The sequence below is a fragment of the Neofelis nebulosa genome, chromosome X (assembly GCF_028018385.1).
Source record: "Neofelis nebulosa isolate mNeoNeb1 chromosome X, mNeoNeb1.pri, whole genome shotgun sequence".
Taxonomy (NCBI): Eukaryota; Metazoa; Chordata; class Mammalia; order Carnivora; family Felidae; genus Neofelis; species Neofelis nebulosa.
Genome location: NC_080800.1, coordinates 41,353,822 through 41,614,700, shown reverse-complemented (window position 1 = coordinate 41,614,700; position 260,879 = coordinate 41,353,822). Strand labels below are relative to the sequence as shown.

The following is a 260,879-nucleotide window of genomic DNA, read 5'->3' as shown; positions in this document are numbered from 1 at the left end:
GAGTGTGGCCGAGTTCTTCTCTGAAGAATTGACGGCCCTCAAACGGATCTGGATCAGTGAGAGTAATTGAGGCGGGATTTGCACTTTCCCAAGCAAGAGGGAAGAGCAATCATTCCAGTTGGAGGGAATAGCTTGAGCAGACAGGGAGACAGAGAATCCCAGGCAGGCTCCACACAGGCAGCGCACAGCCTGACACAGGGCTTGAACTCCCAAACTGTGAGATCATGCATAACCTAGGCTGAAACCAAAAGTCGGACGCTTAACCAACTGAGCCACCCAGGCGCCTCTAGCTTTTTTTTTTTTTTTCTCTTTTTAAGTGAGAGTGATTTGAACAGTTGTGATGTGCGTATTTACTCATGCTTCCCAGTTCTGGTACATGCCAAGCCCTGTTCTAGGCACTAGGGACACAGCGGTGAGCAAGGCAAAAATCTCTTCCTTCGTGGCGATTTCGTTCCAGTAAAGGAGACAAACAATATCAAAAAAGGAGGAAAATCTAGAGGATGTTAGAAGCTGAGAAGTGTTATGGAGAAAAGTAATGCAAGGAGGGAGGCACAGGGAGTTTGGCGGGGGAGGGTTTGGAATTTTAAACAGGGTAGCCAGGACAGGCCTCATTAAGGAGGTGACATTTGAACTTTCAAATAGCATGTCTCTTGCAGTCTGGAACAGTTCTTCAGTCTTCCCTTGACCTTCATGACCTTGATGCTTTTGAAGATGACAAGCCAGGAATTTTGTTGCATGCCTCTCAGTTTGGTTTTGTCTGATGTTTCCTCATGGTTGGATTCCGGTTCTGCACTCAGGGAGGAAATATCACAGAAGTGACCCGGACTCCTTACTTCATGCTATCATCTGGCTCGTAATTTTAATACTGATAATGGTTGCTTTGTTCCTTTTGCCTTTGGAATGAACTCACATGTATTTCGTGGAGAGATACTTTGAATCTATGTAAATATCCTGTTCCTCATCAAAGTGTAACCGACCTGACCCACCGACTGCTAGTGTCAATGCTAGTTTTAATTTAGCATGTATATATTTTCTAATTCCATCATTGCTGACAATTATTAGTATTATCAGTTGACATTCTCCTGTAAAAATATTTCCCTTCTCTATTTATTTACTCTTTCACCCATTCATTTATATAGGCATTCATTCATGGTTTCTTGAACCTTTATCAAGTGCTTTTTCTGTGGTTCAGATTACTATGTTTGTTTACTTTGGGTCCATTAATGTAGAGAACTACATTTATAGCTTTTCTGCACTTGATCTTAGCCAAAAGGCTGAGAAGCGATTCATTTATAGCTTTTCTGATACGGACTCAATTTTTGAATTCCTGGGATAAATTCTATTTGATCAAAACAGGTTTGCTAAATGTACTAATGGATTCATTAGCTAAGAATTTGTTAAGGATTTTGACATCTACAGATATAAGTGAAATGGGCTTGAAATGTTCATGTACTGTCTCATCTGTTTCTGAGGGATGCCTGGGTAGCTCAGTCGGTTAGGCGTCTGACTCTTGATTTCGGCTCAGGCCATGATCCCAACGGTTTGTGGGTTCGAGCCCCATGACGAGCTCAGAGCCTGAAGCCTGCTTGGGATTCTGTCTGTCTCTCTCTCTCTCTCTCTCTCTCTGCCCCTTCTCTGCTCATTTTTCTCTCAAAATAAATAAACTTAAAAAATTTGGGCCCTTTTTTGGGTGGGGAGAGGAAAGCTTTTGACTACTGTTTTAATCCACTAATTTTTGCTCTACTAAATTGATCTGTTCATGGAATGGTTTTGGCATTTTATATTTTTCTAGGAATGTATTCATTTCATCTAGGTTTTCGGGTATATGTTCATTATTTTTAAAAGTTCTGTTACAACTATATTAAGTTCCCATCTTTAATTTTGTATTTGGTTTGTTTGCATTTTCTATCTTAATTCATCAGTCTTGCCAGAGGGTGTGTCTTTCCTCTGAATTTTTGTTTCAAAGATTCTACCTTTAATTTTATGAATCTTGTTTTTCCCTATCTCCTCCATTTCTGCTCTTTATCATTTCCTTGCTTCTCATTCAGGTTTGTTCTGGTGGTCTTTTTCTTTTTTTTTTTTTTTTTTTTTTTTTTTTTTTTTAATTTTTTTTTCAACGATTTTTATTTATTTTTGGGACAGAGAGAGACAGAGCATGAACGGGGGAGGGGCAGAGAGAGGGAGACACAGAATCGGAAACAGGCTCCAGGCTCCGAGCCATCAGCCCAGAGCCCGACGCGGGGCTCGAACTCACGGACCGCGAGATCGTGACCTGGCTGAAGTCAGACGCTTAACCGACTGCGCCACCCAGGCGCCCCTCTGGTGGTCTTTTTCTAACTTTGGGTATAATTTACATATGAGGAAATGCTCAGATTTTAATTATACAGCTTGAATTTTTACCAAAGTATACACCTATGTGACCCATACCCCAGTCAAGATCTAGAACCTTTTTATTATTCCAGAAAGCTACCTTGCAACCCTTTCTAGTGGATACCCTCCCCACCTCCACCCTGCTCTATCACCAAAATGTGTTTAAGGATTTTTTTAATGTTTATTTTTTAATTTTTGTTAATGTTTATTTATTTTTGAGAGACAGAGACACAGACAGAGTGCGAGCAGGGGAGGGCAGAGAGAGAGAGAGGAAGACACAGAATCCAAAGCAGGCTCCAGGCTCTGAGTTGTCAGCAGAGCCCGATGTGGGGCTCGAACCCACAGACCATGAGATCATGACTTGAGCTGAGGTTGGGTGCTCAACTGACTGAGCCACCCAGGTGCCCCAAAATGTTTATTTTTTTATTTTTGAGAGAGAGGGAGAGAGAGCGCGTGCACGTAAGCAGGGGAGAGGGCAGGACGGAGGATCTGAAGTGGGCTCCTCACTGACAGCAGTGAGCCCGGTGCGGGGCTCGAACTCATGAACCGTGACATCGTGACCTGAGCCGAAGTCGGACACTTAACCGAGCCCCCCAGGCACCCCTTAAAGATTTAAAAAAAAATTTTTTTTTAATGTTTATTTATTTTTGGGAGAGACAGAGACAGAATGCGGGTGGGTTAGGAGCAGAGAGAGAGAGAGAGGGAGACACAGAATCTGAAGCAGGCTCCAGGCTCTGAGCTGTCAGCACAGAGCCCAATGCAGGGCTCAAACTCACGAGCTGTGAGATCATGACCTGAGCTGAAGTCAGATGCTCAACTAACCGAGCCACCCAGGCGCCCCTAAAGATTTTAAAGTAATCTCTACACCCAACATGGGGTTCGAACTTATAACCTTCAGATCAGAGTTGCATGCTCTACCGACTGAGCCGGCCAGGCACCCCAATATGTGTTTTGAATGAGAACTTCACATGAACAGAATAGTATATAGTGTCTTTTCTGTGTGTCTTTTTTCATTCGTTTGTGAGATTCATTCATGTTGATATTTGTAACAGTACTTTGTTCCTTTTACTCCTGAGTTGTAGTCCATTGAGCAGACCCTAATTTATCCATTCTCCTCTTGTTGGATGTTTGGGTTCCCGGTTTTTGGCTGCGGTGAACACAGCTGCTCTCCATGTACATATAACAAGTCTTTTTATTGACACGTTTGCATTATTTGGGGTAACTAAGAATGAAATTGCTGGGTCATAGGGTGTTATGTTTACCTTTATATGAAACAGCCCAACAGTTTTCCAGAGTGACTGTACCATTTACTACTGCCAACCATGTACAAGGCTTCCTTGTTGTGGGATTCCAGAGCCCTGGGGGGTGGGAAGAGGGAAGGGAACATGTGGGTGCCTCCAGACTAAAAGCCACCCATCCTGAGACAGGTGGCCTCTTTCTATTCCTATTTCCTGTCCCTCTCCCCTCCCCCACACCCTCTTCCCTCAGTCCCTGGGCAATACCCCCACCCCAAATCAGCAGCATTATCACCTCTAGGGGGCCCCTTCTTTCTCACCTCACCTCCTACAGCTGGTACAGGGAGATGTCACTACGCAGGCCAGTAAGTGGGGGGAGGGGCTTTGTGCCGACTACTCTCCCCTTACCACCTCCCCTTCCACCTTCTGGTTTCACAGACAAGTATTTGGGGGAGGGGCCGTTCCTGGCCCAGTTTCTGGCGCAGCCCTCCAAGGCCGGGAGAGGGCAGCCCCAGCCTCATTTTCCACCACACCCAGACCAGTGCTGAGTACGCACGCACGCGTACTTGGGAATCACAGAGTGCAGATCGGTCCCTGGTGACCAGAGGGGCAGGTGCTATGCTAACAGCCATGAAGAGCACAGGAATGAGCGTGAACCCAAGCAGTCCTGATGGGGCAGCTGTGGGACCAGGGACTGGCAGGCTGAGCTTCTCTATCTCCACCCCTCTGGGGCCATCCGTTCACTGAGGGCGCAGCGGCAACTGGTGCCAGAGTGCCCACTGTCGTCCAACTGGGAGATGCCCTTGGACAGTCAAATGCAGTTTAGGTTTAGCACTGAGATTGCACAGCAGGTGCAGGGTTCCCAGTGCTGGCAGGTTTCCTGGTATATTGAGACTTGCTAGACTTGACGACGGTGAGGGGGGCTGTGATCAGGATCCTGTGGGTTGGGGCACAGGCCAGAACTTCATGTTCAGTCCCCACGCACCAGACACTGCGAGTGCCAGCAATGCCACCCACCTCAGCCCAAGGAGGCCCCTCGTCCATCTGCGTTTATGTCCCTGTGTCTGTGTGGGTCACAAACCGTGCTGGCGCATAAGAAAGAGACGTGCAAGCTACGGACTTTTCAGCTTTTATTACAAAAAGAAGAGCATGATCCCAGCCCAGCTTTCCAACAAAAGTCACCAATTTAAAGTCTGACTTGGTCAGGGCCTCTCTGGCTGGGGAGTAGGCTAGCAGACAGGTGCAGGGCCCCACTCAGACCACCCACCACTTCACCCTCCCCTGCCCTGGGCCGGACACCCGACATATGTAGAAGCAGCTCTCACAGCTGCTCACTGGGCCTCGTTGAAGCGGGTCACCATTGTCTTGTGCAGCGTCTCCTTGTAGGACTCGGTTGAGGTGACCCCGTAGGAGCTGCCTCGGGCCCCCAAGCCGGAACCCCGCACCCGTGTCTGGGCCTATGTGAGGGAGGTAGGCCGTCAGGTGAGCGGTGGGATGGGGGTGCAGCAGAGAATGCTGGAAGACGGGGATGGGATCACAGAAGACTCACCTCAATGGGCGTCACAATGCCCTGCTTCTTCCGGCCCAGGCCACTACCTTCTTTCCAGCCCATGGCCTGGAGCATACGACTGCCAATGTTGTCGCTGCCCAGACCATCCCGTGTGGGCTGCTCAAAGTCCCTGCAGGGCCAGTGGGTACAGTGTGAGTGACCAGCCTGCCGGCCCCGGGTCCGCACTTCGGCTCTGGGCACTTACACAGAAGCTGCAGACATGCCGCCGTACTTCCTCCGCTTGGGCTCCGGTGGCTCAGGGATGCCGTACTTCTCTCTGCGTTCAGCTGCACGGTCCCGGTACTTCATTTGCTAAAAACGTGTGTGCGTGTGCGTGTGCATGTGTGTGAGGACGGGGGAACGGTGGCTACTCGCAGGAAACATTAGGGGCCCCATGGGAGCTGGATCTGGCTAACAGGTCTGAGGTCCCGTGGGCAGGACATCGTGGGTGCGAGCAGCCAGCACAGGGGGAGTCGGGAAGAAGCCTCGCAGGGACAGGAGGTGAGACGGCTGATGGCAGCCAGGCAATATCCAGCTCAGGGACTTGAGCGCCAGCTGCCTGAGGGGACAGGCACTTGGCAAGGGACAGAGGGGATGGAGCCCAGGAGTGGGTCACACCTTACCTCCATGTCGTTCTTCTCCAGTGCTTCCAGCTCATTTTCCGACAGGTGCGCTCGTCGGTGAATCTCAAGGTTTTGCTGCAAGGGGACAGGCAGGAGGAGGTGTGAAGTGGCCGGGCAGGGCTGGGCCGGGCCGGGCCGGGCCGGGCCGGGCCGGGCCAAGCAGAGCTGAGGTTCCCTGCCAATCCTCCCTCAGCCACCTTGTGTAGCCCAGAGAGCTGCTGGTGGCGGATGAGCGCCTCCTTGCTGGGGAACTGGCGCCGGCAAAGCAGACAGGCCAGCTTCTGCCAGTCAGTGAGCTTCTCCTCCCGTTCTGGACCCCCGCGCTCCTGCTCCTCCTCGCTGTCACTCTCCCCGCTGTAGGCTGCCACGAGGCCCCGAGGTGGGCTCTGGAGAACATGAGCGTAGGGGTGGGAGGTCAGGCCTGGCCAGATCGCCCCCCCCCACCCCTCTTCCTGCTCCGACCACTCACTGGGCGGTCATCGCTGGCCAGTTTCGGGAGGTCCATGCTGGTGTGCTGTCTTTCAGCTAGTGCTCCCTGGGGAAGATGGACACACAGATTCAGGGACTCCACAGAGGGACCGTTGAGATGACAAGACTTGGGGCGGGGAGTGGGTAGTGGAGGGGTGGCCACAACACACCTTCTTCTCGAGGATGGCATAGCCAGCATCTGCGGTAGCTGATTCCCGCCTTTCATCGTCTCGCAGGGAGCTGATGGGCTGGAAGCTGTTTTTGAAGTTTTCTTTTTGCTTGTTGAGGCTGCGGGCCCAGCGTTCCATGTCCTTGGCAATCTAGGGGGAAGGGTGGGGGTGAGGCTCTCGGGGCCCCTCTGACTGCTGTAACCGCCAACTCCGTCCACTGCCCCTTCCCACCCCGCAGCCTCAAGCAAGAGGTGAGGAGACGGCCGTGACGGTCCCTACTTGTCGTCATTCTACCACCGGTGGCCCCCATCAAGCCCTCTTGGGCTGTGTCCCCCATTCTCCTGACAGGCACTCACACGATTCCGCTCTCTGTGGGCTTTCATATCGTCTTACCATTCCACGCTGCACAAAATGGCTTTCTCTGGGTAGGATTTTAACACACACCCGTGATACTCTGCCACACTCCACCTTCTGCTTCCCCCACCCCAAGCACAACATGACTTTTAGCATTTACCAGGTAGTCAAGGGAACACTTAGTTCTTACTCAGCACTTGGTTCGGCACTGAGCGCTACACCCAGACTGTCACACTCTTCTTCCCCAGGCAGACGCTGACGTTCCCTCCAACTGCCCACGCCCACCAAACGCTGCTGTGGCCGCTTTCCCACCCGCACCCTGAGGGGCCCATGAGAAGTTCTCTGGGACGGACAATCGGACACATACTCACGAGTGGGGTTCTGGGCCCAAAGGAGGTCTGCCTGCCCGTTCGTTTCCACAGGCAGGGTTAGCCTGGCTTCAGGCATGCAGGCAACCTGAGGGTTCCCACTGGGGGACAGGAAGGCTGACTGGGCTCGCTTGGATGGATGGCACTGGCCTCGCAGGGAGGTGGGTGGCCCTACCACATACTGAGGAGACTGCCCTGGCTTGAGGTCAGTCACGCATCAAAGAGCAGAACTGGGCCAGGAGCCTGGTCTCTCTTAAGCACAATCACTGCCACCACGCACACATCTGCCCTCCGCCCTTGGCAGTGGAAGGTTAAAGAGGATAGAAGCACGTTCTTCATCGGAAGACACCACGCAGCCAGCCAGTGACTGCTGAACCCCCAGTGTTCACCTGTTGGGCTGTCTTGGTCTTGTGCTTCTCCTTCTTTTCTTTACCCTCTTTCGAGGGGGCCCCCGTCTCCTTATGCCCGTCGGCTGATTGTTCCAGGGCAGGGACATAGGTCCGTCTCTCCCCGTCCCAGTACAGGTACTGCTGGCTCTGAGCGTTGTAATAATACTGGGGGAGGGGCAATGCAAAGGCATGAGGGAAGACCTTAAGGAGAACTACAGACCCCACCCACTCCCTGGGCCACCCTATCACCTGAGAGTTGGGGTCATAGTAGAGGCCAGTCTGGGGGTCATAGTAGTAGCCAGAGGTCTCGTCGTACTGGTAAGTAGACACGTCCGGAACAGCTGGGGGAGGGGAGGGGAGAAGGGGCGTCACGCTCTTCTGTGCTTTGCTAAGGAACTCCCCCTGCCCTCCCACCCACGGGCGTGGCTACTCACGGTACTGGTTGTAGGACTCCTGGGCAGTGGGGCTGGTGGCTGGTGGCAGGGCAGAGCTGGGATGGGTAGGGCTCTGGAGCTCAGATTTGAGCACAGCGGGTGACATGATGGTGTATGACTGGTCACGGGGCCAGACAGGGGAACAGGGCTCAGTGTCTGCCAGTGCCCGCCCCCCCCCAGGAACCCTGCCTGTCCCCCAGCACACCCTGGGCTCTCTCACCTGGCTGTTGGCAGCGGCGCCCTGGCTGCCGCTCGCCTCGGCTGATTGCTGGTAGATGCCAGGTGTGGCACCAGGCTGGGCACGGGAGAAAGCCTGCAGTGACACAGAGTCTGTCCCAGGCTCCAGGGAGGCCTCAGGACCTGTAAAGAGGGCCAGGGACGGAGGGGGGGAGAATACCTGTTAGTGGTGGGGCCCAGGACCCCATGCCCGTTGACCCCCCACCACGGGCTCAGGGAGAGATGCTGGGGGCTCACCTGCTCCAGCTGGGTCCCCTTTGGTTCCAGCGATGCCGGGGCCCTTCGTGCCCTTGAGGTAGCCATGGGCATAGAGGGAGGACTCTGTGCCCTGGCTGCCGCCATAGCCCTCATCCTGTTGGTAGTAGCTGTAGTCGACCGGTGGCTCCTCGGGGGTGGCCCAGGCACCCTCCCCACCCTGGGAGGCCTGAGGGGCAGTGGGAGGGGCTCATTAGCAGAGGAAGGGGCGCAGGGGGAGGGGAACCTGCTAAGAAGCATCTGCCCACAGGTGAGGCTTGTGCCGGTCTGCCGACAGAAAGCATGCAGGCCTCAGACAAGTGAAGTGTGAGGGCCACCCGGCCACAGCAGGGCAGGACAGTGGCAAAAACAAGAAAGGAACGAAGACTTGTGCCAAAGTGCTCCCACGGCTGACACTGGTACGTGTGTGGTGTGGTTCGTGTGCTGGGTATCAGATCAAGGAAGACACCGTCCTCCCCTTCTTTACTCTCCTCTCCCAATTTTCTTTCAGCCACTTATAAACTCCGTTTCATTAAAGAAGTTGAAACAATTCAGGACGATAAAATAACCACCAAACAGAAGCGAAAAGCAGCTGAAAAGCAGCTGTGATGGTGTTGAAGTTGAAAGCCTGGGAGGAGGTGACTGGGAGGGAGCTGCAGCGAGGCGCCCAAAGCCCACGGCAGCCACTGTGACAGGGTCTGGGGTCCACAGAAAGCCAAAACAGCAAGCCAGCCCTCCAGGCTGTGCAGAGAGGGCACGGGAGGGTCGAGGTGGCCCCGGTATGGGGATGCTGGGGCAGAGGGGAGTCTCTGAGTACCTGTGAGATGGCCCACTGGGCCGCAGCAATGGCAGTGCTGGCCACAGAGGCAGCATTGATGCGGCTGCCTTCATTGGAGGCCATGTCCCTGGAGAGGATGTCAGAGACTGGGAGTGAGACGCGAGGCCCCAGCCCAGGGGGCCAGCTAGGAAAGGACACAAGTGGAACCCTGACCTCTTAGAACCCTTGGCGAACTCAACGTTGATGGTCTTGCCGTCGATGGTGAGCGGTGGGTGCAGGGCCTGTAGGATCTGCAGTAGCTGAGCTGCTTCCTGGGGGGAGGAGGGGGTAGGCGGAGGCAGAAGGGTCAGGCCCGGGGAGGTCCCCGGCTCCACTGCCCCATATCCAGGCTTGGAGCCGCGGCGGGGGGGGGGGGAGGGGGGGGGGGGCTGGCCTCGGGGTCCCTCCTCCCCGCCCCGGGGGCCGGGACCCTGGCCGCCCGGCCCCCCCCTGTGCCGCCCTCACCACGATGGTGGAGAGCTGGATGAAGGCGAAGCCGCGATTCAGTTGGGTCTGCTTGTCCTTGATGACGCGTACGTTGGAGGAGGACAGCACCGCATAGGGTGCCAGGGCCCCCAGGATGGAATCCATGGTGCTGTGTGGGTTCAGGTTGCGCAAAATGATGGCTGTGGGAAGGGGCCCAGCATTAGGGGGCACCTCTGACACCCTGCTCCAGCCCTACCCTCTGGTGGCTCCCCACTGTCCTTCTTCTCTGGCTTCCATGTCTTTGCACCTGCTGCTTCCTCTCACCTCTTCCTCCTGGATAAACTCTGCTTGTCAGTCCAAGTCCCAGCTCAGTCACTCACCTGCTGAGAACCTTCTCAACACACCCGCAAAGTCGAGTCGGGCAACGCTCCTCTCCTGCTCTCCCTACATCACATGTGTGTCCCCCCACCAAGCAGAGACCCTGGGAGGGCTAAGTCCTGGTCACCGCCATCTCTCTGCGCTTGGAGAGTCTAGCCCAGACAGACACCCTAGGGCAGGGAGAAAGGAAGGAACAACTGACTCACTGTCATTGGCGTTCTCTGAGCTTGGCTCCGAGCCCTGTGACAGGGCTTGGGAGGCCAGCACTCCCTGGGCCTGGTAGGGCTGAGGCAGGGGGAGCAGGCCCTGGCTTAGCTCCCGTCCACCCAGAGGCAGCGTCTGCTGATCCAGCCTTGCGCCCAGGGGCAGCTTCTGCTCCGCCTCTGTCAGGGATGGCACAAGACAGGCTGGTGACGAAGAAGGAGGCTCCAAGGCTGGCCACCCTTCTCCCAGGACACCGGCCCCTCCCCCTCCTCCCCTCTCCCACCAAAGTCCCAGGGAGGTGGGGAGGTAGGAGGGCCTCACCTGACTTGGGCACACCACATTTGAAGCACTTCTCACGGCGTTTGAAGTTCTGGACGCCACACTGTGAGGCACAGGCCAGGCCGTCAGAGCAGGTGGGGCTCTCCACTGTACCCTCCAAACTTGGATCCAGAGACCACCCCTCTCCCCACCTCAGGGAACCCCACGATGCTCCAGGAAGGAAGGTCCCAGGGTCAGGGGTGGAAGGGGGCTCCGGCTGTCATTCTCAGTCTGTGGATCTTCCCTTCACACAGTCTCAAGTCTGTCCTCAGGGCCATCCCCTCAGCTCAGGAATCAATTCCCCCACCCCTGTTACAAGTGCCACCCCCTCCTCGTCCCTTTAGCAGGTTCCTCTTCCTAAAACTTGCTTCCCTGTTAGAGACTTTCAGTGTCTTCACCCCTAAAAGCCAGTGGCCACTCTCGTCAGACTCCCATCCCTCGTTTAGCTCAAGAACTGGGTTGATTCTCTTGAGAAACCAGCCTTGGCCATCCCAGCCTCCAGAAACCCCCAACCTCTACCAAATCTCTCTGTTCCGTGGTCACGTAGTGCGCACTGGTCCCATGCCAGGCTCTGCCCTGTATGCCAGGGGGTGGCCTCTGTCATCCTTGAGGCCTCACAGCAGGGGGCAGATGTAGCACAGGGAGGCAGGTTAGTCTGTGGGGACCCACGGAGGGGAAGAGGCCAAGAGGGGTATGGCTCACTTAGCTGGGGACAGTTGGCAGGGATGTTTGATCTGGGAGGCCCAGAAGTTTGCTTTGGTTTTGCTGGGAAGCTATGGCTAGCGAAGGGAACAAGAGATTTTCTGTAGCTGGTGTAGGAAGGTGAGGCCAGACAAAAGCCGAAGCTGGAGAGGGCAGGTGAAGTTAGATTATACAGGGTGGTCACGCTTAAGTTCAGAGTTGGCGAGGTCCTAAGCAGAGAAGGAAGGATGTGGTTAGAGGTGGTTTCGAGGAATGTTACAGATGAGAGGGTGAGAGAAAGAGGCAAGGCCAGAACAGCAGAAGAGGGGTCCACAGCGGGACAGAGCGTGTGACAACTGGTCTGGGTGATGGGAATTGCAAGGGAGGGCATTTCTGTGATAGAAGTGACAGGACCCGGTGACCAAGAGGATGTGGGGAATAGAGGAGGGGAAAGGAGGGAGTTCCCTGCTTTTGAGGAGTCTCTGAAAATACAGGAGAGACACAGTGCCACTGTCACTTACTTCATCTCTACCTCTGCAGAGACATCAGACACCCTGCCTTCTGATAACACTTTCTTTTTAAACCAACAGTGCCACTCCCCTAGTAGGCAGAGTTCTTCTGGGGGAGCAAGTCGGGGCGTCTGCCAGCTCTCAGGACCACCGGCTGGCTGTGGGGTCTCGGGCCACCTCGGGGCTGCTTGTGAGGCTGGCCCCAGGGGAGACCTGAACCCAGGGTGGCGTCCGGGGCCCCTGTGATCAGGAGCAAGTCATGGCTCAAGGCTCACCCACGGTGGCACCCCTTTGAGCCTCAGCTTCCTCGTAGGGAATACGACTCCAAGACCCCACAGCTTCTACCCTGGGCCTCTGGTGGACATGGCCTTGTCGGAGGGGCCATCAAGGTCGGGTCACCTGACTCAGGCTCTCACCATGCCCTGTGCTTTCTTTTGGGGGGGTATAGGCAGACATTAAAGGGTGCTAACCATGGGCCAGGTGTCGTTCCAAGTGTCACCCTCTCATCGCCACACTGGAATCCTCCCAACCACCTCTGGGGAGAGGTGTCATCGCTATTCACATTTTAGAGAGGAGGAAAGCGAGGAAGAGATCAAGGAGGATCTGAGAGGGTCTAATTCCAGCCAGTCTGGCTCAGAGGTCCACATTCTGACACACCGCATTGTGCCTCCACTGTCACTAGTTGGTCCCTTACGTAAGTATTTGCTGAAAGCCCACTGGGACTTCAGCCAAGACCGTACTACGTGAGGGCAGAGCCTGGCGCCAATGAGAGCCCAGTACGCACAGGCGGGCGGGTGGGTGGGTGGGTAGACGGCAAGGAACGGTGGCTACTTGAGCTCAGCCAGTCCTCGACGCCTATGCCACCCCCAGAGGCCCCAGGGAGACAGACGCTGCCGCCGCCGCCGTCTCTATCCATGGCAACCGCTGCCCACCGCCCCTGTACCTTATTACACAGCCAGTCCTCATTGATCTTGGGCTTGGGGTCGCTGTAGTGCATGGACACCTTCTGGCCCAGGATGTTGAGGGAGTGCTGCGGGAAAAAGCAGAGCACAGTGAGGCCCGGGCAGCAGTGCCCCACGCACCGTTTCAGCACAGGAGAAGAGAGTGAGCGAGCCCTTCAGCTGGATGGATGAGGGACAGGGAACGGAGGGAGGTCGGAGAACGGACAAGGGAAGAAGGAAGGGAAGGAGGGAGGGAGAGCGCCACAGCCCTCGGGCGCAGCTGTTTGCTGCCTTTCCGGGCACGCGCACGCACACGTGAACACACGCCACCAGGCACACAGTGCTCGGCTGACCGACGCCTGCCGGACAGTGGGGGAAAATCCCCCACTCGGCCCTGATGCTGCCAGGCCACACCCAGGGCCAGCACTACACAGGCTACACTCGGGATGAGGGGGACAGGGAGGGGAGGGAGAGGAGGGGAGAGAAAGAGAGAGAGAGCGCACGCGCGCTAGTGCTGGAGAAGGGGGAAAAAGAAAGAGCCATATTTAAGAGATGGAAGTTCCTGCTGTGAGGCTGTCTTCCCGGGGCTGGCTGGGTCCTGGGCCCACAGCATTAGGGCAGAGATGGCCCCAGGGCCGCCCTGCTGAGCCCTGCTTCCACCTCTTCTGCCCCTTCCTCCCCTGAGGCTTTCCTTCGGTGCCCCACACCAGTGAGCCGGGCTCTGGGTGGGTGAGCAGAGCAGGTCCTTGGGTCTCTGAAGGTCCCAAAGCTGCTGGGTGGGGAGACCGTGCCAGGCAGGGGAGCAGGCTCCCTTCCCTTCCCTAGAGCAGGACTCTCTGCTGAGAGGGCAGGTCTGCCAGCAGCAGAATGGGGCAAGCGGTGACTTCCGTGGAGGGGTTAGGTGCAGGGGGCGGGCCGGGGCACCTGAAGTGAGTTCTATCACATCTGACTGCTACTTTAGATCAACAGAGCAGTGCTGGCCGCTCACACCAAAATCAAAAGGCCAAACTCACATGCAGGGAGAGAGCTGGCCAAACGGGACTTGCCAGTTAGTGTGCCAACAGCTAAGTCCCCCAGTGGCTAGGCTTCCAGTGGCGCCTGAGAGTGGAACGAAGTCCTGGCTCTGCCTAACCCCTGAGCAGGGTGGTCCCCGGGGACTGGGAGCCTCGGTGGAAGAACCTCCCCCCGCCCCCAGCAGCCCTTTCTCCAAAAGCTCGGCTGGGAAGTGGAGGGGCAGAGCTAATAGCGTCTGGTAGGAAGGGGCCAGTGGTGAGAATGGGCTCTTGATGGGAAGCCCGGTGGGTAGCAAGAGATGGGAAGAGGAGATAGTGAGGGTCAGGAAGGGGGAGAGAGAGAGAGGGGGCGGGGAGGGGGGATGGGACACAGGGCCACAGGGCAGGGAACTGTGTCCATAAGAATCAGGCGATGGGGAGCGCTCGATTACAAAGTAGTATTTGTTTGGGGGGGGGTTCAAGTGCGGCAAAGCAACCTGATTGGCTTCCATCCATCGTGTAGCGTCCTGCAAGTGACTAAACTCGACGAAGGCGAAGCCCCGGCTCTGACCTGGAGACAGCATTCAGATACAGACGCAGTGGGTTAGTCAACAGCTTTGGACACACGGCGTTCCCGGGGGTGGGACCCGAGGGGAGAGGACCAGGGGGGCAGAGAGGGAAGGGGGGAGAGAAAAAGAAGAAAGGGAGAGAGAGAAGTAATCAGAGAGAGAAAGACCAGGGAGTGGGAGGCAAGGCAGAAGGCCGGGAGGGGCAGGAAAGAGGAATGGGTGGGGGGAAGTGGGGAGGGAGGGGGAGAGGAGATAACACACACGCCAACTGGGAAGAAAGAGAGAGGAGCTCAGGCAGACCTGCCTGGAGTGACAGACACAGAGAGAAGGAGCTAGGAGGGAAAGGGTACACGTAGAGGTCTGTCTCCTGAGAAGGAAGGAGGGCAGATGGGCAGGCTGTTGGCTCCACATGGGCCAGAATAAACACCTGAAGGGCGGGGCCCAGCACAAGGCTGGGGCACCCAGGAGGGGTCCTGTAACAAGTGCTTCATCAAAGAAACAAAAGAGAACCTGGGCCAGGCTGCTCAGTGAGGCTAGGAAGGCTCCAGGCCCATAGGAACCAGGGGGAGTTGGGGATATGATGTCACCTCAGCCTCAGCACAGTAAGGGGATGTGGGCCTCACCAGGGAGCCTCACTCAGGGCCAAGCTAGGAAGATTATGGCCACCCACAGTGCAAGTCCTCCGAGACAGCAGGAGAATGGGGGCCAGGATTGGCCTGGCGGCCCTTAAAGAATCAGTGAGGGCCTGGGAGAAGCGCCCAGGGCTACAGAGGGGGCCACACCTAGGACACCGCCTATGGAGAGAGAGACCAGAACCCTGTCAGTGTGTGGCGTGGCTGAGGTGAAGCAGAGCAAGACCTACATGCTACCGAGAGACTCCAGGCCTGGCCAGGGCTAGGAAAGGGATCCAGGGCTTGAGGCCACAGGAAAACAGCTCCTCCTTTGGAGGTGTACACACAGGGAGGGCTTAGATGTGGTGGGTTTGGGGGGGGGGCATGCTTGATCTCCAAAAGAGTGACTATTAGGATGCACAGGAGGATGAAATGGTATGATTTGGGGTGAGGTAGGGAGGGACGGAGGGAGGAAGAGGGAGAGAGAGGGAGAGAGAGAGGGAGAGAGAGGGGGAGAGAGAGGGAGAGAGAGGGAGAGAGAGGGGGAGAGAGAGAGAGAAGAGAAATAAGGGGAGAGAGAGAGGGAAGGAGAGAGAGAGGAAAAGAGAAAGAGAGAAGGGGAGAGAGAGAGAGAGAGAAGGGGAGAGAGAGAGAGAGAGAGAGAAGGGGAAAGAGAGAGAGAAGGGGGGGAGAGAGGGAGAGAGAGAGAAAGATAGATAGATATGGAGGTGTGGGGAGGAGAGAGATTGAGAGATGGAGAGAGAAGCCCAGGCAGTGAAGCCCCACTGTGCCTGCCTTGGGAAGCCTGGGCCAGAGGTCCTGCAGAGACAACTCCCCCACCACCACCCTGCTAATCTCAGGCCAGCTCCAAGCAGCCTGCAAGAGGGAGGGAGGGAGGGAGGGAGGGAGGGAGGGAGGGAGGGAGGGAGGGAAGAAGCAAGGCCAGGAATCCTGGCTGCTCCTTGGGATGCACCCTGGGAGAAGAGCCATCCCCTGCCTCCCCTCTCTTGGGACACGAGGGTGGGGCCGTGTCAGACCTACTTTCTGGTCACAGGCTGTTACCAGAAAAACGTGAGGGGGATTGAAGGGAGGGGAAGGAGAAGAAGGGAGAGGGAAGGGAGTATATGGGGGTGTTACCACCTCAGACACTCAGAATCCCAAAGAGGAGGTTCCCCGGAGCCTGGCCCTGGCCCTGCCCCCGGGGAGCACTCAGCTCAGCGCTGCACCCCCTCCCCAACAGCCCCGGAGCTGTGAGGAGGGTGGGTCGAGGGGAAGAGAAGAAGAGAGGGCACCCCAAGCTGCCCATGCCCAGCCGTGGAGGGAAGGCAGGGCAGGGAGGGTGAGGGAGAAGACAGAAGCAGGAGGGAGACTGGAGGCTGAGGCTGGCCAGCAGAAGGGGAGGCACTGGGAACAAAAGCTCACCTGAGGATTTGTTCCGCATCAGCCGGACCTCCCGCGCTTGCACTCCGTGGGACTGCAGCTGGCCCCGGATCTGTACGGGGAGATACGGATTGGGGCAGGCTCAGCACACGGGGGGCCCCTGAGGGGCTGCCCGTGAGTGATGTGCATGCACTGCCTCCCCTCGCTCTCTCGGGGCTCTTCCCCGAGGGGCCGTGGCCCCAGCCCCATACCAGTACCCGGTCTCGGCGCTCGGCCCCAGACTTGCAAAGAGTGAGGGAAAAGAAGGGGGCATGGTACATGGTACGAGGTGGGGCACGGCAGCATGGAAGACCCTCAGAGGCGAGAGCAACGAGAGAGCAAGCCAAGCGGAGCCCGCAGCTCAAGAATGGCCCAAGGGGCTGGTCTGATGACAGGCTTGGTGCAGCTGTGGGGAGGAGAGCTGGGACGCAGCTCTGGGACCGCCCTCCGGCTCACACCGAGACACCCAGGAAGCAAATACCAAAATGGGAGGGACTGGGTCTGGGCAGAGCCCAGCCATGCACCCTAGGCCGTGGGCAGATCGGTACCCTGGGCAGAGACAAAAAGGTATGCTCACAGGGTGTGCAAAGCTTCCTGGATGAAGCCAGAGGGAAGCTGTAGAGGCAATTTGGGGTTTGGGCCAGGTGAGGCAGGGTCTCTAGGCCAGTGGTGCCTCTCGCAGAAGCCTGGGAGCACGTGCCAGGCATTCTCGGGTGGCGATCTTACTACCTCTGGGCCTCAGTTTCCTCATCAGGTGAAAAAGAAAGAAGCGCTCTCACTCTTGCGTGCGCGCGCGCGCTCTCTCTCTCTCTCTCTCACACACACACACACACACACACACACACACACACACACACACACACACACGATCCTGAGGACAGCGAACGTTCAGGGAGGGCTCCGGAAACAGCAAGAATGTGGCCTCTGGAATCCAGCTGCCCAGGTCCAGACCCCAAGTCCACTCTGCCACTCACGGGCTGAGGGACCTGGAACAAGCTGCTTCACTGCTGGGGGCCTGGCTTCCTCATCGGTAGGATGGAAACACACAGAGTGCCTTCCCCGCAGGGTGGCTGTGAGGATTACATGAGACCTGGTATGTGGCCCGCCCTGTGATAAATCCCCAACACATGTCAGCACAGAGCTACTGTCTGACCCTGAGCAGCGTGGCTGGGCCAGACTGGAGAAGCTCCCGAATACACACGTGGGATTTTCTCTTTGACAAAATGGGCAGCCGGTAGATTTCGAAGGGGAGCTGAGCAGAGAATTCGGCGGGGTCAGAGAGGAGAATCGGGGAGGCTAATGAGAAGGCTATTCTAGTGGCTCTCTGGGGTTTTACTGGGGCTCGTTAGGGAAAGTCTGTATGAGAAGGAAACAGAAGCAAAGGGAGGAACAGGGAAGGAAATGTGAGAGAACTGAGCAGGGAGGCTGCCGGTAGCAGCAAAGGACATCAGAGAACATAGGGGTCTGTGGCCAGGCCATGGAGATTTGACGCTGTCGACAAGGACGCGGGTGAGGGCATGGGGAGAGAACGTGAATAAAACCTCAGAAAACCCCATGGGGACCCTCCCCATCCCCAGGACTGCCGGGCCCTACATCATCTCTGCCACCAGGAATACCTGGCTCTGGGCCTGGGGAGCATCTGGCCCTCAGTCAACACATGCAGAACGGACGGATGAGCAGTGGAATGTTCAGGAGGAATGCTCTGTTCCCTCCCACACCCCACTGTGGCAGCCCCTTGGCCAAGCCAGCCTATCCGACACTCCTCCCTTCCAGACCAGGAGAGGACAAGGGCCTGCCCAGAGGACGGATCAGTGCTGGGGGAGAGAAGGGATAAAAGGTGCTGAGTTCGGGGTGAGGGAGAAGCTGAGGGCCCTGGAGGAGACCCAGCCTGGCCTCCTGCCCTGCCACCTGCCCAGGGCCACGAGGGGGGGGGGCACGTACGTCATCCTCAGTGGCTGCCTGTGGCAGCATCCTCAGCATGACGATGTTACTGGCCTTCTCCTCCTCCTCCTCCTCCTCATCCTCCTCCTCCTCCTCCCCTTGCTCGGTCCGATAGTCCTGGTCCCGATAGTCGCCGTCTCGGGGGAAGCCTGGCGGGCCGGTGGGGCTGTGCCTGTGCCGCCGCCGCCGCCTACGCTGAGTCTCGGAGCCCGGGGAGGCCTCGTAGGAATCCTGGCCAACAGAATAAGACGAGAGACACCAGACGGGCAGTCAGTCTGGGGTGGGCCTAGGGGCTGGCCGCTGGCTCTCTGAGGCAGGCAGGCTCTGAAAGCCAGGGGTGGGCGGGCTCCGGCTAAAGGCTCAGGGCAAGCAAAATGGGTAAGCCCTGGACTGCAACCCTTCTGGGGTGGGACACTGTCCCCAGGATGCCTGTTGGGGGCTGCCTTGGTGGGGAGTGGGGAGAGGCTGGTGGCAGTCCTGCTGTGGGGGAGGAACTCCCACAGACAGGTGACCAGATACCGCTTAAACCTCCTTGGGTCTAGGGTCAGCACACTAAATCCTGCCCTCTGTTTCCCCCTCTTCCTCCCTTGCAGCTCAGCCAGTATGTGCTCAACTGTTCCTTGATATCTCATCCAGAGCCGGTCAGCAGGGGCTGGCAAAGGTGTGAGGGCCACAGCCCTGCCCCCAGTCCCGATCCTCTGTCTGGCCAGTCTTCTATCACCACCAGGCTCCCTCCTAACATGGTGTGGTCACTAAATTCTTGGGTGTCGCCCAAGCCATCCTTCCAGGACTAAGCAGGCCAGGCAGGGTCCATACCCCTTCTGCCCTCAGGGAGACCAGATAACTCGGCGCTCCACTCCCACTCTTCCCACAGGGGCTACCCACGGCCCCCTGGTGCCCCAGAGACATCCAGGCACATATCACAGCTGCCACTGGGGAAACCTGGCTGCCCAGCAGAGTTCTTTGCACTGGACTCTCCCAGAAGGCAGCTGGTGGCTCACACTCTGTCCTCCAGGACTGACTTGCAATCGTACCCTTCCCACCCTGCTACATAGGAGACCTGCCTGCTTGCTTGGACCTGGGCCCGGACGGACTATCCTCTCAAAGTGGGGTTCCCCTAAGGCTAAGGCAAGTCTGTTGCTTCTCCTCAGATGGTGAACATCACGCCTCCCCTCCTCAGGCGAGGGCTAACTACCCAACGTGGAACTGGCTACCCCCTGAGCTCAAAGGAGAGGCCCCAGAGGGTCTTTTCCTTTTGTGCAGGGGCTCTGCTGCCCCTGGGACTGCCCACGGTTGGGCCTCCCAGGGCTGCTCTCTTTGGTGATATCCAGTTTCCCCATGGCCCTCCCAACCCCAGATGCTGGATCCCATGCAAGAGGCTGTTCAAGGGCCCCAAACTGGCTGGGAGCAGGCGGTAAAGGGCTTGCAGTGAACCGTGGACCCAACTGAACAACAGGGAAGAAGGGAGAGAGGTGATGGCCAGGGGCCCTCAGAAGTATAGAGCCAAGCATGTGGAAGTCAGGGAGACCCAACTTGGGAGAGAAGCCCTCAGAGAGGGGAGCAGGGACAGACCCTCCAGGTGAGACAAAGCCACTGAGCACAGTCTGAAGGTATGGGAGCCAAGAGCTAGCTGCACGTGGTGCTACAACCAGAGGCCCTGCAGGCGCCTGTCCGTCCCGGTGCTCACCTCTGCACTCTGCTCCTCGGACGAGTCGTCATAGTCGTGCTTGCCCTCCTGGCTACCGTACTCGCGGGGATATGAGCGGTAGTCCATGTCCCGGTAGTCATGGTCTCGGCTGCGGCTCTCCCCCCCATCGTCCTGCGAACGGTCAGTGGCTCCGTAGCGGCCAGTCCTGTCCCCACGACCACCTCTGAGGGAAGAAGGATAGGGAGGGATTAGAGGGCAGTCCTCTTGGGAAGGTGCAAGAGGTGAGGGGGGCTCCCACCCACTCACTCCCTCTAGACTCTTAGATCCCAATCCCGACAGGGGTCCCGAAATCCTGACTCCACAGCAAGGGGAGCTGGCTCCCACCTCTCAAACCCAATCCGCTTCCGCTTCCCTTGGCCACCTCCCCCAGCCCCTGCCGGGCTTCCTTCACAGGGCCCTCGGGTGTAGCCCTGGGGCCAGTCTCACCTCCACCAGGCCTCTCCCAGCTCATTCTCTACACCCCAAAGATAAGCAAGTGTTCCAAAAGCAAAGCCAATCAAGCCCAACCATCGCACTGCACTCCCTTCAGTGGCTCCCTCTTATTTGGAAGATAAAACAACAAAATGCTCACCCAGATCCCGCAAGGTCTGCAGGGTATGTGGGGCGAGGTCTCTACTGACCTCTCTTCCTCTGCCCCATGTTGCACCGTGCTACCCTGCCCCTCTGTTTCACGGTCACCCTGTTAGCACTGGCAGCTGTTTTGTTGAAATTTCTTCTACTGCGATTACTATAAAATAATTATCTCAAAGTTGATTTCATGTGCCTTTTTTTTTTTTAAAGATCTTATTTTTAAGTAATCTCTATATCCACCGTGGGGATTGAACTTACAACCCTGAGATCAAGCGTCGCGTGCTCCACCACCTGAGCCTGCCAGGCATCCCTCATGTGCATTTCTTTGATGATTTAAAGAAGTACTACACCGTATTCTGGGAAAGAGGGGACAACACCTAGAGGGTCCCCTGCCCTATTTCCCAAAGCTTAGCTTAGTACCTGGTACTTAGTGGGTGTCCAATAATTGTTTGATAAAATAACGATTTAAAAAATGTTCTAAAATCAACCAATACAGGTTTACCTAAAACAAGAAAAAACAGGGCGCCTGGGTGGCTCTGTCGGTTAAGCGACTGACTTCGGCTCAGGTCATGATCTCACAGTTCATGGGTTCGGGCTGACAGTTCAGAGCCTGAATCCTGCTTCGGATTCTGTGTCTCCCTCTCTCTCTGCTCCTCCCCCATTCGCATTCTATCTATCTCTCAAAAATAAATAAATGTTGAAATAAAAAAAGAAAAAACAGACATGACCATAGACTACTGCTAGCAGGTCCCAATCCTGGTCAGGAACAACACTTTTAGAATGTCCTTTATCAGGGGCGACTGGGTGGCTCGGTCGGTTGAGTGTCCGACTTTGGCTCAGGTCATGATCTCACAGCTCATGAGTTCGAGTCCCGCTATCAGGCTCTGTGCTAACAGCTCAGAGCCTGAAGCCTGCTTCAGATTCTCTCTCTCTCTCTCTCTCTCTCTCTCTGCCTCTCCCCAATCACACTCTTTCTTCTTCAAAAATAAACATAAAAAATTTTTTAAAAAAGAATGCCCGTTATCAACACCACTATGAACACCATTTTAAAATACTAACTGAACCAAATAAGAGAATAAAGAAAAATGGTTAAAAGCTGGAAAAAGAAAGGTAAGATTACCATTATTTATAAATGATATAGGGATATGCCTACAAAGCCTAAGAGAATCAACTGAAAAATGATTATAAACAATAAATCAGTAAGAATGCTGGGTACAAAAGTAATATGCAGAAATAAATACATTGCCTGTATTCGAGGAGCCACCATTTAGAAATGGGAAGATCCCAGGGCACCCAGGTGGCTCAGTTGTTAAGCGTATGACTTCAGCTCAGGTCATGATCTCACAGTTGTGAGTTCGAGCCCTGCATCAGGCTCTGTGCTGACAGCTCATATCCTGGAGCCTGCTTCGGATTCTGTGCCTCCCTCCCTCTCTGCCCCTCCCTGTCTCGTGCGCTGGGGCGCGCACACTCTCTCTCTCTCAAAAATAAAAAATAAAATCATTCAAAAAAATTAAAAAAAAAAAAGAATGTAAAGATTCCAAGTATAACTAAACCAAAAAGGTTAATTACACAAACACAAGATTTTATGACTATACTTCATACGTATAAACCTGAATATGTTTAAAATGGGTCAAAGATTTGCAATGACATGGATGGAGCTAGAGTATAATGCTAAGCAAAATAAGTCAGTCAGAGAAAGACAAATATCATATAATCTCACTCACATGTGGAATTTAAGAAACAAATCAAACAAGCAAAGGGAACAAAGAGAGACCAAGCAAGAAACAGACTCTTAACTATAGAGAACAAACTGATGGTTACGGGGGGGGGGGGGGGGGGGGATAAGGGGTGGGGATTAAAGAGTACGCTTCTCATGATGAAAAAAAATTTAAAGGGTCGCCTGGGTGGCTCAGTTAGTTAAGTATCCGACTTTAGCTCAGGTCATGATCTTGCGGTCCATGGGTTCGAGCCCATGTCAGGCTCTGTGCTGACAGCTCGGAGCCTGGAGCCTGCTTCGGATTCTGGTTTCCCTCTCTCTCTGCCCTTCCCCTGCTCTCTCTCTTTCTCTCTCAAAAACAAATAAACGTTAAAAAATGTCTTTTAAAAAATTTAAAAAATCAGGAAAATGTGAAAAGAAATGCAGTGTCCCATGGTAAAAACAATAATGATAAAAATAAAATGGGTAAAAAATTTAAATGGAAGAATTGAAACCATAAAAGTAGATGAAAACATGAGATGATTTCTAGATAATCCTGAAATGGGGAAAACTATGACCCAAATCTGGAAGCCATAGAAGATGATTAAAGTTGACTATATAAAAATAAAACACTTCTGCCTGGAAAAGAAAACCATCATGAGTCAAGTAAGGACAAACTAACTGGGAAAGAGTATGGGAAGAGAAAGAGGAACAGAATTCACAGAAAAGAAATACAGATGATTTATATTTGAAAAGGTGCTCTATCTCATAATGAAGGATGGAAATTAAAACCACATCAGATAGGGGGCACCTGGCTGGCTCAGTCGGAAAAACGTGTAACTCTTCATCTTGGGGTCGTGAGTTCGAGCCCCATGTTGGATGTAGTGATGACTTAAGTAAATAAATAAACTGAAAAAAAACCTACACTGGATAGGCCATTTAAAAATAAACGTTCAAAATTTACTTTTGTAGGGGGGCCTGGGTGGCTCAGTCAGTTAAGTGTCTGACTTTGGCTCAGGTCATGATCTCATGGTTTGTGGGTTCAAGCCCCCCGTCGGGCTCTGTGCTGACAGCTCGGAGCCCGGAGCCTGCTTCGGATTCTGTGTCTCCCTCTCTCTCTCTCTCTGCCCCTCCCCTGCTCACACTCTGTCTCTGTCTCTCTCTCTCAATAAATAAACATTTTTTAAAAATTTTTAAAAAACACGAAAACTTAAAAAAATAACATCTATTTTTGTATGTTTTTAAGTCATTTTTATTTTACCACAAAGTACATTCATGATGCTGTTGCGGTCATCACCACTATTTCCAGAACCTTTTCATCATCCCAAACAGAAACTCTGGACTTTGCTAAACAACAATCAATAACTTCCCACCTGCCCTACAACTGCCAGTCTACTTTCTGCCTCGTCTAGGTGTCTCATATAAGTAGAGTCATATGTGTCCTTTGTGTTTGGCCTATTTCACTTAGCATAATGCTTTAAAGGTTCATCTAAGTTGTAGAATGCATTGGGATTTCATTCCTTTTTATGGCTAGACACGTAAGTGCGTATGCATGTATGTACGTACGTACGTAAGGCATATACATTCATCTGTTGATGGCCACCTGGGCTGCTTCCACCTGCTGGTTGTTTTGGATGTTGTGAAGAATGCTGCTAAGAAAACTGGTATGCAAGTATCTGTTTGATTCCCTGCTTTCAATTCCTTTGGATAAACACCCAGGAGTGGGGTTGCTGGACCATATGGTAGTTTTAGATTTACTTTTCTGAGGAACCTCCGTACTGTGTTCCACAGCAGCTGCGCCGTTTACATTCCCATCAGCAGTGCACCCAGTTTCCAGTTTCTCTACATCCTCACCAACACTTGATATTTTCATCTGTTCAAGTCTTTTGTCCCTTTGTGAATGGAGTTTTTCTGTGCGGTTGTAGGAGCTCTTTATATATTCTGGGTGTTAATCTCTTATCAGATATAGGATTTGCAAATACATTCGCCCATTCTGTGGGTTGTGTTTTCATTCTCTTGAACAATGTCTGTGGTTGTGCTTAAGTTTCTAATCTTGATGAAGTCAAACTTTATGTTGAAATGATTTTAGATTTACAGAAAAGTTCAAAGATGATAGAATTCTCTTATACCATTCACCCACCTTCCCCTAATGTTAACAGGGGACAAATGTGATCATGCTGCATTTGTCAAAACTAAGAAGTTCACTAAATTACAAACTTAATTAGGATTTCACCTGTTTTTCCACTACTATCCACTTTCTGTTCCAAGATCGAATCCAGGATACCACACTGCTTTTAGTCATCATGCACCTTTAGTCTCCTCTGGCGCATGAAAGTTTCTTAGTCTTGCCTTGTTTTTTTTTTTATGACCTAGAGAGGTTTGAAGAGCACTGGTCAGGTATTTTGTAGAATGTACCTCCACTTGGGTTCGTCTGTCATGTTCTTGTGATTAGACTTGAGATTATGAAGGCTATATTTTTTTGGGAGAATACAAGAGAGGTGATCTGCCCTACTGATAGCACTGTATAAGGGGGCACATGGTATCAACATGGTTAATCACTGGTGATGCTGACCTTGATCATGTGGCTGTGGTGGGGTCTGCCAGGTTTCTTCACTGCAGTTTCTCTTTTTCCCTTTCTACACTCTGTTCTTTAGAACTGAGTCCCTAAGACTAGCCCACACTCAAGGGGTGGGGGGGGGGGAATTAAGCTTTGCCTCCCAGAATGGGGAGTATCTACATATATTATTTGGAATTCTTCTACATGGAAGATTTGTGATAGAACGTTTCTAATGCAATATATATGCAGAAGTCCAAATGTTTGACAACACACTGTTGGTAAGGCTGTATGGGAAACAGGCACTCTCCTATTGCTGGTAGGAGTGAAAATGGAACAGTCCCTACGGAGGAAAATTTGGCAATGGCTGGCAAAACGAAAAACCTACCCTCTAATCCCCAATTCTCCCGGAAATTTAATGTACCAATACACTTGCACACATACAAAAACATCATTCAACAGAGTTCTATTTATAACAGCAGATGACAAGAAACTTACAAGAGTCAGGAAAATTCTGTTAAAAAAAAAGACTAATGAGGGGGAGAGGAGCCATGCCAGATATTAAAATATATTATATACAAAGGTGGCAAAATTGAAGCACAAATGGACGGATCAGTGAAATGGAACAGAATCCATACTATACAAAAACACACATGGAAATTCAGAGTAAGCCAAAGGTTGCATTTCAAATGAACAAGGGGAAAATGGATTAGTCAATAAATACCAGTTGCAACAACTGTCTGGCCCAGAGATCAGCAAACTACAGCCAGTGGACCCAATCCAGTCACCTAAATAAAGTTTTCTTCAACACGGTTATACCCGTTCACACACATATTGTCTGTGACTGTTTTCAGCCGAGTAGCTGTGACAGAGACCGTGTGGTCTGCAATGCCAACGATATTTACTATCAGGTCCTTCACAGAAATTTAAGAAAATAAAATTTGTTCATCTACCTCACTTCTTATACCAAGTAAATTCTGGATGAATCAAAAATTTAAACCCCTGAATAGAACCCGTAAAAACATTAGAAAGAAAACAGAAGATAAAAGTTAATCACCCCAAGAATGGGGAAGGCCTTTCTAAGCAAGACAAAACCCTGAAGTCATAAAAAAAAAACAACAACTGATAAATCTGGCTTTGTAAAAAGTTAAAAATATGTTTAAAAATACCATAAACAAATACACATGTCACAAAGCAAGCATGGTAAAATATTAACGGTAGAATCCAGTGGATGGGTATAGAGGTATTCACTATGAAATTCTTTCAACGTTGTTGTGTTTGAAATTTTGTAATAAGATACTAGAACAACACCATAAAGCTCAAAGATAATTAACAAACGGGGAAAATAAAACGTTTTCAGCTATCTGGTTGGTTTCCAGTTTTTCCCAATTTTTCGTTCATTTATTCATTCAACAAATATTAAAGTAACATTTGCTACGCATTGAGCACTGTTCCAGGTGCCAGGGATACTGCTGTGAATAAAATGAAGTCCCTGTCCTCGTGAGCTTGCTCGGAACCCACAATTTTTTTTTATGATAAATGCCTGGACAAGAAGTAGCTGGTGTGAGTGGTGTATGTTTAAGGTTTTTGGTACGAGCAATATGTCTTCATGTTTGCTCACCACAGTTATCCCTCAATAGTTGAACTCTAGTCATCAGAATTTAAGAACTGAACAGAGCTGAATAAATGTTCAGGTGAAATCCTGAACTGTGACATTCAGCATCTAAGCCACATCAATTTGCGTATCGAACTCTTGCTATCTAAACTCGGGAACAGAACGGATTTGGACAGTAAAAGATACTTTTCATTGGCCACAGAGCACTTTGACTACACACCTTCCAAAGACAGAGCCTGTTCACAATGCATTTCTACGAAGGTGGACTGAACCACGTGAGGACCTCCACAAAATGAATATATTTCTGAAAAACATAAACTGCCAAAATTGGCAAAAGAAGTAGACAAAACCATCATCAAAAACTCAGGCCCTTTTAAAGCTGAGTTTTACTGAGCATTCAAGGGACAGATAATTCTTGTACATGTTCCTCCAATAAAGAGAGAAATGGCAAAAGCTGCCCAAATCATGCCATAAGGCTATGTTGGCTCAATGTCAGATGAATACTAGAGAAGGAAATCATAGGACCACTTTACTGAGGGACACAGATGCAAATATCCTAAATGATACAGCATCTAATCAAACATAACTTTTATTTAAAAAAAATTTTTTTAATGTTTATTTTTGGGAGAGAGACAAAGTGCAGGTGGGGGAGGGGCAGAGAGAGAGAGAGAGAGAGAGACACACACACACAGAATCTGAAGCAGGCTCCAGGCTCCGAGCTGTCAGCACAGAGCCGGATGTGGGGCTCAAACTCACAAACCGTGAGATCATGACCTGAGCCAAAGTCAGATGCTTGACCGACTGAGCTACCCAGGCACTCCAAGTAGAAATGTTTTAAAAACACAGATATGAGGGGGCACCTGGATGGCTCAGTTGGTTAAGTGTATGACTCTTGATTTTGGTTCAGGTCATAATCTCACAGCTTGTGCGTTCCAGCCCGCATCGGGCTCTGTGCTAACAGTGTAAAGCCTGCTTGGTATCCTCTCTCTTCCCTTCTCTCTCCCCCACTGCCCACTCTCTCTTTCTCTCTCTCAAAAATAAACTTTTAATAAAATGAAAAATAAAAACACAAATATTAAAAAATAATTTTCCTGCCAAAATTTCATGAATAAGCCTCAGAAAAACTCAAATTCAGAAACATCTACAAAGCAAATGATCTGTACTCTTAAAACATATCAAGGTCACAAAAGAAAAAGAAAAACCAAGTACCGAGGAACAGTTCCAGATTAAAGGGAACCACAAATACAAAGGAGCTCCATGCAGTGCACGATCTTGGATTAGATCCTAGTCTAGGGAACAAATGCAATAAAGGACAAGGGATGACATCTGAATATGGACTTTTGTCCTTGGTTCGTTCCAAGGTTTGGGCACCAAAATAAAAATACGAATGTGGACTTTTACAGGAAAGTATTATAACAATGTTCAATTTCCTGATATTCGTAAGTGTACTGTGGTTATGGAAGAGAGAGTCCTTGTTCTTTTTGGGTTTTTTTTAGATTTTTTAAAGTGTTCAGTTATTATTTTTGAGAGAGAGCGAGCATGAGTGGGGTAGGGGCAGAGAGAGGGGGGACAGAGGGGCTCGAACTCACGAACCGTGAGATCACGACTTGAGCCAAAGTCCGACGCTTAACTGACTGAGCCACCCAGGTACCACGAGAAAGTCCTTGTTCTTAGAACATACGTGTAGTACATAAAGGTCATGTCTACCACTAACTCGTATGATTCAAAAAGAAAATGTTGTCTATATATAGATAAATGGATATATATTTGTATTGAAGGGGGGGGAGAAAGGGATGGGAGGAAGAGAGAGATGGTGAGGCATGTAGGTAGGTAAAACGAGTGTGGCAAAATGTTTACAGTTAGTGGTTCTGGGTAGATGATATAAAGGAGTTTACTGTACTTGCAACTTTTCTGAAAATTGGAAATTTTTTCAAAATAAGAAGTTAGAAACATACACACCATGATTGAGGAGGGTATACCTCAACAATGGCAAGGATATAATTTATTTTTTTAATTTATTTTTATTTTTAAATGTTTATTTATTTTTTGAGAGTGAGCAAGCAAGACAGGGAGGGGTAGAGAGAGAGAGAGAGGGAGAGAGAAATCCCAAGCAGGCTCTGTGCTGTCAGCGAGGAGCCTGACACGGGGCTTGAACTCACTCACAAACCATGAGATCATGACCTGAGCTGAAACCAAGAGTAAGACGTTCAACCAACTGAGTCACCAAGGTACCCTGGCAAGGATGTAATTTAATGTGATTTATGAAACTGACGGGCAGATGGAAAAAAAAGGATGTAATTATGAAGTTGAATTCTCATTTCCAATCAATCTTGGCAAACGAAGATTAGAGAATTTTCTTGCTTTATTAAAGGCTATATTTTAAAAGCCTACAGCACACATCCGATTTGATGCCTAAGCAGAAAGGGCTGCTTATTGGGCCAGGAATGAATGCCTATCTGCAGGTGCCCTTTATGAGAAAAAAAATAAACTGTATTGTTTAAGCCATTATTCTTTGGATTTTCTGTTACAATCTGCTAAAATGAATCTTAATTTGTGCACCTAGCATCACTGACACTATTTAGTGTGGTACTTAACTAAAGTCCTAGACAACGTTGTAAGTGAAGAAAAAGAAGTTAAGTGACAGAGTTGATTTGTATACAGCACGACCAACTGCTTACTTAGAAAGACCATCAGAACCGACAATGAGTAATTAGAAATAACAAGAGAATACAGGGATAAGAGAACTTACAAAAAATCAACAGCTTTCCTCTACCCCAGCAAACACCAGCTTGGAAAATATAAAAGAAAGTAAGATGTCCATGAAGACTACTGAAGCACGTAGAAATTATGCAAGACTTGTGTTTTCATTTATTCAAATTTGTATGTTCTTTAAACAAATTTTAAAATATTCTCCATTCATGGGGCGCCTGTGTGGCTCAGTCAGTTAAACATCTGACTTCGGCTCAGGTCATGAGCTCACGGTTCATGGGTTTGAGCACCCATTGGGCCCTGTGCTGACAGTTCAGAGCCTGGAGCCTGCTTCGGATCCTGTGTCTCAGTCTCTCTCTGCCCCAACCCCACTTGCACTCTGTCTATCTCAAAAATAAACATTAAAAAAATTCAAAATAAATAAACATTAAAACAAAATTCTCCATACAGGGCTTGGATGAGATTACCACTTAACAAAGATGACAGTTCTCCCCAAATCAATATATAAATACAATGCAATCTCAATCCAAAAAAATTTTTTAAATTTTTTTATATCTATTTTTTGGGGAGAGAGAGCAAGCTGGGGAGGGGCAGAGAGAGAGGGAAAGAGAAATCCCAAGCAGGCTTTGCACTGTCCGCACTGAGCCCGATGCGGGGCTCGAACTCATGAACCATGAGATTATGACCTGAGCTGAAAACCAAGAGTCAAACGCTTAACCAACCGAGCCATCCAGGCACTCCTCAATCAAAATTCTTGAATGTTTTTGAGGGACTTTACTATCTTTTTTATATAGTTTCCACAAATGGCTAAAATCAACTTTGATAAATAAGGGAGCAAAGTGGGAGCTACGTAAGAGATTCTATAAAGCTGTAATGATAAAAACAGTAAGGTTCTGGCATGAGAATAAGCAAATAGACCAATGAAACAAATCAGATCACATAAGACAGATCCATGTATATGAGGGAACTTGAAATGAGACGAGGTACTCCAAATCAATAAAGAAAAAAATGGACTATTTAAAAGGCGGTACTGGCGGGGCGCCTGGGTGGCGCAGTCGGTTAAGCGTCCGACTTCAGCCAGGTCACGATCTCGCGGTCCGTGAGTTCGAGCCCCGCGTCAGGCTCTGGGCTGATGGCTCGGAGCCTGGAGCCTGTTTCCGATTCTGTGTCTCCCTCTCTCTCTGCCCCTCCCCCGTTCATGCTCTGTCTCTCTCTGTCCCAAAAATAAATAAAAAACGTTGAAAAAAAAAAAATTAAAAAATAAAAGGCGGTACTGGGAAAACTGCCCACTATATGGAGGAACACAAAACCAGAACATATCTTATATCATATTCAGAAATGTACTCTAGATGGTATTAAAGACTTGAATGCGAAAGGGGAAACTAGAGAGTGCAATCTTTGTGATCCAGAGGTAGGAACAGAGAAGATTCTGAAAGCACAGATTGTAAGACCAAAAAAAAAAAAAAAAAAGATGAATTTTACAGGTATCCATGCTTTTTTTTATTTAAAAAATTTTAATGTGTATTTTCCATGCTTTTTTTTTATTTAAAAAATTTTAATGTGTATTTTTGAGAGAAAGAGTGCGAGCAGGGGAAGGACAGAGAGAGAGGGAGAGACAGAATCTGAAGCAGGCTCCAGGCTCCGAGCTGTCAGCACAGTGGCCAACGCGGGGCTCGAATCCACGAACCTAACCGTGAGATCATGATCTGGGTGGAAGTTGGCCGTTTAACCGACTGAGCCACCCAGGCGCCCCCAGGTATCCATGCTTGAGGGAATCATTAAGTAAAAGGCAACAGGCACACCCGAAGGTGTCCTTGGGACCAATTAGAAGAAAAGCACTAACATACACATGGCAGTAGAGGCAGATCTTAAAAATGCAGTCAGTGCCGAGTAATACAAAGTTCAGAAAACAAAATGAAAACCTTAGCTCTCTGCCATTTGTGTAAACTGAAAACACAGACACTGTGCTACCTATTTTAGAAGGATACGTTTTGAAAAGGACAGAGCAGCTGCCTACAGCTATGGGAATTGGAAATAAAAAGGAAAAACCAAATATGGCAAGAGAAGGCTCCGTACTGACCTACGATAGGAACCTACCGAAAAGGTATGATTCACTCAAACCTCTGCAGTTGAGGTCCTTTGAAAGCCAGAAGACAGACGATGGCTTTAACTGGTTATAAAGTCTGAAGCAAGTATGTCACCTACTCAAACTCAGAAACTGCCAGAAGAGCATTTCAGTGAATACAATCCCAAACTGAATGCTTTCAAAAGACATTTTTTAAGCAGACTGAATAGCACTAGATGATGACCACATCACAAATTTGGGCTTACTTTTCAGAAAACATTTTTAAAGGGGGTAGTGGAAGAAGAAACCTTTTGTAAGGCATTTAAAAAAATTATTTCCTCCATGACTTTTTATAAATCTACTTTTTTTTTTTTAAATCTACTGACTCTTAATAGAGACTTTCTTGGGAGCATTAGGTCTACTTTCCTATGCAATCTTAAAATGTCAAGAATAAGTCATCTGCATTAGAATCAACTGGAGTGATCCACCAGGATGGTGAGGGCATTTTACAAAGTGCCTCCTTTCCTGTTCTACTAGAGTTTAAAAATAACCACACGAAGAAAATAAATAAAATAAAAACAACCGTACTAGAGTGTTCCATTCCAAGACAAGTATCACACAAGCTTTAGCCCACCCTGTCCCTGAAGTCTCCTGCTATCTGACCTGGCTTGCCCTATACTTGTCCGGCACAAAATTCCTGACTCTGAGGGCATCACTCCCGTTCATTCCTCCAACCCAAAGCTGCAGCCCAAGCCTCTCCCCTGATAATCCACAGGCCCTTACAAGCCACCACCACCCATCTGCCACCCACCTCTGCTTCCCCTCCTGCAGTGGCTGTCCACACCTTGGTGAATGGCACCATATACCTCAGTTACCCAAAATGGAAACCTGAGCTTCAGCCTCCATTCCTCCCTTTCTCTTGATCCCTTTCCAACTTCACAACCATGGCACCTATAGAGCTGTTTTTTAATCACTTGTAAAACTGTGTGGTCTCCCTTGTGAGACCCTGAGTAAGAAGGCTGCAATCTTATCTGTCTCATTCACCACTGCATTCCCAGAGCCTAGCACAGGTCCTGGCTCACGACAGGTGCCAAGTAAATGTTCGCTGAAAAGAAACCAATCATCTGCTGCACTGTTTCCTCTGCTCGAAAGCCCCCTCCTGGCACCTTCCTGGATCAATTCTTTATATGGGGATAAGCCTAGGATGCTTGGTAGGGGTGGGAGTGGGTAACTCACCGTCTTTCATACTCCATGTCCTGATAGGGCCTGCGGGGGCTGCTGGGGCCCCTCCTCAGCCGCTGGCTCCGTTTCACTTCCCAGCCACCCCCGCTGCTGCCACCATGATCTGCCAGCCTGGGTGATGCCTCCTGCAGGGACTCTGGAGAGAGTGGAAGGAAGAAAGGGGTCAAGGCAGTTGGGGCCTCCTTGAAAAACCCTTGCTCGCGTGGCTCTCTGCTGTCCCTTAGCCCAGGGACATTATTTCCCAACTTCCTAGTGTTCCTATGGACCAGGGTGGGAAGGCAGCCCCTACCTGGCCTGCTCCTTCCTCTCCCCACAAACGTGAGGCTAGAACCCACCACCCTAGAAATAGCAAGGCCAGGGGCACCCAGCTGGTTCAGTCAGTAGAACATGCAACTCTGGATCTCAGGGTTGTGAGTTCAAGCCCCATGTTGGGCATAGAGCTTACTTAAATAAAATAAAATAAAATAAAATAAAATAAAATAAAATAAAATAAAACAAAACAAAACAAAACAGAAAAAGCAAGGCCCTCAGCAGAGAGGAAGCATCCTGCAGAGAGACTTGGTGGTGCCACCTATTCTGTGATCAGGGCTTTGCCATCTGAGACTGGTAGATGAGACCGAGCCTGGAGCTACCTGCCCAGGGGGCTCTCAGTGCTGGATGACCTGTCTGAGGTCAGGCATGTTAGGCTGGGAGGCAAGACCTCACAATGGGAGTCCTAGGCACCCACCAGGCTCCTTCCATGCCCCCCCACTCCCCTCTCAGTGCCATTGCATCCTCCCAACAAGATGTTGGCTGTGCCCTACAAGACAGCAGGAGATCATGAAAGGCCCAGAGGGTAAAGGGGCTAACTTGGCAGTGAGACAAATGCCGCCTCCCCGGGCTCCTGGCCAACGCAGCTTTGGCCCTTACTCGGCAACTGGCTCAGCCTCCAGCCCTGTCTCTTATGTGCAGCCAGGTCCCAAGGTGGTTCTCTCCCTAGGGCTCTGCGCCCAACTTATTCAGAGGCGAAAGGAGTCCTTTTGAGGCTGTTTCCAACCACTGTGCTGTTCTGCTGGGATGGAAGGGCAGTCGCCTCACCCAACCCCCAAGCCTGCCATGAGAACTAAGTAAGTCCTGTGAGCCACGTGACCTGGCCAGGGGTCACCAAGAAGTATCCCAGAATCTTCAGGCCCCACCCTCTGAGCAGGAATCAGGCAAAGCCAGGCGGTAACAACACTTGCCCAACACTACGTTGCCACCACACCTTTCCTCCATGTATACACACAACCAATTTTCCCTTCCTCCTCAAGCCACAGGGAACCAGAGTTACCTGCTCCCAGATGGATAAGAGTTACGATCACAACCAGGGGTCCCAGTGGATGCGAGCCAGATAGAAAACCCTCAGTAGACTCTGGCAAGGAGGTCAGAGTCACACACCGGTATCCACGACAGATAGCGACCAAAGTCACAGACACCAGCCCCAACTAACTACGGGCCAAAAATCACAAGACAGGAACCCACAACGAATACCAGCCATAATCACACACTGAGGCCCTCTTTCAAAAGATGAGCGTCAGAGTCACAGACCCGAACCCCTTCTAAAAGAAGTGGCTATAAGTCATGCACACATTCCTTGCACTCCCTCCCCACCTAGCAAGTGGGTTAGGGCCAGTCGCAAGACGACTCCCTATGGATAAGGATCCCTCCCCATGGATAAAGACCTGAGTTACAGCACGTACTCCAAGGATAAAGACCAGAGTCACACGGACGTCTGCCCTCCTCTCCCCCCCCCCCCAAGAATAAGGACCAGAGCCGCAGAATACTCCCCCATAGACCGGTAAGTACCCAAGTCACACAGAGCAGACAGCACACCCTCTCCCGTATGCATAAAAACATGGGCCTCCCCACGGATAAAGTTCGGTGTTGCAAACAGCCACAGAAGCCCACTCAAATCAGTCCCTCCCTTCCCCCAACCCGCGTGCACCCATCCTGTGCCCCAATCGCGCACGCGCCTCCGTTCCCAAAACGGGGGGGGGGGAGAGACACCCCCTCCCGAGTTCAGGCCATGCACGCATCTCTCGGTCCCGCGCGTGGCCCAGGCCCACGTCCCGCAGTCCGCCCACACGCCTCCTCTCCGCACCCGCCCGCCCCCGGCCCCTTACCTCCGCCCCCACGACCAGCGGCGACGCTCACCTTCTCGGCCCGGGCTGTCAAGGGAGGGCTCCCGGACATCACCTCTGCGCGCCGCCACCTCCTCCAACTCTCCCAGCTCAGCCGGGGCCGGCCCGCACCAGCGTTAAGTCTGAGGCTGGAAGCAAGAGGGCGGAAGAGCGGGGAGGGGAGAAGCGCCAAGCGCGCTACCCTCCCCAGGAAACCCACTGCCGCCTACTCCCAGCCGGCCGCAGTCACCAGCACAAAATGGCGACGACGAGAAGGGAGCCGGCGCTTCGACCACCATCCACCTACTAAGGGAGCGCGCTCTGGTCCGTCTCGTCTATTGGTCGCCGGCTGCCGACGGCCAGCCCTGGTCGGCTCTGATTGGCAAGCATATGCCACCTCCCCACTCTCCGTGCGAACGCTCGCAAGTTGCAAAAAGGAGTAGCTATTGGCCAATCCAGCGAGGCCCGCTCTTTGGAAGCTTGGCTTCCTCCGAAGATGAAAGACAAGCGGAAGCTCCGCCCCTTTACCCAAAAGACCGAGGAAATCTCCGGGCCACTGACTGGGACCCGCATCCATCCAAATGTCAACGCTTCCTTATCAAGGAAATGGGCAGACCTCTCAGCCGTAAATTCCTTAGCCTGACCGAGAGGTTAAAAAAATGGTCGCTCCCCTGAGGCCAGGACAGATGGAGGGAAAGAGGGCTGGCTACTCAGCACCTGGCCACATTTGAAAACAAAATCCGGACTTGGGACTTATTTAGTGCGGTGGGGGCGGAGCGATAATTGTCGCGCTCGGGCCAACTGCAGCTGCGCAGAGTCGCATTTCCGTCCCCGCCCCTGAGAGTCTGTAGAACAATCTGCCATGGCGGCCGGGCTGTTAGGTTTGTGCGCTCGCCGCCTTTCGGCAGTAGCGGCGACGCGAGGGCTCCCGGCCGCCCGTGTTCGCTGGGAATCCAGCTCGTCCAGGGCTGTGATCGCCCCGTCGGCTGTGGCAGGAAAGCGGGCGCCGGCACCGACTGTACGCTGGCAGGAGGACCCAGAGCCGGAGGACGAAAACCTCTATGAGAAGGTGAGAGGGAGGGGGCAACGGGACGCCAGAAGGGTCAATCGGGGGCCGGCGGACGGGGCGCCTTAGAGGACGTTTTTAGGCGGCTGAGAAGTGCGCTGCTGGCGAAGGCCTCAAAGACTTGGGAACTTTGCCTAGATTGATTTTCTTCTTTAGCCCCTGGTAATCTTCGGTTCAGGGCCAGAGGCGAGATTGGCCTCGTTTTGCAGACAGGTAATCAAACCTGAAGTGGGCAGTGCTCAAAACACGTTAGAAGCAATATAGTACAACGGTAATAATACTGAACACTGATACGGGGTTTGCTCAGTACAAGTGCTTTAAACACTTTACGTACCTTATCTCATGTAATCCTCAAAACAGCCCTGTTTGGAAGTAGGGACTATTTAGCATACCCATTCTACAGATGAGGAAACTGAAGCCTAATGATATTAAGCGACTCGCCCAAACTCGCATGGCTGAATACGTGGCGGAACCGGGTCTGCTGTGCTGTGTGGATAGCGGAGACTCAGAAATCAGAATGCCACGGTTGGAATACAGGCGCTGACAGTTATTCATCTTTGTGACCTTGGACAAGGCAGCTTAACTCCTTGGTGCCTCTTTGTAAAGTGGGGAAAGTATTAAGACACCTTCTAGAAAATAAAATACTACATCTGCCTCATGTAATTAAATGAGTCACAATGCTCAGTACAGCACCTGGCCCTTAGTATTCAGCATTAGAAGATGTTAATTATTATTGTTACTTTCCACCTTGCTGGGATATTGTGAAGTTTGTGTATGGTACACTTCATCAGTACTAACCTCTGGCTTGGATATATAGGATATATAGATGCATATTCATTTATTCATGCATTTTGTAGATAAGTATGGAGGGCCTGCTGTATGCCAGGTGCAGTTCAGGGCCCTAGTGTGTTCAGCAGTGTGGAAATTGGATAAAGCCCATGCTCTCATAGAGCTTATATAATGGAGAGCACAAAATAAACATGTAAAATATTTGGAAACGGTCGTAGTGAGTATGTAATGATAAAAAATAATGTGATAGGATCTGGGGAGATTCTACCTTGGTAAATTAATAACTGCTAGAAAGTGAGTTAAGCAAGATAAGTAGATGGAGAGTGATTTGGGGGTAGGGCAAAATTTTAGCAGGTGAAGCCATAGGAAATTGGCACTATTCAAGCATTTTTAACCTATAAAAGTGGCAATTTCCCATAGTGTGAGACTGGTAATGGATAAGGCGACTAGGGAATGCCTCCTAAGGGAAGTAATTATGAAGCCAAAACTTTGAACAAGGAGACAGATCTAGCCGCGACAAGATATGGGGGGAAGGCTTTCCAGGCAGAGGGGATAGTAAGTGCAAAGGCCCTGCGGTAGCAAGGAGTTTGACAAGTCCTAAGACTAGAAAGAGGAATTAAAGAAAGGAGAGATTGGTCTGAGGTGAAACTGGAGACCAACTTATGCAGGGCCAGCATAAGGTTTTGTGGAGCCACAGGAAGCTCTCATTGACCTCTTCTTCTTCTTGCCACAGAACCCAGACTCCCACGGTTATGACAGAGACCCTGTTACGGACGTCTGGAACATGCGGGTCGTCTTTTTCTTTGGCTTCTCCGTTGTCTTGGTCCTCGGCAGCACCTTTATAGCTTATCTGCCTGATTACAGGTGCATGGGGGTGTCCAAGAGAGTGGGATGGGTGGGAGCAGATGCAGGGGTGGAGGTTGAAGGGGACTGTGCCAGGAATCCTGTTCCTTGTGCCAGTGGGGAATAGGCGAGGACTAAGATGGGGATTGGTGTCCAGTGTGGCTCCCTCATGTCTACCCCCTTGCTGCTGCCTCCAGAATGCAGGAGTGGGCCCGCCGGGAAGCTGAGAGGCTTGTTAAGTACCGAGAGGCCAATGGCCTCCCCATCATGGAATCCAACTGCTTTGACCCCAGCAAGATCCAGCTTCCGGAGGATGAGGACTGACCAGTTGCCAAGTGGGGCTTCAGAAGCATCATCTTCTCAACGCCTGCCTGTCATTCTGCCCTTTCTTCAGAGCACCTAATTAAAGGGACTGAAAGTCTGACTGGCTGGTGTTGGTTTTGTTGCAAGGAGGGGATGTGAGAATGGTGGTTTCAGGTCTTCACAGGCCACTGCAGCCTGTTTTGGAGTATTCTGGGGAACACCCACCCTAAAACTTAGTGGCTTAACACAATTTAGTATTGTCTTTCGTGGTCCTGTGGTTGACTGGGCTCAGGCAGGTGGCTCTTCTTGGGACCTCAGGAGGTTGCAGTCAGATGCTGGCTGGGGCTGGAGGCATCTGAGGGCTCAGCTGGGATAGACATCCAAGATGGCTTCTTCACTCACATGTCTGGCTCTTTGATCTTCCGCGGGGCTTCTCTCTCCAGCAGGATAGCCTGGGCTGCTTCTATGGTGCCTCAGGGCTCCTCTGGATGGGGGTGTAGCCTATAGGAAAAAATTGATGGCAACCATCTTTAGAGAAAAGCTACCACCCTGGGACCTCCTGTGTTAGAAGAAGGGTCAGGACCACCAGGGATCAAGGGTGGTGTGTCAGAGCAGGGCTTTTCTATTGCTGAGGATGAGTGTTTGTCTCCCTTGCTACCTTCTCTGTTTCCCTTTGAGCTTTGGGATTTCCACCCGTCTTCTGTCTAGGTGAGTCTGGAAGCCTCTCTCTTCCCTTCTGTCCCTGTCTGGGTGGTCTCTAACTCCAGATGCACATCTCATCTCTGTGTATGCATTTGTGTCTTTGTCTGCCTGCTCCCCTCCTCTCTCCTTTCTCTCTCTCTCTCTCTCTCTCGCAGAAAGTCTGCCCCTGCACATTCCTTCTCTGGAAATATGCTGTCTCCTTCTGCTAGGGTCTCATACTTTCAGGCTTTCCGCATCCTTAGGGGTCTAGAAGATGGAGTGGGAGACTTGCCCTGGCTGTCTGTTTCTTTCCAGGGAGTCTCTCCTAAATCCCTGTTAAGTGTGGACATCTGGGCTCCCCTTCATGCCCCTGGCATCTCTGCCCTCTCTTCGGTGGCCTCATTCCATGCCTCATACTTTAGAACTCCCAGATTACATGCTCATTGCTACCATCTCTGCGCATGTGCCTGCTTGGGACTTCAGAGAATGCAGAGCCCCCAGTCCCTGGCTACCAGAAGAAAATCTGGCTTTGATGGACCCACCGCTAGAGGTGATGTCTCTACCCCTAGCTACTGAGTCTCAGGAGGAGCCTTAGTCCACTGGCATGTGGCTAAGGTGGGAGCAATGTCCATATGAACCTTCCTGGAAGTGAGCAATTTCACTCTCTGAGTGCTTTGTTGTGGGACCAGTCTCCCAACCTGAGGATAGGTCCCCCAAAGTAGAGAATCCTAACGTGTCAAGGGAGTACCCTCCACCTTCCCAGCCTGCAGTTACTGGGACCGCAGAAGGGCAAGGGCTGTGTTATCCTAGCCACGAAGTACCTGAGTATATCGGAGTGATACTCCCTATAATAAATGCCAGCCTGTTGCTGCCATACCCTGCCCTTGGCCCAGAGAACATATCCCCCCGAACTGACCCCATCCAGGATGGAAGTCCCACGAGGGCAGGTGTTCAGCCATGTCAGTTCACTTAGAGCAGGGATGGGTACGGTATATGTTTCGGAGATGTGGTATTGTTACCTCTGGTGTAAGTGCCCTGCCCCACCATCAAGGCCCTTCAGGCTTACAGCCACGGTGGATGAGCAGATGAGCACTTCCAGTCTTCCCAGTCCTTCCTCCTCATCAAGCTCCCAGGCTCTCTAGAAACCTCTATTCTGGTCAAACAAGGGGCTGCACTTAGACTAAATCCTAAAACCCATGCCCTTGTTCCCCTTTCTGATGGCAACAATACCACCTTCCCCCTCCCTCGTTGGGGCCCAGCCACCCTGGCCACCTCAAAACTTTTTTTAAGTTTATTTATCTTGAGACAGAGAGCATGAGCAGGGAGGGGTGGAAAGAGAGAGAGAGAGAGAGAGAGAGAGAGAGAGAGAGAGAGAGAAAATCCCAAGCAGGCTCCATGCTGTCAGTGTGGAGCCTGATGCGGGGCTCGAACTCACGAACCATGAGACAATGACCTGAGCCAAAACCGAGTCAGCTGCTTACCCAACTGAGCCACCCAGGCGCCCCTCAAAACTTGTTTTTTTAATTTTTTATTTATTTTTGAGACAGAGAGAGACAGAGCATGAGCAGGGGAGGGGCAGAGAGAGAGGGAGACACAGAATCTGAAGCAGGCTCCAGACCCTGAGCGGTCAGCACAGAGCCCGACGCAGGGCTCAAACTCACAGACTGCGAGATCATGACCTGAGCTGAAGTTGGATGCTTAACTGACTAAGCCACCCAGGCACCCCTGTTTTTTAAGTTTATTTCTATTGTTTTTGAGAGAGAAAGAGAGAGCCAGCTGGAGAGGGGCAAAGAGAGAGAGGGAGAGAGAGAATCCCAAGTGGGTTCCGCACTGTCAGCGAAGAGCCCGCCATGGGGCTTGAACTCACGAACCGGGAGATCATGACCTGAGCCGAAATCAAGAGTCAGGTGCTTAACTGAGTGAGCCACCCCCAAAACTCGTGTTTTATCCACTCAATTAAAATGTACATACAACCTTCAAAGCTCATTTACTTTTTTATTTATTTTGAGAGGGGGGGAAAGGGTGAGTGGGGGAAGGGCAGAGAGAGAGGGAGAGAGAGAATCCCAAGCAGGCTCCACACTGTCCGCCAGGAGCCTGATGTGGGCTCGAACTCACGAACCGTGAGATCCTGACCGGAGCTGAAACCAAGAGTCGGAGGCTTAACTGACTGAGCCACCCAGGTGCCCCAAAGCTCATTTACTTTTTACAAACTGGACACTCCGATGTAACCAGCACCCAGGTCAAGAGAGAGAACATGAACACCAGACACTGCCTTCAGGTCCACCCCCCAACCCCACCCCTCTCCAAGGGTAACCACTCTCCTGACCTCTAACAACCTAAGTTAGTTTTATCTGGTTTGGGACATCCATATAAGTGCCATCATACACTTTTATGTCCAGCTTCTTTCATTCAGCATGATGTTTGTGAGATGCAGCCGCACCGGTATGTAATCAGAAGTTTCACCATTTTCGTTGCTATAATCATTTCTATTGTATGAACAGCCCGCACTTCATCCATTCCAGTGTTGATGGGTACATTTGGGTAGTTTTCTATGTGGGCCTATTAAGAATAATTCTGTGACCGTCCTTGCATACATCTTGTTATTGTCGTATACATCTTTTGATGGATAGATGCACTCATTTCTCTTGGGCATGTACCTAGGAACGGAGTTGCTAAGTCATGGGGTAAACATGTGACCGACCAGCTTTTGTAAATCACGGCAGTTTTCCAATCTCCACTTCGCCCAGCGGTGAAGGCCACGTCGTGGCCACTGCCCAGCGCTCTCCATCATTTTCCCTGGGCCCTCAGGTGGGACATCTCTAAACTGTGTGTTCTCCACCGGCCTCCAGAACTCCGCAGTGGGAATGCGCTCATTACCCACAAAGCCACATTGCTTACTAACAGTCTCCGTTGGCTGCCTTCTCTCCTTTGCCCTGCCAGGTTAGCGAAGCCCGTCTCAGACAATTCTGGACTGCAGAAGGGGCCTTGCTTACAGTTTTTGTCATGGATCACCTAGGAAATAAAAACAAAACATCTTACCAGATTCACAACCGTCACTGATAGCCATAAGCACCCCAGAGTAAACTGATGACAGTCAGAACTCTGAACTTTAAAATGTGTTGAGGGAAGGGGCACCTGGGTGGCTCAGTCAGTTGAGCATCTGACTTCAACTCAGGTCATGATCTCATGGTTTGTGAGTTTGAGCCCCGCATCAGGCTCGCTGCTGTCAGCGTGGAGCCCACTTGGGGTCCTCTCTCCCGCTCTCTCTCTGCCCCTCCCCAACTCATGCTCTCCATCAAAAATAAACGTTAGGGGCGCCTGGGTGGCGCAGTCGGTTAAGCGTCCGACTTCAGCCAGGTCACGATCTCGCGGTCCGTGAGTTCGAGCCCCGCGTCAGGCTCTGGGCTGATGGCTCGGAGCCTGGAGCCTGTTTCCGACTCTGTGTCTCCCTCTCTCTGCCCCTCCCCCGTTCATGCTCTGTCTCTCTCTGTCCCAAAAATAAATAGAAAACATTGAAGAAAAAAAAAAAAATTAAAAAAAAAAATAAACGTTAAAAAAAATAAAACATGTTGAGGGAAAACTAATCGGTGGAAGGATCCAATGTTCTCAACAAAATGTGAACCTGCGAATTTTGACCCTGAAATATTAGACTTGGTGAAAACTGGCCACAAACGAAGCACAGAATGACAGGAGCTACTCATTCAACAAATATTTACTGAGTGCCTCCTGGGTGCCAGGCACTGTTATAAGCAGTGGGGACACAGCAGGGAACATAAGATTCAAAATTCCCTGCCATCCTAGAGCTTCTGTTCCAGCAGAGGGAGACAGACAATAAACAAGGCAACCAGTTATGTTTATTTGTATGTTGTGAGATGGTAAGTATACGTTAAATTTAAGGGGGGGATCGGGGGGCACCAGACTGGCTCAGTTCGTGGGGCAACTGACTCGATCTCTGGGTCGTGAGTTCAAGCCCCACATTGGGTACAAAGATTACTTATAAATAAAGAAATAGATAAATTCAAGGGGGATCAGGAGTGTAAGGTGACAGAAGTTTGTATTTAAATAGAATAGTCAGCTTAGACCTTATTGAAAAATGATTTTTAAAAAAGATGATTTTTTTTTTTAAGAAAAAAAATGTCAAGGAAACAATAGATAAACTACACAGATGTGACAGCATTTCTGGTGGAGGGAACAATCAGCACGGTCCCTGAAGCAAGAATGTGCCTGAGCTGTTCAAAGAGCAGCCCGAGACCAAGGAAGATATCTGGGGCAAAGCTATTATTGCCAAAACATGACACAGATAAGAAAATGGATGCATAGATCGAATCATCATTGTAAAAGTTAACCCGAAAATGATTCATCCCACTGAAAACAATTTCAGAAAAATTAAAATAGCCCAAAATTGGCTTTGGGTGAAGTGCACCTCTGTATGACATTGAACAAGGAATTAAATTGGCTCGTAATTCACTCTAGGGCAAATTTTCTCAATAGAAATTCATCGGAGTGGTATAATTGCAAGTTTAAATGGCTCTGTAAGCAGAGCCAAGTCAGTTGTGTATGAGTCAGAGGAGTGAATCCAGGGCCAACCAGGATCCAGGCAACGCAGCTTGGAATTCACCGTCATTGGAAGGGTTCAATCACTCACTCCCTCACGTATTCATTCATTCATCTATCCCACCAATATTTACCAAGTGCCTACTGTGTGACAGGGGCTACAGCAGTGAATAAAACAGGCACACATCTCTGCCCTCTAGGGGCTGACTTCTATAGGAGACATAATAAATGTAAAGAACAGGGGTGCCTAGGTGGCTCAGTCAGTTAAGCATCCGACTTTGGCTCAGGTCATGATCTCCCAGCTCGTGGGTTCGAGCCCTGCGTCGGGTTCTGCGCTAATAGCTCAAAGCCTGGAGCCTGCTTCAGATTCTGTGTGTGTGTCTCTCTCTGCCCCTCCCCTGCTCATATTCTGTCTCTCTCTCTCAAAAATAAATGTTAAAGGGGCGCCTGGGTGGCGCAGTCGGTTAAGCGTCCGACTTCAGCCAGGTCACGATCTCGCGGTCCGTGAGTTCGAGCCCCGCGTCAGGCTCTGGGCTGATGGCTCGGAGCCTGGAGCCTGTTTCCGATTCTGTGTCTCCCTCTCTCTCTGCCCCTCCCCCGTTCATGCTCTGTCTCTCTCTGTCCCAAAAATAAATAAAAAACGTTGAAAAAAAAAATTTAAAAAAAAAAATAAATGTTAAAAATAATAAATAAATGTAAATAACAAATTTGAGTAGTGCTAATTGCTAGATCAATAAGTAAAATGTATAAAATATAGTGATAAATGTGAAGGAGAAAAATGAAGCAAGAAAGGGTAGAGGGTGTGTGTGTGTGTGTGTGTGTGTGTGTGTCAATTTTAGCTGGAGTGGCCAAGAAAAAGGCCTCACTGAGATAGCATTTGAGAAAGACCTAAAGGAAGTATCTAACTGAAGAGAGAACTTTGAAACAAGAGCCATGATTGCCAGTCATAGTGGTTAAGGGCACGGATTCTTGAGCCAGACTGCCTGGGTTCAAATCACAGCCCCCTCCATACCAAATGTGTGACCTTATGTTCCCATTTTACTCTTCTATCAACTGGGGCTAAAGGCATTAACTACCTAGGGATATTGAGAGGATTAATCTGAGAGTGCTTATAACATTGCCTGACATGGAATAGGTGTTTGTAAATATCAGTTGAATGAATGAATCCTCATTAACATTAATGTAGTGACCGTGGAAGTTTTAAATAAGTGCCCTAAGAAGTGAAATCGTGGCAATCATGGTTTTGGGAATGTTTAGATTGTGGACTCGAAATAGAAGGCGGTTTTGGATCCCTAGCAGTTACTTCTGGGAGGCTTGGGGTCTGGTATGGAAAGCGGAGGTTTCTGAAGACGAGGCTTGAAAAATGACTTAAGGCCAGTCTGGGTCGTTGGGAGTAGTGGTCAGAAAAAGTGGCAGGATTCTTGGAGTCAATCATCTCAAAGGCAGAGAGGGTTTGGGGAACTCTGCCAGGGTCAGAATGAGGACCCAGGGTCTCAGTTGAAGTTTGGGGGAAGAGCAGCCACGGATGAAGGCTGTGGGGTGCCAATTACACATACATCTCCAGGGGACTAGAAATGCTGTAGTCTTGTCCTTTTATTCTCTTTCCAACTCCTTTCCCTCCTTCAAGTCTTTGCTAAGTATCAGCCTCTCAGAGAGGACTCCCCTTTTTTAAAATCTCAATTCCCCCTTGCTGTTCATTCTCTACATTTGTTGTTGAGTATTTTTCCCCCTCCACAGCACACACAAACCGCGTTGGGTTTGGTATGCGCGGGCGTATGTGGATTCAAACAGATTCCATCTAAATGAAAAACACTCTCTGCACACACTTTTCAGCTTCTGCTTCTGGCAAGATTCTAAGTCATATCAGCCTCTGGGCCATCATTCTTCTTACCTGGAACTGCTTTCTCCCCTTTCCAGAAAAATTCCACTTGCCCTACAAACGTGGCCTCTTTGTGGGAAGCTTTAATTTTGACGAAAAAACAGCAAGCTCAGAGGTGTCACTTTGGGATCTGAAAAAGACATTTTGATTAATAAAATGTACCTTTGTTAGTTTCAAGTCTATTTTGTCTGATATATATATAGCTACACCTGCTTTTTTGGTGTTACCATTTGCTTGAAATTTTACCAAACCTTTGTCCTCAGTCTATGTATGTCCTTAAGGCTAAAGTGAATCTCTTGGGTTTTTTTTTTCAATCAGTTCAGCCATTTGTCTTTTGATTAGAGAATTTAATTTATTTACATTTAAGGTTAATTATTGATAGGTAAGGATTTGCTATTGCCATTTTGTTCATTGTTTTCTGTTTTGTAATTTTGTTGTTCTGGTGCTTGTAAATCAGTCTGTTGTGGTGCTTTGATGTCTTTTGGTATCAGTATGCTTTGACTTCTTTATCATGCTCTTTTGTGTAATTACTGTATGTTTTTCCCTTGTGGTTACCATGAGGATTACCTAAGTTATCTTAAAATTATGACAACCTATTATAAGCTGGTAAAAACCTAACCTCAGGGGCACCTGGGTGGCTCAGTTGGTTGAGCAGACAACTTTGGCTCAGGTCATGATCTCGCAGTTCCATCTCGCAGGGTCTCTTTTTAGAGCCTGGAGCCTGCTTTGGATTCTGTGTTTCCCTCTCTCTCTCAAAAGTAAAGAAACATTAAAAAAAACTAACTTCAGTAGCATTCCTAAACTTGACACTTTTACTATTCTTCCCCCCTCACAATTCAGATTATTGATGTTAACGTTTATATATTTTATATATTGTGTAATCAATAACAGATCATAATAGTTATGATTTTTGTCTTTTAACTTTTATTTTATTAAAAAAAATTTTGTTTAATGTTTATTCATTTTTGAGAGACAGAGTGTGAGCAGGGGAGGGGCAGAGAGAGAGGGAGACACTGAATCCAAAGCAGGCTCCAGGCTCTGAGCTGTCAGCACAGAGCCCAACGCAGGGCTTGAACTCCTGAACCTCGAGATCGTGACCTCAGCTGAAGTCAGATGCTTAACCGACTGAGCCACCCAGGCACCCCTGTTTAACTTTTAAACCAGGGTTGTAAATTACAGTACCACCATGGCCATATTACAGAATCTTACAGAAAACACAATTACAGAAAATGTAAACATATTTTTTAAAGAAGCACACACATGCACACACATGGGTAAAATTTCCTATGCTGGGATTAAACTCAGGCGGTCTGAATGAAGTCAATTCCTAAGAGCTAGATGAGACCAGCGGTGTTTTGGGCCGCCCCCCAGGTCTTTGCGTTCCTTAGAGTGGCTGTTGCGCAGACTCCTTGCCCCACTACGCACTTACAACGCTGTCTCACTGTCTCCCTTCCCGGGGACTGAACACTACACCTTAACGGGACCAGCGGACAGAAGCCGGGCTGGGCTCAGAGCCTCTTCGCAGGTTTGCCTGTCTCTGTGCCATTAGCTGCTCAGGAAGAGGCAGAGCCAGTTGTCACCGAACTGTGGGCCAGTGACAGTCCTGGGGTTAATCAGCTGTTCATCAGAGCAGCTATGACACCTTTAGAGGGTGGGAGGTGGGCTCTCCACATGAAGGGCCAGCGTGCAGCCAACTAAGAGCTCTACCTCCTGCTGAATCTGGATCCGCCGCTCTTCCGCGGCCAGGGGGCGGGAGCGGAGACTTGATTGACAGACATTTCAACCAAGTGAGAACGTCTGAGCCCGGCTGCCCTTAAGTAGCACGTGCCTTTTGGCTGCGAAGGGGCGCGTCTTGCTTTGACTGGCACTCTTTTTTTTTTTTTTTTTTAATTTTTCAACGTTTTTTATTTATTTTTGGGACAGAGAGAGACAGAGCATGAACGGGGGAGGGGCAGAGAGAGAGGGAGACACAGAATCGGAAACAGGCTCCAGGCTCCGAGCCATCAGCCCAGAGCCTGACGCGGGGCTCGAACTCACGGACCGCGAGATCGTGACCTGGCTGAAGTCGGACGCTTAACCGACTGCGCCACCCAGGCGCCCCTGACTGGCACTCTTTTCACCCAATAAATATGCCTGCTTGAGCTGGGGGCGGGGCGAGTGATGCAGAAAAGGCGGGGTCTTGTTCTTGACCTCCTTTAATTTGATGAGGAAACCCAGATTCCAGGAGGAGCCTCCTCCGCTTATCTGTCTTTGAAAAGACTTCCGGGGTGCCTGGGTGGCTCAGTGGGTTAAGCGCCCAACTGCAGCTCAGGTCATAATCTCACGGCTTGTGAGTTCAAGCCCTGAGTCTAGCTCTGTCCTGACAGCTCAGAGCCTGGAGTCTGCTTTGGATTCTGTGTCTCCCTCTCTCTCTGCCCCTTTCCCACTTTCTCACTCATGCTGTCTCTTTCTCTCAAAAATGAATAAATGTTGAGGGGAAAAAAGAAAAGACTTCTGATACTTTAAAAGAGTTAAAAAAAAATCACAGCTTTAGGGCAATTTGGCTTTCCCACGCTAATAGGAAATGGTGGTCTCACTGCACCTGTGACTCTCAGGGAAGGTGGTCTTAGGGATGGGGACAGGAAATAGAAGTAGTTCTCAGAAGCAGCTTAATAGCAATTGGCATAAGATTGGAACTCGATTTGAGGTTTCAGCGCCTGAGAGTCTCTTGGGGGGTGGGAGGGGTGGCACATGTTGTCTGATAAAGGGTCTCCGGTGTGCATGATGGGGGCTTGGGGGGCGATGATGCAGGCCTATGGGGATAAGTAAGGTTAGTGTGGTTAGTGTTTGAGGTCAGTTTGGATCAGTCTGGATCAGCCATGTGGCCGTCCACAGTAAGGGCCTGTTCTCTGATGAGACTGTACTGGAATCAAGCCGCTGATGGAGCCGGTGCTGCCCCAAAGGCTGCCATTGTCCCCTGGACATGGTAAGGCATCCATCATCAGAGACTGGGCACAAAGTAAAAGACTCTGTTTCAGATGCAGACCATCCGCAGTCTTGACAGTGGTGTACCTCTTGTTGCAAAGGCCACCCGACAATGGGCCAAGAGTCAAAGTATTTGATAGACATCCTGTGCTTCCCTACCATTGGCAGATAGCCGATGTTGAACATTGGCTCCTCAAAACTGGGCTCGAAAGGATCTCAGACTCTACCCCTCTCACCTCCTCCTGGTCCACACACCTTAGTAAGGCAGTTTGGTCACTTAATGTGGCTGTCACCAAAAAGGGACCATTTCCTATTAGATACCTCCTAGATAATGATCAGGACAAAAGTGGTGAAAATCAGGGATTCTGCCCTGCCATGCCTGGGCACCATGTATCTTTCTTTCTCTTCAAGGCCATCCCAGGCTAACCTGGTTCATAACCATCTGGGTGACAGCTCAGCCCCAAAGACACCTAGGAGATTCAAACTTCATCCTGATTCAGTCACCTAGATTCCCTCATTGGATGGATGTGGTGCTAGAATATAAGGATAACCGCTACTCGATTGAGTCCATGCTCATGGAGTTCCCCTACGGTGGGTGGCCCCCAGTGGCCAAGATAGAAGACATTTAAAAAACTAGGGGTCGGGGTGCCTGGGTGGCTCAGTCGGTTGGGCGTCCGACTTCGGCTCAGGTCATGATCTCACGGCTCGTGAGTTCGGGCCCCGCGTCGGGCTCTGGGCTGACAGCTCGGAGCCTGGAGCCTGCTTCTGCTTCTGTGTCTCCCTCTCTCTCTCTGACCCTTCCCTGTTCATGATCTGTCTCTCTCTGTCTCAAAAGTAAATAAACGTTAAAAAAAAAATTAAAAAACTAGGGGTCACTGGGTGGCTCAGTCGGTTAAGCGACTCTTGATTTCGACGCTTGACTTCGGCTCAGGTCATGATCTCACAGTTTGTGAGTTCGAGCCCCGCGTCAGGCCCTGTGCTGACAGGGCAGAGCCTGCCTGGGATTCTCTGTCTCCCACTCTCTCTGCCCCTCTCCTGCACGCTCTCTCTCTCTCTTTATAAAAACGCCTTTGGTCTTTTTGCACCTGCCCTTCTAGCTGAAAGGTCTGGGTGCAGGTAGGAGAAGATTGGATAAAAGTGAAGTTACAGGCCCTGGGATGGGACACACCGATTTCCTGGCTGTGGAAAGAGGGTACTTGGGGGAGCAGGTGGGCTAGCCTCTGAGAGGTGTGAGGTGAGGAGGCAATCCTCTCTTTGTCCCCTAGGTCAAGCGCTGAAGCCTGGAAAAACAATCACACGGTCTCCCGGAGTCAGCTGCCAGATGCTGCCAGATGCCAGCGTGGCCTTGTTTAGATCTGACTGATAAAAATTCATCTGCTTCTCTTGACACCCGAGTGGCCTCGGATTATGCCATGCCTAGCAACTTGGCTACAGGCACCTGATGTCACTACCCCATTAGACTTAACCCAACCAATGCAATGGTGTTTCCAATCAAGTTCAACAACAAATTCAGAGCTGGAATAAAGTGTGCCCCTTTGGGTTATCTATTTGTGCACGGTCGGGGGGGGGGCAGGCACGGGGAACAGTGACACCAAACCAGCAAAATCAGTCTAAACTCCTTTGTGTGGCTTGCGGCTTGCGGTGTAATAGCCTGGCCTTAGACGACTTCCAGGATGTCTAAGAATACAAGGCCTCCTGGAGCGCCTGGGAGGCTCAGTTGGTTAAGCGTCCGACTTCGGCTCAGGTCATGATCTCGCGGTTCGTGGGTCCAAGCCCCGCGTCGGGCTCTAGGCTGACAGCTTAGAGCCTGGAGCCTGCTTCGGATTCTGTGTCCCTCTCTCTCTCTGCCCCTCCCCTGATCATACTCTTTCTCTCTCTCTCTCTCTCTCAAAAATAAACAAACATTAAAAAAATTAAAAGAATACAACGCCCTGACCACTCATTACCTTGGCTAATTCTCAGGATTGTGTCAACAGCGAGCAACCTGGGGGGAGCGGGGAGGATGAGGTAACGTCTCCCGCTGGGACCAAACGGGCGCTGGATTCTCCGAGCTCAGCGTTTCTTGGCTGTCATGGAAACCCACTGCATGTGTGGCAGCCCCCGGGGCCCCTCCGTGCCACCCCTTTGAGACCTGGGGGATGCGGAGTGCCGACGTGATGTGCGTGCTGTCTGCTGTGCAAGGAGTAGAAAATCCTCTGTAAAGTCCCCAGCGGTCTCGTGCCTTCTGTCAGCAGCTGTAAAACTTGTTAGCTTCCAAGAGGGTAAAATCTCAGACCCTGACAGTCCGGAATTGAAGGGTTTTCCTGTGTGTTCTGATATCCCCTATGGTCTGGCCATGGGCAGTTTCTGAAGGTCAGTGATCAGCTGCCAGGGGTGTCTGGGATGCTGAGCCCCGAGGTGATTAGTGGCTGGAGGCCTGTGACGCTGCTGAGGGTCTGTGGCTGTTGGTCACTGCGAGAGGGGACGCGGTGCTGGTGTTCACATGGGCCGGTGACGGGTGAAGCTCTGAGTTGGAGTTTGTTTCCTTAATTGGATTCTTGGAGGATCAGTGATTGGCACTTTGTGTGATTAGTGCTTGGAGGCTTTGGAGGACCCTGTGGGAAGGAGAGCCGCCACATGCCCCAAGGAAGAATGGGTCTTCAGGGAGATACCGAGTTGGATTTTTCTTAGGTAATAGGCATCTTTTACATTCAGACCTGTCTGCATTTGGCACTTAGTTCTACCACTTACAGTCATGTTAAAAAAAGGAGAAACACCACCCAGTCCTTCTTCTTCTGTATAGGGAAAAACACAGTCTACTTCTTCCTATGCTTCTCTCTGTCTCTCTCTCTTTTTAAAGTTTATTTACTTTGAGAAAGAGAGACAACACGAGGGGGAAGAGCAGAGAGAGAGAGAGAGAGGAAGATAATCCCGACTCGGGGCTCGAACTCACGAACTGTGAGATCATGACCTGAGCCGAAATAGAGTCTGACACTTAACAGACTGAGCCACCCAGACTCCCCCTAATGCTTCTCTTTTACTTTTATACAGAACATTTCACTTCTGACACTTCTTAATTATTTAAAAAAATTTTTAATATTTATTTTTAAGAGAGAGAGACACACAGCATGATCGGGGGAAGGGCAGAGAGAGAGAGTCACACAGAATCTGAAGCAGCCTCTGGCTCTGAACTGTCAGCACCAGAGCCCGACGTGGGACTCGAACTCACAGACCCTGAGATCATGACCTGAGCCGAAGTTGGATGCTCAACCGACTGAGCCACCCAGGTGACCCTTTTTTATTTTTTTGAATGTTTATTTATTTTTGAGAGAGAGAGCACAAGCAGGGGAGGGGCAGAGAGAGAGGGAGGCACAAAATCTGAAGCAGGCTTGAGGTGTTGAGCTGTCAGTACAGAGCCCAATGCGGGGCTCAAACCCACGAACCATGAGATCATGACCTGAGACGAAGTCAGCCGCTTAACCGACTGAACCAGCCAGGTGCCCCCACTTCTGACATTTCTGGTCACCAGATGTGTGGGGGTTTCTTTCCACACCAAGCAATTCTCTGCGACACCAGCTGGATGTCTTATAATTTAACTAAATTCTGACATCATCTACCTGGAGATAGATCGCACAGGTTGAGGGCTCACTCCCACAAGACTGCCCCTCTCCCCAGTTTAATTTTTTTTTTTTTCAACGTTTTTAATTTATTTTTTTTGGGACAGAGAGAGACAGAGCATGAACGGGGGAGGGGCAGAGAGAGAGGGAGACACAGAATCGGAAACAGGCTCCAGGCTCCAGGCTCCAGGCTCCGAGCCATCAGCCCAGAGCCTGACGCGGGGCTCGAACTCACGGACCGCGAGATCGTGACCTGGCTGAAGTCGGACGCCCAACCGACTGCGCCACCCAGGCGCCCCCCCTCTCCCTAGTTTAGATGTCAATTACAAGTAGTAGGTTCCCAGGTTGCCCACGGGAGTTGTGGCGACAGATTGGTGGTTTCCATGAACCCCTTCCTCAGGTTTGATTAATCGCCTAGAGTGGCTCACAGAACTCAGGGAAGCCCTTACTTACATTTGCCAGTTTATTAAAGGACATGATAAAGGAAGGATACAGATGAACAGCCAGACGAAGAGATACATAGGGTGGAGTCTGAGAGGGTCCTGAGCACAGAAGCTTCTCTGTCCCTGTGGTGATGGGGTTCATCCTCCTCTGAGAATGCGAATGTGTTGACCCACCCAGAAGCTCCCTGAACCCCCTACTATTGGGATTTTTATGAGGCCTTCCTCATGTAGGCATGATTGATCATTAACTCTGTTTCCAGCCCTCTCCTGTCTCGGGAGGCTGAAAATCCCAAGCTTCTAATCGTGGCTTGATCCTTCGGGTGACCAGCCCCCATCCAGGACTCACCTACAGTCACCTCATTAGAACAAAAGATGGTCCTAGAGTTCTTTTTTTTTTAATTTATTTAAGTAATCTCTACACCCAACATGGGGCTCAAATTCACAACCCCAAGATCAAGAGTTGCATGCTTTTCCGACTGAGCCAGCCAGGCGACCCGCTCCTAATGTTCTTATCACTTAGAAATGTACAAGGGTTTTGGGAAGCCCTGTGTCAGGAACCAGGGTCAAAGACAAATATTTGAACAAGAGATCCTCCTAGAGCTCTTATCATTTACGAAATTCAAGGGTTTTAGGAGCTCTGTGCCAGGAACCAGGGGCAGAGACCATTTTATATTTTCTATCATCTCACGCCAACATAGTTTGACTTTGGTCAGATTTCTTCTGAGCCTCAGTTTCCTTATCTATAAAATGGAGATAATATATCATATGATACATATAGTATATAATATCTTCATATTATTTTTTAGTGTTTACTTTTATTTTTGAGAGAGTGAGAGAACTAGCGAGCGTGAGTGGGGGAGGGGCAGCGAGAGAGGGGGACAGAGGATCCGAAGCAGGCTCTGTGCAGACAGCAGGGAACCTGATGCGGGGTTCGAACTCACGAACCATGTCAGATGCCTAACAGACTGAGCCACACAGGCATCCCTATAATATCTTAATGGCATCGCGGGAAATCCTCAGCATGTCCATCAGTGTAAGACTATACGCAATTTTGGGGAATAAGGATGGTAATACACTGGGGTACACCCCTCTGAATTCAGTACTTGGAGGATGCGGGTGACAATGTGAGTAGGAAGTGGCTTTTGGCGAAGCAGGTTTGTAGCAAACTGCAGAGTGCATCGTGTTCACTCTCGATGGTAAATCTGATCTCCACCTGCCTTATCAGGTTCTGCGGTTTGGCTCAGAGAAAAGCCAGCATGGTCATAGTCCAGAAACAGATCTTTTGGTTGTGTTAGCCCAGGTAGGTATCTGGGAAGTCTTAAATGTTGTTAGCTTAGAAAGTAGGCTGTGGAGGTTCCTGAGGATGTACATCGAAATATCCAGGAGCTCTCTTTTAAATGTCCGTGACATTGTCACCCTGCAGCCTAGCTCTTGACCTGAGCCTCACAGACCCGCTTCTCTGCACTGACCCTAGAGACCACTGATTCTTATACCCTTTTTTCCCGCTCTTACTGAATTGGCTAGAGTTTTCAGTACAATGGTGCAGAGAATTATTGATAGTAGAACGCTTGTGGGCTTCTTTTTTCTGGTTTAAAGGGAAATCTTTCAACGTTTCCCACTAAGAATAATGTGTGTGTGTGTGTGTGTGTGTGTGTGTGTGTGTGTACGCGTGTTTTAAGAGATCCTTACCAGGTTATAGAAATTCCCATTTCTTCCTACTTTACTAAGTTTAAAAATTTTTTTTAAATGTTTATTTATTTTTGATAGCAAGAGATACAGAATGTGAGCGGGGGAGGGCAGAGAGAGAGGGAGACACAGGATCTGAAGCAGGCTCCAGGCTCCAAGCTGTCAGCACAGAGCCCAATGCGGGGTTCCTACTCACGAACCGCGAGATCATGACCTGAGCTGAAGTTGGCTGCTCAACCGACTGAGCCACCCAGCCTCCCCACTAAGTTTTTTTTTTTTTTTTAATTACCAATGGCTGCTAAAATTTGTCAGATACTTTTTCTGTGTCTTTCTTGGCAATCACGACTTTTCTCTTTTAATCTGTAAATATGGTTTAAGTTATATTATCCAGTTTTCCAATAATAAACCAACATTGTATTCCAGGGGTAAACTCAACTTGTCATGATACATTATCCTTTTGGGGCTCAGTTGATTAAGTGTGTGACTTCGGCTCAGTTCATGATCTCACGGTTCATGAGTTCGAGTCTTGCATTGGGCGCTGCACTGACAGCACAGAGCCCACTTCGGATCCTCTCTCTCGCTCTCTCTCTGCCCCTCTCCAGCTTGTGCGCGCTCTCTCCCTCTCAAAAATAAATAAGCATTAAAAACACATTATTCTTTTTACATATTGCTAATATTTCCTTTAGGATTTTTACATCTATGTTCATGAATGGGATAAACCTAAAATTTTTGTTGTTGTTCACTATGCAATCATGGGTTGAATTGTGCACCTGCAAAAAAGATGTTGAAATCCTAACCCCCAGTACCTCAGAATGTGACCTTATGTGGAAATAGTGTCATTGCACATGGGATTAGTTAGGGTGAGGTCATACTACTGTAAGGCAGGACCCTAATTCAATATGACTCATGTCCTTTATTTCGGAAAAAAATTTTTAATGTTTATTTGTTTTTTGAGAGAAAAACAGAGTGTGAGTGGGGGAGGGGCAGAGAGAGAGAGGGAGACACAGAATCCGAAGCAGGCTCCAGGCTCTGAACTGTCAGCACAGAGCCCGAGGCGGGGCTTGAACCCACAAACTGTGAGATCATGACCTGAGCCAAAGTTGGACGCTTAACTGACTGAGTCACCCAGGCACCTCATGACTCATGTCCTTATAAGAAGATGGCCAGGGGCTCCTGGCTGGCTCAGTCAGTGGAGCGTGCAACTCCTGATCTTGGGGGTGTGAGTTCGAATCCCACATTTGGGGTAGAGTTTTCTTAATAAAAAAAGAAGACGGCCATGTGAAGACAGGGAGACACAGGGAGGATGCCATGTGGTAACAGGGGCAAAGAGTGAGTTAGGTAGCTGCAAGCCAGGGGGCACCAGAGATTGCTGGAAAACCACCAGAAGCTAGAAAGAGGCAAGGAAGGGTTTACTATAGGTTCCACAGGGAGCGTGGCCCTACTGACATGGTTTCAGACTTCCAATCTCCAGAACTGGTCAGTGATAAGTATCTGTGTTTTAAGCCACCCAGTTTGTGGCATTCTGTTACGGCAGCCATGGGAAACAAATACACTATCTTCATAAAATGAATTGGGGGTTTTACCCTTTCCTCCCCATATTCTCTGTAAGAGTTTACATAACCTTAAATGAACTGCTTCTTGAATGTGTTGTACAACTTGACCGTCAAGCCACCTGGGCTTACTGGTTTCCTTGTGGGAAGATATTTCTTGAATATGAAATAAACTTCTAGTCACCTGCTATGTATCTTCAGCACTGAAGATAGGCAGAGCCCTTGCCTTGAGTTCCTAGAGACAGGAATAATATTCTAGAGGGGCGCCTGGGTGGCTCAGGTCATGATCTCAGGGTCCGTGAGTTCGAGCCCCGCATCAGGCTCTGCGCTGACAGCTCGGAGCCTGGAGCCTGCTTCGGATTCTGTGTCTGCCTCTCTCTCTGCCCCTCCCCCGCTTGTGCTCTGTCTCTGTCTCTGTCTCTCTCTCAAAAATAAATAAACATTAATGTTAGTCATGGGGGAGGCTTCCACCACCAGGGAAGGGTGCTAGAACCTGCATCCCACAAAATTGAATTCCCAGTTTCAGGGGTCCTGCAGAGAGCAGGAGAGCCATTCTGGGGAGCTTGGGATCTCCTGCACTTTAGGAGATTCCTTCCTCAAAGTCCTCAGAGAACTCCATCTTGGCCTCTGGAATCCCACAGCAATTCCACCACTCTCTGACTTACCTTGAATGAGAAATGGGCTGGAGGTGCCTGGGCCAGGAGGCTAGCCAGCTGTAGCATGGGGGTGGGGAGCAAGGTCCCCAGTTCCGTGTTTCAGATCATCTTTGGTCTCCTGATGGTCTCCAAAAAGTCCTGCTACACACTCTTTGGAGCCCTGGGAGTAGTCCCATGGCAGCCTTATTGCTCTCTGAACTCACGCGATGGAGAAATCAGGACGGGAAAGGACAAGCACAGATCAGACAACTCGTGGTTTGCAGTGAGGGTTGGAGAAGGGGCTGTCCTGGGGCGTCAGATCCACGATGTTCCCTGGAGCTCCCCAGTGAAAAGGCCTTTGCAGGTTGGGTTTGAGCTCAGGCATTCATAAACAACTTTATGGAGTCGCTTTCCCCAGCTCCGGACTTGCAAGTACAGGAATCGGATCCTGATTAACATATCAAAGACTTGTACAACTGAGCTCATGCTAGACCTCTTCCCAAGTCCCAACACTGCAAAGCCTGTAAAAACAACTGACATTGGAACCACACCCACAGAAGCTAAGTGAACTTCTGGACCAAATGTAACCGTGTAGATTGTCTGCTAAAACAAATATATTAACATTCTTCATATAATCTAAAATTACTCATGCGAAGAACAATGAAACGCTCAATTCAAATGGAAAAAGATAATCAACAGGTGCCAAGAGGGAGGTGTAATGATCTGAAAAGCACTTTAAAACAGCTATTACAGTGGGGCGCCTGGGTGGCTCAGTCAGTTCAGTGTCTGACTTCGGCTCAGGTCATGATCTCGTGGTCTGTGAGTTCGAGCCCCGCATCGCACTCTGTGCTGACAGCTCGGAGCCTGGAGCCCGCTTCGGATTCTGGGTCTCCCTCTCTCTATGCCCCTCCCCCACTCATGTTTTCTCTCTCTCTCTCTCCCTCTCTGAAAAATAAGTAAATATTAAAATAAATAAAACAGGGGCACCTGGGTGGCTCAGTCGGTTAAGCATCCGACTTCGGCTCAGGTTATGATCTCACAGTTTGTGGGTTCGAGCCCCGCATCGGGCTTTGTGCTGACAGCTTAGAGCCTGGAGCCTGCTTCGAATTCTGTGTCTCCCTCTCTCTGTTCCTCCCCTGCTCATGCTCTGTCTCTCTCTCTCTCTTTCAAAAATAAATAAAAACATTAAAAATAAAATAAATAAAACAGCAATTATAGAAATGATTGGATGAGCAATCATGAAAATCCTCCAGATATTGAAATGGAAAGTATTGGAATAGAAAAAACACAAAGATTCACCCCATGGAAATTTTTGAACTGAAAAATAAAATAACAACAACAAAAATAACTAGGTGGGCTCAATAGCAAAGAAAACAGAGAAAGGAGCCAGCGAACTTGAAGATAGATGAGTAGAACAACAGAGAGAAAAAAAAATATTGAAAAAAAACTTAACAGAAATTCAAGAATTCGTGGGATAACAACAAAAAGTCTGGTATTCAAGTTTTTGGAGTCCCAGGAAGAGAAATGTGAGGCAGAAAAAATATTTGAAGAAATAATTGCCCAAACTTCTCAAGTTAGGTAAAAAACACAAACCTACAGATTCAACAAAACCTCAAACAGGATAAACCCAAAGAAATACATAGAAACACATATCCAGACACATCCTAATCAAATGGCTGAAAACTAAAGACAAATAAAAAATCTTGAAATCAGCAAGAGAAAATTACCTGTAGAGAAACAATGATTTCAAAGACTGCATTTTTCTCATTGGAAACCATGAAGGCCAAAAGGAAATAGCACATTTTTAAAGTTCTTTTCTTTAAAAACTTCATTTTTTTTTTCATTTTGAGAGAGAGAGAGAGCATGCACAAGTGGAGGAGGGGCAGAGACAGAGGGAGAGAGAATCCCAAGCAGGCTCTTTGCTGCCAGAGCAAAGTCCAACACGGGGCTCAATCTCATGAACTGTGAGATCATGATCTGAGCTGAAATCAAGAGTCAGATGCTTCACCTGTTGAACCACCCAGGCACCCCAGGAATAGCATGTTTTTGAAATGCCAAGAGGTTGAAAGAAAAGAACTATCAACCATGATCTGCATCCAGTGAAAATAAACTTCAGGGATGAAGGTGAAATAAAGACATTCTCATATAAAGGAAAACTGAAAGAATTCATAGCCAGCAGACAGACCTACTCTAAAAGAACTGCTAAAGGAGACAGAAACTGAGTATATCAGGAATGAAGTAATAACAGCAATGGTAAATACCGTGATGGCTGAGAGCAAAAAAAATTAACCTTGATGGGATGCCTGGACAGCTCAATCGGTAGAGCCATGTGACTTTTGATCTCAGGGCTCTAAGTTTGAGGCCCACACTGGGTGTAGAGATTACTTAAAAAATAAAATCTTTAAAAAAGATTTAACCTTGGAACTAGAAGGTATTATGCTAAGTGAAATAAGTCAATCAAAGAAAGGCAAATATCGTATGACTTCACTCCTACGTGTAATTTAAGGTGCAGAACAGGGGCGCCTGGGTGGCTCAGTCGGTTAAGCACCCAACTTCAGCTCAGGTCATGATCTCACGGTCCGTGAGTTCGAGCCCCGCGTGGGGCTCTGTGCTGACAGCTCAGGGCCTAGAGCCTGTTTTGGATTCTGTGTCTCCTTCTCTCTCTGCCCCTCCTGCACTCAAGCTCTGTTCTCAAAAATAAATAAATACAAACATTAAGATGCAAAACAGATGAACATAAGGGAAGAGAAGCAAAAATAATATAAACAGGGAGGGGGACATAACATGAGACTCTTAAATACAGAGAACAAACTGAGGGTTGCTGGAGGGGCTGTGGGTGGGGGGATGGGCTAAATGGGTAAGGGGCATTAGGGAGGACACTTGTTGGGATGAGCACTGGGTGTTATACATAGGGGATGAATCACTGGAATCTACTCCTCTGAAATCATCATTGCACTATATGCTAACTTGGATGCAAATTAAAATAATTAAATAAATAAATAAATAAATAAATAAAAATTCTGGTAAACATTTTAGATCAAGTCTATATGCCAAATCAGTCAGTAAAAAACACATTCTACCTAAAAAAAAAAAGATTTAATCTTGACGAATTTTCAATAGATTTCAATGGATTTTCAAGGGATAGAAATTACATACTGAAAAAAAGTCAATTCACCAAAAAGACAATTTTATTTTTTTTTAATGTGTCTTTATTTTATTTTGAGACAGAGGGAGAGAAGGGAGAGAATCCCAAGCAGTCTTCGAGCTATCAGCATGGAACCCGACATGGGACTTGATCCCATGAACTGTGAGATCATGACCTGAGCAGAAATCAAGAGTTGGACACTTAACCAACTGAGCCACACAGGTGCCCCCAAAACATACAATTTATTTATTTATTTATTTAAAAAAAATTTTTAATGTTTATTTCTGAGACAGAGCATGAGCTTGGGAGGGGGACAGAGACAGGGAGACACAGAATCCGAAACAGGCTGCAGGCTCTGAGCTGTCAGCACAGCGCCTGATGCAGGGCTCAAAGTCATGAGCCTTCGAGCTATGAGGTCATGACCTGAGCAGAAATCAGCCACTTAACCGAGCCACCCAGGCGTTCCCCCCCACTTCAAAACATACAATTTTAAAGATGTATGTACCTAACAACAGAGTTCCAAAATACTCAAACCCAAAACTGTCAGAACTGAATAGACAAATAGACAAATCCAAAATTATAGCTGGAGATTTCAACACTCCTTCCCCATTGACAAAACTAGAAGACAGAAGCTCAGGAAGGATATAGAAGAACTCAACACCACCAACAACCAACTGAATCTAACTGGCATTTATAAAACACTCAAGTCATGGGGCGCCTGGGTGGCTCAGTCGGTTAAGCATCGGACTTCGGCTCAGGTCATGATCTCGCGGTTCATGGGTTCGAGCCCCGCGTCGGGCTCTGTGCTGAGAGCTCAGAGCCTGGAGCCTGCTTCAGATTCTCCCTCTCTCTTTGACCCTTTCCTACTTGCGCACGCACTCTCTCTCTCTCTCTAAAATATACACATTAAAAATTTTTTTATAGAACACTCGTAACAGCAGAATGCACATCGTTCTCAAATATAAATCTAACAAAACATGTACAAGATCTATATGCTGATAGCTACAAACTACTGATGAAAAAATTTGAAGACCTAAACAGTTGGAAAGACACACCACGTTCCTGGATGCCAATTCTCTCTAAATTGTTCTACAAGATTTAAAGCAGCTTCAATTAAAATTGCAGCATGATTTTTTTTGTAGGTATAGTTAGGCAGATTCTAAAATTTATATGGAAGGCCAAAGGAACTAGAATAGCTATGACAATTTTGAAAAAGAACAAAGTTGGAGAAATCATACTACCCAATTTTTTTAAACTTTTTTTTAAAATACTATTTATTTTTGAGACAGAGAGAGACAGAGCATGAACAGGGGAGGGCCAGAGAGAGAGGGAGACACAGAATCTGAAACAGGCTCCAGGCTCTGAGCTGTCAGCAGAGAGCCCGACGCGGGGCTCGAACTCACGGACCGTGAGATCATGACCTGAGCCGAAGTCGGACGCTCAACCGACTGAGCCACCCAGGTGCCCCTAAAACTTTTTTTTAATGTTTATTTATTTTTGAGAGAGAGAGCGAGAGAGCAGGGGAGGGGCAGAGAGAGAGAGAGACAGAATCCCAGGCAGGCTCCATGCTGTCAGCACAGAGCCTGACGTGGGGCTTGAACCCATGAACCATGAGATCATGACCTGAGCCGAAACCAAGAGTTGGACGCTTAACCAACTGAGCCACCCAGGTGCCCCTCACACTACCCAATTTTAAGGCTAGTTAATAGTGAGAAAAATCAGATCAGTGTTTTCCTGGGGCTGAGGGCAGACATACAGAGGGACCAAAGGAAAGGATTATAAAGAGACACAGAGAAAGTCTTGGAGTAGTGGATAAATTCATTATCTCACTTGTGGTGTTGGTTTCATTGACGTATATATGCGCCAAATTTATCAAATTGTACACTTTAAGTATGTATAGGTCAATTATACTCAATAAACCTATTTTTTAATAAATTTTTTTAATGTTTATTTATTTTTGAGAGAGAGAGAGAGAGAGAGAGAGAGAGACAGTGTACAAGCAGGGGAGGAACAGAGAGAAAGGAAGACACAGAATCCAAAGTAGGATCCAGGCTCTGAGCTGTCAGCACGGAGCCTGATGTGGGGCTTGAACTCACGAACCATGAGGTCATGACCTGAGTCAAAGTCAGATGTCCAACCGACTAAGCCACCCAGGCGCCCTCAATAAAGCTATTTTTTTTTAAAAACGTATTCTTTCTAGGGGCACCTGGGTGGCTCAGTCGGTTAAGTGTACAACTTCAGCTCAGGTCATGATCCAATGGTTTGCGAGTTCAAGGCCCGCATTGGGCTCTGTGCTGACAGCTCAGAGCCCGGAGCCTGTTTCAGATTCTGTGTCTCTCTCTCCCTCTGCTCCTACCCCACTCATATTCTGTCCCTCTCTCAAAAATAAACATTAAAAAAATTAAAATAAATAAATACACACTAAAAATTATAAAAGTATTCTTTCTATAAAGTCATATAGTACTTTTACATTTATTAGGTGGCTGTTGGAAGCATGCATTTTGCTAGAGTGTTTAATTCTTAACCTCCAGGAATATTTTAGCTTGTAAAAAATAGCATATAGGAAGAATAATATGAGGGTAGGTTAGCATTGCAGTATATTTTATAAAACTATGATAAAAATAAAAAGGAATATAATCATAATAAGTCATTACCAGGCCAGTATTTATTAATTTTTTGAAGCTTTAGGTATAATAAGTAAGGAATACAGAACAGATAGGGTCCCTCCCCACTCTCCTTCTAGCTATTTGCAAAGAATCAAGAGGTTAATTTACAGTTGAACAATTCTTTACATTTCTATCATACCTTTTCAGAAGGCCTTGTAGTGTTATCAAAACTACCTGTCACCCCTTACTAAAATGCTCTACCTTAAAAAAATTGTAAATAAAAATTTTTATCACATCATTTATTTTTTTGGTAACTACATTGAAATTTCAGCTCTAGAATTTTCTGTGTCTTCATCCTGCATAGGGATAGGGAGGAATTCCTTTGACTCCCAGGCCAGTTATCTGTTAAAAAAAGAAAGGAGAGAAACTTTGCTAAAAGATAACTCCCAAGTATTCTTTAAAAGCAGTTTTGTGATTCATAATACTATTACTTAGCCACCAATCATCCTTGTTTTATTTCCTATCATAAAAAGGAATTACTTGATTAGGTGGTCCATTGATAATAATCCAACTGGCAACCATCTACAATTAACTTGTATTTAAACCTGAATTTGGGGCACCTGGGTGCCTCAGTTGGTCGAGCGTCCAACTGTTGATTTTGGCTCAGGTCATGACCCCGGGGTTGTGGGATCGAGCTCAGAGTCGAGCTCTGTGCGGAGCATGGAACCTGCTTAAGATTCTCTCTTTCTCTCTCTCTCTCTCTCTCTCCCCCCCCCGTTTGCCCCTCTCACCCGCTTGTGCGTGGTCTTTCTCTCTCTCTAAAATAAAATTTAAAAATACCTGATTTTATTTCTACCATCTTCTTATTTCTTTTCAGCTTGAGAGGTCTATGACTTTTACCAGTGTTTGTTTTGTTGCAAAAAGGAAGTTAAGAAACCCAAAGATATTTTTGTGACATCAAAACAATCACCTGATCTTTTTAAAAAAATGTTTAATGTATATTTATTTTTGAAAGAGAGAGAGAGAGAGAGAGAGAGAGAGAAAATGAGTGGGGAAGGGGCAGAAAAAAGAGGGAGACAGAATACAAAGCAGGCTCCAGGCTCTTAACTGTCACAGCACAGAACCCAAAGTGGGGCTTGAACTCGCGAACCGTGGGATCATGACCTGAGCTGAAGTCAGACGCTTAACCGACTGAGCCACGCAGGCTCCCCTCAATTGATCTTATAAACATGTTTCAAACAATGGTTTTCCAAGCCCATTCTACCAATTTATAGAATTTCAACAAGCACTACTGAAGCCCCAAAATATTTTGAAGTACACCACAAAGTAGGCTGAACACATCGTCCTGGGCTTATAGTCTAGAAAATCTAAATAAAAAAATTTTTAGGCTATTTCTTAAATGTTGATTTATTTTTGAGAGAGAGAGAGTGCAACAGGGGAGGGGCAGAGAGAGAGAAAGAGAGAGAAACAGAGGATCCAAAGCCGGCTCCATGCTGATGCCAGAAAGCCCGACGCGGGGCTCAAACTCATGAACCTCGAGATCATGACCTGAGCCGAGGTCAGACGCTCAACCAACTGAGCCACCCAGGCGCCCCTGAATAAAATGTTTTTACAAGTCTAGCATGATGTTTACAAGTATGAAAAGGCACTAATGGCTCAGTTACTTAGCCAAGGATCTCCCCAATCTCACCCTCAAGATAAAAGAAAGAGCCAGATCACCTTGAAGATCCCACCCGCCTGAGACTGCTGCAGAAGCTTCTCCGCGTCCATTCCATCCCGGGCACATGTCACGTACATTTCAGAGTAGTCCTTCCCTCCGAAGCAGCATGATGTTGTTTTATCAACAGGCAACTTCACAGTTTGGAGTCTTTTCCCTAGAGGAGCAAATATTTTATTGAAAGTCTAGCTCCAGCAAATCTCCAACCTGCACAGCCTTTCTGGACTCCTTGCAGAAGATTAGGGATAGTCCAAAAAGAGGAGTCAAAAAGTGGAGGTCAGATACCAGCCATGTATTTGACTTAACCTTCCCTGATGATTTGTGTTGGCCCAAAAGACTTACCTCCGCAGGAAAGGAAGACTGACTGTAAATTCGGGGCTATATGTTTGGCCTTTATTTCCAAAATCACCCTACCGAGACCTTTGAATATATCTCTGTATAACTTTGTCAGTAATGTAGTTTCTCCCGTTGCTAGTGTCTGTTTTTTTCTAGATAGGGCAGGGATTTTTTTTATTTTTTATTTTTACCTGTCTCAGGATCTAAACGAATCACTCTTCCTCCATTGTAACAGGCCACCCAGAGCTTCCCCTCAGCATCAATACACATTCCATCCGGAATTTGTTCCTCTTTCTCCAGCTTATACACACTTCTGCGGTTGGCTGTAGTTAAAAACAAACAAATACACACATGCGTACAACGAAACAACAGGCCGCTCAATACTGAGCATCAGACAGTGATGCTCAAGCTGACTGTAAATCCTGATCACGTTTCCTTAGTCAGGGTCTGGCATGTGAGATGGTTCAGAAGAGGTCATAACTTTATTTTTTATTATTTTTTTTAATGTTTATTTCTTTCTGAAGGAGAGAGAGACAGCATGACTGGGGGAGGAGCAGAGAGAGAGGGAGACACAGAATCCGAACCAGGCTCCAGGCTCTGAGCCATCAGCACAGAGCCCGATGCAGGGCTCAAACCCACGAGCCACGAGATCATGACCTGAGCTGAAGTCGGAGGCTCAACCGACCAAGCCACCCAGGTGCCCAAGAGTTCATAACTTTAAAACAAAAACGTCCAGGGGTGCCTGGGTGGCTCAGTTGGTTAAGCATCTGACTCCTGGTTTCGGATCAGGTCATGATCTCGTGGTTTCGTGAGTTCAAGCCCCGTGTCTCGGTCTGTGCTGACTGCCCAGAGCTTGCTTGAGATTCTCCCTCTCCCTCTCTCCTTCCCCAACTCATGCTCTCTCTGTCTCTCTCAAAATAAATAAACTTTAAAAATTAAATAGATAATAAAAAACAAAAATGTCCAGAAACGTAAGTAGGCACTCCTCAATAAAGGATTTTTACCACATGATTTGGGGATGATCATACTCTCTTTGGTTTGGGTACAGACCTATCTGTCTAAGCTTTCAGAGGAGGAGAGAAAAAAGTAGAAATTTTTTAATGTTTATTTATTTTTGAGAGAGAGATTGCAAGTACGGGAGGGGCAGAGAAAGAAAGGGGGACAGAGGATCCGAAGGGGGCTCCACGCCGACAGCAGAAAGCCCAATGCGGGGCTCAAACTCACGAGCCATGCGATCATGACCTGAGCCGAAGTCGGACGCTCAACTGTCTGAGCCACCCAGGTGCTCCAAAAAGTAGAATTCTTTTTTTTTTATTTAAAAAAATTTTCTTAACGTTTATTCATTTTTTTTTTTTTTTTTTTTTAAATTTTTTTTTTTTTTCAACGTTTTTTTTTATTTATTTTTGGGACAGAGAGAGACAGAGCATGAACGGGGGAGGTGCAGAGAGAGGGAGACACAGAATCAGAAACAGGCTCCAGGCTCCGAGCCATCAGCCCAGAGCCTGACGCGGGGCTCAAACTCACGGACCGCGAGATCGTGACCTGGCTGAAGTCGGACGCTTAACCGACTGCGCCACCCAGGCGCCCCTTAACGTTTATTCATTTTTGACAGACAGAGACAGAGCATGAGTGGGGAAGGGGCAGAGAGAGGAGGAGACACAGGATCCGAAGCAGGCTCCAGGCTCCGAGCTGTCAGCACAGAGCTCGACGCGGGGCTTGAACTCACGAACTGCGAGATCATGACCCGAGCCAATGTCAGACGCTCAACCGACTGAGCCACCCAGGCGCCCCTGGAATTCTTAACAAAATACCAATAGTTCTCTTTGAGGCTGACCCGAACTGAAGCTCTTGCACATCTTAGATACATTTCAGTCTATGGTTAGACCTGATACATTTCAGTTTATGGTTATAAAAATAATGGTACCATGTGAACAGTTCACGTGCAAAAACTAGTAAGATGTACCAGTTCTGTTTCTGCCAAATGCTCCAAAATCATCTTATCAAAACTAAACATTGAAGAGCTTGTTCCTGGGGCGCCTGGGTGGCTCAGTCGGTTAAACATCCAACTTCAGCTCAGGTCATGATCTCACGGGGTTCTTGAGTTGAGGTCCACCTTGGGCTCTCTGCTGTCTGCACAGAGCCTGCTTCAGATTCTGTCTCCGTCTTCCCCTGCCCCTTCCCTACTCACGCTCAGACGTGCTCTCTCTCTCTGTCTCAAAAATAAACATTCAAAAATATAAAAAAAAGCTTGTTCCTGAAAGGAAAGGTATTCTGAAGCCAACTAACTGGCTGGCATTAAAGGGGGAATCACAGTATACAAAAAAACCATCAAACTCCAGAGGAACTTTACGAAATCCAGGTCATTCTAATAACTGCACTGGGTTATGGAAGAAAAAAGTTAAAAAAAAAACAACATGTGTAAGTAGGGGCGCCCGGGTGGCTCAGTCGGTTAAGCATCCGACTTCGGCTCAGGTCATGATCTCGCGGTTTGTGAGTTCGAGCCCCGCGTCGGGCTCTGTGCGGACAGCTCAGAGCCTGGAGCCTGCTTCGGATTCTGTGTCTCCCTCTCTCTCTGCCCCTCCCCTGCTCACACTCTGTTTCACTCTCTCTCTCTCTCTCAAAAAATAAGCATTAAAAAAATTTTTTTAATAAAAAAAATAAAAAAATGCGTAAGTAAAATGGGTAAAAACAGTCATAAAACAGAGCACTTTATATTTCAGAGCAAAAACATCAGTACTGAAATAGTTTGCCTCTGGTTAAATTATATGAGAGTCTTGTGATTTTTTTCATGTCATTTTCATTATGGGTTTGGCTCTTGTGGTTTGGCACCTTTCACAAAACAGTTTCAAGCACTCCCTTCTAGATTTTTCTCAAGAACTCCTTCCCTCCCAGCTTCCAAATACGGCTCATGTAGAACCCATTGACGGAATTGAACAATCTGCAACTACTTTGTAAACTTCTCTATTTTGGAAGATTATTCATCTGTCTCTGAGTAGCTTCCTATGGTTAACTAAAGCGCAAGTGAGAGATTTCAACCCCAAACCTTAACTTTCTCTTCCTTTAGCTCATTGTCCTGTGTATTGCTTCCCTATAGGCACATCCCGGTAGAATAGGATCCATTTCAAGGTGAGCCTCTTTCTAGAGATGGTGGCAAGAAAGGGAATTAAGGATCTATTCATATTATTGCAACGGCGGCCACCATTAGTTGTGTTGAGGGCCACGGCTTCACTGGAAAAAATAGTCGGGTCTGTGTAATTGTGACTATACTGGCATAGTAACCACCAGACAGTCCCTTATTTCACAAGTGAGGACCTTTTTTCTTAAGCTTACTTACTTATTTATTTAGAGAGAGCATGAGGAGGGGAGGGGCAGAAAGAGGAGAGAGAATTCCAAGGAGGCTCTGCGCTGTCAGGACAGAGCCTGACTCAGGGCTCGAACTCACAAACCGTGAGATCGTGACCCGAGCCGAGATCAAGAGTCGGATGCTCAACCGACTGAGCCACCCAGGCGCCCCCCCCCCCAAATAAGGACCTTTTCAGACGAGTTGAGGAAGAGGCAGCTTACTGGTTACATACAGAGGGGGGGGAAAAAAACTCACCAGCAGTATTAAAAGGAATAATGAAAAAGTACATACAGATCTTTCCTGTCTGCAGGTCGTAGTCAAAGGCATCCACGGAGTAGGACAGGCTGTCAATGTAATAGAAGATTTTGTGGTCCAGGGACCAATCCAAACCATTGGAGATGTCCACCTGGTCAAAGTACTTTTCCACGTGGTGGTCAGGAAAGAGCGAGTACAGGGAGCCCTGGTGCCGCTCCAGAACTGCTGGGGCCGTTTCCTCGGCCATGGTGCCTACAAAGCCCAAAAAGCACCGAGGTTAGCTCCACAGCATCTTGCCCCGTGCCCTGCACCACCTCTTATCCCAGGGTTCCCTGCCCATCATCAAGTCAAGGAGATGATCATACAATCCCAACCTGGGTCCCGTTTCCAAAAATGACAACTACTGGGGTGCCTGGGTGGCCCTGTCAGTTGAGCGTCCGACTTCGGCTCAGGTCAAGATCTCAATGGTTTGTGAGTTTGAGCCCCGTGTCGGGCTCTGTGCTGTCCGGGCAGAGCCTGCTTCGGATCCTCTGTCCTTCTGTCTCTGCCCCTCCCCCACTTGCGCCCTCTCTCTCTCTCTCTCTCTCTCTCTCAAAAATAAACATCAAAAAATTTTAAATAAACGACACCTACCTTGCTTATAATGCAAATTAAACTTATACCAACAGGTTACATATAGTTCTTCCAGATAAGAAGGAGTACATGTTCGCCAACCCCATTTTCTTGCCCTGAGCACAACTATAACGTCTGTAACCATGTGGCTATTTGGGAACTCTGAAAAGTACGTATCAGGAAGCTCCAGGGAAGAACACCAGAATGTGCAATGCCACCTAACTGGTGGGGAGTGCTCTGTTTTATTTTCCAGTATGTCCCAGCTTGAACTCAACACGGCCTGGAACCTGGAACTTGGACGTGAGCGCTGTGGCGAAGACCGGGATCCAAGAGGAACCCTCTGAATCTGGCCCAGGGAGCAGAAAAGGAAACTCCTGAGGCTCAGAGACTGGGTATTTTCCATGCCTTTCTCCGTTCCGTCAGTTCCGCGGCAACGGTAGCAATGGCAGACGGTGGCCAGCAACAGAAACTGCAGGAACCACGACTCAGGGAAGGGGACATTCCTCTCCATTTGGTGAAGGTGTAGCTCCAAAAAGGCAGAGCCAAACACTGCTGTGTTTACGTTCTCTCTCTCTCTCCCTCCCTCCTGCTGCTTGGTCCCCAGAGACAGCACCGTCCTAGAGACAGGGTGGTTTCTGGCTGGAGGAGTGACAAGGAGAGAGCCAGGAAAATGGAAGGCACCCGGAAATAGTGAAGAGGGATGTTGCTCAGAAATTGGCATTCCATAAAGCTGTTTATGATCTCCGGGCTCATCTTCAACTTGTATGTGCACGAATCTGGTTCTAATTAGCATACCAAAGACTGGGAATGAAGCTGTGGTTAGAACTCCTGAGTCTCAGACCAGCGCTGAGTGGCCCACATGGGGACCAGATCCTAGGAGTACCTCACAGACAGCAGGTCACAGCTTTTCTGGTAAATACTCTGAACCTAAACATACAGGTTGCTTACTAAGACGAATGTGTCAATATTTGCCATAGGATTTTTTTTTTAGTTTTTTTTTTTTACCGTTTATTTATTTTTGAGAGACACAGAGAGAGAGAGAGAGAGAGAGAGAGAGAGAGAGACATAGAGTGTGAGCAGGGGAGGGGCAGAGAGAGAGAGGGAGCCACAGAATTCGAAGCAGGCTCCAGGCTCTGAGCTGTCAGTGCCGAGTCTGATGCGGGGCTTGAAACCATGAACTTTGAGATCATTCCCTGAGCTGAAGTCAGATGCCCAACTGACTGAGCCGCCCCAGGCGCCCCAAAAATCACATGTTCCGATGGGGCTTACATGTACATATATAAAGACAACACAGGGGCACAGGGGCGCCTGGGTGGCTAAGTCAGTTAAGTGTCCGACTCTTGATTTTGGTTCATGTCCTGATCGCATGGTTCATGAGATCAAGCCCTGGCTGGGGCTCTGCACTGACAGCAAGGAGCCTGCTTGGAATTGCCTCTTTCCCCGTCTCTCTGCCCTTCTTGTGTGCGTGCTCTCTTCTCTCAAAATAAGTAAACATTAAAAAAAAGACAACTATAGCATAAATAAGTGAAGATCAATTGAAGTGGTAAAATATTGGTTCTAGACTGCAAAAAGTTAACTGTATATTTTGCAATCTCTTCAGAAGCCCTTAAAAACTATACAGAGAGATATAGTAAAAGATCACCACAAATAAATTAAAATTGAATTCTAAAACAATGTTCACACAACCCAAAAGCAGGCAGGAAAGGGGAAACAGAGGAACAAAAAATACAGAGGGAAGGAAGAGAAAGCAACTAACAAAATGGTAGATCTAACTCAAAACATATTAGTAATTACAGTAAATGTAAATAACATTTCAATAAACATATCAATTAAAATATTTTCAAGATGATTTAAAAAAAAATCCAACTATCTGCTAGGTATAAGAAACTCACTTCAGATATAATGATACAGATAGTGACTAAGTGAAAGGATAGGAAAATCTACACTATGCAAATATTGCTCAAAATATTAGGCGACCCTGACGACATCTTTATTTTGTCTCGCAAAGTGCCACAGAACTGGGGCACCCGGGTGGCTCAGTTGGTTAAGCGTCTGACTCTTGATTTTGGCTCAGGGCATGATCCCAGGGGCATGGGATTGAGCCTGTATCGGGCTCTGAGCTGAGTGTGGAGCCTGCTTAAGATTCTCTCTCTCTCTCTCTCTCTCTGCCCCTCCCCTGCTCATGCTCTCTCTCTCTCTTTCTTAAAAAAAAAACGAATAAAACATTAATAATAAGAATAACAAGAATAATAAATTTAAAAAACAAGGGGAGTTGGATGGGACTATATTCTTCAAACATGGCAGTGTCATAAAAAACAAGAAAGGCTATGTACTGTTCCCAACTAAAGAAGATTAAAGAGACATGTCAAGTAAATGCAATACATAATCATAGACTAGATCCTGTGCCAGAGGGGAAAAATGCTATAAAGGACATTATTTGGTTAATGGCCAAACTGGAATATAGATAGTACATCAGATGAAATTGTACCAATGTAATTTTTTAATGTTTTGTTTAATGTTTATTTATTTTTGAGACACAGAGAGAGCATGAGTGGGGGAGGGGAAGAGAGAGAGGGAGACACAGAAACCGAAGCAGGATCCAGGCTCTGAGCTGTCAGCACAGAGCCCAATGCAGAGCTCGAACCCATGAACCGTGAGATCACGACCTGAGCTGAAGTCGGACGCTTAACCGACTGAGCCACTCAGGGGCCCCAAAACTTTTTATTTATTTATTTATCTAAAAAAAGTTTTTAATGTTTTTAAACTTATTTTTGAGAGAGAGAGAGAGAGTATGAGCAGGGGTAGGGGCGGGGGTGGGGGGGCAGAGAGAGAGGGAGACAGAATCCACGAAGCAGGTTCCAGGCTCTGAGCTGTCAGCACAGAGCCTGATGCGGGGCTCGAACCCGCGAACCACGAGATCATGACCTGAGCCGAAGTCGGATGAAGTCGGTTAACTGACTGAGCCACCCAGGCACCCCACAAAACCCCTATTTTAAAACTCATTTAAACTACAAAAGTACCATGCACGCTTTAGTCTCTGCTGGAGACAGAAATTGAAAGGGATATTTATGAAGCCTTTCTTACGGGATTTTGTTTTCAGTCAAAGGCTACTCAAGTAATGATAAAAGACCCCAAGACCCATTACCAGTCCAACTCTAAGTCTTGCTTATCGCCAAGGCTCAGTCAACAGGTGCTAGAGATAAACCATACCAGCAAAGTATCTCCCAGCGGGATCCACCTTCCCATCATTGAATCGATTGTTTTTCTTATCTTTATCTACTGTGGCCAGGACAGCCACTGACTGATCTTCCCAGTTCAAAGCACAGAACTTTGTTCCAATGGTGGCGACGTAGCCTCCTGACTGGCGAAGGGCCACAGAGCTGACGGGGGCATCTGCAGAAGCAAAAGCAGCATTCAGGACTCGACACGTGGGCCAGCGGCCCAGTGGCCCACCGCAGGCATCGAGCCACCAGACATCCCCGAGGGGATTCCACCCCGAGGGGATTCCAGCTCTTTTGACAATGGGAGTGCCCTCTCCCGTCAGTTGAAGGGTGCAGACTACCTAACCAGAGTATATTCATTGAGCAGTGTTCTGGGCAGCAGGGCTAGAAAGGGGAATGAAACCCAACTCTTCTGGAAGCTTCCAGTCTAGTGGGAGAAGCAGGGAAGTCACACCGCGACAGCCACCATACACTGGGGCGGGTGTCACATCAAGTTCGAAGGAGGGGGTCCCTAACTGGGGTGGGGGGACAAGGGGACACCAGAGTAGCTGTCACAGAGCAAGTGATGCTCGATTCACCTGGTCTCCAGGATACCCAGAGCTACAAACTGCGTTTGGTTCTGGTAACTAGGCTTTGCGACATCTCACTCTCCCTCCGAAACAGGGCTTGTCTCTCTTTTTTCTTTTTTTTTATATTATTTTTGAGAGAGAGAGAGAGAGAGAGAGAATCCGAAGCAGGCTCCAGGCTCTGCTCTGTCAACACAGAGCCTGATGTGGGGCTTGAACTCACGAACCGCGAAATCATGACCTAAGCCAAAGTCTGACGCTTAACCGACTGAGCCACCCAGGCACCCCTCTCTTCTTTCTTTTAAGTAGGCTTCACAACCAGTGCCGAGCTTGAACTGATGACTCTGTGATCAAGACCTGAGCTGAGATCAAGTGTCGGATGCTTAACCGACTGACCCACCCAGGCGCCCCTACATTTTGTACTTTTTAAATGTTAGGTTTCCTGGGTTTAATATTTTTCCACGTATAAGGAGACTTCTGAAGTGGAGAGATTGATTACCATGGTGAGCAATCACAGGAAACCAATTGACCAGAATTTATTTTGAAAACATTTTCTGAGCACCTCTTCAACAAGCACAAGGCGCCAGGTGCTCCGGGAGCAGGTCTTAGCTAAAAGCCCTGTTCAGAAGTTGATTCCAGCCATCGAGGGGCCCGGAGAATGTGCGGGACACTATAGGGAAGGTCACATTCTCATCATGGATCCTGACCTGTGGCCTGAGACTTCCTAAGTGACTGCTGACATCATAAGCCTTTTCTATGGTTTGTGGGGGGTAGTTTGCAGATTGGAGGTGGGGATATATCCCTAATGTGTGCAGGCTGGCAAAGAGAGACTGGGGAAGGCAACAGGTCCCTGTCCCCACTCTGACTGCTGGTCACAGTCACTTTGCCTCCAGCCGAACTGATATCCCTGGGTGAATTAAAAAGCTGTTCCCTCTTGGGGCGCCCGGGGGGCTCAGTAGGTTGAGCGTCTGACTCTTGGTTTCGGCTCAGGTCATGCTCCCTTCTCTCTCTGCCTCTCTCCTGCTCTCTCTCTCTCTCAAAATAAATTTTAAAAATTTAAAAAAAGAAGCTGTTCCCACTCATTAAAAAAAAAGTTTGAGGTCACCAGTTCTGGGATGAGCCATCCCGAGGTCACAGGAATTCCTGGTATCTCTTCTCATTAGCACAAAATAAGCAACTTCCTTATCTCTAACCAAGCCCACACCCTTCCCCGCCAGAGAATGAGAAACCCCTCCACTGGGAATCACGTGGCCATAAACAATCTCATCCAAATGCCCTTGAATTTTGTCCTGAATCTTATTTTGTTATCATGACCGGATAGGCCTGGTTGATGCTTTGTAAGTCTGAAAGCCCTTCTTTTTATGTTCAAAGGGATATGCCTGTTATTTCTTTTCGCGGATTAAGGGCTTGGCCTGACCCAGGATAAGACAGCTTTTGCTGTGCCACAACCGGGGTCTGCAACTTTTAAAGCTGTTACCCGAGGATGTTACGGAAAGACCCTACTGTGCGCCGCCCCCTGAGCAAAACAAGATGGGGAAATGTTGCCGTCTCCCCCACAGAGGAAGAGGAAAGTATTGACCATCCAGAAGTTTCTCCTGGGTCAAAGTGGGAGGACACAGGGGATACAGAGAGCAGGAAAATCCAAAAGTGTTAAAGCATACCTAGTACCCTTTACCAGGAAGGTCCCTGGGGAATGACACATCAGGTGACAGCCACTCCCCAGGGAAAAGACAGCCATCCGGGCAGGTCCCAGGGAGAGCCCCGCCTTCATCCTTACCCACGGTCACTTGCTGCACTCCCTTGCTGAGCGAATCCCACCGGCAAACCTTTTTTGCCGGAATATCGACGAAGAGCAGAGAGTTGGACGCCTCCTCCCACACGGGAGATTCGCCGCACCGGCAGTTCTCCGGCAAAACACACTCAATCTTAACGGAAGACATGATCATGCGAGAGATCTCTGGAAGGTTAACAGAGATAAGGTAAAATGTAACCGCGTCGGGCAACTTCAGCAAAACACCTGGCCTGAGGCGCTGGTAAGTACAGACTGGGTTTTTACCAGAACAGGAAAGCCACTTTTCCCTTCATCAGAACAAAATAACGCCATGTGGCAGGAAGACACGCATAGGAAAATGAAGACAGAGCTGACAGTCCAGCATGAGACATCTTCAACTGACTTACTTCCCAGTGCCTATTTTCAAGCTATCTTTTGAAAAGAGAGGGGGCAAAAAGTCACAACACCCCAACATCCATACCTCGGTGCCAATGACCCTCGGAGAGCTGGCCGCTCGGACGGGGTACGGCTGCCCTTTATGCCTGCGCCCTAGCCCCCAAGGTGGGGCGGGGGCGGGCAGCTCCCTCATTGGTGGCCCCTCCCCCGCCTGCAGCACACCAGCTCCCGCCGCCCTCCCCCTGCGCGGATGATGCGGATTCCCTTCTCTGACCGCTCAAAGGCCAGAACCTTCCTGCTCTGCCTTTTTCTGAACTGCACTTTTCGAAATACGTTCCTCCGTGAACTGAATGAGAACGGACACCCCTTTTCAACTGCACGCGATGGAAGGGGTGCAGAAAAGGGCACGGTCTGGGCACCCCCGTGGGACAGCTGTTTCTGGCCGCCTAGCAAGGCACGGTGCCAGTTTGGCAAGGAGTCTAAACTCCGCAGGCAGGAACATTTCATGCTGGGACTTTAGGCCAGAGCGTGACCAGCGAACGGGGAGAAGACAAAGAAAAATCAGAAAAGAAACAAATAAACCAACATTACCTAAGTAACCCCATGGGCGAGGAAAAACAGGCAACTTTCTCCCTGGCATCTTTCTGCTTTGAAGTGAGGGGTCCCACCCACGGATGGGGCAAATGAGTGACACGGGGAAAAGGAAAAGAATCTTTGTTTTAATTAAATTTCCTTCGATACATTGTTTTTTTGTTTGTTTGTTTGTTTGTTTGTTTTGTTTTTTTGTTTTGTTTTTTTTTTTTTTTTATAAGACACGGCTCAAATAGGCTTTAAATGCTGACTGCCAGCGTCGTAGCATTCGGAATCCGCGCCGGCTGTTAAAATTTGGCACGGGCTCCAAAGGCCTTCCTGCTATCAGTCTGAGATAAGGCCCAAGATCAGACGCGGGACTTTTGCAACAGCGACTTCTAACCCGGCGCTCCCGGCGTGCAAGCCAGGCGCGCCGGCAGACGTCCTTTTCCCGCCCGGGGTTTTCGGGCACCCGCGGCCCGGCAGGGGGGAGCGGGCACGCGGCGGCGGGTGCCCCCGCTGCACCTGCGGTACCTGTGCGGGTGAGGGGCCTCCGCGCGACCCGGCGGCGCCGCTGCAGCCTCGGGCGACCGCGAGGCCCTGGGAAAGCTGCAGGTCGAGGCCGCCCGGTGCACGGGCCGGCCGAGCGGGGGCGCGCAGGGCGCGGGGTCCCCGGGGCGCGCAGGGGGCAGTCGGTCTCCGGCCGGCCGACCCCGGTCGGAAGAGCGGGCCGAGGGGCTTTCGCAAGGCGGTCGCCAGACCTTTCCTCCCCCGGAGAGTGGGGGGGGCGGGGAGGCCGGCCCGACCCGGGCACTCACCAGGCTGGCGACCTGCAGGCGGCTCAAAGGTCAGGCAGCCCAGCCGGGAGGGCCGGGCGGGGGACGCGGCGGCTCGGCAGGTGGGGGGTGGGGACTCGCAACCCCCAACGCTGGGCCCCTCCTCCGGGGCTCCTGGAAGAATCCTACGAAGCCACCCCGGACAGGGGGGAGGGGGCGGGGCACAGGCTTGGAGCCCGCGGGACCTAAGCCTCGGAGTTTGGACGGAGAGCTCGAGTTTATCTCTTACTTAAACAAGAAAAATGGTTAAAACGCCTAGCAGAGATTGCGGTCGAGGGTCCGGTTAAACACAAACAGGTGAAAAAAGGAAAGAACAAAGCGGTTAAACAAATCCACCCTTTTCCTAGCGGAGAAGAAAGCCTGGTGGCTGGAGGCCAGCTCTTGCGAAACGGTTTTGGTGGGGGAAGCGGAAAGGCTTTGTTTGATTGGATTTAAAGATCCTATCGATCCTAAGTACGGTTCAGCTCCACACTCTTCGCAGTTTCTCTAAAGAACCTCCAAGGTTAAAACAGTGCAAAAAAAAAAAAAAAAATTCAGGGAGGGAGGTGAACAGAACGGTGGTTGCCGCTGGGGGGATGGGAGCCGGGGATTAACTGTGAAGGGGTGAAAGGAATTTTCTGGGGTGATGGGCGCGTATCCGGATGAACGTTTGCGTTGCACAGAAATACGAACTGTCAAAGTCATCGGGGTGGTTACGCTTGAGATTTGTGTGTTTTATTGTATGTGTTGGGTGCGAGGTCAGTGCTGCCTCATTACTTGTTTTTAAATGTTTATTTTTATTTTTGCGCGCGAGAGAGAATGAGCTGAGCGGGGGAGCGGCAGAGAGACAGAGGAGGGTAGAGGATCCGAGGCGGGCTCTGCGCTAACAGCAGTGCGCCGGATGCGGGGCTCGAACTCATGAGCCAGGAGATCATGCGCTGAGCCGAGGTGAGCCACCCAGGCGGCCAGTGCTACCTCATTATTGATCTCTCTCAATCCGGTGTCACATTCCTTGCCATCTGCACTGCCCTAAAACCCCTTAGCACACTCAGGTCACAATCACTGTTGGAGTTCCAGTTGAAGGGCCAGAAACCAAGATGGAAAGGCACATGGCTCTAGACGGGCAGGAGATGGTTGGAGGAATCGCCGCTCAAAGTTTAAGGTTAGAAACTTAGAGTAACTGGCACTTCCGGCCTCAATTATTTCCCCTTCATCCCGGGGAGGTTACTTAAGTCAACCGCTCTCCCGTGCCCCCATTTAAAGATAGGAAAACACAAGTCTACAAAGTGAGGAGACTCCCAGTCACACATTAAGCTGGGAGAGTTCTGGCAAATAGGCCAAACCATCAGTAGAAAAATAAGAACCTGGGGCGCCTGGGTGGCTCAGTCGGTTAAGCGTCTGGCTTCCGTTCAGGTCATGATCTCATGGCTCGTGGGTTCGAGCCCCACATTGGGCTCTGTGCTGACAGCTCAGAACCCGGAGCCTGCTTCCCATTCTGTGTCTCCCTCTCTCTCTGCCCCTCCCCTGCTTGCACTCTGTGTGTGTGTGTGTCTCTCTCTCTCAAAAATAAAAACATTAAAAAAAAAAAACACTTGAAGGACACTTCCTTGGGTGGGGCCAAGAACGGGACCGCGGTCTCCAGATGCTTCTCTGGGGTTCTATTGTGTCCTCTCCCTATCACATGGCTTCTTCTACCTCCCTAATGCTGACGACACCCCAAACTGTATCTCAGCCCCGACCTCTCCCCCCAACCACAGGCTGGTAGTTCAGAGGCTCTCTACTCGACTGCCCCCACGGAGCTGTCCCAAACCAATCACATTATTCTCCACAAACCTGGGAATGGGACGATGGTCTATAAGCAATAGACTGTGTAAGAAGCCCTTCTCTTCTTGTTCCCTCCCTCAAGTCCGGTTAGTCACCAGATCATAGAAATTGTCCTTTTAATGCCTTTCTGGCTCTGCTGGCACTTCCGTAGTTAATTCAAGCTTCCCCATTTCTTGCCCACATTGCTGTCACTTCCCTGGGGGGCTAGCCTCACCCCTTTGGATCTGCAGCCAAAATGACCCACTAGATCCCGAGTCCTGTAGGGCAGGGATGCAATCTTATTCACCTTCACCCCGCCGCCCCCCCCCCCCCCCCCGGGCGCGCCAGAGTGATGATACAGCACTTTTTTTGGTAGGCAGGATGTCAACTTTATTTTGAAAAAATGTCACCCTTACGGAAGAGTTGCAAAAATGGTACAAAGGATTCATGATTACCCTTTACCTAGATTCCTCAAATGTTTTTCTTTAAGTGTATTTATTTATTTTGGAGAGAGAGAGAGAGCAGGGGAGGGCCAGAGAGAGAGAGAGAGAGAGAGAAAGAATCCTAAGCAGGCTCCACACTGTCATCGCAGAGCCCAACATGGGGCTCGAACTCACAAACGGTGAGATCATGACCTGAGGTGAAATCAAGAGTCAGACGCTTAACTGACTGAGCCATCAGGTGCCCCTCAAATGTTTTTTTTTTTTTTAGGTTTATTTGTATTTATATTGAGAAAGATACAGAGAGCAAGCGAGGGAGGGGCAGAGAGAGAAAGAGACAGAATCCCAGGCAGGCTCTACGCTGTCAGCGTGGAGACCCACGTGGGGCTCAAACCCACAAACCATGAGATCATGACTTGCGCCAAAATCAAGAGTTGGATGCTTAACCAACTGAGCCACTCAGGCGCCCCTAGATTCCTCAAATGTTAACAGTCCACCACATTTGCTTTATTTTCCTCTGTCTCATTTACATATAAATGCAAATATATATATATTTTCTCGGCCAGTTTGAGAGTGAGTCGCAGACATGATGTTCTGTTACCTCTAAATACTTTGGAATACATGTCCTAAAAATAAAAGGACATTCTCTTATATAACCACAGCACACCACAGTTAATCAAGATCAGGCATCGATACAATATTATCTACCTGAATTTCATGTCCCACTAATGTACTTTCTAATAAAAGGAAAAAAAAAAAAAACATTCCATTCCCAAATCGAATCCAGAGTAAAGCGTTGTATTTAGCTGTGTTTCTTCCCTTTTAATCTGGAAGGGCTCCTCGGCCTTTGTTTCATGACATTGACATTTTTGGAGTTCGAAACGTAGAATGTCCCTTAATTTGGGATTCTTTGAGTTTTCCTCATGGTTAATTCAGGTTATGCCCTGTTGGCAATACTACGAAAGTGTGCTGTATCCTTCGTAGCATCTGGAGGCAAATTATGTCGCCACATCGACTGAGAACTGTTGCTTTGTCTGGCTCTCCTGCTACCTCATGAACTCTCAGGTTAAGTCTTGGATCTTTTATTTTATTTTTAAAAATTTTAAATGTGTATTTATTTTTGAGAGAGAGACAGAGACAGGGCATGAGCAGGGGAGGGGCAGAGGGAGAGGGAGACACAGAATCCAAAGCAGGCTCCGGGCTCCGAGCTGTCAGCACAGAGCCTGATGAGGGGCTCGAACTCGTGAACCGTGAGATCATGACCTGACCCGGAGCCTGCTGCTTAACTGATGTAGCCACCCACGCGCCCCTAGAGGTACATTTAAAGGAAGGATGATTAGGGGCGCCTGAGTTTCGGCTCAGGTCACAATCTCATGGTTTGTGAGTTCGAGCCCCTCATTGGGCTCCGTGCTGGCCGTGCAGAGCCTGCCTGAGATTCTCTCTCTCTCCCTCTCTCTCTCTCTGCCCCTTACCTGCGTGTGCATTCTCTCTCTCTCAAAACAAATACATAAATTTAACAAAAATAAAGGAAGAATGATTAATTTTTTTTGTCAGCAGTTAAATTGAGAGCAGTAGCTGTGGACTGAGAGAACCCGTTTTTTTTTTTTTTTTTTCTTAAGTGGGAGAAGATCACAGAGGGTCAAAAGTCACAGGATGAAGGTAAGGAGGACCCTACTGAGAAGCCTTTCAGTTGATTACTGGGGAGTGTCAATTACAACAACAGGAAGAAAAAGGCTGCTAAAGAATCAGAAAATTAACCTTGGGCAGAAGCGGTCCCCTTCTGTGGTCCGTGGTTTCTGGAAGGTTCCTAAGAATCCTGTCTAGTGTCCCAGTGGGATGGTCATCCAGTTGTCAGGATAAAGTGATGTGTAGCTTTTGAGTTGAGAAACATGAACTTTATTGCCATGTCAGTTGCTAAGAGTGCTTGATAAGGTCTTTTCCACTGAGGCTCCCGGGCAGTTTTCAGAAAACCAGACTTTCAGGTTTGAGATCTTGCAGAGGTTGGGCAGGGGGGTGTTTTGAAAACGCAGCTTGGACCTGCCGGTGATAAAGCTGGAGGTATGTGAGTCCTTTGGGGTAATTAGTCATATCAGCTTGTAATCCGCTGGGGCAGAGGGTTGGAAGTTCTTTTGAAACGCAGGGGTCAACCCCTTATTAACTCTCTAGGAAATAACTTGTGGATCTTAGAGGGGACCCACCTCGTTGCCATCAAGGGAAATGGCAATACAGGCATACTTCGGAAATTTTGCGGGTTCGGTTCCAGACCACCGCAACAAAGTGAATTTCTCAATAAAGTGAGTCAAATGAAATTTTTTTCTTTTTGGTTTCCCAATGCATATAAAAGCTCATTTGTTATTGTAGTCTATTGGGGCGCGTGGGTGGCTCAGTCGGTTGAGCACCGACTTCGGCTCAGGTCATGATCTCACGGTTTGTGGGGTCAAGCCCTGCTTTGGGCTCTGTCCTGACAGCTCAGAGCCCGGAGCCTGCTTTGGACTCTGTTTCTCCCTCTCTCTCTGCCCTTCCCCTGCTCGTGCTCTCTCTCTTTCAAAAATAAACATTAAAAAAATAAACATTAGGGGCGCCTGGGTGGCTCAGTCGGTTAAGCGTCCGACTTCAGCTCAGGTCATGATCTCACGGTCTGTGAGTTCGAGCCCCACGTCGGGCTCTGCGCTGACAGCTCAGAGCCTGGATCCTGTTTCAGATTCTGTGTCTCCCTCTCTCTCTGCCCCTCCCCTGTTCATACTCTGTCTCTCTCTGTCTCAAAAATAAATAAACGTTAAAAAAAAATTTAAAAAACATTAAAAAAATTATACTGTAGTCTATTAAGTGTGCAATAGCATTGTGTCTAAAAAAATGTACATCATGGGGTCAAGCCCGCATCAGGCTCGGCGCCTGGAGCCTGCTTCAGATTCTGTGTCTCCCTCTCTCTCTGTTCCTCCCCCATTCGCACTCTGTCCCTCTCTCAAAAATGAAGAATAAAAAATTTTTTTAAATGTACATGCCTTAATTTAAAAGTGCTTTATTGCTGAGGTCCCAGTAGTTCATTTTTGCTTTTGTTTCTCTTGCCTCCGGAGACGTGTTGAGTAAGAAGTTGCTGCGGCCAAGATCAAAGAGGTTGTTGCCTGCTTTCTCCTTGAGGATTTTGATGGCTTCCTGTCTTACATTTAGGTCTTTCATCCATTTTGAGTTTATTTTTGTGTATGGTGTAAGAAAGTGGTCCAGGTTCATTCTTCTGTATGTCGCTGTCCAGTTTTCCCAGCACCACTTGCTGAAGAGACTGTCTTGATTCCATTGGATATTCTGTCCTGCTTTGTCAAAGATTAGTTGGCCACACGTGTGTGGGTCCATTTCTGGGTTCTCTATTTTTTTTTTTTTTTATTAAATTTTTTTTTTTTTCAACATTTTTTATTTATTTTTGGGACAGAGAGAGACAGAGCATGAACGGGGGAGGGGCAGAGAGAGAGGGAGACACAGAATCGGAAACAGGCTCCAGGCTCCGAGCCATCGGCCCAGAGCCTGACGCGGGGCTCGAACTCACGGACCGCGAGATCGTGACCTGGCTGAAGTCGGACGCTTAACCGACTGCGCCACCCAGGCGCCCCCTGGGTTCTCTATTATGTTCCATTGATCTGAGTGTCTGTTCTTGTGCCAGTTCCATACTGTCTTGATGATTACAGCTTTGTAGTATAGCTTGAAGTCTGGGATTGTGATGCCTCCTGCTTTGGTTCTCTTTTTCAAGATCGCTTTGGCTATTCGGGGTCTTTTCTGGTTCCATACAAATTTTAGGATTATTTGTTCTGGCTCTGTGAAGAATGCTGGTGTTACTTTGATAGGGATTGCGTTGAATATGTAGATTGCTTTGGGTAGTATTGACATTTTAACAATATTTGTTCTTCCTATCCAGGAGCAATGGAATCTTTTTCCATTTTTTTTTGTGTCTTCTTCAATTTCTTTCATAAGCTTTCTATAGTTTTCAGTGTATAGATTTTTCACCTCTTTGGTTAGATTTATTCCTAGGTATTTTATGGTTTTTGGTGCAATTGTAAATGGGATCGATTCCTTGATTTCTCTTTCTGTCGCTTCATTGTTGGTGTATAGGAATGCAACCGATTTCTGTGCATTGATTTTATATCCTGCAACTTTGCTGAATTCATGAATCAATTCTAGCAGTTTTTTGGTGGAATCTTTTGGGTTTTCCATATAGAGTATCATGTCATCTGTGAAGAGTGAAAGTTTGACCTCCTCCTGGCTGATGTGGATACCTTTTATTTCTTTGTGTTGTCTGATTGCTGAGGCTAAGACTTCCAATACTATATTGAATGACAGCGGTGAGAGTGGACATCCCTGTCTTGTTCCTGACCTTAGGGGGAAAGCTCTCAGTTTTTCCCCATTGAGGATGATATTAGCATTGCGTCATTCATATATGGCTTTTATGATCCCAAGGTATGCTCCTTCTATCCCTACTTTCTTGAGGGTTTTTATCAAGAAAGGATGCTGTGTTTTGTCAAATGCTTTCTCTGCATCTATTGAGAGGATCATATGGTTCTTGTCCTTTCTTTTATTGATGTGATGAATCACATTAATTGTTTTGCAGATATTGAACCAGCCCTGCGTCCCAGGTATAAATCCTGCTTGGTCATGGTGAATAATGTTTTTAATGTATTGTTGGAGCCAGTTGGCTAATATCTTGTTGAGGATTTTTGCATCCATGTTCATTAGGGAAATTGGTCTATAGTTCCCCTTTTTAGTGGGGTCTCTGTCTGGTTTTGGAATCAAGGTAATGCTGGCTTCATAGAAAGAGTTTGGAAGTTTTCCTTCCATTTTTATTTTTTGGAACAGCTTCAAAAGAATAGTTGTTAACTCTTTCTTAAATGTTTGGTAGAATTCCCCTGGAAAGCCATCTGGCCCTGGACTCTTGTTTTTTGGCAGATTTTTGATTACTAATTCGATTTCTTTACTGGTTATGGGTCTGTTCAAGTTTTCTCTTTCTTCCTGTTTCAGTTTTGGTAGTGTATATGTTTCTAGGGATTTGTCCATTTCTTCCAGATTGCCCATTTTATTGGCATATAATTGCTTATAATATTCTCTTAGTATTGTATTTATTTCTGCTGCGTTGGTTGTGATCTCTCCTCTTTCATTCTTGATTTTATTTATCTGGGTCCTTGCCTTTTTCTTTTTGATCAAACTGGATAGTGGTTTATCAATTTTGTTAATTCTTTCAAAGAACCAGCTTTTGGTTTCATTAATGTGTTCTACTGTTTTTTTTGTTGTTGTTGTTCCTCATCAAAATAAAAAGCTTCTGCACAGTGAAGGAAACAGTCAGCAAAACTAAAAGGCAACTGACGGAATGGGTGAAGATATTTGCAAAGGACATATCAGATAAAGGGTTAGTATCCAAAATCTATAAAGAACTTATCAAACTCAACATGCAAAAAACAAATAATCCAGTGAATAAATGGGCAAAAGACATGAATAGTCACTTCTCCAAAGAAGACATCCAGATGGCCGACACATGAAAAAATGCTCAACATCACTCATCATCAGGGAAAAAGAAATCAAAACCACATCGAGATATCACCTCCCACCTGTCAGAATGGCTCACATGAACAACTCAGGCAACAACGGATGTTGGCGAGGATGCAGAGAAAGAGGATCTCTTTTGCATTATTGGTGGGAATGCAAGCTGGTGCAGCCACTCTGGAAAACAGTATGGAGGTTCCTCAAAAAACTAAAAACAGAACTACCCTACGACCCAGCAATTGCACTACTAGGCATTTATCCAAGGGATACAGGGATGCTGTTTCAAAGGGACACATGCACCCCCATGTTTATAGTTATAGGATAAAGAAGATGTGGTATAAAACAGAAGAGACTCATAAATATGGAGAATAAACTGAGCGTTGCTGGAAGGGTTGTGGGAGGGGGGATGGGCTAAATGGGTAAGGGGCATTAAGGAATCTACTCCTGAAATCATTGTTGCACTATATGCTAACTAATTTGGATGTAAATTAAAACAAAAAAAGGAGATGTGGTATATCTATACAATAGAGTATTACTCGGCAATCAGAAAGAATGCAATCTTGCCATTTGCAACTACGTGGATGGAACTGGAGGGTATTATGCTGAGTGAAATTAGTCAGAGAAAGACAAAAATCATATGACTTCACTCCTATGAGGACTTTAAGAGACAAAACAGATGAACATAAGGGAAAGGAAGCAAAAATAATATAAAAACAAGGAGGGGGACAAAACAGAAGACACTCATAAATATGGAGAACAAACTGAGGGTTACGGGAGGGGTGTGGGAGGGGGGATGGGCTAAATGGGTAAGGGGCACTAAGGCATCTACTCCCGAAATCAGTGTTGCAGTATATGCTAACTAATTTGGATGTAAATTAAAAAAAATAAAAAAATAAAAAAGTGCTTTATTTCTAACAAATGCTAATTATCATCTGAGCTTTCAGTGAGTCATAATCACTGATTCCAGATGACTATAACAAATAGGAATGAACGAATTTGAAATACTATGAGAATTACCAAAATGGGACACAGAGACATGCAGTGAGCAAATGCTGTTGGAAAAATAGCGCTGATAGACTTGCACGATGGGGGGGGTTGCCACTGACCTTCAATTTGTAAAAACTCAGTGAAACAAGGTATGCTCTTTGTGAGGCCATAGACATTCAAGGGGTTTCTGAGAGCTTTGACAATTTGGGCTTTCCAATTCCATTACTTGTCCGCACTTTTCCTGAATTTATGGATAAGCACAGTGCCATTCTAGAAAATGAGAACAAAAGGGGCGCCTGGGTGGCGCAGTCGGTTAAGCGTCCGACTTCAGCCAGGTCACGATCTCGTGGTCCGTGAGTTCGAGCCCCGCGTCGGGCTCTGGGCTGATGGCTCGGAGCCTGGAGCCTGCTTCCGATTCTGTGTCTCCCTCGCTCTCTGCCCTCCCCCCTTCTCAAAAATAAACACTAAATTTTTTTTTTTAAATAAAAAAAGAGAAACTATCCAGGCATCTAAAGATTACTTATCAATTAACTTAATCATTTTTCAAACCGATGGTTACCAGAAGAGAGGGGGGTGGGGGGATGGGGGGAAATAGGTGATGGCGATTAAGGAGGGCACGTGTTGTGATGAGCACCGAGTATTACACTGAGACTAGTAATTACACTGTATGTTAACTACATAGAATTTAAATAAAACACTTGGGAACAAAAACCCTAATCATTTACCTAAAGTCTTAAAGTCAAGATCCAGAAATTTCAATTAGCTAACATGTTACATCTTACAAATCTGTGCTTTGTAGGAATTTAATTCGTTCATAAAATTAAACTCTTTAAAAAGACACTATCATTTCATTGTGTTCATATATACAGTTCACCCTTGAGTAACGTGGATTTGAATTGTGTGGGTCCACTCCTACGTGGATTTTTTTTTGATAAATACAGTACTGCAAATGTATTTTCTCTTCCTTATGATTTAAAAAAAAATTTTTTTTAACATTTATTTATTTTTGAGACAGAGAGAGAGCATGAACGGGGGAGGGGCAGAGAGAGAGGGAGACACAGAATCGGAAGCAGGCTCCAGGCTCCGAGCCATCAGCCCAGAGCCCGATGCAGGGCTCGAACTCACGGACCGCGAGATCGTGACCTGAGCTGAAGTCGGACGCTCAACCGACTGAGACACCCAGGCGCCCCTTCCTTATGATTTATTTTTTATTTTTTATTTTTTTTTTAAATTTTTTTTTTAAACGTTTATTTATTTTTGAGACAGAGAGAGACAGAGCATGAACAGGGGAGGAGCAGAGAGAGAGGGAGACACAGAATCTGAAACAGGTTCCAGGCTCTGAGCTGTCAGCACAGAGCCCGACGCGGGGCTCGAACTCACGGACCGTGAGATCATGACCTGAGCCGAAGTCAGACGCTAAACCGACCGAGCCACCCAGGCGCCCCTCCTTATGATTTTTTAATAACATTTTCTTTTCTCTAGCTTTAAGAATATAGTGTGTGATACATAGGACATACAAAAGATGTGTTAATTGTTCATTATCGGTAAAGGTTCTGGTCAACAGCAGGCTATTAGTAGTTAAGTTTTGGGGGAGTCAAAAGTTATATGGAGATTTTTGTGCTGGAGGGGGGGTCGGTGTCCTGGCCCCTGCATTGTTCAAGGTTCAACTGTACACACACACACACACACACACACACACATGAAGTTATGGAAGCAATGGTAACTCAACTCATAACACCGGTATAGGAATTTGTTTTGTTTCATTATTTTTAATTTTTTTAGAGAGATCGGGGCAAAAGGAAAGAAAGAAGGAATCTTTTTTTTTTTAATGTTTATTTTTGAGAGAAAGAGAGAGAGGGAGAGCCTGCATATGTGCTCGGGGGAGGGGCAGAGAAAGAGGGAGACAGAGGATCCGAGGTGGGCTCTGTGCTGACAGCAGAGAGCCTGATGTGGGACTCGAACTCATGAACCATGAGATCATGACCTGAGCTGAAGTCAAGAGTCATTTGCTCAACTGACTGAGCCACTCAGGCACCCCATGTATAAGAATTTTAGAAGGTTAAAATTTTTAACCCCTGGTTTTGTCCAACCAAAAATACTGTGCTGACATTAAAAAAATTTTTTTATTTTTATTTATTTTTGAGAAAGAGAGAGAGAGGGAGGGAGGGAGAGAGAGAACGTGAGCAGGGAAGGGGTAGAAAGAGAGGGAGACAGAGAATCCAAAGCAGGCTCTGTGTGGTCAACGCAAAGCCCAACATGGGATTCGAACCCATGAACCATGAGATCATGACCTGAGTCAAAGTCAGATGCTCAACTGACTGAGTCACCCAGGCGCCCCTATGCCGACGTTTTTAAATGGTAAACTAATTTGTAAGGACTCTTGGGGCGCCTGGGTGGCTCAGTCGGTTAAGCGTCCGACTTCAGCTCAGGTCACAATCTCGCAGTCTGTGGGTTCGGGCCCTGCGTCGGGCTCTGGGCTGATGGCTCAGAGCCTGGAGCATGTTTCCGATTCTGTGTCTCCCTCTCTCTCTGCCCCTCCCCCATTCATGCTCTGTCTCTCTCTGTCTCAAAAATAAATAAACGTTAAAAAAAAAAAAATACTCTTGATCCCATCAAAAGCTCTTTATCCTGGGGTTAAGTTCTTTTCTTCTTTCTTCACAACTAGAGTTATGGAGGCTATTAGGACACTTTTCAGTGTCCACAAAAAGAGACATCATTGAGTAACATTTTCTTTTCTTCTTTTAGACTTTGACAGTTTGTCTGGGCTGGATATTCCTAGAGTGTACACATAACGACGGGATGGTTTTTTGATCAGTTAATCTTTAAAGTTTCCCCAGTGTGTAAGAGAGAGGGAGAGAAACCAAAAAATTAACAGGGAGCCAGCTTCAGACAAATACGAAATTATCGTTGTAAAAGGCTAATTATGTTCCTCCCTTTTTAAAAAAAAATTTTAAGTCTATTTATCTTGTGAGAAAGAGAGAGAGAGCATACATGCCTGCAAGGGGAAGGGCAGAGAGAGGGGAGACAGAATCCCAAGCAGGCTCCGCACTGTCAGCCCAGAGCCCGATGCGGGGCTCGAACCCAGAGACTGTGAGATCATGACCCGAGCCGAAATCAGGAGTCGGAAGCTTAACCAACTGAGCCACTCAGACGCCCCTAATTATGTTCCTTCGTGAAGGAGAGGGAAGAAGGTATAGATACAAAAAACCCATTTTGACAAATAGGAGAGACAGAAAGAGATAGAGATAGATATTGGGATTGCAGCTGGTTCAGACAGTAACAGGCCACTGACAATTTTACCAATCTAAATAATTGTAAAGATTTGTATTTTTTATTTTTATGTAATCTCTACACCCAACGTGGGGCTTGAACCCACGACCCCGAGATCAAGAGTCACGTGCTCCTCCAACTGAGCCAGTCAGGGGCCCCACCCATCTAAGTAATTTTTTTTTCAACGTTTTTTAATTTATTTTTGGGACAGAGAGAGACAGAGCATGAACGGGGGAGGGGCAGAGAGAGAGGGAGACACAGAATCGGAAACAGGCTCCAGGCTCCGAGCCGTCAGCCCAGAGCCCGACGCGGGGCTCGAACTCACGGACCGCGAGATCGTGACCTGGCTGAAGTCGGACGCTCAACCGACTGCGCCACCCAGGCGCCCCCATCTAAGTAATTTTAAAGCTCTTTCAAGTTAATCCTTGAAATCTGGAAATGAAGCTAACATAGTCTCCTATGTTAAACATAAACAGAATTTCTTAGGAGCAATCTCCTTGTGAGGGTTTCTTCCCTCTGTGTTCTAAGGTGCCCCTTAAGTCAACAATCTTGTTCATGTCAAAAATTCCCCAATGTGGCCATGGTAATTTGAAATTGACCTTAGAGAAATCACGCCAGGTACAGAACATACTTGGAAAATATGAAGGAGGCAGGGGGTTGAGACGCAGTTCTGGATCCAGAAGACCCCATGAGAACTTGTCTCTAGAGCCCGACTGAAGGTCAACCATTATCCATCAGAGGCTGCAGAAAACCTCCTGATTCTGGGCCAGTGTAGCAAAGTTCTTAGGGACACAAAGATATAACCGAAGGAGTCCTTTCAAGGTTTTAACAGCTTTGTTGATGTAGAATAGACATGCAATAAACCGACATGCATAACAAGTATAATTTGGTTAGTTCTGACATATGTCCGCACACCCAAGACCATTACTGCCGTCAAGATAATGAACGCATCCGTCACTCCCAAAAGTTTCCTCCTGCCCCTTTATGAAAGCTCTCTCCCAGCCCTCCACGCTATCTCCCAGGCAACCACGCTGCTTTTCATTTTCTAGATTTGTACGTACATGGAATTATACAGTATGTGTTCTGTTTTGTCGGGCTCCTTTGACCCGGCATAATTATTTTGAGATTCATCTCTCTTGCTGTGGGTAGTTCATTCCTTTTTCTTTCTTTCTTTCTTAAAAAAAAATTTTTTTTACATTTATTATTTGTGAGAGACAGAGCACTAGTCGGGGAGGGATAGAGAGAGAGGGAGACACAGACTCCGAAGCAGGCTCCAGGCTCCGGGCTGTCAGCCCCGACGTGGGGCTCGAACTCACGAGCTGTGAGATCATGACCTGAGCCGAAGTCGGACGCTCAGCCGACTGAGCCACGCAGGCGCCCCTTTATTTTATTTTGAGTAGGTTTCAGGGCGCCTGCGTGGCTCAGTCGGTTAAGCATCCGACTCTTGGTTTCAGCTCAGGACATGATCTCATTGTTTCATGGATTCAAGCTCCACATCGGGCTCTGGGCTGACAATGTGGAGCCTGCTTGGGATTCTCTCTCTCTCCCTCTCTCTCTCTGCTCCTCCCCCACTCATGCTGTTGCTATCTCTCTCAAAATAAATACGTAAACTAAAAAAATGTTTGAAGTAGGCTTCATGCCCAGTGTGGAGCCCAATGAGGGGCTTGAACTCATGACCTGAAGTGTTATCGAGAGTCAGATACTTAACCGACGAAGCCACCCAGCCACCCCGAGATTGCTCATTAAAAAAAAAAAAAAAAAAAAGGTTATTTTCTTGTTATTATGTTGTGAGGGTTCTTTGGTTTTAATTTAAAAATATATTTTTAAAATGTTTTTGAAAGAGAGAGAGCAAACAGGAGAGGGGCAGAGGGAAAGGGAGGAAAGGAATCTCAAGCAGCTTCCACGCTCAGCAAGGATCCCGATATGGGGCTCAATCTCAGGACAGTGAGATCATGACCTGAGTGGAAATCAAGAGTTGGTTTCTTAACAGACTGAGCCACCCAGGAGCCCCAAGCTGTGAGGGTTCTTGACATATTTTGGATACCAGTCCTTTATCAGATAAATGATTTGCAAATCTTTTCTCCTAGTCTGTGACTTCTCTTTTTTTTTAATTTTTTTTTTTTCAACGTTTTTTATTTTTTTTATTTTTGGGACAGAGAGAGACAGAGCTGAACGGGGGAGGGGCAGAGAGAGAGGGAGACACAGAATCGGAAACAGGCTCCAGGCTCCGAGCCATCGGCCCAGAGCCCGACGCGGGGCTCGAACTCACGGACCGCGAGATCGTGACCTGGCTGAAGTCGGACGCTTAACCGACTGCGCCACCCAGGCGCCCCTGTGACTTCTCTTTAACACTGTCTTTCAAAAAGTAGCAGTTTTTAATTTTACTGAAGTCCAATTTACCAATATGTAAATAATTTCTTTTATGGAAAGTGCTCTTGATGGGCATATCAAAGAAATCTTTGCCTAACCAAGCTTCTAAAAGTTTCCTGTGTTTTGTCTAGTAGCTTTATACTTTTAGGGTTTTTTTTTAATAAACTTTTTTTTAATGTTTATTTTTGAAGGAGAGAGAGACAGAGCGTGAGCAGGGGAGGGGCAGAGAGAGAGGGAGACACAGAATCCGAAGCAGGCTCCAGGCTCCGAGCTGTCAGCATAGAGCCCGACGTGGGGCTCGAACTCATGGACCGCGAGATCACGACCTGAGCCGAAGTCGGATGCTTAACCGACTGAGCCACCCAGGCGCCCCAATGTTTATCTTTGAGAGACACAGAGCACGCAGGAGCAGGCGAGGGGCAGAGAGAGAGAGACAGAATGCAAAGCAGGCTCCAGGCTCCGAGCTGTCAGCACAGAGCCCGACGCGGGACTCGAACTCATGGACCTCGAGATCATGACCTGAGCTGGAGTTGGACACTCAACCGACTGAGCCACCGAGGTGCCCCAAATACAATAGTTTTTAATAAAGTGACCTTTTATCCTGCAGCCTTGCTAGACTTATGAGTTCTGGTAGCTTTTTTGGGTAGATTCCGTCTGATTTTCTACATAGATAATCATGTCATCTGAAAATAAAAAGAGTTATATTTCTTCCTTTCGAATCAGGATGCCTTTCATTTCTTTTTCTTGCTTTATTGGACTGGCTAGAAATGCTAGCATAATACTGAAGAGAAGTAGTGACATTCTTGTCTTATTCCTGATCTTAGGGAGGAAGCGTTAAATCTTTCACCATTAAATACGATGTTAGCCGTTGGTTTTTCATAGATGTCCTTTATCAGGTTCAGGAAGGTCCCTTCTATTTTTAGTTTGCCAAGCATTATTATCATGAATGGATATTGGATTCTGTCAAGTGCTTTTTATGTATCTTTGAGATACGATGAATTATACTGTTTTTTGAAGGTTAAATCAACCTTGCATTTCTGGGATAAATCTCACTTGGTGGTTGTTATGGACCAAATGTTTATGTGCGCCCTTCATGATGGGGTTCATGCCCTTGTAAGAGGAAGAGATCTCTCTCTCTCCGTGGGTATGCACCAAGGAAAGGCCACGTGAGCACACAGTGAGAAGGCAGCTGTCCACAAACCAGGAAGTGGGCCCTCACCAGACAGGAGTCTGATGGCACCTTGATCTTGGACTTCCCAGCTTCCAGACTGTGAGAAATAAATTTCTGTTGCTCTAGCCAGCGAGTCTAGAGTTTTTTGTTATAGCAGCCCCAAGCTAAGACAGTCTTGGTGTATTTATCTTTTTGATATATTACTGGGATTCAATTTGTTCAGGTTCTAAGAATTTTTGCAGCTACTTTTATGAAGGACATTGGCCTGTAGTTTTCTTATTACGTCTGTGTGGTTTTGGTATCAGGGTAATGCTGGCCTCAGAGAATGAGTTGAGAACTGTCCTCTGTTAAATTTTTGGGAAGAGTTTGTGTAGAATTGGCCTTATTTGTTCCTTATATGTCTATTAGAATTTGCCAGTGAAGTCATTTGGGCCTGGAGTTTTCTAGCTTTTTCTTTTTTTTTTTTTTTTGAGAGAGAGAGGGCGCAAGGGAGCGAGAGAATCCCACGAGGGACAGAGAGAGAGAGAGAGAGAGAGAGAGGCTGGGCTCACCCGAAGCGGGGCTCAAGGTCACTGGATGTGAGACTTGAACTCATGAACTGTGAGATCATGACCTGAGCTGAAGTCAGATGCTTAATAACTGAGCCACCCAGGCGGCCTTCATAAGAAAGTTTTTTTTTTTAATTTTTTTTTAACGTTTTATTTATTTTTGAGACAGAGAGAGACAGAACATGAACGGGGGAGGGTCAGAGAGAGAGGGAGACACAGAATCGGAAGCAGGCTCCAGGCTCTGAGCCATCAGCCCAGAGCCCGACGCGGGGCTCAAACTCACGGACCGCGAGATGGTGACCTGAGCCGAAGTCGGCCGCTTAACCGACTGAGCCACCCAGGCGCCCCATAAGAAAGCTTTTAATGCTAATGTATTTAATAATAAAAAGCTTTTCGGTTTATCTATTTTTTCTTCTTGAATGTACTCTGGTAGTTTGTGTCTTTGAGGGGTTGTGTCCATTTCTTCTTTGTTGTTGAATTTACTGGCAAAAGGTTGTTAATAATACTCCCTTATTGGGGCACCTGGGTGGCTCCGTCGGTTAAGCGTCCGACTTCGGCTCAGGTCATGATCTCACGGTTCGTGGGTTCGAGCCCCACGTTGAGCCCCGCGTCGGGCTCTGCGCTGACAGCTCGGAGCCTGGAGCCTGCTTCGGATTCTGTCTCTCTCTCTCTCTCTCTCTGCCCCTCCCCCACTCATGCCTTGTCTCTCTCTGTCTCTTGAAAATAAATAAATGTAAAAATAAATGATATTCCCTTATTATCCTTTTAATATCCATAGAACCTGCAGCAATGATATTTCTCGTTCCTAACATTGGTAATTGGCCTTTTCTCTTTTTTTCCTGATCAGTCTCACTAGAGATTTGTCAAATTTATTTTATCTTCTCAAAATCCAGCTTTTGGTTTCAATGATTTCCTTTCGTCTTTCACTGATTTCAGCTCTGCCCTTTATTATTTCCTTTCTTCCCCTTACTTTGGATCTCATTTCCTCTTCTTTTGAGTTTTGTTAAGATGAAAGCTACAGTCACTGACTTGAGACCCTTCTTTTCTGATCCAGGCACTCAGCGCTGTAGAATTTCCCCAAGGTACCGCTTTAGTGCCATCCCACAAATTATATGTTGCCTTTTCTTTCTCATTCAGTTCAAAATAGTTTTTAATTTTCTGAGTTCCCTGACTCGTGTGGTACTTAGAAGTTTGTTCAGTGCCCGTTGATTGGATTTTCCAGAGGTGTTTCCGTTACTGATTTCTAATTTCATTCCAGTGCGGTCAGAGAACATACTTTGACTTGAATCTTTTCAAGTTTCGTAAGACTTGTTTAATGGCCCATCTTGGTAAATGTTCCATTTGCATTTGACAAGGATGTGTATTCTGCTCTTGTGGTGTGGCGTGGTGAATGTCCATTCAATCTGGACGGTTGATAGTTTTGCTGAGATCTTCTACAGTCTTACTGATTTTCTCCGTACTTGTTCTATTTATTATAGACATAAACTATAATTGTTGGTTTGTGCATTTTTCCTTGCAGTTCTATCGTTTTCTCCTTAATGTATTTTCAAGCTATGTTATTAGATGCATAGACACCTAGGACTTTTATGCTCTCTTGATGAACTTGCCCTTGTATGGTATTAATATAGCCACAGATTTTTTTTTGTTAGTGTCAGCATGGAATCTTTTTCTTAGTTTTAACCTGTGTCTTTCTACTTAAACATGGGTTTCTTTTTTTTATTTATTTTTAAAAAATGTTTATTTATTCTTGAGAGAGACAGAGAGACAGAGCATGAGCGGGGGAGAAGCAGAGCGGGAGGGAGACACAGAATGTGAAGCAGGCTCCAGGGTCCGAGCTGTCCGCACAGAGCCCGATGTGGGGCTCGAACTCACTAACCGCAAGATCATGACCTGAGCCGAAATGATGAGTCAGACGCTTAACCGACTGAGCCACCCTGGCGCTCCAAAAGTGGTTTCTTATAGGCCGCATAGAGTTGCGTTCTTTAATCCCCAAGCTCTGCTCGGGTGCCTGGGATCTTCAAGAACTCTCTAACCCTCTAAGCTGCCCACTTTTGTAGAAGGTTCTGATGATTAGAGCACCAGTCCTTCTGATGAGCCCCACCTGCCTTCTATCATCTTCCCACCGGGGTGGCACTCAGAGAGTTATTTCCACGTCCCTAGAACAGTTCTGTGGACGACAGGGACATCCAAACCCATGGCAACTACTCGGGCAGGTGCCAGATCCAGCCACAGGGGATCAATCAGGCCCATGGAAGGTTACCCAAGGCTACCTGAGAAGGACCAGAGGCCACCTTGGAAAAAGTAGGGGGGTGGGCAGGACATACAAAATTAATTTCTACAGGGGAGGATCTGATTGATAGGAAAAAAAAAACCCACTTGTTTTCCATTTCCAGAAAGCTTTTCGACTAGGAGAGACAGCACAGGAGCAACCCAGAGTGGTCAGCCACAGCCCAGGTGGGCCCTTTGGGAAGGAGGAGTGCTCCTCCGAAAGAGTAAGGAGCACTCCTCTGTGCCCTAGCGTGTTAGTTTCCTATGTCTGCTGTCACAACTTACCACACATTTGGTGGCTTAAAGCAACACAGATTTATTCTCATAGTCCTGTTGGTCAGAAGTCTAAGGTCATGGCATAGGCAGGGCTAGGTTCCTTCTGGAGACCTTAGGAGAGACTTCATTTCCTTTCCTTTCTCAGTTTCTAGAGGCCACCTGTGTTCCTTGGCTCATGGCCTTTTTAAATTTTTTTTTAATGTTTATTTATTTTTGAGACAGAGAGAGACACAGCATGAGCAGAGGAGGGTAGAGAGAGAGAGGGAGACACAGAATCTGAAGCAGGCTCCAGGCTCCGAGCCGTCAGCACAGAGCCTGACGCGGGGCTTGAACTCACGAGCCGTGAGACCGTGACCAGAGTCACGGTGTCCAAGTCGGACACCCAACCGACTGAGCCACCCAGGCCCCCCTCTTTTTGTCTTTTAAAGTTAAAAAAATGTTTATTTATATGAGAGAGAGAGAGAGAGAGAGAGAGATTGCAAGTGGGAGAGCAGCAGAGAGAGTCCCGAGCAGGCTCCACGCAGCCAGCTCAGAGCCCAACACGGGGCTCGATCCCACGGACTGTGGCATCGTGACCCAAGCCGAGATCAAGAGTCGCACGCTTAACTGACTGAGCCACCCAGGCGCTCTGGCTCATGGCCTTTCTTAGCATCACTCCGGCCACCTGCAACTCAGGTCGCTTTCTTCAGGGCGAAGCTGAGAAGGAACACTTAGAGAAGGGGCTTGGGGCACGTAGAGTCAGGCAAAGTGACCAAGAGTAAGAGTTGTAGAGGCGACCTCACAGGTTCTAGTCCCAATCCTGCTGTATGCTCGCTGGGGAACCTCGAATAACTGCTGGAACCATCTGGCCTTTGACATGAATCAAATAGAGCTAAGAGTATCACCTTCATACGGTCGTCAGGAGCCGTAAACATAAGGTAGTGCATGCTTAATCAGCAAACGGCCAGACATAGGGGCTCAATGAATATTGCCATTCTTATTATTTGAAGGCTTGGCTGGTCCCACACAAATGTCCTGGACTGTCCTACCAACGGCTTTGGCCTTGGTTGGCTTCCCTAAGGGACCCACGTAGCTGTCTTGAGACTGACATTCAGCCTGGTCTCTGCCAATGTACTTCTCAGTCCATCTTTGAGGACACTGGGGGGGAGGGGGGGGGAGACTGCCCAACCGGAAGTGCCTTTCTTTCTTTCTTGAAGCTGAGGGGATTCATTCAAGGAGTGTATCATTTCCAAAAACGTCAGCAGTTCTGAGCTTGGAAGTTTTTCATCACGTGAGAAATGACTATGAAATAACGGGCCCATTTCCACGTGTGACTTCCGGGAGCAGCCTTCAGGACCGCGCGCCAATACTTTGGAAGGTAATGGTGAATGCTCGGCGGTTCTGCCCCTGGTTTCCGCGTTCAGAGAACTTGCTGCGGTGGGTAGAGCTTGAGCAGCCCGACTCCACCCTCCGGCTTGCTTACAACCTGACATTCACTGAGAAGGAAGGAAAATTAAGGTGGGGTAGAAGCGGGGAGGCGAAGGGAAGTTAAAAGCTTGGGGTGCCCAGGCCTGGAGGCTGGAATGCTCCCACCCAAACGCGTCTCAACGGGATGAGAGCTGCTCGATGCTTCGGCAGTTCCTTCAGACGATGACTATTTTTAGGGGGCTTCATGTTAAAGAACGCATCGGTGACCGGACAGGGCAGGGGACAGGGCAGGGCCTGGGTCTCGGGCCTCCCCCACCTCATTTCAAGGGCAACTATCCTCATGGCTTCAGGCCATACAGTGTGTTCCAATCCATGAAGTAACATTAACTGAATCCACAGAAGCCTCCTTTAAACAGTGCCGCGCGGGGCGGGCGGAGTGTCACAGGGACAGAGCTCCCTGCGTGGGAACGCCAGCCTCAGGGCAGGCCTTTGTTAACGGAGTTCTTTTTTTGAGAAAAAAAAAAAATCAACACACTGTTGCGTTGCTGCTTTCCATAAAACTTGGAAACAGCTGGATTAATCCTGCGGGACTCTAATAAAACATTTATTATAAATAAGGTGCGTTTTTGGAAAATGTCACACAGAAGTCACTCAGGGGCAAGTACGGATTTACTCCTGTCATAAGAGTTTTCCTCAATTCTTAAGGGTCAGCAAACATGCTGAGGATTGTGGGGTGGGGGGGAACCCAACCCAGGATGATGCAGCGTCTGGTTTATTCTCTCAAAAGTTTCTTCAACACAAAGACAAAGGCTTCATCTCCCATTGGAAGTACAGACCCAAAGCTTTTGTGGGCTACAACTGGGTATATTTGTAGTTTCAGTTCTCCGACATCTTACCTAACAATGTACTGAGTCAAAAGAGTTCGCCATTAATGAGAGGCGGGGGAGGGAAGGGAGAGAGAGAGAGAAGGCAGGGGTGTTGGAGGAGGAGGAGGAGGAGGAGAAAGGCAGAGGAAGGGAGAGAAGGAGGGTGGGTGAGGGGAGAGGGAGGAAGGGAGAGAGAAACAACCGTGGCTCTTAACTATCTTCACTACTGATTTACCCAATGACCTTTAGCAAGTACATTTCTCAAAACGTAATGAAAATGTTTTTTAATGCCCCCAACGTCCCCCCATGACACTACATAACCTGTATCACATTCATATGCTCACACGACTCCAAGCAGAATGAGTTATCGTAAAGAGTGTGTATTTGAGTGATGCCCGAACTAAGCCTTTTGGACTTTGTGACTTTAGATAGGATCCATTTCCTTGGGAATTTTAAATGATGGTTTTGTCTTATTAGCCTGATGAAATCATGATTTTGGGGTAGAGTCCAAGGTCCCAGAGTTCTCTTTGGTCCCCGGTATTGGACATGAATCATGGATCTGTGCTTCTAAACATTCAATTCCTCCTTCTCCCCCTCCGTCCCTTTCCCCCCACCATCTGTTTTGTTTAACGGATGAGATTTTTTAAATATAAGAGGAACATATGTGGGGCGCCTGGGTGGCGCAGTCGGTTAAGCGTCCGACTTCAGCCAGGTCACGATCTCGCGGTCCGTGAGTTCGAGCCCCGCGTCAGGCTCTGGGCTGATGGCTCGGAGCCTGGAGCCTGTTTCCGATTCTGTGTCTCCCTCTCTCTCTGCCCCTCCCCCGTTCATGCTCTGTCTCTCTCTGTCCCAAAAATAAATAAAAAATGTTGGAAAAAAAAAAAAAAAAAAAAGAGGAACATATGTAAGATTTTCTAAAACCCGCATGCCAAATTAAGAAATTACCACACTGACAGTCGTTAGCAGTTTTCATAATTTAATGAAAAAGTATTGGTAAAAAGGTGACATTTGAAAAAAGACTGAATTTGTCTTGGAAAACTGGACTATATAAGACAAAATGAAAAAAAATTAACAAAAGAAGGTTAAGAGGTAATACTTCAAACAACAGCAAAATGTAGCAAATACATTTTGGGGCAATTGAAATTTACACAACTGAAGGCTCCTTCATTTACTTAGGAAAATCTTGTAAAAATATTACAACTATATTTCCCTGACTGAAGTTATTTTAGTCAATACTCTCCCCATGGCATTACATATGGAATTTGGCTGAAGCACTTTTTCAATGTTTGCTTTTCCTTGCACTCACTCAGAACCAAAAGGCATGAAAGGACTCGGGCTACTGGCCTCGAGCGCAACAGAAGGCCCCTATAGCAGAGCTCGGTACCTCTTCCTTAGAGGGAAGGTGTCAAATTCACATCTACCCCAGCAGAGCTCAGAGGGAAAAGCACAGAAACCTAGTGCGTCCATAAGGAGGAACAGTCTTCCTCGTGTGGATGATTCTTAGCTGCTTCCACTCAAACAAAACACAGGACGCCTACCACACGTGCTCTGGCACATTCACACGTGTACACAGGCATAAAAGAAACATTTTCAAGGTGTGGCCAAAGAGGAGGCAAAATACAGAAGTTTTCCAAAAGGGAGGAGAAAACACGAGCCACAGGACCCATTAACAAGGCTTCGAGAACAGAAGTGGGGACAGAAACGCCGCCGAGGCTCCTGCACCGGGGGAGGGGACAGAGGGGCCCTGGCCTGCCCTTGGGCCACTGGCGCGCCCACTGCAGCTGGGCTGTTTGCTTTACCAGGAACCAACTTTAAAGATCGAAAAATGGCCTCTTTTTGTCTGAAAATTCCCACTATGCTTTCCCAAACCAGAAGAAAGAGAATATTAATTTAAGGCTAAGAAGAGAGAGCAGAGAATTATAGTCGGCTTCACATTTTAAAAACTGTAACATGTTCCCCTTCTTTTAAATGGGAAGCAGACATGTTTTATCCCCCCCCCCCCGAAATGTAATTATTCTCTTCCTCCCACAAATTATTCAAGGCTGATTGTTTGGGAACAGGGTATAAGCAACTTCTGAAAAACGGCTCCAGCCTTTTTGTGTGGGGAACTGCCTCGGATTCGAAGTTGGTACAAAGCTAAATTATATCCATGTGTTAAACACATGCTTTCAAATTCTGTTTGACAATAAAAATCTGTTTCAAAATTAAAGCAGGTAAGAATACTTAACCTCTGTGCATCTTACTATATTTTAATTATACCTCAATAGAAACTTTATAAACATTAAAGCAGGTATACAAAAAACGGTCAGCCAAACTTATTTAAGTCAAACTGATTTGAAAACAAGAACACAAAACCCCTGACCTGGTACAAATCCTCCGGAATTGGTCTCACTTTGGGAAAGGCTCTGGGATCCCTCCCAAACGCCTAAGTGGAGAGAATCTGAGCATTTTCCTTGTACCTCTGTAAACACTATCCACAAGTTAGCCTCTCACGCTCGTTAGATGGGCCAAGTAGTTACAAGTGCGCCCCTGACCAGCAAGTCTAGGAACAGGCACTGGACACTTAAGAAGCATCAGGAGTATTGACTTGGTAGGTAAGATACTGCGAAAGGAGCTCAACCTTGTGCTGAGCCAAGGAAGAGGGTAGTGAATCTGACAGTATCTGAGATGTTGGTCCCTGGGCTCTCCCTGAAGCGGGTTTCCAGGTACCAATGGAGTTAGCAACTTCCTACAGACAGGAGCTGTGGGAGGTCACGTGCCATAGCTTCAAAAGGGAAGTAGTTTTAGTGTCTGATAATCACGGTCTCTTGCAAATGCGTTAACGATGCAAGGACTCTTAATACATATGTGCATCAACGTGTTAACAGGACTGGAGAGCTGTCCCAAAGTATTTACTGAGCAAGTACTCTGGGCCCAGCTGTTCTCAACAGCCTCTGGCAGAAAAGACTTCTGGACAATCTGTAATTCCTAGAATGTGCTTGCGAAAAGTAGACTTGAAGCGGTTTCAAAAACTGCAAGTCAATTCGCTGTGAAACGTTTTATTCTTTCACTACAGTTCCTCCTAAAGTACACTAGAATCCTTTTGGTGTGGGGGTCTGCCCCAGTGTATGGGGCAAAGGCAAAGACTGAGCTATTCTTGGAGGTTTCCGATCACCTTTGCATTGAAGTGTGGGAAAGGGGATGTGTCTTGCTTTTACCGTGGCAATCCCGTCGAGAGTCGTGGGCAGGATTTTCCCTGTCCGAGCTAACTCTCCTTACCCTGACTTTCTCTTTATTCCCATCACTCTCTGCTTCTGAATCGCTCAGCTCCAAATCTGGGCAATACCCATCGTTTTCCTGATACGGAGCTCTCCCTGCAGACCGCCTCACAAGCTGCTTGCCCCAGAGCTGCTCCTTGGGGCTGACGTTCTTGGTTGGCTTCACACAACACTGGAGGTCCTCCGTGGTCCTCACCCACCTGTTGGTGGCTTCCTTAAAGGACCTACTGAAGTGTTCCACGGTCGATTTTCTAAAGGCGCCCTGACTGGCCAAGTGGGAGCTGAGCATGGACTCCTGGTCACAGAACACCTCACTTGAGCTGTCTTTTTGGGTGACATCTTCAGACCAGCTGCCCTCCAGGCCGTTGGATTTGGCAAGCTTGGAGGTAGACTGACTCTTCCCATTCCCGATGGAAGAATGGCCATGCAGGGCAGCCTGGAGGACCAGAGGCTTTCCCAGTGACTGCCCGTGGTAGAACTCCGGGGATGGAGTTCTCCAAGCAGGACTGGGGTCCTTTGCTTCACTTCTAGAGTGGGTGAGACTGGCCAGCAGACGGTTACTCTTGCTCTCTAGTGGATGTCTTGGGTACGATTTCATTCTCATTTCTAGTGACTCCTGAGGCACCTGCATGCTCCTTATACCGGGAACAGGGGAGCTGCTGGCAGGAGAGAGGGGTCCATGATCAGGCTCTGTGGAGCTGTTTCTGCAGTCTTCCGGGGCTGATCTCGGCATTTTTAACTTTAAGGTAATTCTTGGAGGCGGGTAGAACAATGAGTTTTCTAGTGTACTTGTCAAAGGAAGTCCTGAGATCAAAAAGACAGACTCATTTTAACAACTGATTTAAATAACGGCGTATATGCTTATTACGGCACGGTGAGTTCACATACCCACTCTTCCAAATGTCTAACGGGCCCCTGACTTTGATGTGTATGTGCATCACGGGATAGGAGCCGGAGGGGCTGAACAGAGGCTGGGTGGGGTGGGGGTGGCTACAGGTGGGAAACTCAGCGGAGCCACTGCTTGTCGTGTGGCTCTCGACCTCTTCACCCCTGCCCTCCCAGGCTGTACAATGATCACAAAGACTAGTGTGCCACCTCCTACATCCCCATCTCTGCCCCCTTCCACTTCTGAAAAGAATGTCACTGGCAGTGGTTTGGAACAGGGTCTCCCTATTGGGGTGTCTGCGTGTGTGCAGGTGCGGGTATTGCACAGGACTCAGGATGTGCCTGAAAAGACATGTCAGACCCTACCCTCCAATCTCTCCCACCCTTCCCCCAAAGTCAAATCCAAACCCTGAAGAACACAGCATAGGTTTTGGTGGACGAAGAGCATGTGAGTATGTGTTTTAACTTGGCAACAGAAGAAATGGTAGCGGGTGGTTCCTGTGTACTTTATGCCTGTAACCTCAAATAGTCTCCTCACTGTGAACGTCCATTATCGAGGGGTGGGCGGGGCAGGTTTTGCGGTGGCAAGGCCAGCAGAAAAGAATCATGACATTCCTGCCAGTGGCCTGCTTTGGGCTCGGCCTGTGGAGTACTGGCAATCAGTTACCTGGTTCTGTCATCCTACGATCACTTTTAGAACAGATCTTCCTTTCGCTATTAGTTTGGGTGCTCTGAAATTAAAAAAGTACTTCTAAATAATTCCTCTTTGCATAGGGACTTAACTTTTCCCCGTGAGAGGATAACTATTAGGTAGTACCTGGGCAACAGGTGTTCCCTAAGGGTGCATGTTGAATACTCACAGCCCCCGTGTTGCTGCCACCTGCTGATACCACAAGCAGTTACGGGGCTGGCACCCACCAATCAGAAGCCACGTGGCTTAGGGGACAATCTCCCTGGCACGCAGGGACCCTCCTTGCCGTCCTTTGGTTTTCTTGGTCTTGCCCATCACAGTGCCTTTGTGGCTGAGCAGCCCTGCCGCCTCCTGCTATAGCATTCTGCTGTGACCCAGGATACTTATAAACACCCCAGAGCCTTCGATGACTACCTGATACCTCATTTCTGGGTGTTTCTCTCACTCTACGGCTGGCCCTTGGCCGGAGCTGGGTTCTGCGCACCCCACACACTGACTCCCGGCTGCCCAGGCTCTGCCGCCAACCTCGGTATTACAGGAGGTACAGGAGGGTTATAGATGTCACTGAATAGGACTGTCATCGCAGCCGAGCTCCCCGTGCTTAGGGCACTGGAATTATGCTCTCCCGTCTCTCTCACTAAGCGGGCAGCATACCCTACAGGCAGGGATTCTGTCTTGCGGACTGCTCTACTTTCTTGCCCAGTTCTTAGTCCACAGCAGGTACTCGACAAATATTAGTAAATAAGAGACAGAACCCAGATCTCCTAACCACTGGCTAAGGTTTTAACAAAATATCGTTAAGATGAGTAACCTTGGAGTTAAATGTTTTTTGGAAACTAGGATTAGGCCCTATTGTATGGATTTCTAAGTCAATCTGACGATTACAGAATAGCTCATGGCTTTAACTAGTGGCCCCTAATATCTGTCTGACACCTAGATTATCCGCCCCAGACCTGCAAGTCCCCCAACCCCACCTTGGGATTTCTTGCCTCATGAGTTGACAGCAAGATGGCCCATGTTACATCAGGGTTGGAGCAGAGCAAATGAGATATTCGACAAGAATTTTAAAAGATTTTTAAGTAAAACAACCGACAGAAAATTTAAATTGTTAAAATGGGATGAAATCAGAGTCTATATATTGCTTAGGACTTTTTTTTCTTTTTTTAAAGTAGGCTCCATGCCCAGTGTGGAGCCTAACTCGGGGCTTGAACTCACATCCCTGAGATGGAGACCTGAGCTGAGATGAAGAGTCAGACGCTTAACCTGCTGAGCCACCCAGGTGTCCCAGGGCATCTTTAATATAAGGTTACCTGCAGCCATTTCCTGGTTGATAAGCTGGACTTGCAAACCGAAGATCTGTTCCTGTATTTTGTTTTGTGACAGTTTCAGCTTCTCTCGCCTGCTTATCATGTAGCACAGATTTCGCACCTGAAAGCCCAATCCCCGGCAAATAGAGATTTTTGTCATGTTACGTGAACCCGACAATTGGAATCGTTTAGCCAAAATTAAGGCAACTAAAACCAAGTGGGGGCACGGGGGCGGTGAGGAGAGAGGACAACACAAAATGCTGCATAAGGAGAGCCACTCTACGGGAAGTCACGTAGCATGGTCCGGCACGGGACTGTGGTTCCCACATTGATCGGCAGCACAAGAAAACGCTCCCAAGCCACCTCCTGAAACCTACTCTCCCTGCAGCGTGATGGGCTCGATGTTTATACGCACAGCCAAACTGGGAAGACCGAATGATGATGTAGTGTTCTGGCCTTCCCTTTAAATTCCTGAATAAAACACTGGCGATGCTGGATCCAGTACAATTTTCTAATGAGCGCTGGACCAGCAGGATAAAGGTCTGCCGGACAGACTGACAGTGGTTTTTTGCTCACACCTCCTGCTCAGCCAAATCTCTACAGCCCCAAGGGTGCGATCCACGTGCTCCTATACTTCCCACCCCACCGGACCGATCATCCCACCTTTCTGTGCCCCAGTTTAGTCATCGGTAAATAGGGCTAACAACAGTACTTTCCTCACAGGCATGTTAGGATTAAATGAGTTAATATTTATGAAATGCTTCGAACAGTGTTGCCACATAGTAAGTGCTATCGATGTGTGAGTTAAATTTTACAAAGTGAGCCAAATCTGTTCCCTTCCAGATTCTGGTAGCAGAGAGAAAAAACAAGCCATCTCTATAATTACACTTGATTATAAATTCTGTAGGGTAAACACAGGGCCTAACTTATCTTTGAATAAGTGAGTTAAACTAAATTATCTGGTATAGAGACTTTCAATCAGAGGCGATTCTGACCCCCAGGGAGCATTTGGTAATCTGGAACCATTTTCTGTTGTCATCATTTGGGTATGTGTTGGGAGGGGGATTGGCTACTGCGTAGAGGCCAGGGACGCTGTTCAACATCTTCCAATGTTCCCCACGACAAAGGACAGTCCCCCCTACAATAAGGAACTAGCCAGCCCAAGATGTCACCAGTGCCGAGTTTGAGAAACTGCTTTTGCCTCAATAAAATTAATTCTTAACTCAGCCCACAGTCTCACGTGTCAGTAAAATAGAGCTGAGCCAATTTAGGCTCAACAGTGAATAAAAAGTAAACCAAATGAGAATTTATCTCAGATTTAAGCTTCATAAGCATGTAAGCGAGGGCTCTCCAGTTCCCTTGAAAGTGACTGCCAAAAATTTAAACAGAGCCCAATGCTCGGGGCCACAATGTAATCAGAAGATAAGCAAGGACACACACACAGAAGCCCACACTATAAATGAGCTGACCTTTAAAAACAGAAACGAAACTGGAAGCGGGGCCTCCATTTCTATGCAGGCTGAGACCTAAACAGTAGCCACAGCTGATCACCTTACCCTCTCTAGGTCTTGGCGTAGATGCATAAACATTCTCATGCGAGTGTGAATACTCTCCTCTTTTGGCTGCACCAGGCCATTTTCTTCATCCTGCTTCGGAGGAAATAATGGCTTATTGAAGTTACTTTTCCGCTTCAGTTTCCAGTAGTTATAGATAAAGTCCACAGCTAGCGTGGGCATCCCCAGTTCTGTGGCCACATCTTCCACGCGGACCAGGGAATAGAACTCCTCCTCCAGCTCCCGAAGCTTCTGCGCCCGCAGGCTGATTTTTTCACTTTTGGCCTGGCTCTGCTCAGTAGCCCTGTGCATGGGGTACTCGGCCTCCCTGAGCTTCTGCCTGTTTTGGCTGTGCTTGAGGCAGTATGACTTGAACTTCACTTCATCCCCCTCATCTAGGATGGTCTTCATCTCTAGGCTGTGCTCAAAGGCACAGGTGACGTGGAAGGCAGTGATGCAGCTTTTCACAGAGCACTGTAGGAAGAAGAGATGCGTTAAGGGGGCAGGGCTGGGGGGGGGGGAAGGGGAACGGCATATCCCAGGGCTTAATGTGAGAGCTGCTCACGGGAAGCAGAGGCGAGGCAGGGAGAAAACTGGCCCTAAACTGACTATGACAGATGCTTTACAAGTAACTCAGGAAATCTGCTTGTATAGAAAACAGAAAGAAGAGGCAAAAAAAAAAAAATAAATAAAATTCAAACTCCCCTTTAGCTTGGGCCTGAAGTTTTTCTCAGAAGTCTTCCTTGGCTCCTGTGAAGAGTCATGCTGTACCTTCTCTGTGGCCCTCACGTCGCCTTACTATATGCTTCTATAGTAGTACTTTTTACAGTGTACCTACAGTATCGTGAGCGTCAGAACCCTGGCCAGAGCTCCTAAAGACAGAAGCCGTGTCATTCATCTTTGCATTGCCATCAACTATTGAACAATCAGGTGCTCAAGAAATGCTTGTAAACAAACAAAAGAAAAAACGAAGTCAATATTGTTGCCAGAGTATCTACTGGTTCTAAAAAGGTCCCAGGAACTCCAGTATCTAAGCAACCCAACTTCTTGAATTGTTCTTATAGAGCTGTGCTGTCTGACATGGTAGCCAACTACCCGTAAGTAGCTGTTTACATTTAATTTAATTACATATACAGTATGCACATGTAATTGGGGCGCCTGGGTGGCTCAGTCGGTTAAGTATCCGACTCTTGATTTCGGCTCAGGTGATGATCTGTTTGTGAGTTTGAGCCCCACGTTGGGCTCTATGCCGATAGTGCAGAACCTGCTTGGGATCCTCTCTCTCCCTCTTTCTCTGCCCCTCCCTCACTCTCGTAAGTGCATGTGTGTGCACTTTCTCTCTCGCTCTCTCAAAGTAAGCTTAAAAAAATAAAACGATATACAATTAAAAATTCAATTCCTTAGCCACCCTAGCCACATTTCAATCATACTGGACAGCACAGATTTCCATCACTGCAGAACGTTCTAAGGAACATTAGGGCTACAGACAATCTGAAATTCAGTTTGTAATGTTTTGCCATTTATAGATGCAACACATTTGTTAAGTATCACTGCATAGCATGTACTGAGGATTCATTTACAGGGCAACAGAGTAGGAAGAGCCGGCCCATGACTGCTGTACTCCTGTGTTTTAGTTAGTCTCAATTGCCATTTGTTATGGTTACAATGCTATAGCTTTCCTTCCAAAGATTTTAAATACATGGGAGAGAAAGATGGAGGATTTGTTTCTAAAAATAGTGGAGAATTCCCATGGTGAAAGCCAAGTCTCAAGTCTTTTGGAAGCCTGAGTCTGGAGGGCAGACCGCCGAATTAACTATGTGTTGGGGGTTTGTGATAACTACAAATAGGGAATGACCTCAGATACAAATAAAGACTAAAAAATGCAAAACCTGACAGGTCTCCTTCTAATAGACGGAGAAATTCAACACCTAAGAGAATACTGGCAACCATCAAAGCTTTAAAGGAGGCAGATTGCATTTAAGCCAATTTTACAGGATAAAGAATTCCAGAGATGAAATATAATTCTAAGATCATCTTATCCAGCACCGCATTTATCACTGCTTGTACGTGCCTCTAGAGTCCCTGGTTTTCTACCTCCACTGCCCTGCCCCCCAACTCCTTCTACTTTTCAAGTAAGTGGTAATCTAGCCACTTAAACTACATTCCTAAGACAGCCCACCCCAGCTTTGGACAGTTCTATTGGAAAAGATTGTTACCTTACACTGAAATCTGTATCCTTAAAATGTCCACATATTTGAAAGGCCTTATGATAATGAGGATGATGAAAGCCAAAAATGTACTTTTATCTGGGCACCTTGTGTTATCACTCGGCTGAGACTAGCCAGTCATTTAAAAAACAAGAAGCAAAAGGCATTCTTTAGCAGAAGATTAAAAGTGTTGGGTATAGTGCTCTTTGGCTGTTTAGTAACTGATAAAAATGCGGAAAGAGAAAGCAAAAGGACCGTATCCTATTCAAGGGGATGAATGTGTAACATAAAACTACTACTGATCAGAAGCTGAAAACAGAGCATGTGTCTCAGGTCACATTTATAGACTGTGGAGACGTAAATATAAATTAGTCAAAATAAAAGACAATACACAAATAAGAACTGGGTGCTTAGATGAAAAATGGAATACATCCTTACGGAACTCTGCCATAAAATCCACCTGGTCGCAAAAAAGGTCATTCTATGATGCTTATAGCTGAAGGTCGCTGTGTTTTGGTGGTAAAGGAGAAATGCCAACCAAGTTTTGGTGCCAAATACCTATTTATCTTTTTCCAAATACATACACTTGGAATATTCTAGTAAACAAAATGCCTTTATATATATATACATCTCATTTATTTCTACTGTAACCACTTAAAGGTGACAGAGAAGGTATATATTATGCCCATTAAAATAACGCTTTACTGAGATACCAGAAAACTTTTTTTGTGCCAAAAAACTCACGACTTTTAAGTATACGTTTCAATGGTTTTAGCATGTTTACAGAGTTCTGCAACCATCACCACTACATAATTCCAGTACATTTTCTTTTCTGGTGTTGTTTCAAGTTTTTATTCTAGTACATTTTCATTACCTCAAAAAAGAAATCTCATGCTTACCTGCAGTCACTTCCTGTTCCCAACCCCCGCCCCAAGCAACCACTAATCTATAGGCCTATTCTGGACACTTCATAAGGAGGGATCATACATGTGGCATCTGTGTCCGGTTTAGCATGTTCTCAAGGCTCATCCATGTCATAGCATGTATCAGAATTTCATTCTTTTAAAAATATGGGAGGGTGCCTGGATGGCTTAGTTGATTAAGCATTCGACTCTTGATTCTGGCTCAGGTTATGATCTCATGGTTCATGGGATCGAGCCCTGTGTTAGGCTCTGTGCTGAGGAGTGAGGAGCCTGCTTGGGATTCTCTTCCCCACCTCTCTCTCTGCCCCTCCCTCGCTGTGTGTGTGCTCCCTCAAAATAAATCAACTTAAAAAAAATTAAAATGTGGCCAAACAACATTCCGTTGTATGACTATACCACATTTGTTTATCCATTCATCACTTGATGGGGATTTGGGTCGTTTTCAGTTTTTGGCTATTAGGAAATAATGCTGCTATGAGCATTTGTGTACAAGTTTTTATGTAGGCATATGTTTTCGTTTCTCTTTGGGAAGGTGCATTAAAGGATTAACCTTGCCCAAAGAAAGGTTTGGCCCTTTGCCCCCAGCTACTAAGAGGTGACCTCTAAGCCTATGGAATGTCCTGACTTAGAAGAGTGTCTTTGTTTATCAGGGGTCCCAGGACCATGTCAGATAGCCTATGCTAACAATGTGATTTATGGTGGAGGCTTTGAGCCACATGGTATCAGCCTGACCTCTGGAGGGACTGGAGGCTAAGGTCAGCCATTGCGGGTGGGTCACTTGTGTCTAAGTGGCCAACTCCTAATACAATCTCTGAACACTAAGACTTGGGTGAGCTTCCCTGGTTGGCAATACTCTGTGTATCATCACATGTCCCCGGGGGTGGGCGGGGGGAGAAATAAGCACTGTCCACAAGACTCCACTTGGGGAGGACAACTAGAAGCTCCATGCCTACTCTCTCCTGGACCCCTGTCCTATGTGCTTCTTCCCCTTGTTTTTAATCTGTATCCTTCCTTTCACCGTAATAAACTGTAACCACTAGAATGGCTTTTCTGAGTTCTTTGAGTCCTTCTAGTGAATCATTGAACCTGAGGGGGGTCTTGGACACCTCTTCAACTGCAAGTATACGCTTTGAAGTGGAATTGCTAGCTCATATGATAATTCTACATCTGACTTAAAACAATTTTTTTTAATGTTTATTTTTGAGAGGCAGAGAGAAGACAGAGCACAAGTGGGGGACGGTCAGAGAGACAGAATGAGACACAGAATCCAAATCCAGGTTCCAAGCTGTCAGCACAGAGCCCGATGCGGGGCTCAAGCCCAAGGACCGCAAGATCATGACCTGAGCTGAAGTCAGATACGTAACTGAGCCACGCAGGCGCTCTTACACCTAACTTTCTGAGAAATTGCCGAACCGTTTTCCATAGTGGCTGCACATTTTATATCCCCACCAATAAAGCACGAGGGTTCCAATTTCTCCACATTGTTATTGCCTGCCTTAAAAAATTTTTTTGTTTTTATTTTATTAAACATTTTTTTTTTAATTTTAGAGAGAGAGAACAGAGGAGAGGGGCAGAGGGAGAGAGATAATCTTTTTCTTATTTTAAAAAAATTTTTAAAGTTTATTTTTATTTATTTTGAGAGAGAGAGAGAGAGAGAGAGAGAGAGAGCGAGCACGAGTGGGAGAAAGGCAGAGAGACGGAGAGACAGAATCCCAAGCAGGCTCCATGCTGTCAGGACAGAGCCCGACATGGGACTCGAACTCATGAACTTTGAGATCATGATCTGAGCCAAAGTCAAGACTCAGATTCCCAATGGACTGAGACACCCAGGTGCCCCTAATTTTGTTTTTGAGAGAATCTTTGTTTTGGGGGGAGAGAGAGCACAAGTGAGGGGCAGAGAGAGAGAGAGAGAGAGAAGCAGGGCTCGCCTGAAGTGTGGTTCATGCTTACCTGAAGTGGGGCACGAGCTCACCCGATGTGTGACACTTGAACTCATGAACTGTGAGAACATGACCTGAGCCAAAATCAGATGCTTAATGACTGAGTCACCCAGATGCCGGTGGGGGGGGGGGGAGGGAGAGAGGGAGAGAGGGAGAGAGGGAGAGAGGGAGAGAGGGAGAGAGGGAGAGGGAGAGGGAGAGGGAGAGGGAGAGGGAGAGGGAGAGAGAGAGAGAGAGAGAGAGAGAGAGAGAGAGAGATCTTAAGCAGGCTCCACGCTCAGCATGGAGCCCGACACAGGGCTTGATTCTACCACCCTGGGATCCTACCACCTTTTTGATTATTATCACCCTAGTGAGTATGAAGTGGTATTTCACTGTAGTTTATGTATCTTTAAAGGAGGAAAAGGAATAGTTTTCTGTATATTTTTCAGAAACTGTAGAAAAGAAATGAGTTGGGAAATATTTTGTCACCCCCAAAAAGAACATAGCGTGTCCTCCTCAAAAGGGGATGACACACGCCTGGAACCCCAAGGACCTGGTCCATATGTCCTCAGCAGTTCCTGTCTCGCTGCAGGACAGTGTCCATTTGGTTGTCTTTAATCCCCAATAATCTGTGAACAGACAAATGGGTGGTACCACAGCAATTCTGTCAAAACTGTGTCACTGAAACAACGTCCTAAATGGTTCAAGCCAGCCTACCAAACTTCCTCCAGCCACTGTATATTTAAACTCCGGCACCAACGCTGGCCATCAGCCCTTCTCACCTGTTGTCCCTAAGGGTCTGCAAGGTCTGAGGGGAGATGTCACTTCAGTGTTAGTTAACTTTTCCTGTGTTTATATCTGGCCTCCCCTAATAGACGACAAACTCCTGAAGGCAGGGGCCAGAAATGCCTTAGAATAAGAACAGTGTGTACTGAACCAAATTTGGAATATTTGAAAAAAATATTCAATGTAGTCACTGAGTAGGCCTCTTTGCATTCCCCCACTTGTTGCAAATTTTCATTTGTTGTACCAAATGTTTGAGGATTCTACTACTCAGTCTGGCTGGATGAGTGCTACGGCTGTCCATCGGCAAAGTCAGATGGACTCCTGAGAATAATAAATGAAGAACAAAACAAGTACAATTACTTTCACCGCTAACATTTACTGAGTATTTGCTATCTGTTGGGTACTGCACTGCACTCTTTACCACCTTTATTAAGTAGGTACTATTATCATTTCCATTTAGAGATATGAAAACTGAAGCACAGATATGGCAGGTAACTTCCTTAAGATGGTATAAAAAGCAAGGGGGTGGAACCGAAACCTGAATCCCAGGAGTCGGGCTCCAAAGGTCATATGTTTAACCACTGTTCTTTCTTTCCTCTTAGGGAAAACCTAAAGCATCTGGCTCTAGGCTGAAGGGGGCTTGAACATAAAACATGTGAGGACCCTACAGAAATTCCGGAAAGCCAGCTGTCAGAGGGACTGTGTTCAAAGTCTAGGCAAAATACAGAGCTGTCTGAGGGCATCTCATTTGAACCCAGTCTTTATGATCTGGTTCAGGATTATCAGAAGACTTCATGCTCAGGAGAAAGGTTCTAGCTTCCAGATATGGAAGCTATAGATACTAGCTAGTTTAGACCCCCAAACCCACCAGTGTTGGATTCTATCCTTCCCCAGGGAATGTTCCTAAATCAAAAGAAGAGAATAGTTGCGTGTATTCCCACTGTTGGAAGACAGGAAGAATAAACACAATTCACGGATAGTTAAGAAATTTCCAGAAAAAGTTAATAAAGCAAAATACCCCAAGATAGGTTACTAATCACAAAGACCCTTAAATAAACTTCCCAAGAACAATGAGGCTAATAAAACTTGACCCCTACTGGGGCGCCTGGGTGGCTCGGTCGGTTGGGCGTCCGACTTCAGCTCAGGTCATGATCTCACGCTCCGTGAGTTCGAGCCCCGCGTCGGGCTCTGTGCTGACCGCTCAGAGCCTGAAGCCTGTTTCGGATTCTGTGTCTCCCTCTCTCTCTGCCCCTCCCCTGTTCATGCTCTGTCTCTCTCTGTCTCAAAAATAAATAAACATTAAAAAAAAAAACAAAAAACTTGACCCCTACTGAATTACTGTGTTTGGTTACTGTGTTTTTGATTCACATACAGGGAACAAGATGTTAAATTACTAATGAGTTTGGAATTAACTTTACTTAGTGGTGGTTTAAAAGGAAAAAAAAAAAGTTTTGGTCTTTTTTCCCCACCAGAAAACCAGATGTCAACCACGGAAAACAAAGGCCATTCTATTAGTATAAGTAGAATGTAGGTGGAAAAAACTACACACTTCAGCAGATCACCTGAAGTTCATTCCCTCTCACCTGGAGGGAGGGTCTTTCATACAGCCCGGTACTCACACCACACTTCCCCAAACCACAAAACTATTTCACACCTCTTCTCTTCTCAAACCTCTGGACCTCACTCTCAGCTGATGATCCTGCTTCCTACCTCACTGAGGAAATTAAAACACTCGAAAGAGTGCTTCTGCAGATTCCCATTGACACATCTACTTAATACTGCACCTACACTCTACCTTCAAGGCTGTTACCAGGGAAGAACTATCAGCGCTCCTGCCCAAGGCCACCCCTCCGTCGCACACTTCACGCCACCCTCTCTCACCTACTGAAAACCGCACTCCAGCAGTTTTTCCTCTGCACTGGATCACTGCCTTTCACGCAAGTCCTAGATGTTAACAAGTATACATACAGACTCGGTATTTCTTCTAACCTTAAAGGAAAGACCTCTTTACCCCACTTTTTCAAACTGTTCCTCACTCCCTTCTTTGCCCTGACCTTTAGTGACGTAGCTTTTGCTGTCACTACTGTACCTAGACTGTTCCTCCCGATCACCAGTAATCACGTTTGCTACATTTAGGGGTCAATCTGCAGTCCTCATCTTACTTCAGTAGCCTCTTTCCACCACAGATCTTTCCCTCTCCTTGAGATGCTTTCTTCTCTTCATTTAGAGGCTGCTACACACTCTCAGTTTTCCTCCCGTCTCCCTGCGGGCTGCTTCTTCCCCATCTCCTCTGCTGCTTCTTCCGCCTCTGCTGGACTTCTTCACGCCGGAATGCCTCAAGGCCCAGGGCTTGGCATTGTTCTCCCCTCTATCTACACTCACTGGCTCGGCGATCCTCCCCGGTCCAGGCTAAAGCCATCTATGGGCCACTGGCTCCCAAATGCAGGTCTGCAGTCCAGGCTTCCTCCCAAACTCCACACTCACACAGACACCTGCCAGCTTGACATTTCCACAGGATGTCAAGTAGATACCTCAAACCTAAGTGTCTAAAACCGGACTCATCATCTCTTCCCCCAAATCTGTTCTCCTGCAGATTTCCCCGTTCAGTTTGTGGCAACTTCACCCTTCCCACCATTTGGGCCCCAAACTTGGAAGCATCCCCAACTCCTATCCTTCTCTCATATCTCATATCTGATTCAGTCAATCCTGTTGGCTCTCCCTTCAGTATTCACCCAGAATCTTAGCACTTTTCACCACCTCCAGGGCTACCACTCTAGTCAAAGCCACTATCACCTCTCATGGATTACTGTAACAGCCTCCTAACTGCTTTTCCTCTTTCTAACCTTCCCTTCCTATTCTATTCTAAATACAGCAGCCGGAGCCTATTTTTGTTTTTAACGTTTTAAAAAAAATTTTTGAGAGAGATAGAGCTTGAGCAGGGGAGGGGCGGAGAGAGAGGGAGACAGAGAATCCAAAGCAGGCTCCAGGCTTTGAGCTGTCAGCACGGAGCCTGATGCGAAGCTTGAACCCACGAGCCCACGAGCCGTGAGATCATGACTTGAGCCGAAGTTGGACACTTAACTGACTGGGCACCCAGGCGCCCCAGTCTATTTTTTGTTTTTCACCTTTTACTATGGAAATTTAAAAACCTATATAATAGCATAGAGAATACTATACTAACCCCCATATACCATCGCCCAGCTTCAATAACAATTAATGTATGACCAATCTTATTTCATGTTTCTTTAACCTCCCATAGCACACTGCCCCCTGGATTATTTTGAAGCAAGTACTAGACATATCATTCCACAGAGTGATCCCTTAGAAACATAAATCAAATTATGTCACCTGTCTGCTCGAAGCCTGCCAATGATTCCCCCTTAAGCTCTGAGTAAAAACAAAAGATTTCATGAGAGCCCCGGGGGCTGGCAAACTATGGCCCACAGACCAAATGCAGCAGCTGTTTTTGTGTGGTCCAAGAGCTAAGAATGGCAGCTTAGGATGTTTTTACATTTTTAAATGATGTAAAAAATAAAAATAAGAATATTTCAGGGCGCCTGGGTGGCTCAGTCCATTAAGCATCTGACTTCAGCTCAGGTCATGATTTCACAGATTGTGAGTTCGAGCCCTGCGTCGGGCTCTGTGCTGACAGCTCAGAGCCTGGAATCCACTTCAAGTTCTGTGTCTCCCTTTCTCTCTGCCTCTCCCCCACTCACACTCGGCCTCTCTCTCTCTCTCAAAAATAAATAAATATTAAAAAATTTAAAAAATAAGAGCATTTTATGACATGTGAACGAATATGAAATTTAAATTTTAGAGTCCATAATGCTTTACTGGAATAAAGCCATGTTGATTTGCTAAGTATAGTCTCTGGCTGTCTTTGTGCTCAAGGCAGAATTGAGTAGTTGTGTTAGAGACTATATGACCTGCAAAGCCTAACGTGTTTATTATCTGGCCATTTATAGAAAAAAAACCCCTGCTTACTCTTACCTTAACCAGTCAAGTCCCCATATGATCTCTCTGATATTCACACACTCCATTCCAGCCTCAATGGCCTCTTTCCTGTCGCTCAAATAGGCCAGACACACCTCCCATCTCAGAGCCTTTGTACTGGCTGATCCCTCTGCCTGGAATATTTTTACCCAAAATAACTGTGTCGTTTTCTCTCACCTTCAAACCTTCCAAGTCTTTTCTCAAATGTCACCTCTATGAGCCCTACTCTGACCACTCGTTTTAAACAAACCTGTGACACATGCCCCCTGCCCCACACTCTCCCTCTTCCTACCATACTCCACATTCTTCCTTTCCAGAGCACTCACCATTTTCTAAACGCTATTTAATATCTATTTCTTATTCTCTATTTCTCCCAACTCAAATGTGAGTTCTTTGTTGGCTCACTGAGAAATCCCAAGTGCCTAGAACAGTGCCTGGCACACAATCAGGCGCTCAAATATTCCTTATAAGGAATTAAACAAATGTAATTCCTTGTAAGAAAATTACGAGTCTTAATTTGGTAAGATCTTTACAAAATACAGACTCTAAACTCTAATAAAAATAAGAACGATTGCCCTGAAGATGAAAAACCGACTCCAGAATGTTTTATCCATCCATCAATCTAATATTTACTGTCTGTCCACCATGTCAGGGGTTGGGGGATCTAAGGAGGAAACAGTCTGAGCTCACAGTCTATAAGGGAAGATGAAACTCAGATAAATAACTCAGACAACGTGGCAGAATGTGGCAATGTGGGGCTGTAATGCAAATTCAGGTCGGCTAAGGTTAAGGCCAGTGTTCTCTCTCACCACAGTCATGCCACCAATTACTAACTATTCTAAAAAACCATCCCTTGAAATAGCAAAGATAGGAGAAAAATGCAGGTACCACAATAATGAAAATAAGTAAATTAATGGATATAAATTCAATGTGCTATTATAAAAGGACTACTAATAATTATAAAAACACGGAAAATCTTTTCTTGTTTTAGTGGGGAGAATGCATGTTATAAACAAATCTATGATACCATTAAGTATGGATATATTTATTCAGTAAGCACTAACTGAACACTGACAACGGGCAGGCACACTCTCCTTTGTGCTAGGGGCAATCCATGGAAGAGTGATGTACAACCTTGGCCCCCGAGGGGCTCACATATGAGAAACAACCGGGAGAGAACTTAGGAAAACCTAAACAGGCAATGTATTATGGTAGTAGACCCCGTGGGAATAGTTTTCCCTCAAGTTTTTTTTCCTTTGTAACTGCTGTAGTTAAATAGTATCAGCAGGAAAAAGTTAAAAAAAGCAGGACAAAGTACCCAATTCTGTCAGGTGCAAAAATGAATTTAAAAAATTAAAAGGGCCTTTGGGGCCCATATTGTGTTCTTTTAAAAAAATTTTTTTTTAACGTTTATTCAGTTTTTTTTTTTTTTTTTTTTTGTTTTGTCTTTTTTTTTTTTTTATTTATTTTTTTTAATATATGAAATTTACTGTCAAATTGGTTTCCATACAACACCCAGTGCTCATCCCAAAAGGTGCCCTCCTCAATACCCATCACCCACCCTGCCCTCCCTCCCACCCCCCATCAACCCTCAGTTTGTTCTCAGTTTTTAACAGTCTCTTATGCTTTGGCTCTCTCCCACTCTAACCTCTTTTTTTTTTTTTTCCCTTCCCCTCCCCCATGGGTTTCTGTTACGTTTCTCAGGATCCACATAAGAGTGAAACCATATGGTATCTGTCTTTCTCTGTGTGGCTTATTTCACTTAGCATCACACTCTCCAGTTCCATCCACGTTGCTACAAAAGGCCATATTTCATTTTTTCTCATTGCCACGTAATATTCCATTGTGTATATAAACCACAATTTCTTTATCCATTCATCAGTTGATGGACATTTAGGCTCTTTCCATAATTTGGCTATTGTTGAGAGTGCTGCTATAAACATTGGGGTACAAGTGCCCCTATGCAATAGCACGTTTATTCAGTTTTTGAGAGAGAGAGAGAGAGAGAGAGCGCGAGCCAGCATGAGTGGGGGAGGGGAAAAGAGAGAGGGAGACACAGAATCCGAAGCAGGCTCCAGGCTCCGGGCCATCAGCACAGAGCCTGACGCAGGGCTCGAACTCACGAACTGTGAGATCGTGACCTGAGCTGAGGTCGGCCGCTCAACTGACTGAGCCACCCAGGCGCTCCCATATTGTGTTCTTTAAATACCATTTCCCAGTAAATGAACCAAGGCTATTCTGAGGAGTCGCTGATCCCGGGTCTGTAGCAAGAAATCTACAAGATGAGCCAGACAGCAAGAAACTTCATGAAATACCTAGAGCCACTGTCCCTAAGCTATAACATCGTATGGCCCCTTTTCTGTGAAGAAGCTTAGCAGGCAAATCTAACTCCAACCAATCTGTAGCTCCTATGCAGGAGGCCTGGGGAGTAGAAGGGTCAACCGTTCTGCCTTTCCTGGAGGTAACTGGCCTCTCCCAGTCTCATCGACCACCCAACTGCTGCTGTTGGGCACACCAGCTACTACTTCTACTTTATGCAGCTGAATTCCTGTATCTCAGACGTCTCAGAAAACTTTACTTGTACTACCGAAGGCAACACACGTGCCTGCGAGCAGGACTTTCGGGCCTATACACCAGGATTTATCTATTCAGATGCACCTTTCCCTTCTAAATTGAGTTGTACTTAGTTCAGCAGCAGAGTCATTGGTTAAATCATCCTGGAACCTGGGCCTGGTTGTTTTAGATCTATGGCTTGTTTCCACCCAGGATGGTATCATCTAGCTTCAAAGATCACCTAATTCATCAGATCCGACAGCAAAGGATGGAAGTTAACGGCCACTATGAATGAAAAGAATAAGCTGAAGGGTCCAGAGGCAATGTCTGGAAAGAAAAAAAAAAAAAACGCTCCAGAAATGGTCTGTACCATGGCAGAGCCCCCGTGAGGAGGAGTGAGTGGGGGGCCTCCCAAGTCAACTTTCAGTCAAGAGGCTGCTCTCACTGGGATGTTGAGTCTGGCCAGTTCAGTGGGACCCACCCCACCACTTCTCTCGGCGACTTACCTGAATGCAGGCCCCCGTCTTCACCTTGCACAGGCTGCAAACTAAGGCCCATCGACTGGGTGGAATGTGGGACACCTTGGTGATTGGTTCCATCCTCTCAGGACAAGCAATGCTGACCTATAAATAAAACGCCACCATAAGGCAGAGGCACCAAGGCATTCCAGAAGTACCTTTCACAAGCCACAAATGATGTTATGTGACGCTCAGGCCATCAAGACAATGAGGTGGGCCGCATCTCTTAAGGTTACTATGGAACCAAGAATAAATAAAACCTGTCTCTAGCCACTGCTCAGACCACTGATCATTTCCAGTAACGGACATGACTCATATAGAGGATGAGAGGGCAGGAGTGGAGGCTAGGCGTGGTTACCTTCATGAATCCAAGATACGTATCTGCACTTTACTTAGGAACCAAAGAAAGCCACTAAGGAGAGGAATTAAAATTCACAAAATCTAGCATCTCGTGTCTGTTAGAGATGGTGCCACATGCCTCGTTTTGTCATCTAATCAACTGAGGATGAAAAACAGGCAGTGACAAGCCTTTCAGTTCGGTTTATAAGGAATCCCGGAATTGTGGCAAAGTCGCAGCAATCTGTGTAACGGAGAGGTCGCAGCACGTACGTAGGAAGGATGAGGATGGTAACGTTTCCAAACCATATGGTCTTTCAAATCATGTGACCATCATCAGCTTGCTCTACTGTCTCAGCCAAAGCAGCTTCAAAGCGAAATCAGTCTTTGGGAGAGTGCCGAAAGGAAAGAATGCTTTACCAAAAGACGGAAAACATTTTTTTCCGTATGAAACAAGGGGTCAAACAACTTCTGCTAAAAAGCGTTCTCCCTCTCGCCTACAAACGTGTACGGGAGTTTCCAAGAGAGATACAACTTTAAAAAGTGAAGGACTCTGAATAAGGCCGGTTAAACTAGTACAAGTTCTACCCACACCCAGAAACTAACAGCAGAAAGATCACAGAGATCTTGAGCAGCCCAAAAGGTACTAAAAACAACCATAATAAACAACGTCAACAGGGAAGACAGCTTCCTTCCTTCCTTTTTCTTTCCCTTTCTTTCTTTTCTTCTCTTTCTATATTTTAGAGACAGCGAGAATGTGAGCAGGGGAGGGGGGCAGAGGGAAAGAGAGAATCCCACGGAGGCCATGCTCAGCGTGGAGCACAATGCAGGGCTTGATCCCACAACCCTGGGATCATGACCTGAGCTGAAATCAAGATTGGATGCTCAACCGACTGAGCCACCCAGGAGCCCCAGCTCCTTTTATTTTTAAAGGACTCTTCCCGAGTCATGTTCTAGACTCTTATGTGGTGAGAGCGCCTGCTCTATTAGTTGGGACATTTGCTGCTGAAGACCAGTCACTCTCAGGCCAGAAACCTGAGAGTTCATGTCAGTCTATGAGCTGGACATTCTTAGTAAGAAAAAGGAACCATTATCCAAATATTAAAAAAAAAATACTTATTCCTATATCCGTAAGAATACTGTAGTATTTATCGAGGACTTTCAGTTTAACTATGTGACTCTAAGCTCAATTGTTAGATAGTTAACTCCCCTGGAACTGTCATTAACAAGAATAAAGCCAGGGAAGTTTGTTTGTTTATTTTTTTATTTGATTTTTTGAAGTAATCTCTACACCCAACGTGGGCCTCGAACTTATAACCTGGAAATCAAGAGTCGCATTCTCTACTCACTGGGCCAGCCGGGTGCCAGGAAGTTTTAAGGGAGAATGAATTACTGATACAGTATCATCAGCTTTCCCATGAACTGGATTCTAAAGTCTCTCTTGTTTTGCAGTTAACAAATGTGCTGGCTTGGATAGGGGTTGGGGAAAGAGGATGTGCGTGGGATGTTTAAACGGGTTAAAAAAAAAAGAGCAGCCATAAGTAAGAAGAAGTAATGTTTGGAAGCCCTTTTTAATCAATTTAGTGAGCACACAGCCTCTTATGAAATATCAGCAACTGAAGGACCAGATTAAATAGTTAGGGGTGGAGTTCTGAACAAAGAGGCTCTTAGACAAATGTTGAGTCTAAGCTCTGAAAACAGCTTCAAAAATCAGGGGCGCCTGGGTGGCTCACTTGGTTGATTTCAGCTCAGGTCATGATCCCAGGGTCATGGGACCAAGCCCCGCACTGGGCTCCATGCTGACCATGGAGCTTGCTTAAGATTCTCTCCCTCTCTCTCTCTCTCTCCCCTCGATTCTACTCGTGCTCCCTCTCTTTAATAAAAAAAAAAAAAAAAACATTAAAAAAAGGCTTCAAAAATCAAAGGGCAACCATCATAGTGGGCAAAAGAGGTAATGCTCACTTCATCCAGAATAACCTAAAACTGGAAACAACGGAAGTGTCCATTAAAGGAGAATGGATAAATAAATCATGGTAGATCAATGCAACAGAATACTCCTCAGCAAGAAACAAATGAGTACTGATCCATACTACAACATGGAGTGCTAGGCAGACAGGAAAGAGTGCATACTGTATGATTCCATTTACATGAAATTCAAAAACAGATTAATCTATAGTGATAGTAATCAAAATGGTAATAGGGACCCAAATGGGGACTGGAAAGCAGGTATGAGGGATCCTTCTGGGGTGCTCTATGTCTACTTCTGAGGTGTTCCTTGTCTTGGTCTGGGTTGTGGTTACAGATATGTGTAAAAGTCATGAAATTGTACACTTAGTATTTGGTATTTTAAGTGTAAGGTGCACCTTAAAAAAATCTGCTCCTATCCTGGCTCTCTTCTCATACAAACTCATTCACTACCACTGGTGGCACCATCTATAAATTAATCAGTGTGGGCTTCCATGCTCACATGCATCCAAGAAGGGCGTGAGAGAGCTCAAGTGGAAGCATTATCACCTCAGGAGCAGGAGCAGGAGCAGGAGCAGGAATGAAGCATCTCCATGAAGCCTGAGTCGGTCTGAATGCCGTGGGAAACAGGTGCACCTGGAGCAAATGGGCTCAAGCCCGGATGAGTCTTACCTCTGGAATCCACAGGGCACAGCTGACATGAGCCCATTTAGTCCCTGTCCTGGTAGTCTTCATGGCCCCACCTCTCTTTGGACATAACAGACACTGTGGATGAATGCCAAGGACACAGGAACGACACAGCCAGCTGCCTTCTGGGACCTTGAGGATGCCGTAGCAGGCCTGCAGGCACGAGCAGGAGAGGGGAGAATGGTTAGCATCTTTTCAGCAGGGCTGATGTTTGCTCTGGTGCAGTCACAGAGTACTCTCTGCTTTTAGGAGAAAGGCAAATAAGGCCCCAAAAGCTCATATCCAGGATTTAGTAATTTTAAAACACTTAAAAAAAAAAAGGCACCTTCCAGCATCTAAGATCAGCATGTCTGTCTACGAGAACTGACTTTAAGGACAATAGAATAAGACTAGAAGGAAATACATACAAAAAGGCTGGCCCAACTGTTACTGAGTTTGGGGATTACATACTTCTTTTCTTTTCTGCCTCTGTTTTCTAAAGCTTCTTCAAAATTATGTATTATACTTAGTCATACACTAACGGAATAACTTCTACATGTCATGTACTGTTGTAATCAAGAAAAAAGTGTTGAAAAAGAAACAGAATGAAACTTTTGTGGAGCAAATGAGCTAATGCTTCAAGAGCCTAACAGAGCCTGGTGTATAAAAAGCACTCAGCAAATCACAGCATTTACTTGCTTGGGTTGAAGAAAAACGGACTTGTGAATGAATCCTGAATTGAAGAGAATATTAGACTAATCACAATACTCCATAGAGTTCTAGAAGCTGCTTCAAATCCTTCATGGAATGAATTTGGACAAATAAATGAACTACTGGTGGGGGAGGGGGGGTTAGTTTGGAAAACATTCTAGATTTCCTTTTTTACTACCTCCAATCTCGCCCGCCCATCCTTCCCCTCTTTACTGCTCTACTCTCACCACTAAAGACTAAACCTGGGGGGCCTCCTGGATCCCCATGTGGCCTGGCAAACTTTCCACCGCTGACTGATTCACCATGGCAACTTCAAAATCTGTACGTACCCCAGGAGGTTCACCCATAGCTCGGATTCAGGTTCCAACAGTTACTATCGTGTTACCCCTCAACTGGCTCCTTTTCCAAACTCTCTCTATCCATATCACCACCATGCTTCCCAGCTTCCAGATCCAAAATTCCTGTACTCATATTATCCACTTCCTTTCATCCACTGTCCCTGAGGCATACCAGTCCTCCCAGAGTGGCCCTTGGGCTCTGACCTTCCTCTCCATCCCCACCACAACTGCTCCATCCAAGTCCTTATCATGTTATGCCTGAATTGATTTATTCCTAAATTCTCTTCCACCCCCTTCACACCTTCAATCCTTCTTCTATTTGGCTGCCATATTCTTCTTACTAAAACAAAGATTTCATACCATTGCACAGCAACAAACCCTCTAGAAATTCCTTCTGTTCTCACCCCCAACCCTGATCTAAATTATGGGTTGGCAAACTACTACCTGAGGCCTGTTTTGTTAAGGCCAACAAGCTAAGAATGGTTTTCGTATTTTTAGAGCAATGTTGTTTGTTTTTGTTTTTTTTTTTAAATATGTCTGAGAACAAACTGAGGGTTGATGGGGGTGGGAGGGAGGGGAGGGTGGGTGATGGGTATTGAGGAGAGCACATTTTTTGGGATGAGCACTGGGTGTTGTATGGAAACCAATTTGACAATAAATTTCATATTATAAATAAATAAATAAATAAATAAATAAATAAATAAAATAATCTTAAAAAAAAAAAAAGAATATGTAAGAGAGACTGTATGCGGCCCTCAAAGTCTAAAATATTTACCATATGGCCCTTCAAAGAAAAAGTCTGCCGGCCCCTGATCTAAAGCCTGGTGCTCCTCACCTCACTTCTCAGGTCATAGAGCCTCTTGTGTCTTCTCCACTTCTTGACCCTTGCCCTCTACTCAACATGGTTTCCCTCACCAAGTACGTGGCGGCATCGTGTAGTCTTCCCGACTCTAGCTGTTATGTTTTATCTCCTCAGTGAGACTCTAAGGTCACTGGGGGGTAGGTCTTTTATCACCAGTTTATCTGGAATGCTTTCTATGCTGAGGTCGAATAGGTGGTTTGGTAGAACAAATTAATTTGGATCAATAACTGAGGCTGAATTCCAACCAGGCTGCTCTTCCAACAGTAGGGCATCATTTTATAAGGCTCCTAGCCGTCAGAGCTTTTCTTTCTCTGAGGTCCAGAATGTTTGCCAGGAAATGAAAGCAAGTTTCTTCCCTAAAAGAGAGCCTCTTACAGACCAGCAAAAGAAAAACCAGTGGTTCTAGGGATCCCCTTTATCTCCTGGTCCTTTTATTGGGCAGAAAATCATTTACTGAGCCCTTGTATATACTTATTCATGGCCATAGGATCATAAAAGCTTGTACTGCATAGCAGTGGCTCTCAAGTTTTTCCAGACTACAAAATGGTAAAGGGTGGATTCTCCTGAGAAAACTGCACATGTGCACAGACATATGTGTTACAGTTTCAGGGGGTTAATAAACTCAGTGCCAAATGTATATATGACAGATCTAAAAACTATGAGCATAAACTTCAGGCAAATTAATTTAGGCCTTGGTTTGAGTGTTCAATACCTGGGCTAAAAACCAAAAAATGGAACATACAAAGGGACTCGGAATGGTCCTGATTTTCACATTTTTAAAGTTAAAACCTCAAGTCTATTGATGTAACCCTCTCTTCTAAAGTACTGACACAAGTGTATTAAAGTGGCATAGGAACAAACATTTGACATAATATGGTGGCGGTAAAGAAAAAAAAATTATGTTTAAAAAATAGAGATGTCAACATGTCCCTGATTCTATTAAGGAGTAAACCAAATCTTCCAAATCATTTTAAGTCACTTTTCAGTCAACAGAGGGAGCTCTAACCTCAGTATCTCTTCAGAATTCAAGTGAATATACTCACTTTGGAAGAATCTCTTTTATATGAAACTTTGTGTGGCACCAGCATTCAACTTTTTTTTTTTACATTTTTATTTATTTTTGAGGGACAGAGAGAGACAGAGCACATGTGGGGAAGGAGCAGACAGAGAATGAGACGCAGAATCCGAAGCAGGCTCCAGGCTCTGAGCTGTCAGCACAGAGCCCGACACGGGGCTCGAATTCACAAACCGTGAGATCATGACCTGAGCCGAAGTCGGACGCTTAACCGACTGAGCCACCCAGGCGCCCCAACAACATTCAGCTTTAATACATACCAGCTTATATCCTGCAAGGCCTGGCCAGGTGTTATTGTCATCACTTTCTACGTGAGGAAAGGGCATCATTTATAGTCATTACTGGATATATTTTCAAAACAGATAAAATAATCTTTGAGGAGAATTATTAGGCTACATTCGTTTTTTAGTCAAAGAATCTGAAAATAATTCCTTAGTGTTTGTCCCTACTGTGAAGGATAAATACAGAAGATATACACAGATGACCTTTGTACTATTTTCCCTTCAAGCCTACTATAGATCCACAATCATTTATCTAAATGATTAGATTCAGGGTGAGAAACATCAGGAAATTCAAAACTGGTCAGATCTTAGGAAAGTATTAAGTACATACATGGTATATTACCTAACTCCCAATGGGACCAGGGGCAGTACCGTATTCTCAAATACATTAATATTTCTCTAGCAAACTATATGAGCATTTATGCAAAATGGGATAAACAGTATAAATAGCCTCATATTGGGTGAGTTCTAGTATTGCCCCAAGTCAGTTCTGGTGCTAAACTTAAGCAAAATCTAGCAGTTTTCAGAGCTTTAAAAATTTTTGGAACTACAGAGGAAGGACTGTGGACTGGTACTATCAGATACTTATGTTCATACTTAAACGATACTTCCTTTCTCACTAAAGGTGTGACATAAATGCCAGTAACTGGTAGAGTGAAGGTAAATTTTTGAAATGAACTCTTTTAAAGGAAACAAGCAAAATGAAGAAAAAGACCCAACTGGGTCACAGAATAATTGAGTACCTTCTAATGCAGAGGGTTAGGTTAGGTGGCCCAGGCAATTAAAGTCTTAAGCCCTGTTTTCCCTTGATCTCCTGTGTTATCTAATCTATCTACCTACCTTGTCTATCTTCCTCCCTTCCTTCCTTCCATCCTTCCTTCCCTCTTTCCTTCCTTCCTTCCTTCCTTCCTTCCTTCCTTCCTTCCTTCCTTCCTTCCTTCCTTCCTTCTTTCCTTCCTTCCTTTTTAAGTAATCTCTAATGCCCAACATGGAACTTGAACTCGTACTCGTAACCCCGAGATCAAGAGTCACATGCTCTACCAACTGAGCCGGCCGGGTGCCCCAGTGCATTACTTAATCTTTTTAGTCATTTTGTAGCCAGAGTGGTCTTTCTAAAATACAACTCATAGCCTTCAGGGGTGACAGGACAAAACCAAAGTTCCCTAGTTTGTCAGCAAGGGCCTGTCACTCGTGGCCCTTGTAATCCCTCTGTGCTGTCGCTCTCCATCCTCCCCTGCTTCACCCAACCACTCTCTGCAGCTCTGAACAGCTCAGAGTTGCCTCTGATACACTGTGCCCACTCCCACTACCCTGCCTGAATGTGTTCGCCTCTCTGCCTGAACACGCACTGCTGCTGTATGTGGCATTTAGATTCAGCTTGGATGCCACCTCTTGGAAGTTGTCCCTGATCTCCATCCCTCCCATGCACTTACACGGCAGCATGGAACTTCTGTCTACAAAAACACCTGGCGTATTGTGCTAACTGGGCAGTTTCCATGTAGCCTCTACACCAGACTCTGATAACCCTGGGAGCAAAGGCCATGTCTGCCTCTTCATCACTGACTGAGTCTTCAGCATGTGGCGTAAGTCCTGGCACATGGATGGTGCTGCATACCTATTCGCTAGATAAATTAATGAAATCAATGAGATACACAACAGGTTCAGAAGAGTGAAAAATCACTTAGGGTAGGGGCGTTCACGACAAGACTTAAACTAGATCTTGGAAGATACATAGATTTTTCATAGATGGAGGTAGGAGAAAGCATTTTAAGTTGGGGTGTGGCTGAAACATGGAGACAGGACGGTGTCAGGAATAGTCATCACTGCCCCCCTTAAGTAACCTTATTTTGCTGGAGGATAGGGATTATGGGAGGAAGAAAAGGAAAGAGCCAAAAAGAATGTTGATATCATCATCATCATCAATAATTAATTAAGAAGGCATTATGGTTGGGGCGCCTGGGTGGCGCAGTCGGTTAAGCGTCCGACTTCAGCCAGGTCACGATCCCGCGGTCCGTGAGTTCGAGCCCCGCGTCAGGCTCTGGGCTGATGGCTCGGAGCCTGGAGCCTGTTTCCGATTCTGTGTCTCCCTCTCTCTCTCTGCCCCTCCCCCGTTCATGCTCTGTCTCTCTCTGTCCCAAAAATAAATTAAAAAAAAAAAAACATTGGAAAAAAAGAAGGCATTATGGTAGAAAGGATGACAAATAACTGTCAACCAACTGGAAGAGCTTGGGTAAAGTCATTTCAGCTCTCCTGGTATTATCCGTAAAACTGAGGAGTGGGATAGTTTTTTGCAGTCCTAAAATTCTGTGATCTTTAGAAGTGTATTGGACTCAGCTTCCTGGGGGTTCTTTATCAGGAGGACTGGAGAGGGCTCTGGGTGCTAGCAAAAAGAGTCTGTACTTCCAGCTGTAGGAAGTGTAAACTCACCAAGGTTACTGACCATGCAGGGATTCCAAGGCAGAAGAGAGACTCCCGGGCAGCAGCAAGGAGACTCCCCAGGGGACGGTGAAAGTATCAAACGAGGCAATCTCAACAGCATGGGTATGAGGGGACACGAAAAAGATCTGGGTTTAGCCCCCTGGGGTAAAGTTAGTAAGTCAGTCACCTTGGGGATCACAAGTATTGTTTCTAAAGGAATTACTGAAGAACAGCCAGGCCAAATCTTTGTTTTCCCCCTTAAATGCAAACTGCTACCCAGATATGGGTGCTGGAGACCATCACTGAGTTTCAGAAAGGCTGACCGTGGGGAGGCGGTGGTCTCCACTCTCACTAACCTGATGTACACAGATGTTACACTTATCACAGAACACCATATCATTCCCTTCTTCACTGTCTGGAGACCGGCACACATCACAGATCACATCTTCATCATACTCTATGCCTAGCCCTTCCTCTGTCTCAATAGCATGGTTCATATTTTCATGGCAATGGCGTTCCAGGACTTCTACTGTCTTTTCCATAAGATTCTCATCAACTGGCCCACAACCTGCACAGAAATACAAACAATCAATCAACCCATCAGTCAGCTGTCATTCCCAAATCACCTACTGTGAGCCCGGTGCAAGGAGGGAGGGATTCTAAAAGATAAAACCATCTCTTCCCTGATCTAAAACAACCAGATTTCAAAGAATCTTTTACTAGAGCTATTCTAATATTTACCTATCATCACGTATTAGTGTTTGACACATGAAAGGAGAAATACATTTCACCACATTCCTTGTAAGATGTATTACTGACTCTTTCAGTTTTCTGTCTACATCCTAACCAGTCTCCTCCTAAATCTGTTTTCTCTTATTCCCACTGAGGGAGAAGTTCCTACTGAGCTTTGTAATTTTGAACACTTTAATTTACAGCATAATAAGATAATTAGGATCACATAACTATTTGGACATAAATAATAATTCATTCTTAGCAAATGAGTCCCATCTAATGATTATATGAAGAAATTTTCACATAAAAAGGTATTAAGTCATAAAAGAAAATTCTAGGTTCTGTAAATGTCATTGTACATATGAAACATTTTGTTTTTCAAGCCCGACTTTTAAAAATATCCAATAATATTTTCCAACGGCAAACTATATATGTAAAATAAACCTATTAGCATCCACAAAGGTCTAGCTGTAAATTCTGAAATTACCTTTTTTTGCCTCTTGATTCTTTTTCCTTCTATACTTTTAATTAAATAAAACCAACTTAATAAACCCAACTAAAAGATTCATATGGTGGATAGTGGCAACAACTAAACATACTTCTTTCTGGGGGGACTAATGATTTAGTGAGAGCACATATATATTTAACAGCTTGTAAACTCAGGAACAATTCTGACAATGATTCAAACAAATTTACCCAAGTGTTCTACTTCATTTGTAATATAAGCTATACTAAGAGACTCTGGAATTGCAAACAACCTTTTTAGTGTCGTAGCTACTTATGAAAGCAAAAACCACCTAGGTAGTATGTTTCATTTTTCCAGCCAAGACAAATCACACACTTTTTTTTTTCCTGGCGTGGAGGAGGATATTCCACTTGACCCCATATTGGTTACGTAAACTTTGACAAGTTATTTATCCTCTTCAGGGCTTAGTTTCCTTATCTATAAAATAAGGACAATAATATAAACTCACTGATTTCTTGTGAGGCTGAGATGAGGTAATGTTTGTACACTGCTTAGTATAGTGCCTGCTATGTAGTAAGCACTCAATTTTTAAAATTCCTTAATCTGAACCAAAAAATATGCTTAATTTAATGTTGGTTTTACAAGTTTATTTTAAGCTTTTATAAGCCTCACTACAATATCATTTACTCCAAAGAGTAAGACTTGAGATAAGGCAATCCTTTTTTAAAATTCTTCCAAGCCTAAATGCAATGTGGTGTCTTGGATGGGATCCTGGAACAGAAAAAGATCATTAGTGGAAGAACTGATGAAACCTCAATAAAGTCTAGAATTTAGATGATAGTAATGTACCTGTGTTGGTTCCTTAGCTTTGACAAATGTACTATGGGCAAGTGAGACATTGTTCACATTAGGGGAAACTGAAACTGCGCGAGGGGTACACGGCAACTGTATTACGTCTACAACTTTTCTGTAAATCTAAAACTATTCTAAAGTAAAAAAAGGCCATAAAAAATCATCCAAAGGGAATTAACTGCAAAATACCAAAGGGACCTCGTCATCAGGTGGTGTCATGCCGAAGGCAGGCCTGGAATGATCATAATGTATATAGATGTCATACGGTTCCTAAGCACAACCGCACGCTGAACCGTCAATCCACTCGATTAAGCTCTCTGACTTACCCCCTCTGTCAGTCTTTCATTCTCTTCCCTTTGTGGTTCTCACCCTAAACTGACACCCATTCTCTCCTTTTGGAAGGCAGAGCAAGAGAAGACATACAGTAAAAAGTTTCCAAAAGCAAGAAGTACTGGTTGCTGACAGAATAACTGCCACCACCATGCCAAACCGGATGTAATACGATGTTAAGTTTTTATTCACATGCATTCAGACGCCAACCTCAAAAGAAAGAAAAAAAGGGGAGGGAGGGAAGAAAAGGAGAACTGCTGATCCTTGTTGTGCTAACAATGGATAAACGTGATTCAAGCAAAAATGCAAACAAATGTATGCTTTACCGTATCTCCTACAGAGACTTAAATAAAACCACCCACAGAGTTCCAAAGGACCATATGGACCTAAACACCGCTCAGGCTGAAGACTGGTCAAAGAGCTGTGCGTAAGCACAAAGTGAGTTTCCTTTCAGCCTAGCATTTCCCAGCACTGCCGGCACGGTACGGTACGGCATACCATCACTTTACCACTATTATTACGTGTACTTCCAAGTTTTGTTTGTTTGTTTGTTTGCTTGCCTTTGCTTAATTGAATTTTATTTTTCGAGACCTGCATGACAACTTCAGAACTCGCTAAAGGTAGTGAGATAGCTGAGAACTGCTTAGGGGAAGTTCTGCCCTAGGCCTTTCGTTCTCCTTCCGGCAGGAAATGACAAGTCTGGCATCAAGGCTCACCGGACACACCGACCTGTCGGGTGCAGCGGTGCTGCCTAATGCTGAAGTTACAACTTCTGTCCACCCAGCAGAGACGGCAGAAGTGCTGCTGCCCCTGGCCCTGCCCACTGATCAGAGTGTTTTTCAGGGCTGAGCCAGGAACCAGCTTCAGAATCCTCAACCAGGAGTCCAATTAGCCATGATCACTCTCACAATCAGAACTGGAAAACAATCTTATAAAACCTACATGCCATCCCTGACCTGTGCTATTCACAATGAACAAGGAAAGAAAAGGTCAGATTTAAATGTTATTGCTCTATTTCAGTATATTTATGCATTTCAAGAAATGCCTCATTAAGGTAAGATCAAAGAGAAAAATAAATGAAAAGGCCAGAAAAGAAAAGAAGCCACAAGATGAAAGCAAGTTAAATGGTCCTGACAACTTAAAAAAAACCACGAGTCAAGTCAAGGAATAACTTAGTTGTAAGAAAAGAACTTACCCATTTCTGCGAGGTCTTCATTGAGTTCCTGGAGCCAGAAGATGTCCATGTCGTCTAGGTCATAGCGACACACAGATGCTGCCAACTCCATGATGTTGATGTAGCCAGGTTCTGTGCTTTCCGAGCTGGAGCAGCGGATATACTTCCGGGGCCGCATAAACAGAACATCCTTTACTTTCTGAGCCACAACCCTAGACAAGTGAAAGAAAGATACTGATAACAGTCGACAAATGACAGATTCTAGGGACTGACTGGGTGGGACCAACGGCACTCAGGCCATATGGTGGAGCTGAATGTTCTCCCTTGCCTCCATAGGGGGAGATCCCTTGCTCTGCCAACTGAGAGGTACGACAGATCCCTTTCTAGAAAGTAAATGGTTCTACAGATTCAGTTTTGTCATCTGCCGTGAACATTCTGACTGCTAATGAGATATTTCAGTTATACTTATCGCTCCTGCGTCTCTGTTATCATTCATTCTAATAATGTTGCATTGTGTGTTCTTGGTGCAATAGCTACCACGTTTGTTTAGAAGGGGGAACTGAGGAAGAGATGATACCTGCACAAAGGCACAGCAGATTCCATACCAAAGATAGATATATTTCAGCCAAAGTCATGATTTTCTGCCATGGAGGCAATACTGGATGGTGGTAAAGAGCACAGAGTATAGACTGGGGCGCCTGGGTGGCTCAGTTGGTTAAGCGTCCAACTCTTGATTTGGCTACTAGCACAGAGCCTGCTTGGGATTCTCTCACCCTTTCTCTCTGCCCCTTCCCAACTTAAAAAAAAAAAAAGTACAGGCTATAGACTCACAAGCCTGGTTTTTCTGCCATTTACATACATAGTCATCTTGGGGAACTACTTTCTTTTTTTAAAAATTTTTAAGTTTTATTTATTTTGAGAGGGAGAGGGAGAGGGAGAGGGAGAGGGAGAGAGAGAGAGAGAGAGAGAGAGAGAGAACGAACGGGGTTGGAGCAGAGAGAGAATCTTAAGCAGGCCCCACACAGTGCAGAACCCGTTGTGGGGCCTGGACTCAGCAACCCTGAGATTATGACCAGAGCCAAAATCAAGAGTTGGCCGCTTAACCGACTGAGCCACCCAGGCACCCTGGGAACTACTTAGTTTCTATAAGGTTTGTTTTTCTTAGCTAAAAAGTAAGGACAGTAGTCATAAATTATGATAAAATAGTATTAAACTTGCAGGGCTATTATGATATGTGAAATAAATATATAAAGTGCTTAGCATAGTATATAGTAAAAAAAAGATGTTTAATAATGTTATTGTTACTATATTTCTCGTTATTTTCACTATTTATGTAAATGAGGTGAACCCTAAAGACCATGGACTTACATAAACTTCAGGCATTTCCTAGCCATAAATGATAGTGACCATAAGTCTGGGCCAGGGTAACATGACAGGATGAAAGATTCCTGTTCCTCTATCAACTTCTCCAGCAAGCCTGAGCAAACCTGTATTTCCTCTCACCCCTCCTGACACTTAGGAGCCCAAGCCAAGGAAACCAAGCAAGGGAAGAAAGAGAAGTTTCTCACCAATGACGTATTCTACAATCAATGTTTTAGATACTGCATGAAGCATCAGAATACAAACAAGAGGAAATCTGGATTCTTATTCTCTCGCAATTTTAGTTTATTTTTATTTTTTTAAGTAGGCTCGATGCCCAGTGTGGGCTTGAACTCAAGATGCTGAGATTGCTGAGATCAAGACCTGAGCTGAGATCAATAGTCAGACACTTAACAGACTAAGCCACCTAGGCACTCTTCCCTGGCAATTAAAAAAATTTTTTTTAATTTTTATTTATTTTTGAGAGAAGGAGAGACAGAGTGCGAGTGGGGGAGGAACAGAGAGAGAGGGAGACACAGAATCCAAAGGAGACTCCAGGCTCCGAGCTGTCAGCACAGAGCCCAATGCGGGGCTTGAACTCACGAACCACGAGATCATGACCTGAGCTGAAGTCAGATGCTTAACCGACTGAGCCACCCAGGTGCCCCTAAAAAAATTTTTTTAATGTTTATTTATTGTTGGTGGGGGAGGGAGACAGGGAGGGAGGGAGAGAGAGAGAGAGAGAGGCAGGCAGGCAGGCAGAGAGAGACTGAGACACAGAATCTGAAGCAGGCTCCAGGCTGTCAGCACAGAGCCTGATGCAGGGCTTGAACCCATGAGCCGTGAGATCATGACCTGAGCTGAAGTCATTTAACTGACTGAGCCACCCAGGCACCCCATTCCCTGGAAATTTTAAAGAACACAGTGGACCCTCTAAAAAAGAGAGAAAGAAATATGTACATATATCATAAAATGAAAACTGTTTCTCTGGAAGGCTTGTGGAGCCAGTTTCTTTACTCAAGAGTCACTATATATGTAGAAGGATTCATAAACATAAACGTATTTGTATAAAGACATGTAAGCATACATAGGCATAGTCCACCTTGTAAATATACAATAAATATTTCTTCCTAAGCATTCTTCCACAAGGTTATGATTCCACATAATGTATGTTGAATAAAGTTAATAACTATATGCTTTTGCACATTTTAACTTTCCTACCATATGGAGTTTTTAAAGCCAAAGGCGACAAATATTTGAGGAAAAAAGCAGAACCCTAAAATATTTATTGAAGCTAAAAACTTGGGAACTGCTGACAGAGGCCTGCTTCCAACTGAAATGAACCCAACTGAAAAGGACAGGACATGCATATGAATTCTCCCAAGACAATGAGATTAAATATGCTATGCTTATTTGGTGCATGGCCTATGAGGTAATTATAGAATATCTAATTTTTTTCAAGATTCATCTTGTTCTAAAAGAAAGAATATTTTGCTAACTATTCATATTGATTGCCTCAAATTCTATGTGGAACAAGGTAGACTATAAATGTTCTTGACTTAAACTAACATGTTTATTAAGCTTCTGGAAGAAACCTCAGACTATGACTACACACACACACACACACACACTATATCTATATCTATAGATATATATATATGTATATATCTTATACATATATACATACACACACATACATATATATATATATATATATATATATATATATATATATATATATGTTTTTAAGTGTTTATTTTTATTTTTGAGAGACAGACTGCAAGGAGGGGAGGAGTAGAGAGAGAGGGAGACACAGAATCCAAAGCAGGCTCCAAGCTCCGAGCTGTCAGCACGGAGCCCGATGCGGGGCTTGAACCCATGAACCGTGAGATCATGACCTGAGCCGAAGTCAGACGCTCAACTGACTGAGCCACCCAGGCGCCCCACACATATATATATTTTAAAGTTTATTATAAGTAATCTCTACACCCAATGTGGGGCCTGAACTCATGAACATGAGATCAAGAGCTGCATGCTTCTTTGACTGAGCCAGCCAGGTGCTCTGAAGGCAAATATATTTTATTCGTTATTTATTTAAAGAAATTGGATGTTCTTTCGGCTCAGGTCATGACCTCACGGTTCGTGGGATCAAGCCCTGTGTCGAGTTCTGTGCTGACAGTGTGGAGCCTGCTTGGGATTCTTTCTCTCCCTCTCTCTCCCTGCCCCTCCCCCACTCACGCTCTCTCTCCCTCCCTCTCTCTGTCTCTCTCAATAAATAAATAAGTGAAACTTAAAAAAAAAGCCATCAGCCATAAAGGAAGAGATTAAAAAACGTGTTTATCACCAATATATAATAAACTCTTACAAATCAATTAGAAAAAGACAGACAAGTAGACAAGAAATTTGAATAGATACTTCAAAAATAAGGCTATCCACATGGCAAGAAAACTTCTTAACGGTTCTCAACCTCATTAGTTATCAGAGAAATGTAGATCGAAATCATAATTACTATTACCTACCAGAATGGCTAAACTTGGAAAGACCGACCAAAAACTGACATTACTTAAGTGTTTGTAAGGAAGCAGAGCAAACAGACCTCTCCTACACTGCCGGTGGGCGTGTGAATTAGTACAACCACTTTGGCAAACTACTCAGCAGCAGATATCCTAGCTGAACTTCATACCCTAGGACCTAGTAAACTCACTCTGAGGAATATACTTAACAAAAAAGTAGACATATGTATGTCAAAGGAAGAAAGATGTCTATATTAGCTGAAAACTGGAAGTGATACAAATACCTATCAAGATCAGAATGGATAAATAAAATGTGGAATATTGACAAAATGGACTATGACACAGAAGTGAAGCTTAATAAACTAGTACATGCAACAGCATGGATAAATCTCACAACTGTTATGATGAACAGAACAATCTAGCCTCAATATCAAGTTCAAAAACTGTCACCTATGGAGAGGGAGGTCAGTTACTGGGCATGAGCAGGAGGGCTTCTAGGGTGTTGGTCACATTCTATTTTTCGATCTGAGTGGCAGTTAAACAAGTGTACTTCATTCATGAAAGTTCACTGAGTTATACAGTTATGCTCTGGTCACTTCTCTATGTGTATATTATACTTCCATGCAAGATTTATAATGATAATGATGACAATGACGTTATGTCACTCATCTTTTCATATGTAACTTGAACTAAAGGTCTGAATCTAAGGACCGAATCTATGGCAGTGAACATACTATAGACTGAAACGGTAATACTAAAGGCAAGGAAATGCACGGGTAAAGGTGAAGTTAATTCAAATCTCACATGGAGAAATTTGTGTAGAGGGGAAGGTCTATGAGAATTAGTGAAAAATACTACTTTGGGATTTCTAAAATGCAGCTTTAACATCTTCAAGTACATACCACATGGCTGCAGCTGGGGAAAATTCCAGGATTATCCCTGGGTCATTTTCTTCTCTGGGCAATATATCCTAGGTATAGAGACATTCTTTGAATGTCACCAGAACAACTGATCAAATCAGCAAAAGCTCATAAGCCCAGAGGTATGAGCAATTTTGCCAGGATGATGTTAAGTAAGGGCAGTTTTTGATTTGGATGCTCAAATGTAAATGAATGTTGTAATAACTTCGTGGGTGACTGACCTTTGGTGAAAGGACCCACAGCTACACCTGCTTAGCTCCATAGAAAAAAGGCCTACCCACCGGCTCCTCAGGGTAGGCCAGGTTCACAGCATGTGAACACTGCTGTTTGACACTGAGGCAACAAAAGAAAGCTGCAACTACTCTAACCTGACCGACGGCCTCCCCTATATATTATGCACAGTGAATCCTTAGTGTGTCTTTGGTTGATCTAAATATTTGGCAGGTAGAGACTATGCTTCATTTCCTGGAGTGGATTAGGATCATTTGTGAACAGCACAGAAATTGCACAATACTTTATCATTATGGATTTTTTAAAGGCTTGAAATAAATGTCTTAAAAGCTACCTAAATAGGAGCCCCTTTATATTACTATCTCTAGTAGTTCCCCAAATTTCTCCTTGTTAATCTGGCCACTCTGGGTCGACTGCCTCTCTATCAAACTCCATGCCTCATCTATGAAACAAAGGACAATTATAACCTCTGTGACAGCTGGTATTTTCAAAATCTCACATGCTCTTTTACAATGTGACTTTGCTACTCCCCCATCAAGTGGTGAAGTCTATTTCTCCTCTTCTTCAATCAGGGAGGGCTTACGACTGTTTCCACCAACAGAATATGGCAGAAGTGATGCTATGAGAAGTGCAAGGCCGGGTCTTAAAAGGGAATACACCTTTCACCTTATTGGCCGGAACACGCGTAGGTGCCTGAGGCCTGTAAGAAGTCTGCCTGTGCTGAGACTGTTGTGCTGTGAGGAAACCAAAATGCATGGAGAAGCCATGTACGGTCTACGTCATCCCAGCCCAGGTGACAGACATGTTAGTGAATAAGCCTTCAGATGATTATAGCCCCCAGCTGCTGAGTCACCCCCAAATTTCAAGTCTTGCTGGATGAGGCCGTAGATATCACGGAGCAGAGACAAGCCATCTCCACTCTGCCCATCCGATTTCCTGACCCACAGAATCCATGAGTGTAACATAGCTGCTTGAAGCTGCTAAGTCTGGGGGCAACAGTAAGTGGGAAAGCCACCGGAGGGCTGCTTTAAACGTTAAGATGTGTGTATGAAGGCGCTGTCTACATTGTGCTTCTGACGGAGTCTCATAATTGAAAGCAAGAGTGGCAGACTGGTGCCGCATGAAACGGAACAGGAAAGGAAGTGTGGGGAGAGTGGGGCAAGGAGAACAGGGATGGTGAGAGAGGCAGGATGATGAAATGGAGCAGTGGAGCGGGAGGCAGGCTTGGGCTCCCATTTATCATCAGGGCCATTCTTCTTTTGACTCACTATATGGAATCTGAGTATCTTTTGAAAGTAGGGTCAAGAAGATCTCCTTTAATACTGAGTCTGGGGTATGAGGCAAAGAAGAATCAAAGACAGCTCCAAGAATTTTGGCTAGAAAGACTGAAAAGACACAGCACAAAGAATGGATCCGCCATCAGTTAAACACAGGAAACTACAGGTGGAGCTAGTTTGGGAAGAAGATCAATAGTTCAGTTTGGGACATTTGAAGTCTCAGATGCCTACTGGACATCCAAATGGAGATGATGAATTGGTGGTTATATATTTGAGCCTGGAATTTAGTGAAGAAAGTGCTGCTCTCCATAGTCCAGTTAGTTCAATGTTTACATTCCAAAAAGAAATAGGGGCCTGTCTGAATATCTATCCAAAATATCTAAAAGAGGAATATCTGAATATCCCTCTTTAAGTATCATTAGTGATTGATGATAAACTGTTAAGTGAAAAAAGCAAGTTCTAGAACATTCCCATTTTTATATATATATATATATATATATATATATATATATATATATACATACACACACACATACACACACACACACACACACACACACAAGCGTGTGTATAAGCATATATACAATGCAGTTGATGTTTTGTATTCTGATTCATTTTTGTTTTCACAATAAGTCAGTAATTCATCTATAATTAAAAGCATACACACACACACACACACACACACAGTAAATACATCAACCACTTGCGTGTCATAGAAATTATAATGCATGCTTCCTTTCAACCAAACATGAAGCACTGTTTTCCTTCCATTGTAACCTTGTGGCAACAGAAACTATTTAAATATACAAATGAAAACCTAAAACAAAAAAAATGATCTGAAGCTTGTTTATTGTTGACTAGCATAAAAAAATATCCATGGTCTACCTAAAAACATGTAATGAAGTTAACACCAACTTCATTTGTTGAACTTGCTTTCAGAAAGTTCCTTGTGGTAGTCAACAGACTTATCTCAACAGCTGTAACTTACAGTGCAAGCTGGCTCTGTGATTGTCTGCACCTCTCCCCTCAACTGCCACACACCCTACACTACGCTAAAGAAACAACTGCAGAAAGGACAGTGCAACAGAGGGAAAAATCTGGCTTGAAAACCAGAACAAAGATTCTGAAATATGCTTCACTTACTCTGCTGTATCACTTTCCCCTCCTTTTCAGTTATGACAGCCCCAAGGATCAGGTCAATTAACTTCTATATATCCAAAATTACTTAAGTCCATTAGGAAATAAAATTCTGAAGCATTCTGACAATCTTGTGGATTAGGTAATAAATAAAAAGCAAGTGTTTAGCTTATTAGTATTTAAGTTTCTCTAGCCGACTGATTAATCTGTCTGCAGGCAATTAGGCAAGTAACTGAAACACAAACATTAAAAATATTACTATTGTGACAGATTGAAGAGGGTCACATATCATCTGATATTCCTTCTGTCGAGAGGTAGGGTCTATTTCTCTCCCCTTCAGTTCGGGAGCTCTCTGTGACCTGCTCTAATAACATATGGTGGAAGTGGGGTGCCTGGCTGGTTCAGTCGGTGCAGAGCAAGCCTCCTGATCTCAGGGTCGTGAGTTCAAGCCCGCGTTGGGCATGGAGCCTACTTAAAATAAAAATCAGAATAAATTAAAAAAAAAAAACTACGGTGGAAATAATACTATGCGAGTTTCTGAGCCCAGGTCTTGAGACTAGCAGCTTCCACTTGTTATCTCTTGGAATACTCACTCTTGGAGCCCAGAGGTGCTATGTAAGAAGTCAAATTATGCTGTTGAGAGATCATGTAGAAAGGTCCTAAGACTATATGGGAATTTGGGCAGTGCAGGTCACAGCATCAACTACAGGGTTACATTGGTGAATAGTATCAGTAAGGTCCCTGCGCTCACGGAGCTTTGAGTTTGTAATGTCACTATCAAAGAGTAGCAGAGAAGTGCTAGGTGCTCACCAAACTGTTTCGTTTTCCATCTAGGCACACAGCAAGACTGCACCCTCCAGCCTTCTCTGCAGTCAGGTGGGCCAAGTGAGTGAGCTCTGGCCAATGGAATATAGGTGGATAAGCCACTTCAAATCCTAGCACCCCCAAAATCTACCTGTATAACCCTCCACATTGTCTTTTCTTTTCCTGCAGACTGGATTTAGAATTTTGTGGGGAAAGATGGGAGTAGAAATGGACCTAGCCAACAGAGAAGCCACTCATAAAAAAGCCTGAGTCCCTGAAGGACCACATGGGGCAGAGGTGACTCACATCCCAACCTACACTGGATGGAGATAAGTGCAATACATAAAACCTTCACTGTGTTAATACGCTGAGACTTTGGGGGAGGGGGATGTCTGTTATAGTAAATGGCCTATCTGGACTAATACAAAGAAGAACCTGTAAAGAGTTACTTCCCAATATTTTCATGTATGTTTTAACTTAAATAACTAGAGTAGTCCCCCTTTGTCTGTGGTTTCCCTTTCCACGGTTTCAGTTACCCACAGTCAACCGTGGTCTGGAGGCATATGATCCTCCTTCTGATGTATCATCAGAAGGTCAATAGTAGCCTAATGCTATGTCACGATGCCCATGTCATTCACCTCATTTCATCTCATCAAGTAGGCATTTTATCATCTCACATCATCATGAGAAGGGTGAGATATTTTGAGAGAAGACAGCACATTCACATAACTTGTATTATAGTATGTTGTTGTAATTGTTACATTTTATTAGTTATCTTAATAGTTTGCTGTACCTAGTTTAGAAATTAAACTTTATCATAGGTGTGTATGTATAGGAAAAAACATAGCATACATAGGGTTTGGCACTATCCAGTTTCAGGCAACCAGTAGGGGTCTTGGAATGTATCCCCAGTGAATGGGGGGTGGGGGACTACTGTATTGTATTGCATTAGATTCATTCTTAAATTTCTCTAACAAATTTATGTTTTAGAATATTTTCTCTAGAGAAGTGAGATTTCTACCAGTGGAAAATAAAGTCACTAACCGATTAGGTTTTCATTTTACTAAAACCAACATGGATGAGCTGATCCAAAATAATGTATTAGAAGAGTTTTGCTTTTACATTCTGATATTACTTATATCCTATTGTGAACTGCTAGAGTCTTTATTAAAAACCTTTAGGGCGCCTGGGTGGCGCAGTCGGTTAAGCGTCCGACTTCAGCCAGGTCACGATCTCGCGGTCCGTGAGTTCGAGCCCCGCGTCAGGCTCTGGGCTGATGGCTCGGAGCCTGGAGCCTGTTTCCGGTTCTGTGTCTCCCTCTCTCTCTGCCCTTCCCCCGTTCATGCTATGTCTCTCTCTGTCCCAAAAATAAATAAAAAACGTTGAAAAAAAAAAAATTAAAAAAAAAAAAAAAACAAAAACCTTTAGCAGAGAATTAAGGAATGTCATCATGCTCTTGATGCACACTGATTTACGATTTTTTAAATTTTGGAAGGTGGGAAGAATGTTTACAATTAAACAATTAACATTTCTTCTTTATATGAAAGTAATACATGATCACTGAAGATACTGGTTTTCAATTTAAAAGCAATCATTCTAAGGTCTCATTATAAAGCATTTACATTTGTTTAGATTTGGCAGTTATATTAGAGGAAAACACTTTTATTTGTGGCTTTTGAGAGCAAAGCTACTATCTTCTTTTTTTAAAGTAGGCTCCATGCCCAGTGTGGCACCCAACGCAGGGTTCGAACTCACGACGCTGTGATCAAGACCTGAGCGGAGATCAAGAGTTGGACACAACCGACTGGGCCATCCAGGTGCCCCATAAAGCTACCATCTTTTAATTAAAAAACTGTTCAAATATTCTCTCAATTGTGTAAATAACTCAACTGTTACCATGCACATCCTTAACTTGTAGGAGGTTTGTAATCTATGAAAACAACAATACTGAAGACATATAAAAAGAAACACTAACGCAAAAAGTTAGAAAATTAGCCAATAAAAAGGAACACAAATACTGTTCTGTCTTACAGTGTGGGGGAAAAAAAGTAACATAGTTGGACAGAGTGAAGTATAAATAGAGAAATCAGCATCTCAAGTCAAAGTAGGAAAACATTTTTTAAAGTCACCTTGGTAGATTTGTGAAAGAAGGGATTTGTAAAAATAGGACTGGGATTACTTGGCAATTCAAGAACTGTGTTTTCTTCCACAGCGGCATGGCACCGAGGTGGCGGGGGGGGGGGGACCTGGGGTCTCGCACCTATCACTTTCTAAAAGGAGGCTGGCTCAACGAATGAGCAGGGACACACGGACGTCCACATGTGACAGAATGAAGCTGGGCCTTAACACTCCACAACATATACAAAAGTTAACTCAAATGGATCGAAGACGCAAGCGTAGGAGATGAAACTATAAGATTCTTGGGAGAAAACAGGTGCAAAACTTCAAAATCTTGGTTTAGGCAATGATTCCTTAGATATGACACCAAAAGGGGAAGCAACCAATGCAAAAAACAAACTAAACTTCATCAAAACTAAAAACTTTTGTGCTTCAAAGGACACTACCAAGAAAGTGAAAAGACAACTCATAGAATGAGAGAAATTATTTGTAAATCATGTGTCTGATAAGAGACTTATATCCAGAATATGTAAGGAACTTTTAGAACTCAGTAACAAAACAAACAGCCCAATTTTTAAAATGGAGAAAAGATCTGAATAATTTCTCCAAAGAAAAAATATATACGAGGTATGTATGAATGTAGTATATAAAAATGGGACATTCCAAAACCGCTGGTCAGGGGACTCTGTTGCCTTGTTCACCAACGGGTCAGATTTTTAGCAGCTGAGGGCATCTATTCCAAAGTGAATGTGATGAAACATAAAGAAGTAAAGACGAGGTGATTCACTTTGGCTGTCTGAACAGCAGTGTTTCATAGGAAGAGAAAAAAAAATCACACAAAGGCTTCTTTTTGTAATAAAGTAGAAAAGCTCTCTTTCAAAAAGAATATACACATGGCTAATAAGCACATGAAGAAAAGATGCTCAACATCATTAGCCATTAGGCAAATGCAACTTAACACTATGGAGAGATCTGCTTTATATCCACCAGGATGGCTATAATCAAAACGACAGGCAATAACAAGTGTTGGTAAAGACACGGAGAAAATGAAACCCTCATATATTGCTGGTAGGAATAGAAGATACAGATGCTCTGGAAAACAGTCTGACAGTTCCTCAAAATGTTAAAGACACAGTTACCACAGGACTCAGTAATTCTACTCCTAGGTACATGCCCACGAGAAATGAAAACTAAGTCCACTCAAAAACTTGTACAAGAATGCTCACAGCAGCATTATTTATAATAGTTAAAACATGGAAACAATCCAAACATCCATCGACTGATGAACAAACTAACAAATATGGTATATCCATACAATGGAATATTATTTGGCCATAATAAGTTAACGAAATACTGATATGTACGACTACGTGGATAAACCTTGAAAATGTTATGCTGCATTAAAGAAGTCAGACTCAGAGACTACACACTGTATGATTCCATTTATATGAAATGTCCAGAAAAGGCAAATCCATAGAGACAGAAAGTAGGTTAGTGGTTGTTATAGACTGAATTGTGTTCTCCCAAAATTTTAATGTTGAAGCTCTAACTCCCAGTGTGACTATAGTTGAAGATGGGGCCTATCAAGAGATAACAAAGGTTAAGTGAGGTCATAAAGTGGGGACCTAATCTTGATAGGGTTGGTGGGTCCTTATAAGAAGAAAAGGAGATGCCAGATCTTGACTTCTCTTTCTGTCTCTCCCCCACCCTCTGTGCACACAGAGGAAAGGCCACGTGAGAATCTTTAAAAAAAAAAAAAAGGCAAGCTGCACATTTATAAAAATACATGATGGTCATGTGACAAACCTGAAACTAGACTTGACTGAAGAACTTAGTGAAATCCCTCACCTCCCAATTTCCTATTTAAAAAAATTTTTAAGTTTATTTATTTTGAGAGAGAGAGAGAGAGAGAGAGAGAGCGAGAGAGAGCGCGCGCGAGAGAGCGAGCGCCAGCATTGAGAGGGCTAGGGGCAGAGAAAGAGGGAGACAGAATTCCAAGCAGACTCCTTGCTGACACAGCACAGAGCCCAATGCGGGGCTTGAACTCATGAACCATTACATCATGACCTGAACTGAAAGAGTCAGGTGCTTAACTGACTGAGCCACCCAGGTACCCACCCAACCCAATTTCCTAGTTTGATCTATTAAAGTTTACTTGTTAGTTGTAGGTTTCCTTACAATAAACTCTTTCCATCAAGTGCTTGAGAAAGTGAAAAAATCTTTTCACTTTTAGTAAAGGAAATACAAGTGGTTAAAAAGGGAAGGTTTATTATTAGCCCTTCCTACTTACTGTTATTCCCTGATCTTTGTTTTTATGCCCTTCCCTTCCTAGTGTCATCTTTGCTTTTCTTACTTGTAATGTATTTTGGTTCTTCACTAATTTTCTTTCCTAACATCCACTCATTTTCCTCTTTGCTTTTGTCCTAGTCTCCTCACATCAATAAGTGTGCGTTGAAAACCTCCTATTTGACAACAGGAGCTCTGCTTTTAGGTAGCTTATAGTCACATCTTGTTGTCTTTCTTTTCTCTTCTCATCATGCATTTCTGTGCCTTCCTGTGCCCACTATCACATTTTCTTACCCATTTTTATGCTCCTCTATTTGTGATGACTGTTCATGTGTATATAGGCTTCCCAGTGTTACTGCTATGGTATATGAAAATACGGACAAGAAGGAGATGAAAATGTCTGACTCTTGTGTTCACTCATGATGCTGCACTGATTTTGAGGAGACAGGAGATGGCGTTGATGACGACGGAGCTAGTGAGGCTCAGGAAATGTGCTGGGCAAGACTGTGGAGCTTTCTCTCCATGGGTGGAGTGGCCTGAGCTCGGGCTTCTAGAAGCGATCTGACAAGTGGTTCCGGGGCATGACGAGGGCCTAAAAACCTGAGGCGAGGGGCACAGAATTCAAGGATGTAACTGCTGCCCTTTAGGAACCTAACATGTGCCAGAAAAAGAGAAGATGTACAATAAGGTAATTCTCATAGTGAGCAGCGGGTCCCACCAGTCCCCTTATCTGGTGCTATTCCTTCCATTCCTTCCTTCTTTTCTGCACTCAAAACTCATACCAAGCATTTTATTTCATGCCAGCCTTTGCGCAAAGCAGTGGGAAACACAAAGACCAATATGAAAAAATGGCTTCCAAACCAGTCATTACTCTCTTTAAAAAAAAAAAATTTTAATGTTTGTTTGTGTGAGAGAGACAGACCTCGAGAGAGAGAGAGATCGATCAGGAGCGGGGGAGGGGCAGAGAGAGAGGGAGACACAGAATCCGAAGCAGGCTCCGGGCTCTGAGCTGTCAGCACAGAGCCCAACACAGGGTTCAAACTCACGAACTGTGAGATCATGACCTGAGCCAAAGTGGAACACATTACTGACTTAGCCACCTAGGCACCCCAGTCATCGCACTTGAGGAGCTGAACTTACTCCTTTCTCTGGCAGAAAAGTCCTCTCCTACTTAAACGTTCTTCTCAAGTCTTTGTAAATGAAGGTTATGTGCTTATAGTCAACCCGATATTCCAGTTTCATCCCCTTTCATTTGGGTTTATGCATTTCACAGACTGTATGTTTTGGCCTTCTATTTACAGATGCTATCACGACAAGGCCCCTATTAAAATGAAGCAACTTCTAATGGGATTATATATTAATAGGTTTCTTACAAGGTTATGTCATTAATGTTGTTTCTCTTCAAAGACTAGTAAATGCTAGTAGACTTGGAAATCCTAGTCTCTAAAACCTTATCACAAGTTCAGATTGGACTTCAAGATAGTTTAACCCTGCGAATGGGCACATATTATATCCCTAAATAAATGAGCTTGACTTTAACTGCTGGCCTACCCTAGCCTCAGACCATCTGCCACTGGTGGCAGTATATGACTTTGTATTATAAATGTATCATTACCCATTCAAAGTCTCTCCCCAGCCAGCGCACAGATAACCATAAGATCATTCATTCCTTAAGTCAAAGCAAGTACCTGACAGAAGGCTGTGGAATATTGTCTGGACTGGCTGGTACCTGGACTCCCTTTTCCCATTCTTCCTTCCATGTATCGGCAAAGAGGTAATAGCTGTCAGGACTAATATGATGAGAATCTGGAAGTTTCATGGCACTGATGAGGTCCTTCCGGAATACCTGAGAAGACATTGTACACATCTTGAGAAGACCATCACTATGAAACTAAAACCATTTAATGTTCTCCTTTTAAAAAGACTATCCTCACCCACTCTACACTTCAACAAGAGACACCTTTAACTTCCTCAATGGCCAGATCAACTTTTATTTGGAAAGTGTTTGAGGTACCGACAGGGAAGCCAGTTTGTTCTGAATTTAATAAAGAGTAAAGAAATTCTTGGGGCGCCTGGGTGGCGCAGTCGGTTAAGCGTCCAACTTCAGCCAGGTCACGATCTCGCGGTCTGTGAGTTCGAGCCCCGCGTCAGGCTCTGGGCTGATGGCTCGGAGCCTGGAGCCTGGAGCCTGTTTCCGATTCTGTGTCTCCCTCTCTCTCTGCCCCTCCCCCGTTCATGCTCTGTCTCTCTCTGTCCCAAAAATAAATAAAAAAAATAAAAAAAAAAAGAAATTCTTCTCGGAGTGCCTGGGCGGCTCAGTCGGTTGAGTGTCCAACTCTTGATTTTGGCTCAGGTTATGATCACACCATTTGTGAGATCGAACCCCACATCGGGCTCTGCACTGACAGCATGGAGCGTGTTTGGGATTCTCTCTCTCTCCCCCCTCCCCTGCTCGCTTTTTCTTTCTCTCTCTGTCTCTCAAAATAAGTAAATAAACTTAAAACAATTCTTCTCGAATTATTTCCGAGGGCTCTTTGAATTTAAATCAACAATACAGGTTACTCTAAAACTGTATAAAACAAACAAACTTTAACGCTCTCAAATTAAGCAATAAGTATCCTTTGATAACTTATAGTTATTTATTTAGCCATCACTTTATTTTTTAATTATTTACTCAGACACATAGAAAAGTTACAGAAATAGTACAGAGCTCCCCTTCATACGGTTTCTTCTAATGTCAATATCTAACATAACCAAAGTACAATTAGCTAAACCAGAAAATTAATATTGCTGTAATACTATTAATTAAGCTACAGACCTTATTAACATGTTACTGATTTTCCCATTAATGTTCTTCTGTTCCAGAATTCAATCCAGAATCCCACATTGCAATTAGTTGTCATGGCTCCTGAGTATTCTCCAGTATGTGAGGCTTTTTCAGTCTTTCCTGGTCTTTCAAGACCCTGACACTTTTGAAGAGTACTAGTCACGTATTTTAGAGAATATCCCCACAATTTGGGTTTGAATGATGTTTTCTCAGGATTAAAGCTATTCGCTTTTGGCAAGAACACCACAGAAATGATGCTGTGCCTTTCTTGTTCCATTTTATCAGCAATGCGTAATGCCAATGTCCTGTCAGTGGTGATATTAAACTTGATCGCTTGGTTAATGTAGTGTCTTGCTGTTTTTCTCCACTGTTAGGTTACTGTATTTCCCTTTGTAATTTATAAATATCCTAGAGGAGATACTTTGAGATTATAAAAATATCCCATTTCTCCTCAAACTTTAGCATCCACTGGTGGATAACTTGCCTGCAACAATTATTACTGTGGTGTTCTAATGGTGATTTTCTATGTCCCTCAGTCCTACGTTTATCGATTGGAACTGCTCTGTAAGAAAGATCTGTCCTTTCTTCCCCCTTATTTTTCAATTGTTTAGTTAGATCATTATAGACTTGTAAGTATTTCTTTATTCTTCCAGTTATAATCTAGTATTAGTGTTATTTATTTTGTTGCTCAAATTGTTTCACCTTTGATCACTAGGAGCTCTTTTGGGTTGCCTAGCATCTGTGCTCTTTCAATGCATCCCATCCTTTTTTGAGTATTTCCTTAATTCTTTACTTTACAACATGTTCCAGGCACGTTTGTATCTTCTAACTGCTTATAAAAGCTATTGATCTTATATGTTAACTTCACTGAATTCTTTTACTGCTTGCGTTAGTCTTATCATTGATTTTCCTATGGTTTTCCGGATGTATTATCATATCATCTGCAAACAGAATTTCGTATCTTCTTTACCTAGTCTTCTGTCTCTAATTGGTTTCTCTTGTTTAATGGAATTGGCAGATATTGCACTAACATTTGGAATAGTATTGGGGATAGTGGACACATCTGCCTTCTTCCTGAAATTGGGGGAAACGCATCTAGTGTTCTCTATCAACTAAGATACTAGGTTGAGGACCTAGTATATACACCTAGTATATGGTGTATATACATTGTATATATGTTAAATTATCTTACAGTTCCTTTTTTCTTGAATGTTTTCGAAGGCCTGGGTACTGAATTTTGTTAAAGGCTTCTTCAGTGAATATGAGAATAATTATATAATTACTTTCCTTATATATTAATATACTGTATGATAATATTGTATTTCTTAATACCAAACAAATTCTGCATTTCTGGAATGAATGTTATTTGGTCATGGTATACCTTCTTACTATGGTTTTGTATTCTGTCTTCTGTTATTTACTATTTCTGTATCATATTCATGAGTGATATTTATCTGAAGTTTTCTTTTTTAATTGCCTTTGTCTTTTAGGTTTAGGTATCAGTGTTATGCATGTTTCATAAAAAGAATTAGAACATTTTCCTTCTGTTAACAATGCTCTAGAATAATCTGAGAATTACTGGGACTAACTGGTCCCTATGAAACCATCTGGACTCGGTGCTTTAAAAGCTTTTTTTTTTAACGTTTATTTATTTTTGAGAGAGGGAGAGTGAGAGAGAGAGAGAGTGCGCGCAAGTGGGAGGGGGCAGAGACAGAGGGAGACAGAGAATCGGAAGGAGACTTCAGGCTCCGAGCTGTCAGCACAGAGCCCAACATGGGACTCAATCCCACGAACTGTGAGATCATGACCTGAGCCAAAGTTGGACGCTCAACCGACTGAGCCACCCAGGTGCCCCTGGACTTGGTGCTTTTATTGTGCAGTAGTTCCTAATAACATACTCTACTTATTCTTTGGAAATTGATCACTTTAAGCTTTCTACTTAGTCTAATGGAGTCAAGTTTGGTAATCTGTATTTTCATAAGAGTTATCTATCTTATCCAGTTTTTCAAATTTATTTCTGCAGAGGCTTGCAAAGTATAGGGAGGTCTACTTTGGACAGAAGTGTGGGATCATAAAAATGATGGTGCATATAGAAACTGTGAAAAGCAATATTAATAATTAATGGGGTAATTATGACTTTTCTATGCACTTTAAACATTTTGGTCAACATATTAGAAACTCTCTTATTGTTGGCTATAAGTGTATATAAAAAATGAAAAATATAATATTTATTTAGTATACTGTAATTAAACAATGGCAACATTGAGAACTTAAGTTAATATTTATTTAAAGATTTATCAAGAGTGGGTAGGGGCGCCTGGGTGGCTCAGTCGGTTAAGCGTCCAACTTCGGCTCAGGTCACGATCTCGCGGTCCGTGAGTTCGAGCCCCGCGTCGGGCTCTGGGCTGATGGCCCAGAGCCTGGAGCCTGCTTCCGATTCTGTGTCTCCCTCTCTCTCTGCCCCTCCCCCGTTCATGCTCTGTCTCTGTCTCAAAAATAATAAACATTAAAAAAAAAATTAAAAAAAAAAAGAGTGGGTGGAACAATGCTCACCTTTTTCTGATCATAAATTTAAGATATGGAACAAACATCTGAGATGGAATGTTTTCAACTAATCATTATTTTTAAAAATCTATGATTTCAGGGGCGCCTGGGTGGCTCAGTCGGTTAACCGTCCGACTTCAGCTCAGGTCATGATCTCACGGTTCGTGGGTTCGAGCTCTGCATTGGGCTGTGTTCTGACAGCACAGAGCCTGGAGCCAGTTTTGGATTCTGTATCTCTCTCTCTCTCTGCTCTCCCTCCCTTGCTTGTGCTGTCTCTCTCTCTCCCAAAAATAAATAAACATTAAAAAATTAAAAAAATCTATGATTTTGGTTTGTATTTCCCCTTTCACCCAAGAGTTGTTTAATAGGTTTTAAAGTTTCCATAGGAAAGGACCTTCCTGTTTTTGTTAGTAATTTCTGATTTTACTGCGTTGTGACCAGAATTTTTGTTTACATCATGTCTACATAATGGAAATGTTTTTCCTTGTGACTTAATATTTGATCACTCTGTAAGTGTACCACAGACATTTGAGAAGGTGTATTGTCTATTATCTCTAATATCAAGAGTTAGAGTTTGATAGATATTAATCAGATGTACCTTACTGCTTAAGTTGTTTAGATCTTCTATCTCCTCATTTTTTTGTTCACTTAATCTGAGACTGAGAGAAGTGTATGAAAGCCCCCTATGGTTGGTGTGTTTCCACCTACGTCTCCTTGACTCTTCTATAGTTTTTGCTCCAGAAAGGTGGTTGCTGGGTTATTCAGTGCACAAATACTCTAAAGTGTTACATCTTCATGGTAAGTTGTAGCTTTTAACATTAAAAAGTCTTCTTTGGGGCACCTGGGTGGCTCAGTCGGTTGAGCGTCCGACTTTGGCTCAGATCATGATCTCACGAAGGTTCGCGAGTTCGAACCCAACGTCAGGCTCTGTGCTGACAGCTCAGAGCCCGGAACCCACTTAGGATTCTGTGTCTCCCTCTCTCTCTGCCCCTCCCCCTCCCCCACTCACACTCTATCTCTATCAAAAATAAACAGACTCAAAGAATGTTAAAAAGTCTTCTTTGTTTTGGGGGCTTGATTTCTACTTTGTCTACTATCAGGCTCACTCCTCCTCCTACCGTCCTCCTGGTATACCTTTGTCCATCTCTACTTTTAGCCTTTCTGAGTAGGTGTTTTAGGTATATTTTTGTATACAGCATATAGTTGCGTCTTGTTTTGTGAGCCAAAATAATATTTTTCTTTAATAGCTGTTAAGCCCATTCATATTTACTGGCATGACTCAGATGTTTGGTCTCAACCGTCATATTTGATAATTACATGTGTTATATTTCCTTGTGCATCTTTCTCTACCAGATGCGTATTCTTTGCTCTTTTAATTACAGTATTTTTTTTGCATTTAAGGTTCATATTTTTATTCTATTTGTTATCTTTGTACTTAGATCTTTAAAAAATGCCCTTAGTTTCATTGTCTTTTTTAACCTTTTACTATCTGGTTTATCAGTTTTTATTGCTCTCAGTGAACTCCTCAGAGGTGAGGAGGATAGGAATGAAATGTCTACTGTGGCAGCCAAGAGGATCCCAGCACGAGCCTTAACCTTATCCCTGGCAAGGGAGCCCTAGCCGCGTGATAATTTCAAAGGACAGAGATAGAGGATGATCATAGGAGTACAGCTACAACTTGGACTCAGGGAAACAAAGAGATTCTTCATAGCTCATTTTCTGTACCCTAAGTACAATTAGGCACTGACAATATGGGAACCATGATCCATCTAAAGTTTGATGTACTGTCATCCTCTGGTTGAAAGGGTCCCTGGGCGACTAAGGGGCACAGAAATATGCTTACCAGCCTGGAAACATAACTTAAATGGCCATGGAAGCCTAAGCTTTGTGATTCTGCCTTTTCAACAACAGAAAAAAGCATGCCATGAGATCGTAAGCTAAGCTGGCAACGATTTCAGTGATGAAGGCCCAGTTGAGGTCTAAGCCATGAGGGAATATACTTTTACATAAAAGTATACATACACTGGTCTATACGTCATCTACTAATTTCTAATTCTAAAAATATTCAACCAACCACTGGCAGGCTGAAGGTAAACATGTGCAAATTTCTGGAAGGTCAAAGGAAAAACATGCTATCAATCAAACATTTTAGCCTTTATTTATTTAAAAAAAATTTTTTTTTCAACGTTTTTTATTTATTTTTGGGACAGAGAGAGACAGAGCACGAACGGGGGAGGGGCAGAGAGAGAGGGAGACACAGAATCGGAAACAGGCTCCAGGCTCGGAGCCGTCAGCCCAGAGCCTGACGCGGGGCTCGAACTCACAGACCGCGAGATCGTGACCTGGCTGAAGTCGGACGCTTAACCGACTGCGCCACCCAGGCGCCTCCACTTTAGCCTTTAATGCTAATAAAGGTTCTCTGAGGAGAAGCGCTGTTCAAATTCTGTGTAACGTGAAGTAGAGGCACAGAGCGTGATCTAATAAAGCAGTTAATTCTCTGTTGGTGCACTTCTGCTTAAACTGACAACATTTCAGAGTATAGGACTGAATTATCACATAATCAAATGATGCCATTTAAACGAATAAAGACTCATTCCATTTGCTACTTTACAGGGAGAACCCTGCAAACGCCTGTTGCTTTCACTTAGGGATGATTTAGGATTAATATGCTCTGAGCAAAGTAGAGAAGGAAACCAACCTTAAACTTCATGCTAGTGGCCAGGTGGCAACAAAATGACCTACCTACCAAGAATCTTAGCCAATTAAAGATAATTGGGTGCTGTGCAGGGAGAAAGCTGTCTACAGGAAAAAAAAAAACTGGTGGTTTATTACAAAGTTCTTTGTATAAGGGGGTAAGAGAGGATCACAGACATATCCATTTAGCGTGTTCTGCATAGAGCTTAGTGTTCTGCATGGCTAGGGGGAAAATCTCAATCACCATTTTCCTGAACACTGATCCATTTCTATAAATGACTACAGAGCCTTTAATGAGCCAGTGGTTAAGGAGCGGTGACAATTTACAATTGTGCTAATAAACTACTGTCTTTGGGAGAGAGTGTGCTGTGGGAAATCCTATGTTAGATCTGGAAAGAATACTAAAGCTAAGTATTTTCAACCTCCTAAAATATTTCATTGTTTTCCATGTGATACACTTCGCAAAATAAATTAACTGATTTGCAAATCATGCTTCGGACTTAATATATGTCACACCATCTAACCATATAGCTTAAGCTGTATCTTTACACTTGATGTAACTGCTTATGAACATCTGTCCTGTAGTTTCCTAAGTAGCCTGGAAACATATTGTAGTGGGATGAGTGGTGGCCCCCCAAAAGATATGCCTACATTCTAATTTCTGGAACCTGTGAATATTACCTTATTTGGAAAAGGGATCTTTGCGGACATAAATAATTTAAGGACTCTGAGATGAAGAGGTCATCCCAGAATTTTTGGGTGGGCTCTAAATCCAATGACAAGTGTTCTTACGAGAGAAAGGCAGAGACAGATTTAAGACAGAACAGGAGGAAGCAGTGTGACCAGGGAGGCAGAGTTTGGAGTGACTCACTGATCCACAAGTCAATAAATGCTGATAGTCATCAGAACCTAGAAGTGGCAAAGGATGGAATCTCCCCTAATAGCCTGGCCAATTTTGGACTTCTGGCCTCAGAACTGTGAGACAATAAATTCCAGTTGTTTTAAGCCACCCAGTTTGTGGTGATTTGTTACAGCAGCCCCAGGAAACTAATACACATGTTTACCAAACAGAAAAAAGTAACTTGAAGACTTTAGACAAAGCGATATAAAAGCAGAGGCCAGCGAAATCTGGCCCTTGTCCACGGCTTCAGAAATACCAAACCTCCAGGGAACAGACATTCTGTGAAGTCTGGAAACCTGACTGCAGGAACACCAATCAATTCATACCTATCTTCCTTAAGCAAATGAAGGCTGAATCTAATGACTATTATAATTTTCCTTTCACTTTTAGAGAAAAATAGCAGACTTATATGATAAGCCTGATTTCAATTTTATAAGCTAGCCAGATTAAATGGCATCAGACCCAAGGTTTCCAGAGAAGCATTTTTACTCAAGGCAGAGTGCAAGAGTCTGCTTTATCTTGCTGTAGAAATATCCCAAGCATGAGGCAGAACATAAAATGCCGAAGAAGGGATAGGAATGCAAGTTCAGTACTTAGGAAGATATCTGCAAAGTGATATGAAATATATTTACCAAACTGGTCTCATGAATCTGCTTTTGATAAGAAAAGGAATTTTTTTTAATGAATACAGGCAAACAAAATAGCTTTAGCGTATCCTGGGTAGAGGTGTGCGTTTTATACACACACAGAGGCACACGCATATACACATATTTGTATGTACTTTCATAAAGAAACAATAAAAGGATAAATGAAAAGCTTTTTAAAAAAAATGGTTAATTCTCAGGAGGGGGGAGAAAATAGGGATGAGAAACAGACCAAAGCTGGACCTCTCTGAACGTATTTTAGGTCACAGTTGGATGTCTGAACCAGGCAAATGTTTTATATAGTCAAAAATGAAATTAAAAGGGGCACCTGGGTGGCGCAGTCGGTTAAGCGTCCGACTTCAGCCAGGTCACGATCTCGCGGTCCGTGAGTTCGAGCCCCGCGTCAGGCTCTGGGCTGATGGCTCGGAGCCTGGAGCCTGTTTCCGATTCTGTGTCTCCCTCTCTCTCTGCCCCTCCCCCGTTCATGCTCTGTCTCTCTCTGTCCCAAAAATAAAATAAAAAACGTTGAAAAAAAAAAATTAAAAAAAAAAAAAAAAATGAAATTAAAAGTCTTCAAAGAATGGAATATGGGGGTGTCTGGGTGGTTCAGTCAGTTAAGCATTCGACTTGATTTTGGCTCAGGTCACGATCTCACGGTTCATGAGACTGAGCCCCGCGTCCAGCTCTGTGCTGACTGTGCGGAGCCTGCTTGGCATTCTCTCTCTCCCTCTCAAAAAAAAAAAAAAAAAAAAAAAAAAAAAAAAAAGTTTAAAGAAAGTAAGATGGGACCAGGAACAGTCTACCCAGACTGGTCTACTGGATTCACCAACTGATTTGGGACAAGTTATTTAAATTCTGGGCCTCAGTTCACTCATCTCTAAAATGGGGATAATAAAAACACCTTGTAATAAGAACACTTGTTATAAGAAGTAAATGGATGAGTTTACGTAAAGGGCTTAGCGTGTTACTGGACTCATGATAATTGCTAAACAAAGTCTAGCTGCGGTTATTATTCTATTATCATCATCACAGTCTCAGCTTTGCTTCCAAAAGCAGAAAGAAGTATGTAGCTGAGTTCTCCTATCTATCTAGTTCATAAAGTAATCATCGATGGGATAAAGGAGATGAGAGTTCACAGCTCAACTAAAACGTGCATGGTTTGGCTCCCAAAGACAGGATTCCCAAGCAAGAGGCCCATCAAAAACTTCAGAAAACACTCTACGGGCCACAAGGTAACACAGAACTTCACAAAATACAACCTGGTGTTTGATGCCAAATGAAAGATTACGAATGAAGGAACTAGATGCTGACACTGACCTAGGTAATGAAGTTGAGAAGTTTTAGAAGTTCTTAATTGTATGCCTGTTTTATATGCACTGGTAGTTTCCCCAAAAGTGCCTGAGACAAAAAACCTTTGTACTTACCAGATATCTACTCATTTATGGTCAAAGAGGGGATTCACGGGCTAACATACAGCCCCAGCAGCTAGGCCAAGTCTAACAGGGCATGTACATCTTGGCCTCTCGGATGCTTGCAGAAACAAAGGAGGCCTCACTATGAATTCAATTAGAATATCAATGCTTAACCTGCCACAGCCACAAAATGAAAATGTCCTTCATGGACAGCTCTGGCTTTTACTGCTCTCATTAACATCTCTCAGCGGGCAGTTTCTTAAAGCACAGCCAGTCTGAACATTTCGGTGACATTTTTTAGAGGAAAAGCCAAAAAAACATTTACTTCCTGTATGACACAAACGGGAAAACTGCCTGGTCCATGTGAATGTAGCAAAGAAACGGACCAGTTGTGATTCATAGTCACTGAAATCTGAAACTATACATAAATGACCACAAACAGATGAGACCCCCCAACAGCGCGTGGTTAACTGTATTTAATCAAAAGGAGTTAGCTGTAAGGGATTTTCTTAGAATTATACAATCTTAGGGTGAAAAAAAAGATGTGTAGGTCATCTAAAAGAATCGACCACTTGAGGCAGAGAAAACCTGGTAAAGAATCCAAGCTCTCGTTCTTATATGATGATGAAGTAGCCTGTACTGTTCAAGACACTGTGTCCCATGCTAGTTTTTCCAATGGAGCAAAGCTTATTCAATTTCTAAGTTGAAAACTTTAAAGACCATGTAAATAGTTCTTCACAGAAATGTTTTTTAAATAGTTTAAAATACTTCTCCGTTTTCTTATAAAGAACAAACAGGACATTTTGATGGCTTGGGGTTGACATCAACGGAAACATCAATTACCATAAAGCGAAGTGCTTTGGGGCAGCTCAGGAAGGTCTGATCACTCCCCTCGCCCACTGCCAAACAGAGGCGTATGCATCCTGGTAATGGACGCGGGGGAGCAACTGAGTCTGGGTTGGAGACCGGGGCCACCTGCACACACAAGATGACATCTGAGATTTACTCTGCAAGTGTTTCTCCCATCCCTCACTATCCCTTTCTTGTACAGTAAGTGTGTATTTGCAAGCTTGGTAGTTTTTGTCTCCTGTGGGTCAGAAAACCAAAGAATCAAGCATGCTAGAAATACAGGTAAAGGGGTGTAAACAGGCTCTACTTGAGGGTATTGCAGTGTTCTCTGCGGAGTTAAAATATGCGAGCTTTCGCTCTGTTGCTATGAAAGTCCTGGACACACAAATGAGACTCCAGAGCTACAGATGATATGCTATCAATCCTTTAAGATAGGTTGACATGTTTTATAGACCAGTCAGACTAATATATGTAAAAATATCCTGGCTTTTGAGAAAGAAGACTTTTTAATACATTCAAATTAGTCATCTGGTACAATGTGCTCTTTCTATAACAACTGGCTTTTTGTTTATTTTTTATTTATTTTTTTAAAAGTTTATTTAGTTTTTGAGAGAGAGACAGCACAAGTGGGGAAGGGGCAGAGACAGAGAGGAAGAGAGAGAGAATCCTAAGCAGGCTCCGTGCTGCCAACACAGAGCCGGATGCAGGGCTTGAACTCATAAAAATGTGAGATCATGACCTGCGTCGAAACCAAGAGTCCGACGCGTAACCGACTGGGCCATCCAGGAGCCCCAAAGCTGGCTTTTTAAAAACACCTTTAAGGGGCGCCTGGGTGGCGCAGTCGGTTAAGCGTCCGACTTCAGCCAGGTCACGATCTCGCGGTCCGTGAGTTCGAGCCCCGCGTCAGGCTCTGGGCTGATGGCTCGGAGCCTGGAGCCTGTTTCCGATTCTGTGTCTCCCTCTCTCTCTGCCCCTCCCCCGTTCATGCTCTGTCTCTCTCTGTCCCAAAAATAAATAAAAAACGTTGAAAAAAAAAAAAATTTAAAAAAAAAAAAAACAAAAAAAAAACACCTTTAAGAGTACAGGCCCTTTTGAGAACCAGATGAAGGCTACTAGCACGCACGTGCACGTGTGCGTGTGCGCACACACACACACACACACACACACACTAAAAACATACCCTTAAAAATCTGCATACAAGTTGCAGAAGTTACCAAAGAAAGCCCCCGAACCATACGTTCACACACCCCTAGGAAACTCTTCTCTAGAGGATAAACCAGGGGTGGTCATACACCAGAATCTCACTGAAGCACTAAGCATCAAAGAAAATATGTATCTATTAATGCAGCCAATTAAGCCCCAGTGAAAACAATCATTTTTACTGCATTTCAATGACAAACTCCCATTACAAACATAAGGCTTCAGTCAGAAAAAAAGAAACTCCCATCCTCACAAGGAGAAAAAGGCAAGACAGGCAGCAAATTAACGATTTTTTTTGGTAAGTCCCCTAGAGAAATGAGTCACAGGACAAATGGCCAACTCAAGGAAGGATGGGTATGCCTGCAGGGAGACACAGGACAGGAGCATTTGCTTCCCTGGGGCAGAAGCCACAGCAGAAACATTTAACCCAGAAATTTTGACGAACTGCTGTGAGCAAAGTGGGGACAACCAAGAGAGAATGAAGTTCCTGGGGGCTATAGTCATGGGGGGGGGTTCCAACCCTCTTGTAAGCTTTTTTCCCTAGAAACCCAACTAGACTCTCACAGGGAGGATGGTGGGAAACCTGGAGAAAGCTCCCCCAGTGGTGCTGTCTAGGTCTCTGGTGCTCTGTGTCCTGGCTCCCTTGCTGAACAAAAAGTTTCACCTGCAGGGGAAGGATATCAGGTGATGGCACTGATGTAATTTCACTAGTGCCAGGGGGAAGGGAAAAGCATCCAACCTCAGCCTACAACGTAGGGGGCGGGGGAAAGAAGCCTTCATCTAGAGGAGGGAGAATTCTAAGGACAGAGACAGAATTCCAGAGGCTACCTGCTATAGGCAGACAGGGGAACAGGAGGCAAGGGCAAAAAAAAAAAAAAAAAGGCTCTACCCCTAAAGTACGCTTCCCCCATCTCACCCCAGAAACGGGACCGCTACCCATTTCAAAGACTGAGATATAATCAGAAGGTTAGAGAACAATGTCTCTCCCCAGTACTCTACCACCATGCTTGAGCCTCCAGCGATAATAACAGTGGCTTATGCTGGGAGAGCTGTAAAAGACAGAATCTCTCGGAGGATGAGCACAGACAGAAGACTGTAATCCAAGACAAGAGACAAAAACAAAGTCACCAGAAGAATTAGGGAAGTCTCTGGTGCCCACAGCAATAACAAATTTCAAACACTCTCTTACACTAGCGCCGTCCCCAGCATCCACTGGTAATGCAGTACCCCTGACCACCACCACTCGCCCTGCTATCAGTAGAGGCAACAAGGTAGGGATTTCCACCCCCACCAGGTTGTAGGGAGACACGTGTCCCCTGTTCCAGAGAGATAACAGGACCATCTTCCTAGAGAGATAACAGAAGATAGAAGTCTAGAAATTCTGAAACTGGTGGTAGAGTCAGCACCCCACTTCCCCACTGGCCTGGTTACTATGGAGGCCTGCTAAAACAGATTTAAATAAGACTTCCTGTCTGATAATGTAATACCAAAAAAGTCCAGAACACAAAAGAAAATCACTCATCATACTAAGAACTAGGAATGAGAAGAGACAATCAACAGACACCAATACCGAGATGACACAGAAGCTGGAATCGTCGATGAGGAGTTTAAAGCAGCCATCATAAAAATGCTTCAGTGAGAAATTAAACAAACACTTTTGAAACAAACTGAAAGTTTCAGCAGAGAAATGCAGGATGTAAAGAATGACCAAATAAAAAATGTGAAATGGAATAACACAATAACTGAAATAACAATCTCATGAGAGGCTCAATAGAAGAATGGAATTCACAGAACAAAAAGAATCAGTGAACAAGAGAAATTACCCAATCTGATCAAAAGAAAGAATATATACTGAAAAAAAGAGAAGAGTCTGAGGGACCTGGGGGGAAATTACAAAAGATCTAACATTCACGCAGTTGAAGACCCAAAAGAAGAGGAGAAAGCAGACAGAGCTGAAAAAAATAGATGGAGAAAAAATGGCTGAAAATTGCCTCAAACTGGCAGAAGACATAAACTTAGATTCAAGAAGGTGATCAAACTCCAAACAGGATAAACCAAAAGAAATCCATGTCCCGGCACATCATAATCCAACTTTGGGAATAAAGACAAAGAACAGTCTTGAAAGCAACTGGAAAGGAAATGACTGATTACCTGCAGGGGGCAACTATTTGAATGAGAACAGATTTCTCACCAGAAACCAGGGAGGCCACAAAGAAGCAGCACATTTTTCAAGTGCAGAAAGTACTGTCAAACCAGAATTCTATATCAAGTGAATATATCTTCCAGGAATGAAGGTGAAACCAAGATATTCTCAGATTAAGGAAAACCAGGAGACGTGATCCTGACCCTAAAAGAATGGCTAAAGGAAGTTCTTCAAACAGAAAGGAAATGAACAAAGGGAAAGTTGGGACATCAGGAAAAAGGAAGAACAAGAGTAAAAATACAGGTAAATATAATAGATTATCCTCCTCTTGAGTTTTATAAATGATGTTCGTTGGATGAAGCAAATATTATGACACTGCCTAGTACGGTTCTCAAAGTATGTAGAGAAAATATTTAAGACAATTATATTATAAAGGTGGGGGTGGATAAATGAACCTAGATGGTGGTAAGGTTCCTCTTCTGTTTTCCTTTTTAAGAAGGCTCCACACCCAATGTGGTGCTTGAACTCATGATCCTGAGATCAAGAGTTACATGCTCTACCAACAGAGCCAGCCAGGTGCCCCAGTGCTTAAGTTTTCTGTATTTCATTTGAAGTGATAAAATGGCGAGACCACGTTGAAAAGGTTTTCCTTTTTAAAGGTTGCTTCCCGAGAGCAACCACTAAAAATCTACACAAAGATATACACTCAAAACCACTACAGAAAAATCAACATGGAATTCAAAAAAATGTTCAAGTAACCCACAGGAAGACAGAAAATAAAACAGAGGAACCAAAAAACAGACAGAACAAATAGGGGGGCACCTGGGTGGCTCAGTCGAGCGTCCGACTTTGGCTCAGGTCATTATCTCATGGTCTGTGAGGTTGAGCCTCTCATCAGGGTAGAGCCCACTTTTGATCCTCTGCCCCCCCCTCTCTGCCCCTCCCCCATTAATGCAAGCTCTCTCGCTCTCAAAAATAAATCAACATTAACAAAAATTTACACAAAGGGGTGCCTGGGTGGCTCAGTCGGTTAAGCATCCAACTTTGGCTTGGGTCATGATCTTGCAGTTTGTTGAGTTCGAGCCCTGGTCGGGCTCTGTGATGACAGCTCAGAGCCTGGAGCCTGCTTAGGATTCTGTGTCTCCCTCTCTCTCTTCTCTTCCCCTGTTCACGCTCTCTTTCTCTCAAAAATAAATATTTAAAAAATTCAAATATTAAAAAAATCTACACAAAGATATACACTCAAAACCACTATGGAAAAATCAACATGGAATTCAAAAAAATATTCAAGTAATCCACAGGAAGACAAAAAACAGAGAGAACAAATAGAAAACAAACAACAAAATGGCAGACTTAAACTAAATCATACCAAAAGTTACACTAAAATTATATTAAGTGGCCTATATATTCCAATTAAGAGACAGAGATTGAAAGAGTGGATTAAAAAATGACCCAACTAATACAAGAGTACTGATGCATAGGGGCACTTGTACCCCAATGTTTACAGCAGCACTCTCCACAATAGCCAAATTATGGAAAGAGCCTAAATGTCCATCAACTGATGAATGGATAAACAAATTGTGGTTTATATACACAATGGAGTACTACGTGGCAATGAGAAAGAATGAAATATGGCCCTGTGTAGCAACATGGATGGAACTGGAGAGTGTGATGCTAAGTGAAATAAGCCATGCAGAGAAAGACAGATACCATATGGTTTCACTCTTATGTGGATCAAGGAAAAAAAAAAAAGAGGTTAGAGTAGAAGAGAGCCAAAGCATAAGAGACTCTTAAAAACTGAGAACAAACTGAGGGTTGATGGGGGGTGGGAGGGAGGGGAGGGTGGGTGATGGGTATTGAGGAGGGCACCTTTTGGGATGAGCACTGAGTGTTGTATGGAAACCAATTTGACAATAAACTTCATATATTGAAAAAAATAAATAAATAAATAAAAATAAAAAATGACCCAACTATACATCATCTATAAGAAACTCACTTCAAATATAACCATATGTAGAAGTTACAAGTAAAAGGATGGAAAGACATACAATGTAAACATGAATCAAAAGAAAGCCAAAAACTATATTAATATAGATAGTGCAGACCCCAGAGCAAACAAAATTATCAAAGACAAAGAGGGACATTAAGTGATGCTAAATTTACCAAGAGATGGCAGTCCTAAATATGAATACACCTAACAAAAGAGCTTCAAAATATATGAAGCAAAACTGACAGAACGGAGAGGAGAAATACACAAATCCATAATTACAGTTGGAGACTCCTACAACCCTCTCTAAACAATAGATAAAACTACTAGGCAGAATATCGGTGAGGATAGAGAAGAACACTGACATCCAGTAGGACTCAACAACAGCACGACAAACAGCATGCAAGTACCCATGAAACATTTACCAAGATAAACCATATCCTTAGCCTTAAGACCAACTTTGACAAATGTAAAAGAAGTAAAACTGTACAGATTATGTTCTCCATCAAAAATGGACTCAAACTAGACATCAATTAACAGAAAGATAGCAGGAAAGTCTCCAAATGCTTGGAAATTAAACAGCATACTTCTAAATAAGCCATGGGTCAAAGAGGAAGTCTCAAGGAAAATAAAAACTACACTGAACTGGATGAAAATGAAAATAAACATGTCAGAATTGTGCTTGCTTTGGCAGCACATATACTAAAAACATATCAAAATTAATGGGACGCAGCTAAAGAAGTGTTTAAAGGGAAATTCACAGGGGTACCTGGGTGGCTCAGTCAGTTAAGCATCCTACTTCGGCTCAGGTCATGACCTCGCAGTTCATGAGTTCAAGCCCAGCGTCTGGCTCTGTGCTGACAGCTCGGAGCCTGCAGCCTGTTTCAGATTCTGGGTCTCCCTCTCTCTCTGCCCCACCCCCACTCGTTCTCTCCTCTCTCCCTGTCTCTCTCAAAAATAAACATTAAAAAAATTTAAAGGGAAATTTATAGAACTAAAATTCTTACATTAGAAAAGAGGAAAAGTTTCAAATAGCCTAAGCACCCATTTGAAGAATCTAGAAAAAGAGCAAAGTAAACCTAAAGCAAGAAGGAAGAAAATAATAAAAATAAGAACAGAAACCAATGGAATTGAAGAGAAAAATAAGAGATGATTTCACTGATTTATGAAACAATTTGAGCAACACAATAAATTATGTACTATTGGATTATAGCCCAAAGTATAAAATAAATATACGTGAGTCCATACTGATATAGGTAAGTTATTAAATAAAATTTTTAAATGAAATTTTTAAATAAAAATTTTAAATAAAGTTATTAAATAAAATTAAATTTTTAAATGAAGTAATTAAATAAAAATTTTAAAATCACCCAAGGAGATTCTTATAAATTGCTTAATTTTGGGAAACAATCAGAATCTCTAATATAAAGCTCTTGGCACATAAAATTTCAATAAACGGTAGCTATGAGAGGTAGTTGTGATAAATAATGTCTGTGTTTTATGACAAAACAAATTATTTCAGCAAGATGAAATAAGCCAGCAAAGCAAAACATGGACTCATTCTCTTCTAATGCCAAAGCTCATTTTGTTTTACAATATCAGGTTCTCTCTTTTATAGTAGAATGTGAAATATAAAGTCAAAAATTTGCTTCCAGTAGCCCAGGACCCCTATCCCTTGCAATAAAAGACTGCTATTCTCGCTGAACTGGAGGTATGAGGACTCAAGACCCAAAACTAGAGAGTCACTTCATGCTCTAGGACTGGCTGTCTAAATGGAAAAGTAGCAAAGTTTCTTTCTCACCATTCTATAGTCGAAGACTCCTCTGCTTCTGTTTATATGCATTTTACTCCAAGTTTTTCTGCATGAAACGGATCCATATAAATATACTCTGATATTTTACTGTGCCCAGAAAGATCCCAAGCAAAAGATGGAAATGAAAAGTGACCACTGAGAAAGGAAGAAAGAAATGCTCTTTTAGGGCTGACACCCTAAAGCGATGCCCCTCCCCTACCTTGCGTAAGGGTAGGTGGAACCTGTGACTTGCTTTTAATCAATAGGATATGTCACACATGATGGAGTGTCACTCCCTTGACTAGGTTATGTTATGTGGCAAATGGGATGGGATATCACTTCCATGATTATGTTATGTCATATAAGACTCAGTCTTAGCAGACTGGAGCAAAAGACTCTCCCCTTGTTGGCTCTGAAAAAGTAAGCTGCCATGTTTTGAGACTATGTATGGAGAAGGCCACACTGTAAAAAACTATGAGTCTCTAGGAGCAGAGGGTAATCCTCCATCAAAAGCCAGCAAAAAACCCCCAAGGACTTCAGTCCTCTGGCTGCAAGGAGATGAATTCCGCTAACAATCCAAATGAACTTGGAAGTGAGTTCTTTCCTGGTAGAACCTCTAGAACATAGCCCAACCAGCACACTGATGGCAGCCTTGAAAGACCCTGAACAGAGAACCTAGGGATGCTGTGCCCAGACTCCTGATCTACAAAAACTGAGATAATAAATGCGTGCTGTTTAAGCCACTAATTTTTTTCTTCAAGTTTTTTTTTAAAGTTTATTTGTTGAGAGAGAGAGAGAGAGCGAGAAGAGAGCGAGCGCACCTGAGCGAGCAAGCAAGCATGAGCAGGGGAGGGGTAGAGAGAGAGGGATAGAGAGAGAATCCCAAGCAGGCCCTGCACTGATAGTGTGGAGCCTGATGTGAGGCTTGAACTCACAAACTGTGAGATCATGACCTGAGCCGAGATCAAGAGTTGGATGCTTAACCGACTGAACAACCCAGGTGCCCCTTCAAGCCACTAATTTTGTAATAATTTGTAATGTAGCAACAGTTAACTAATACACTCCTTTTCCTTTGCAGCTAAGGAAGTCTACTCATAGAAGTGAAGACACAATGTCAGTTTCTCATCATTTAATTACCACAGAGGAAAGTCTGTAGGATCCACTAAACCAAGTCCAAGTGCAACCCTGGCACTTTGCTGTCCTTGGGGCAGAAGATGACCAGCCTCGCAAGGAGTGATCCATTCTCCTTGGGCTGGAGGGTAAAGACCCATCTGAAGGCTGTAAAGACCCATCAAAGCCCACAGCCCAGATCTTCAACCTAGTCCTTCCCTTCTCCATCCATCACCTCTTTATCAATCTCTACTTGCACGGCCTCCCACCTGCCAATTTAGCTCTCTCCAATCACAGACCAGATCTTTGGGTCCTTCCCAATTCCCCAACTCTGGCTTCCCTTTGAATTCTTGGTTAGGGAAGGTTTTATATTCTAAAGCCAGGTACTTAAAAGCGTCATCACCAAAATGAAATCAGTGTGAAGATTACGGTTTTCCCAAAGGGAAAAGAAAATGGAACCTTTCTTAAAAACCAAAAAGTTCATAGGAAAACAAGTCTGTCCACTGGCACATAGCTTAATCCTCACATCTCCAGGATCTGGGCATTGGAGGTATGCAGGCATACGTCTAAAAATTGAATATCTGATCTCACCTCAGCAGGCTTCTTGTGTTCTTTTGGAATTTTTGACTTGCTCCTATACATTGAGCTGGGAGTAAAGGAAGTGGAAGGACCTGAAAAAGATAATTAGAAAAAAAATACTGAGACTTCTTATTTGCTGATATTACTAAATGTCATATAACTCAATGTCATCCAAGAGAATATGAAAGGTATTAATGGAGAAGAGCACAGTGATCTCATACCACTGAAGAAAACAGTTAAATTGCAATCAAGAAAGACTCATAATGGAGTTTAACGACATTTATAGATGACCTCCCAGCATGTAAAAGCTTTGACACTGTTAATGCTGAGGAGATTTGATTGGGTGTAATCATACCTCATAACATTTTGGAATAACATGATTCATGTTCCACCTGGAGAAACAATATCTGCAAAAGCAACTGGAAAACCTAAAAATGTGAGGCAAGTAATCTGTATCCTTCAGCCCTCCCCCAAATGCTACTGTTAATGAGGTTGTTGCCTTTTACAAATGATGATTCATCCCATCAAACCTTTAATACCTGAGTTACAATTAGACTTGTGGGGCCCTCAATTTATGCTCCCATATTTTTTTGTCCTTTCCAGAAAAGCACTGTTAAATCATTATTAGATTTGGCTTCTGTTGTTTTGGTAAATGAAAAGTGAAAAAAAATGCAATATGCCACAAAAAACCCAATCCTCCCACCTAACTTATCTATTTCTAATGAAATTTAAATAAGAAAAATAATACCCCAAGCTTTCCTTCCTAGAAACATTTTTTTTTTTAACCACTGAAAGAAACATGAAAGAGCTTAAGTCAAAGAATAAGTCCTCAAAGAGTATAGATACAGAGATTACCACCTGTTGGCCAGTTCTACTCACAGTCATCTGAACTGTCACTGCTGCTGAGAGTTCTATGGCGTTTCATCCTGGAGCATCCTGGGAAAGAGAACAACACTGAATAAAACAGTCAATACACACGACATCCATCCCAGGGGGCAGTCAACACTGCCCTATAGATCTCAAGAAGCAGTAGCAGGCAAATCACACAAATCAAATGATTTCTGTCAAGAATATCCTCAAATGACCTACAGTGATGGGAGAAGATTACTATCACGTTTTCCAATACAGAAGATACTAAAGACTGGGGAGGCCACATATAGTTCTTAGGAGGAAGCCCATGCAGCAATGGATTAATGGTCTAGAATCGGCTGGAGCCTCAGATGTGACCACATCACTGTCTACCCAAAAGCGGGGATAGCCATGGGGCCATCACCAGCCAGGGAACCCCAGTCCAGGAGGAGCAAGAAAGGAAAAAGCATTTGCAAGGCAGAGCTGTCAAGGGCCAAGGTCAACAAGTGAGGCATGTCCCACCTTTAAGAGCACAACTACACTGCTCTTCTGTCTGCCCCTTTTCCCTCTTTTCTCCCTGTCTCCGTCCCCCAAAGAACTAGCCTATTTTAAAATTATATCTATCTATACATCACAAGGAATGTTGTTAAAAAGCTCCTATACTGTGACAAATGGAGAATGGTTTTGACTAAACCTTCAGTGCCCTTCCTTGTGTGTGTGTGGCCAATGGCAGATAAAAAAGAGGCACCACTTTTCTGGGAACATACCAGCACTAGAGTATAAGAAAAAAGGAAGGCACTGAAAGTTACAAAAGAAGTATCAAAAAAAAAAAAAAAAAAAAAAAGAAAAGAAAAGAAAAGACAGTGATACAACCAGTAACTGACGTTCTTTTATGTGCCACAGTATACAAGATGCTATTAGGGGCAATCATGATTCCACAAGGAATAAAGGTCAGGACTACTGCTTTCGAGCCACTCATCTACCAAGGAGATAGAAACCCAAGTACAAGGCCACCATGAGCAATCAAGAGTAACAGATACAAAAGTGCACGTTAAAAAGCTAAAAGAGTTCCGTTTCTGGCATTTCTATCACATTTTCCAATACAGAAGGTACCAAAGACTGGGGAGGCCACATATAATTCTTAGGAGGAAGCCCATGCAGTGTGAAGAGCTTCACCAACCCACTCCACAGTGAAACTGGTGAAAATTACTTAAAAAAGAAGCAAAAAACTATTCATTTAAAAATCCCTGGAAATGGCTCAAAGGGCATACAGCAAATAAAGCAGCACTTATTAAAGAAAATCAACTAAAACTCAGTAAGTAAAGAAAGAATTTGTGGTATATGGACCTAGAACCACTTTCCTTCACCCCCTTTCTCAGCACAGATCTCATACCAGACTGGTACGGCCAAGAACACAGAGCTCCCTTTCCTCCAGCTCCCACTTGGAAGGCTTTCTTCCTGGGAGGAGCAGGATGTCAGCATTTTTCACCCTGCCCCGGCTACCTGTTGCTGAGGTTAAGTTCTACACAAGAGTAGCTGAATGGCTGGGTCTTTCTTCTTCCCCCACTCGTGGGATGGAGGCTATGCCTTGGGTGTGGTGCCACTGAGAATACAGAGGTTCCAACTGCCCTGACTCCAGCTCATCGAGTCAGGAGAGGCAAACCTAGGAGACCTGAGGCTGCCACTCAGAGGGAAGTACATCATCTTCCCCACTCTCTATCCTAGAGCTATGGCTTAGAGATTTTTCCCAGGGAGAGAGGCAGACCACAGAAGAGAGGGCTCCAAATCTCTCCCCAGTGGAGCTGACTTCAGCTGGGAGGAACAGTCCTGGGGTCAGAAAAAAATCTCAATACTTATCTCAGGAACTATCCCTTCAAAGGAGCCCTAACTTGACTGGATCAGTTTGCGTAGCAATTTATGTCCCAGGGTATTATTAAAAACAACAGAACAATCAGACAGTAAGTACTTCAACTTAACAGCCTGGTGTGGTGAGGAAAAAGACTGTCAACAAGAGCCCTGTCAAAACCAGTATTGTCCCCAGGTAACTGGGGCATACCAAAGGCTGCACCTCTAAGGAACAACATCAAGACCTACACTGCAGGGCAAAGGTGGGGAGTAAACAGACTTCAGTAAAATAATCTAGCCTATCCTTAAAGAAGTAAACAAGCAAATAACAATAAAAAGCCTTGGGTGGGGGGGTGCCAATACCCAGTGTTGCTACATTATGTTATCTAAAATGTCCAGTTGCCAACAAAAAATTACGGGACATGAAAAGAAACAGGAAACCTATGACCTATAAACCAGAAAAAAAAGCAGGCAACAGAAACTGCCTGTGACAGCCATCAGATATCAGATTTAACAGGTAAAGACTTCAAAGTAGCCATATAAGGGGCACCTGGGTGACTCAGTCGGTTAAGCACCCGACTTTAGCTCAGGTCGTGATCTCACGGTGTGTGAGTTCGAGGCCTGCGTCGGGCTCTGTACTGACAGCTCAGAGCCTGGAGCCTGCTTCGGATTCTGTGTCTCCCTCTCTCTCTCTGCCCCTCCCTTGCTCGTGCTCTGACTCTCCCTCCATTCTCTCTCTCTCAAAAACAAATAAAAACATTAAAATTTCTTTTAAAGGAACAAAGTGTAGATACATGCTACATAAAACATGTAAAAAAAAAAAACAAAAAACCTAGCAAAACAGTATGCTCGGCGAAAGAAGTCATAAACACAAGATCACTTATGTGATTCCATTTATACCAAATGTCCAGGGCAGTGGTTGCCTAGGGTTGAGAGTGAGAATGCAGGCTGACTACAAATGGGCACAAATTTTTTTTTTGGGGGGGGGTGACAGAAGTATTCTAAAATTGGACAGTAGTGATGATTGCAAAACCCTGTAAATATACTAAAACTCACTGAATTGTATCCTTAAAATGCAAGAATGTTATAGTATGTCAATTATACCTCACAAAAGCTTTTAAAACCTTTAAAAATTATTGGGGTGCCTGGGTGGATTGTGGATCAGCATCGAAGCATCCAGCTTCAGCTAAGGTCATGATCTCGCGGTTCACAAGTTTGAGCCCCGCATCCGGCTCCATGCTGACAGCTCAGAGCCTGAAGCCTGCTTTACATTCTGTGTCTCCCTCCCTCTCTGCCCTTTCCCCGCTTGTGTGGTCTCATTCTCTCAAAAAAAAAAAAAAAAAAAAAAGTAAAAAAAAAACCTTTAAAAATTATTGTAACATTTTACGAATGAGAATTTTTAGGCAGAGTCAACAAGAGTTAGCAATAGAAATATTCTATGTCTATTAAACATTACCTCTAGATGGATAACTCATACTGGAATCGAAGGTAGCATATACCATAGAAGAAATAGTTTTATTCTCCATAAACTCTCAGTGAAGAAAGCCAACTGAGCATGGACCGTACCCTCTCTCCTCACTTCCCTGAGTTTTAGGAGACCCACGACTTCTTGTAAGAAAGATATTCCTCTCATCTGACATTCTGGTCTTAGAAACTTTGGCTAAAACAGTATTTCCATTTTCTTTTCATTAAGTAATGAATGAATTAATGTTTTTATGTATGTATTTATGTTTTTATTTTAATTTCAGTTAACATACAGTGTTATATTAGTGTCAGGTGTACAATAGAGTAATTTCCATTTTCTGTAATATCCTATTCTTTGAGTTTGTTATCAAACTGTTCATGACTGAGGGAGGTGAAAATTTTTAAGAATCTACAAAATTTTGTGGGTTTTTAAAATTTTTTTTGCTTATTTTTAAATTTACATCCAAGTTAGTTAGCATACAATCATGATTTCAGGAGTAGATTCCAGGAATCAGGAATGATTCATCCCCTATGTATAACACCCAGTGCTCATCCCAACAAGTGTCTTCCTTAATGCTCCTTATCCATTTAGCCCATCTACCCACCCAGAACCCATCCAGAAACCCTCAGTTTGTTCTCTATATTTAAGTGTCTCTTATGTTTTGTCCCCCGAATTTTGTTTTATAAAACTATTACGGTAACATTCACTCTTTATGAAAGATGGAAAACAAAAAAAATCCTAAATTATCAATACAGAGTCTAGGAAACAGATTATCTAACACCAGTAATACCAGTCCTGGGAAATAAGAAAGTGAACTGTTAATGATTTTTAGAAAAAAAAATAAAGCAAGCAAAATTTTTTGGTTTGCGCTGTTATAGTATACACGGATCAATCTATCCATTTCTGAGACAGCACTGTTTTAATCACTGTAGGAAAATTACAAAGAACAGTAAATGCAGCACAATGATAGTAAGTCTTTAGATCTGTCTTATTATTTCTAATCACAACAGTCCTATAAATATTACCATCAACCAGCCATTTTACAGATGAGGAAGTTGGGGCTCAAAAATGTTTAAGGGACATGCTTGGAGCCACATGGCCACCAGAGGGCAATGCTGGCAGGTATATCAGGCCTGGGCACTCCCCAGTTGACCCTGAGACCTTAGGCAGGCTGGGTGGATGACAGCAGGAAGGCTGCCCCTTCTCAGCCCAGCCTCCTCAGCGTGACCTTCGAGGCCCACAGTCAATACTCCAGATCCAATCTATCAGGCCTCCTCAGCTGCTGCTCCCTTACCCCCAGCACATTCTAGGCCCAACGTGATTCCATGAACACTTCTTATTTCATACTTGCCAGCTTTGCACGGAGCTCTTCCTTCTGTCTACAGTTCCTTCTCTGTTAACCCTGACCAGGTCTCCCAACCTGGTCCTACCCATTTGTTGGATCCCTTCAGTGAAGCTCTCCAGATATCCCTCTCCCACAATTATGCATTCCTTTGTTTTCTATTCCAGTCTCCGTGCATGCTTTTATCAGTGTAAAAAGCACCTTACTTACACTGTAAATATTCTTTACATGGTCAGTCCTGCCACTAGACCACAACCATCTTAAAAGCTGGGACTATGTTGGGGCGCCTGGGTGGCTCAGTCGGTGAAGCATCTGACTCTTGATTTTGGCTCAGGTTATGATCATCCCAGGGTCTTGGGATCGAGCCCCATGTCGGGCTCCGTGCTGAGTGTGGAGGCTTGCTTGAGATTCTCTCCCCGCCGGCCCCGGCCCTCTCCCTCACTCGTGCTAGCTCGCTTGCTGGCTCTCTCTCAAAAAAAGAAAAAGCTGGGACTATGTCACATTCATCTCTTACTCCCAAGTCTTAGCACAGTGTCTTGTACAAAATAAACATTCAAAAGAGTAGTAGATGCTCTGGTGCCCCACCCAGATCCCCTTTACCTAGCTAACATATCCATCTCCCAGCTACTGCCTACTGGCTGCTGATGGTTCACAGCTGTCCCCCTCCCAAGTGCAGGAGTCTGTCAGGGAGATTATCCTCTCCCAGTCTCCCTCCCCAGGGCGCCAAGCAGTCAATAATTGTTCTGTATCTTCCCCCCTCTAACCAAAACATGATAAGGCTAGACTTTGCTAGGACCATATCCTTACTTTAGCTCCTTCTTCCCTACCCTCTCGGCCTCACTCCTTTATCAGTTTCTCCTGAGAGCACTCCCCCTCAATAAATCATGTACGTTCAAATACTGTCCCAGGTTCTGCTTGTAGGCACCCACACTCAAGATAACTTGTAGATCTTCATTAAAGTGGTATACTTTCGGGGCGCCTGGGTGGCGCAGTCGGTTAAGCGTCCGACTTCAGCCAGGTCACGATCTCGCGGTCCGTGAGTTCGAGCCCCGCGTCAGGCTCTGGGCTGACGGCTCAGAGCCTGGAGCCTGTTTCCGATTCTGTGTCTCCCTCTCTCTCTGCCCCTCCCCCGTTCATGCTCTGTCTCTCTCTGTCCCAAAAATAAATAAAAAACGTTGAAAAAAAATTTTTTTTTAAAATAAAGTGGTATACTTTGCAAAGTACCTCAATATTTGTTTGTCTGTTTAATTATTGGGGGGGGGGGAGAGAGAGAGAGAGAGAGAGAGAGAGAGAGAGAGAGAGAGAGGCAGGGAGACAGGGAGACACAGAATCTGAAGCAGGCTCCAGGCTCCGAGCTGTCAGCACAGAGCCCAGTGCGGGGCTCGAACGCACAAACCATGAGATCGTGACCTGAGCCAAGGTCGGATGCTTAACCGCCTGAGCCACCCAGGCGCCCCTAAAAGCACTTCAAAATAAAATTATTTGTTAAGCAAAATTATAAGTAAGTACAGTGCAATCTTGAGTAACTTCATGATGTGCCTCAATGTCTTATTTTTGGATATATTATTCAGCTGTTTATTTCCTAGCCCTCTTTGCAGGGTAGAGCCTTTATAAAGGCATTCTTTTCTTCCTTACCTCCCACAATGAGTATTCCTTTGTTTTGGCAGAAATGAAATGTGCACCAGGCCTCACTTTGCACCCTTGGGAGTGGTAATTTGACGGCAGTTTTCAGATCTTATTCCTACTACAATCTCAACCAAAATGATTAACAGCATGCTGATTTATTTTAACAGTGACTGCAAGCCAGGCAAAATATAAATGTATAAAGTAAATGCCTTCCTTGGGTGAAACTTCCTTTTAAAGGAGCACTGTCTGGAAGCCAACCCAACTGGGATTATTTGGAACTGGAATCTAAGTCTGTGGTTTGGTGGCTACTTGACTCCCCATTAATATTCTCATAGAAGAGCAGGCAGGCAAGGAAAAGTGATTAGCTTAAACACAGCCCTTTCCTTCTATATGCCCAGGAGACAGGCTTTTGAAATGCATGGTCAGTGCAAGGGACTCCTTTTCACTACCCTCTGTGGGGCCATGTAGGAGTTTAAAAATAACCTGAGGTTCTGCTTTAAACATATTCACACCCTTTGACCCAGGAATTCTACTTCTAACATTCATCTTTGAAAAATAATCCAAAACACAGAAAATGATTATGAACAAAGATGTCCATTAAAATTCTACAATAGGGGCACCGGGTAGCTCAGTCAGTTAAGCATCCAACTTTGGCACAGGTCATGTTCTGTCTGTCTCTTAAAAATAAATAAAAATTAAAAAAACCCTATAATAAAAATAAATGAAACCTAGCTATCAAACGAAAGAGGAATAATTAAAAGCATATTATCATATTTCATTCAATCACTTAAACATGGTATAAAGGGAAACATTTAGGTTAAAACGTTAAGTGGAAAAAACAGTATAAATATTGGTTTTTATGGAGAGATTACATCTATGAAATAAAATATATGGAAAATAGATGAAGGCCATAAACCAATTTACTAACATTAGTTACATTAGTAAAATTAAAGTTGGATTTTGGGGTGGTAAAAACAGTCTTTCCAATTTTTTCCATTGCCCACATTTTTACAGTACATTTATTATTTGAAAAAAAAAAAACTTCTAAGATTTCAAGGTATCTGTCTCTCATGCCGCCCACAAATGATAACAGCTGACCTGAAACACTGAGATTATAAAAATAGCTGTCGCTGTCATTCAAAATGGACATTAACCAGAGCTGGGAAAAATCCAGAAAAGCATAATACAATCAATTGGATAGAGAAGCCTCCATATTTTTTAAAGTTTATTTATTTTGAAAAAGAGACAGAGACAGAGAGAGAGAGAGAGGGAGGGAGGGAGGGAGAGAGAAAGAGGGAGAGAGAGAGAGAGAGAGAGAGAGAGAGAGAGAGAGAGAGAGGGAGAGAGTGAGGCAGAGAGAGAGGGAAAGAGAGAAACTCAAGCAGGCTCTGTGCTGTCAGCACAGATCCGGACAGGAGGCTCAATCTCACAAATCATGAGATCATGACCTGAGCTGAAATCAAGACCCAGGTGCTTAACCATCTGAGCCACACAGGTGCCCCAAGAGAAGTCTTCATATTATAAAGGTAGTCCAAAAAGCACAAAACTTTGCAATATCTGGAGACATTTTTGGTTGTCATGAGTCAGAAGGGGGGGAGGTGTTACCGGCATCTATGGGGCTAGAGGCCAGGGAGGTTGCTAACCATCCAACAACCCACAGGATAGTCTCTTATAATGCACAGATGTATCTGGCCCAAACTGTCAATACTGCCAAAGTTGAGAAATCTTGCTCTAAAAGGATGAAGCAAAAATAGATAAGACTCAAGAAGGGTCTTATCCTTAGAAACGACTGGCTTGAGTTCATTCACCCTATCACAGAATAAAAGTAACAAAGGGGCACTCTTTGAAACCTAAAGGCAATTTTTATCAAAAAGAAAGCAGGACTTTGAGCAATGCTTAGGGAACTTCGAGAACTCACCAGTTCAAGAAGTGGAACAGAATGAAAATGTAAACAGGTTCAAGAAGGACTGAGATAAAATCAAGGAGGATAAATCCATGATGGTATTTGGAAGTAATCCTTAAGTAAAGAAACATCTGAAAGTCCAGCTCCCTTAGGCTTTCAGGAAAATATCCTTTAGAGCCATTAACAGAGACAGACATCTGAGTTAGGTCACTGGTCAGACCAGAGCAGAACACTTCTTGCATCCTTTAGGGTCAAGTCCTGCCCATGTGGGCAAAGAACCTCCTAAACTGTTCCTTAAACAGAAATTAGGAATGTCATTAATGTGTTTCTTGAGCTGATTAGCTCTGCTTTAGGGTAAACTAAATACTAACCTCCAGGCTGAGGCCATTTGAGTCTACTGCCTATGGTTTAATTCAGAATTCACCCCTCTCTACGAAACGATTCAATCCACTGCTGCTTCAGTGTTGTGGAAACAAAACTTCCCTTCAAGTCTGTTCACCTCGCATATCTTTCTCCTCTGCCACATTTCAGTAGTCCAGTGACTACAGCCGTATCTATCTAGAGACTGAGTAAACAAAATATAATCAGAAGAAAAAAAGAACATAGCCTACATATTTTACTGCTTCTCCTCATCCCCAACAAATCTTTGTCTTTAAAAAAGAGATACCAAAAGTTGGAGCACATGAACTTTTCTGTACTTTCTTAAAGACCGTCTTCATCTCAGTCATTTGTCATTTTAAAGCTTGTTTCTTAAAAATCAAGACACATCATGTGCCTCATGAATTCCCTGTGACCAGATGAGGAGGCTGGAGGTCAATCAACTCTTTTCCAAAGTCTCCAAAATGCATGAGAGAAAAAAGAGGAAGAAAATATGAATTTACCTAGGTAGGTTCCTGCCACTCAGAGAAGTATTTCCATTGTCAGCCACAAGTTATCTCTATTACCAGGAAGCAGGCTTACCCTCTTCACTTTTTTTAAGTGTTTATTTATTTATTTATTTATTTTGGGTGGGGGAGGGATAGAGAGAGAGGGAGAGACAGAATTCAAGCAGGCTCTACACGGTCAGCACAGCACCCGATGCAGGGCTCAATCTCGTGAACCATGAGACCATGACCTGAGCCGAAACCAAGAGTCAGATGCTTAACCTGACCCACCCAGGCGCCCCTTACTCTCTTTAATATACAGACTTGTTAACAAATTGTTTGGGAATTTCAAGCCTCCTGAGTAGAAACCATCTTGCATGGAAAGGCCAGGCTGGGAAGTGAGTTTAAATCAGGGTTCAGTAAACTTTTTCTGGAAAGGACCAGCTAGCAAATATTTTAGAGTTTATGGACCATATGGTCTCTGTTGCAACTACTTAAATCTGCTATTGTAGCATGAAAGCAGTCACAGACAGCACATAAACAAATGAACATGGCTCTGTTCCAATAAAACTTTATAATACTGAAATTTGAATTTCATATAATTTTCACATCATGAAATATTATTCTTCATTTTTCAACCATTTAAAAATGTAAAAACCATTCTGAGCTCACAGGCCATACAGAAACAGGTGGCAGGCGAGATTTTGCTCACAGGCCACAGCTCGCCAACCTCTAGTCTAAACTACGAGAAACCTTTATTTTAATGAAAGAAAAGAATATTGAAAATTGGAAGCCTACAACTGAATTATCACTCTCTTAACAGCACCCCCTTCTTCCTAACCTCTCAGCACACTGTTTGGCTGATACAGACCTCACTGGAAGGTTTCAGCCTGGGTGGTCTATTCTGTGATATTATCTTGACAGATTTTAATGGTCCTAGGTCTTTCTAAATTAAAATCTGTTTGATGCCTTTTAAGGGAAAAAAGCCCCAGTTCCAGCAAGTTTTTAAAAATTAGCACTACATGTTCTTTTTAATTTATGTACATATATTCAACAATTTCAACTACCCAAATAAGTAGGTTTGGCATTTTAAGAGTAAAAAGAGATCTATGTACAAAACATGAACCCTTTTGAGATAAAATACCATTTGCAAATAAGACCTCTTAAGAAAAAAGTAAATCGGTAAGAATAGCTTTTACTATGAAATACATAATTCTTTCTCCAGATAGAAACTCAGACAATTTTTAAAAATAGCGGTTTCCAATATGTCTTATCTGCTGCTGTGAGTTGCTTCCACATTGAAATTTTTGTTCACATGTACCCCTAACACATTTATAATATCTATCCAATTTAAAGTGATCATCAGAATTAGGAGGAAAAAAATAACCCTGGTTATATTAAAACCTTGGTTTTAGTAACAATAAAAGGCATATCAGCCTCACATATAAAGTCAAAGAAACAGAAACAATCCCAAACTTACTGAGCAAGTTCAAATCCACTGCACACCAACAGTTCATACTGTGCTACTAAAGAGGGCAGACATTGCAGTGGCCACCAGAACTGAGAAACCAAGTCCTCTGGCTCCCTCAGGGCCAGGGTCACAGGACCAGGTGCACTAGACACATTGTCACAATGGCTTGGATGATCACAGCCGAAAACTGGTAACCAATGACGTGTGACAAACCAACCAGAGAGGGGTTTCGGTGTTAATCCCAAAATCAATCAAGTTGGTTCGGGGTGAAGTGGAGGGGGGAGTGAGGTTAAACTCTCACCTCTGGTTTGAGCAATGCCTATGGCAAAGGAGCAGTCAGACATGCAAACTGACACACAAGGGAAAGAGTCAGTACTGACTTTGAGGGCAACAAAAAGTGAAGGAAAATGAAATACGGAGCTACAAATTTTCCTCAGGAGGAATGAAAGGGACTGCGCCCCAGATGCCAACGCAGGTTAAGCCCCAAGAAAATGTATCTAGCCTCTCAGCAGAGGTTCTCCATCCCCATTACCCACTGGAATCATCTGGGGACCTTGTAAAATTCCCAGTGCCCAAACTGCACCCATTGCCAATTAAGTCAGAATCTCTCAGAGAACCAGCTTTTGGATTCACTGTTTTTCTCTGTTGTTTTTGTTTTCAACTACATTAACGTTTCTTTCCTTTATTATTTCCTTCCTCCAGCCTGCTCTGAGTTTACTTTGCTCTTCTTTTGTTCTATTTTCTTTAGGTTGAAGCTTTGGTTATTCATTTGAGATCTTTCACCTATCCCTCATATAGCATTTAGTGCCATAAATTTCCCACTCAGCGCTTATTTAGCTACATCCTACACGTTTTGATATGCTGTATTTTCATTTTCATTTTCATTCAGGTCAATGTATTTTTTTCTTTTCTTTTAGACTTCCTCTTTTACCCTTGGATTAATGAGAAGTGTGTTATTTAGCTTCCAACTGTTTGGAAACTTTTCTGTAGTCTTCCTGTTTTTGATTTCTAGTTTGACTGCATTATGGTCAATGAATATACCCTGTATAGAACTGATAGAATTCTATGTCAATTAGATCTGGTTGGTTGCTGATGTTATTTCTTCTATATCCTTGCTGATTTTCTGTCTAATGGTTCTATCAGTTACTGAAGGGGGCACTGAAACTCCAAACTCTAATTATGGATTTGTCTTTTTCTCAATCTAGTTCAGTTTTGCCTTATGTACTTTGAAGCTCTGTTATTTGGTGGATACAAATTGAAGGGGGGGTGGTGGCTCACTAGGTTGAGTGTCTCTTGATTTCAGCTCAGGTCATGATTCCAGGGTCATGGGATAGAGCCCTGCATCGGGCTCCACACTAAGTGTGCTTGCTTGAGATTCTCATTCTCTCTCTCCCCCACAAAATAAAAATTTAAAAAGTCCATCTAAGATTGTTGTGTCTTCTGGATGGACTGACTCTTTGAATCATTATGTAGCATCCCTCTTGTCCTTGGTAATTTTCTTTGCTCTGATGTCTAATCTGTCTGAAATTAGTAATGTAGCCACTCCAGCTTTCTTTTGATTGGTGCTTGCACAGTATATCTTTTTGCATCCACTTACTTGTAAATGACCTGTATCATTACATTTAACATGGGATACAGTGAAATGTGTCCACTCCATCTTATCTGGAACAGCAAGTTCGCTCACTCTACTGTTTTTGTAACTCCTCGCATTAAAGTTAGGCATTATCTCAAAATCTCTTGTTTCAAAAAATTATCTCCAAATAAAAAATTAATGATTAAAAAAAGGAAATACATGATAAAAGGGCATCTTATGTTCCTCCCATATCTGGAGAGTATTAAATTAAGAAGGACTTGTGAGACTTTCACTTACTGCATTCTCCTAAAAGAAGGAAAGAAATGGGCTAAGAAAATAGGTAAAATTTACAGGCCTGAGTGTAACTGGGAGGCTGACTACCTATCTGCGGGCCAGTTGGTAACAAGGAAAATCAGTTGGTTAACAAGAATGTAACTATTTTTCATTAAAAGATCAATATTCACCACACCTGGTGCTCCTGGTATTTCTTTGTGGATAGGAGCGGTTTTTCCTGCATTTTCTAGTTTCCCTGTCTGGGTTTTAGTTATTTTACTACTTACCGACATTTTCAAAAGGTTAAGAGAGGGAATTTAAAATGTATATATAACTTGAGAAGGAATAAAACTCTCATTAATTAGTTACACCACTTGTTAGTTCTGTAAAAGAAATGATGAGTGAGAAAGCTGGAAAGTACTGACTAAAATGTGGCTTTCTGAGAATTAGTTGTGTTCAGTCATTTATGTCATTCATGCTTCAGTGCCCCAGGAAGCCAGATTTGGATACAGGTAAGTAGTCATTTGAGACAAAACTGCAAAAGGTTACCCCTGAACTGTTTTAAATGCTAACCAAAGAGATCACTAAACAATCTAAGATAAGGATTAGAGAGCATAGCTGGAAACTAATTATCTCCTCTTGGCCCTAGCAAATTAAACTTCTGTGTAAACTAAAAGCACTCATATAGGAATATGAATCACAGGGAAAAGGAAACAGGTTTTTCTTCTCTATCCATTTCTCCTACCATCTCAGTGCTATTTCGATCATTCCAAGTAACTGTTTTTATAAAGCGATGGACAGATAGAAAAATAAACTCTCAAAAATTAAAAAAAAAAACTCAATTGTTGCTGTTGTGTGGAAAGTGACTACCCTTCTCAAAAACATCTGTGAGCCCAGGCTGTGGTTGGTTGTCATGACGATGAAACTTCCCTGGACACTAAGACTCAATATTTTCTTATCTGAAAATCTGCAGTTTAATTTCATCCTTCAAGATCAAAGGCACATAAATTGACTTGGTCCATTGATCTGATGAATCTACGGAAAGCTGCCAGGCAAGACAAGTCCACGGAATAACTCATTAGTTGATAATGTTTAAAACAACTTTGGAAAAACTGTTGAGAACTGAACAGAGGCTAAAATACCCAATGTCAGTCACCAATCTATCTTTCTACACAGCTCACCAGAAAAGACCTAACCTCTGCTTGACCACTCAGTGAGGGAGCTCACTATCTCAAGGCAATCATTCCAATTTTTAGACAGCTCTAAATGAAGAAATAACTTTCTACGAACAGAAAAAAAATCTGCCTTTTAAATTCCTAATTTAATTCTGCCTTTATACTAGGATTTATACCTGTTAACAGGTTCAAATCTCTCCCTACCTTTAACCCCAAACTCTCTCCTGACCCTACATCATTTTTCTCTACTTAACACCTAATTCCTTTCTTTCCCTTATCTTGCAAACTCCTCAAAATGTAGTCTATGTTCTCTCTTCCCCTCCCTGCTTTCAGTCACTCCTCAACAGGCTTCGACCACACCACCGTTCTTGAAAAAGTCACCAGTCTGAGCATATTTCTCCACCCTTGTCTCTAAGTCCCTGTATGCTGAATTTGACATACTGATCACTCCCTCCCTCCTTCCCACCATCCCTCTTGAAACAACTGCCTTGGTTTCCAAAGGGTTTTTTTCCAGATTCCCTATGTTGCTCCCTAATATCCTTTTCTTCCTCTGTCTTATAAGTGATGATGCTTTCCCAAAGTGCCCTACACTACACACATGCTTATGGCACCAAGGAAGGAAACAAAGCAAAAAAGAGGGAGGGGAAGAGGGAGAAGAAAAAAAAAGAACAAGTCCAAAACCCCCTGTCAACCATACATATCAACCTGGAAGATGATCAACACTAAGGTCTCCATTGGTACCCTCCTTTATGTGGTCACAAAATCTAGAAAAGTCTCCTAATTCTTTCCTTTCTCTCACCTTGGATCAGTCATCAAATCTTGCCAAGTTAAACTCTGAAGTAATCTTCTAAATCAATATTCCCCTTTTAACCTTCATTTTCCTAGTTTGGGACCTAACCACCTCCTAAAACCAAGACTATGATAGGAGCTTCCTAACTTACTGGTTTCACCTTCCACCCAACTGCCAAATATTATCTGAAACATAAATTAGACTATGTCCCTTCACTGCTGAGAGACTTCAATGGCTTCCCTTTGCTCTCAGATATTTTTTTAAAAAATTATTTATTTTGAGAGAGAATACAGTCATACTCATTCACTTATGCTTTCCAGTTATCAACTGCTATGTAACAAACCAGGGTGTCTGGGTGGCTCAGTCAGTTAAGTGTCTGACTCTTGATCTCTGCTCAGGTAGTGATCTCAAGGTTCATGAGTTTGAGCCCCGCACTGGGCAGCACGGCGCCTGCTGGGATTCTCTCTCCCTCTCTCTGCTCCACCCCACTCAAAATAAATAAATAAATAAATAAATACATACATACATACATAAGCAAGCTTTAAAAATTAAAAACAAAACCACTGCAAAACAGAATGGCATAAATTCATCTCAGGAATTCCGTGGGTCAGGAATTCAGATAAGGCATGACAGGAATGGCTTTTTTCCTGTTCCAAGATGTCTGGAACCCTCAGCTGGGAAGACAAACAGCTGGAATCATCTGGAGGCTTATCTGGCACCTTTGACAGGGATGACTGGGCTCAGCAGACACCATCTCCAGCATATGCCCACATAAGGCCTCTCCAGCAGAGGTGGCTTGAGGGTAGTCAGACTACTTACATGGAGCTCAGGGGTTCCAGCATGAATATTCTAATGAAGAAAGGCAGAAGCTGCATTGCCTTTTATGACATAGCCTCAGAAGCCACATACTCTATTCTACTGGTTGAAGCAGTCACAAGCCAACCCAGATCTAACTGGAAGGAGACACAGGCCCTGCCTCCTGATGAGAGTAGTGTCAAAAAATCTGCAGCTATGTTTTAAACCTGCGTTTATGGTCTTCATATCATTTAGTAGCAAGGATCCAGAATTAATGACTGACTTAAAGTGTGACAAGCACACGTATCAGAGCAACCAAGTTTCAAAAAAAAAAAAAATTCAGCTTCACAAAAGGACTGTCATCAAGGCCCTGACTTGTGAACAATTTTAATACTTTTCTATTTGTTTCTGATCAGCCTTTAACTCCGAACATACTGAACATACAGAACATAGGAGTTTTTAAAATTTTTTTTCAGAACGCGTGAGTTTTTAAATGTTACAGAAGTAACTGAAGCTTTTAAGAAGAGTAATCTGCACTTGTGTCATAAATAGCAAAAATGGTTCCAATTCTCCACCCTTTTCGTTATTTATGCCCTTTCAAGGTGACTCTGAAGCTCCTTCCCACTCCTTGAGTCTAGACTGGCTTTGTGACTTGCTTACAGCAACAGAATACAGCAGAGGTGAGGGAGTGCCAGCTCTAGGCCTCGGCCACAGGAGGCACGGCTACTTCTACTCAGTTTTAGAAACCCGCCCAGCTACCACGAAAACAAGCCTAGGCTAGCTTGCCGGCGGGAGGAGAGATGTAAAACCCAGTATTCCTACCCGCTACCACTGCCCCAGCGGACCAGCCAACCTCAAAAGCAGAGCTCCCTGCTGACCTGTAGTTAATGCAGGCATCAGGGAGACCAGCTAAGAACAGCAGAACCACTCGGCTGAACCCAGCTCTAATAGCCGACTCTTAGAATAATGAACCAAATGATTACTACTTTGAGCCACCAACTTTTGAAGTGGCTAGATACACAGCAATAGTTAACTGATAGAATTTTAGAAGGCAGTTTTTAATGACTAACTATAAAATGGAAATGCCATCACACACTTCAGACTCACTACATTGAATGACCTCGGACAACGAATGATTCTCCAAAGCAGGAACTACTGCCAGGCTCCACTGAGAAGGGCACTCAAACTAATGCCACGATCCCAGGGGTCAGACACCTGACCCCAGAGAAGAAATCTGTAATAGCAGCCATATAAATAGCAAACATCACTCCATCTGCAGTCTTTCATCTTACCTGATGCCAAGGCAGCCATAAGGTGCCCCCTCAGGCCAGAGGGAAGTGGCACGTGCAACCAGCAGTTAGCCAGTTAACTAGAATGTCAGAACAACACATCCCACACCCCTAATACTTTACCTGAAGAGAACTTAACATTGCCATTAGAATGCCTGTTCCTTTTAGCTATAATCCCCATCCTCTTTATTGGCCCCAGTGTTACCCTTTGGTGCTCTCCAGTAAAGGCAGGGCAGATACCAATTCAAAAGATTAATTATACTCCGGTAACTACACACACACACACACACACACACACACACACACACACACACACCAGAATTCACACATCCAATTACAGGTTAACTTCCAAGAGACCCTCTGAGGCAGCAAATATTTGTTCCAACAATGCAATTTCTCAAAATACTTAGGACATTTTTTGCTTGGGTTTGCTTTCTGTTCCTTTGACATATCATATTCCTTTGACTAAGGTCAATGGAAGCAAATTTTTTCCTTTGAAGATGAATTTAAGTTTTGGACACAATCACATGTCATTCAAAGTCCATGCAAGTGAACACGCAACTCAGGTGTGTAAAACCAGTTTTAGTCACTAACAAGTTGGGAAAAGAAACTGCAAGGTTGATTTATAATTCCAATTCTACAGTTACTGGCTGGCAGGTTAAAAATCTAAAAGTACAAAAACCCTTCAATGGCTCCCTGCTGCTTATAGCACAAATTTCATACTCCTAGGCCTAGTATCGAAGGCCCTCCACAGTGTGGCCACAGCTCACCTTTCCAGTCTTATTTTCCTTGTGCAGTCTCTTTGCTAGGGAAGCTAAACCCCTCACTGCTCCCCACTCACAAGTCCTGGTGCTTTCTTGCATCCATACATCTGTTCACACTCTTCCCCTGAACCGCCCTCTATATCCATGTCATCTGTCTCTAGACGTGATACATTGCCCAACACTGTACGTGACTCAAATAAATATTTATTCAATGAATCAATTCCTTGGATGGCTTATAAAATGGCTCTGAAGGTAATTCCACAAAGGAGAGCTCCAAAGACATTCTAAGCAAGGGGATAAGTAACTAGCCTTCAACATGTATTTTGAGGATGAAGTAGGAAACACTGGAACAGCAACTGATTTGTAGTCATGCCTAATGACTGCCTAAGAAGGCCTACTCAATCAGGTACTGAGCCAGAAATGAACTAAAAATTCCAGGCTACTCTAGTCTACCTAGACCATCGATCGCTGTGTTACTGTATTTAAGATGGCAGGCCTTGGAGTTCTGGATTTCTGGGATTCTCTCTCAAGATATCCAAGTTAAAAACAAACATTACTTCTAGATATATATACCTAGAACTGAAATTGCTGTATCATTTACTAGTTCTATTTTTAGGGTTTTTTTTTTTTATAATCTCCATACTGTTTTCCATAGCAGCAGCATCATTTTACATTCCTACCAACAGTGTAACAAGGGTTCTAATTTCTCCACTTCCTTGCCAACACTTATATTTTAAAAAGAAACATAACAGCTGTTGTCCTAACAAATGTGAGATGATATCTCATTATGGTTTTGATTTGCATTTCCCTGATGATTAGTGATGTTGAGCACCTTTTCATATACCTGTTGGCCATATATATGCAAAAGAACTGAAGTCAGGATCTTGAAGAGGTACCTGCCCACCCATGCAGCATAATCTACAAGAGTCAAGACACGGAAACAACCCAAATGTCTATCGACAGATGAATGGATACAGAAAATGTGGCATATACATAAAATGGAATATTATTTGGCCTTTAAAAAGAGGGGAATCCTACCATTTGTGACAAGGATGACCCTGGAGGACATTATGCTAAGTGAAATAAGCCAGTCACAGAAGGACAAATACTACCTGATTCCACTTATATGGGGTATCTACAATAGTCAAACTCATAGAAACAAGAGAGTAGAGTGACGGTTGCTAGGGGCTGGGAGGAGAGGGGAATGGGGAATTGTTGTCCAATGAGTATAGAGTTATACAAGATGAAGAAGTTCTAGAGACCTGCTGTACAACATAGTGTCTATTAACAATACTGTACTATACACCCCAAAATTTAAGAGGGTAGATCTCATTAAGTATTATAACACAGAAAGAACAAGGGAAAAAAAAGAACAAGGAAACTTTTGGAGATGATGGATATGCCTATTACCTTGACTGCGGTGATGGTTTCACAAGTATATGCGTATGTCCGAACTCATCAAATTGTATACACTGAATATATGCAGTTTTTGTGCATCAATTATACCATAGTAGAATTGCTAAAAAACACTAGTTTGATAGGTAATGGATATGTCACAAGTTATTATAAAGATAAAGACTCTTTAAGAATTTATGAGATCCTTTCCCCTCTGATGAAATTAAGCCTAATGCAATAATAAACTGAAAATATTTTCAAATCATTCGTGTGGTAAAATTAGTTTATATTTGGTTGAACCACACGAAATTGCCATTGTTGTAGGTCAAAATGTTTTGAGTATCAACAATGTCATATCGTTCAACCTAATACTCCAGAATTTTGCTCATGAACAAAAATATGTAAGAAAAGATGCCCTCCTTTGCCTTCAAAGCCCTCACACACACCGGAGAATCTCAATTCTTATGGACTTTTGAGGACTTATAATAAAGAAAGAAATACACAGAGCCCTGTCTATACATTATTTCTTAGTTCAAAACACCTAGTTTCCTTTAGGAGTTGTATTCCACTTACCAGACGCAAGGTAATTGGCCTGTGAGTCCCCAGTGGGGATATTAGGTCTCTCCAGCTACATCTCAAATTTCTAGGTCAGATCTGAGCACCCTCTTCCCATGTTCCATTTGCACACTGCAAACAGGCCATCACACCCAGGATTCCTGAATGTTGTTTAATGCAAGAGACAAAAGGGCGTCTGATCATTATTATCAGCATGGGCTGGGGTGGGGGGTGGGGGGGGCTTGATTTTATCCTCATTTCTTCTGCTTTTCCTGCCCCAGAGTTGCAGCCAGCTGGCTAGACTCTCTGGGTTTCTTTTCGGTCAGAGCAGGAGAAGCCTCAGAAGCAGGATTCCTAACCCTGTGTGTGTGGCTGGAGTGGTGAGGCAATTACCCTCCATCTGCCTGGGCAGCCGCAATAAGACCCTGCAAGGAGGCGCAGGTGCTGTGACTAACTGGCACACTCCCAGGCTACAGTCAACACCACGTGCTCAGAACAGAGGCTCAATTTTAATCCTTCTGAGACACCATTTCAGGAATCAGCCAATACACAGACATGTAATCAATGTAATGCTTTTGTGTGCTTGCATGGGTCTTGAGCTGGCAAATTTTCCACATTAAAATTTTTACAATTTTCTGCACAGAAATTCTTAGAATTACCCAAGGCAAGTATAAATGCAATCTTTTTTTTTTAATGGTTAATGTTATTTCGTGAGAAACACTGAATACATAATTTCAGCTCCAACGGTCAGAAGATCCTGTGCTTTCAAGTTTACTGTTAGAAATGCAAAATAGGGACAGCAAAACTCCATCATCCCACCTCTGTTCCCTCAGTACAGGATGTTTTCCTCTTTCAAAGGTCTTTTTTTTTTTTTTAAATAAGATTTTTCATCCAGTGTGTTTTAAATAACTGATTTTCTCTATTTCCCCAAGCAGATCATTGCATGGTCTAATTAAGTTGTCCCTTAGGAAACATCATCCCTGACATGCAGAGACAAAACAATGGTGGCAGATTGTGGAAACAGGAATACTTCATTTCTACCCATTGAAAAACTATAAAAAATCAAAAGTGCCAAAATTACTCCTAAGCTATTCATATGCAGTGATTTGAAATATCAGTAATTCACAGGAGACTGGTAAAAAGTTCTTAGCTTATTTACTGTTTTTCCCAGGTTCTGAATTCAGAATCCCATATTCTGTCTTCAACAGCTGACAGCATTACAACCCCTAAAACAGGTTCAGAAGGTTCTGTTGCATATGGTATAAGTGATGCCCTATTTTTTGCATGGACCTGTCTCAGAAGTAAAGCCGAGAAGGAACTGAGTCTCACAGGTTCACTCTTACAGGGCTCATCAAGTAATTCGATAAAGATGTGATGAAAGAACTTGGGCTGGAATTTGGGGCACCTGGGTGTTCGCTCAAATTTCTAGTCCGTTACACCATACCATTTTTATTACAGTGGCTTTGTAGTAAATTTTAATCTAGTAAAACAAACTCTCCTCACAAAATTTCCTGATGATTCTTGGGCATTTGTTCTTTCCAAAATGCAAATCTGATCATGATACTCCTTAGTGTAAAACCCTTCCATTGTTCCCCAGTGCTCACAGATTTCCTTGTAGGCCCTCGTAGGGCTATAATTTAGTGGAGTGGGGAGTACAAGTTTAGGGCCAAAGCTGACTGCTCAAAAGGAGAGGAGAGTCCGTGATGCCACCAGAGAGCCCCTTTCCCTGCCCCGGTTCCTCATCAGGCTCACTCTTTCCTTTAAGTAAGTGCTGAACAAATATTTAACAACAGTTTTGCAAGGGTGCTAAATCAGGGTCCCCAAGACCACCTCCAACTTCTGTTATTTGCTAGGAGGACTCACAGAACCCAGTATATAATCACACTCTTGGCTATAATTTACTACAGTGAAAGGACACAAAGCAAAATCAGCAAAGGGCAAATGCACACTGGATGAAATACAAGGGAGATCAGGCACAAGCTTTTAAGAGTCCTCTCCCGGTGGAGTTACACAAGGATGCACTTAATCTCCCTAGCAACGAGTTGTGACAACACATGTGAAATGCTGTCCACTAAGGAAGCTCAGTAGGGCCTCAGTACCCAGGGTTTTTAATTTTTTTTTTCATGTTTATTTATTTTTGAGAGAGGGAGACACAGAATCTGAAGTAGGCTCCAGGCTCTGAGCTGTCAGCACAGAGCCTGATGCAGGGCTTGAACCCACGAACTGTGAGATCATGACCTAAGCCAAAATCAGATGCTTAACTGACTGAGCCACCCAGTGTGCCCAGGGTTTCGATTGGAGGCTGGTCACATATGCACCCTCTGACTGGCAAATACACACATTCCAGACTCCAAGAAGGAAAGCAGGTGTTCAGCAGAAATCACATTGTTTGTATAAACAGTGCAGGCACAATTTGGGGCCACAATGAGTTCTGGGAATGATGGGAACCCTCCTGAAAATCAAGTTCCCAGATGCCCACCAAGGGACAACCTTGTAAGCAGGCCTTTCAAAGCCAGATCTGCTAGGGTACTTTGTTGCACAGATGCCAATCATTAGCCTGGGCAGGTACCAACAAATCCTGTCCAGACCTTGACCGGGGGGGGGGGGGGGGACAAAATCATGAGAGTTCTCTGGTCAAGATACTATGGGAACAGGAATGGAGAAATCCCTACCCTCTCCCAGTGGCAAAAAGGGGGCAATGAGGACTGCTTTCTGGGAGAGGCAATGACTGAGCCAGGTCTGGACACATGACAAATACTGTGGTGTGTCTATATTTAAAACCCAACCAGGAGGGTGATCTTGGCTAGTTAATTAACTAAACTGTATCTTAGGAAATGAGTTGCCCACATGGACCAAGGCTATTAATCACTTTGATTCCCTGCTTAAACTGTATGGCTTCCAAACCTCTCGCAAGCCATGTGGCCTTGCCCTGCAACACTACTTCGCCAGCCCCACCTGTGCCTCTCTACCCCTTCACTCTCTGTGATCTAACTATCCTGGCCTCATTTCAGTGCCTGGAATATGCTTCTATTTCCAAGGTTCTGTACATACTATTCACCCCCCTACCCGGCCATATTGTTCGTCATTGCCCTACCTACTTCACACATCTACTCCTCACGTTAGGTTTCAATCCAAACACCACCTCCTCAGGGCAGCCTTCGCTCACCTGCCCCAGAGTACATCAGAAACTCTGTCATTTACTTTCCTGCACCAGTAACTTTTCCTCTATCACTGTGAGCACATCAAAGTCCATTTTTTACACTTATACACTTCAAGAAGGCAGAGACTGTGCCTGTGTTGTTCAATTGATAACCTCTGAGCCTAACATGATACCTATCACATAGTGGGCACTCAGTAAACGTATGAAAGAGGAATGAATGAGGGCTCACTCTCAGTCCATGTGGTCTGGGTGAGGGCACCTCTGTCCCTCCCTCTTTAACAAATACACACCTTCTGGGTCTAAGGCACATGACCAAGGCTGTACCAACAAGCGATCCAAGGGTTTTGACAGAAGCACTGGGAAAGAGGCATTGTATATGCTGCAGACAGCCCGCCTGAGGGTGAAACTAACTCAGAGGAAAGCAAAGGTGAGAGAAGGAGATTCAGGGCTATGATGAGCGTGAGGATATAGCCATTCCTAAAGGCTATTCTTTTGCCAGTGAACTTTTTGTTTCTTAGGTTAACTCTGAGTTGGGTTTCTGACATGTCACTAAGAATCCTAACACAAAAATAATAACTGAAATCAGACATGCAGTTGATCCCAAAGAACAACAGAAAGACCATCAGCAAGGCTCACTTGAGCTACTAGCCTAGGGAATCTTCACAGTTCCTTAAACTACCAACAAGTTTGGGATGCCTGGGTGGCCCAGCTGGTTGAGTATGTGCCTTTGGCTTAGGTCATGACCTCAGTTTGTGAGTTCAAGCCCTGCATGGGGCTTGCTGCTGTCAGCACACAGCCCGCTTTGGGTCTTCTGTTCCCCCTCCCTCTCCAACCTGCTCCCACTTGCACACTCTCTCTCAAAAATAAATAAAACATTAAAAAACTAAAACAAACAAACAAAAACCACCCAAAACTATGAACAAGTTTGGTTCTGGTGGTGCAGGGTGGGAAAAGACACCCTGACTGGGGAGTAGAGCACAGGCATCCTGGGTAGTCATAGTCCTAAAAACCGCCTTGTTCCTCTCCTCTGGGCTAAAAAATGATTTCCAGCTATGACAGCAGAATCACTTCCTCTCATCTAAGAAAGCTTACAGAAACCAGACCTCCCAACAGACTGGATAGAGACAAAAATCTCCCTTATTTTCAGAGGCATGGAGTATAATCATTATAAATAAAGTGTGAATCTCACTGCAAACTGAATTCTAGACCAAATTAATAAAGCATTAGTTGGATAAGCATTTGAAAAAGAAACAGTCACTACCAGCTAGCTCAGGTTCTTCAAAATCACAACACACTCAACTTACTCTAGACTCCTTTCTGTTCCAGTCACTTGACTGATTTATTGAGATAAATATTTGTAAGTACAGTGTATATGGAGGTAGCTCACAAAGGCCATCAGGATTTTCCAGTTGGTAAGATGAAGAATGTAGGCTGCAGACAGACCTGAAAGGTGTCTTGTGGTGGGACACAGAGCTACCTATGCCTTTGGCCCTGTGCTGATCAAAACTCTGATCAGTAATGTACATGAACCTATGGTTACTGATCTACGAGGGGTAACACTGATTACAGGGGAGGATTCAAAAGCTAATATGATTAAAAAAAAACAGGATGAAATTTAACTAGAACGTATGTAAAGCCAATGTAATTTTAAAAACCTTATTTCCTCTTTTTTTTAAGAGAGGGAGAGTGGGGAGCACAGCGAGGGGGGGAGAGAGAGAATCTTTTTTTTTTTTTTTTTAATTTTTTTTTTTCAACATTTTTTATTTTATTTTTGGGACAGAGAGAGACAGAGCATGAACGGGGGAGGGGCAGAGAGAGAGGGAGACACAGAATCGGAAACAGGCTCCAGGCTCCGAGCCATCAGCCCAGAGCCTGACGCGGGGCTCGAACTCACGGACCCCGAGATCGTGACCTGGCTGAAGTCGGACGCTTAACCGACTGCGCCACCCAGGCGCCCCGAGAGAATCTTTTTTAAAGTTTATTTATTTTTGAGAGAGTGTGTGCATGCAAGCATGCAAGAGGGGCAGAGACAGAGAGGGAGAGAGAGAATCCCAAGCTGTGAGCGCAGAGCCTGATGCGGGGCTTGATCCATTAACAGTGAGATATGATCCTGAGCCAAAATCAAGAGTTGGACACTTAACCAACTGAACCACCCAGGCACCCTGAGAGAAAGAGAATCTTAAGCAGGCTCCACGCTCAGCATGGAGCCTGATGTGGAGCTCAATCCCACGACCCTGGGATCGTGACCTGAGCTGAAATCACAAGTCTGACGCTCAACTGACTGAGCCACCCAGGCGTCCCTAAAAGCCCTATTTCCTAAATGTAGGATGCCAGCAAATACCACACAGGGTGATGCAGTTATACAATTTGGGCTAAATTTGGAAATATACCATCTACCTCAGTTGGCTAACAAGTAACAACCAAGTTTCTGTGTATTACAGAGAAACAACAACTAACAAAAGTGAATCCAGAGAAGAGAACCAAGATTAGAAAAAGGTTTGGGAATCATGTCACACAAATGACAGTTGAAAGGGTGAGGATGTAAATTGGTACAGCCATTTTGGATAGCAAAGACAGAATCCTATAAAACTGAAAATATCTATACCTTGTGACCCAGCAATCCCATTTCTAGGTACATATACTGGAGAAATGCTCACAAACTTACATCACCAATATAAAATTATTGATAAAAGAAAAATTCAGGAAGTATTTAGGCTTCTGTCAATAGGAGAGTGGCCAGACAGAATAAGGTCAATTCACACTCTGGGATACTTTGCAGCAGCTAAAAACAATGATATAGGTCTAGTTATCAACCAGGATGGGCTAAGTTTGCCAAAGTAACAAAAGGAATCTAAAATATGAGGGGCTTAACAAAACCCAAGTCTATTTATTCCTCATGCTACATGTTTAAAGTGAGCCTGCAGAAAAGCTAAATGTAGTTATTCTCAGACCCGGGCTGAAAAAGGCCCCATCTCTATTTGCCAAGGGCATGAAATCTCTTAAAATTTGCATTTGGAAGTATACCCATTACTTTTGTTGACGTTTCATTGACCAAGTTAGCAAGTCACAAACCAAGTTAGCAAGTTAGCAAGTCACATGGCCACACCGAACTTCAAATGGGGCAGGAATTACAATCCCACCTTATGCCCAGAAGGCAGACAGACAAAAATACTATGTTACATAGAATGACTAATATAATATATAGTATGGAAAGATTATACAAATATATACAAATAACATGGAAAGAGTAATACAAAATAAATGAAAAGGTTTAAGACATTTTGCTGTGTGAACACATTCATAATATCACCATTTATGTAAATTAAAACAGATCTAAAACAAATCTATATGTTGTTTATACATACCTATATATGCATGACACTGAGGAAGGAGGAGGATGACACTGGAAGAGATGATCAAAGGGAAATAATTATTTCTGTAATGTTTTAATGTCTCTATTTAAGAAAAAAATACGATAAAATCTTAATTGTTGATAATTGTGGTTGGTGGAGAGTTGAGTGTTCATTATATTATTGTTTGAATCTTTCCATTGCATTAGAATCCTTGAAATAAGAAGCTGTTGAAAAGAACCAGGAATATTTTGGCCTGAGAAGACCACAGGTGGGAAACAGGGGGATGGCAAGTAGGAAAATAGATGGCTTTAATGATTTTGGACAAAGGAGATCTGCTCTGTGTGGCTACGAAGGGGAGAGCTGGTTACAATGGTGAGAGTTCCTAGGAGGCAGATCTTGGCTTGGGAATAAAGAACAACTTATCATGGAAAGAGGACTGAGTAGCTTCAAAAATGTATGGAGGAAAAATACATACTCTTTGTTGGGGAGGGGTAAGTGATCAAGAGTCAGCCTGACTGACAGAATATTGTGGAGAGGATTCCAGCATTGGGAAGGTATCTGGATTTGGTGATCTCCATGGTCCTTCCACTTCTCAGATTCCATCAACCTGGGACCAGAACCTCCCAGTTTAGAGCTCACAGGCTCTGGAAAATGCAGCAAAATTTTCCCAAGACAAGCTTTAAAAAATAATGCAACAATCTGAATTCAGTAGAGCATTTAATGGTGTTACCCAGGAATATTTCACAATCAATAAGGATTAATTCATTTAATTGGGCCTGAAAATTAATATAGGCAAGGGGTTACAAAAATTATTCTGGCCTTGAATAAAGCTACCTTTAACTCTCATGCCTGGTCAACCTTATGCACATAATTAAATCAGTATTATTTGTTGAACTGTTGCCTATTTAATCACTGCTTCTGTGACTTATCAGTTGTTCTCCCAGTACCAAAGTCAAATTACTCCCACAGCTAAAGAGATCTCCACAGAAACATTCCACTGAAATAAATATTACTTGGTAAAATCAAAGAGTAAGAATAACGAGTGTTTTCTTTTTAACTAGCTGCTTTGGCTACTGCCAAAGAAAAAACAAAAGTCTTAGCAGTGGAAAACGAGTATCATTGACCTGTCCTTGTGCGGGGAGGGTCAGTCTGGCATAAAAACAGTGGGGTCAGAACTCAGGCAGCTCCCTGTGGCTGCCTTGCTCCCAGTCCAAGAAGGTAAGAAATTTCAGTGGTAGTAAATGAGACAACATAATGTACCTGAGGATTTTCTTTCCAAAAGGTAACGTTATCTTTTGTACCAACAAGTTTTTATCTGTACATGGTGAATATATGCCCAGAAGATTATAAACTGAGTAGCCTTTACATGCCTGGAATCTGGTGGCTCTGAATAAGACACCAGGGAAGCCCACTGTGGTTTTTAAGGAATGTGTTTCCACCATAAAAATATTGAAAGCATGCTGCAACAAAAAAACCATGTGCTTTCTGTCCATGTATTTTTGCCCACTTAGGATTTCCTACCTGCAGCGATTCTGTACCACGTAACTAACAATAGGAAATACTTTCATAAAAGTATTGTTATTTAGTAGTTTCTTCCTATTAAATTTCAAGATTAACAAACCAAACCAAACCAAACCAAACCACAGCTCAAAAGGTTCTTATATATTCCCAAATTAATGAGTTAGTGTGGTTTGAATACTACCTTCTTTCTAGACCCATATTCCTGGCTGTGCTGGAGCTTCATGTGGCCCGCCCCACAACCCCCAGAAATATGGCATGAAAGAAAAATCCGTAATATGTTGGAAAAGCAGCTGGCTAGACCACCACAATGCCTTGCAGAGACTCAGGTCTGGCCCTAATCTATCAGCAAAAGCTGATTACTCACCCACCACCTCCCTAGCCTAGCTTCTCCATCCGTCAAGTGCAAGCACTTACATCCTAAGATGCCACAGGGAAGTGTATTTATCCTTGGAAGACAGTGTCTGGTGATAAAATGCAAGACTATAATGCTAGGAAGGAGTGTGGCTGGCGGAAACCAGAGACAAACAGGGGAGGAAGGAGGAGAAAGGGCTTGATGAATGAAATCCTGGGGGCAAAGGTTACTGGAAAACAGCAGGACAGAAGTAAGAGAATGTGACAGAGAGGCAGGGCCAAGGAAAACAACGAGGTCAATGATATGCTATATGAGGACAAAGAACTGTGCTTCCGGGTGAGATTACCACATATGCCTTCAGAAAAGTGGCTTTGGTTTTCAGGCCTTATGTATTCTGCCCAATAACGCAGCTCCTCTGCTTACCCTTAGAAACTTGTCTACTTAATTATACCAAAAGCCACATGTCTAAAACTATTATTTCAGAGATATAAACACTTTGGGGAAGAAGGGAACCAATCCAAAACATCACTTACAATAGCAGTTAAGACTTGTGGCTCCAGGTAAGATGGAATAAACATACTCAATTTTCTGTCCACTGAATGCAACTATAAAATTTGTAGAGAATGTGGCAGCTATTAGAGAACTCATTAAAGTATATATCAGCAGGTAGATCAGGGAAGAATACCAGAATGCAAAGTACAACTGAACTAGTGATGGTTTTACCACTTTTTTAACCTCCAGTACTCTCTGGCCTGAACCCAACACAACAAAACTTAAAAGTGAGTGAACACTGTGGTTAGAGCACATGTTCTGATGCAAGGTGTTTTTTTTTTTTTTTTTTTTTTTTTTTTTGAAACAGGAACTACTATAACTCAGAGAAACTAGGGGGAAATCCCCTGGGTTTTTTTTTTCTCCTTTTCCTCTCTTCTCCATGCCCAGAAAATCTCATGGTAGAGGCTGCAGCAATGAAATTAACTGGCAAAGGAAGGCCTAGGACTTAAAACTCTCAAGGGAAAGGAAACTTACATTCCATTCAGTAGAGTTATAGCTCCAAAAGGGCAAAACCAAATCCCATTGTTTTTTTTTCTCACTTTCTCTCTTTGTCTGCCTGCCCCTTGTGTTCCAGAGGCTGTGCATCATGAAAGTAGGTGGTTTCTGACTGGAGGACCAAAAAGGAAAGCTCTAGGAAACCAGAAAGTACCATGAAAATAACAAAGAGAGAAGAGCTCAGGAAAGCAAACCCATAAAGCTGCTTATGAACAATTCGGATCACCCCCACCCACACATATGTGGACTTGATCCTAATTATCATGTCAAAGACTTTGAGAACTTAGCTAACAGAGGAACACTCAGGTCCCAGATTGACCAGTGGGTGTCACACACGGTACAGATATGAATAGCACTGCAAAGGACCTGAATTCTAACACTGGAACTACAGTCTACAGAAAGGGAGTTGGAATTTGCACCCTGAACCTAACCAGGTCAACTGACTGCTGAAACAAATACATCAACATTCTCCATTGGAATGAAACAAGATCCAGAATCTAATAACATAATCTTCAAAATGTCCAGGATAAAACCCCCAATTACTTGCTATACAAAGGACCACAAAAATGCCAACTCACATGGGAAAAGACAATCAATAGATGCTAACAATGAGATGTAACAAATGCTGAAATTATCTAACAAGTATGTTAAAGCAGCTATTATAAAAAATGCTCAAATAAGCAATCACCAAACTTGAACACTCGTGAAAAGCAAGTTAAAATACAAAGTACTGGCAAAGCAAAGAGAAGATATAAAGGATAATCAAATTGAAACTTTAGAAATGAAAAATTAAAAAAACCAAAATAAAAAATTCGCTGGGAGGACACAATAGGAGAATGGAGGAGGCAGTGAACTTGAGATAGGTAATGAAATTAGCCAATCTAAATAATAGAAAAAAGATGGTGGTGGGGTGAGGAAACCTCAGGGACCTGCAGGATAACAATAAAGGATCTAACATTTGTGTAATTGGAATCCAATACAGAGAAGAAAATGAGTGTGATGCTGGAAAAATATTTGAAGAAAAAATAGCTGAGAATTGCCAAGAAACTGACAGAACACTAAACATAACACAAAGAAATCCACATGTAGACACATCATAATCAAACTGCTGAAAACTAAAGACAAAGAACTGACGAAATAGATAATTCAACACTAACAGAGAGTTTAACACCCATTCTTGATAATGGAACAACTAGGAAGAAAATCGGCAAGAATGTAGAAAACTTACACAACACTACCGAAAAATTGAGCTGGCATTTACAAAATACTCCTACCAAGATGAACAACATACGTATATGTTTTTCAGGTATACATGGAATATTCTCCAGGAATTGCTGGTGGGACTATAAAATGGTTCAACCACCTTGGAAAACAGTTGGTCAATGTTAAGCAGAAATTTAGTATACAACCCAGCAATTCTACTCCTAGGAATATACCCCAAATAAAAGAAAATACGTCTAACACAAGGGCATGTACATGATTGTTCACACCAGCATTACTCATGAGAACCCAAAACTAGAAATACCCCAAATGTCCATCCACAGCGAATAATCATAATGTGGTATATACGTATAATGTAATATTATTCAACAAAAAAAAGGAATGAATTATTGATACATGGCACAACCATGGATGAACCTCAAAAACATTATGCTACATGAAAGCCAGACACAGAAGACCATATAGTATATGATTTTATTTACATGAAGTATCCACAAAAGGCAAATCTAGAGAGAAAGAAAGTAGATTAGTGGTTGCCTAGGCCTGCAGGGAGGGGTTGGAGCGATGGCAAATGGGCACAAAGAATTCTCCTGGAGTGATGGAAATACTCTAAAACTGGATTATGAAGATGGTTACAGAACTTGGTAAATTTACTAAAAAGCACTGAATTGTATATTTAAACATGTGAATTTTGTTGTATGTAAATTATACCTTAATAAAATGGTCATTTTAAGAATTTTTTAAGTTTATTTTATTTTATTTATTTTTAGAGAGAGGGAGAGCTCCTGCACGTGTATCAGGTGGGGAAACGGGGGAGGGGCAGAGAGGGAGGGAGAAAGAATCCCAGGCAGGCTCCCTGCTGACAGCACAGCACTGGGCAGGGTGGGGCAGCTCAAACTCAGGAACTGTGAGATCATGACATGACCTGGGCAGAAATCAAGAGTCACACGCTTAACCAACTAAGCCACCCTGGTGGCCCAAGAACGTTATATAAATGAAATCATACAGTATATAAACTTTTGAGATTGGCTTTTTTTTTTCATTCAGCACAATGCTCCTGGGATCCATCCAAGTTGTTCCACGTATCAGTAGTTCATTCTTTTTATTCCACTATATGTATGTACCACAGTACGTCTAACCATTCACCCACCGAAAGCTATGGGGGTTGTTTCCAGTTTGGGGTTATTACAAATAAAGCTGCTATGAACATTCCTGAATAGGTTTTTGTGTGGAAAGGATACTCTGAAGAGAGTGAAAAGATTCTCTCAGACTAGAATGGACTCATTTCCAGGCTATATAAATAACTTTAATAAATTAATCAGAAGACAGACAACTCAACAGAAAAATGGCAGAAGTCTCAAACAGGTTCTTTACAAGTAGATATTCAACCAGAAATAAACTATGAAAAGATGTTCAACACTATTAGTTATCAGGGAAATACAAATTAAAATAACAATTAGGGGGCGCCTGGGTGGCTCAGTCGGTTAAGCCTCCGACTTCGGCTCAGGTCACGATCTCGCGGTCCGTGAGTTCGAGCCCCACGTCGGGCTCTGTGCTGACGGCTCAGAGCCTGGAGCCTGTTTCCGATTCTGTGTCTCCCTCTCTCTCTGACCCTCTCCCGTTCATACTCTGTCTCTCTCTGTCTCAAAAATAAATAAACATTAAGAAAAATAATAAAATAAAATAACAATTAGACTTCCAAAAAACCCCAAAATGTCCATCAGCAGAAGAACAGATGAACAAATTCTGGTACATTCACACAATGAAATACTCAGCAATAACATAGGATGGGCCACTGATAAATACGACATCATGGCTGAATCTCAAAACCATTATGTTGAACAAAAGAAGCCAAAAATGATCCAGACACAAGAATACATACTGTATAACTTTATGTACATGAGGGGCAATAACAGGCAAAACTAGTCTAGGGTGACAGAAACCTGAATAGTGGTTGCCTCTGGTTGTAGAATACTGTCTGAAAAGAAACATGATGGTATTTTCTGGGGTGACAGAAATCATCTCTATCTTCACTGGAGTGTGGGTTACGTGGGTATATACATTTGTCACAACTCAAACTGTACTCTTTAAAATCCTTGCGTTTTACCGCATGTAAATTATACTTCAGTAAAAAAGAAATAAGCAAGCCATAATGAAACACCACTAGTATCCATTAGAATGGCTAACATTCAAAACCTCTACAACGCAAGTGTTGGCAAATGTGGCCAAACGGTACCTCTTGTATACTGCTGGTGAGACTGTAAATTAGTTTAAATGCTTTGGAAACCTGTTTGGCAATATCTACTGAGGCTCAACATATGCATACCTTATGACCCAGCTCTTAGTTATGTGCCTAACAGAAATGTACACATTTGTCCCTCGAAAGATGTGCAAGGACATTCAGATGAGCACTGTATGGAGTAGCCCCAAATTGGAAAAAACCTTGTAGTTTACTGATCACAAGATATATATACACACATATCCTTCACCTACGCAAAGTGTAAAAATAGGATTCATCTACAGCAGTAGAATTAAGTATGGTGGTAAACCAGTAACCTCTGGGGTAGAAGGAAGGGGTAGTCATTGCCAGGAAGTAGGAAGGGGACCTCTGCTGTGCTGGCAATATTTTTCTTTTTTTTTTTTTAATAGATATCCTCATTTTTTTAAATGTATGTTTATTCTTGAGAGAGAGAGAGAGAGCAAGCGAGAGCGAGTGGGGGAGGGGCAAAGAGGAGACACAGAATCTGAAACAGGTTCCAGGCTCTGAGCTGACTGCCAGCACAGAGCCCGACCCAGGGCTCGAACTCACAAAGCAGGAGATCATGACCTGAGCCAAAGTCAGACGCTCAACCAAACGAGCCACCCAGACAGCCCGCAATGTTTTCTTGACCGAGGCACTGGTTAAATGGGTATATTCATGTTGAAATTATCAACCGAGTTGTACACTTATGACTTGTTCACTTTTTCTTCAGGTACGGTGTACTTCCACATACATTTTGGATTCTGTCCCTTATGTCATATGCACGCATACTCAATGTCTTCGCTCTTTGTCCACTACCACGACCACTACCCCCTTTTTCCTTCTTTAGCGTGTACACTTCTCTTACTCTCTGCATTCTTGTCTGCTGAACTATCAATAATACTGGGTACTTAACCTAAATCTTTGTTGCCAGTGATGGGATCATGTAAAGGCAAAACCACAGTGAGAAAAGAGAGCCCACAAAATAACTGCAGGGAGAACACAGGCATCCTTTCTTCACACAGGCAGGGTTTTAGAAGTTGGTATTAAAGAAGCTAGACCTGGTCTATCCACAGAGGAGAAACTATCCTTTAAATAGAAGGATTGGTTCATTTGCCCACATAACTCTCTCAACTCCATGGTGAATGACATCATCTTAATAGCTTCAAGTTGACCATGGTGGGAATGTCTACATCACAGAAATCAGTAAGCTACAAATCACAGCACTGATTTATAGACAAAGTTATAGACACAGAGTGGCATTCCTTTATGTGACCCTTCCTGTATAGAAATCTTTCCAAAGGCACTTTCACATACTTTAGCAATCATCAGAGCTGCAAAATAGTGTAAAGGGGGCAAAAAGGCTGTCCAGGAATTGATTCTTAACAGTGTAAGATTTGGACTTAGGGATGTTAATCTTAAAAACACCCACAGGCTGATTTAACTTTCACATTACCTTTAATTTCACAGAATGTTATTTGTTAATTTATACATGCTACAAATTTATGTACAAGATACTACATCACACTTGGTACTGCAGATACAGGAACAGGTAAACTGCAAGGTCTGCAATTTTGAGGAGCTCAGGGCTCTGGTGGATGGATAAAGAGGACAGGAAAACAAATGACCACAACCTAGAGCGATAAGTCTTATAAGAAGGGAAGGCTCCAAATTTCCTAGGGGCATCGAAGGATAGTTACTAAGAGAGGGCGTGGAGGCTCCATGTTGGAAGTGACACCTTATCAGGACATGGACCAACCAAACAGCATGGTACTTCTTGGGATTTTAGAGATGAGCAAAATGCAGGTGTTTGCTCTGAGAAAAAGACTAGTTGAAAACACACTTGGAAGTGACTGGACACATATGAGGGCAAACCCTGTTACTGCCTGTACAGGGGACCAAAAAGCTCATCAACACTCAAACCTCTAAACAAACTAATCTAGGAGTGGAATGGATGCAAAGAAGAAGTGAATTTGACTTTATTTCAGGGAAGCAGGTTTGGAATATGATTACAATTTAGTAAAAACAAACAATTTTATTTGATACTCCACTTAGGATGGACTGTGAGAATAAAAGGGAGATCGGTCTGAAGGATCAAAAAAAGGAGAGTCCCACAGTCGGAATTTCCCATCCAAGCACGGCCCAGAGGCAGATGGAGGTCATGTCCAAGTACCCATCCCTCTTGGCTGAGGGACAGGAATACCAGTTTCAGAAAAAGACCAAAAGGAGCTCTCATGCTGATGACATCAAACATGAGAATCACATCGCTAAGGTCCCTGGACCAAGTCTACCCTTAACAAGATGACTTGGCCTCCCACACAACTCTCCCAAAGAGACAGAGATAGTATCAGTGGTGTGGTGATAAATGTTTAACATTAGGCTTGGGGTGGGGTGTGCTGTGATTTGTAGCTTACTGATTTCTGTGATGTAGACATTCCCACCATGGTCAACCTGAAGCTATTAAGATGATGTCCTTCACCATGGAGTTTGAGAGTGATATATACAACTAGATCTTTCAATCTGGTGTGAGGTAGCTACATCACACAAAAATGCAATCAGTGAAATTTTCACTATATATCAATAAATTGCTACCTTGGCTTACACAGATCAGATTTCAAGAGCTACGTGACCTCAAGTCCATCTTTAAGTAGGGGTTCATCCTCCATATGAGCAAGATTGGGTTTTGGAGTACCCCAAGTGGAAAGCCAGCCCTGGACTAAGATAAATTCTCCAAGGTGAAAGGCATATCACACATGCCTTTCATGGCATGGAAAGGCACAACATGCTGAAAACAAAGTAAAATGAACAAACAGACAAAAAAAATCCTGTAAGCAATTCTGTATATTATACTACAGACTGGTATGAAAGACTGGTGAGCAGTGAGTTTGGAGAGCCAAACTATGAATAGATTGTAAAGAGAGGCATGGGGAACTATACTTATGGGGGGCACCCTTTTCTGTGGTAGATGCTTCACATAATTTAATTCATTTAGTCATACCTATTCACATATTATCCATTTATTAAAAAAAAAGAGCCTCAGTAAGAGATCAGGGAGCTGAGATTTGAACCCGTGGACTGATTGCCACAGCCATACCTCCCTGCTATGTCATGCTACTTCCGTGGGAAGGTTGGGTGACGTAAGAATGCCCCTTCCTCAATCCTGCCCAGTGCCCCTCAAGTCCTCTACATTTACCTGACTGCCCAAAAAAGAGACTTTGGAATTTTTCTTTCAGGCCCAGCTAGAAAATTCTACCATATCCCTTTGGGATCCATTTCAACAATTGCTAGAAATGCTTCCATCTTTTCCTAAACCCATCATAGCAATACAGTCCTTATATTATTTTTAGTACTCATAACTAGCCACTACCAAATTTTGTTTAAAATGTTTTAAGTACTGAAAGGGCACCCTCTTAATCTTCTCTTTTGCAGAGTTAGTGATCATAATCTTTTACCTGCTACTCTAAAGTCTTGCATCCCAACTCTTTTTATCATTCTTCATGTTTTTCCAAACCAGACACTCGTCTAAAAAGGCATGGCTACTGGTGAATACCATGAGGTTACAAAGCAGCTCTCGTATTCTGTGCATACACATATCTATCCAATTATTAGAAACACTATTGATGGCGGAAAAGGAGTTCTCAAAAAAGGAGTAAGAATGATTAAGATGGTTAAGAACTTTTTAAATAAAATGATTTAATCCTTACTAATAAATACGAACATGGTCGAAAAAAAGAAACAAATATAAAACTTACTGACATGCAAAAGACACCATTAGGGTGAATACAGGAATTAGAAATATAACAAAAATCAAGTGTAAATTTGATAGTCTTTTGAAGCCTATGATTGATTCTGTCCCCCTTCACTACCGCCTACCCTAAGCATCTACTGTATAAATTATTTAGACAGGAGAAAGGTGACTATAATTGATAGTGATTTACGGAGACATGTGAAATACCCCATGATGACTTGTGGACCTAACCATGAACACTCTGCTGGAGGCTGAAAGTCCAGCAGAGGCCAACGAAACCAAGAACCATGCAATCTGGATATAAACAAGCCGATAGGATACCAAGGCCTGAGGACATCTAGATTACACAATATTAAATGTGTGTGTGTGGAATGAGGGTTAGATTTTTGTCTTGACTGGACTGCCAATCTCACCTCAAACACAGGGAAACAAAATTTCAGAAGTGTTCAAAATTTTCTTCCTTTGATCCCTTTTACCTGGTTGATCTCTCCTGGTCATTTAAAATTCAGCACAGACTTCACCTCTTATCAGAAGCCTCACTCTCACTTAACTTCCTCTCCTACTCCCAAGCTGTGTAAATGCCCCTTCTAACCTCTACCATAATATTTACCCCCTATAATTACCTGATTACTTGCACATGTCTCCCACTGGACTCTAAATTCCTGGAAGGCAAGGAGTGTGTCATGTCCTCTCTTTGTATGCCTAGTACCTAGCCCAGTATGTGATGCCCAACAGCTCAGTGAGCATTTTTTAATGGAACTGGGTGGTGTCATTTGCCCAAGGTCACAGATGCTGTACAGCAAAGGAAGGGTAGGCCCCAGGTCATCTCTCTCTTCATCTAGGAAGCTTTCCATTGTATAAAGTACTTAAAGAGTCACTCATGAAGAAGTCAAACATGATTCCAGAAAATGTATTCTAGGGACAGACATTTTATTGATCTCTGAAGGACCAGCAAATGTGAATGGTCTAAATAAACCAATCAAAAGGTGGAGATTAGCAGAGTGTGTTAAAGAATACGATCCATTTATATGCTATCTACTACAACTTACTTAAAATATAAGGAATTAAGTAGGCTGGAAGTAAAAAAAAAATGGAGGAAAAAATAAGATGCAAAACATTACTCAAAAGAAAGCAGGAGTGGGTATATTAATGTCAATAAAAAGAAAATTCCACAGATGGAGAATATTAAATAATGATAGAAAGGCCAATCTACCAAGATATAGCAATCCTAAATACGTATGAACCAAAAAACAAACAAAACAAAACAAAACATCAGCTGTAAAATATGTGAAGCAAAACTGTTTGAACTGAAAGGTAAGACGTACAAATCCACAGTTATAGTTGGAGACTTCAACACTGTTTTCTCAACAATAGAGCCAATAGACAAAATCAGCAAGGAGACAGCACTCAACACAATCAACCAACCAACAGGATTTAACGGACACTTGTAGAACACTGCATCCAGCAACAGTAGACTACAGCCTTTTCAAGTACCCACATAACATATAAAAAGACTATAGCTTGGGCCACGAAACAAACTTAAACACATTCAATAGGATTGGTATCATATGGAGTGTGTCCTCTGACCACAATGGAATAAACACAGAAATCAACAGCAGAAAGATAACAGGAAAATCTCCACACATTTGGAAACTAAATTATGTACTTCTAAATAAGCCATGGGTCACAGGGGAAGTCTCAAGGGAAATTTTAAAAATACACTGAACTGAATGAAAATGAAAATACCACAACATACCCAAATTTGTGAGGCACAGGTAAAGCAGTACTGAGAGGCAAATACATGGCACTAAATGCTTACGTTAGAAAAGAAGAAAGTCTTGGGGCGTCTGGGCAGCTCAGTCGGTCCAATTCTTGATTTCAGTTCAGGTGATGATCTCACACTTTGTGAGTTCAAGCCCCACGTCCAGCTCTGTGCTGATGGCGTGGAGCCTGCTTGGGATTCTCTGTCTCTCTGTCTCTCTGTCTGTCTGTCTCTCTCTCTCTCAAAAATAGATACACATTAAAGTTACTGATTTAAAAAAAAGAAGAGATGAAAGCCTCAAATCAGTAATCTAAGCTCCTACCTCCAGAAACTAGAAAAAGGAGGATAACAATCCTTGGAATAGGATACAAAAGTAGATGAAGATTTGAGAAGAACAAAAGTTAACTTCTATGAAGTACTAACACTGGATAGGTAGGTCAACCACTTAGGCCTGAAGTGGGCAGAGGTAGTACCTGGCAGAATACCTGGGCAGGAAGACAACCAAACTAATGCCAATATCTCAGATGAATATAGGAGCTGGCATAGTTTAGGGAAAGGTAGAAATTAAGCTCTGGGCTTCCTACAGCAGCTGACCAGCTTTAAACATCTCAAGGAGACAGAGGAATAGAAATGTATGCACCAGAGGACATATATTATCAACACAGACACATAAACCCACAGAGGGGCCCCACTTGAGCAGCTGATTAACGTACCAGTGGGATTCTCGCCTGTCAGGACATGCCTAGGAGCAGCCTATCTTACCAGGAATCTAGGTTCTTGAGGGGACAAGGACACTCCTAGTAAAGAAGGTAGTCCCGGGAGAAGACAATAGCTCACCAACCTGACCTCGTGGTCCCCCAAAGTATGAGGGAGTAACAATTCAGAAAATGGCTGTGAAGCATGTAACTCAGGTTTATCTAAAAGCTCAGCTTTCAAGGACTTGATTAAGAATCCCAGTCAGAGACGGGCTTTCCAAAGAAACCTAAACAAGCTGACCTGCAACCCCTACAGGCCCGGAAGCTCTAGCTATAGCAGGAGGACAAGAGAGTCAAGAGCCTCAGCACAGACATCAGTGCCCTTAACTCATCCAGTGAGTACTGGATGAGTGGGCCACCCACATGGGCAGAATCAGGCATTGTTGTATTAGCAACACTGGGGGCTGTGCAAACACATGAGAACAGCCTCAAGGGACTGAAAGCACTAGCAGCCCAGCAAGGATCCTGACCCAGAGGTCACCAAATGTGCGAGAAGGAGGCAGATGACACTTGGAGCTCTAGAATACCCAGTCAGGAAAACACAGCAGATACCTCCAGGATAAGCTAGCTGTATCTGAAGACTGCCCTGGAAGCTGAAAAACTGTAAGAGAGCTAGCAAAAGTCTATGGAGTAACTATTATCCAGACTCTGGTTTCACCTCCAGGATGGTATGGCCCATAGTATTTAGGACAGCTATATTTCATGGTGGTAATAGATCCAAGAGTGAATATAGTCATAGAACACACACACACATACATACAGAATACATATACATGCACAGCACAAAGAGATGTTTATTTTCCTGTCACCTAAAAGGTAAATTTCCAAATCAAGAGAATAATGTTTTTACCCTAAAAATCAACGTGAATAGTACATTTAAAATTAGTTGTTTCTAGGAACTCTGTGATAGGCAACTCACTTAAGAAGCTTAAATTTCAAAGGGCAACAAAAGTTAACTTGGGCCTAAAGACATCTTTAAGTGCATGCACAGTACAAATGTGGCTCATCTGGTCCTTGAGATGGAGGGAAGAGGGTGGAAGAAATAGGCCATGGACATCTCAATAGACTTCTGATGCCAGCTGGCAAGGCAGATACGCAGGTGAGAGGAAAGGCCAACTATAGGGTAGGGGTGAAGGGCGCCTGGGTGGCTCAGTCGGGTAAGCATCCAAATTCAGCTCAGGTCATGATCTCACGGTTCGGTTCGTGAGCCAAGCAACATGTCGGGCTCTGTGCTGACAGCTCGGAGCCTGGAGCCTGCTTCGGATTCTCTGTCTGCCTCTCTCTGCCGCTCCCCTGCTTGCGCTCTGTCTCTCCCTCAAAAATAAATAAACATTAAAAAATGTATAGGGTAGGGGTGAGGGGCAAGGGCAGGCTCTGCTCCTGGTCAGAGCTGGGATTTCCTCTACATTAAATTTTTTTTTTAACATTTATTTATTTTTTAGAGAGAGAGAGAGAGAGAGAGACAGAGCATGAGCAGGGGAGGGGCAGAGAGAGAGAGGGAGACACAGAATCCGAAGCAGGCTCCAGGCTCTGAGGCATCAGCACAGAGTCTGACTCAGGGCTCGAACTCACCAACCGCGAGATCATGACCTGAGCTGAAGTTGGACGCTTAACCGACTGAGCCACCCAGGCACCCCCCCCCCTACATTTAAAAGTGACTAGACATGGGGCACCTGGGTGGTTCAGTCAGTTAAGTGTTCAACTTTGATCTCTGCTCAGATAATGGTCTCACAGTTCAGAAGATCAAGCCCTATGCCGGGCTCTGTGTTGACAGTGCGGAGCCTGCTAGGGATTTTCTCTCTCCTCCTCTCTCTGCCCCTCCCTCGTTTGCTTGCTCTTGGCTCACTCTGAATGAATGAATGAATGAATGAATGAATGAATGAATGAATATTTTTAAAAGTCACCAGACATTTCCTCTCACTAGTCACAGAAAAACAGCCTCACAAAAGAAGTCTACAGAAAGTCAACTAGGTAATTAGACTTGTAAAAAGCTCAACTCAGAAGCAGGAAAACAAAATTTAAATAACAGCCTTTATCTCTTCTACACAAGAAAACTTCCCTAAGCCCCTCACAATTGGGTGTCAAGTGACTCCAAATGAAAATCTTCTTCAAATAGGAGCCTGGGTTGCTCAGTCTGTTAAGTGCTGACTTTGGCTCAGGTCATGATCTCATGGTTTGTGGGTTCGAGTGCCACGTCGGCTCTGTGCTGACAGCTCAGAGCCTGAAGCCTGCTTTGGATTCTGTGTCTCCCTCTCTCTCTGCCCCTCCCCCACTCGTACTCTGTCTCTCTCTCTCTCAAAAATAAATAAATGTTAAAAAAATTTTTTTAAATCTTCAAGTAACTAGATAGAAACAGTTCTGGCTTTTCTTCCAATCAATTTCTCCTGATTTGATTGGTTGATTGACTGATTGCCCTTTATTTTTTTCCAATTTCTCCTAATTTGATTGATTGACCTTTATTTTTTCCCTCAGCTTTACAGAAGTATAACTGACAAATAAAATGGCAATATTTAAAGTATGCAATGTGATGATTTGATATATATTGTGAAACGGCTCCAACCAAATTAACACATCCATTACCTCACATACTTTTTTTTCTTTTTGTGGTGAAAACATTTCAGTTCCACTCTCTTAGCAGCTTTCAAATATGTAATGCAGTATTGTTAACTACAGTCACCATGCTGTACATTAGATCCCCAGAGTTTATTTATCTTACAACTGAAAATTTATACCCTTTTACCAAATTCTGCCCATTTCCTCCATTCCTCAGTTCTTGGCAACCACTATTCTACTGTTTCTAGTTTAACTTAAAAAAAAATCACATATATAAGTGACACCATGCAGTATTTGTCTTTTTCTGTCTGGCTTATTTCACTTAGCATAATATCCTCCAGTTCATCTGTGTTGTCACAAATGGCAGGATTTCCTGAAGAGCTAACTTTAAAAGTACAGACAATGTGAAATATTGCTCTAGAACTAAAAATACTTAATATCTGTTAAAAAGACAAGTGCAATGCTCATTTAGTAACTCTTAACTTCTACTTATACCTAAGACACTTATCCAAAGAGCAAAGTTTGAATTCTGGCTACCCTTTTCACAGCTCAGATCACTGACATTCTAACTCAACTGACTTAGACATTATTCTAAACCGGGAGATAGCAAACTTTTTCTGTAAAGGGACAGAGAGTAAATATTTTTTGCTTTGCAGGCCATTCGGTCTGTGTCATAATTATTCAATCCTGCCACCGCAGCACAAAAGACACTAGACAATACGTAAACAAATAGACATGGCTGTGTTCTGATAAACTTAAAACTTCATTTATGGGCACTGAAACGAACTGTTAAACTTCACTTATGGACACTGAAATTTGAACTTCATATAAATTTTACATATCATGAAATATTCGTCTTTTGATTTTTTCCAACCATTTAAAAATAGAAAAAAAAATCCATTTGTAGTCTGTGAGCTGTATGAAAATAGGTAGTAGGCCAGATTTGGCTGGCAGGCTGTAATGTACCAATCCCTGCTCAAACCAAGACCTGATGCCTCCCAGAAGGAATTTAAAATTTCACACACTCCCTGATTAAAAAAAAAAAAAAAAAAGCAGACATTTCAAACCGACATCTCACCATAAACTTCTGCTAAAGTTTCAGCTTGGGGAGTAGGGGCAAACTCTCTAAGTGTATAGCAAGATATTATAGTGGAAAGAGAACTGGAAAACTGACTTAAAGACCCGCAGTTTATTAGGTATGTAAAGCTACAAAAATCACTCATTCTTTCTGGAGCTCAATTCCCCCCATCCTGGTCCATTTGCAACAATCTTCCACATTGCTGAAAGGGAGCAGGAGTTATAACTATAATTTACTAAACTAATGTTAATTTCTATCTGGGATATATAGCAAATATTTCTATTTCTATTATGTCCCCTTTGTCCCTATGAAGCAAAGATATTTCAAAATGTTTTATCATTATTATTCCAGTCTATTCTGGAATCTAGAGCCTACTTATGATACTCTGAATAGCCTGAGTAGTGAAAAAACCCAAACAGGAGAAACCCACAGAAATGCATATCCAGACATATCTAAATCAAAGTGCGGAACAAAAACACAAAGGAAAAAATCTTTAAAGCAACCAGACAAAAACCTTACCTTATAGGAGTAACTATACACAGGGTATGACACAGGTTCCTGGTGTCAAAGCGACCTGAGGCATCCCTCAAAAGAAATCGCTATGATCATCGCCCTATCATTAAAAGACTCTGTAGGAGGGATGCTAACATCCCATTCCCCCATCACATTCTAGACTGTAAAATGGGTGCTGACGTATGGACCGAGATACTGTGCCGTGCCTTGCCTTGAAAGCTGTGCCATGAAGGCTGGCCCTTGCCTTGCCATTAAGAACCCACCGTTTGTAACCCATGGACAATACTAGAAAAGTTTTACAAGGGGGAAATTACCCAATGTTGTAATTTAAGTAGTTAGTAGAGGACACTGACAGAAAACAGTAAAGATAGAGAAATCCATCATAGTCTAAGCAACATTTCAACACATGTAGTCTTTACGGCTAACTTCTCTAGAAAATGGTCCCCAGTTGGGTTTTAATTCAACTGGGTCCTAGTTTCCACCGGTAATGAGTAGAGGTCCTACAACCAGAAGTGGCTAGACCAGAGATGTGAAGGGGGATCACATTAGACCAATGAGGAAGAAACCTCACACAGGAGACTTAAGATTGGCAGCTGTCCTGATGACTTAGGTGACTGCCCCATGCCCAGACAACTTTAAGGACAGGAATAAAGAGAGGGCATCAAATTTCTGGGTCTTATTACCATTCCGGCCATGGTACTAACTTCCAGCCAAAAGGCACGCTTTCTCCTCCCCATAGAGTAGCCACAGGCTAGAGGATTGCAACCTGAGCAATTGGCATGAAGTGTTCCAATAAGACCATACTCCTTGAAAAGCCCCTGGATTGAAAATAAAGGAAGAGAAGAAAAAGTATTCACCATGTCTGCACCGAGGCTCAGAGTCCAGAGTCCACCCCACACTGGGTGCCAAATGATGTGGAAATGTTGGGGTTTGGAGCTGATGGCCAAGAAAGAATTCATGAGAAGTCTTTGGGGCTGGTTTTGTTAAAGCAAGGGGATAGGACCTGTGAGCAGAAAGATGCACTGGGGTTGTGAGGAGTGACTGATTATATACTTTTAAGTTGGGAGGGGGTTAGAGACAGCACAAGCCTCCAAGGTATTTTGGAAACAAGGTTTACAGGACCCTGAGGGGACTAGCTATTGTTAGGAAAAGGTCATTTACTTTGCAAGTTTACTAAACCTTCAGTCATGGGACCCTTCAGATATTTATCAGCGGGCCATATGCTTGGAGAATGACTACTAACATATATTTGGGAGGTTAGAGATAAAGGAAGTTTCCAAAGGACTTGGAAACTTAGACTTACAGGATCCTGGAGATCAGGATAATGTTAAGCTAAGATTGCCTTCTGCCCTTAGCAAAGGGTCACTCAAGCAGCTGTGTTCCTAGAGGAATGTCACTCTGCCTGTCTCAAGGACTTGTCAATGGGCTATAAGTTGTAAGGAAATTTAATTTTTTTTCTTTTGCCTGTTTCCCATATCATTTTATTGGAGTACAAAAATTTGACATTACAGTGGATTTTTCATCAGAAACCATGAAGGTCAGAAGGAAACAAAATGTTTGAGGTGTGGGGAAAAAGGAACTATCAACACATAATTCTATATCCAGCAAAAATACCTTCAGAAATGAGAATTGATAGCCAGCAACCTGCTCTAAAAGAATTGCAATAGGAAGTTCTTCAGACAGTTGAAAAATTATAGCAGACAGAAATTTAGAACATTAGGGACAAAGGAACAGCAACATAAATAGAAAATAATTGGGTAAATATAATAGACTATTCTCTTGGTTCTTGAAAATATGTTTCATAGCTGACAGCAAAAATGATAACGTGTGAAGGGATTTTCTTTTTTTTTTTCTTTTAAAATTTTTTTAAATATTTATTTATTTATTTTATTTTTAAAATTTTAATTCCAGTATGATTAACATACAGTGGTATATTAGTTTCAGGTGTACAATACAGTGATTCAACAATTCTATACATTAGTCAGTGTTCATCATAATGAGTGTACTCTATTTTTTTCTTCTAAGATTTCATTTTATTTTTTTAACATTTTATTTATTTTTATTTATTTTTTTTTAAATTTATTTATTTTTTATTTTTTAATATATGAAATTTACTGCCAAATTGGTTTCCATACAACACCCAGTGCTCATCCCAAAAGGTGCCCTCCTCAATACCCATCACCCACCCTGCCCTCCCTCCCACCCCCCATCAACCCTCAGTTTGTTCTCAGTTTTTAACAGTCTCTTATGCTTTGGCTCTCTCCCACTCTAACCTCTTTTTTTTTTTTTCCCTTCCCCTCCCCCATGGGTTTCTGTTAAGTTTCTCAGGATCCACATAAGAGTGAAACCATATGGTATCTGTCTTTCTCTGTATGGCTTATTTCACTTAGCATCACACTCTCCAGTTCCATCCACGTTGCTACAAAACGCCATATTTCATTTTTTCTCATTGCCACGTAGTATTCCATTGTGTATATAAACCACAATTTCTTTATCCATTCATCAGTTGATGGACATTTAGGCTCTTTCCATAATTTGGCTATTGTTGAGAGTGCTGCTATAAACATTGGGGTACAAGTGCCCCTATGCATCAGTACTCCTGTATCCCTTGGATAAATTCCTAGCAGTGCTATTGCTGGGTCATAGGGTAGGTCTATTTTTAATTTTCTGAGGAACCTCCACACTGCTTTCCAGAGCGGCTGCACCAATTTGCATTCCCACCAACAGTGCAAGAGGGTTCCCGTTTCTCCACATCCTCTCCAGCATCTATAGTCTCCTGATTTGTTCATTTTGGCCACTCTGACTGGCGTGAGGTGGTATCTGAGTGTGGTTTTGATTTGTATTTCCCTGATGAGGAGCGACGTTGAACATCTTTTCATGTGCCTGTTGGCCATCCGGATGTCTTCTTTAGAGAAGTGTCTATTCATGTTTTCTGCCCATTTCTTCACTGGGTTCTTTGTTTTTCGGGTGTGGAGTTTGATGAGCTCTTTATAGATTTTGGATACTAGCCCTTTGTCCGATGTGTCATTTGCAAATATCTTTTCCCATTCCGTTGGTTGCCTTTTAGTTTTGTTGGTTGTTTCCTTTGCTGTGCAGAAGCTTTTTATCTTCATAAGGTCTGTGAAGGGATTTTCAATAGGCGTAAATGGAATATAAAACAACTATAACACAAAGGATGTTGGGTAAATGTAAGGTTTCTGCATTCCTCTTGAAGTGATAAAGTATTGATGTAGACTGTGCAAAGATATGCATTATAATTCCTAGTGTAACCACAAAAATATGCAGAGATGAACTCAAAAATCACAGTCAATAAATTAAAATGGGGTGCTAAAAAATGTTCCAGTAACCCAAAAAAAGGCAGGGAAGTGGGGAAAAAAAGGAAATAATAACAGATAAAGTGGGATATAGAGGGACATGACATAATGCTAAAAGGTTATTAACTCACCCAAAAGACTTAACAATCCTAAATTTGTACACACCTAACAATGGTGCTTTTAATATATGTGAAACAAAAACTGTCAAACCAAAAATGAGAAGTAGGAAAATCCAGTTATACTTGGAAGCTTCAATAGTCTTCTCTAATTAATACACAGAAGTAGTAGACACAAAATCAGCAAGAATATGTAAGAACTGAACATCATTATCAACTAAGTGGAATTAGTTGACATGATATAGAACACTCTACCTGACAACAGCAGAATATATATTCTTTCAACAAGACAGACCATATCCTGGGTCATAAAACAAACCTCTAATATAAAAGAATTGAAATTATAAAGAATATGTTCCCTGGCCATAAAGAAATTAAAATAGACACCAACAACACACAGATAAGAGGAAAAGTTCCAAACACTTGGATGTTAGATAGCATACATCTAAATAATCCATGAATCAAAGAGAAACTTTAAAACAATTTTTTTTATCTTAGAGAGGGGGAGAAAAAGCACACATGAGTGGGGGAGAGGGGCAGAGGGGAGCGAGGGAGGGGAGGGGAAGAAAAAGAAAGAGAGAGAGAGAGAGAGAGAGAGAGAGAGAGAGAGAAAGAGAATGAACAAACCCTAAACAGGCTCCAGGCTTAGCATGGAGCCCAATGTGGGGCTTGATCCCATGACTCTGTGATCATGACCTGAGCTGAAATCAAGAGTCAGATGCTTAAGTGACTGAACCACCCAGGTGCCCTTCAAAGAGAAACTTTCAAGAGAAATTAGAAAATACTCAGAATTAAAGAAAAATGAAAATACAACATAAACCAATTTGAGGGCTACAGCTGAAGCAGTGCTTAGAGGGAAATTTATAACATTAAATGCTCTTGTAGGGAAAAAAAAATGGTCTCAAATAAACAATCTACACTTCCACCTTAGGGAACTAAAAAAAGAGCAAAATAAATCCAAAGCAGTCAGAACAAGGAAATAATCTGGATAAAGCAGAAGTCAATGAAGCTGAAAAACAAGAGAGAAACAGAAAAACAACAGAGAAAAATCAATGAAAACAAAAGCTGGTTCTTTGAAAAAAATCAATAAAATTGATAAACCTCTAGCAAGATTGAGAGAGAAAAGAAGAGAGAACACTCAAATTAGCCATATGAAGAATGAAAGAGGGAATTATCACCATAGACTCTGCAACCACTGAAAGGATAATAAGGGGATATGATGAATAATTCTATGCATATAAATTAGACAACTTAAATGAAATGGGACTGATTGCTCAAAAACCACAAACCACCAAAATTCATTGATGATGAAATAGATAACCTGAATAATGCAATATCTATTAAGGAAATTAAATTCACAGCTAAAAATCTTTTTAAGAAGAAATACTCAGGCCCAGATGGTTTCACTGGCAAATTTCAACAAACATTTAAAGAAAAAATAACACCAATTCTGCAAGATCTCTCCCAGGCAACAGGAGAGGAGGGAATCCTTCTCAACAAATTTTATCAAGTCCTGATACCAAACCCAGGCAAATGCAATACAAAAAAAGAATGCTATAGACCAATATTCCTCATGAATACAGAAGCAAACATCCCCAGCAAAATATTAGCAAATCTAACAGCAATATATAAAACCCTAAAACCAAGTGGAGTTTACCCTAGGAATGCAAGGCAGGTTCAATGTCTAAAAACCAATCAATGTAATCAAACCATATTAAGTGTAAAAAAGAAAATCCACATGAGCATTTCCGTTCATGATGACAAAAGCATCTGTCAAAATTCAGCATGCATTCATGATAGAAACTCTCAGCAAACTAGGAATACAAGGGAACTTCCTCAACTGAATAAAAAAACTTAAAGACAACAGACTTGAGGGTGAAACAGGAGAAAAGATGTTCTTTTTCACTACTCCTATTTAAAAAAATTTTTTGAGTATAGCTGTCATACAGTTTTATCTCACCACTCCTATTACATCATACTGGAAGCCCTGGCCTGTGCAATAAGGGATAGATAGATGGATGGATAGATGGACGGATGGACAGATGAATAAACAGATAAATAAATGGCACACAGGGGTTTCTGGCTGGCTCAGTCAGTGGAGCAAGCAACTCCTGATCTCGAGGTTGTGAGTTCAAGTCCAGGTTGGGTATAGAGATTACTTAAAATCTTTAAAATGTACTAGGGGCCCGTGGGTGGCTCAGTTGGTTAAGTGTTCACCTCAGGTCATGATCTCACAGTCATGAGATTGAGCCCCGTGTGGGGCTCCGTGCTCAGTGTGGAGCCTGCTTAAGATTCTCTCCCTCCTACTTCCTCTGTCCCTCAACTCGCGCTCACTCGCTCTCAAGAAAAACGGGCATATAAATTGAAAGAAAGAAATGAAACTACTCCTACTCCTAAACAACATGATTGTTTGCTTAGAATATATCAGAGAATCTATTTTTTAAAAATCCTTTAACAACCAGTTAGCAAGGGAGGAGGACATAAGGTCAACACAAAAATAAATCATATTTCTATGTGGTGGTAACAAGCAATTAGAAACTGAATATTTTAAAAATATATTATATACAATAGTTCTAAAGAAATAAAATATTTAGGTATATCTCTAGCAAAACACGTATAGGATCTATACGCTGAAAACTACAAAACACTACTAGAAGAAATTCAAAAATCTAAATAAATGGCGAAATATACTATATTCATATGGTGAAATGTTCAGCATATTAAAGATGTCAGTTATCTCCAAATTCATCAGATTCATCAGGAGACTGAACCTAATTCCAATAAAAATCCCAGCAGCATTTTTTTTTGTAAATACACAGGTTGATCCTAAAATTTATAAAAAAATTTATAAAAAAACAGCAAAAGATCTAGAATAGCTAAAACAAATTTTAAAAAGAATAGAGAAACCACACTAACTGATTTTAAGGCTTACTATAAAGCTACAGCAATCAAGACAGTGATATTGGTGAAGTGATAAAAACTGACCAATGGAACAAAACAGTTCAGATATTGACCCACATAAATATAGGCAACTGATGTTTGACAAAGGTGCAAAAACAACTTAAAGAAGGAAGAATAGTCTTTTGGACAAATGGTGCTGGAACAATAAGATATCCATATGTAAAAGCGAGACCTCCATCTAAACTTTGCATCATATACAAAGATTAACTGGAAACAGGCATAAACCTAAGTGTAAAACATGGAACTACAAGTAACTTTTAGAAGAAAACAGGAGAAGGGTGCCTGGGTGGCTCAGTCAGTTGAGCGACCAACTTCAGCTCAGGTCATGATCTCAGTTTGTGAGTTCGAGCCCCACATTGGGCTCTGTGCTGACAGCTCAGGAGCCTGCTGCGGATTCTGTGTCTCCCTCTCTCTCTGCCCCTCCCCGACTCATGCTCTGTTTCTCTCTGTCTCAGAAATAAATAAACATTTAAAAAAATTAAAAAAAAAAGAAGGAAACAGGAGAAAATCTTCATGACCCAGAATTAATAAGAGTCCTTTTGAAAAAAATGATAGATTGGACTTCATCAAAATTAAAATCTTAATTGGTGAATGACGCTGTTAGGAAAATGAAAAAGCCAAGCCAAAGATGCAGAGAAAATATTTGTTAATAAATTATGTAACCAACAAAGGATTTTTAACCAGAATATTGAAAAAAAAAAACAAAAAACAAAAAAAAAAAACCTCTCAAAACTCAACAGTAAGAGGGGCACCAGGATGGCTCAGTCAGAGGAGCATGTGACTCTTGATCTCAGGGGTTGTGAGTTCAAGCCCCATGCTGGGTGTAGAGCTTACTTAAAACAAACAAACGTGGGGGCCTGGCTGGCACAAATGGTAGAGTATACGACTCTTGATATCAGGGTTGTGAGTTCAAGCCCCACATTAGGTGTAGAGATTACTTAAAAATATTTAAAAATACATAAATTAAAAAAAAAAAACAATTCGACAGCGAGAAAACAAACTACCAAATTTAAAAATGGGGAAAATACTTGAACAAATAATCCTCTCAACAAATACTTGAGCAAAATACTTCCCTCTGATGGGTTTTATAAAAGTCATGAATCTGAAGTCAGTCTGGCTTTTTAAAATTTTAAGGGTGGGAGCAATGTTCCTTCACCTAACTACACCCCAGGGCAGCAGGTGGCCCAAGCGATTATTTTTTCAAAAACACTTTATAATGAAGTATTAGAGAACTTGTTTTAATAATAACCAGGAAAAAAAACGGGTTGAAAAAAATGTCTCCTACTTGTCCCATATCCCTAACCCACTCCACCCCCTCTTCCGTGGTGTTTTAGAATTTTGGTTCAGAATTCCTCTGCAGAGGATTCCCTGTGCTGCATGGAAAGCTGGCACTTTGGTCTTTGTATTAATAGGCACCATACCTGGATAATTTCTGAATTGGAGTTTTTATTACAAGATACTTGTTTTATACCTCTTTCAATAAAGTCGTCAAGCTGATTCAGTTTGTTAGTGAACCATGTTTTAACCTGCCCTTCCTGTCTCACATGATGTTTCAAATTTGTATATATTTAACACTCAATGGTCTTGTAGACAATTAAGGTTTTATTAATGTGAAAACGATCTACTGTTTTGTTGGATTCTGTGGGTGCTAACAGGGCAGGCTGCAACCCTCCACTTGAGCTCACTCTGTTCTCCATTTTCATCCCGGACAACTGCAAATCAATGACTGACATGGAGTACCAGTGGAGCCTGGGGGGTAGAGGGCGGGGGGCAGTGGTCAGGGCTGAACAGTGCCTAGTGCCTGAAACACACTGGCCATTTGCAGAATTGTTGATTTGATTATGCTATTCAGTAGTGTGAAAAGGAAAGTATTAAAATAAAACCTGTTAGAGAAAAGGAGGCTCTATCAGAACGAGCTGCAGTATATCTTGCCAAAGCTATTAGATTTTTGAGGCAGCTGGTAGTTTATCAATTTTTATTTCTTCAATATAGTTATTTTATGGCCATTACCAGCAAAACTGGATTATAAGGAATAGTGTTTGACAGGAAAGAAGGGCCCAGTGTGAGTCTGTTTGCTCTGGATCTCCTAAAACAAAGGTTCTTAATGTCATCCTCTTGGCTTATAAATAGAACAATAACATGATAGGAAGGAACATCAGTTTCTCATTTTGTGAGAGTAGTTCCAGAAAGTCTTTCTGCAGTCTTTTGCAGAGGCATCCAGTGTTTTTTCCTGCGAAGAGCTCTTCAGGTACCAGCGTGATCACTAAGGTATTTCAAGGTGCTGGTAAAGCATTAAAACCAGCAATCAGTAGTGGATTTCAGGGACTTTGTACAGGATGGGGCATGATCCACAGGCAATGCTGTAGGATGTTTCGGGTGTCAAAAAATGTAATTTTCAAAATTAAAAACGTGACTCCTACAAACACAGAGTGAACACATGTCAAAGACTACTTTATCTGTGAGGGAACCAGGATAATTCAAAGAATATTTGAGAGATTTGGTATACAGAGGTACTAAAATCAAAAAATGCTACAGTAAGATAGCTAAATTGGACAGAAAAGTGGTTAATGTCTACAGGACAGTTCATCTGTACTCTCAGATTATTTCTTCTACCCAAAAGAATTTTTACATCTCCTACCCGACAAAAATCTTTTAACGCATCACTTCCAAACAAAGATGCAATCCCCCAAAGAACTAAATAATCCTTGGGTGGGCCTCTCAATGTTCCAGTATAACAATGAAAGAACGCATGACCATCTTTTTGTATTATTTTTAAGTTTTAAATAATTTCTATTAACAGAGGGCTAATAGTTTATTTTATATTTGAGTGAGTCTTTGTAACTAAAATTAAGGTTCTAGGGGACCAGCTTTTGGAATAGTATGGTGGTGCTTATATATTTTGCTTTACCCAAGCATTCCAAAATATCATTTATTTACCTTTCAAACCAATCACAGGATCTTAGAAGTCATCTGAGATCCCGCCATCTCCTCGGGCATGTATCCTTTCTTTAGCAGTCTTGACAGATGATCCTGAAGCATTTGTGTGCAAGGAGGAAGGAAACTGGCATGAGTGCTCATTATGTGCACATTTATTTTCAAAGGGCCAAATTCCGTTTCTCACGGTAACACGTAACCTATACATTTAGCCGCATTTATCAAATAAATGGATTTCTTCAGCATAATTGCCTTGAATTATACCTTAATTCTAAAAATTTATACACAGTATAATTTATCCTTCTTGATGTACAATTCGAGTTTTGAAAAATGCATACATTTGTAATTACCACCACAAACAAGATATAGAACAATTCCCCACAATGAGATACCATCTCACCCAGTCAGAATGGCTAGCATCAAAAAGGCAAGAAATAACAAGCATTGGCAAGGACGTGGGGGAATGACAAGGACACGCAGTACCGGTGGAAATGTAAATTGGTACAGCCACTGTGGAAAACATTATGCGGGTCTCTCAAAAAATTAAAAATAGAAATGCCACAAGATCCAGTAATTCCACTGTTGGATATTTACCCAAAGAAAACAAAAACACTGCTTTGAAAAGATAAATGCTATGTTTATAGCAGCATTATTCACAATGGCCAAGAAATGGAAGCAACTCAAGTGTTCATCCACAGATGAATGGATAAAGACATGGTATATACAATGGAATATTACACAGCCATAAAAAAGGACGAAATCCTGCCATGTGCAACAACATGGATGGACCTAGAGGGTATGATGTGAAGTGAAATTAAGTCAGTGAGAGAAAGACAAATGCCATATGATTTCATTCATATGTGGAATTTAAGAAACAAAACAAATGAGCAAACAGGAAAAAAAAGAGAGAGATGACAACAACAACAACAACAAACCAACCCCGAGTCTTAAATACAGAGAACAAACCAGTGGCTGCCAAAGGGGAAGTGGGTAGGGGTATGAGTAAAATAGATAAAAGGGATTAAGAAGTAACAATTTCCAGTTATAAAATAAATAAGTCACGGAGATGACAAGTGCATCTTAGGGAATATAGTCAATAATATTGTAATAACACTGTATGCTAACAGCCGGTGACCACACATCGTGGTGAGCACTGAATAACACACAGAATTGTTGAATCGCTATGTTGTACACTTGAAACTAACATAACATTGTGTGTCAACTGTACCTTAGTAGTTTTTTTCGAAAAACTGGCAACCCTACAAAAAAGATATAGAAGAGTTCCAAGCATAAGTGCTTTTCAAGTGTCAATTAATCCACAAGTACTTATTGAGTACAGGTATGTCCAGTGGTCACTGGTCAGGCTTTGGGGATAGCAGGAAAGTGTGAAAAGGCAGAAGTAAAAGATTATGCCTGCCTCCAAAGAACTCGACAGTCTAACCAGTGAAGTACACATGAACCAAGCACAAATGAGCAATCTACTGGGTAATAATCTGCATGAGATGTGGGTTCTGGTATTGGTACTGCCAACATATGACCTCAAGAAGCCATTTTTTATGGTTATTTCTTATCTGGGCATTCCTTTCCTCATTCATAACTTGAAGGGGTGTCTGTCTGAGACAATCTCTAAGGTCTCTCCTAGTAATAAGCACACGTGAATCAGGTATGAGCGTTCAAAGTGATGGTGGAAGGCTGCGAGGTTGAGAACAGCTTTATGGCATTCAGGCAGTCCACGGGTTGACCCTACAGTGTTAGTGACCAAGGGCGAACGGTAAAAGATGCAGCAGTGAGCTGAGAGGTACAACCTGCCATGGGTCTGTGAAGGGAGCAAATAGAGGGATGTTGGTCCTGTGAAGTACAGAAGAACCGCAAGGTGTTATTCTCGAAGACAGTGGTGAGCCCAAGCTTTGAACTGCTTGAGCACCAGGGAGAGACACGAAGATTTGAAAGCTTATTTGTCTATGAAGTAGAGAGAGGAGTGACACCATGATGACAGTGATCCACAGTAATCTCTTCAAGAAAACTCCCATAGGCATGTCTTCTAGGCCCTGGGAATACAACGCTACAAACCATGCCCTCAGTTATTTATTGCTGCATAGTAAATCATCCCAAAACATAGTGGCTTAAAATAACAACCATTTTATGTGCTCACAATGCTGTGGCTCAGCAATCTGCAGTAGCATCAGCTAGGTGGTTCTTCTGTGACTCTTTCCTAGGGTCCCTCATATGGTCAGTCATCTGGCGACGTGACTGGGACTCATGTCTGCCTACATGTCTGATGCGTGGCTGCTGCCTGGCCTCTCTTGCCATGTCATCTCTTCCTCCAGCAGGCTGGCTGGACTTCTTCATAAGGTTGCTTCAGGGTCCCTAGGGAGCAAGGGGGAAGCTACAAGACTTCTTGAGACCTAGGCTCAGAAGTCACACAGAACTACTCACGTGGCATTTTACTGGCCAAAGCAAGTTACAAGAACAGCCCAGATTCAGGGAGTAGAGAACCGGACTCTACCTTGATGGGAGGGGCTGCAGTGTCACATACATACATACATGCATACAGAAATGAAAGGACTCTGTGGCCATTAACCATTCTATCACACCATCCCGTTTGGGAAAATGAGTGCTGAGCACATTAAATCCTGTGCACCTTCAAAGATGGAAGGAACCACTGAGATGAAAAAGATAAGCTTCTGAGTGGGTCCTGAGGAATGTACAGGATGGAACGAACCCAGAGGAATGTGGAGAACTTCAGGCAAAGGCAGTACACACAGGAGTGGCAGGATGACTCATGGTATGTTTAGAGTCTAGTAAATGCATACTTGGCTGGAATGGGTAGAGACGAGGATTTGAAAAATTAAGAGGTAACGATGGTGGGAAAGGTTATGATTGGATGTGGAAGACCTTAACTGCTAGGCTTTCAGGAATACAGACACTACCCACCATGCAGTGAGCAGCAAGGAGTCAGTGGCGGCTTCGTGGCAGGAGTGGGAATGGTGTGGTATAGGGAAGAGGCCTTTAGGACCTGCATCTTCATGGACAGCAGTCTGGAAGGAAGTTGAACTGGCTCTGGAGTATAGTGGCATAGAGATCATGGCAAGAGAGCAGCCTAGAGATGGTTTCCCTAAAGGCAAGTGCCTGCATGGATTCTCTTCAAGGGGTTAAAGGGCATAACTGGAGCTTTTACCTCCAGATTTATTTAGAGGTATAAAAATTGTTTATCCTGGATTTAAATTGGTCATCCCAGAGAGCTAAATTCAGGCTCATCTCTCTCTCTGTCTCTGTCTCTCTGTCTCTGTCTCTCTGTCTCTCTTTCACACACACACACACACACACACACACACACACACACACACACACACCACCAGTCTCCTGTATAAGATACAAGTTTCATGAGAGAGAAGTACAATACAACTGTTAACAATGCTTTGTCTGTATTTGAAAAAAAATTCTAGTGCTCTTTAACAATGTAAATGGGAAAAGAACTATGGGGAAGGTCAGAAACCATGATGGGGCCAGAAAAAGGCTGCCTGCAGTTTTGACTGCAGTCTATACTATGGAGTCATATTCTGCGCAGGCAGACTATTTAGTCACACTTTTCACAGTGGCAGCGTGGCAAAGCACCAGTTTTCTTTTGACAGTCCACAAGACACATATTTATTTCCCAAACTATCACTGTCCACAGGACTTCTGTGGCCATTAGAACATGTTACATGTAATTTTTAAACACAAAATGAGAACAGATATTTAGTTTGTTTATTAAATAGCAGGCAGCAATTCTCTTTCAGGTATTTGTGGGAGACAGGATATGGAGAATTAGAGGGTTTCCTACACTCTGGGAATAGCAGTCTAGTCGTACAACTTTCAGGTCACGTATATACAAAATAGGTCACAGAATAAGGAAGCATGGCATCAGGTGACAAAGTGAAAAGACAAGACATGATTTAGTGAGGAAATATGGAGTAAAGGATGGCGTCCAAATGAGCAGGTTTTGAGGCGCGGGGGAGTCTCTTGCTGGGCTAGAATATGCAAGAAATGGCCCAGGCAGGATTGGCAGGGCAAAGAGGGAAGGAGGCTCCAATTGCGAGGAAAGGCTCCAGGTAAACCTGAGTGTTGGATGGTGGTGATACTTGGGGAGGGGAGGCAGTGAGGGAAGTTTAGAGATGACATCCTAGAGTGTGTGCTCTAAACTTCTTGTTCCACCCAGTTAGCTACCCTGAAAGTGCAGGTGAAGAACTGTCCTCAGTTGACAGACCGCGGCATGTGAATACATTAGAAAACAACTGAACAGACAAGAGAAGAAAGGATATTTGGGTTCCTCTTTGCACACACTGGCTTTCATTCACTGTATAGTAGGTGGATGGGTAGGCCTTTGTGTGTACCTCACAGGACAGGGAGTTCTCCAGGGGAAAACACATCCCCTTTGCCCTTGGTGCTTTCTCAGACTGAGCCAGACCATACTATAGAGCAGTTATGCAAGAAAGGGGCCTCTGTTGCATTTTCTAATGACACAGTGCTCTAGGGAGAGATTCACTCAGGCATGCTGAGTTTTGCAATTCTCTCCTCAAAACTGGGGAGGTTTCCTGTAAAAAGATGTGTTTTAAGATAGGACCTGAGAAATCACAGACGGCTCACATCATAGGGGCTCCAAGAAATCATGCCTCGTCAGTGTCAACTTTAAAAAGTATAAAAATAACATTTAGTGATTATCCAAATTTCTTATTTTGTGGGGAGGTACTCAGGTTTATACCCTTGAGGAATGCCTATCCTGGGGCTTGGTATACAGCAAGCACTAAATGAATGTTAGTTGATTTTGAGGTACTTTTTGCAGTTTCTTCATTAAGTATAGCAATGTACTAAATTTTGGTGAATGTGATTCTTTAATGCTGAGAGGGCAAGTAAAATCATCAAAAATGGGCATGCAGTCCAATCTTTGGCTATTACATAGGACTCCCATACGTATGGTCCTGAACTTTTTCACCACTAAAGATAACTTAAAAAAAAATTTTTTTTTAATGTTTATTTATTATCGAGAGACAGAGAGAGACAGAGCGTGAGCACGGGAGGGGCAGAGAGAGGAGGAGACACAGAATGCAAAGCAGGCTCCAGGCTCTGAGCTGTCAGCACAGAGCCCGACGCGGGGCTTGAACTCACAAACCGCGAGATCCTGACCTGAGCTGAAGTTGGATGCCCAACCGACTCAGCCACCTAGCCTCCCCTAAAGATAACTTCTAAAACTTCCCCTAGAGACGGCATTGCTTTGGAGGCTTGCCTACTAAACACATCACACTTATGGATTACTTAATTTCCCTATTTTAATTACAGATGAATGTTTCTGACAAGGTTCAGTTAAACATGAAATAATAATAACATTTGGTATGCCAGACATTGCTCGGCATTGTATCCTTAAGAAGTCTTTAATTCCACACAACAATCCCAGTGGTTATCATTATTAACTTCATTTTACAAAAGAGGCAACTGGGGCACAAAGAGGTTAAACTCACTCACGGCTGCATGACTAAGTAAGCATAATTCAAACAACTTGAGTCTCTACTACTCTATCCATTCTAGCGTTAGAACACCAGCGAACTAGTTTCACCATGAACATTACTATAATTCTACCAATCTTACGCTCAGGTATTTGCCTTAAAAAATGCAAACGCGTGTGTCTATAAACACTTGCACATAAATTCTTACGGCAGCTCTACTTATAATTACCCCAAACTGGTACAACCCAAATGTGGTACATTTCTACAATGGAATGCTATTCAACAATAAAAAAGGAACACCTGTTAATATACACAACTTGGATGAATCTCAAAAGCATTATGGTGAGTGAAAAAAAATGCAAGACTCAAAAGATTACATTCAGCCTCGCTCCATTTATATGACATCCTCACAGTGATAAAGCTAGTGATGGAGCACAGATCAGTGGTTGCCAAGAGTTGGGGAGGGAAAAGTGTCACTGAAGAGGTAACACAAAGGAGTCTTGGGGGGGTGATGGAACTGTTTTGTACCTTGATTATGATGGTGGTTATACTGATCTATACATGTATCAAAATCCACAAGACTATGTATATCCCCTGAAAGTCAATTTACTGGATGATAATTAAAGAAAATGGTAAGAGGCCATCTTCTTTTTGGTCAATACTAATTTCTGTATTTTCCATTTACTCACAATACCATTCTACCTATCGCTAACAGTAGTTTTCAGATTTAAAAATTAAGAGTTACACTACAATGTGAAGCAAAGAACCATTATCAGGTCACACGTCCAAACTGAATGATGAGTTATCCCTTTAAATAAACATTCCTTAAAGGTTAAATGAATTTGTGTGCTTAGTGCCTTAAAAATACACGTATTTCAGTAAGTTATTAGACGGCATGACATCTGGCACAGCAATTTGCATAGTAAAACAAAAATAAGTAATCAAAATTAACCCTGGGAAGGACAATGTGATAAAATGAGGATGTTATAAGGATGTCATGGACAACCATGGCTCTTTCTACAGCTTTTCAATTTTTACTAGAATGCACCTCTAGTATATCTCTAGTATAACTAGAAACAGAATTAAAATTTTTAAAAAATCCTTCTAGATTGAAATGGAGATATTTCCCAAGTTGCAATATCCTTCCATCCAGAGGGTTTCCATTGCCTTTGAGAACCTCTTACTCCACTTACCAGGTCACGCTCGTATTCTACTCAACACCTACTGCCTCACTCATAGCACAGTGGGCACTTAAAATATCTGCTGAACTGCACTGCACCCGGAAATGTGGGGAATAAAAATGACAGACACATGGTTACTAACAAAACCTACACTGTGGGAAGACTAAATCAAGCTCTAATTTTGAATGAGGCAAATTATTTCTGAGCGCTAACGATGTTCTCGATAATTACAAAGGCATATATAGAATTCTGAAAGAGAGCAAGACAAACATGTAACAACATACTGCCAGTGGTGTAGAGGTTTCTTTTTTTTAATGTTTGTTTATTTTTGAGACAGTGCGCTCATGGAGGAGAGGCTGAGAAAGAGGGAGACGGAGGATCCTAAGTGGGCTCTGTGCTGACAGCGCAGAGCAGGAATTCGATGTGGGGCTCGAACCCACAAACCATGAGATGGCGACCTGAGCTGAAGTCGGATGCTTAACCAACTGAGCCACACAGGCGCCCCCTTAAAGCCTAAAACATGCAGAACTCAAACGAGAATCAATTATTCCTGGTTCCCTAGCCATAAAACCAGAACATGCAAAGAGGTGAGAAAAAGAAAGGAAAAATTAACCTGTGCTGAGTTTCTATGGGCCGTGCACTGCATTAGACATTTATATAGATTAAAACTCATTTTAGGACTCAGGTTTCAGCAGATTTGTAAAGGTCTGGAAAACCATCATTCTCACCATTATGAGAAAGAAGCTAGACAAACTGAAAAACCGATGACTCTTCTCAGACCTATCAAAGTATGGAGTACAGGGCAAACTACCATCCGGATATCTGAAGAGACAGATGCCTGCAGGAAGACACAGGATCTGGGCATGTAAACTGGTAGGAAGATTAAACCAGAAATTCTAACAAGTTACCGAAGGCCAGAGTATGGGATGTCATGAGAGTATGAAGCTCCTGGGTGCCACACAGGGCGGAGGAATTCCCATCCTCTTACAAGTTTTTCCTACAGGAATCCCACCAGGCTCTTAGAGAAAGAATCAGGGGAATCCCAGACAAAGCTCCCATCCTGGTGCCGGCTGGCTGAGGAAAACAACACCCACTGTGAAATCCACCCAGACCCCTTTCCTTTATCTCCAGTACAGAACAAAAGGCTTAATCTGTAGGGGGAAGGGCTTGAAACCCCTGGCTTCAGGACACTCAACTGCAGCTGGGGAAGAGGAAGACAGGAAAAAGAAAAAGAAGCTTCACCCCTGGAGGGCGAGCAGGAATTCTTGTAAAGGACATACTCAAGACCCAGGTTCCAATACCTGCCTAAGTCTGAGGTTTCATCCAGTCATCAGAAAACTCCCTCCTCCCCACTGCCACCACCTGCCAAACCAGCTATGTGGTTAGTAACAGTGGAATACAACTGGGAGGGCTAGGAGAGGTAGCTCTTGGGAAACAGCACAAAGAAAACCCCAAAGCCAAGCCGGAGTCAAAAAGAAGGTATCACTAGAGGAGTCAGAAATCTCTGGTGCCCTACCAAAAACAAACATCAAATACAAGCCAACTCCTGACTCGATTAACTCAAATCTCCACACTAAAGGCCTAGCAGAAGGACACCTGTGTTCTTCTCCAAACATATCAAATATTTACCTCAGTATCTCCTGCCCATGTTCAGTTTCAACAGCTTTCAACAGCTTTTCAGCCATGTTCAGCTTTTTATTATGAGGCATAGTAAAAGGCAAGGAAATGTTCCAAGTGACAGAGCAATCATCAAATTTAGACTCAATATGAATACAGATGTTGGGACTATCTGGAATGAAATTTAAAAGAATTATGATTAATATATTAAAGACTCTAATGGTAGAGTTGCACGGTAGGCAACATGCAAGTCTAGATGAATAATTTCAGCAAAAATACAGAAAGGATAAGCAAGAAATCGAAATGCTAGAAATAAAAAAAAAAAAGTTAAAAAAAAAACCCAACATGCTCAAAAAAAGGACAAAAAACCCAACATGCTCAACAGGAGATTAGACACGGCCAAGGAAAGAATCTGTGAGCATAACGATCGAGTTTATTGGTCAGATCAATAAAAATTAAAATAAAAAGAGACAAGAGAGTGAAAAATTCGAACATGGCATGTAAAAACTGTGAGAAAATATCAAACAGCATAACATACTTGTAAACTGGAATTCCAGAGGAATAAAAAAAGAGAAAATTGAACACAAGAATGATGTGAAAAAATAATGACTGAGAACTCTCCAAAATCAGTGACAGACAACAATCCACAGATACAAGAAGCTCAGAGGAACACCAAGAAGGATAAATATGACGAAATTTTAAAAAGCCATATCTAGGCAAAGACAAAGAGCCTGAAGGCAGTCAGAGGAAAAAAAGACACATTAACCACGTGGAGAAACAGGACAAAAATTACAGCCGATTTATCAGAAACCATGCAAGCAAGGCAACGGTAGAGTAATACGTTGCAAAGGAAAAGAACTGTCAACCCAGAATTCCATATCCCACAAAAATGTCCTTCAGAAGTGAAGAAACAAAGAAAGACTCTCAAAAGCAAAGAATATACTGTCAGCAGACCTGGCACAAAAGAAACATTAAGGAAAAATCCTTCAGGCAGAAAATTATGATTAAGGTAGGAGCTTGGATTAGCATAAAGAAATGAACACTGGAAAAGTAACAAATGAAGGTTGAGTATAAGATTTTATTTTCAAAATGATTGAAAAGCCAATTTTCAAGACACCAGGCAAGGGCCAATCTTGTGAGGCCCGCTAAAGATAGCAAGCAGCATCAGGACTGCTATGGTAACTCTTTTCAGCACAATAGGGTATATATATTTTAAAAACATACAGCTAACATCATACTTAATGGTGAGAGATGGAATGTTTTTCAAGATTGGAACAACTTAAGGATGTCCTCTCTCACCACTACAATTTTGGGAGAGAAGAAAAATAGTAAGAGTGCTCGTGTTACCTAATTTTAAGACTTACCAAAAAGCGACAGTAATCAAGAAAGTGTGGTAATAGCACAATAATGGACACACAGATCAATGCAACAGCACAGAGAGCCCAGAAATAGACCCACACAAGCATAGTCACATTTCTGACACAGGTGCAAAAGCAGTATTAATGGAGAACGGATAGACTTTTCAACAAGTGTTCTGGAACCCCTGGACATCCATATGCAGGAAGATGAAACTTGACACACACCTAATCTGGTGGGAATGCAAAATGGTAGAACCACTTTGGAAGACAGTTTGACAGTTTCTCATAAAAACTCAGCAGTCCCACTCTTAGGTATTTGCCCAAATGAACTGAAAACTTATGTTTCACACAAAACAATCTGTATGCTAATATTTACTGCAGCTTTATTCATAATCACCAAGAAACTGGAAGCAGCCAAGTTGTCCTTCAACAGGTAACTGTACGAACTGTGGGGCATCCGTACAATGGAATACTATTCAGTGATAAAAAGGAACAGGCTATTAGTTCACATAAAATGGATGAATCAAGTAAAAGAAGCCAGACCAAAAAAGGCTACGTATTGTATGATTCCACTCGTATGAAATTCTGGAAAATGCAGGACTTTAGCTAAAAATTCAGAAGTGCACTATTCTGAGGCATTTCTATGAGACAAAACTGACTGGATACATATATATATTTTTTAACAGCCATAGCTGTTGGGTGTAAGTCCATGGAAGTTCATATCACCATCACCATATATCATCTCTTTTTAAAATAAATGTATTTGGTTTTTAAAATAGGGTACTGGGGGCGCCTGGGTGGCGCAGTCGGTTAAGCGTCCAACTTCAGCCAGGTCACGATCTCGCTGTCCGTGAGTTCGAGCCCCGCGTCAGGCTCTGGGCTGATGGCTCGGAGCCGGGAGCCTGTTTCCGATTCTGTGTCTCCCTCTCTCTCTGCCCCTCCCCCGTTCATGCTCTGTCTCTCTCTGTCCCAAAAATAAATAAAAAATGTTGAAAAAAAAATTTAAAAAATAAAATAGGGTACTGTATTCACACGGCTTAAAATTCAAAAGGTACTTTTGACTTTCACCTTAGAGGAGGTGAAGGTGCAACTCTCTTTGGTCCTCCCAAATCTGGGTTATAGGACACCAGCCACCTCCACCATGCCTCCTAAGTTCGACCCCAACAAGATCAAAGTTGTATACCTAAGGTGCACAGGTGGGGAAGTCAGCGCCATGTCTGTCCTGGCTGCAAAAATTGGCCCCCAGGTTCTGTCTCCAAAAAACGTTGGTAATGACACTGCCAAGGCAACCAGAGATTGGAAGGGTCTGAGGATTACATTGAAAATGACCATTCAGAACAGACAGGCTCAGACTGAAGTGGTACCTTCTTCCTCTGCCCTGATTATCAAAGCCTTTCAGGAACTGCCAAGAGACAGAAAGAAGCAGAAAAACATTAAGCACAGTAGAAATATCACTTTTGATGAGACTGTCAACCTTGCCCAACAGATGCGGCACTGATCTTTAGCCAGAGAACTCTCTGGAACCATGAAAGAGATCCTGGGGACTCCCCAATCTGTGGTCTGCAAGGTTGACGGCTGCCACCCTCATGATATCACAGATAACACCAATAATGGTTCAGTGGAATGCCCAGCTAGTTAAGAACCAGAAAGGAAAATATTTCAATAAAGGATCATTTGACAGCCAAAAAGAAAAAAAAAAATCAAAAGGTATATACAAAAGTTTATGCAGTGAAGAATCTTCTTCCAACTCTCTACCCTGGCTCTATATGCCCTAAAGCTATCAGTATCTTGAACACTTTTCCAGAAATATTTTATGTCCAAGTAAGAAAAAATGTACATATTATACAGCACATATTATTGCCCCAGTAGCTATCACAAATGGCAGCATATAATACACACTCTTCCATTTCCTGTTTTTCTTAAGTTTGTACATCTTAGGGATCATGCAATATCAGTGTAATATTCTACTATCAGTGTAATAACCAAGCCTTGCTCAATACTTAGAATATTACTAATATTTCGCTATCATAAGCAACACTCCAAGTAATATGCAAATAATTGTTGAATAAATTCTTCGATGTGTTTGCTGGGTCAAATGATACAGGCATTTATAATTTTGATGGCTATTTTCAAGTCACTGACTTTTAAAATGTCAGGGATTTTCCATTTTTTATTTTTATCCTAGGAGGAAAGAAAGGAAGCTAAGATTCTATCACCAGGCAATTTTCTGGAGGAATGTACATCGCTAAGATATACAAAGTGAGCCTTCTCCTCAGTTTCCCACACATGCTTCCTAGGGTCTAGTTGCATTTTCATGTAATATATTTCAGGCCACAAGCTGGTTGCAAAGCCTATTTCAGTTATGTGAAAGGTGTTAGTTACTTCAGAAAACTTCACAAGCAAAGGCCAAAGGCTAATGCCCCAAACTGCTGGTCACTGACCACTCACTTCACAGCACAATACTGGATTCTTCACTACAACCACAGCGAAGACTTTAAAGTCTTTTTTTAAGTGTTTATTTACTTTTTGAGAGAGAGAATGCAAGCGCAAAAGCGGGGGACGGGCAGAGAGAGAAAGAGACACACAGAATCCGAAGCAGGCTCCAGGTTCTGAGCTGTCAGCACAGAGCCCGATAGGGGGCTCGGACCCAGGAACCTCGAGATCATGGCCTGAGCCGAAGTTGGAAGCTTCAACGACTGAGCCACCCCGGCACCCCAGAAGACTTTAGAATCTTGACCAAATGAAACACACCTAGAGGGAATCCTTTGTCTTTATTATAATGCCCAAATAAGGATTTCTTCTCAGGTAAAAACTATAAATCACATAAAGGTTATAAGGAAAGGCTGCAAATGTTTCTCTCATCTTTCAGGTAGTGATGGATTTCCAATTAACTATCCTTTTGCTTGACTACAAAATGCAGTACAGCCTAGTACACTAAGTTTTTGTGATAAAACTTGAACAGGAGGTTGAGAAAACCCACGAATTCCTTTGTTAATAGCTACACAAAATCAGTGAGCAGTCAAGCCATTCACAAGAATATTTATATCCAGAGCACACTGTCTCCCTTCAGTTTCCTTCTGGAAAAAAACACCACTCAGCTCCACACTCAGTAGAAGAGAAGATGGCCCAATTGTATTACTTAATCTCAAGAATACAGTACATTTAGAAATGAGTGTTTAACAAGATTTATCAAAGGAAAAGAGGTTACATTAATGATTATTTTGCATTACTTAAGTAATGGCCCCCAGTTTGTTTTTTTTTTTTTTGCATCTCCTTGAATTTGCACCTTTAATTTTGTAAGTTTATTTATTTATTTACTTTGAAAGAGAGAGAGATAGAGAGCTAGCGTGAGCAGGGGAGGGGCAGAGAGAGAATCCCATGCAGGCTCCACACTGTCAGTATAGAACCCCATGCGGGGCTTGAACGCACAAACTGTGAGATCATGACCGGAGTTGAAATCAAGAATCAGACGCTTAACCAACTGAGCCACCCAGGCACCTGGTGTTTGCACCTTTAGATGGCTCCCTCCCATTATGACTCTGGGCTTAGCCAAGGAAGCACTTCCCTACTTTGGCTGATGGGACAATACCAAATATGACACAAGCAGACACAAGAGAAGTGCTTGTACACTGGAGCTTGCTCTTGCTGGCTACTCTTTGTGCCTTTGAGACCACGATGTTAACCCATCCAGACCAGCCAGCCGAAGGAGGGACCATTTGGAGTGGAGATGAGCCATCCTTGCTTAGGGCCTCCTAGACCAACCAGCCTGACAAGCACCAGATGTGTGAGCAAGGCCAACCTAGATCATCCAACCACCCTCCCTGCCCCCCAAAAGCTAACTGACACAGGCTACTTCAAAGTAAGTATGTTTGCAGTCTGGTACATATGGAAAGGGGAAGAGAACACTGGTTTTCCTCCTGCGAAGTTGATTCTGCACAAAAGAAATAGTTTCAAACAGAAAAACCTGCAGTACCTGGATGAGAATAAATAAATATATAAGTACTGAAAAAATGTCTAAGTCTTCCCAGATTCTCACAAATGTGCTGTCTGCCATCACAGATGGCACACACCAAAAAAACAAAAAGCATTAAAAATTTCCATTTAGTCACTGAAGCATCTTTATCATGATATATTTAAACCAAAGTCTTATACTCAACAGTTCCATTTCTAACACAACTCAGGTTTCCAGGAATGACTTCTCCTAATTTTACTTTTTTCCCCATTTGACAGGGCTCAGTGAAAGCTGAAAGACCTCCCTTACTGCAGCCTAAAAAGCATCAGATATATAAACCTAATTAAACCTTCTAGAAACATTCTGCAGGACCAGCTTCTTCCAGCATCACAGCAACTCTTTTTAGCCATGTTAATGGTGGGCAGTAGAAACTGCTTAAGATCTACACATTTGGGCCAGAAACACTGCTTCCACTGGATCACAAAGTGGGACACTGAAGGGGAAATGACTTATAGGCTACTTTTGTTTAAGCCTCACTAGATGTTTTTCTGGATTACACACACCACACCACCACACACCCCCCCCAACACACCCCGTATGGTTTAAGGTGGAAAACACCTTCCAGCAGCCTCCCGTTGCCCTTGGAATAAAATACAAGCTGCTTAATGAGGTCCCATAAGGCCCTGTCAATCTCCCCCTGCCTACTTCATCTCTCTTTCCCCAGGTCCTAGCCAAACCTCTGTGGATCCTCTCCACATCTCTCTCCCACCTCAGTGCCCTCACAACACCTGGTGTTCCCTTGGCCTGGCAATCCCTCCTCCCTTTTGCCTTGCTTATTCCTGCTCATTATTCAGGGTCCAGGGAACCTTGCTAGTCTCCCTTACAAAAGCATTCTACCTCTTACTTGCTGTGTGACCGTGGGCAAGTTAGCTTTGCCTCATACTTCACAGAGATATACTATATTAAGTACCTTAGTACAGTGCTCAGTACACAGGCAATGGTCAACAAATCATAGCTACTGTTGTTATTATCCCTTATAGTGATCTCCATCATAGCTCTCAGTACAATTAGCAATTACATATATATTTGTAGGAAAAATAGAAACACTCCCCTGCATCCCACTTTAATACCTAATACTGCTCATGCTATTTCCCCACATACTGCATTTCTTGCGGGGGGGAAGATAAAATGAATGTTTACAGAGCAATTTTGACCTCAATTAATTATTACCTTGGAGATGTGGTTAGGCAGATGAAGAAACTGAGGCATAGAGAAGTACCGGCCAAGATCAAGTGGCAGATTCAAATCCAAGTTGGCCTGAACCCATAGCCTGTGCTGGGTATACACCACCAAAGGCTTCCCCAATCATGAACCTTGTTATCTAAGAGCAGCAAGCCTCAGAGAAGATGGATCTTCACATTCTACTCCCAGGTATCTACTCTTCAGATCCTTAACGAGTCTGGTATTTAAGCACTTCCTGTAAACTCCTTCAACCAAATTCCGCCTGCGCGCCACCGCCGCCCCCCCCCCCCCCCCGCCGATAGATTTCCTTCTTCCTTTACATTGGATGTTGAACTCTCAGTGGGATGAGCTGTCTTTCACCTCTTATACCCCTAGCAAATAGTAGGCACTTAATACGCATTTGCTGAACTAATTAAATGAAAATGTTGGAGAATACATTACGGCTGCGAAGTTGGAGTGGTGGAGTGGATTTTCATAACAATTTTGAAGTTTGGCATAGTTGGCAACAAACTTGTCATGAAGGATGACAAAAGTAGAGTTTATCATAACCACTTTTATAACTGATAATGATTTCTATATGTAGCACCATACATTGATTTCACCTGACTTACACATATGCCCTTTACAGCTATAGGTAGACGCCCCTCTACCTCTGGGGCCCTGCATCACCACCAAAATTCTGCTATACTCCACTGCTACACTTGAGCCACCCTTCAGGACAGGATGCCCTTGACAAGTGCTAATCTGGCAATGGTTACTTTCTGATGGTTTAGAAAAAGAGAACAAATGATAAAGCAAGTGGGAGTGAACTAGTAATAATTAGTGACCTTGGGTAAAGGGAATACAGGAGTTCTTTGTACTATTCTTGCAATATTTCTGTAATTATAATCAAAATAAGAAGCTTTTTTAAAATCTAATAAGAAGAACTGTCCCAGGAGACTCCAACACACAAGGTCTGGCTGGTGTACTGACCATGCTGATACCATATTCTCTTGTCAGCTATTCCAAAAAGCACATTCCAGGCTTGGATTTCCTTGCCTGTCAGCCAACATCAACGGACAAGGAACTCCTTGGGTAGCAGAGCTCAGCTATGGCCTCTGGGTTGTGATGGAGATTAAATTATTTACTGCTTAAACAGTATTAACGAACACATGGGTATCTCCTATTGGTCAAAACCTCAGTACCATTTCCCCATACCAGGCACCCTACATACTTTCTTCAGTTGACTGCCTTCTGAGTTACTTTTCCCAAGCTTAGCCATGGGGTCAGGCAAATTCTTCCCAGGACCCTTCTTTCTGCCCCCCAAGAGAACCACAGAGGCAGTTTTGATGATAAGAGCTTTACTGCTATTGTCTACGGAGAGACCTACAGGCAGGAGGCAAAAATAACCATAGAGGAGTCACAAGTATTTCAGAAAACAGAAAACTCAATGTGGTAGTTACTTGGTCTCCAATGAGCATTTGCTAGCACCTTTTTATTCACTAATTATTTTTACCCATTCATCCTAGACTTTCCCCCACAAACCAGAATGCTTCAGCTTTCCCAGCCACTGTAACTGAACAACAGGGAGAAACTTCTAAACCACTCAAGTGTCCTCATATTAGCCACTTCAGAAGAGTGCCAGATGGGTGTCACCCAACACTCACCCCTCACCTATAAGGTGAGGTAAGTTATTCCTTGATGAGATTTTTCTTAAAAGTTTTTAAATTTTATTTGAGGGGGGGTAATCAGGAAGGGGAGAGGGAGGGAGAGGGGGGGAAGGAGAGGGGGGAGGGAGAGGGGGAGGCACAGAGGGGGAGGGAGGGGGAGGCAGAGGGGGGAGGCGGAGGGGGAGGGGGAGGGAGGGGGAGAGGAGAGGGAGACATGGGGAGGTGGAGGGAGAGAATCTTAAGCAGGCTCCACTCTCAGCACAAAGTCCAATGCTGGGCTTGATCCCACAACCCTGGGATCATAACCTGAGCCGAAATCAAGATTGGATATTCAACCGACTGAGCCATGCAGGCACCCTGAGACATTTTTTTTTTTTCTTAATGTAAGCCAGCATATGATCTCTACCCTCCTCAGATAGATCCTGTTTTATATAACTTCCATGAGGAGGTAGATGCATTATGTCCTATGATAATAGGACCTCTGTATCCCTGATCAAGGCTTATTAAGAGCCCTCTGTAATGCCATGCCTTTACAAACACCCGGTGCCTCCTGCCTCCCCCAACGTCCCCCAAAATACTTGCCTAGTTTTCCAGTCAGACCTCAAAGTAGTGGGCAAAAAGACTAAATAGACTGGTGTAGCTGAGGAGAGAAATGGATTGTTATGGTTGGTGGAACACAAGGGAGGGAAAAGACAAGCATTATCAAAGGAGAGGAGCATACCCAACCTACCAGCCTCACATCATTTGTTCTTTATTTTTACTTTGACTAACCTATGTGTCTCAACTATGAGAGCTCTGCATCGTAACTTGTCCTTCTCAGAACCTCATCCACAGGCCAGAAGGGGGAACACAGGCACCCCTAAGGCTGCTTCCACGTTACTCCTGGCTCTCACAGCTGATCACAAACACCTCAGGAAGGAGTGGAAGGCCCTTCTCCACTTTCTCTTACCTGTGACCAAGGTTCACAGGCTACTCAAAGTGAGAAGGCACTCATCACGCTGCCAAGGCACAGCAACATGACTCAGAAAGGAGGGAGACAATGTGCGGGTTCTAGAACCAGACCTGCACCCCAGAGTATCCCAGAACTGATTGGATGAAAAATGCAAGGAGCTGTTTCCAGGCAAAGATACTGGGTTAAGAACTCTTCTCTAGCAAACAAAATTGTAGAGAAGAGCACAGCTAAAGAAAAGGTGGTAATGATGGTAGCTAATACTGAGAAGCACATCCCAAAAATCTCATGTAATCCCTTCACCCCTTTGAAGAGAGGTATTATCGTTTACGATTCGAGTATTTCAGCTCAGAGCTCACTTTATTATTTATTTTTTAATTTTTTTTTAATGTTTATTATTTTTGAGAGAGAGAGAGAGAGAGAGAGAGACAGAGAGCAAGCAGGGAAGGGGCAGAGAGAGAGGGAGACACAGAATCGGAAGCAGGCTCCAGGCTCTGGGCTGTCAGCCGGGAGTCCGACGCGGGGCTCGAACTCACAGACCGTGAGATCGTGACCTGAGCTGTAGTCGGCCGCCCAACCGACTGAGCCACCCAGGTGCCCCAGAGCTCACTTTAAACGAAAAAAGAAAACGATGTTATAGAGGTAAAATGCTCCTAGGCTAAACAAAAAAGAAAAAAAAAATCTATTTTCACTTATCCGGAGAGTAATCACATGATGCTATAAAAGCATGAAAACTAGGTATTCAAAGGGTACAGAGGCAGGGATCCACATTCCCATTGTTTACAGATGTTATGAAAATATTAAATTAAATAAAACACAATGCTTTGTTCAGACCGACTCCTTTCTCACCCTCACCCCCATCCCCAGGCTGGCAAGAAGTGGCTTCAGGGAAGGTATTTAAAAGAACTACTCTGGGAAAGTGGATTCTGAGTTGCTTAAACTGAGCCAAGATGTTGTGCAACCAGTCTTTACCTAAATTATTTTCCATTACTTTCCAAGTTTAGAGAGAAGCAGACAGTTATCTTTACCGGACTGAATACAGAGAATGAGGTCGCTCTTCCCTCCAGGCCACTGAAATCACCACCAACACGGTTTTGATTTCTTATACAATCAGACGGCGTCCGGAGTGGGGGGGGGGGGGGGGGGAGGGGGCGGGGATCCCATCCTCAGTTTCACAGATAAACGGTTCTCACATCAAAAAATCTTGCGCACATCTGAGGGCATGATTTCCTAGCAACTCAGAAAGTCAGAGAAGCGGCCAAACAAGTTTCTTGCCAAATGCCTGGGAACTACATATGTCCCAGGGCTACACAATGATACCAACTTTTAAACATGCCTTCACATACCACCATTACGGTCACTCACTCGAGATCCCGCCCCCCCCCACACCTCTCCTTCTCACAAATAATAAACGCAGGTTGCCCTGCGCAATTTAAAGCCAGACTTCACCGAAGCCGTGGCTCTGAAAAGCGAGAGAAAAAGATTGGAGGGAGGCACGCTCTCACTCTCTCTCTCTCTCTCTTTTTAAATCGATCGCCCCACGGCCGAGGGAATAAAACCAACTCGATCGCCGGAGAAAAGTTAACTTTGCCGTGCCCAGCGGTGGGAAAATTTTCCCGTAAGATTCGCAAAGCCCTCCCGCTTTTCCCACCACCCCCCTCCCCCCCGGACCGCCCGGCGCTCGGCGGTCGCCGCGGCCCCGGACCGGCAGCGCCCGAACAATGACGGGAGGGGGAGGGAAAGTTCGCTAGCCCGCGGGGCGCTCACGCTCCTGCTCCGGGGGCACCCGGGCTCCCCCGAACCGCCCGGCCCCCCTCGCCAAGCACTCGGTTCCGCACGCCCCCCAACACCGAAACAGCCAGGGGCGCGCCCCCGCTCCCCGGAGCATCCGGCCCCGGGGCGGCCCGCAGAGCAGGTCCTCCCGCCGCGGGGCTGACCCCGGGAGCCCCGAGACCGGGCAGAGCACAGAGAGGGAGGGGGCGCCGGGAGGGGGCACCGGAGGGGACGGCCGCAACAGTTATGGCGCTCAATTCCTGCCCGAGCGGAGCCGTAGCCGAGCCCGAGCTCCGGCGTCCGCCCCCCGCCCCCCGCGTCGGCCACCCGGCGCTCCCCCGGCCGACTGAGGGGCCGGCGGGCACTTTACCCCAGCCCACACACGCTCTCGGCCCTGAGACGCCGGGGACGCCGGAGCGACCGCGATGTGGGGCCGGGGCGCCCCGGAACGCTGCGAGGCTGGGCCGGGACGCCGCGCTCCGCGGCGCCCGCTTCCACTCCCCGAGGCCGCCACTCCCGCTGCCCACCCGGCGCGACGCCCCCAGCCCCGCTCGCCCCGCGTCCAGCTCCGGTGGCGCCTACCTTCGCACAGCTAGGTCGCGGCTCCTTCCTTCCCGGCTCCACACTCGGCCCGGCAATGTGCCGGGCGAGTCCGGTAGGGGTGGTAACCGCCCCCTTAACCGCTCGCTTTCTTCTCTCCCCTCCCTCGCACCTGCCCCCTAATCTCCTCCCCACCCCCGCCCCCCGCCCCGCCGCCTGATCCGCCCGGGCCGCCCCCTGCGCTTCAGCTCCCGCCCTCGGCCCTCGCCCGCCCGGCCCGTCAGGCCTCAGCGTTGGGCCGGCGGTTGGGCGGCGGCGGCAGCGGCGGCGGCGGCGGCAGCGGCGGCGGCGGCGGCTGAAGCGGCGCGGAGCACTATTGTATTCCTGACACTGTGCGCTCCCACGCTCCGCCTCTTCCCCTTCCTTCCAACCCCCCCCAATCACCCCCCCACCCCAACCGCCGGCCGCGCTCGCCCTACCCGACTGGCTCCCCGCCGTCCGCCCGCCGCGCGCTCTTCTGGCGGGCTGGGCGCCGTCGCCACCGCCGCGCGCCTCGAGGCTCCGCCCCCTGAGTGCTCCCGCACCCGCGGCGTCGTGCTCCAGGTGGGTTCCTCTCTGCTCCTGCTGGGCGCGCTGCTGCCTGGGGGGAGCCTCAGCCCGGATAAGTGCCCGAGAGGACGATGGGGAGGTGCCCTGGCTGTGCTGAAATACAAACTAAGCCTTTCATGGCCCCTTTCAACTCTAAAGTTCTGTAAGTGGACCCTCATGTATAAAACTCATTGTGGGCCACTGTTGATTTAAGTTGTTTGCGCTTGAATTACCTATAATAATAAAGCCAGGGTGGCTAGGAACAGAATAAATTTATTCAATTGCCAGCACAAATGGTCTGTGATGCTGTGTGGCTTTTTGAGGTGTCAACGTGGTTAGGCTACCGCCCCAGTTATTCAATCAAACATTAATCTACGTGTTGCTGTGAAGATATTTTGCTGATGTAACTAAAGCCCCTGATCGGTTGATTTAAAGTGAGGGAGATTATCCTGGATAATCTGGGTGGGCCCGATCATTCCTTTCTGACTGCATGCCCTACAGATTTTGGATTTGCTTAGCCAGCCTCACAGTCGTGTAAGCCAATATCTTTGAATGAATGAATGAATAAATAATGTGTGTGTGTGTGTGTGTGTGTGTGTGTGTGTGTAAAATGTTTTATTGGTTGGCTTCTCTGGTGGAATCTTAACTCATACAGATGTTTAAGCAACAAACCCTTTATGGTTTTCCTATCTGGGTTTGGAAATGGACCATGTACAATTACCATGAACTCATATTGTCATTTTCATTTACATTTCTTGGCTAAACAAAAATGTAGGCTCTCCTGTATTTTGTCTGATTTACATAGTAAAGCTGTAATTGCGTTTCATAATACACAAATGTGCGAGTTCTAAAACATTCATTGTCCTCCAGATTTACCTTGTCTTATTAACTCATTTTGAAATAATTATAGATCCTCAGGATCTGTAAAAATATTACAGGACAGACCCATGTACTCTTCACCTAGTTTCCCCCAGTGCTAATATCTTACATAACCAAGATATTGACATTGGGACAATCCACAGACCTTATTCAGATTTCACCAGTTTTACATGCACTAATTTCTGTGTCTGTGTATATACTACTACACAATTTTATCATGTGTAGATTTGTGTAACCACCACAATCAACTGTTCCTTTACAACAAAAATTCTTCCTGCTACACAACATAGTCACAGTCCCCTCCTTCACCTACCCTAAACCCCTGGCAACCTCTAACATGTTCCCCATCTCTATAATTTTGTTATTTCAAGAATATGGAAATGGAATCATGCCTTTTGAAATTGGCTTTTCTTCATTCAGCATAATTGCCTTGAGATCCACCCAGGTTGCTGCCTGTATCAATAGTTGATTCCTTTTCCCTGCTAACTAGCGGTGTTGTTATGCTTTGGTGTTCTACAGTGTTTACGGTGCGTTTTTTCACCCGTTGAAGAACATTTGGATAGTTTCCAATTTTTGCCTATTAAGAATAAAACTGCTATGAACAGTCATGTATTTTTTTGTGTAAACATAAGTTTTCCTTTTTCTGCGACGAATGTCCCAGAGTGCAATTGCTGGGTCAGATGCTAAGCGTAAGTTTAGTGTTACAAGAAACTGCCAGCATTTTCTAGACTGTCTGTACCATTTTACATTCCCACCAGCAATGTGTGAGAGATCCAGTATCTCCACATCTTTGCCAGAATTTGGTATTGTCACTATAATTTTATTTTAGCCATTCTAATGGGTGTCTAGTGATCTCTCTTTGTTTTCAATTGCACTTCCCTAATGATGTTGACATTTTTTCATGTTCTTATTGGCCATCTGTATATCCTCGTTGGTGCAATGTCCGTTTATGTCTTTTTTCTATTTTCTGATTGTATTGTTTGCTTCTTACTGTTAAATTTTGAGAATTCTCTATACATATTCTAGATACAAGTTCTCTGTCAGATACATGGTTCGCAATTTTTCCCCCAGTCTGTAGCGGTCTTTTCATCTCCTTAAGGGATTTTGCAGCCCCAAATTTTTCATTTTATTGAAGTCCAACTTCTGCGTTTATTTTTAATTTTTTTAATGTTTATTTATTTTTGAGAGAGAGACAGAGTGCAAGTGGGGGAGGGTCAGAGAGACAGGGAGACACAGAATCTGAAGCAGGCTCCAGGCTCTGAATGGTCAGCACAGAGCCTGACGCAGGGCTCGAACCCACGAACCATGAGATCATGACCTGAGCCCAAGATGGATGTTTAACCCACTGAGCCACCTAGGTACCCCTCACTGTCTGCATATACGTATTGTCCTTTCCGTGTCATGTCTAAGAAATTTTTTGCCTAGCACCAGGTTCCACAAATTTTCTCTTCTATTTCCTTCTAAAAGTGTTGTAGTTGTATACTTTACTTTTAAATCCATGATTCATTTTGAATTTTGCTATAAAATGTGAACTTAATGAGGTCGAGATTCATATTTTTTTCTGTAGAGGTCTGATGGCTCAAACACAACTCGTTAAAATGACTGTCTTTCCTCCGTTGAATTGCTTTTGTCAAAATCAGTTGGGCATGTTGTGTTGGACGAATGGTGTGGGGATATTTTTGGTTCCCTATTCTGTTCTGTTGTTCTTATGTGTCTACCCCTCTGTGAATATCAAAGTTTAAATTACTGTAGCTGTATAGGAAGATTTAAAATTGGGTAGAGTGATTCTTCCCACTTTATTCTTCAAAATTGCTTTAGCCATTCAAGGTCATTTGCCTTTCTATATAAATTTTGGAATTAGCTTGTTTATATCTGCAGAAACTCTGCTGGGATTTTTAAAGGGACTGTGTTAAACTTACGGATCCATTTGGGGGAGAATTAACATCTTTATTATATTGCGTCTTCCAGTCCGTGAAGATGATTTGTGTGCCTCTGCATTTATTTAGATCTTTGACTTCTTTCCTCAGCATTTTGGAATTTTCAGCATGCGGATCCCGTACATGTTTTGTTCATTGTACACCGTATTTCGTTTTCTTTGGAGTGATTACAAATAGTATTGTGGGGGGGGTTTTCATTGCTCATTATCAGTATGTATATAGAAATGCAGTTAATCTTTGTGTGTTGATCTTGTATCCTTTGACTTTGCTGAACCCATTTTTTAGTTCTGGAAATTTTCTAGTAGATTCGTTGGGATTTTCTACACAACCACTCGTGTTGTCTGTGAATACAGTTTTATTTCTTCCCTTCCAATCTGTCTGCTTTTTATTTCCTTTTCTTACCTTATTGTGCAGGCGAGAACTTTCGGTCCTATGTTGAGTGAGAGTGATGTGAGTGGACATACTTCCCTTGTTCCCTGTCCTAGGGGGAAACGTGCCATCTTTCACCATAAAGAAAACTACCAGCTGCTCTTTATCAAGCTGAAAAAGTCCCCTTCTATTCCTAGTTTGCTTTGAGTTTTTATCATGAACGAATGCTGGTTTCGGAATTAGGATAATACTGGCCTCATAAAATGAGTTGGGAAGTTGTGCAGAAAAGAGTTAACACAGAAGGCCCTTGGAAGGCTAATGGGAACTCGGATTTCTGGAGGGTTCCCACCATTCCCAGCATTGATAAGAGTGGTTCACCATGCCTGAACTGTTTGAGCATGTGTGATTTCTGCTGTGACTAAATTTCAAATCTCCTGATATCCAAGCTGTGCAGACAAGAATTAACATAGCAGGCCTGACTGCCATCCTTTGAAGGGCCTGCTTGCAAGGTTGGTCCTTGGTTAGCATCTGGAAACTTGGATTTGAGGAGGATTCCCGTCATTACCAGGACTGATAAGAGTGGCTCGCTGTGCCTAAGCTGTTTGTACAAACAATATGGTCTGTGTGGGACACCTGCTTTCCTTCTGGGAGTCTGGAATTTTGGTAAATGCTAGGCAGACGGTGCCTATATGACCAACCCCAATAAATGCCTTGGGAACTGAGTTTCTCAGGAGCGTCCCTGATAGATAGCATTTCACATGTGTTGTCACAACTGTTTGCTGGAGGACTAAGGTATGTCCTGTATGACTCCAGTCGGAGAGGACTCTTGGAAGCTTGTACCTGATTTTTTCTCTGGACATCACCCCCTGTGCCTTCGCTAATTTTGCTCTGCAGTCTCTCACTGTAATAAATCATAGCCCTGAGCCTAACTATGTGCTGAGTTTCTAGTGAATCATTGGGCCCAGGCATGGTCTTGGGGACCACTGACACAGAAGTGTTCCCTTCTCTTTGGTATTCTGGAAAAGACTGTGTAAATTCTTTTGTATTAATTCTTTAAATGTTTGGTAGAATTTTGGTAGTTTGGTAGAAATTTTTTCGTATTAATTCTTTTAAACGTTTGGTAGAATTGTTTAGTGAAACCATTTGGACCTGGAGCTTTCTTTTTAAGACCTTTTATTTTTATTTAAGTTTATTTATTTATTTTGAGAGAGACAGAGAGAGTCCGAGCAGGGGAGGGGCAGAGAAAGAGGGAGAATCTCAAGCAGGCTCTGCGCAGCATAGAGCCTGAAGCGGGGCTTAAACTCATGAAACTGTGAGATCATGACCTGCACCGAATCAAGAGCTGGACCCTCAACCGGTGACTGAGTGGGTGACTGAGTCACCCAAGGCACCCAAAGACCTTTTAAATTACTAATCTAATTTCTTTAATAGTTATGGGACTCTTCAGATTATAAATCCCGTATCGGTTTAGTTTTCGTGGTTTTCAAGGAATTGGTCCATTTTATCTAAGTTGTCAAATTTATTTTTTTTTTTATTTATTTTTTTATTTTTTTAAAAAAAATTTTTTTTCAACGTTTTTTATTTATTTTTGGGACAGAGAGAGACAGAGCATGAACGGGGGAGGGGCAGAGAGAGAGGGAGACACAGAATCGAAGACAGGCTCCAGGCTCCGAGCCATCAGCCCAGAGCCTGATGAGGGGCTCGAACTCACATCACAGATCGCGAGATCGTGACCTGGCTGAAGTCGGATGCTTAACCGACTGCGCCACCCAGGCGCCCCATAAGTTGTCAAATTTAAATGCCTAGGGTTTTTCATACTATTCCTTTTTAATTTTTTTAATTTTTAAAAGCTTATTTATTTATTTTGAGGGAGAGAGAGAGAGAGAGAGAGAGAGACAGGGGAGGGGCAGAGAGAGGGAGAGAGAGAGAGAATCCCAAGCAGGCTCTGCTTTGTCAGCAGGGAGCCTGATATGGGCCTCGAACTCACCAAACTATGAAATCATGACCAGAGCCGAAACTGAGTCAGATGCTTAACTGACTGAGCCACCCAGGCGCCCCCATGGTATTCCTTTTTTTTTTTTTAGCTTTCTTTTTTATTTTTATTTTATTTTTATTTTATTTTTATTTTATTTTATTTATTTATTTTTATTTTTTAATATATGAAATTTACTGTCAAATTGGTTTCCATACAACACCCAGTGTGGTATTCCTTTTTTAAAAACACATCCATCATCTCACATATTTACCCTTTTTGTTGGTAAGAACATTTAAGTTCTACTCTCTTAGCAAACTTTAATTATACAATACAGTGTTATCAACTATAGTCACTATGGTATACATTAGAAATTCAGACCTTATTCATCTTATAGCTGAATGTTCATACCTTTTTACCAACCTCTATTTTCCCCACCCTCTCAGCCTCTGGTAACCACCATTCTACTCTCTGTTTCTGTGACTTTGCCCTTTTATTTCCTATTATATATATACATTTAATATTTATGTATTTTTAAATGTTTTTATTTATTTTTTAGACTTAGAGAGACAGAGCATGAGCAGGGGAGGGGCAGAGAGAGAGGGAGACACAGAATCTGAAGCAGGCTCCAGACTCCGAGCTGTCAGCACAGAGCCTGACGTGGGGCTTGAACACGTGGACCGTGAGACCATGACCCAAGCCGAAGCTGGATGCTCAACCAACCAAGCCACCCAGGCGCCCCGTGTTTATTTATTTTTGAGAGAGAGACAGAGCGTGAGTGGGGAGGGATAGAGAGAGAGGGAGACACAGAATCCAAAGCAGGCTCCAGCCCGATGAAGGGCTCGAGCTCACAAACTGTGAGATCATGACCTGAGCTAAAGTCAGATGCTTAACTGATTAACAATTCCACGTACAAGTGATACCATGCAATATTTGTCTTTCTCTGTCTGGCTTATTTCACTAGCATAATGCCCTCCAGGTTCATCCATGTTGTCACAAATGACAGGATCTTTTTCTTTTGTAAGGCCGAATGATATTCCATTGTATATATATGCCACATTTACTTCATCTGTTCATTCGTTGACAAACACTTAGGTTGTTTCCATACCTTGGCTATTGTGAGTAAGTTGCAATGAACATGGGAGTGCAAACCCCTCTTTGAGATAATGGTCTTGTTTCCTTTGGACATACACCCAGAAGTGGGATTGCTGGATCATATAGTAGTTCTTTTTGTGGGGGAGGTGGGGGTTAATGTCAAATAAATTTCATAGTTTGCTAGTTTCTTTTCCAAATACTGACAGAGTTTATGAACATTTTGTTCATGGATTGACTATGTATGTGTTATGGGCAGACATTCACATAGCATCTTTCTTCCAAAGAAGGGTTGAGGACTGGGGTGAGGACTTTATTTTCCTTTCAATGGCTATAAGGATCTGTAGTAAGATTCTCCTGTCTCATTTGTGGTATTAGTGATTTGCATCTTCCTCTTTTGCTATAGGTTTATCAACTTGATTGATCTTTTCAGAGAAATAGCTTTTTGTTTAATTGATTTTCTCTGTTGATTTCCTTTCTTCAATTTGATTGATTCCTGCTCTTATCTTTATTATTCTTCTCCTTCTGCTTGTTGTGAGTTCATTTTATTTTGCTCCTCTTTTTCTAGTGTCTTTAGGTGGGAGCTTGCATGATTGATTTGAGACCTTTGCCCTCTTCTGATGTAAGTAAGCATTTAGTGTTCTAAATTCCCATGTCAGCACTGCTTTGGCTAAAGCTACATTCCACAAATTTTGATATATTTTCATTTTTGTTCCATTCAGTGTATTTTGAAATTTTTCTCTTGAGATTTCCTTTTTCACCTATAGATCCATGAGAAATGTGTTGTTTAGTTTCCAACTGTTTGGAGATTTTCCTGTTCGTTTTGTTACAAATTTTCTAGTTTGATTCCATTATGGTCAGAGAACATACTCTGTATGATTTCAGTTCTTTTATATTTGTTGAAGTCTGTTTTATGACCCAGATTATGAGCTATCCTTCTCGTTGACTGTTCCGCGGGTATTTGAAAAGAATGTGAATTATGCTATTATTGGGTGGAGTGTCCTATAAATTAGATCCTGTTGCTTGATGGTTTTGAGTTGTATAATCTTGCTGATTTCATATGTAGTAGTTCTGCTAAGAGGGCATATTGAAGTTTTTAACGATAATTGTGGATTTATTTCTCCTTTCACTTCTATCAGATTTTGCTTCATGTACTTTGAAGCTCTCTTGTGTTGTTTGGTGCGTACACATTTTGGATTGCCGTGTCTTCTTGGTGGATTGACCCTTTTATGCAGTATCCCTCTTTGTACCTGGTAATTTTGTTTGCTCTGAAGTCTACTTTATCTGATATTAATATAACCACTCCTTTCATAAATGACCATTTGAGTAGTACATCTTTTTCCATCCTTTTACTTTCTACCTTACCTATGTTATTATATTTGAAGTGAGTTTCTAGTAAACAGCATATAGTTGGGTTGTTTTTAAAAACCATTCTGTGAATCTCTGTATTTTAACTCATGTATGTAGACTATTCACCTTTTAAAAAAATTTTTTTATGTTTTATTTTTTTATGTTTGAGAGAGAGAGAGAGAGAGAGAGAGAGAGAGAGAGAGAGACAGTGCGTGAGCAGGGGAGGGGCAGAGAGACGGAGACAGAATCTGTCAGCACAGAGCCTGATGCGGGGCTCGAACTCATGAGCAGTGAGATCATGGCCTGAGCCAAAGTCAGATGCTTAACTGACTGAGCCACCCAGGCGCCCGTAGACTATTTACCTTTAACATAGTTATTGTTATCTTATGGCTAAAGTCTAACATTTTATTGTTCTATTTCTCATTCTTCTGTTTTCCTTTTCTTGCCTTACAGTGGGTTACTTGAATATTTTTTAGAATTCCATTTTGACGTACATAGTGGTTTTGAGTATTTCGCTTTACATGGTTTTCTTGATGTTTGCTCTAGGTATTAAAATACGTGTATGTGGGGTGCCTGGGTGGCTCTGTCTGTTAAACGTCCAACTTCGACTCAGGTCGTGATCTCATGGTTTGCGAGTTCGAGCTCCGCATCAGGGCTCAGCACAGAGCCTGCTTCGGATTCCCTCTCCCCCTCTCTCTCTGTCCCTCTCCCACTTCCTCTCTCTCTCAAAATAAATAAACTTTAGAAAAGCAAAAAAATACTCATATGTAGCGTATCTCAGTCTACTGGGTGTAGAAACCTCATTTTCCCTTTGGTCCCTTTACTCTGCAATGTTTTAAATATCACTTTCTTACCTGTTTCTTCTACATACATTGAACCCAAAATCAGATGGTGTTACAATTTTTGCTTCAGCAATGCATCATGATTTAAAAAACTAAGGAGATGGGGCGCCTGGGTGGCTCGGTCGGTTAGGCGTCCGACTTCGGCTCAGGTCATGATCTCACGGTCCGTGAGTTCGAGCCCCGCGTCGGGCTCTGTGCTGACAGCTCGGAGCCTGGAGCCTGTTTCGGATTCTGTGTCTCCCTCTCTCTCTGCCCCTCCCCTGTTCATGCTCTGTCTCTCTCTGTCTCAAAAATAAATAAACGTTAAAAAAATTTTTTTTAAAAACTAAGGAGGAAAAGGAGAGTCTATGATATTTATCTTTATTTATACACATTTCATCGTTTTCCTTCTTTTCTGACGTTTTAAGCCTCCTTCTGCTGTCTTTTCCATTCTGTTTGGAGAACTTCCTTTAGCCATTCGTTAGTGGTAAATCTGCTAGTGAAAATTTAATAAGTTTTATGTCATCTGAGAATGTCTTTTATTTCCCTCTCATTCCTGAAGGATATTTTTGCTGAACATGGACTTCAGAGTTGGCAGTTCTTTTCTGTCATCATTTGAAAACTGTACCTCTTCCTTCCAGCCTTTATGATTTCAGATGAGAAACTTGCTATCAACTGAATCAGTGCTCCTCTACAGGTAATAATTTTTTTCTCTCTGGCTGCATTCAAGAATTTTTCTTTTTCTTTAGTTTTCAGAAGTTATTTACAATGTGTCTCAGTGTTGCATTTTTGGGTTTTCCTGTTTGGGTTTCACTGAGCTTCTTAAAACTGTAGGTTTATATTAGGGGCGCCTGGGTGGCTCAGTAGGGTACATGTGCAACTTCGGCTCAGGTCATGATCTCATGGTTCACGAGTTTGAGCCCCATGTCCGGCTCTGAGCTCACAGCTCAGAGCCTGGAGCCTACTTAGGATTCTGTGTCTACCTCTCTCTCTGCCCCTCTCCCAGTCTCTCTCTCTCTCTCTCTCAAAAATCAATAAACATTAAAACAAAACCACTGTAGGTTTATGTCTGCCAAGTTTGGGACATTTTCAGCCATTATTTATTTGTGTTTTTTTAACATTATTACTTTTGTTTATTTATATATTCAATATTGTGTGTTTTTTGAATTCTCGTTTAATTCCAGTGTAGATAACATACAGTGTTTTATTAGTTTCAGGTGTGAAATACAGTGATTCAATAATTGCAGGAGCGCCTGGGTGGCTCAGTCAGTTAAGCATCCGACTTCAGCTCAGGTCGTGATCTCGTGGTTTGAGTGTTTGAGCCCCACATCGGGCTCTGTGCTGACAGCTCAGAGCCTGGAGCCTGCTTTGGATTCTGTCTCCCTCCCTCTGCCCTTCCCTTGCTCACGCTCAGTCTCTCTGTCTCTCTCTCTCAAAAGTAAACATTAAAAAATTTTTAAAAAATAAATAATAATTGCATACAGCCCCCAGTGCTAATCAAGACAAGTTCACTCCTTAATCCCCATCCCTTATGTAACCCATTCCCCACTCACCTCCCTTCTTGTAACCATCAGTTTGTTCTCAATAGTTAAGAGCCATTATTTCTTGGGCCACCTGGGTGGCTCAGTCAGTTAAGCGTCCAAAGGGCTCATGATCTCGCAGTTCACAAGTTCGAGCCCCATGTCTGGCTCTGTGCTGACAGCTCAGAGCCTGGAGCCTGCTTGGAATTCTGTGTCTCCCCCTCTCTCTGCCCCTCCCCCACTCATGCTCCGTCTCTGTCTCTCTCTCTCAAAAAAAAAAAATTTAAAAAATTTAAAGAGCCATTATTTCTTTGAATTTGTTTTCAGTCCCACTCTTTCTTCTCCTTCAGGGACTTCAATGATATGAATATTATGAATATTATTGTCCAACCAGGCTCTGAGACTCTGGGGTATTTTGCCCTCATCTATTTTCTCTCTTTTGTTCAGATCGGAGAAATTCTATTGTTCTGTTCTCAAGTTCACTGATTCTATCCCATCATCTTCATGCTACTATGAGCCCATCCAGTCCGTTTTTAATTTTGATTATTTTTCACTTCAGTAATTTCCATTTGGTTGTTTTTTATAACTATTTGCTTGCTGAAATTTTATATTTTTCCTCAGTTTGTTTCAAGAGAATTTGTAACTATTTTTTTTAATGTTTATTAAGTGTTTTTAAAAGATGTTTATAGCATTTAAAAATGTTTATTAATGTATGGGGGGGGGAGAGTGGGTGAGCAGGGGAGGGGCAGAGAGAGAAGGGGAGAGAGAATCCCAAGCAGGCTCACAGAGCCCAATGTGGGGCTCAAACCCACGAACCGTGAGATCATGACCTGAGCCAAAATCAAGAGTCCGGCACTTAACCAGCTGAGCCACCCAGGCGTCCCCTGAAGCATTTTTTTTTATGATGGTCACTCTAAAGTCCTTGTAAGGTAATTCCAACATCGGATTCATCTCAGTGCTGTGTGTTGTCTTTTTCCCTTTCGAGTTGTGATTTGACTAGCTCTGGGGATGCTGTGTGCTTTTCCATCGTCTCCTGGACATTTTGGATGTTAGGAGACTCTGGATCCTACTTAAATCTTCTTTGTTAGCAGGCAGTTATTCTGTTTAGGTTGAGCGCGTGCGGATCGTGGCCTACTTTTGTGGACTCTGGTTCCAATGACAGTTTAGTTTTTAGAACCCCTGCAGCGCCATTCTGGTCTGCTTTGCTTGTGTGCTACTTGAAGCCACCTTGGAAACGTAGATCGTGGTTCTGTTCTCGGATTTTTAGGCCTGTTGATTTCGTTTTACCTTTGGGCCAGTCAGGTGTCTTTCATTACTTCCCATGCCGATTTCCAGAATCCCTTTCTCCAGCTCCCTCCTGAGATCCTTCCTTCACTCTATAATTAGAAGCCTGAGGGGCACCAGCTGCCACTGGCAGACAAGGGTGAAAGTCCAGATTCCTCGCTCTGTCTCCGCTGACACGGCAGCACCCGGTCCGGGAAGCATCTCTCTGGAGCCTCTGCGGACGCCAGGTGGGAGGGGAGCGGCAGATGTCCACACTCCCCACCCCCACCCCCCAGTCTCTGGTCCGACACCACTGGCAGGAGAGAAAAGTGCCTTCCTAGCCACCTGCCACTTGGTGGGGGTCAGGAGATCACCAGATGGGGGACTGGGCGATGCCAGGCCCGCAGGGGCTGAAAGTGCTCACCCCGGCTACCTGCTGCTGCCAGGGACAGGGCACGACAGTGTGGACTCTTCGGCGGGTTCCCGCTGGTGCCACTGGTGGGGGCACGTGGCGGGGGGTGGGGGTGGCAGAGCGTGGCTCCCCCGGGGCTGCCTGGTGTGGTTGGGGCTCCCTGCTTGCTCTGGACCGGCGCCAGCAGCAGGGAAGGAGAGTGCTTCCCCAGGCTGCCTGGTGCTGCTCACGCTCCCACTGTCTCGAGCTGGTGTTCTCAGAGGGAGAGGAAAGCAGGGCTCCCTCCTGCCCCCCCTGCCCCCAGCCACCCCAGGCTATTGGACGGGAACCATAGTCTACAGTCCCTGCTCCAGTCTCTGCTGACACCTCTGGCTGGGTTAGGGTAGGTGTTGTCAAAGGTTTCTTTCCTTTTCTGGTCTTTGGGCCAGAAAGAAAAAGCTTTTCTTTGGTTTTGTTCGTCTTTTGTTTGGTTGTTGTCTGCTCTGGAGATTCTAGGTTGCAGGCTTTTCCAGAACCCGGCCGGGGATATTGAAAAACCAGGGAGCGCACTACCGTGTTTCCTCAAATCCCGTGGTCTCCAGCTGGCCCACGGTCCCCCTGCCACCACTAGAGTCTGGTTGTGATGGGCTTTTGTATTCTTTATCTAGATTCTAGCTGTTCTTAGCAGGGAGGAGCAGGGAGGAAGGAGTCTATGCCATCTTGTCTGGAACTTGAAATCCCCTCCCATTTTATTTTCTTTTTCCGTTTTATTTATTTTGCAGAGAGACAGACAGACAGACAGAGAATCCCAAGTGGGCTCCATTCTCAGTGCAGAGCCCAACTCGGGGCTCGATCTCATGACCCTGGGATCATGACCTATACCGAAATCAAGAGTCCAACGCTCAACCCACCGAGCCACCCAGGCGCCCCTCCCCTCCTATTTTAAAAGAAATTGATGAAATGCTTAACGAAAAGATTTGTTTCCGTTGGAAAACAGAATTTACCTTTGGCGACCTCAGTTTGCACTTTTTTTTTTTTTTTAAAGCAATCGCTACATCCAATGTGGGGCTTGAACTCATGACCTGGAGATCAAGCATGGCATGCTCTACTGACTCAGCCAGCCAGGCACCCCCAGTTTACACTTTAAAGCCCAAAGTCTTTTCCTTTTTCTTTTTTTAATTTGTAAAATGGGACTGATGATAGGCTTTGGTGGAGAGATACTTTCACAAGGCACAGGGGTTGCGTATCCAGTCTTTGCTGAGCCGTGACCCTTTGATGAAACTAGATGAGGCTTTTTAAAAATTTTTTTTAATGTTTATTTATTTTTGAGAGTGAGAGAGAGCATGAGCAGGGGAGGGGCAGAGGGAGAGGGAAACACAGTATCTGAAGCAGGCTCCAGGTTCCGAGCTGTCAGCACAGAGCCCAATGTGGGGCTCGAACTCACAAACCATGAGATCACGACCTGAGCCAAAGTCGAACGCTCGACCGACTGAGCCACCCAGGAGCCCCTGGATGCAGCATCCTTAAGCTGCTTCTGCATGTGCACAGCAGACACTCTGGTGGTGTAACTTGCAAGAAACTGACTCAAAAAACCAAAGTGAAATGGACTATAGAGAAGTAAACAATCACGTTCGGAGAGACCTCTCTTCCTTCTCTCCTCTCCAATCTCTCCTACCCATCACACCAAAGTTTACATGATAAAATCAATAATGGGCCCCATTTTCCTTAGATGAGTAAAATAGCTACTTTCCACGTAAGTTCATCTGTCTGTATCCTGTAATATATGTGTAAATCCGCAGACAAATGGTTGGGAAGAATACAGACCAAATTGATAATTGTAGTTACCACTGAGTAGTAGGGATCAAAGGAGATTTTAGACTCATTTACATTTTGGGGGGAAAATAAAATATTATTTGTATAATTAACAGTTAATAATAAAACGAAACAACTTGGACATCTGCCAACTAGTGCATCAGACATGACCAAGTCTGATCTGGAAAAGAATTTAAGAATACTCTTTTTTCCTGAGTCAGAAATGATTTCAAACTTGGGAAACCTGGTGGCATCTAACATTTGCTCCGAACCTCACCACTATGATTCACGGAAACATTTCCAGATAAAATTGGGAAAGAATGCTGATGTTTCGGGCAAAAAAGCAATCGTAAATACTTGACAAGTTTATCTACACCTGTGTAGAAATGGTAACGTGTAAAAATGGTCTTTATATGCACATAAGTAACTACAAAGGAAACTACAGAGAGTATAGTCAGTTCATGGACACTGGCAACCTCACTTGATTCTTTGCCTCATATTGATATCTAAACAATGCTATCAACTTGAGATGATATACATAGACGGAGGCCAAAAATCAGTATCTGTAGAGCATCAGCTGTGCTCCAAGTGTTGAACATATTTTCTCATCTAATCCTCCCCTAAACCCTCAAGATAGCAAGCATTATTCCCATTTTACAGATAAGCAAACTGAGGCTCCGAAAGAAAATAACTTTTCCCACATTAGTCGTAGACGGTAGGTACATTTCGAAACAAAATGCTTTCTGCTCTTGTGTAGGTTTCAGTATTTAAAGCATCCAGCATTAAAAAAAAAATTTTTTTTTAATGTTTACTTTTGAGAGAGACAGAGAGACAAAGCATGAGCAGGGGAGGGGTAGAGACAGAATCCGAAACAGGTTCCAGGCTCCGAGCTGTCAGCACAGAGCCCGAATCCGGGCTCAAACTCATGAACCATGAGATCATGCCCTGAACCGAAGCCGGTTGCTTAACCGACTGAGCCACCCAGGTGCCCCAAGTGTCCACCATTTTTTTTTAATGGTTACTGGTTTATTTCGGTTTCAAAACAATGTATCCTTAAGTCAGTTTGGGTAAGTGATATTTTCCTACAAGTGTAATCCACCATTTTGATCTCAAGGGAGAGTGGAGATAGCCAAGTAACCTAGCCCAGTACTCATTAAATATTTGTGGCATGAAGAAATGATTTACAAGTGAAGAAACACACACCTGTTCCTTGAAATGCTTCCTTCCTTTTTTAGGTGTTAAACGTCTATTGAACTGGAGAACTAATTTTCCTACCAATAAACTGGAAACAGTTTAGTGGAATCAGGCAATAGCAGACACCCAAAGGAGGAGCTGTAATCAATGAAGCTTCCTTTTACCAGATGGTTAATGACCTTCATAGACCAAATACGTATTAATGCCAATCCCACAGATTGATGATATTGACTCTCTCCCTTCTTGGAAGCCTGTCTGGGCTTATGATTTATTTTCACCAAGAAGAAAGTGTTCACTGGTGGAAAACTGAAAACAATATGAAATACCAACCATCACTGGAAGGCTTAGTTTTATGTGTCAACACGGCTAGGCTGCAGTCCCCAGTTTTTCAATCAAATGCTAACCTAAATTAGGGGTATTTTATAGACGTGATTTGCGTCTCTAAGCAGTTGACTGGAAATAAGGAAGATTATCCGAGATAATCTGGGTGGGCTTGACTCAATCAGTTGAAGGCCTTAAGAGCAGAACGGAGGCTTCCCCTAAAGTAGAATTTTCACCTGTGGAGGGCAGCATCCGCTCATGCCTGAGTTCCATCCTGCCCTTCTTGATGCTCTTCCCTACAGACTTAAGATTTTGGACTTGACCTAGCCAGCCCCCACAATCACCCAAGCCCATTCATTCCAATAAGATTTAAAAAAATTTTTTTAACTTTTATTAATTTTTGAGAGAGACAGAGCACGAGCGGGGGAGGAGCAGAGAGAGAGGGAGACACAGAATCCGAAGCAGGGTCCAGGCTCTGAGCCGTCAGCACAGAGCCCGATGCGGGGCTCGAACTCGTGAACCGCGAGATCATGATCTGAGCCGAAGTCGGACACTTAACCGACTGAGCCGCCCAGGCATCCCTAAAATTCTTGATATATATATATATACACATATATCCTAAAGATTCTGTTTCTCTGGTGGCATTCTGGATGGTACAATCACTGTTTTCATTTCTATGTGTAAACCCAGCATCGATATGCACTTAAGAAAAAAAAATTTTTTTTTAATTTTCCCTGAACTTTGTATGCTCTCTTTAGATTGGATTCTAAATCAGAAATGTCAAAAGGGATTAAGGAAGTGTCCGATTCCAGAGAATGCTCAGCTTTAGAGACTAAACATCGTATTCCATATTAAAAGTAAACCACACCATGTGTGGCCCAGGAGTGGTTCCTCTTGGGAACCATCATCTAAACGAGTTCTCAGAGTCTGTATTCAGCTTTCTGAAGATAGAAACCCCATGACCTTGTGGGACAGGAGCCCGTGAAAACGGTTCCAGCCTTTCTGCGCTCCATCCAAGTCCATCCGTGAACCCTACGTGTCTGATGGGATACGTGAGCCAGCGTTCGTTTTAATCACAACAGCAATAATTTTGTTCCGAAAGTTCTTTGGAAGCTTCTTGGGAATTTACTTCCCTGTGAGACCTCAGCCAAATGATTTCAGCCCATTCTTTATCCCTCTGTGGAAACCTTTCGGTTACTTTTGGAAATGTTCTTAGCCTTTTCTCCCCCCATCTGTTCATGGTGTATCCTAACTGAACAGATGGTAAGCTTCCTGTGGCAAATACTGGGTGTTATTTACCCAGTACGCATCCTTTTCACCGTCACCGTCAGAACCTCCATTTTCCAAGGAGATGATGTGCCCAGGAAGAATACTCACCTCCGCAAGCCTCCCTGGAAAGTTCGGGTGGCCATGTGATCCAGCCCCGGCAAACGAGAGAGAAGAGTAGAAGCCTACTAAGGCTTCTGGGAAAGTTACTGTTTTCTTGACGAAGAGGACAGACTCAGCTGGCCTTTTGCCATTCACCTTCTCCATTCTTTCTACTTGGAATGCAGTCATGATCCTTGATGATGAGACCCATCTTACTGGTGCAAAGAAAAAGCTACCAGTTTAGGAGAGCAGGGCAGGAAGAGAGAGCCTAGGGTCTTACACACATCGTGGAGTTGCTTGGCTGACTAGCTGCCTACTGCAAGACTGCATTACATGAGGGGCACCCGGGTGGCTCAGTCGTCTAGGCGCCCGACTTCGGCTCAGGTCATGGTCTCCCGGCTCGTGAGTTCGAGCCCCGCGTCGGGCTCTGTGCTGACCGCTCGGAGCCTGGAGCCTGCTTTGGAGTCTGTGCCTCCCTCTCTCTCTCTGCCCCTCCCCCGCTCATGCTCTCTCTCTCCCTGGCTCTCAAAAATAAGTAAACATTAACAAAAAAGACTGTGTTACGTGAGACCTAGCATCATCGTCTTCCTTCTCCTCCCTCTCTTCTTCCTCTTCTTTTTTTTTTTTTTTTTGGTACCCTGCTAACAGTTTCCTCCGTCCTCCTACACACACCCTACTGTTTCAGCTCATAGGTTCACTGCTCATAGATATTCAAAAGAAGTTCTCGATCGAGTGGCAGGTATTAGAGCAGCAGAGCCCCCCCCCCCGCCCCCAACATGTTTGTACTCATCCAAACAGGACTTATTTGCATCATTCTGGAAAAATAAGACGCGAGAAAAGTAAAACTCTAAGGTTTTGGTATGATCAAAGAGAAAAACTTAGTTACTTTTATTTCCCTGAATACTTCAAAATAACTGCAAAGCCGTCATAAGTCTCATTTTACAGATGAGAAAACCGAAGACCTAACACAGCTTGTGGAAAGCTACCCGGGAAATATGTAGCAGAATTGTACATCAAATCCAGGTCTGAGGATTCTCATGTCCACACTGTTGTTCGGTGCAACTCTGACATGACCGGTTCAAATGACCAGGGGTCAGGGGCTTCCTGGAGGATACAGAACTCGGGCCAGTCCTGAAGAAGGGGCAGAATGTAAAGCTTTGGGGTAAGGGGGAGGGAGGGAAGGGGGAGAGTGATCAAGGGATTCCAGGCAGGGAGAGAGGAATTTAAGCAAAGACCAGTTTCCACGGATCGTGCCCTATTTGACAGGATATCAAATGGCTAAAATGGACGACTGAGCTCTTCAAACAGATAAGTATCTGTTGGCGTATCTCCACATCGTGTGATAGTCACTGTGGGCTAGACCAAGGTTAATTTTATGAAAGTACCTGGCATGTCAGTTGCCGCTCAGTTTTTGATGTTGCTTTTGTTAAGAAAGTGGTCCCGGGCTTCAACACAAGGGCACGCGTTACGCAGCTTACTCAAAAAACTGACAGCCTAGGGGCGCCTGGGTGGCTCAGTCTGTTAAGCGGCCGACTTCGGCTCAGGTCATGATCTCGCGGTCCGTGAGTTCGAGCCCCGCGTCCGGCTCTGTGCTGACCGCTCGGAGCCTGGAGCCCGCTTCCGATTCTGTGTCTCCCTCTCTCTCTGCCCCTCCCCCGCTCGTGCTCTCTCAAAAAATAAACGAACATTAAAGAAAAAGAATTTTTTTTTTTAATTTTTTAAAAAGCTGACAATCTAGTTTGGGAGAAAATGAAATGATTTGAGAGTGCCAGAATAGAAGATGTCACAAGACGAGACAAAACTAATGATAACAAAAGCACCCCCGGGGGCCATGCTCCTAACGATTTAGCTCTTTTGCCCTGCCGTGTATGCGACGCGTGGCAAGAAGCAAGCAGGGATCTTCAGCAGGCGCCCCAGCAAGGAGGCTGACGTGGTAACCATGGCCCACGTTAGGTTGGCGAGGATGAACATGAAAAGGAGAGCATGAAGATGAGAGCATTTCAGCAACGAGGCTGCTTAAGAACTGCCTCGTGGGGGTGACAAAAAGAAAAGCCACATGCTAAGATGACCCCCCACAGGTCAATGGTAGGACTCAGACAATTGCGTGCCATCCGCGGAAATGAGGATGCCAGGTCAGGGAGACCATCTGGGAAGGAGGAGCGCGAGGAGTTCAGTTTAGTAGATGGTGAGACTCGGAGCGAGACCGTCAGGCTATTCAACGAACCTACTGCGGGGGGGGTTGAAGGTGGAGGAAGAGGCCGTCAGGGGAATGGCTGGGCTTAGGGGTGCCGGTCGAAGGTGTGAGGAAGGTTCGTGTGAGAGAGGCAGAGGACCCCAGGCGGAGCTCTGTCCCCCAATGACAGCGGAGATGCAGGACAGACAAGGAAGGGCAGAGGAAAGAAATGAGCCGGCCAAAGGGGACGGCGTGTCAACCAAGTGGGAGGAGAGGGGTCTCGCACGGTGCCTGGCCCCGGGAGCCACGCCCAACGAGTTCGCGGAGGGTGGAGAGCGGCGTTCGTCATCACGAGGATGGTACCTGGCACCAAATGACCTTTCCCGTTTTAAGTTAACGAATAACCTAGTGGACGTATCAGTGAAGGAGCAAATGAACACACAGTGCATCTGGGTACAGGTGTATTACCCGATATTATTTGGTTCTACGTTTCACACCCACGGGCTGGAAAACATGCAATACATTTTGTGGCAGCTTGGAGACATTTGAAAGCACATGAGAGTGATGAAAAGTGCGATTTATTTTTTATTTGTTTTTTTCATTAGTTTTTTTATTGTTTGGTTTTTGTGTTTTTTTTTTTTAATGTTGACTTAATTTTGAGAGAGACAGAGACAGAGAAGGAGACCCAGAATCCGAAGCAGGCTCTGAACTGTCAGCACAGAGCCCCAGGCAGGGCGCGAACTCACGAACCGCGAGATCATGACCTGAGCCGAAGCCGGACGCTCGCCCGACGGAGGCACCCAGGTGTCCCAGTCATATGTATTTTGACCCATACCCACAAGGACTTTGGATATGCCTCTCCCTCTGGAATAGTGGTTAAGAGACAGACGTTAGTTTTAACCTCAGCTCTACCGTTTACTTGCTATGATAATGCTGGTCTTGAGGGGGAAGGAAGCTCGGGGTTACTCTTCTCCTCTCTCACCCCCATCGCCACCACCCCAAAAAGGAGTGCTGATCTGGACGGGGAAGATTCTAGAACACTGGGTTGAACCACAGCCACAGTGGGTGGCACTTACAGAGGAGCAAAGAGCTAAGTGGTTCGTATAGGTTTGTCTCCATCTTCTGTCTGGAAGGGCCATTTCACTCGCCCTTCCTTGGCAGCAGCTCTGTTCTGGGGGCAGAGGCTCCCAGGCGTCAAGACACACGGTCTTTCTTTCTCCTAACCCCCCTAGCCAGGGCCTTGTCACCTCAGTGGAGGGAGAACCAAGCCCAGAATGTGGACTTTGGAGGCCTCAGGCCTATCGGGCATAGGAAGTTGCAGTGGTGGCTCGTGGCCTCACTCCTTATGGTGGGATACACTGGAGTTTGGGGCCAAGGCCCCAGCTAATAATAAAGGGACGCTACGGTTTGTTTTACCCTCTGAGCATAGATTTCCCTTGGGAGACCCCCTGGAAGCGGGGCATCGGGGCCGGATTCAGGTTCTGCCGTACCCTGGCCAAACACATCCTGAACCGTATTGATCTCATCCTTTAGGGTACCCCCACTTACCAATCTCAAACGGGCGACCCTAAACGAATGAGGTGCTAGGCCTAACTTTTCATCTCTTTGGCAAAACGGGACCCACGACACAGCCTTCGTATATTTGATGTGAAGGCCAAGCGGCTTAAAGTATGCAAAGTCCTGAACACAGTGCCCGGCCATCATAGCAGGTGCTCAATAAACAGCTGCAATTATTTTTACTATTGTTATCATTGCTGAGCGGTACCGTGCGATGGTTAAGAGCATGGATTTTGGAGTTAATCTGCTCTCTCTGGCCTTGTCTAGACTATGCTCCTAGCACCTGTTTGACCACAGTCAACTTAGCTAACCTCTGTAAGCTTCAGTGTCCTCGATCATAAAAATAGAGATTTGTAGGGGCGCCTGGATGGGTCAGTCGGTTAAGCCTCCGGCTTCGGCTCAGGTCATGATTTCACGGCTTATGGGTTCGAGCCCCGCGCCGGGCTCTGTGCTGACAGCTCATAGCCTTGGAGCCTGCTTCGGATTCTGTGTCTCCCTCTCTGTCTGCCACTCCCCTTATCACTCTTTCTCTCTGTCTCTCCTCTCTCAAATATAAATAAACATTAAAAATTAAAAAGAAATATTTCTGCCCCTTCAAATAAGGTGGGAGGTACCTCCTCACGTACAATTGAGGTGGGGGAGAGGGCAGGGGGAACACAACATTATCCCATGAAAATGCCCCTTTTTACCACAATTTTTAAAAATTCACTCCTAGAAATGAGTTTTATAAGGGTGAAGGAAGGGCACTAGAACATTCTGAGCATCTATTTACTATATATCCCACAGTTTACAATTTTCCTTATACAGCTGACCCTTGAACAATGTAGGGGTCAAGGGTGCCGGCCCCCCCATCCAGTATAACTTTTGACTCCCCCCGCCCCAACCTTAACTGCCAATAGCTTTCCTGTTGACCGGAAGCCTTACTGTGGTAACAAATAGTCGATCAGCACATTTTGTATGTTCTGTGTATTATATACTATATTCTTACAACAAAGGAAGCTAGAGAAAAGAACATTTTAAGGGAGAGAAAATACATGTACAGTACCGTACTGTATTTATCAAAAAAAAAAAAAATCTGCGGAGGAGTGGATCTGCACAGTTCAAAGCCATGTTGTTGAAGGGTCACCTGTATTTAACGTTCATTATAACAATAATCAGGACAGCACCTATACGTAGTCCTGTCAGATTCACTATGAGGAATGCCGTATACGCCTCAAAAACGCTGCCCCATTGCCATATAGCCTTCAATCATTTATTTCGCTTTACAAGTACATGTCCACACCAAAAGATTTAGAATAAAATACACTTGAGCAAAGATGTATAAAGGCGGTCAGCGCATTTTTTTTTTTTCATCTCAAGCTGAGCCCTGGTTCAAGCTACAAAACCTCTGACTTTTCCAACCTGAGCCTCGCATTTATGCACGCGTTCTGTTTTCTCTTTTATCACCTTGACAACAGTAACAGGAAGGGAGTGATCATATGCCATCTGAATCCTGGTCTACAACGACTAAATGCAAAGAAACACTTTCTCCCTAGGAAATGACAGCGAAGTCTCATATGAAGACATCATTATTTTCTACTGAGGAAACAGAAAGAAAAACCACTTAAAGTAAATAAAGGGTAGCGTGGGCGCTTAGGGTTTTACTTTTCTTTCAAATTTTACATCTATAAGCCTTTGTTCCAGGAAAGAAGTAAAAGTCGTTGTCACCGCCATATTTCGCGCCCCCCCACCCCCAGATTTATAGCAACACTGAACACTTCCCTGGACAGTCCTGCCCGTGTTTTATTGATGGTGGCCACAAGCTCATCCCTGAACACAAGAAGTGGGAAGATGTCAAGAAATAAAGAGGGAGGGTAACAGATCTGAGACTGACTAGCTTTCCTCCATAAACCCAAAGCAAGCAGCTTTTTTTTTTTTTTTTCCCAACTCAGCCCCAACATCTACAAATCACTACTTAGGTTTTTTTTTTTTTTTTTTTTTTTTTTTTTTTTTTTTTTTTGCAACTTATTTCCTAATTGAATAAAACAAATTGGAATACACAGCGGAAGAAATTTTCAGTCAGAAACTGATGCGCTCTTATCTCTGTTTCCAGCAAATTCCCCTGAAGCTCTCGAAGCTTCCATGGAGCCTGAAGTGGGCAGACACCGGGGTTTACTATTATAACACAGAGCGGCGGTGGGGGGGGGGGGGTGTAGATATAGAAAAAAATGGTGTTTGTTCCAAAAGCAATCGAGGAGAGGAGAGTAAACCACTGGATTGTGTCATTCAATTAAAAACATTTATTGAATTATAGATCATATTACTGGCCCCTACGCTGCTCTCTAGGAACGCAAAGATTTCTAAGCCTTGATTCCAGCGCTTGACGAACTAGTGGTCTAGGACAGAGCTTCTCAAACCTGAATGTGCGTATGAATCCCCGGAACATTGTTAAAACGTAGAAACTTATTCGACGGATCTGCAGCGGGGCCTGAGATTCCGACCAGCTCTAGGCGATGCAGGTGAGGCTGGTCCACAGATCGCACTTTGCGAGGGAAAAGTGGGTAAGGAAATAGAATAAAGTGTTACAGGTACTCGGAAATCTATTTAGAGTACTGCGTGAGCACTGAGGAGGAAATGGGAGTTCAAAGAGGCATCATATAGAAGACAGGTGAGTTGAGACTCGTTTTCCCGGTGATCTGTGGGGAAAGTCAAGGGATTTAGTCGCTGTAGCTCAGCGATTAAACTTTTTTTTTTTTTAACTTTTTTTAGTTTATTTATTTTGAGAGAGAGAGAGAGCACAGCAGGGGAGGGGCAGAGAGAAGGAGGTACAGAATCCCAAGCAGGCTCTGTGCTGTCAGCACAGAGCCTGATGCGGGGCTGGAAACCACGAACCCAGAGATCATGACCTGAGCTGAGATCGAGAGTAGCGGGCTCAACCACTGAGCCACCCAGGTGCCCCAGTGATTAAACTTTCTAAATATTTTTTAGCATTTAGTTTTTGTTGAGTTTTTGTTGAGAGACAGAGTGCAAGCAGGGGAGGGGCAGAGAAAGAGAGAGAGGGAGACCCAGAATCCGAAGCAGGCTCCAGGCTTCGAGCTGTCAGCACAGAGCCAGACTCGGGGCTTGAACTCACAAACCGTGAGATCATGACCTGAGCTGAAGTCAGACGCTCAACCGACTGAGCCACCCAGGCACCCCCAGTGATTGTACTTTCTGACCCTCGACTTTCTCATCTGCAAGATAAGGGACTGAAAATGTCCAGATCCTTCAAAGGACTAAAACCAGATGACTCTAATGAGATAAACTTTAAAATCGCCCAACACAGGATCTGTTTGGAAGTTAGGGTGAAATAGTATAAAAGGTTTGATTATTTACTTATTTATTTAATAAAGGCAAAAACTTTATTATTTTTAAAATATTCTTTTTTTAATGTTTATTTTTGAGAGAGAGACAGAATCCCAAGCAGGCTCTGTGCTGACGGCACAGAGCCTGATGCAGGGCCCGAACCCTCGAACCATGAGATCACAATCTGAGCCGAAAGCAAGAGTCGGCGCCTAACCGACTGAGCCACCCGGGCGCCCCAAGGCAAGGGGCTTTATTAACCCTGTTTCAAACTTTATTTCCAGGTTTCTTCAGCTTAACTAGTAGCAAAGAATGAATGCAGTACAAGCCCAGACTGAAAAGAGCAGAAGTGTTCAAGGGGCTTGGGCTTAAAAACAGGAGAGATACAGGGTTGATCACATCTATGAACAAAATGTTAATAAGCAGCCATCATAGAAAATAGCGACTCCCAGTAACTTGCTCAAGTCGTATCTTCTTCAGCAGTTGACTCCATTCAGGGTGCTTCGTTCTCAGAAGCCTCATCACAATTCCCCACAACTTGATCTTGGGGAATCTTTACCTTTAACTTGGCTTGTGAACATATTCACCTCTTCAATATGGTATTGTTTACCCCTGACTCCTTTAAGGAGAGCTGAAGGTTTTTTTTTTTTATCATCTGCTTTTAGCTGTTCTTTTTATTTTAAATTTTTTTAATGTTTATTTATTTTCGAGAGACAGAGCATGAGTGGGGATGGATGGAGCAGAGAGAGAGGGAGACATAGAATCCGAAGGAAGCTCCAGGCTCTGAGCTGTCAGCACAGAGCCTGACGCGGGGGCTTGAACCCATGAACCGTGAGATCATGACCTGAGCCGAAGTCGGACGCTTAACCGACTGAGCCACCCAGGTGGCCCTGTTTGTTTATTTTAGAGAGCAGGGGGAGGGGCAGAAGGAGAAACAGAGAATCTCAGGCAGGCTCCGTGATCAGCGTGGAGCCCGAGGCTGGGTTCGATGTCACCACTGCGAGATCAGGAAATCTAGAGTCAGACGCTTAACTGAGCCACCCAGGTGGCCCTGTTGTAGCTGTTGTATGAACCATCTTCTTTGGGCGAGAGGTTGCTTTCCCACCAATGCGCACTGTGCCTGGAGTTAGGCGAGTTTCTCCTGGTTCTTGATGGTTTCTTTCATCTCGATGGAGTGGAACGAGGGCTGTGAAGGGGACTAGGGTTGGTGTTCAGGGGGGTCTCAGGTGGGCGGACCAGCTGGGGTTAGGTGTACATACATAGGGACACCTATAAAAGGTTTTTTGTTTTTTGTGTGGTTTTTTTTTTTGGTTATTTATCTTGAGAGAGAGCACGAGCAGGGGAGGGGTAGAGAGAGAGGGAGAGAGAATACTGAAAAGGCTCCACGCTGTCAGTGAGGAGCCCGACATGGGGCTCGATCTCGCAACCGTGAGATCATGACCTGAGCCAAAATCAAGAGCTGGCTGCTTAACTGAGTCACCCAGGCGCCCCAAAAGGTTTTATTAATGAGCCTGACAAATTGACCTACATTTGACAAATGTAAGTAGGTCAACCATAAGAAAACAGCACTTAGGGGGCGCCTGGGTGGCTCAGTCTGTTACGCATCCAACTCTGGATCATGATCTCGCGATTCGTGGGTTCGAGCCTGGCACATCGGGCTCTGTGCTGACAGCTCAGAGCCTGGAGCCTGATTTGGATTCTGTGTCTCCCTCTCTCTCTGCCCCTCCCCTGCTCGAACTCTGTCTCTCTCTCTAAACAATAAATAAATGTTAAAAAAAAAAAAGAGGGGGGCCTGGGTGGCTCAGTCGGTTGGGTGTCAGACTTCAGCTCAGGTCATGATCTCGTGGTCGGTGGGTTCGAGCCCCATGTCAGGCTCTGTGCTGACAGCTCGGAGCCTGGAGCCTGCTTCGGATCCAGTGTCTCCCTCTCTCTCTGACCCTTCCCAGCTCATGCTCTCTCTCTCTCTCAAAAATTAAAAAAAAAAAATTACAAATTAAAGAGAAAAAAGCAAAGGAAAAAACAAAACAGCACTTAAGACTTAACAGCCTCTTATACACATTTTCTCCTATTCAGTCGCTCATTTGTAGGTGGGTGTATGGCTACCCAGCTGAACTACTTGAAAAGAACACCATTCTCACTTTATGAATACTTACCATTCATAAAGTAGGTCTTCTTTCCCAGGTACACTTTATGAACATCATTTAATTACTTGTCATACCACTTGCCGGCTACCTCTCAGTAGTATGATTACAAGTGCACCACATTAAACTACAGTGGGGAAGGCAGGACCCCACTGGGCGGGGGGGGGAGGGGGGATCAGAACCCAAGTGCCAAGGCCGGGACTTCGCGGACCTGTGCTCCTGCTCCCCTCGCCACCTACTTACACGTGAGCACCTGCCCTCACCAGGAAAGCCCCCAAACACTTTAGAAAAGGAAGAGATTGCTTTTCTGATCATCTTGCTGGAGTTTGCCACTAAAAGCCAAAATGTCAAGAGAGAAGTACATAGTTTAAAGGCTTACTGTGTAAGACTGATTGCCAACCCCTCCAACACGATCTACCAGAGAAGAAAACCCAAGTCAACAGTGAATGACTCCATTTTTAGAACAAAAAGGTTTTCATTACTAAAATTCAAATTTTTTAGTGTTATGCTTTTAAAGGATAAATTAGTTTCTAGAATGG

At 44.3% G+C, this 260,879-nt stretch overlaps 4 protein-coding genes and 1 pseudogene across 19 annotated transcripts; 2 read left to right on the top strand and 3 right to left on the bottom strand.

Annotated features, from left to right (window-relative positions):
* Positions 1–4,722: 4,722 nt before the first annotated feature.
* RBM10 (RNA binding motif protein 10) lies at positions 4,723–34,927 on the bottom strand. 7 transcript variants are annotated; one of them, XM_058714610.1, is made up of 24 exons: positions 34,538–34,927; positions 32,391–32,532; positions 19,925–20,108; positions 18,238–18,468; positions 16,300–16,369; positions 14,195–14,268; positions 12,708–12,794; positions 10,578–10,638; positions 10,259–10,435; positions 9,714–9,874; positions 9,423–9,520; positions 9,249–9,336; positions 8,435–8,621; positions 8,181–8,320; positions 7,961–8,078; positions 7,776–7,867; positions 7,527–7,691; positions 6,416–6,565; positions 6,247–6,312; positions 5,975–6,163; positions 5,778–5,852; positions 5,360–5,466; positions 5,155–5,284; positions 4,723–5,062 (listed from the first exon to the last, which is right to left on the bottom strand). In XM_058714610.1, the coding sequence occupies exons 1-24, from the start codon at positions 34,605–34,607 to the stop codon at positions 4,937–4,939; spliced, it is 2,988 nt and encodes a 995-aa protein (XP_058570593.1). In that variant the 5' UTR covers positions 34,608–34,927; the 3' UTR covers positions 4,723–4,936. The 7 variants fall into 7 exon arrangements, with proteins under 7 accessions (XP_058570593.1, XP_058570596.1, XP_058570594.1 ...); XM_058714613.1 differs by having other exon boundaries at positions 8,435–8,549; XM_058714611.1 differs by having other exon boundaries at positions 9,717–9,874.
* Positions 34,928–35,263: 336 nt separating this feature from the next.
* Positions 35,264–37,656, top strand: NDUFB11 (NADH:ubiquinone oxidoreductase subunit B11). The gene is made up of 3 exons (XM_058714618.1): positions 35,264–35,603; positions 37,123–37,253; positions 37,430–37,656. The coding sequence occupies exons 1-3, from the start codon at positions 35,397–35,399 to the stop codon at positions 37,554–37,556; spliced, it is 465 nt and encodes a 154-aa protein (XP_058570601.1). The 5' UTR covers positions 35,264–35,396; the 3' UTR covers positions 37,557–37,656.
* A 23,655-nt stretch (positions 37,657–61,311) lies between these two features.
* RGN (regucalcin) lies at positions 61,312–74,991 on the bottom strand. Of its 3 annotated transcripts, none has more exons than XM_058713131.1 (7): positions 74,880–74,991; positions 73,102–73,281; positions 70,748–70,930; positions 66,962–67,177; positions 63,519–63,650; positions 62,994–63,148; positions 61,312–61,676 (listed from the first exon to the last, which is right to left on the bottom strand). In XM_058713131.1, the coding sequence occupies exons 2-7, from the start codon at positions 73,268–73,270 to the stop codon at positions 61,626–61,628; spliced, it is 906 nt and encodes a 301-aa protein (XP_058569114.1). In that variant the 5' UTR covers positions 73,271–73,281; positions 74,880–74,991; the 3' UTR covers positions 61,312–61,625. The 3 variants fall into 3 exon arrangements, with proteins under 3 accessions (XP_058569114.1, XP_058569115.1, XP_058569113.1); XM_058713132.1 differs by lacking the exon at positions 74,880–74,991 and adding an exon at positions 74,596–74,818; XM_058713130.1 differs by lacking the exon at positions 74,880–74,991 and adding an exon at positions 73,577–73,714.
* A 21,770-nt stretch (positions 74,992–96,761) lies between these two features.
* JADE3 (jade family PHD finger 3) lies at positions 96,762–234,800 on the bottom strand. Of its 8 annotated transcripts, XR_009257346.1 has the most exons (13): positions 234,314–234,427; positions 231,592–231,649; positions 162,810–162,866; positions 161,943–162,022; positions 142,937–143,094; positions 128,625–128,815; positions 125,406–125,617; positions 119,371–119,538; positions 116,386–116,502; positions 103,499–103,969; positions 101,946–102,063; positions 100,612–100,675; positions 99,775–99,863 (listed from the first exon to the last, which is right to left on the bottom strand). XR_009257346.1 is itself a non-coding variant. In XM_058714779.1 (12 exons), exons 3-12 carry the CDS (start codon positions 162,853–162,855, stop codon positions 98,953–98,955), a joined length of 2,472 nt encoding a protein of 823 aa, XP_058570762.1. In that variant the 5' UTR covers positions 162,856–162,866; positions 231,592–231,649; positions 234,751–234,773; the 3' UTR covers positions 96,762–98,952. The 8 variants fall into 8 exon arrangements, 7 of the variants coding, with proteins under 7 accessions (XP_058570762.1, XP_058570760.1, XP_058570763.1 ...); XM_058714779.1 differs by lacking the exons at positions 100,612–100,675; positions 234,314–234,427 and adding an exon at positions 234,751–234,773 and having other exon boundaries at positions 96,762–99,863; XM_058714777.1 differs by lacking the exon at positions 100,612–100,675 and having other exon boundaries at positions 96,762–99,863.
* LOC131503211 (large ribosomal subunit protein uL11-like) lies at positions 225,296–225,805 on the top strand (annotated as a pseudogene).
* Positions 234,801–260,879: the final 26,079 nt, after the last annotated feature.

Coding starts and splice junctions, on each gene's coding strand:
- RBM10 (XM_058714610.1), bottom strand. CDS start 34,607: ATGTCCGGGAGCCCTCCCTTGACAGCCCGGGCCGAGAAGGTGAGCGTC. Junction 10,639..12,707: donor AGGACTGGCTGTGTAATAAG/GTACAGGGGCGG, acceptor TGTGCCTCACAG/TGTGGCGTCCAGAACTTCAA. Junction 5,467..5,777: donor TGGAGAAGAACGACATGGAG/GTAAGGTGTGAC, acceptor ACACGTTTTTAG/CAAATGAAGTACCGGGACCG.
- JADE3 (XM_058714780.1), bottom strand. CDS start 162,855: ATGAAACGCCATAGAACTCTCAGCAGCAGTGACAGTTCAGATGACT. Junction 162,023..162,809: donor CAGTGACAGTTCAGATGACT/GTGAGTAGAACT, acceptor TATCTTTTTCAG/GTCCTTCCACTTCCTTTACT. Junction 102,064..103,498: donor TACGCCAAGACCTAGAGAGG/GTAAGGTGATCA, acceptor TTGGGCTTTCAG/GTGCGAAATCTGTGCTACAT.
- RGN (XM_058713131.1), bottom strand. CDS start 73,270: ATGATCATGTCTTCCGTTAAGATTGAGTGTGTTTTGCCGGAGAACTGC. Junction 63,651..66,961: donor CCTGCAGACAGGAAAGATCT/GTATGTACTTTT, acceptor TTTTAACTACAG/CCAACCGCAGAAGTGTGTAT. Junction 63,149..63,518: donor TCGTTTAGATCCTGAGACAG/GTAAAAATAAAA, acceptor TTGCTCCTCTAG/GGAAAAGACTCCAAACTGTG.
- NDUFB11 (XM_058714618.1), top strand. CDS start 35,397: ATGGCGGCCGGGCTGTTAGGTTTGTGCGCTCGCCGCCTTTCGGCAGTA. Junction 35,604..37,122: donor ACGAAAACCTCTATGAGAAG/GTGAGAGGGAGG, acceptor TTCTTGCCACAG/AACCCAGACTCCCACGGTTA. Junction 37,254..37,429: donor GCTTATCTGCCTGATTACAG/GTGCATGGGGGT, acceptor TGCTGCCTCCAG/AATGCAGGAGTGGGCCCGCC.